The 288,358-nt window shown below is 40.1% G+C and overlaps 3 protein-coding genes across 9 annotated transcripts; 2 read left to right on the top strand and 1 right to left on the bottom strand.

The window, feature by feature from the left end:
* Window positions 1-16,664: 16,664 nt before the first annotated feature.
* HTR4 (5-hydroxytryptamine receptor 4) lies at window positions 16,665-199,339 on the top strand. Of its 3 annotated transcripts, none has more exons than XM_063292437.1 (7): window positions 16,665-16,732; window positions 65,253-65,378; window positions 70,383-70,583; window positions 93,262-93,415; window positions 97,998-98,566; window positions 141,803-141,878; window positions 198,021-199,339. In XM_063292437.1, the coding sequence occupies exons 1-6, from the start codon at window positions 16,722-16,724 to the stop codon at window positions 141,861-141,863; spliced, it is 1,122 nt and encodes a 373-aa protein (XP_063148507.1). In that variant the 5' UTR covers window positions 16,665-16,721; the 3' UTR covers window positions 141,864-141,878; window positions 198,021-199,339. The 3 variants fall into 3 exon arrangements, with proteins under 3 accessions (XP_063148507.1, XP_063148506.1, XP_063148504.1); XM_063292436.1 differs by lacking the exon at window positions 198,021-199,339 and adding an exon at window positions 193,014-193,102; XM_063292434.1 differs by lacking the exons at window positions 141,803-141,878; window positions 198,021-199,339 and adding an exon at window positions 193,014-194,331.
* Window positions 199,340-223,528: 24,189 nt separating this feature from the next.
* Window positions 223,529-261,130, bottom strand: FBXO38 (F-box protein 38). Of its 5 annotated transcripts, none has more exons than XM_063292429.1 (23): window positions 261,048-261,130; window positions 259,175-259,357; window positions 256,585-256,718; window positions 255,604-255,698; window positions 254,230-254,395; window positions 253,480-253,617; window positions 252,503-252,640; window positions 251,628-251,721; window positions 251,115-251,245; window positions 249,657-249,827; window positions 246,950-247,092; window positions 244,765-244,984; window positions 240,768-240,887; window positions 239,523-239,576; window positions 239,204-239,383; window positions 235,699-236,397; window positions 232,958-233,058; window positions 232,510-232,612; window positions 231,704-231,870; window positions 230,539-230,684; window positions 226,331-226,434; window positions 225,570-225,683; window positions 223,529-224,171 (listed from the first exon to the last, which is right to left on the bottom strand). In XM_063292429.1, the coding sequence occupies exons 2-23, from the start codon at window positions 259,300-259,302 to the stop codon at window positions 223,993-223,995; spliced, it is 3,525 nt and encodes a 1,174-aa protein (XP_063148499.1). In that variant the 5' UTR covers window positions 259,303-259,357; window positions 261,048-261,130; the 3' UTR covers window positions 223,529-223,992. The 5 variants fall into 5 exon arrangements, with proteins under 5 accessions (XP_063148499.1, XP_063148497.1, XP_063148496.1 ...); XM_063292427.1 differs by having other exon boundaries at window positions 232,958-233,055; window positions 255,535-255,698; XM_063292426.1 differs by having other exon boundaries at window positions 255,535-255,698.
* A 770-nt stretch (window positions 261,131-261,900) lies between these two features.
* Window positions 261,901-263,557, top strand: ECHS1 (enoyl-CoA hydratase, short chain 1). The gene has a single exon (XM_063292438.1). The coding sequence runs from the start codon at window positions 261,924-261,926 to the stop codon at window positions 262,794-262,796; it is 873 nt and encodes a 290-aa protein (XP_063148508.1). The 5' UTR covers window positions 261,901-261,923; the 3' UTR covers window positions 262,797-263,557.
* The last annotated feature ends 24,801 nt before the right edge of the window (window positions 263,558-288,358 follow it).

The raw sequence follows: 288,358 nt of genomic DNA on the forward strand, positions 1-288,358 counted from the left end.
CACGCATTTTTACCAGGTTGGATATCAGGAGTGCGTACAATCTGATCCGGGTGAAAGAGGGGCACGAATACCTGACTGCCTTCGACACCAGGTTTGGAAAATTTGAGTACCTTGTTATGCCTTTTGGCTTGTCTAATGCAGGAGCCATATTTTCCAGATTTATGAATCATGTTTTTGCTGATTTACTAGATAAGTACATGGTCGTTTATCTAGATGACATATTAATTTTCTCTGAGGATGCCACAACTCACGTAACCCATGTACGTAATGTTTTGCAAAGACTAAGAGAGAACAGGCTGTTCGCCAAGCTAGAGAAGTGTGCCTTTGATTTAACTGAAGTACATTTCCTGGGCTATATAGTATCCACAGAAGGCATATCCATGGATCCTGCTAAGGTCCAGGCAATTCTCTCTTGGCCACCTCCCCGAAATGTTAAAGATATACAAAAATGGTTAGGATTCTCCAATTTTTATCGCCGTTTCATAAAAAATTACAGTGACCGTACCAGACCATTTACACAGCTCTTGAAGAAAGGCTCAAAATTCATATGGGGGGAGAGGGAGCAAGCAGCGTTCCAGGAATTGAAGCAGCTTTTTGCTTCCCAACCGCTCTTAAGGCACCCTGACCCCACGAAACCATTCATAATGTATTCAGATGCTTCAGATGTTGCCATTGGGGCAGTGTTATTGCAATATACAAACAAGGCAGAGAATAGATTGCTTCCTTGTGCCTTTTTTTCACGCCTACTCTCACCAGCAGAGAGAAACTATGATGTTTTTAACAGAGAGTTGCTGGCAATTAAAGCAGCATTCCAAGAGTGGAGGCACTGGCTAGAAGGGGCGACCTTTCCTGTGAAAGTTTGCACCGATCACAAGAATTTACAGCTTCTACAGAACACCAGATCCCTCACCCCATGCCAGATCAGATGGAGCCAGTTTTTCTCCCGTTTCAATTTTGTTATTTCTTATGTGCCCAGGGCGCAAAACTGCTTGGCAGACGCCCTGTCTCGATCCTTTCAGGCAAAACCCCCCACTCACCAGGAAGTACAGGCTGCTATATTACAACCTCACAACTTTGATCAGCCGATGAGGAGGAGCCAAACAGAGATTTTAGCAGCAGGCAGACAAGCAGAGGACCTATTTTCAAGAGCCAGAGCTCAGCAGCAACAGGACCCGTATGCCAGGATGGATGACCTCCAGAGGGCCCCGCAAGACACTGCCTCCCCATTCAATGTGGAGGCAGGAATCCTCTGGCATAGTGGGCGATTGTATATTCCCCCTTCATTGAGGGAAGAAGTACTGAGACTGTGTCATGATCACCAAACGGCAGGCCACGGAGGCGTTTTCAAAACTCTCCATAGAGCTCTGAGAGACTACTGGTGGCCTAAGATGGTTGCAGACATTAAGGGGTACGTTGCTTCTTGTCCCACCTGCAGACGAGCCAAGCCTCTCCCAGGGAAGCCCACAGGACTCTTGCAACCCCTACCCACCCCCAGTAGGCCTTGGGATACGATCTCCATGGATTTCATCACTGATTTACCCCCGGTCCAGGGCCTGACTTCCATACTGGTGGTGGTGGACCTTTTCACAAAGATGGCACATTTTATTCCTTGCAAGGGCCTCCCATCTGCACCAGCCACAGCGCAGTTGTTCATAGACCACGTTTTTAGGTATAGAGGCATGGTGAATCACTTGGTGAGTGACAGAGGCCCACAGTTCACTTCCAGGTTCTGGAGGGCCCTTTTCCAGTCATTAGGGGTCCAGATCCACCTGTCATCAGCGCATCATCCTGCCAGTAATGGGCAAGCCGAAAAACTTAACCAGTGGTTACAGCAGTATCTCAGGTGTTACACCACTTATCGGCAAGACAATTGGCCAGCCCTGCTGCCCATGGCAGAATTTACTTATAACAACTCTGTGCAGTCATCTACCCAAATGTCTCCATTCCAAGCGCTCTACGGGGTTAACCCTCAGGTGTTGCCCACCTCCTCCCAGCAGGGAACTGTTCCAGCCGTAGCTGATTTTCTTAAAGAGCAACAAGCCGCACAGGAGTTGTTAAAGGAGCAGCTGAACAGGGCAAAGAGTGCTTATAAGAGAGCGGCAGATGCTCACAGGCAGGAGGGGCCAGCGATTGCAGTAGGAGACAAAGTGTGGCTCTCTACCAAGTTTTTGATCTCTACCAGACCCTCCAAGAAATTGGACTCTAAGTTTGTCGGCCCTTTCACTGTGGTGCAGCAGATAAATCCAGTAGCTTATCGTTTACAGCTCCCACCATCCATGAAGGTCCATCCAGTGTTTCACAGAGCCTTGCTAGCCAAAGACCCTCCCCCAAGTAACTTGCGATCGCAACTACCCCCCCACCTCCAGTAATTGTGGAGGGAGAGGAAGAGTATGAAGTGGAGGAAATTCTGGACTCTAGGAGGAGGGGAAGGGGCATCCAATATTTCATACACTGGAAAGGGTACCCTGAGGAAGAGCACACGTGGGAGAATCCCAGAGATGTACATGCTCCAGCACTGGTTCATCGATTCCATCAGCTTTTCCCTCACAAACCCAAGCTTCGCATTTTACCCGAGATTCCTCTTTCGCCTGAGCAGGCCGAAGAAGCCCAAGCTGAGGAGTTTGTGAGTGTGTATTTCCCCCCGCCCCCGCCTGAAGCCTTGACTCCAGTTACAGAGGAGGTGGGGGAACCACAGCCCTCAACCTCAGGCTTGCATTTCCCAGGGGGGAGGGGGGCTGACCCTGCTAACTCTCTAGATGTTTTCCAGCAGCAGCCACCTGGCCCGGAGGCGTTATCGGATTGGGAGGGCAGCACTGCTTCGTCCTTGGAGGAGTTGTCCTTTGAAGACTTGCCTTCCTTGCCCAGTTCCCATGGGACGTTAGAAGCAGACGGCACATCTTATCAACTCTGGAGGGGAGGGTGCTGAAATGGAATGTGAATCTGGAGGGGAGGGTGATGTCATGAGTAAGGATGGCGAGCAGGGGGCTCCCATCCAGACTGTCAAGCGCATGCGTAGCACTGAGGAATTGTTCAGCCATTCAAAGAGACACAGATCGGGACCGCCTTAACCCTTGGGGGTTATATGTCTGGGTTTTCCCCACGCTTCTTCAGTTTGTTAGGATTCCTGTTAAGTACTAGCAATAAATATTAGAGACCAGTTCATTGTCTCAGTGTGTTTCCTGGTTGTTAGGACACTTACTATTCTGAACAAGCCTATTTCTTAAAAAAAATAGTAAAATACTTTTATGGGAAAGAATATGTTAGCTTGTGGTGGAATGTCACAATAGGATTTCTATGGGAACTTGAAGCTGATGTTTTGATACGAATCTGCGATTTGTTTCAATATGTTGATATTCCAAGAGATTTTGTCAAAGAGTCACCTAAGACCTAAGTTTAGAAAGATCTAACCATTAGCTAGTTTGTTTAAAGCAGGAATGGACACAATGCAAAAATAAAGATATAACTCTTGACTGAACATTTTCAGTGACACCTGTGATGGGATTTTCATAAGCAGTAAATTTATTGCCGCACACTTTAAGTTTTTCCACTAACCTTCTATAACACATCATTAAAAGAACATAATTAAGCAACATTCAAATATCCATTGTTTCATTTTCCTATATGATTTAGTTAAGAGTAAATCAGCTGCATGAGTGTATGAAAAGAGTAAGGGATAAGAAACATTTCATGTATTCATATAACATTTCTTTAAAAATAGCAAAAATAATAGGCAATTTTCTTTAACTCCTATCTTGTTTTTTTTAATGGATTGGGAGTGAAATCTTGTTTAAATTGCTCTTTAATTGCATGAACTGGGTCTAAAAGTTATAGCCAAGAGGAATGATAAGATTCTGGAATCCTAAATGTGTAGTCTGTCTATTGTCAGCTCCTCCAATAACCTGTACTTGTGCATACAGTATTTCTTGAATGGTCATGAAAGTAAGGCAAGCAGCATGTGGCTTGTGCCCAAAATGAACTGGAAGAGCATCACTCTTATCCAAATAATATATAAGAAGGGGGAAAAATCTTTGAACTTAGTATAGCCAAAATGATGTACTTTAAAGTCCAGATAATTCTTTAAATGGGAGAGTTAAGTGTTTTACTTGGAAGTTTATAGGAGAAAAATCAAGTCAGATGGAGAAAAGTGCTCAATTTTAAAACCCTGAATAAATTCTGTGAGAGTCAGACAACTGATAGAATTCATGCCTCAAGTGGCATTCATTACCCATGCCCTTATGACCTCTAGGTTAGACTGCTGCAGTGTGTTCCAGTGAGGCTGCCTTTGAAGACTACATGGAAGTGGCAATTGGTACCAAAATATAGTAAACCACCTATTTGTGCAGTGAAAAGTGCCACAATCACATTATACTGGTGTTGTGGGTGCTGCTTTAATTGTCAGTAGAAAAGTTGAAGGTACTGGTTATCATCTATAAAGGCCTCTATGGCTTGGCACGTACATTCAGGATCACCAGCTTCAAATAGAACTGATCTGCCTTGTGCTTGCATCCCAAACTGGATGTTAAGCCCCACATTCTCCATGTGAGATTTGAGGTAGGGGGCCAGGAGACAATGTTTTTGTTTACTGTTATGTTCCATCCATCCCTGGATAATTGGATAGTGCCTTCCCTGATGGTTTTCAGGAAAGTGGTAAAAACAGAACTGTCCTGCAGAACTTTAATTTATAATCTTAATTATTAATTATAATGTGATTTTGGTCACTGGGACTGATTATTTATTTTATTTTATTTTATAGTATGGTTTTAACTAATAATATGGTTTATGGATATGTTGAACACTGCTGGAAGTCCATAAATATTATAAATAAATGAATAACTGTTGGTTATAATCCCAGCTAATCATATAGTAACATGTATTTTTGCAGATAAGGATGACAAAGTGGATTGATATACTGTATTTTCTATCTTTATTATGGTCACTGACCAGAATTCAACAATCAACAGCAGATGGGTTCACATATTATAACAAGCCATGGTGATTTTCTTACAAGTGACAACTGGCTCAATTCACAAGATAGTGATTTATAATCCACAGTGAAGGTGAAAGGTACCCTGTGCAAGCACCAAGTCATGTCTGACCCTTTTGGGGGACACCACTTTCATGACATTTTCTTGGCAGACTATAGCAGGGTGGTTTGCCATTGCCTTCCCCAGTCATCATCTTCCCCAGCAAGCTGGGTACTCATTTTACCAACCTCGGAAGGATGGAAGGCTGAGTCAACCTGAGCCGGCTACCCAAGAATCCAGCTTCCACTGGGATCGAACTCGAGTCATGGGGAGTTTCAGTTGCAATACTGCCGCCTACCACTCTGCGCCACACGAGGCAACCAATCCACAGTAGATTGGTTCAAACAACATGATATGCCAAAACCACATTATGACTTAATGGAATGTGTGAAACAGACCAGAAACCATGTATCAACAGTCATATCAGCTTGAATGGCATTTTCAGGATAATTTTGGGCTTTGCAAAAGAATGCAGAAAACAATTGTCAAGTATCAGTCTCAGAACTTTGCATTCTGCTGTTGAGTTGAGTTGTGCTCGCAAAATGGTCTGTCATCAAGTTATCCTTTAGGTATTAAATTTCTGGATTGAGAGAAAAAAGTCTATGAAAAATAACCCATTCTATCATTTCCAAGTTGTATCTGTTGGCATTCACATGGAGGAGGAGAGGGAGGATAAAGAGAAAGGAAGTTGAAACTAGTGTGCATACCTTTATATCAGCAGTGTGTTATTGTCACCACTTTTCACTATTAGCTAATCTACATTAATATCCTTAAATTGTTCTGAATACTATTTAAAGTGCCAGTTATCAAACTAACCAATTGTGAGAAGGCTAAGCAGTGTTGGGTGTGATTAGTACTGGGAATGAAAACCACCAGGAAATCCCTGGACTGTAGGCTTGATTGGGAAGCCAGAAAACTAACCTGAAGAAGCCTTTGGCAGACCTCCATGTTATTGCTAAGAAAGTCTCTTCACCTTGTGCCCCAAAGAATATAACATATGCACCAGGTAGGTTCTACCTGTTGTATCTCTATTGGCAGAACACTCTGAGACAGATTTACCTGATCTTAGAGTCTAGATTGTAGGTATGGGAGGAAGCAATGTGACCAGTGCCTAGCTGTTCCAGAACTTCCCCTTTGGTTCAGAAATGGATCAATAGCTAATACAGAAAGCGAAAGACTGGTATACCATAAGCTTGCTGTTCTAGAAGATCAAATGAAATCACTGGACCATTTTCCGATGCAGACCCAGGTATAACTCATGAGAGTAATCCAACTAAAATATTATTAAAGAATGATGAACTGTGGAAGGCAGTGTTTGTCTTGATAGACTCACGATTGGCTAATTAATTCATGCTAAGAAGGGTTCTGCATGCAGTTAGAGACACCCCCCCCCCCTTCTCACGTAAGCACTTGCTCATACAGGACATATAGAAAACCTTTTTCTTTCTCCTCATTTTTATTCTTACCATTCCTGTTCATCTCTTTTCCTTTCTAGCCATTAACATACATTCCATTATGTGCTTTTGAGACTATGCTGTGCAATATACAATTTTAGTTAGTATACGGGCATCCTAATTTGATACCAAAATGTATAATAAGAGAGGAAAAGGTGTGTGTGCATGTGTGAGAGAAGAGGAACAAGATGTTTCAGAACAGAGTACCTGATATGTTTGATTTGGGGACAGATGGCGTGTGGGAGAGGTATCCTTCAGCTGCATAAAAATCTGGAAAGCTCTGCCAGTGATGGAATTTTCCTTCCAACCTCTTTTTCAGTGATAATATTATAAGGATCTCTTTGACCCTAAGTTAATAATAGAGAGATAGTTCTAACTGTCATGTTGGCCTGGTGATTCAATAGACTTCATTTTAAGCATGGCAGGTTCTGTATTCTAATGCACCACATTACATTTATGTTGAGACCCTCAATTCTTAATTTGTTTTTATTTATTTTATTTATTTATCAAATTTGTCACCACCCATCTCCTCCGACCAGAGGGCCTCTGGGCGGTTTACAATAAAAGTAGTCAATTAAAACAATAGGCATATAAATACAATATATAAAATGTAATTACAGTTAACAATAAATATAAAAATAAGAATAAAATCCAAGTGGCAGAAGGTCTAATTCAGTCCATGTGTGTGAGGAGCGCTCTAAGGCACTAGCCATCCCCTATTTTAGCTTTTTTATGTGATGTTGCCTGTTACATTATTTCTTAAATAATTCATCTTCGAGAAATTAAAATTGGGACTTTGACTAAATGCCTGTCACAGTTATAAATCTGGTTTTCTTAGTCTTGAAAACAGTGGCAATACAATTGTTTTAAATATTATAATTTAGTGAATTTCAAAGAATTTTTAGATTGTTGAGGTTGATGTTGGGGTCCAGTTGTTTTATAACTAGAGATGAATTTATTAAAGCTGTATTTATTATAGTAAAAATAAAGTTTATGCAATAGAAAAAATGATGGCAGGTTGGATTCTTTGGAGAAATTATTTTTATAACTATGAAGGATTTCTTAATTTCTCTGAGTAGAAACATTTCCATTAATCTACTTTTGGTTTCTATAGCTAAATTTATAGTCCATGTTTTTTTTAAAAAATATAAATATAAATAAATACCAGAAGAGAGAACTTGACAACTTTGGTGAATAAACTTTTAAATGTTAACTGTTGGGAAGCATGATGCATAAGATATGCCAAATAAGGTACTTCAGTTAAACTAATTAAAGTGTTTCTTATTAAAAGGTTCTGATATAACTATGCTCAGATATATGGATCTCACTTTCCCTTTTTTATTTTGTTGATTCTCAAATGTGTTGAGCTACAATCCCCATAATTGTTGCAGGTTTAGGCAGGATACTTCTGAAACCTCAGGGAAGTCTATTCACTAGGAAACACTTATATTTACAGGCCCATATATTAACCAAAATATGGGCTAGTAAGATACAGCCTTTAGTAACAGCAGCCAGATTGAATGGTCTATCAGTTCAAGTTTAATGGAGTTTATCCTCAGATCTATGGATTTCACCTCCTCCCACTAAATGCTTATGTATTTTAGATGGCAAGTTAAGGTGAGCATTGGAAGATACATTTGCAGATTTGCTTATCTCATTAAAAAAAGGCCAACAGTCTATATGTGCAATATTTCCAAATTGATACTTTCCGTCTTTTCAAATCCAGGGATACACCTTTCCTCCAATTCTTTATGTAAGAGCTTTGTTTGAATTTGCTATCTGTATTCAGCCTGTTTCTCTCTTCCCTTCTGCCCCCTTTCAATCTTTTCTTAAAAGTAGAAAGAAAAGCCTGGCTGGAATGTACCAAACATCCATCCAGTTTAGCATCTTGCTTCCATAATGGTCAGCCAATGCTTTTAGGCAACCAGGAAACGGAACTTAAAGCTATAACAGTTTCCCAGTGTTGCTACACAGCAACCAGTATGTGTTTGAACTGAAAAGTTCTATTTAACCTGCAGGACTATGAATCGGTTGCCATTGGATGAATTCAGTCAATCTCTTTTTTTGAAAGCCATCAGAGCCACTGAAGTTCTTGGTCTCTTCATGGATACAGTTCCTGCTTTAGAACAAGGAGGAGGAGAGGATTCTTAGGAACAGTAAAGCTAGGTTATTCCGCAGAGACCCAGGTTATTGTGAGCCACGCTTGGATTTCTGCCTAGAAAAATGCTTCTCAGTAAAGTGAAACTATGATTTATCTGAAAGTGTAAAGAATTTCATAGCACTAGTTTTCTAGAAATAGCAGGCCAAGAAGAAAGGACTTCATTTTGAAAGTGAGATGTGTATCCAGACCCCAACGTGAGTCCTGAGTATCTTGAAAGTGATAAATAGTTTTTATGTTATGTTTGAAAGTGGAATATTCACACTTTTGATAGATACCCCTACAGGCCACAAATCCTTGAAATTAATGCCTAATGGACTGAAGGCAAAAGGAGAAGGGGACGGCAGAGGATGAGATAGTTAGATAGCATCACCGATGCAATGAACATGAATCTGAGTAAACTCTGGGAGACAATGGAGGACAGGAAGGCCTGGCATGCTGTGGTCCATGGGGTCACAAAGGGTCAGACACGACTTAAGCACTGAACAACAACAACAACATTTTAACGTAACTAATGTTTATCTTTTTTTCATGGAAGATTATATAAATGCCATTTGAAATAGGTTTGGGATGGCATGCTTCTGGTTCTTTGGAATAGTAACTCATACCATAGATTTAGATATCAGTTTATATCCATATTGCTGTTGGCCCAGTCATATTTGCTTTTCAATAAAACAGAGTGGAACATGGCCCTGAGTGTTTACAACATTTTAGCAAAAGAAGACATGCTGCATTGCAAGCTTGTCACTGATAAGAGGTTATGGGAACAGATGGACTCAGGAAAGCTAAACACCATTAAATCAGATCTGGAAGAAATGGGAATAATGACCCATCCACTTTATGTTCCCAGCTCTCTGAAGTATATCTCTGTTGACTGTAGCCCTAAATATTAATGCTTCCATTTCCAGTTCTGTCCTGCTGACATTGCAGGCTAATACTGTATATTTTTGAAATGGAAGTATAAACCGAGAAAGCTACTGTAATACAACTGTTTAATTGGCTCTCCCAATCATTAGCTTTAGGAAGTTTTATTTCTTTGGATGGAAACAACTCACCCAACTTATTCAGAAACAAATTAATGCAGTCTGTAAGAATGGGGCTCTGCTTCAGATGACAAAATTGGAAACTGCAGATTAAGCTTTGAATGAACAACAAATGTACCACAATAATTATTTTGCTTACAAAGAAAGGAAAGATGGATCTGCAAACAGTAGATGGAAAACCTATTAGAAGACAAAACATTCTCAGTGATTTCAAGTATAAACCTGTCAGCATTATTTCTTGAATATATTACTGGAGTTAGATAATTAGGGTGTTTCTATATGTTTCTTGACATTTTACACAATTCTTAGTTATTAGCTACAAGGGAAGAGTGAAGCAAATAATTGTTATTGCCAGCACAGATTTGGAATGACTGTGTTGTTATTATTAGAGTACATACAGTTTATCTAGATTTTGTACCTGGCTTTGGTAGCCTCCTCCTTACCTTTCCACAAAAAGATACTTTGGAGGTTGCAAATACTCCAGAGAGATTGCTGAGACTGCTACATCTGTCAGTACTGCCTGTTTTACATTAATTGAATCAAGGAGAATGGCCTGAAAGATTTTAAAGTCTACCTACCAGATTATTTATGTGCTTCAAATTAATTGTCTATTTTGCATCAGTACTTACAGTTATTAATGTTATTATTTAGTCATCTTTTATAAATCTCTCTCTGTCAAAGATGTCTTAAAGTACCACAGAGTTAGGATAAATATTCAGTTTTTATTATGGGCATGAGTGGTTGAAGGAATGGATCTTTAATAAGCATCTAATACATCTCACTGGTAGCACTTCCTGAAATGTCAATATGTAGGTTGCTCCCCAAAATAATCACTTCTCCAGAAAAGGTCTTTCTGACTGATTCTCACTAACTGCCAGGTGACATTTTGCCAGCTACCAGTAAGACTTACTTTGACTTGTCAGAGTATTTATATACCAGCACAATCTTGAACCTGGCGCAGAAGCTGATAGGCAGCCTGGAGAATTGCTTCTGCTCTATGTAATGTATGTGTAACCAAGAACTCTGCTCATCCTGACTCCCACATTTGTGCTAGCTGAATTTTCTGAATCAAGTACATATAATTTAGCCATCTTTATTCATAGATAATATCTTTTTTTGAAAATATATCTTTGTTTTAAATAATAATGATAATGATAACGATACAAGCTGTTTTATTAAAAGTTTTTTTTTAATCTGTTCAATCGTGTCTGATTCTCAGAGACTGCCTGGACCAGTCCCTGCAGTTTTCTTGGCAGATTTTTCAGAAGTGGTTTGGGCTGAGAGGGAGAGACTGGCCCAAGGTCCCCCAGCTGGCTTTGTGCCTCAGGGACTCATGGTCTCCTGCTTCCTAGCCTGATGCCTTAACCACTACACCAAACTGGCAGCAGTGAGGCTTTTTGGTCATGTTACCTAGCAGAGGCAAGCTGGCACAGTGAGATACAGTGCCAAAGAAATAGGCAGGCCACAGAGAAAGGGGTTGCCTTAGACAAGACTTGCCCCATCTGTATAAACAGTAAAGGTCGGCCACTGCTTATGAGTATAGCTTCATGCCCATTCACTCATTGTGGAGAGCCTTCAACCTTCCTAGCCCCACAGAATTTAGAAGTAAGATTTGACCCAAGAGTGTGAACTGGAATGGTCAGGCTTCAGCTCATATTTGGAGTGCTGAGAGCTAAGTTGAACCCTCAGGAGTATTGGCAGGACTAACATAGAACTGTAACATTCTGTTAGTATAAGAACAAATTTGAATCTTATGGCTGGCCACATGTTGAAAACTGAGAAGGTAAAGCCCAAATGATAGCGCTGCAAAAGAGCTCTGACAGAGATTTAATGTGGTGATAAAACTCACTGGATGGCTACTCATGCCAAAATCAGAGAGCCCATCACACAATTTATCTGCTGTTGTCATCGTTCTTGGTATATTAAAATGAAGATGCATAACTCAGTACTGTCTGTAACAAATCCAAAAGCATCAGAAAAGCCACTGAATCTGCAAACACTTGATAAATCTGCTTCAGTAGAGTTATGCAAAGCTTTGTAAAATTGAAGCAGCTCTTCAAATTGTACCTGGAGCATAGCTGCCAAGGGATAGGAGCACAGTCACTCAGTGTTTCTCTCTGAAACTGCTCCATAAACTGAAGTGTCCTCAGAAGTAGGACTATGGAACAGAGCTACAATCCCTGGCCCACAGAGATGATCCAGGAGATTACCATGATGAATGCTATCAAAACCCACTGAAATGTCAAACAGGACTACTACTCTCCTCTATCAGAGTGCGTGAGGTCAACTCTGTCCCAAGACCAGGCATGAACCAAATTTAAAAATGATTGTTATACATTCTAGCCTCATAAGATCTTGTTCAAGAAAGTGGTATTTGTAATTTAATCATAGCTGGTATTTTGGTGGAGCCAGGAAATAATTTTTCAGTAGTGGGGCACAACACTAAGAACATAGATGCATTCTTCTGAGATCCAGCCAGTAAATTTTTCTCAGCTAGCATAAATATGTCAAGACAGCTTATGATAGCAACAAATGACTGGTCTGTATTTCAAATCTTAAAACTTGAACCTAATCTTGAAGAGTTGGACCAAATGATATAGTGGACAGTTCAGTAGAAATATTTGTTTCAGCATGAAGACAGGGATATGCATCCTTGCAGTTGCCTTGCAAACTTGCCATAGCAAGTCTATGAAGGCTCCAGAATAGGATATACCTGAGTAGGAGTCACAGATTTACCCAGTAAAGCTTTTCTGGAAGACTAATTGAGGATTCTTTGCAGTCCTGATCAATGTTGCATTCCAAGATCTCATGATGAATCTTAAACCTCTTGCATTTTAAGTCCCATTAACACAGCATCACTCAGGTCCCTCATTTAAGACTCTTGGTATGTGTGAGGTTTTGTTATCAATAAAATTTGATATTTATTGGCAAGATTACCCAGGAGATAGGGATTTGCAGCCATATTACAGGTAATGTGCAGAAAGAAGAAAGATCTAAGAGAAATGATGGCCTTTAATCTTCTCTATTGCTCAAATTTTTGATTATCATTCCTCCTGCCAGCCCTCACCTGTGGAGTCCCTGTTCTCTTCCCTCTCTCTCTCTTCCCTCCCACATACATAACTAAATCAGTCCCCTAACAGTTGACCTATACAACACACATTCTCTTAGGCACATCCACTGATCCTAGGACACTATTCCTCAAACTTCATAGCAGAGACTGTAATAGCATTTTGCCACCCGTTGGAAGCTCCTAGCTATAAACTAGGGCATCCTGAGCTGTGGCATCCAACATTTAAACAGTAAATTCTGTAAAGCCTAACAATCTTTCTATAGTATAAGGGAGTATAACATTTTTGCTTTTATTTTTTATTTCATATAAAACTCCTATTAAGTGCTAGATACCGCAGCTGTAAGAGAGGATTGTTCCTTCTAGTAAAATGTAAGCTTGTTATCAGCTCTTCATAGTATTTTCATATTTTATTTAAATGGCTTGGAGACATGTTTATAATGAGTCATGTTGGAAGCTTCAGTGTGCTACTGCAGAACTACTTAAAATCAATGAATATCTTATCCCCAAGTTTTATACTGCATTGCTGAATCAAGCAAATTTTCCATGATGTCATAAATTCCAGTGAATGTGGTTGTTATTTTGAACAGTTCACTCTACTTTTATGCTGGCTTCTCCTTCCCCTTCCCCTTCCCCTTCCCCTTCCCCTTCCCCTTCCCCTTCCCCTTCCCCTTCTCCTTCTCTCTCTTCCTAGCCCCCATTACCAAGAGATTGGGTCTGGCCCAGACAGGGATCATAAGGGGAGGTATAAATCCCCTTATCCCATGTCAGTATTCTAATCATGCCTCCCACTCCTATTACAGTTTACTTATAAAACACCATTGAATTATGAGGACGTTGCCACATCTAACCTGGTCCTCAGGCAATAGAGACAGTACTGAGCTAAATGAACTGACTCTAAAACATCTTCAAATGGGACTGTTAGATTCTAATATAAAAGAGAGTTTCCTATTAGGTGAATCATCAGCTGTCACTGCACAAATAAGGCCATTTTTCATAAATGTGATGACACTGTAATAGTATACCCAGACTCAGGAGGTGCAAGTATTAAACAATCAGCATTTATTCATTCACTCTGCAACAAATTGGAGTATGTCAGAACAGGGAACAGAGTTATCCTTTCTGCTTCATCTGACATCACAGGCCATCTTCATTTTTTTTTTCTTTCTGATTTGATTTTATCTTGTACAAGTAAGATTGCGGAAACCGATGTGTTCAGGCAAAACTATTAAGCAGTAATGGTATTTTTGTAACTAAGTTACAATAGACATGAATAAATGTTCCAATAGACACGAATGAACATTCTTGGGCAGAAGGCCCCCTACTTCACCAACTAACTTTCTCATGTTTTGTAATGTAATTTCATATTTGACTCTGGTAGAGTTAGTCTTCCCTCCCTTCCTTCCTCCCTAGCAGTTGGTGCCAATGAAGTTATGCTGTGCTACCCAGCTGAACTGAAGCTAGAAAACTCTTTCTGGAAAGAGTATGTTAACAGTCTTCAAAAAGCAGTTAATGTTGCTTTCTCCTTGGTGGGGCTGATATTATAGATCAAGTTACCCCTCATTCTTAAAATGTAGAAGAGGGCTTAAAATATATGATTCATATCAAATAAAACGTAAGTTAACAAATATATTTATTCAAGTCTTTGGGATAGCAGGTAACATTTGGATTTTCCCTTAGGTGAGAAATTATCAGATTAGAGTATATGAAACAAAAATTCGCTGGCCCAGAAGAGCTTGTTGTGGATTTCTAGGGTCAATATTTTGTAGCTTGGTAGACTGGTATTTTCGGTTAAAGGTCATGTGCAATTCATGAGACTTAAACTTTAAGTAATGGGCCAGAGGGATCTTTGAGAGGATCAACTGCACATTAAACAAGACTCCAACTGTATGTTAAACAAGACTCCATTGTTTATTTTGAGTTCACTTATAACATCATGGACACTTCCATGTTTTCTTGGCAGCAATATGCAAATAGTTTTCTAGTACCTTCTTCCAGGGTGTTTTTCTATCTTCCCAATGTAGCCTTGAGATTTCCTGGTGGTCTCCTATCCAAGTACTGACCAGGCTTGATCCTTCTTAGCTTCTGAGCCCAAAGTCAGCCAGATATTCAGCCAGACACCTGCTGAATTATTATTTCCACACTCCACAGACTCCACAGAGAGTTTCTTCAATATGTCCCTGTTATATGCTAACAATTTTGTTTTTAACAAGCTAATACACTAAATAAATATAATGATCAGTTTGATCCAACATGTGAATAAATCTAATAAAAGCAGGTGATTGTGGGGAAATGAGCATGGGAAAAAAATCGAAAGAAGTAAGTCTTTGTCTGAACACACAGGGAAACACAGAGGGAAATATCATTATTTTATGTACCTTCTGGGTAAGAATACCAAAAAGAAAGTAGTATAATCCTATTTTTATATAGTTTCATATTATGCCCCTTCAGTTATTACTGTAGGCACTGTATAGTCTAGCACTGTGAATCATCTTGTAATCCTATTTTTAGTTATTTAATTCAACAGTATTGTTGAGTTTTATGGCGACCTATGGATCATTTAATAAATATGGAGGAGTCTGAAACTATAGACTAAAATAGTGTAGGCTGACTTGATCTTAGTAGAGGAGTACTGAAGTAGATTCTCATGCAATATACAATTATCCTCCCAGCTTCTGTATGTACTCTTCAGTTTGTAGGAGCAAAATGATAAACATATTTGATTTATGCTGCAGCTAGTATGGTGCAATGGGTAGGATCCTGGACTAGGATCCTGGACTAGGATCTTCATGAAGCTGACGGGGTGGATCTGGGCCAATTATACCTCTCCATCCAATTTACCTTTATAAAGGTGGTGGAGTGGAAAACAGTTGCAGAGGAGAATGAAATGGGTTTTTTATTTATTTAATGGTAGCATATCCCAGGGTTGTTATTGTGGGGAAAACAGGAGGTGGGAGCATTATGTATAGTAGCTTGAGTTGTACAGAATAAAGACGGGATATTTATTAAATAAATAAATATCATGAATCAGGTGATCAAGTTAGAGCCTTTTCACACATCCATTGCACATTATATCTACAGTTTGGAAGCCATGAAATTATCATGGGTAGAATCTCATTATGCTTTGTAGAACATTATATTTCAGGCATTGAAAAATAGAGGGAATTCACAACACAAATATTCCCATTATGCCTGCCCCACTGACATGACTCAAATGACAATAGCCTTCTCATAATTATCTTTCATAGATATCTATCTATGGAAACAAGGTACCTGACCATATTGTTGTTAAGAAAACTACATGGATGTAACCAGGAAGTCATCAAGTGTCAAGCTCAATTCAAAGAAGACTTTGTCTTTATACAAACGTCTCTATATATTGTGTTTGTAAGTTCCATATCGCCTTGCTTCACCTTTACTGCTTACCTGGGAATATCTTATTCAAAAATATTATGGGATATTTATACCGAAATGTATTATTACTATTATTTCTTTAAATTTATTAAAGCTGCCCAACTCCAATGTACAGATGTTAAGTTCTGTAAAAATATGACATAAATGTTTGATGGGCCATCATTCCCGCTTTAGAATACATAATCAGATGCCTACAGTGCATTTATTCAGGAAATCTGATTTGCATTCCACACACCTGTGACCAAGAGGGGATAAAAATACGAGAAGAATAGTTCCATTAAGTTTCAATTTTGAATTCCACTATTCAGCCTTTGGTTGCTGAAGCTTGAGAAGTGGATCATCTCTTTTGTTTATGATAGAAGGAATCTGCCTCAGAAGTTTGTTTAAAATAACATTATTTACCTTGCCATTTTAAAGCAGGAACTCCTTAAAAAAGGCTTGAAAAAGAGACACTGGATAAATGTATATGAAATGCCAACTCCTTAATAATAACTCTCTCTCTTAGGACTACACTTCTTCTGTGGATGCTGAGCTCCCAGTTTTTCATGCCTGTTGCCTGTGATGGATGTGAGGTAGGAAATACTATGCAGTTTTGTTTTGTTTTGTTTTGTTTTGTTTGCATAGGTGTAATGAATGCCTATTCTAAAACACTATCAGACTCATGAGCAGGAATTCAAAGATATCTGATTTATTAAAGAATAGTATGCAGGATCACAGAGAAAGCTGAGAACGATAAAAGCACGCCAAATGCAAACAAAAAACCCTTGGTGCAAATGAGATCCCTCCCCCCGTAGAATCTTCCCAAGTTCACAATCCCAGGTGCTCCTAACGGCTTCTGATGGTCTGCAGGAAAAGTCCTTGAACAGAGAACGTAACCCAAACACATTCCATTGTAATGAACACAGATACAGAGCTTGGTACAAGGTTTCACAGCAGCTCCCTCCCAAACAGAAACGCGCGTCAGCACCATGGCATGTGAAATGTTACGATGTATACTGTACATTGAAACAGTGAACATGACATACTGCCCCCCAAAAGAAAGAAAACACTAAGCAGCAGGCTTCAAAGGGTAAGCGAAGTGGAAACGGCAAACTAAATCAGGAGCATTAACGTGGCGAGCAGACACCCATTCAGGTTGAGGAAAGTGTTTCCATCGGACCAGATACTGGAGGGTGCCTCGAAGCTTGCGAGAATCAACGACCTCCTTGACCTCAAAGTGCTGTTGGCTGTCAATCATGATCGGAGCAGGAGGAGGAGGTTGGGGATGCCAGCAGGAGGAGTGGTGGACAGGCTTGAGCAAGCTGCAATGGAAAACAGGGTGCAAGTGTTTCAAATTGTGAGGCAGGTCCAATTTAACAGTAACTGGATTGATAAGACCAACAATAGGGAAAGGACCAATGAACTTGGGAGCAAGTTTTTTAGAGGGTTGTGGTGACTTGATGAATTTGGTAGACAGATACACCTGATCCCCAATCTTGAAGTCGTGTTGCAAGGAACGATGCTTATTGGCTTGAAACTTGTAAGCAGCATGGGCATCAGCCAAAGCCTGTTGAATCACCAGCCAGGAATCAGCCAACTTAACAGCCCAGTCAGATGCAGAACATATTTGGGAAGGGGTTTGTGGCAGTTCAGGGATGGGAACAAAGTCGTGACCAGAAACCACACAAAAAGGGGTTTGCCAGGTTGTTGGGATAAAGGGGTTGGACAGCATTGTTGTAAGCCACTTCAGCAAAAGGCAGTAACTCCACCCAATCGTCCTGATGGTAGTTAATGTATGCTCTAAGAAATTGTTCAAGAGTGGAGTTCAAAATCTCAGTAGATCCATCAGTCACAGGATGGGAAGAGGTGGACAGCGCTTGTTTGGTGCCAAACAATTTTAAAAATGACTTCCAAAACTGGGAAGTAAACTGTGTCCCGTGGTCGCTGACCAAACGGGAGGGGCTACCGTGGAGACGGTAGATGTGGATGAGAAATAGGCATGCCAATTGCGGGGCGGACGGGATGGATGCACATGGAATGAAATGTGCCTGTTTGGAAAAAAAATCTTTTATAACCCAAATGACAGTTTTCTTCTGACTGGGTGGAAGATCCACAATAAAATCCATAGAAATCTCGTCCCAGGGACGGGACGGGCTGGCCACTGGCTGTAGAAGCCCCTGTGGTTTCCCCCCCTTACATTTTGACATTGCACAAACAGGACAGGAAGCCACATAGTCTTTTACATCGTGTCTCAAGGTAGGCCACCAGAATTGACGAGGAACCAAATGTAATGTTTTGACAAAACCAAAATGCCCAGCAAGTTTATCATCATGGGAACGCTGTAAAATGTCAGCTCTTAAAGTTTCGAGTACATAAAGGCGGTGTTGCACCCATGCCAGACCGTTTTCAAAAGAAACAGTGTCTTTATTAGCTAGCAACCAAGTGTCAGATTTCAGCGCCTGGAGAAAGTCCTTCTGTAACTGACAAGGAACTTGCACTTTCCGCTTCCCAGACTGGGCTGGGGGCGGGGTTGCCTGCGCACGGGTCTGGCTTCGAGTGACAGCAACCAAGCCCAGTTGTGGTTCAGTGAGAACAGTCCCAACCACATCTGCCATCTTGTCAAGGTCCTGAGGTAAATGTGACAAAGCATCGGCCAGAAAGTTTTTCTTTCCCGGAATAAATTTTAACTGGAAGTTAAAGCAACTGAAAAATTGAGCCCAGCGAATCTGTTTAGGAATGAGACGCTGGTGGGTGCGGAGGGCTTCCAAATTCCTGTGATCAGTCCAAACCTCAAAAGGGCATTTAGCGCCTTCCAGGAGGTGACTCCAGGCTTCCAAAGCGGCTTTTACAGCAAACGCCTCCTTTTCCCAAACATGCCACCGGCGTTCGGTTTCAGAAAATTTTCTGGACAGATAAGCACAGCGCCTTAAGTGATTTTCGGAATCTCTCTGTAACAATATAGCCCCAACTGAGGAGTCAGAAGCATCAACTTGGACCACAAAGGGGCGTTCAGGATCGGGGTGCTGTAGAATAGGCTCAGCAGTGAAGAGGGTTTTTAACTTCTCAAATGCTGCCTGGCATTCAGGCGTCCCAATTCAGCACTGCCCCAGGGTTTTTTATTTTGCGTGTCTCCCCCAAGCCCTTGGTATGGAGTAAATCAGTGAGGGGCAAGGCAATCTCAGCGAACCTCTGGATAAATTGGCGATAGTAATTACTGAACCCGAGAAAACTTTGCAATTGCCTCTGGGTGCGGGGACGTTCCCAACTTAAAATCGCCTGAATTTTTGCAGGGTCCATTTCAATGCCCTTGTCAGACACCCTATAGCCCAGATAGTCAAGTTGGGTCTTGTGGAATTCACATTTGGAAAGTTTGGCATAAAGTTTGGCATCCCTAAGCTTGCTTAATACCTGTTTGAGGAGGCGTTCGTGTTCCTCCTCGGTTTCAGTGTAAATGAGAACATCATCTAAATAAACCAGGACCCCTTTAAACAAATGATCATGTAATACTTCATTAATCAATTGCATGAAGACTCCGGGCGCCAACCCAAAAGGGAGGACTTTGTACTGAAATGAACCCAGTGGGCAATTAAAAGCAGTTTTCCACTCATCTCCAGCTTGTATGCGGATGCAGAAATAGGCTTCACGAAGATCGAGCTTGGAGAAAATCTTGCCCTTAGAGAAATAAGCTAACATGTCCTTCATGAGCGGAAGAGGGTACTTGTTGAAAATTGAGACAGAATTTAACCCTCGATAGTCCGTACAGAGTTGAAGCGTGCCATCTTTCTTTTCCCGGAATAGCACAGGGGCCCCAACTGGGGAATTTGCAGGTTCAATAAACCCCCTTGACAGATTTTTGTTGATAAAGTCCCATAATGCCTCAAGCTCCTTCTGAGTCATTGGATAAATTTTTGGCTTGGGCAATTGAGCATTGGGAACCAACTCTATTGCACAGTCAGTTTTCCGATGGGGGGGGGGGGTAGCTGATCTGCTTCCATTTCCCCAAAAACGTCTGCAAAGTCTTGGTATCGATTGGGCAAGCCTTCTAAATGTGCCAAGTTAGGGTGCGGCGTGGCGGTCGCAGCCCTTCCAACCCCTGCATGTGAAACTCTCTCCACTGTAGGAGCTTGGTAAAACCCATCTTTAAAAGTCACAGTTCTGTGTTCCCAGTTTATATATGGGCTTCGATAGGTCAACCAGGGGATCCCCAGAATTACCAAGGGATTGCCAACAGGTGCTACTACGAATTTTAAAGTCTCACGGTGGCTGCCCATTTGCATTGCGACAGTTCCAGTGAAATGGGTTGCCGGCCCACCCCCCGCCGTTGAACCATCCAACTGTGTGAAGATCAAAGGCTGCTGGAGGGGAAAGCTAGGCAGGTCCAAAGCAGCAACCAGATCAGGGTGAATCAGACACCTGGAACACCCAGAGTCAACCAAATCCCAGACCTCCGTAGTTTTTGTGCGGGAGCCCAATTTCACTTTTACTGCTAAAGTGGGACAGTCAGCACTCACCATAGCATCCTCGCGCCCATCCTCCTCCACCTGCCCGCAGGCGCTCTTCATGGCAGGTGGCTGGCATTTCCCGCCGGCTCCTTAGAGTCATCTTCAGCCTCTCCTGAGAAGTAGAATACTTCCTCAGCATCGGCTGCGCCCTTGGCTGCTGTCATCCACCACAAGGGGGGGCAATTTGGCCAGCGGCTTGCCCGCTTGATCTCCAGCCTTGGCTTTTGGGCAATCAGTTGCTCGATGCCCTTCCTTTCCGCATCGGAGACACTGACCCCTTGCATAGCGCCAATCTCTCTCCTCTTCCCAGGCTCTATAGCCTGGCCAGGCAGCAGTTGCAGCACTTCGGGATCCCCTCATGGTGGCTGGTGGTTTTTCAGGTCTTCTGGTTTGCATGAAAGTATGCTGAGCGTGCTCAGCCTTGCTGGCCAGACAGATCCATTCGTACAATGATTCTGGGTCGTCCCTACACAACGCACACCATAGGACATCCCGGTTGAGTCCCTCTTTAAACCGTTCTATTAAGGTTGACTGGGACCAGTCGGGGATTCCCAGCTAAAGCCTTAAACTCCAGGGCATAATCAGCTACAGACAGTTGGCCCTGGGTAAGATCCTTCAGCACCTTCTTAGCTCTTGCCTTGGCCAGAGGATCTTCAAAATGCAGCTTTAACACCCACATGAAGTCCTTGAAATATTCAAGTGCAGGGGAGTCAGCCTCACTTAATTGAACATACCAGTCAGCCGCTCGACCCTTCAACTTGGTGGCAATGGCAGTTATCTTAGCCTCTTCGGAAGGGAAGTATGCTCCAAACTGCCTCATGTAACTTTTAGCATAGTTAGAAAGAAAGATAACTTGGTTGGATGCCCATCAAACTTGACAGAAAAGTCTCTCACCCCCACTCCTGTTGGAGCGGAATCGGCGGCTGGTTGAGTGGTTGGGCCCCAGGTTACCATAGTTCTCCCTCTTCGGGGTGGGGACACTGGTGGTCAAGCCCTGCGGGGTGGAGGTTCATCCTGAGCTGTCCCCAGCCCCACTCCGCCGGCGGTCCGGGTGGGAGGATGGGGGATGGTTGCGTGAAACTGGGATCTCCTCCGCACCTCCCCTTCCCCCCCAATGACAGAGACAGGTTTCTTAGCATATACTCCATCAATTCTCCACCACTCTTAGCCTTTCAGGGGTTTGAGGTTCCTCCCTCCCTCGCTTGTTAGGCTGTCTCTCTGTTGATACCATGGTAGATTCTACATCTGGGGACAGCGGGAACTGATACTTCCGGGACGCCTGGGACGTCCCTGGCTGGGGTTCTCCCATTTCATCTCAGGTGATCAACTCTGTGGGCGATTCGCTGGGTGCCGGTTGCTCTGGTTCTCCCCCATCATCAGACTCCTCCACCTCAGGGCTGGAACTCAATTCCTGCCAGAAATCTGAAGGTTCTGGGGTGAGGCTCAGTTCTCCGCTCTTGACCGTCGACTCGGGCATCAAGCCAGTCGGTTCCTCAAGTCCCCCGGTCGTGAGTTTGGACTTGGCCATCGTTAACTATTTTCCCTCACAAGAAACTAATCTTGGTAGGAGCTAACGGTACAACTTTGGTGATTCTCAGCTTTATGTAATGAATGCCTATTCTAAAACACTATCAGACTCATGGGCAGGAATTCAAAGATATCTGATTTATTAAAGAATAGTATGCAGGATCACAAAGAAAGCCGAGAATGATAAAAGCGCGCCAAATGCAAACTAAAAACCCTTGGTGCAAATGAGATCCCTCCCCCCCTAGAATCTTCCCAAGCTCACAATCCCAGGTGCTCCTAACAGCTTCTGATGGTCTGCGGGAAAAGTCCTTGAACAGAGAATATAACCCAAACACATTCCATTGTAATGAACACAGATACAGAGCTTGGCACAAGGTTTCACAGCAGCTCCCTCCCAAAGAGAAACACGCGTCAGTGCCATGGCATGTGAAACGTTACGATGTATACTGTACATTGAAACAGTGAACATGACAATAGGGGACTGATAACAAACTATGGTAGTAAAAATTGTGCAATGCACCCTCCATCTTCTTATGTTCTCCTGTAATGGAGCTCAGGGCAGAATAGCTCAGAAAATTGGGATTTCTTTCAAGGCTTGCTGCTTAGGGTTATTCAAGAGGACAATTTAAGAAGCCCAAGTTGCCATAGGGCATGTGCCAAGCAAAGATGTCTGCCCTAGCTGTAGAAATTCTTGGCCCTGCAAAATACAGAAAGACGTCGGACATTTTCTTCATAGTATGATTGGCTAAACACAAGGCGCATCCCATATCTTCCCTACACTTTATATGTGGTGTATCAATGTAGCGCTCTAGTGTGTTTGCTCCTTCAATTATATCTGCTGCTTCTGCAGCTGGGTTTCCATTATAGTATGAGTCAGTGTTTCTTGACCTCACCAACCTTAAGATGTGTGGATTTCAGCTCCCAGAATTCTCTAGCTAGCAAGGGTGGGGTTGGTTGTGGAATTCTGGGAGTTGAAGTCTACATATCTTAAAGCTGCTGAAGTTGAGAAACTCTGGTATAGGTAATAGAACAATGAACTTAAATGCATAGAGGTTGCTGCTGTTCTGAGAAGCACCGATATGTTGCTCACTTTTTACAAGGTAATAGGAAGGAGAAGGAAATGAACGAGAAGGGGGAAATGGGCACAGCCTGAATAACTGACTTTCCTAGTAAATCTGGAAAATTGATAACTTTATCAAGTTGGGCAGTTGGTGGGATCAAGCTGAAAATTAGCTTATATGTTGGGCAATCCACATATGTAGGAGAAAAATACTGAAATGATGAGTCCTTGATTAATATAACTTGTTTGAAATTAACTTTTGCTGAAATATGGCACTAATAACAAATCTAAATTTCAGTCCCAATTTATTTCTATCTATAAATATAGTTTAAAACAAAATGTATTGAACAAATTGTATTGAAATACAAATGTTACAAACTGATCGCTTTTGCTCTTTTAAAGAAAAGGTTGTTGTTGTTTATTCGTTTAGTCGCTTCCGACTCTTCGTGACTTCATGGACCAGCCCACGCCAGAGCTTCCTGTCGGTCGTCAACACCCCCAGCTCCCCCAGGGATGAGTCCGTCACCTCTAGAATATCATCCATCCACCTTGCCCTTGGTCGGCCCCTCTTCCTTTTGCCCTCCACTCTCCCTAGCATCAGCACCTTCTCCAGGGTGTCCTGTCTTCTCATTATGTGGCCAAAGTATTTCAGTTTTGCCTTTAATATCATTCCCTCAAGTGAGCAGTCTGGCTTTATTTCTTGGAGGATGGACTGGTTTGATCTTCTTGCAGTCCAAGGCACTCTCAGAATTTTCCTCAACACCACAGTTCCAAAGCATCGATCTTCCTTCTCTCAGCCTTCCTTATGGTCCAGCTCTCGCAGCCATATGTTACTACGGGGAACACCATTGCTTTAACTATGCGGGCCTTTGTCGTCAGTGTGATGTCTCTGCTCTTAACTATTTTATCGAGATTGGTCATTGCTCTTCTCCCAAGGATTAAGCGTCTTCTGATTTCCTGACTGCAGTCAGCATCTGCAGTAATCTTTGCACCTAGGAATACAAAGTCTTTCACTGCTTCTACATTTTCTCCCTCTATTTGCCAGTTATCAATCAAGCTGGTTGCCATAATCTTGGTTTTTTTGAGGTTTAGTTGCAAGCCAGCTTTTGCACTTTCTTCTTTCACCTTCATCATAAGGCTCCTCAGTTCCTCTTCGCTTTCAGCCATCAAAGTGGTATCATCTGCATATCTGAGATTGTTAATGTTTCTTCCAGCGATTTTAACTCCAGCCTTGGATTCCTCAAGCCCAGCTTGTCGCATGATGTGTTCTGCATACCAGTTGAATAGGTAGGGTGAGAGTATACAGCCCTGCCGTACTCCTTTCCCAATCTTAAACCAGTCCATTGTTCCGTGGTCTGTTCTTACTGTTGCTACTTGGTCATTATACAGATTCTTCAGGAGGCATACAAGATGACTTGGTATCCCCATACCACTAAGAACTTGCCACAATTTGTTATGGTCCACACAGTCAAAGGCTTTAGAATAGTCAATAAAACAGAAATAGATGTTCTTCTGAAACTCCCTGGCCTTTTCCATTATCCAGCGGATATTGGCAATTTGGTCCCTAGTTCCTCTGCCTTTTCTAAACCCAGCTTGTACATCTGGCAATTCTCGCTCCATGAACTGCTGAAGTCTACCTTGCAGGATCTTGAGCATTACCTTACTGGCATGTGAAATGAGTGCCACTGTTCGATAGTTTGAACATTCTTTAGTGTTTCCCTTTTTTGGTATGGGGATATAAGTTGATTTTTTCCAATCTGATGGCCATTCTTGTGTTTTCCAAATTTGCTGGCATATAGTATGCATTACCTTGACAGCATCATCTTGCAAGATTTTGAACAGTTCAGCTGGGATGCCATCATCTCCTGCTGCCTTCTTATTAGCAATGCTTCTTAAGACCCACTCAACCTCACTCTTCAGGATGTCTGGCTCTAGCTCACTGACCACACCGTCAAAGCTATCCCTGATATTGTAATCCTTCCTATACAGGTCTTCTGTATATTCTTGCCACCTTTTCTGGATCTCTTCTTCTTCTGTTAGGTCCTTGCCATCTTTGTTTTTGATCATACCCATTTTTGCCTGGAATTTACCTCCAATGTTTCTAATTTTCTGGAAGAGGTCTCTTGTCCTTCCTATTCTATTGTCTTCTTCCACTTCCGCGCATTGCTTGTTTAAAAATAATTCCTTATCTCTTCTGGCTAACCTCTGGAATTTTGCATTTAATTGGGCATATCTCCCCCTATCACTGTTGCCTTTTGCTTTCCTTCTTTCTTGGGCTACTTCTAGTGTCTCAGGAGACAGCCATTTTGCCTTCTTGGTTTTCTCTTTCTTCGGGATGTATTTTGTTGCCACCTCCTGAACAATGTGGTGAACTTCTGTCCAGAGTTCTTCCGGGACCCTATCTACTAAGTCCAGTCCCTTAAATCTGTTCTTCACCTCCACTGCATATTCCTTAGGAATATTCGTGAGCTCATATCTAGCTGATCTGTGGGTCTTCCCTAATCTCTTCAGTCTGATCCTAAATTGTGCAAGAAGAAGTTCGTGATCTGAACTACTGTCAGCTGCAGGCCTTGTTTTTACCGACTGTACAGATGTCCGCCACCTTTGGCTGCAAAGGATGTAGTCAATCTGATTTCGGTGTTGTCCATCTGGTGAAGTCCATGTATAAAGCCGTCTCTTAGGTTGTTGGAAGAGAGTGTTTGTTATGCAGAGTGAGTTGTCTTGGCAAAATTCTATCAGCCTATGTCCTGCTTCGTTTTGTTCTCCCAGGCAATGCTTACCTGTAATTCCAGGTGTCATTTGACTGCCCACCTTAGCATTCCAGTCTCCTGTGATGAAAATAACATCTCTTTTAGGTGTGTTGTCCAGTAGGTGCTGCAGATCCTCACAGAACTGCTCTACTTCAGCTTCTTCAGCATTTGTGGTTTGGGCGTATATTTGGATCACTGTGATGTTAGATGGCTTGCCCTGAATTCGAATTGAGATCATTCTGTCGTTTTTTGGATTGTATCCAAGCACTGCTTTAGCCACTTTACTATTAATTATGAAGGCTACTCCATTTCTTCTGTGGTCCTCTTGTCCACAGTAGTAGTTCTGGTGGTCATTTGATGTGAAGTGGCCCATTCCAGTCCATTTCAGTTCACTGACGCCCAAAATGTCTATCTTTAACCTTGACATCTCACCAATAACCACATCCAATTTGCCCTGGCTCATAGATCTTACATTCCAGGTTCCAATGGTGTGTTGATCCTTAGAACATCGGATTCGCCGTAGTGTGTGGTTTAAGAAGGCTAGTTTGTATACTATTAGTTGTATAAGCTAAGATGGAAGGGGGAATTGTGTAACAATAGTATTAATTGCAATTTTCAGCCTTTTTGATAGTGATTGAAGTAAAATGATAGACTGATGAAGATATTTCTATCATGTTCATTTTGCCATTGATTTTGAGAACTACTCATATCAGTCTGGAACATTCACCAGCTGTTTGGTTTGACAGTAGGTATAGTTTCTTGTTCAGAGATATGCCATATTTAAGTTAAAACAATGCCATTCAAGAAAAAGAAAAGCAAGCTGGTCCTAAAATATTATAAAGATTAAAAAGATAAATATAATATATAATACTTAGATTTAGGGAAGACTGTTTGTGTGTTTGTGTGTGTGTATGTATTCATTCATTCTGCTTCTACTTTAATATGGATATTAGGATAGCAGCCTTTCTCTTCTTACATATGTATCCGAGATATAAATGAGAGCACTGCAATAGGTGTTTTTCCAATGGGGACGACAGCAGACAGGTTGCTTAGATGAATGGATTCCTAACAGGAGATGGCAGCAAAAAGTCTTCACTAGTTTTTGGTTTCTGCACCTTCAAACCAAGACAGATTGCAATGTGAGACCCAACTGCTAGTTGCATTCATTGCTTCCCATCCTATTGCTATTTTTGATTCCAGCCAACAGGAATTTTAGCTTAGGGGCTCATCTCACGGCTTCAAGCATCCTATAAAATACTTTTGCTCCTACAGACTCTTTAATAACAAGCTCTTCTAACTGCAATTAATTGGCTTAGTCTCAGTAATGAGTAAATAGAGCTGGTTAATCTAGAACTGTATTAACAGTTCTAAAATACAAGCCTGGAATTGCCATAAGACTAGGTATATCTGATCCAAAGATAAGGCTTAGCTCTACATATAAGTGACAAGTCATCCAAGAAGGAGGTCATCCATGGGCATATGGTGTGTGAATGTCTTTTTAATTAACTGAGACATGTTAAATCTGAATTAAATGATAGTTGTTGAAATTGTAGAAACATACCACATCAGACTGCAGATAAGAATGAAGACATACAATATTTTAATGTTCCCTTCAAAGAAAGTTAGATTCTGAGCAAGAAATAAGAAAATAGACTAGACCAATACATGTTAATTTGCAAGAGTTTTTAAAACATGGATGACTCTTTTTTAAAAAAAGTTGCAGCCTGAAGGAGTACAGTCTGCTATGCTCCTCACCTTTTACTCCCTGGGGAAACAGGCTACGTGTGTGATATGTGATTATCAGCTTCCCAGTTCAGTGCAGTTGTTATGGTGTTGGACTGAGAGGAAGGAGACTCAAGTCCTACTCCACCCTCAGCCACAGAAACTCCGTGGGGGACTGTGGTCTAGTCTCAGTCTCTCTGCCCAACTGACCTCACAGTGGCATTGTGAGGAGAAGTGGGAGTAGGGAGTGGTATGTAGGCTGCCTTGAGTTCCTGATGGAAAAGCAGGATAAAAAAAAATAAATGTTGACTTCCACTCTACTAAGAATCAGTAAGATGCTATATAAATATGTGGTCCTATGTAAGGAATGCCTAAGCCTAAATAAAAGACTCAGACTCTAAATCAAGTTTAAGCTCTGGCTTTTATTTAGAATAGAATGCACACCAGTAAAAAGCTGAGAGTGAGGGAAGCGCACCAAACGTTGAATTAAATAGTCTTGCGCCTAACAGCACTCCACCCCCACACTCCCCAGGTGTGCCCCACGAGTTCCACGGAGTGACAGGTCATCAAGGCTTGATAGGTGAGAGGTCGTCCAGCCCCATTCACCCCGGGCATTGCCCTGTTTATCTTCCTGCGAGGTAATGGTCCATTACCGGGCGATTAGATTTCGATATTCCTCGAAAGTCCGGCCGCTCCCTTCCGAACCTCGCCCTGATCATTTCTTTGACAATGGTGTCAATGGTCAATTACCGGGCGATGAGACCTTGTTGTTCAATAGATCTCCCAAACCCATTACCTTCTTTGTCCGGTTTATCGCCCGCACCTCTCCAGTCATTGACACGCATCTGCGCTTTGTCATGCGAGCCGTTACGATGTCGCAAACATCGCAACGGCGATCATGACATCCTATTAACAATCACCAAGAGCAACAAAAAGTATTTGTCACATTGTCAAATATTACGAGAAGGCAATAATATGAAGTCCCAACAATTAAGTGTTAATATTTTCTGAAATTAGTCTTGTATAATTTGCCACAAAATAAAACTCTTGTAGTCACCTGAGATGCTGTTTAAACATTTGGGAAATTAACTTCTTTGTATGTTAAACTTATTCATAAAAATGTGGATCCACAGTTCTTAATGCTACGTTGTAAAGAACTCTGGATTCACATTTTTATGAATAAGTTTAACATATTCATAAAATATGTTAAACTCTCTTTTTGGCTACTTTATGTTTAACAGCAATTATTATGACATTAAGAGGGACAAAAAGCAAATGAATCCACTTGATATATGAACAGTTAATAGACAGTTTAATATGCTTTTGTATTGATCACAACTGTGTGCATTTATAGCATTGTAATAACCAACATGAATCAGTCTGCATGTAAATTAGACAGCTGGTTTATAGAAGAGTAATTAAACACCAGCTTCCATGTAGTGCATGTACAGAAATGAGTGACAGCTTTGATGACAGGATCCAGTAAACTTAGGTAAAATTACCCCCACATCAGGAAGGATTTCTAGCAATGTGAGAAAATCAGATGCAAATATTATCTGTGTAGCGAGAAGGCATCTTTGTTTCCGGGAACTGTCATGAGTAAGGATGGCGAGCAGGGGGCTCCCATCCAGGCTGTCAAGCGCATGCGTAGCACTGAGGAATTGGGCAGCCATTCAAAGAGACACAGATCGGGACCGCCTTAACCTTTGGGGTTTATATGGCTGGGTTTTTCCCACGCTTCTTCAGTTTGTTAGGATTCCTGTTATGTACAAGCAATAAAACATTAGAGACCAGTTCCTTGTCTCAGCGTGGTTCCTGGCTGTTAGGACAGAAACAATAGAATTGAGAAAATAGTTTGAACAACAGGTACTTATGGCCCTTTTTAAGAGTGGTTGAGAAAAGCCCGGGATTTGACCCAGAGGTACATGATGCAGCTCTCTGTCTGAATCTAAACAGAATGGAATATGGTTGGCCATAGGGACTACTTAAGAGACCGCTTGTCATGATCACCGTTGCGATGCTTGTGACATCGCAACGGCTCACATGACAATGCAGGGAAATGGGTCCCGGGCGGATTAAGGGAAAAGGCAACTAGGTAACAAAAGAGAGCAACAGGTGCTGGCAACAAAGTATCAACTCTAGCCGAGGCTCAGAAGAGAGAGATACAATGTTGCAAAGAAGGTAATTGACAAGACCAGACCACGAGGCGCGCCCGAACTGTCAAAGAGATTACGAACCTGATCGCCCGGCAATGAACCATCACCGGCCAGGGAAGCAATCGAGGAAACGCCCGGAGCACAGGAGGGGCTCCACGACCCCTCACCTACCGACGACGGAACCGACAGGGCTCGGGGTGCACCCGGAGTAAGAAGGAGTGGAGCGCTGACCGGCGCAGGCTATTTAAATCCCGTTCCGGCGTGCTCCACTCACTCTCAGCTTTCTTAAAGGGCATGCATACCGTTACTCAAATAAAACCAGAACCTAAGCCTACACTAGCGTCTGTGTTTTTACTGGGTAGCAGGCAGAGCCTGACACCGCTGTTTGCCACTTTAAGTTCCATGTAGTAAAAACAGGAGAGTGTACATGTGCCAAATATTATAGTAATATCTTATATAATGGATATAATGTTCAAAACATTTATCTAGGTTATTTCACAAATACCTAAACTAAATATAGAAAATCAGACAAGGAGGCATAAAATGCTTGGACCAAGGTTCTGAATAGAGGTTCTTATGCCAGTTGACAGGGAGGAAAAGCTTTTAGCACTGATGTTTTAGGAAAGAAGGGAATCCAAGGCACATTGGGTAGTAGAAGAAAATGTTAGAGGAAGGAGGGGTCAAAGTATAAATTTCTCCAAAAAATCTAAACTAGTACAGTGAGACCCTGCAATCATGGTTTTAAAAGAATTAATACAGTGATGCTTTCAACTGCACTAGTCTTACAAAAATGGAAAGGGCTGGTCAAAATCTGTTATAATGTGGTTATAATAATTAAAGACAAGTACATGAGAGATTATTTCATATCATTAGAAACTTGTGGGCAACTTCCACATAAACTCACATTTCAAAAGGGTGCAGTTAACAATGCTTTTAAGGGGGGGGAATCAAACTGTGGCTTAATGAATTGAATTTAGTAGGAATTACTGCATGTGCACAAGCCAATATAGAATTCAAAGTAATTAAAGGTAAAGCTTTGGAAATAAAGTACTGCTTCCAAGACTGGATTATATTTCTTCAGACATTTTGATTCCTTTTGAAATGTGAAGGTGTCAGTTTTCTTACAAAGCTACCTTTTGCAAAGTCAATTAAGTTCAAGGTCAAGTACGACATACCTGCAAGAACCTGTGTTCACACATATATCTTGATATATTATTTTTTACAATTTAGCAGTGACTGAGAGGGAAAAAGAGAAGCACAGGATGCCTATGTCAGTATAGTTGCTTTACCAATTTAAACAATTTACTCAAACTGCCCCAGAATGTTTGAACGTTTTCATCACTCTATTTTTCACATAACATTGTGTCTAATTACAGCAGTCAGTCTGCTCAGGAAATGGTACTTAGTTGAGCTTAATTCCTGGTAATTACATGGACATATCCATATTGTTTTCTTGGCAATGATATAGGAGTGGTTTGGCATCATCTTCTTCACAAGCCAAATCTACATGGGATTTTCTAAATCTAAGTACTAACCAGGTCCGATCCTGCTTAGCTTTTTCAAGAGCTGTCAAGATCAACTAGGTCCTGCCACCTGCTGCTTTTCCACTTGTAGGCTGGTCTATAATCTTCTAATTCTGCATTTTATCTTCCTGCTGCCCATTGTTACTACATTTGGTCACTTCCTGGTCAATGTTACACATGTATTTCACATTATTGTCATGGACTCTACTCATACACAAATGAAAACTAACCAGTAAGAACTGCTTGAGGAACCATCTTCAGATTCCTCCTAGCAGTACAACTCCATCTGTTTGCTTAAGCTATTATTTTTTTCCCCCTAAATTCAAAGATTTGCCCATCATGAAGCTTTGAATGGACCACTTGTTGCCTGGCAACTTAAACATAAAAGCAGTATACATTACAAAGCTGTGTCCTTTTTTATATGCATCAATGTAATTTTGAGTAAAATCATATGTAATATAAAAGTAGATGAAAGATTGTATCTGATGTGGAAGTAGAAGATCCCTACAGAACAAAAGGCAGTCTGTTGCTTGAGATGTATCTTCAAAGCAGAAAAAATGAAGTGTAATATGGTTTATAAAATTTCATTTGATGAAAAGCAGTCATGTCCAATTATGCCTAAATTTTTGAGGTCTTCTATGGAATGATCTGGAGCTTTATTTTTATTTTGGAGCAACAAAATAATTCAATCTTTAGCTGTTAATGCCTTTCCTTTATCTGGTTACCAAGAGGTCTATTATATACAGGTTTAATTAGTGACTGATTAACTCTTTTACTCCTTTCTGCTCTTTCATTTCCATAATAGCTCCTTCATTTCTTATAATAATGAACATAGCAGGTTTGTCTGGTGCACCAGCTATGCCCTTTCCTAAACAGACATAGCTTGATTATAGTGATGGATGCATGCGTAACCTCCAGCCTCTGTTACTGTATTGTGTTATATTTGAGGCTGCTCTTGAAACCAATTGGGAAAAGTTATCTTGTAGAGAATTCAGCTATAAAAATTCTAGTTGGTCTTCAGGTAGAACCAATTCTGAAGGAGCTACATTGGTTGACTTTTTGTTTGAAAACCATTTCAGGATTATACCTGAATATCTCAGGATACATTTCTTTCCCTATCATTCTGCTGTGCATTAATGAAGCCAAGAAAGGAAGCCCTTCTTTCTGTTTCTTCTTTTAGAAAAATTCATTTGCCATAAAAAGAGAAGAGTTTCTTTGTTATAGCACCCTAACTTGGCACAGTTTTGCAGAGGAGATATGTCTGGTGCCAGCATTGTACTCTTTTCAGTGCCAGGTTAAAACCTTGTTGGTTGCATACTTCTTGATCATTTTTAATTTTTAGATTGTTGTATTGAATGTTAATTTTAATGACTTAAAAAGTATGGCATTTAGTTTTCTAAAACAAGTAGATATTGAGAGCTATAGGTATGATACTAAGCATCTATGCATATAGTCTATTTAATGCAGTGTGGTTTATTTCTATGTAAGTATGCAACAAATTTCAATCTGAAATAGATGTATCACCTGAAAACAATTATTTTCTAATAATATTTAGAAATGAATGCCCATATCTCTAGAAGTCCACATGATCTGGTTTGATTGCTAAAGCCAAAAATTGTGGCTGCCAGTCAAGTCCCCCACCCTGTTTATTGGGGATAAAAGTCTGTGCCGTACAGTAGCAGAATGAGCCCATCAAACCTGGCTGCAGAACAGATTGATAGGGAGTGGCAGGCTCAGAGTCTCAGTGACATGCAGTAGGAGAAGGCACCCCCAGGGTTGCTTCACTTTCTTACAAGAAAAGGTAGAGAAAATATATGTTTCACCCAGTGCTTTATGCTGCAGCTCATGCTTGTGGTGGTGACCGACAAGTGTAATTGTTGCATAGTCAATCCAGCCAGAGGGAAAAAGGAGCAGTGTTGTCAAGCTCACAGGGCAGCTGTCAAGGATGAGTTGCAATGTTCAATTGGCTTTAGAGGAAACACATTTTTAATAAGATTGGATATAAATTCAGTATAACTCAAACACTTTAATTCTACTCTTAAAGCATGAACAGAGCAGTTGTCTGCAACATTTTTCACATGTTGCGAGATGCCAGTATGTAAAAAAGGTCTTTGTCCTCCCAGCAGTCCTGTCGAGCCCCCAAGAACCAAACAGCTTGTTTCGTGCCTGAGTCATACTTAACTGTAGTGCAAGACACTGTCTTGCTAAATGGAGTAACAAACCAAGCATGCTTATAGCTTTTTTAGTCATAGCAGCCCCACTTATACAATTTCTTTCCAGAGAAGGTTCACAAATGGCCAATTTCAAGGTAGTTTCAGCCCCAGGGAAGATGTTACTAGCCCAGTGCTTTTCAAACTTTTTTCATCTTAGACCACTAAATAAACATTTGGACAATGTTGGAACCACCCCATATCACCACCCCTATGCTTTCATCTTTAACATTGCCCAACTAATATTATTGTACATATACAATTTATTTTATGTGCTCTATGCCATTATAATAATGCATAGCAGAAACTTGCAATCAAGAACGTTCTTTCCTAGAAACCTCTGAGGGCAAGTGTATTTCCATCGCAATGGAATTCCCTTGTTTAGATATTCATCACTGTGTTTCCTATTTATGAGAGCCAGTTTGGTGTAGTGGTGAAGGCACCAGGCTAGAAACTCAGAGAGTGTGAGTTTCTAGTCCTGCCTTAGCCACAAAGCCACCTGGGTGACCTTGGGCCAGTCCCTCTCTCTCAGCCTTAGGAAGAAAGCAATGACAAACCACTTCCAAAATCTTGAAAAGAAAACTGCAGGAACCAGTCCAGGTAGTTGCCAGGAGTCAGCACTGACTCAAAGGAACCAAAAGAAAAAATAATCCTATTTACACTTTTCTTTTGGGTTGCTTGTTCTGTTTAGCACAGCACATGCAGCCTCACATTTGGTAACAGCACTTGAGACCTGCCCACCTGTCAGTTTTATGAATTTTAGTACTGCTGTTATTTGTTGATAAAACTACTTGTATTATCATTTGTAGAGAGCAGTTTGGTGTAGTGTTTAAGGCACCAGGCTAGAAACCAGGAGACTGTAAGCTCTGCATTAGGCACAAAGCCAGCTGGGTGACCTTGGGCCCATCCCTCTCTCTCAGTCCCAGCTAGGATGCAATGGCAAACCACTTCTGAAAAACCTTGCTAAAAAAAACTGCATGGACTAGTCCAGGCAGTCACCAGGAATCAAAGCATGACTTGAAGGCACAAAAATAATTTTTTTAGAAAATCATTTGTACCCTTCAGCAAACCAGTTTTCAGCCACAAACCCATTCCTGTAAACCAGAGGACTCTTGGTGCACTGGGAGTCAGGGCTGATGTCAGCTGACTGTCAGCACTTGCAAGAAGGTACGGACTGATGTGCTGAATGGGCTGTCAACATACGTGGGAAAACAGGGACTGAGGCTGGAAGTCACTTCTTACCAGCTGATCACTGGCAGGTGCGGTAGAACAGGGCTGAGGCACCAAGTGGGCTGTAGAATTTGGGGAAGCTGCAAAGGCCCACCTGGCAAACCTTGGACCATACTTCGAAAATCACTGTATTAGCCTCAGTTCAGCAATCCATAGCTCACAGCCCTTTCTTTCAGCTGATTCCTTCTAGAGCCCCCCAAACAGCATTGCCAACATTGGCAGCAAATCACCTGGTTTGGGTTGCATAGTTTTGCGTGTTGGTTTTAAATAGCTCAAGTAGATGAAACCACCCATTTTGCCATTTTAAAACCCTCAAAAACAAAATGCCTCCTACAACGATATCAGGCTATAGACCTTTCAAAGTTCAGATGCTTTTTTTAAAGTACACACACACACACACAGTACATGGACTCCAAGTCTATCCTACATGCTGAACAGATAATACCAATTTACTGTATTATTGTGTGTGTCATGTGTGTGTGGGTAAGTGTGTGTTAATAGTATTGTTTTACTCTTTCTAACTATAGGGTTTCATATTTTATACTTTATGATACTGTATGTATCATTTTTTCCCTATGCCACACTGAAGGGCAACTTCAAAATGTGATAATGGTGAGACATATTTCTGCATTACTGCTTGCAGTATTTTCATTGAATTAGAACTTTTATGCTTGGGGCGGGGCAGGAAATGGAGAAGAATAATATGCAGCAGTTTGAGATGTTTTGCTCTGTATTCATTTGAATATCCCAGTAACATGTAATAGGAGAATTGCTGCAAAAGCCAATATAGCTTTTAAAATGGAAGTCTTTAAATTGCTAGGTGGTATTGGTTAGAACTGATCACAAAAGCAAAAAGAGAAAGAGAAACAAACAATTACATGCTTTTAAAATACTGGGAAGAATTTGCCAACAATCCTATTTGTATTTACTTAGGCGATGTACTGAAGCCTAGGTATTATCTGTAACTGGCAATTTACCCCAATATATTAAATGCAAGAGAAAAAAAATAGTAATTCTTGATACAGACATTGGAAACAGACTTTGAATTGGTTTTAATGAATTGCAAAGGCAGTTTAGATCCATCATCCCAGATCTCCTAAGACAATCAGTGTTGATACATGTGCTAAATAAACCAGTCATTCCTGAGTGACACTAGACAGGAGGACATTCTGATCTGAGCCTGGAAGTAGATGTTGAAAACTCCTACTTATAAGAGTATGCATCACATTCATTGTACTTCCTGAGCTAGACTGTGGGTAATTCTTTTGTTCTAAATCTCTTTTGGACTGCTCAGACTGTGATCTGGACTGGATCAGGCTGGAGCTGGAGCTCTGGATTGTACCTTCTAATATAGTAGATATTCTCCAAATTCATTTGTATTATACGTTTATTTTGCCATCAGATAAGTGTTATTCATCCCAAATGATCTGAAAATGGCTTACTGCAGGTTCTCTTTCACTGAGGTACGCAGTAATCAATATTCAGATAAATGTCTGAAAGGAAGCAAAAACTTTTAAATTTGGACCGTTCTGGAGATGTCAGTTCCAGGACTGAGTTAAAGGATTGTAATTAAAGGTATTCAGCTAATAGTTATGTTTAGAATGCAGGTCTATACATAACTCAGAATAAGCCCCACTGAACATAATGGAGTATATATGCACAGGGTCAGGTTATACATTCATTCTTCTGCCTATTGGTTGGATGCGGTATGTGTGCATCTATTTTTCATTTATTCTTGTGATAAATCGGCATTGTTGACCAGGGCTTAGGTTACTTTACCAGATGAACAGAACATTTTGTGTCTATTATCACTCTTAGCCAGCTTTGTGGATAACCCTGAATTATTCAGAATGGCAGCATTCATAATAGAGAATGGAGCACATTGGACAAAAACACTCCTAAGTTAACATATTGTCTGGCATGGCAATAATGGTCCAAGAAATATTAATAATAGTGGTAGCATGCTTTCTGCAAACTTGGTTGAGTGTGCAAAGGAAGTAGGAAATGAGGAAAGAAAAAGACACTTTTGATTAAGGAATTTTAGGGAAAGAATTGAAAATATGTCTATCATGCTAGTACTTGCACATAAAGTCTATATAAAATATTGTGGATTTTTCAATGTTCTATCTCAAAGAGGATTTGGATTTGAAAAATTACCAAAAGAAAAATGAAAAACAATAAAGAGGTTGTTCCACTATCTAGGAAAGCATATAATATTTGCTCCTTTTTAATATAAAAAAAGATGGCTGAAAAGAGACATTATTAAAAGTAAGGTGAACCCCATTACCCAATTCATACTGACATGGCTTGGAAATCAGCTGAGCTACCTTCCCCCCAAATCCAGAATGTAAACTTGTTTATTTCTGAGTTAGTCAATATATGCATTTCCTTAAGTAGTTTGACAGAGTCAGCAGTAGCATATGAATGGATAGAAGTCACTTGGACAGGGAAGTGTGTGTGTGCCCAAGTCAGTGTTGATTCCTGGCAACTGCCCTGCAGTTTTCTTGGCAAGGTTTTTCAGAAGTGGTTGGACATAGCCTCCTTCCTAGGGCTGAGAGAGAGTGGCTGGCCCAAGGTCCCCCAGCTGGCTTCGTGCCTAAGGTGGAACTATATATATAAAAGGTATGATGAATACATGCCAAGAGAAAGGCAAATATATACACAAAGGCAGGACTAGAACTCAGGGTCTCCCGATTTCTAGCCTGGTGCCTTTAACCACTATACCAAATTGACTCCATGGAGAGGGAAGGGGGACCATTTATTTATTTATTTATAAATTTATTCACTGCCCATCTCTCCCCAACAGGGGGACTCTGGGCGGCTTACAATAAAACAAGATTAAAATATGAAACCATGACAATTAAAATACAATAAAAATATAAATATAATAAAATCTGCATGGCGAAGAGATCTTAATCAGACCTTCAGTGTGGTAGGTCCCTCCAGATCACCTCATGGCGCTAGCCATCCCCAGGTGTAATTATTTGCCCTCCCATTCCAAGCCTGTCTACAAAACCAGGTCTTTAATCTTTTGCAGAAGTCCAGGAGCGAGGGGGCTTGTCTCACCTCTGGGGGAAGGATGTTCCAAAGGGCGGGAGCTACTGCAGAGAAGGCACGCTTCCGAGACCCCGCTAGATGGAATTCTTTTATAGATGGGGCCCGTAACATGCCCTCCCTGCATGACCGGATGGGGTGGGTCGATGTAATAGGGATGAGACGGTCCCTCAGATATCCTGGTCCCATGCCATGTAGGGCTTTAAAGGTGATAACCAACACCTTGAATTGGACCCGGAAGCAAACTGGGACCCAGTGCAGCTCACACAACAAAGGTGTTATGTGTGCAAATCTTGGAGCACCCAAGATTGTCCGCGTGGCCGCATTCTGGACCAGCTGTAGCTTCCGGATATTCTTCAAGAGTAGCCCCATGTAGAGTGCATTACAGTAATCTATATGGGAGGTGACCAGGGCATGAGTGACTGTTCGGACTGCTGCTTCTTTGTGAAGTGGCATATTTTAAAGGGTGATTTAAATTGTTTATTTGTGATTTTGTTCTAGTGAGCTGTACAGAATAAAGGTTAACGATGTTTCCATTCCTCTGGGAAAAAATGTCGGGTACTGGGTGACTGCAGCCATGGAGACACTTTGCAGCATGTCTGCCTGCAGACCCCTAATTACTTTCTAAGGCAGGGGTCTGTCTGGAAAACATTATGGTCTCTGCAGTCACCGCTTGGATAATGTGGTTGGCAGTCAAGGCCTGGTGTCCTGGGAGGCCCTTTCAAATAAACTGCCAGCCATCTTTATGCAAACGATGACTCTGTTATATGGACAGAGTCCATATAATTGTACGTGTTATTGTACTGTATGTTGTATTGACTTTTAAAAGAGTTGGACAAATTGATGGAAGGTTTGGTGGCTTACTGGCATTTCAAAGCCAGAAGCAGGATATTTCTGAAAATTAGCCAAACAAGAACAGAAAACTGTAGCTTGGAGTCAGTGTAGTTCTCAGTTGTAGTTCACTGTTAGAGACAGGATTCTCAGTTCCTTCGATGCTTATCTAAATGCAGCAGTTGAAGTAGCGTGCCTCAGAAATAGGAGTATAGGAGAGAAAGATTAAAGTCAGCTTGCCAGAATGTAACGGGCTGTGAGAATAACCTTTTTTTAGATTTTTTATCCCGCCTTTATTACTTTATAAGTAACTCAAGACTGCGAACATACCTAGTACTCTTCCTCCTCCTATTTTCCCCACAACAACAACCCTGGGAGGTGGACTGGGCTGAGAGAGAGTGACTGGCCCAGGGTGGGACTAGAACTCACACTCTCCCGGTTTCTAGGCCAGCACCTTCACCATTACACCAAACTGACTCTTAGAAAACCGGAGGAAGAGCCGCAGCCTAGACAATGGTTTGACAAAAGATATCTCAGTCCTCAGAAGGAAAGCGGGTGGGGAAAGCATCTCAGAAGGTGCCCTCCCTATTCTCTGGAAAGTAAAAGTAAAGGAGGGGAGGAGTGCTTTCAGACTTGCAACATTCTGTTACTGTAACCTCATGGTTTTGGTTTCCTGTCTGGACTACCTTGAAGAGCTAGCACAGAATGATCACTGGGCTTTTAAACTTTTACCCAATTAGTCTGACTATCTTAAATGATCCATCAGGTTATTTCAAAGGCTGAGTTCTAATTGGGATGCCCTCCAACTGTGGAATCTGAGTCAGTTGCCCCAATTGTCCACTGAACAAGAACCTGCCCCACATATATGCATCCACATCTGACTCTCATCTTCTACCTTACGTTTAAGGAGGGTTGGTGCACAGCTTATGAAGCATTAAATGCCATTGTTTTTGTCAATCATGTTTCTCCAGCCTGACACTTTGATGCTTGCTGTGCTGGTCTTCCCACTGGAAAACACAGTGTTGCCTGTTTTATCTTAATTGCATTGTAACCTGGTTTATAGGAAGGACAGCAAAACTTGGCCATTGCATTGACCTTACTAAAATCCTAAAAGGGCTATATACAACCTATAGGCATTACCTGTGGGTTTGAAAAATTGCAGATCAAGAGCACCTCAGGACAAATTTTGCAAAGGGACCTGCTTGCCTCTCTTTTTCAATTAGTGATTTAGTCGCTTTCCTTAAAGAATTGGGAAACGGGAAGTTAAACATGGCCAAATTCTGAAACACAGCAACAAGCTGTTTAAGCATGAGCAGCTTCAAGCTAATGACCTCCTGTCCTGTTTCTTAACAGCAGGAGAGAAAACCCTCAGTGGTGTGTCCATCAGTATTGATTTCATCTTCCCGCTGACCTCTTTGTTCTTCTTGCAAGGACCCCAGACATACAGTTCGCTTTCCCTAGGATGCAAAAATATTTATACCTAATCTATTCATCTACTGTATATATTTTAGTACAACAAAACTGGCTATCGGATACATAACTGAGCTAAATGAGTTCTGGTACAGGTGATTTGTTTTTGTTTCCTCTTAAGAAAAGAGAAGTGATTTGCTTTCTCTTAAGTCATCCATGTCCAACTTTAGGTTTGCATCAGACCACAACAGAAGTCTTTATGATTTCCAAAGAAACAGAATTTTATCTATGGCAGCTGCAGATGGTACAGACAAATCATATGCAAAAAGCGATTGCTAAAGAAAGTAACAGTCAGGTTGTCTGTGTGTCAACTTACCTTGTAAGAAAACTGTTCTGTGCAGTTTTCTCATTCACAGTTTGGGTGTGGGACAAACAAAGAGATTGGCGCTCAGCGTTAAAGTTTTCTGGATGGACTCCCATATTTGAATTATGGGGAACAAAAGTGGTTCTCACTTCTAGCTATTGCTAATGGAAGATTTGGCAAGAGTGTGATAACATGCTGATTTTGGTAATATCTTTATGTGAAGCACCCACATTTACTTTATAATCTTTCCATTAGAAAAGGGTATGATCACATAATTCTGTCTTCCTCTCCATGTTGATTTTATGGGTGTTTAAAATTTAATCCACAGGTTTAGGGTAGTGTGACTCTGCCTGACATTCAGGCTAATCGTAAGGATTATACAACAGCTGCTCTGAACGATCATGTAAAATGCACAGATGGAACTTTTCTACTTTGGAAATATTAAGAAAAGGAAGAAATTTTGTCAGTCAGACAGTGTTTCCTTATTCTTTGGAAAGGGTATTCAGATGCTGTGACATGTCTATGCCTACAGAGATCAGAGACGGCTTTATACATGGACTTCACCAGATGGACAACACCGAAATCAGATTGACTACATCCTTTGCAGCCAAAGGTGGCGGACATCTATACAGTCGGTAAAAACAAGCCCTGGAGCTGACTGTAGTTCAGATCATGAACTTCTTCTTGCACAATTTAGGATCAGACTAAAGAGATTAGGGAAGACCCACAGATCAGCTAGATATGAGCTCACTAATATCCCTAAGGAATATGCAGTGGAGGTGAAGAATAGATTTAAGGGACTGGACTTAGTAGATTGGGTCCCGGAAGAACTCTGGACAGAAGTTCGCAACATTGTTCAGGAGGCAGCAACAAAATACATCCCAAAGAAAGAGAAAACCAAGAAGGCAAAATGGCTGTCTGCTGAGACACTAGAAGTAGTCCAAGAAAGAAGGAAAGCAAAAGGCAAGAGTGATAGGGGGAGATATGCCCAATTAAATGCAAAATTCCAGAGGTTAGCCAGAAGAGACAAGGAATTATTTTTAAACAAGCAATGCATGGAAGGTGGAAGAAGACAATAGAATAGGAAGGACAAGAGACCTCTTCCAGAAAATTAGAAACATTGGAGGTAAATTCCAGGCAAAAATGGGTATGATCAAAAACAAAGATGGCAAGGACCTAACAGAAGAAGAAGAGATCAAGAAAAGGTGGCAAGAATATACGGAAGACCTATATAGGAAGGATAACAATATCGGGGATAGCTTTGATGGTGTGGTCAGTGAGCTAGAGCCAGACATCCTGAAGAGTGAGGTTGAATGGGCCTTAAGAAGCATTGCTACTAACAAGGCAGCAGGAGACGACGGCATCCCAGCTGAACTGTTCAAAATCTTGCAAGATGATGCTGTCAAGGTAGGTAAAGATAAAGGTAAAGGTTTCCCTTGACGTAAAGTCCAGTCGTGTCCGACTCTAGGGGGCGGTGCTCATCTCCGTTTCAAAGCCTTGGAGCTGGCGTTGTCCATAGGACACTTCCGGGTCATGTGGCCAGCATGACTCACGGAACGCCGTTACCTTCCCGCCGAAGCGGTACCAATTAATCTACTCACATTTGCATGTTTTCGAACTGCTTGGTGTGCAGAAGCTGGGACGAGCAACGGGAGCTCACCCCGCCGCGCGGTTTCGAACCGCCGACCTTCCGATCGACAGCTCAGCGGTTTAACCCACAGCGCCACCGCGTCCCTCGCTGTCAAGGTAATGCATGCTATATGCCAGCAAATTTGGAAAACACAGGAATGGCCATCAGACTGGAAAAAAATCAACTTATATCTCCATACCAAAAAAGGGAAACATTAAAGAATGTTCAAACTATCGAACAGTGGCACTCATTTCACATGCCAGTAAGGTAATGCTCAAGATCCTGCAAGGTAGACTTCAGCAATTGATGGAGCGAGAATTGCCAGATGTACAAGCTGGGTTTAGTAAAGGCAGAGGAACTAGGGACCAAATTGCCAATATCCGCTGGATAATGGAAAAGGCCAGGGAGTTTCAGAAAAAACATCTATTTCTGTTTTATTGACTATTCTAAAGCCTTTGACTGTGTGGACCATAACAAATTGTGGCAAGTTCTTAGCCGTATGGGGATACCAAGTCGTCTTGTATGCCTCCTGAAGAATCTGTATAATGACCAAGTAGCAACAGTAAGAACAGACCACGGAACAACGGACTGGTTTAAGATAGGGAAAGGAGTACAGCAGGGCTGTATACTCTCACCCTACCTATTCAACTGGTATGCAGAACACATCATGCAACATGCTGGGCTTGAGGAATCCAAGGCTGGAGTTAAAATCGCTGGAAGAAACATTAACAATCTCAGATATGCAGATGATACCACTTTGATGGCTGAAAGCGAAGAGGAACTGAGGAGCCTTATGATGAAGGTGAAAGAAGAAAGTGCAAAAGCTGGCTTGCAGCTAAACCTCAAAAAAACCAAGATTACAGCGACCAGCTTGATTGATAACTGGCAAATAGAGGGAGAAAATGTAGAAGCAGTGAAAGACTTTGTATTTCTAGGTGCGAAGATTACTGCAGATGCTGACTGCAGTCAGGCAATCAGAAGACGCTTAATCCTTGGGAGAAGAGCAATGACAAATCTCAGTAAAATAATTAAGAGCAGAGACATCACGCTGACAACAATGTTCCGCATAGTTAAAGCAATGGGGTTCCCGGTAGTAACATATGGCTGCGAGAGCTGGACCATAAGGAAAGCTGAGCGAAGGAAGATAGATGCTTTTGAACTGTGGTGTTGGAGGAAAATTCTGAGAGTGCCTTGGACTGCAAGAAGATCAAACCAGTCCATCCTCCAGGAAATAAAGCCAGACTGCTCACTTGAGGGAATGATATTAAAGGCAAAACCGAAATACTTTAGCCACATAATGAGAAGACAGGACACCCTGGAGAAGATGCTGATGCTGGGGAGAGTGGAGGACAAAAGGAAGAGGGGCCGACCAAGGGCAAGATGGATGGATGATATTCTAGAGGTGACGGACTCGTCCCTGGGGGAGCTGGGGATGTTGACAACCGACAGGAAGCTCTGGCGTGGGCTGGTCCATCAAGTCATGAAGAGTCAGAAGCAACTAAACAAAGAAACAACAACACAGAGATCAGAATCATGCAGGCAGTGTTTTTTTCTGTGACATTCCATGAAAGTGAAAGTTAGGCTTTGAAGCTGCTTTTGGGCTTTGGTTGTCTAAGATTCTGGAGAATACTGTGGATAGCCAAAAAAATCAAACAAATGGATTATAGACAAAATAAGTCCAGAGTTTTCACTCAAGACACAAATCAGCAGGCTCAACTTAATTTGTTTTGGACACATTATGCAAAGACCTAGCTTTCTTGAGAAGCCTATAATGGTGGGAAATATAGAAGGAAAGAGAAAAAGAGGACAACCTCCAGTCAGGTGGATGCCACAATTACTGTGGCAATGAGTGCACCATTGGAAGACCTGAAGGACCAGGTTGAAGATAGATCATTGTGGAGAAAATCTATCATATGTGGTTGCTAAGATTCAACACCAACTTGATGGCACAAAATCAATTGGCCAGTCAGTCAGTCAATGTCAATTAACCTAATGATATGTAGGAATGACCTTGGGAGACAGGAGGAAGAGCTGCAGCCTAGACAACAGTCAGATAAGAGGCAGCTGAGCCTGCAGAAGGAATGGGGTGTGTGGCAAATGTCTCAGAAGGGACCTTCCCTAATTTTTTGGACTGTAAAGGTGAGGAGGGAGACATGTACAGTACTTTCAGACTCAGAGCTAGTACTCCTGCATGTCTTTCTTGTCTGGACTACTTTGGAGGGCTGACAACAATCTTGAAATTCTGAAAGTAGACCCAAAATCAATTTTCTTATTCTGAAAAGCTAACCATACCTGCCTATCCAAATGTAGCAGCTCTCCAAAGAGACTGATGCTTTTGTAGGATAGACTTTGTGGAGGACTTGATATAAGTCAACAGCAGTGACTCATTTTCTTTTTTTTTCTTCTCTGAAATTCTGGACTGGGGTGGGTTAAAGAATATGAATGCATATTTAGTTTACATTTGGTTATGTAATGCTGCCATTTTAATCTGTAGTGACTAGATATGGGATGTTAATGAGATGAAATATTATTATGGAGCATGATAGGCATAGGTAATGTCTGGAAAAGAGGGCTGATGTTCTCAATCCAAGTTGAGGGTGCATAAAAAATAACTTTATATCATGTGTATTTAGAGAATTCATCACAAAATATTCAAAAGAGGGAACAACTGTGCTTTGCCCTCCCAGCAGAAAGCTTTTATATGTGAAAATCTAGATCACATAAAACCTGAGTCTTACATTAAAAATAGTATTAAACATTACAGTCTTCATAATTGCATTTTAATAAAGATTAAAGTAAATAATTTTAGGCTGCAATTTAGCTTCCCATTAATCTATATACATTTGTGTACATGTACTTCAAGCTGGGCTTGTTATATAGGCATATAAAATGAATCTGCAAAATCTCTCTCCTTCAGGATATTTCCTTGGAATCTTGTCAATCATTTGATACCACTTTATGCTTTATGGTTCATAGAAGTGGTTTGTTTTTCATAGAAGTAAAAATGAAAGCTATATAATATGAAGTGGTAGATTTGGAAAAGATACAAGTCTTCAAATGATTGGCTTGCACTGGTGTCTCCATCTTTCTCATTCTCTTAATAGTTGTACATAAGCTTGCTATTAAGTCGTAACCCCTGGAGAGAAGCTGTTGTATGATTTGATTAATTAAGTGTTGGTCGAAGTGTTTGAAAAGACTTCCTGATAAATATAGTACTATACAATGTTTCCTTAGAAACTGACAAGGAGATTCAACAATATGCAGAGTTACCAGTTCAATAACATTGTGTCACTGTCACTTAGCATTACTAACCATCTAAAATACATTCTTTGCTGACAGAATTATATACATATTGCATAATTGAATTAGTGCAAGTTTTATTAGGGAAATGTAAAAAAAACCCCACAACTTTTTGAATAAATTAACACAAACCTCTGAAATTACACCTCACAGGCAAATTAAATAGAATTGGCTATATGTTGCAATATCATTTGTGTATTATTTCATTCTTGCAATAGTCTGGAAAGTGAGTTTGACTGAAGGAAGAGGAATGGCTAGGATCACCTAGTCAGCTTTAAAGACAGGTTGTTGATTTCAGCCTGGGTCTTCCTAGTCAAAGGATTACATCATGCTTGCTTTTCTTTTTTAATCCCGCCTTTATTATTTTATAAGTAACTCAAGGCAGCGAACATACCTAATACTCCTTCCTCCTCCTAATTTCCCCACAACCACCACCCTGTGGGGTGAGTTGGGCTGAGAGAGAGAGACTGGCCCAAGGTCACCCAGCCAGCTTTCGTGCCTAAGGCGGGACTAGAACTCACGGTCTCCCAGTTTCTAGGCCAGCACCTTCACCACTAGACCAAACTGGCTCTTTTAACTTTAATGTTTTAGATCTACACTTTTGAATCTACCCTAAAATATGGCTCAGGCTCACCTTTGTTTTTGTTGCTGTGCTTGTTATAGAGTCTAGCTGACTGTTGAAGCAACTCCTTGTTGAATGCTCTGTTTCTCAGAAACAGGAACGAATGACAAGTAAGCTGCATGATATTATTACAGGAGTGCCAAGGAAATGTCAGACAAAATTAATATATAAAAAAGATAGACAAAATTCCACTGAGTATAGGCAGAAATAATATGATTGGGTAGGATGTGTCCTAGTGGAGACACAAAAGGCTTGATTACCATGTTTCATTCAAATGCTAAGAAAGTAAAGAATGCCCCAAGAATCCAGAAAATTCTTTCTGGATAAAAAAAAGACAGCTGGTAAGAGATGAGGAGTGATGATAAATTAAACTAAGAAATCCAGGATTTGGTACAAGATGGAGATAATTTTTCTTAGACTGTCAAGGTGTGGAAGTTTAATTTGTTGTTGACCTTTCCTTGTTAACCAAGGAAATTTGTTTCATATGAGAGGGAGAAGTATATTGTTATGAGAAATAAAATGTTATCCTACCATCCAGTTGGGAAACCAGAACATAACCTTGATAAAATTAAATGAATGTCTATCACTATTCAGTACTACTTTACTACATTGTCATAACAAGTTTTTCAAGAAAATGTGTTATTTTAACCTTTTAGTAAGGATTTTAGTCTCTAGTGTTTGGTTTTACTCCCCTTTTTAGTTGTTTCTTGGGAAAAACTTCAAGCATATATGAATTTGCTCCATATCAGTCCAATGCATACAGTGTTTCTCTAAATTTCCTTGGGAACCTCTGCATACATAACTACATGGTTAATTAGTTGGGGAACATATGGGGAACAGGATTAATTTGTTGGTTCTACTAACAACTTCCATGGATCGATCTAACTTTTAATTAGAACTTTGTATATAGAGAGGTGAAAAGGTACAGCAGGAACATTCACAGAAACATGGTATTTCAATCATGAACAGTCATAACAATAATTAGAATCCAGTCTCTTATTCCGTTCAATTAGAAGTGCCACATTTGAGAAGGGTATTGAAAAAACTGAACGGAAGAGAAACTTTCTAACAATAATAATCCTTAAACAATAGAACAGACCTGGGAGTTGATGGGCTGTCTCTCATTGGAACTGTGTAAGCAAGTTCTTCACCACTTAAATCCTGTCATTGGATAGAGAATTAGAATACATCAGGAATTCCCAATTTTTTTTAATGTTTTTGTATGCTTACAATACTTTTGTAATTCTGAGAGCATGTTGTGGCATCCCCCTACAAGTGGCTGCCACAATGTCATGTTCACCATTTCAATGTGCTTGGTACATCGTAACGTTTCGCATGTCATTAGTTTGATGCGTGTTTCATCTTTGCCGGGAGGATGGTTCCTGCTGGGAGTGTGTTTATCTCTTGGCTGCGAGCTCGGAATGTATTTGGATTATCTCATGTGTTCAAGGTTGCTTTCCCAGGCTAGAAGAGCTGACGGTTGCCAGCACCTGGGACGGGTGGCTCTGCTGGCAGGGAGGCGGGGTTACGTTTGCAGCGAGGGTTTTTAGTTTGTATTTGGCGCGCTTTCTGTCATTCTCAGCTTTCTCTGTACTTGTCATAAGTTTCCTAATAAATCAGATTTCATATAGCAACCTCTTGTGAGTCTGAGTATTTGGACTAGGCAATCATTACACACAATCAATATGGCCATTCATAAAACCTCTGTTTACCACAGTGCAAACTGATTCAGCTACATTCTGTAACCCACTCCCCCCAGCATGCTCTGGACCATCTCAGTTTGTCTATTTTCTGGGCAGAGAAGGACACTTCTAAACAAAGTACTGAGCTGCATGTGGATTACCATACATCTAGATTTCCTTGACCATTTCTTTTTGCTCTCTTGGCACTATGATTCCAAACTGTTTGGCACATGCAGCATTCAGAAGGAAAACAGGAATGGTGTTTCCCAGCTGTAGTCTCTGGCAATGAAATCCTTGCTGCGTCTTGTATAGAAGAAGAAGAGTGGCCAGAAAGCATATAAATGAAAGCGGTAAGGTCTTTGAGTGGAGATCTGAGATTTAGGGTCATTTCTGATTTTTTAATAAGAGAGACTTATTAAGAGAGATATCACTGAAACTCTATTTTAAGTCACAGAGACTCTCAGTTTCATACCACAAATGTTAAACTAGCTAGACTTTTGATTTTGAAACACAGCTTCAGGCCCAGTTAGCTGTGATGGAAGCATCCAAAGAAGCCTTAACTGATGCAATGAGTCACTGAACATTTCACTGTGAGAAGGTAGCAAAAAGAAATTTTGTGCAGTGTGCCGTGCACAGAACATTACATAATCAACCTCATCTCCAGAATATGCTCTTTTTCAAGCTATGAAAATAATTAGAAAAAATGGTAACCCTAAACTGATAGCTAGGTTTTTGATCCTAAACTGTCTTTTGTCCTACCCAAAATGTGAATTATAAAAATAATTGATCCCCGACTGTGTGTCTCTCTCTCATACTCATACATAGAAATATGAAGTGCATGCAAGTACACGTACATGGAGAAAGGAAGGGTTACCTGCAATGAAAAGGGAAAGAAAAACAAGAGAGGGAACAGAACAGGATAATGATGATTTGGGGAAGGAGAAGGGAAAAGGAATTGTATAAGGAAGTCATTACACACACAGTTGAATTCCTCAAGCAAACAGTGTCTCTCACACAGCAGCTAATTTTTAATGGATCTTCAAAGACACCCACACTTTTCAGCAGTGATGTCTGTAGCCTTTTGCTCCTCTTGTTCATCCCTTTGTTTTTGACAGCTTGTTCTTCAGTGAAATGTAAGACAACCCCCCTCCAATTGACAAGTAGCTATTTTTAAGGGAAAAAAAACCTCTCAAAGATACATTAATTCCTTTATCAATTCTTTATCCAAAAATATAGCGTGCCAAATAGCTGAAACAGGGAGTGTTAATTATTTATTTTAAAAATACTCTGCAAACTATAATATCTTCACTGACATATTGAGGGAGGAGGGGGGAGAGAGGTGACGTCCAGATAAAATAATGACCTTTAAAAAAAATCTTGCTTTCAAGGAAACTCAAAATAATGTTATCCATTTGGTTGTTACGTTTGTCTAGTTGCTTATTTCTTGGTACTGGAAGGAGATTAATAAGTACCATGTCATATCTCTAACAGTACTGAATTTCTCACAGTGTTCCAAGCAGGCAATTAACTGATAAAAACCTTTTTTGGTATGAAACAGCATTGCCCTGCAATATAGACATTTTAGATTAAAACTAGATTTTAATCTAAAGCAAAGGTTTGTATAACCTCTTCTGTTTTTGGAATGGAATATGTTTTCCATAAGAAATATACATGCTAATTGCATTTTTGTTGAAACTCTACGTTTTGTTTTCTGCTTTCAGGATTTCCTACTTTCTTTGGCCTTTACTATTGCATTCTGAAATTTTCCTTCTCTCTAGAACTTGTCTCTAGATAGTATCTTTTAAATTTCATCCTTTACAAAGTGTTTTCTACATGGTCCCCTCTTTGGTAGTTGTACCTACACAACTTATGGAGAACACAATTGTCTTTTATCCAGGCTTGAAATAAAGATGGTCAAATGAAATTTGTCATAGTCCTGTGCTGGTTTACCTCCTTCCTCTCACTCCCTATCAATCAGTGTTGATAAGGAGCAAGAGATCCAGCCCACGGCCCCTTTTTTGTGGGGTGCCACAGGGCTCGGTACTCTCTCCGCTCCTTTTTAACATCTACATGAAACCACTGGTGAGATCATCAGTCACTGTCATGAGTACAGATGGTGAGAAGGAGGGGGCCCCTATCCAGGGGGGAAAACGCATGCATAGTTTAGAGGCTTTGAACTGTCCTTCAAAGAAACTCAGAGCACACCCGCCTTGAGTTTTGGGGTTTATCTGTGTGGGTTTCCCACGCTCCTTCAGTTTGGTAGGATTTTCTGTCTACTAGAACAGATAATAAACACTAGAGACTAATTCCTTGTCTCAGCATGGTTTTTTGCTTAAGTCAGGACAGTCACCATGGGATGAGGTATCATCAGTATGCTGATGATACTCAATTGTATATCTCCATCCCGGGTGAAGTAAGTAATGCCATGACCACCCTCTCTGAGTGTCTGGGGACTGTGAGGGCCTGGATGGGGAACAACAGGCTTTGACTGAACCCTAATAAGACGGAGTGGCTGTGGATTAACGGCACCTCGGGTACTAGGAACTTGTCATCTTTAGTGCTGGATGGGGTTGCACTGCCCCAGACAGACCCAGTGCGTAACTTGGGGGTCCTCTTGGACTCACGACTCCTGCTCGAAGAGCAGGTGGCAGTCGTGGCTAGGAGGGCCTTTGTGTAACTTCATGTTGTGTGCCAGTTGTGCCCTTTCCTGGACCAAGAGGCCTTTCGAACGGTCACTCATGCCCTGGTCATCTCCCATATAGACTACTGTAATGCGCTCTACATGGAGCTACCCTTGAAGAATATCCGGAAGCTACAGCTGGTCCAGAATGCAGCAGCATGGGCAATGTTGGGTGTCCCAAGGTTTGTACATGTAACACTTTTGTTGCGTGAGCTGCACTGGGTTCCAGTTTGCTTCCAGGTCCAATTCAAAGTGTTGGTCATCACCTTTAAAGCCCTACATGGATGGGTCCAGGATATCTGAGGGACCATCTCATCCCAATTACATTGACCCACCCCATCCGGTCATGCAGGGAGGGCATGCTACAGACCCCATCTATAAAATAATTTCATCTAGTGGGGTCTTGGAAGCATGCCTCCTCTGCAGTAGCTCCCGCCCTTTGGAACATCCTTCCCCCAGAGGTGAGACAGGCCCCCTCACTCCTGGACTTCCGAAAAAGATTAAAGACCTGGTTTTGTAGACAGGCTTGGAATGGGAGGGGGAACAGTCATACCTGGGGATGGCTAGCACCCTATTATACTCACGGACTGATTAAAATCTTTTATCCATTTAGATTCTATTACATCTCTATTTTTACTGTATTATTGTATTTGTAATTGTTCTGAATTTTAATCCTGTTTCATTGTAAATTGCCCAGAGTCCCCTGTGTATGGGAGATAGGCAGTGATAAAGTTTGATAAATAAAATAAAATAAATAAAAACTGCATCATTTACATGTATAAATAAGATGACTTATTTAGGTCCTGCCATTAAGAAAAAGACTGTAAACAGAATGAAGAATGTCCTACATATCATGCATGCATTATAGAAATATAGAGATAGGCACACTCCAATCACAGGGGCTCGGTGTTATACATACCAAACTCAGGGAAATAGAGACAGAGCAATCAATAGATCAATTTTTATATTATTCTGCCTGTTCAGCTATGTGTTAGACAAACCTGGTACAATAATCTGAAGCAGCAAATATCCCTTAGAAATTGCAAGTTGGGCTAGTTTGAATATACAGTAGCTAATATAACCTGGCTGTTTGTTTCAATGACTGAAGGATAGGGACTATAGCAGGTGGCAGAGAGAAGAATGTTCTAGATAGCCTCCTTTCCATTTAGACATTGTCTTCTGCCTAGTTCAAGGACAAATGTAGCCTGATAGATGTCCTATGATAAGGAATAAGTAGAGGGAACATGAGTTGATGGAAAATCTGTGATCTCTTGGTGGTTCTCACTGACCATGGTGTGCTTCCAGACTATGCCTGGGTTCAGACCCGGAGCCAAGATGTTATAATAGTTCCAATCTCCTTTGGAAGTAAAGACCCATAGTATGGTTCTGGCTGCAACTTTCCCACTGACATTTGAAATGCTTTGAGTTTTAATCTTGTACATTTTTCAGTAACTACCAGAAATCAGTGAGAAAAGTAATATTGAAGGATTTGGCTGTATACACCAGTGTATGAAAATGATGTACTGTAGCATTACTTCTCTGCTAAGGTGGCAGGTATCTGGGACCAGTTTTGGGATGGATGACAACTAACACAGATTAGAAGGAATATTATACTGTTTGTTGTCCCAGCTCAGGTGGCTGCACCTAGCTTGCTCTGGCTGACTTTTAAAAAAGCTAACTATAGCCAGACCTTGTTAGTACATAGATGGGAAACTAGAAGATCCCAGGGCTGTAGAATATCTTTACCTACTATGTGTTAGGAAACCTACTAACAGACAGGAAATGCATGATTTTAGGCCTATTTATCACTAAAAACCTCCATAGTTTATGTCTACAATAATTACAGAATATTTATGTGAAATCTACAATCCTGTACTACTGAAGAGTTGCACATGCAGTTATTAGACTTATAAACCATGGCTATCTGAAATGGCCATTCAAGCAGAAAGGAAATTAAAACTGAAACTCAATTGGTATTTGGAAATTAAACTACTATCACTGAACTTAATGGCGGCTTCCATGCCTGCACTTAATAGTCTACATTCTTTCACAGCTTCAGAAATCTGCATACAGTGAACTGATTTTATTTTAAAGGAAGCCTGAGAAATGTGGGTGATTTTCCCTCACAACTGCAGTCCTATAGGTACCTTGTGCTAAAGCTATGAATAAAGTCTCCCATTCCAGTCTACAGCCCTAGGATATACTGAAGGTCTGCCATCTACACACTAAGCAGGTTCAACCCTGCTAAGTGAAGGTTACCTATGTGCTACCACCTGCTCTGACCAAGCTATCAATAAGAATGATAAGACCCACATAATCTCTTTCTGCTTCTGCAGTTACAACACTAGGCTTTGATGTATTGCACAAATGCTATGGATATAATAGGAAGTATAGTACTGTACAACAGAGTAATAATTATCTTGGGGCCAAAAATATGTGTTTGGATGTGTTTGGATGAATGGAAGGTGTTTGAATGTAGAGTCTGCCCATTTTCTTGAAGCTGCCACTGCATCCTAATTCTTGTGTTCAGGCACCATGCATTGTTCATAAATCCTTTGCTTATTGCTTATTTGACTTTTGTATGGATAAGTGGCAGTAGTGGGTAAAAAATGTTTATGGGAAGTGGAAAGTTTTTAAAGGGAATAATTAAAATTCTATGTATAACTAAGTGCAATTTTCTTGAAGACTTTGAAAAGCTGTTCTGTTTCTTTCCATATAACATTCTTTATATCACTACTTCTCTACTGCCTTTAGATACTTCTATACTCTTACTGACAAGTCGTCTCAATCTTGTTCTTGAGAATAAGCCTATCAATCTTTACATTATTAAACAAGAGAGTACTGAATTTAAAGCAAACCATGAAGTCTTGATTTTAAAAAAGAACTTTGGTAAACAATTGAGGTTTATCAGTAAACCCAGCTATTTCATTATTAAGAGGTACTGCATAATGAAAAATCATACTAAGATTTGATAAGTTTGGAGACAGGTTAGTTACTAACTGGAGCACTAGTAAGGTAAAGGTAAAGATTCCCATTTAGTCGTGTCTAATGACACACTAGGGGGCGGTGCTCATGTCCATGGCCAAAGAGCCAGCGTTGTCTAAGGACACTTCCATGTCATGTGGCCAGCATGACAATCAAGGAAACGCTGCTACCTTCCCACCAAAGCAGCACCTATTTACTGGCATTTGCATGCTTTTGAATTGCTAGGTTGGCAAGAGCTGGAGTGAGTGCAGGAGCTCACTCCATCACATGGCACTCAGGTCTCGGACCGCCGAACTTGCAACCTTCTGGTTGACAAGCCTGTCGTCTTAACCACTGAGCCACCATGCCCCCTTGGAGCACTAGTATGTAGATTTAATTCATTTTAACAGGAGTTTAAAGAAACATTTAGAACACTGAGGCACTTTGCTTCCTTTTAAATACAAATGGATTATTTCAGAACAAAGATCAAGCAAGAATTAATCCTACACCCAATTTTGATTATATAGGCTACATCTCTTTTGTGATGGTGATGGAGCAAGATGAAGAGAAACTGAACTGTTGAGAAATGTCTGCTACTTATTTATCACTTTGTTAGTCTTGGTAAGATTTATTTCAGTATAGATCAATTGCCATATAGATTTGTTACCAGAAAATCACATTTAGACATTCTTGGCAGAGTTTGCTGTAATATAAAGGCATACTATGGAGAGGGTTAGAAATATACAGCCTATGCAGCAACTTCCTGTGCCAGTCTCCTATCCTAAAGAACTTGGGCTTTTATAAAATTTCCCAGCTCTCTAGTCAAAAGGCATTGTTCAGCTATTACATCTTTTCCTCTTTAATAGAACTAATGTGGGAAGAAAATTTTGAAAGAAAACATGGGAATGTTATGAATAGAAGACAATGTTCTTTATAGCCCTAATATACTGTAATTCTCAAGTGGCAGGGAGTCATTCTATAAAGAACCTTGCCTGGAATATTTCTGGTTTTAGATTCTGGTTTTATTTATTTATTTGATGGATTGGTTGATTGATAGAGCCACTCATCTTATGTAGCAGAACTCTGAGTGGCTCACGAACAGCCATATTCTGAGAACTGCGCTTTATATGCAGTTTCTATGTATGCATGACTGTTTTTTTCATTTGACCCTTGCTATTCATGTGAACCCATGGTAGGTATAAAGTGTATGTTCCTAAGCAAGTAGGAAATCATGGGCCGATATATTCTGAGTGCACCTTAATGAGAGGCAGAGCATTGAACTGATCATGTTCACAAGGTTAATTAAAAAATCATGCCTTTAAATTTCAGATATAAAAGCCAGTGCTGGATCTTAAAAAGGGTAAAGAATCTCAGGCATATCAACTAACCTAGTAAGTGACTTAGGGCATATCCACACTTACCATTTAAGCTGTTCTTTTTCTGTGTTCATGCGGGCTTGACCCTAAACTGGCTTTAAAAATCCATCCAGACTATAAGACAGCTTGGTAATAGCTTGCAAAGTATTCAATCCAAATTATCGTTTACCACATCTTCCCACTGGATAATTCTCCTACTGCTGCACTCTTCCACCTTTCTCTTTTAGGAGAACAACTGTCAATAGTTTTCTTTCCTGTGGGTGTGTATGATCATGCATGCGTGTGCCTGTGTGTGTGTGTGTGTGTGTGTGAGAGAGAGAGAGACAAAATATATGAACTACATTGAATTTGTACATACATAGTTTAAGTATTAAAATGCACCCACATGCAAGCACAACAAACAGCTTTTAAAAAAACATTTTACCTTCTTTTTTCAAGGTAAGTCTTTTAGACTTACATTAGAATGAGCACTATAATAGCACAATAACTATAGTTTTGCTTTGTAAGTAGAGTGTTGGTAGTTTAAACATGGCATAAAAGTAAATTAAATTTACTTTTTTTTTAACTTTCCCTGAGCTTCCTACTTTTCCATGGGCTTTTGTTTTACCTCCAGTGATGGATTCTTTTACCGTTTTTTTCCAGTCATCTAAGGTGCGCTGTCCAAAATGGATAGCAGCCTTGAGGTGACATAACATGGATAAGTGCACTTATCCGCCTTCCAGAAATGGTTGCCTCCTGTTCCAGCAACAGGGCAACACGGCAGGTCAGATACATCCTTAATCACAACCACTATCAGGCTGTCAAAAGCCGTTGATGGTTCCAAGAACATTTGAAGATAATTTTTTATGTAGTCCCTGATCACCATTTAGAGCAGCTTTTCCACCAGAGTGCCTTCCAGATATGTTGGCAAATATCTATCATTTCATACTAACGTTCCCTGCTAACTGTGGCTCAATCCACACATCTTTAAAAGTTTTGTAAAACATTGCGAAACAATCCAGCTCAAGCAATTATTATAAAACAGAAACCGCTTTCCTATTTCAAGATAAGTCCAACTTGATTGCTGTAGATTATTCCCCTTTGCTCTTTCTTTGAAGAGTTTGATGGTTCAGACTAGCAACCAATCCATTCCAGCATCCTGCCTCCCATGGTGGCAAACCAGACGCCTCTGAGAAAGCAAAGAATTGGCTTGAGGGCAATAGCTGTGTCTTATGCTGTTTTCTCAGAAACTGACATTTGTATGATTTACAGATAGTGGATAATTTTTGTTTCAGTCATGAAAATAGCTAGTGTCCCATGTTCAAGGAGAAATGTATCTCTGACATTAAAACACCAGACTACAACAGTCTGTGATTCTGGCTTCTTTTCAATTCTATTCAGAGAACAAACCTACAGCTGCAAAATCCTCTCTGTTGTATAGGTTACGTTGGAAAGATGAATGATTTAGTGAATTGGGTTCCAAGATCCATTTTTCTCCTCAACATAGGTCTGTTTGGCAAGTACACAACCTTCCCAAGCTGTGCTTCAGCTCTCTCCAGAGCTATAGAGAACAATGGGGAAGAGAATGTTGTATACTTCCAAAAAGGGAAGTTACCTTATGTTGTTAGCTCTGCATAATTCATATCAGATAGGCTCTAGCTCTATGCTTCTGTGTATTTCTTTCTTAGGGAGCTGTTGTAATGAAGATTAATTTATCATGAGTGGTATCTCTGTACTGAACCCAAATGAAATCAATAGTTAGATTAAAAAATAATCTAACTTTTTGTACTTAAAATCTGTGTTTCCATGTGGCTGCAAAATAATACAGGGTTAGGGTTAGGGTTAGGGTTAGAGGGAAAAAAAAATACCCACATGGAGGTACGTGCAGTTGTCGGTGCTTCATGGTTTGCCCATGTTCAACCACTGCTGCACAAGCTTTACTGACTTCTAGTTTCCTTCCAGGTGCAATTCAAGGTGCTGGTTATCATCTTTAAAGCCCTAAATGTCATGGAGCCAGGTTATTTGTGGGACCGCCTATCCCTGAGGGTATCTGCACATCCCACTAGGTCAGATAGGGTAGATGTGCTCCAGGTCACCTTCCTTAAATGTTGTCATCTGGTGGGACCTTGACATCCCTTTTCTGTGGCTGCCCTGATTCTTTGGGACAGCCTCCCCATTAAGATTCAGAGGGTGCCTACCCCTTTGGAGGGCTGTGAAGATATGGCTCTTCACTCAAGCTTTGAGCTAAGATAGAAGTGAGCTCAGCAAATGTAAGAGAATGGGAAGTCTATGTGATATTGCCTTGCTGTGCTTGGGATATGTGGTGTTGTGGGACTGTCTTGTTTTATTTATTATGTTTTTATTTAATATTATTGTGAGTCTCCTAGAATTATATTGAATAAGATAGGCAGCCATCATCATTATTCTACCAAGTCCTTCCCCAAATATGTAAAGTTTCTCCAAATTAGTATTTATTGAATTTGTATTCATTTCTTCTATCTGAAAAGAGTGATCAAGGCAACTTGTAGTAACAGCATAAATAAGAAAACAAACTTAAAAGCACAGAATTAAGAAATATAGTTAAAATTCAAAGCAATCAAATTATCAATTAAACATTTCCTTCTTTTTAGAACAGGGATACTTTCTTTATATTTTGGAAATTTTTCTAAAATATGAGAGTCCTGAAAGTTGTCTCTTAAATTTGAGTCTCTGGAAGATTGTTTTTTTATATATCATAGTTTTATAGCCTGTATAGAAATATATAAGAAGAGGTTTTAACAAATCCTTGTATGATTATTTTGAATTTGCATTTATAAAGAATTTTATAAAGTGCTATTATGAAAATCACTGATGTAAAGACAGGGAGAGAGAGGACTGGAGAACCAAACTGTGATTACTTATACTCAGTTATACTCAGTTCAAGATACTTTTGATCACCACAAAAACCAACTTGTTTCCTGAACTGACCAAGATGCAGTGACCTAAAGCTTGGGGCAGACATCTGAAAGTTGAGGATGCAATTAAGCAAAGACTAGAAACAGTTCAGGCTGTAGCAGACAGTCTGAAAGGTTTCTTGTGTATTACTTGTTGAAGCCATAATTACATTTTCAGTTAAGTTAAAGTATGCTTAGTGGGACAGAACTGCCTAATTAAGTATACTATTTCCCTGAATGGAGCTATTTCTCATTTTATTTGAAGCTCTTATACTGTCTTACCTGTGGAAGCTGAAATCTCTCATGGATAAAATATTCACGTTACTTTATCATAATTTATTATTTAGATTACAAGACACAAATAGATGTGGGGTGGTAGATTGAGTTGCCAACAGAAAGGCAGATTAAATGGAAAGGCCTGTGAACTGAGATTCAGAACAACCTTTGAGTCCCCACAATCAAATTCTACTTGCAGGGGATGAAGAGAGCAGTCTTTTTGTTGAATATCCCCTGTGTGTTAGAGGGTTAAAGCTCTTCAACCATTTCTGGAAAGAGAAATACTATTAGCAATGGCAGAGAATATTCCACAAAATGTCTCTTGATTGCAGCTGGAAGAAAGAAAATGCTTCTATTTTCTCTGAAAATCTCTTTTAAGAAATGTGAACTTATCTCTTGTTGAACTTGTTGATCCAAAAACATAAGCAATATTAACGTGCTATTTGCATGGGTAAAGTAAGCATATTGAAAAGAGCCATACATTTATCCCTGTCTTCAAAGCTCTGTACTTTTGCCTCACATAACATCTGAATTGGGAAGCCCTTTCTGATTGTAGAGATTCACCATAGTATTGGGAATGCTAATTATGCATAATTTAAAATTGTGGGAGGAATTCCTCCATAGGTTCAGAAAATTTAATTGTTATGCTGAATGCTGTGGTAGTGGGACTAGGAATTACAAGGTTGGTGTGATCTGACTGTAAGGCCTTGTTCCTTCAAAGCATTCCATCTTTTAATAGAGGGGACCAACAAATAGAAGCTACTGAATGGTGATGGGCTACTAAAGAGGACTAAAGCCCTGAAGAAATGCAAGAACATCTTATCCTGAAGAATGGTAGTAGTACAATAAAAGAAAATTCCTCCCAAAGTCCTGCTATGCTGCCTCATCATGGGGGAGGGTTTGCACTTGTGGAGATGAGTAAAGAATGCCAAGAGTATATACTCCCAGCAGGGTCATCCAAGATGTGAAAGCCATCCCAACTGCCCAGCTAAAGCAAGCAGGCACCTATGTTGGGCAGCAACAATATAGAAAGATATAGAAAGATGCTGGGGGTAGACGATTATCTGATTAACAGTGACAAAGGGATCATTTCATGATATGTGGGAGAAGGCAATGGTAAACCATTCCTGATACCAAGAAAACCACATGGAGAGAAAGTTATAAAGTAATTGATGATATAATGCCACATGATGGGCCCCTCAGGCTGGATGGCACTCAACAAGTTACTGAGGAAATGCTGGGGATTTTTTGCAGTACTAATAATATTTATGATAAAGCTAGATTAAAAGCCTTTGGAATGTCTAGTTGCAGAAAAAGAAAATCTGAAGCTGCCAAGACAGAATTATAGTGGATACATGGAATGTAAGAAGCATGAACAAAGGAAAGCTCAACACAGTGTAAGATAAAATGAATCAACTGCATATTGACATCTTATAAATCAGCAAATTGAAATGGATTGAATTTTGACACTTTCAGTCGGAAGATCATACTGTTTACTACTTAGGACATAAAGAGCATTTTTTTATATATATAGTCAAGAAGTCTACAGAAAAGGCAGTACTGGGATACAGTGCGATCAGTGGCCAATTCATATCAATTAGATGTTGTGGACAACCCTTTAATATGATATTTATCCAAGTTTATGTTCACCAGGTTGATGAGTTTTATGGTCTAGTTCAGCCTGAAATCCACAGAACATTCAAACAAGTTTTGTTGCTTGAAGTTGGAGATTGGAATGCTGAAGATGGACATAATAAGGAAGAAAACATAGTTCAGCTGTATGATCTAAGAAACAGAAATGAGAATGGCTTATCTGTTTCTGCCAACCCAATGATTTTGCGGTGCCTGTCCTCTGGAACAATATCCCCCTAAGATCCACCCCTTCTGTTATTTCAGAAGATTTTGAAGATCTGGCTTTGCTCCCAGGCCTAGGGTTAGGGTGGTGGTCAAGCCCCTAATAGTTATTGGTTTCTTGATAAGTTGTGTTTTTATTGGACATGATTGCTTTTTTCTATTTTATTGTTTCCTGAACTTGGATGTGAACCATCCAGAGTCATTTAGAAGTAATTAATTAATTAATTAATCAATCAATCAATCAATCAATCAATCAATCAATCTTCCAACAATCAAATAGCACCTATAAACATGGACATTGCTAGACTGAGTACACAGAAATCAATTTGACTTTTTTATTGGTAAAAGGAGGGGGAAGAGCTCAATTATTACAGCAAATACATGGCAAGGGCTGACTGTGGAACAGATCACGAGCTGCTCAAGTAAGAAAGTAAAGTAGCAGAGGGAAGCCAGAAGCTTCCATGATATCATCATGAGCATATACCCACCATTTTCATCATTTCATTCTTTCTTGCAAACAACGTGCAATTAAAGTTGTTGGATGCATGGCTTAATAATATGTACAATTTAAACATTCTAAAATATAGACAGAAAACCTACATACTGTACTTTAAATTCATATGACTATTCAATATCTGTTGTAGCTACTGTATGTGGGCAGTTAAATTTGGACCTCCCAGGTTCAAAGATAATATTATCTAATATGCCACAATTGTGCTTACGTAGGGTAGGATTTTGCTTTAGAGTTAACCTCTCAAGATATTGATTTAAAATATTACTTTGGACCTTAACTTTTTTTCTTTCTGAAAAACAATCTGTTGCAATGAAGACTTGCATAAATAGTTTGCTAATATGGGTTGCGTTGCTGCTGCAAATATATATAAATTCACATTTTGTAATTTTGTATTAGAGACGAAATAATAAAAGTAATGTACCATGTTGTAAAATTAACGGTTTAAATTCCTTTGACACTAATAATACAAAAAACCCATAAGTTTGTTTGTTGCAACTAAATATAGATTATCAAAATAAGATGTATTTATTTATTTATTTATCAAATTTTGCCACCACCCATCTCTCCCCAAAGGGGGGACTCTGGGCGGTTTAAAACCAGGATTGTTGTTTATTCGTTTAGTCGCTTCCGACTCTTCGTGACTTCATGGACCAGCCCACGCCAGAGTTTCCTGTCGGTCATCAACACCCCCAGCTCCCCCAGGGACGAGTCCATCACCTCTAGAATATCATCCATCCACCTTGCCCTTGGTCGGCCCCTCTTCCTTTTGCCCTCCACTCTCCCTAGCATCAGCATCTTCTCCAGGATGTCCTGTCTTCTCATTATGTGGCCAACGTATTTCAGTTTTGCCTTTAATATCATTCCCTCAAGTGAGCAGTCTGGCTTTATTTCCTGGAGTATGGACTGGTTTGATCTTCTTGCAGTCCAAGGCACTCTCAGAATTTTCCTCCAACACCACAGTTCAAAAGCATCTATCTTCCTTCTCTCAGCCTTCCTTATGGTCCAGCTCTCGCAGCCATATGTTACTACGGGGAATACCATTGCTTTAACTATGCGGAACTTTGTTGTCAGTGTGATGTCTCTGCTCTTAACTATTTTATCGAGATTTGTCATTGCTCTTCTCCCAAGGATTAAGTGTCTTCTGATTTCCTGACTGCAGTCAGCATCTGCAGTAATCTTCGCATCTAGAAATACAAAGTCTTCCACTGCCTCTACGTTTTCTCCCTCTATTTGCCAGTTATCAATCAAGCTGGTTGCCATAATCTTGGTTTTTTTGAGGTTTAGCTGCAAGCCAGCTTCTGCACTTTCTTCTTTCACCTTCATCATAAGGCTCCTCAGTTCCTCTTCGCTTTCAGCCATCAAAGTGGTATCATCTGCATATCTGAGATTGTTAATGTTTCTTCCAGCGATTTTAACTCCAGCCTTGGATTCCTCAAGCCCAGCATGTCGCATGATGTGTTCTGCGTACAAGTTGAATAGGTAGGGTGAGAGTATACAGCCCTGCCGTACTCCTTTCCCAATCTTAAACCAGTCCGTTGGTCCATGGTCTGTTCTTACTGTTGCTACTTGGTCGTTATACAGATTCTTCAGGAGGCAGACAAGATGACTTGGTATCCCCATACCACAAAGAACTTGCCACAATTTGTTATGGTCCACACAGTCAAAGGCTTTAGAATAGTCAATAAAACAGAAATAGATGCTTTTCTGAGACTCCCTGGCTTTTTCCATTATCCATCGGATATTGGCAATTTGGTCCCTAGTTCCTCTGCCATTTCTAAACCCAGCTTGTACATCTGGCAATTCTCACTCCATCAATTGCTGAAGTGTACCTTGCAGGATCTTGAGCATTACCTTACTGGCATGTGAAATGAGTGCCACTGTTCAATAGTTTGAACATTCTTTAGTGTTCCCCTTTTTTGGTATGGGGATATAAGTTGATTTTTTCCAGTCTGATGGCCATTCTTGTGTTTTCCAAATTTGCTGGCATATAGCATGCATTACCTTGACAGCATCATCTTGCAAGATTTTGAACAGTTCAGCTGGGATGCCGTCGTCTCCTGCTGCCTTTTTATTAGCAATGCTTCTTAAGGCCCATTCAACCTCACTCTTCAGGATGTCTGGCTCTAGCTCACTGACCACATCATCAAAGCTATCCCCGATATTGTTATCCTTCCTATATAGGTCTTCTGTATATTCTTGCCACCTTTTCTTGATCTCTTCTTCTTCTGTTAGGTCCTTGCCATCTTTGTTTTTGATCATACCCATTTTGGCCTGGAATTTACCTCCAATGTTTCTAATTTTCTGGAAGAGGTCTCTTGTCCTTCCTATTCTATTGTCTTCTTCCACTTGCGCGCATTGCTTGTTTAAAAATAATTCCTTATCTCTTCTGGCTAACCTCTGGAATTTTGCATTTAATTGGGCATATCTCCCCCTATCACTCTTGCCTTTTGCTTTCCTTCTTTCTTGGGCTACTTCTAGTGTCTCAGCAGACAGCCATTTTGCCTTCTTGGTTTTCTCTTTCTTTGGGTTGTATTTTGTTGCCGCCTCCTGAACAATGTTGCGAACTTCTGTCCAGAGTTCTTCCGGGACCCTATCTACTACGTCCAGTCCTTAAATCTATTCTTCACCTCCACTGCATATTCCTTAGGAATATTAGTGAGCCCATATCTAGCTGATCTGTGGGTCTTCCCTAATATTTTTAGTCTGATCCTAAATTATGCAAGAAGAAGTTCGTGGTTGGAACTACAGTCAGCTCCAGGTCTTGTTTTTACTGACTGTATAGATGTCCGCCACCTTTGGCTGCAAAGGATGTAGTCAATCTGATTTCGGTGTTGTCCCTCTGGGGAAGTCCATGTATAAAGCCGTCTCCTAGGTTGTTGGAACAACCAGGATAAAACATTAAAATACCATAAAAATATAAATACAAATATAATATTCAAATAAATACAATATGAAATTAAGATGACGATGCTAGTTGGAAAATCGCTCTCAAATACAGTATCTAAGAGGCCATTTAGGGCACTAACCATCTCCAGGAATGATTGCTCCCTCTCCTGCCCCAAGCAAGGTGGCAAAACCAGGCTTTTAGATGTTTACGAAAAGCCACAAGAGATGGAATCTGCCTTATCTCTGGGGGAAGAATGTTCCAAAGGGTGGGCAAGTTGCTATTGTGAAAGCTTATCATTATCAGTTTATGAATGGATCACTGAACAGTTGGAAAACACCAATATTTTGTGAAGGAGAAGCCAAAGTTGTTAGTAACATCTCAGAGAGTATGATCACTTAATAAATGTTTAGTTCAGATATGAATTGGAATAGATGTTTTTATGATACACATATAATTGTTCATATCAGAAATATAGCAGACCATATTTAACATATTTATCTTATTAAACATAGTCTATAATAATTCATAATACTTGCTCAGTAATTATGGATTAATATGTCCCAGTTTCCTCTAACCTAATTGATACAATTCTGGTGCAAGGCAACTCTTCTTGAGTAGAAATTCCATCTACTTTCCCAGAATTCAAGTTGGTTCACTTGACTTTTTTTCATGTTAAGGTGACTTCCTTCATACAACATATACCATTTTTTCTTTTTGCTTACCCAAGCAAAGAACATTGAAGACTGTTGTTAAGATGGAAAAGACAAGAGTAGTTTGAGTTACATTCTGCCTTGGCTGTAAGGGATCCAAGACTGTCAAGTTGAATCTCTTGCTCCAAAGATTTCTATTTACCAGACTTCAACAGAATGTTCATATCCCAGTACAGGGTACATCACAACACAGCTGCATCACATAAAAATACACCTGCAGGATCTCTCCTTTTTCCACCTTATTCCAAGAAAGTTATGGAGATCCTGGGGAAGAAAATTGAAGCTTAATCCAAAAAAGACAGAGGTACTTATGAACTGTTGAGCAGGATGAGAACTGGAGTTCAGCCTGTACGGGATGGAGTGGCGCTTCTCTTAAATGCAAGTTTGTAGTTTGTTGTAATGTGACCATTACCATGAATGTCCAAACTTTGTGACCAATATTCCCATTTTAAGCTAGTGCTCATTCCTGGAAAATGCCTGTGTAGGCAGGGTAATCACAACTGGTTTACTGCAGTATTTCTCTGCATATGGTTTCCCTTTGAAGAGAATTCATATAAAGCATTGATGTTTGAAACAATTGGACTGGTTTTATGGGTTTGTTTTGGGACCCAGTCCAACATGTTGGTAATGGCCTTTAATAGGTTGCAAACTGTTTTGTTTTGTTTTTGTGATCTCCCATATCAGCCTCAGCTAGTTTCCCAGCACCACAAGAAATGAGTTCAAATGAAAAAAAAAAAGGAGGGGAATTTTTCATAGTTTGTGTGCTTGCTCTGACTGATGTAGGTATTGACTGAGAGTGTGCTGGGTGCAAACTAAATAGGAAATTACCTTACAGTAATTTTCCAACCCAGATAACACCTGTCAGTTAAGTGTTATCAGTTCCACCTTTTCTGGTCAAAGAATTGCATATCTGAGCAACTTGTTCTAATAAAATGCAAGACATATAAGCTTAGTTTCTGGGCAATTAATTAATTGAAAAGCAATTTTGAATATAGAAATCCAAGTAAGTGGTTGGGAAATCAATCAAGAAAAATGTCCTAAAAATTGGTCCTGAAGTTTTGAACTTCAGAATATGTGTGGTGTTTGGGATTGATCACCTTCCATGTAGTGTTTGTTTTTATTACTTTTAATCCTGTAAGCAGCTCAGTTTTATTGGGTGACTGGGCACTCTTAGAAATCTACCCAATAAATAAATAACATTTCCCTGTAAATTATAATGCTTATTTACAACCATGAGCTATTGGAACTTAGTGTGGTTTCTGCACGTGGGGTGACTAAATTTTGCACAGAGATTCAGAATAACCAAACCAACCTGGCACTACCTATTAATATTCCCAAGGGTTCACATCTGTATCTTTATTTTACAGCTCAACTGAGGGATTTGGCGTGGCAGAGAAGATTACACTGCTCACTTTTATTTCAGCAGTTATTCTTATGGCTATCCTGGGGAATCTGCTGGTGATGGTTGCTGTATGCAGGGACAGGCAACTGAGGTAAGTCCATGCATATGTTAGCATCAACCTCTTTGCTTCAGAGAGGTTCGCAAAAAATGAAAGAGAAAGATGACAAACAACACTGAACATCAACAATATGATAAAGGACATTCTTTCTGCTTCCTGCTCATTCCTGACTGTTAGTGTCCTATCAAACTTCTGATGCTTACAGTGTATTTGAGATTGAAATTATGTAACTGGTGTGTAAATATCTAGTATTTACATTTCTGTTTTTTAAATGATTTCTATTGAAGATTTTTAACAGTAATAAAAGCTAATACAAAAGTAAGGAGATAAAGAGAAATGGAGGAAAAGAAATACAAAGAAAAGAAAAGAGAAAAGAAAAAGAAAAAAGTCTCTCTCTCTCTCTCTCTCTCTCTCTCTCTATATATATATATATATATATATATATATATATATTAAAGAAGTGACTTCTGATCTTCTTTGCAGCAGGTACCAGCAAACTTGATATCTCTCCTCCCCCTTTGAAATTATATATATACCACTTCTTCCTATATCCCAACCCATTTCAATCCGCAAATCCAAAAATCAGTGACAGTTCTGTCTAGTTTCAGCAAAAAGCCCATAAAGGGTTTCCAGTATTTTATAAAAGTACTTATTACCTATGTCATGACCACCGTTGCGATGCTTGTGACATCGCAATGGCTCGCATGACAATACAGGGTAATGGGTCCCTGACGGATTAAGGCAAAAGGCATGAAACAAAAGGGAGCAACAGGTGCTGGAAACAAAGTATCAACCCAGGCCGGCGGCGCGGAAGATAAGGATACAAAGTTGCAAAGAGGTAATTGACAAGACAAACGGAGAGGCGTGCCCGAGCTGTCAAAAAGATTAAGAGCCTGATCGCCCGGCAAAGAACCATCACCGGTCAGGAAGGCGATCGAGGCAATGCCCAGAGCACAGGAGGGGGCTGCACGACCCCTCACCTATCGAGGACGAAACCGGTGGGGCTTGTGGGACGCACCTGGAATAAGGTGGGGTGGAGCGCTGACCGGCGCGGGCTATTTAAATCCTGTTCTGACGTGCTCCCCTCACTCTCAGCTTTCTAAGGGCATGCATTCTATTCCCAAATAAAACCAGAACCTAAAGTCTACTCTAGCGTCTGTGTTTTTATTGGGTCTCAGGCAGAGCCTGACACTTTACCCCTGATCAAACAAGTCAATTTTATATTTTCTGCTCTTATGTAGTATTCTGACATTGTTAATCTTTAACTTGACATTGAAATATTATTCTCCAGTGTGGGTATTCTCCATCCATATCTTCTTTTGCCCATCCTAAAAAATTTTTTGAGGCTTCAGCAGCTGTCTCCTTACTATTTTCACCAAGTTGTTCTGTAAATCCTCCTTTCTCTTGTAAATCCAATAGTAATCCATTGTTCACATCATTTTCCATCTTTTGACTTAATGTTTGTCTCTTTCCTCAGTTTGTTATATCTGTTTTGTTTTTCAGAATTTCCATCTTGACTTCACTTTGAATTACTTCTCCATTCAGTTGTCCTGTACATTCTTCAAGATTATTTTTGTCTCTACTTTTATTTCCTCTTTCAGTTCTCTTTTAAATGATGCATTCATGTAGGCAGTTACTGATGCTGTTATGGTAGCTATAACATTCTTTCCCAATTCCTCAAAAACCTTTGGAAATGTCTCAAATGTGATTTTTTCTTTTTTGTTATTTCTATAGGTTTCATTACTTTTCTAATAACAGCCATTTCATCAGGTACAAAAATAAAAGTAAAAGGAAGATTTCCCCTTCCCCCTATCCCTCCCTCCCTCCCTTTCTTTCTATCTTTCTTCCCTCCCTCCATTCTGGCACTTCGTAATTCAGTGGTCACATGATTTGTCTCAGATTCCTTTTATCTCTTTGTTTTGCAAAGTCCACCAATTGTCTTTCCACTAGAACTCTCTAAACAGTCTGCATTCCCACAAAGGTATTATTCTATTTATTTAATTATTTTAAAGGCACTTTATTAAAAATCCTAATATTTCAAATTTAACTGGCCCCTTAATCAGTTTTAAACTTCCTTAGGTTAAATTCTTGTTAAGCTTTTTGCCATTGACCTTAAATTCTTTAAATTGTTGTTTTACTCTTTTCTTTAACCCAGAATTAAATGTCATTCACCAGAAGGGTTTTTTTAAAACTGCTGTTCGAAAGATCTCTTTTAGCTTTGAAGTTATTTTCATTCTAACGTGCTTAAGAAAGTGAGGTTTTAGCAAACCCAGTATCCTTACAGGATCTGCTGCGGATCTGAGCTTGATGTCTTTTCTGTGGCTCCCAGCACTTCGACTCATGAGTTGACCGCAATCCTGCAGTCTTCTTGTGAGAAGCAGCTGTTCAGAGTGCAAGTGGGTGATCTCTTGGCCTCCTTCTCCAGAGAGGCAGTATTTCTAGAACTTACTAACATTGTTAAACATAATTCATAGAATGTCAAAATAAGAAAGGCTTATGGAATTGCACTGAAACATATCTTCATTTTTAATCATTCTTACCATTTTATTGGTGGATTGACAAGATATGGGTTAGTGGTAATTCACTAATTACAGAGTTTCCATTTTGGACTCCTTCCTTCCTTCCTTCCTTCCTTCCTTCCTTCCTTCCTTCCTTCCTTCCTTCCTTCCTTCCTTCCTTCCTTCCTTCCTTCCTTTCTTTCTTTCTTTCTTTCTTTCTTTCTTTCTTTCTTTCTTTCTTTCCTGCTTAATAACTGTAAAAGAGGGGGAAAGTGACTGATGAATGAATGAACATCGATTTGCAGAACAAAACCCTGAATGTACTGTACAGTGGTGTAATACTATTCTAAAGGTGAAGTAAAGATTCTATGATCTCATCTGGATTAGAGTGTTCACTTTGAGCTCTACTATCTGTATAAGGATTTTTCCAGACTATACAGACTTAGGAGAGAGCTATGAAGGTTTTAAAGATGTAGATAAATTATCCAAGGAAAAGATGAATGTACTGAATACATTCAGGGTAGATTTCAGACTTTAAAAACAGGGAAAATAAAGCAACTGGAAAAGTGTACTTCCTGGGTCTTTAACATCCATGGACGTCACTGCTCTGAGCAACACTTGCCTTGGTACTCACCAGGCTCTGTGTCCCATTTAATTTGATTATGTTTTAGATAAAGGTAAAGGTAAACATTTCCCCTGCCCAGTTGTGTCTGACTCTAGGGGGCGGTGCTCATCTCTGTTTAGATACTTTTATTTAAAAATAATTTAGAGAGAAACTAGGGTCTCATTGATGCCTTCCAGGAAATAGGTGTTTTGTGATAGTTCCCAGAACTTTAAATATTTCAGATACAATCAGCATTTTAGAAAGGGTTAACCAGTCAGAAAGATATCTTAATTTTTAAAAAAGTACAAAAACTTGAAAACCAACCATTACTGTTTGTTGAAACACAGATTTTCATTTTTTTTCAAACCTTGTTTCCAAGCTAGATAATTAAAGCATTATAATAGATAATTGTATCTGTTATTTATCAGTAATATATGTGTTCAGTTTTTGTTTTTATTTTTATTTTGCTTCTGTTCTGCCCCACAGATCTTCACAGCAAAAAGGAGATTTGTTTCACTTGAATAAATTGTGCAATCTTTGCTTGCTGTTTTTGATCTCAAGTATTTGACGAACATGTTGTTTATTAAAGCTATTTAATATATAACCAGTGTGCAAAGCATTTTAAAATATGAATCAGCAATATCGATCAGCAATATAGAATAAATTGTAAAACATGATGACCTTTCTTCAGACAAGTACAGATTGAATGAGGATATCTCTTTTTACTTTTTACACATGCAGAGACACAAGGAAATTTAACCCCAAACACGTATTTCTATGTAGATATGTTATTTATGTGTAGCATTTTTATTTAATTCGTTTGGCAACTTAATAATCTTTTCTTTCTTGGACAGTTACATTCAAAGCAAATAGTGCTCTTAGAACAGAATTACATAGCTGCTGTGGAAGAAAGAACTTGTATCAGATTTTCTTCTTTTTTGTGTGTAGTATAGTCTAACATTCCAAGCCTCCAAGGCAGCGGTTAATATTATAATAAAGAAATGAGTAGTCCATTGTGTACTGATGCAGAAGAAAAGCTTTACTACATATTTCAAAAGTGAAATGCTTCATTGGCAAGGGAACCCAGGAGAAACTCTTAGGTTTTTTTGTTTGTTTCTAGCAGTTCACACTGCAAAACAAACAGTTTTTCAATTCGTAATTGTGACAGTGCAGAGACACAACAAACAAGGTTCTTTGTTGAGATATTCTCTTCTTGGCATGAATACACACATCTTTTGATCCCAGCTAAAGTTTCCAAGTCTGCACACTTCACTTTATCTTGAAATAGTTACTGCAGCTTAAATATATACATCCTAAAGAACCTGTAATATATTGATTGTAATTCTTGGCAAATACTGAAATGAAAACTTTCTCACACATGAATGATGACCACATTCGGAACCAGAAAATAGTGGAAGTTTTATGCCTCCATTTTAGAAAATGCTGTATTCATAAATGTGTTGTTGTTTTTTAAATCAGATAAAATAGGGTGTTCCAAAATGTATGAAATCAAGTTACTATCAGAATATTGTTAATTAAAAATACATCATTTTAATGGATAAATTATAGCTTTACGTAATGTATTTGCTGACCATGGTTGCTAATGAAAATTGTTTTAAAAATGGAAAGCGCGCCTAAAATGAGCTGGTTAAAATTGAAAAACTACTAAAACAGAAATCAGTTCTATAAGGATGATTAAGGTAATATGTGTATCAACAAATTAGATAATTTTCACACGCAGGAGAATGGATTCCTTTTGGAGCAACTTCTCTAAATAAACAAATATTGGCCATAGGACCATATATTCTCAAAACAGGCATTTGATTAATACAGAAATAATACAGTAACTGAGTGGACATTTTTAAATTCAGAAAGAAATCCTGCTAACTATTGCCTAATGCTTGTGAATCAACACTTGTGTATCTCATTTTACAGGAAAATCAAGACCAATTATTTCATAGTCTCTCTCGCCTTTGCTGACTTGCTAGTATCTGTTTTGGTGATGCCATTTGGAGCTATTGAGCTGGTTCAGGATAACTGGATTTATGGAAGGATGTTCTGTTTGGTTCGCACCTCCCTTGATGTCCTCCTCACCACTGCCTCAATTCTTCATCTGTGCTGTATCTCATTAGACAGGTAGGAGCAAAGAAATGTGTATTCTATTTTTTGTTTGTTTGTTACAATCCATACATTCCAGTGAAAAGCAAATTTAAGAGAAGGCTATAGAGAACTGTTCTATATGCAGTGCTTATTCTTTGCTAAGAATCAGCTCTACCTGTCTTCCTTAGTAGGTGTTAATTCTGCATAAGGAGTGAAAGCTGTGAGCTGGATGCTCCACAATTGGCTGGGGGGAATTTTGTTTTCCTTTTTTGCTTTTGGGGAAAGCTTGAGAGTATTAATCATTGCATCATTGCTCAAGGTACCCGGTATACCCTTAAAATCCTCAAACCTCGAAACATCATACTGATTTTTCCTAGGGTTTTATGTATGTATTTCCTTTTTGGCCTCTTAAAACTTCCTGATCTTCAAAACATGGAAAAGGCCAAAATATTTGCTCTTGTTTATTACAAGTAATATCACGAGATACCAGCTTTGCCCGCAATGGACTCAGTCAGGTAGCACCTTTTCCAACTAGCAAATTTTATTAAAAACATAAGCTTTCATGAGCTGTAGCTCTCCTCCTACAAACTTCATAGAGCCGCCATTGCTTAATGCAGAAAAATATTGTCTTAATTTTAGGATTTTATAACTATCTAAAAAGATTGTGCTTTTTAGGTCATTGACTTTATTAGTCACTGACTGCAATAAAGGCAAATTTCAGATGACCTTCTAAACATTATACTGTATACCAGTGTTTCTCAGCCTTGGCCACCTGAAGATGTATGGACTTCAACTCCCCATGTTTCAATTCCCCATGCTGGCTGGGGAATTCTGGGAGTTGAAGTCCTTATGTCTTCAAGTGGCCAAGGTTGAGGAACACTGCTGTATTCTGTGTGCCTATCAGTATTCTTCCCATATTGCACTAAGTCACATTACTACAGTAAACAGAAAAGTTCCAAATGAGGGGAAAAAGTCGTGATGGCAGCACTGCCAAGAGAAGAAGATATTTCCCATTTTTTCTTCAGGAATATCCAGACTGCCTATCAGTTCCCAACAGGCCCTAAACCCTTTTCCACCTCTCTTGGCAGTCCAGGCTCTAGGAAGCCAAACTAGAAGGAACAGCCATTCAGCAAAGAGCATGTTTCCTTCTCCAAGGACTAACTTCAACCACTCTTTGCATACCAAAGGCTGCTAAATGAGAAGGGGATAGGCACAATAGCCCTGAGTACAGACAAATCATTTTTATGAAAAGGAAGACATACAAGCTTTCATCTTACCACAAATGCTGAATTTTGATTAACAATGGAAAAGTGATCCATTACTCAACTGGGGTTAGGCTCAGGAGTCTTAAATGGCTCCTTATAACTCTATGCTTCTATGATTTTACTGTGCCAGGAAATTTGCGTTAGATACTTCACCGGGGTGCAGATACAGTGTGGCGTGCCTGCAGGCTTGTCACTGACAGTAACCACCCCATTCCCCAAAGTAGAATTAGAAATTTGTGACCAATTCTAAGGCTAAGCTTAAATTATTAACAAGATCTCCTTACCTTCCTTCTCTGCCTCACTGACCTAGGCAAATTTTAACTAATTGTCAAATCTATCTTAAGCACTGAGCTACTGTATGTAATTGAAATTCACAGTACCAGTTTGAAAAAAAACAGTGATTAATTCCTCCAGAACTGTAGTTGGATGCTTGAGAAGGTCTTCTGATCCAATGGGACTAATCTGCTGTGTATGTCAAAGGCTTTCTGTTATGGGTTTCATGCTTCCTGCTATTATCTTGTGTTCCTTTTGGGTGTTGACTTTCATTTGAAAGGCCTTCCCTTTTTTTAGCAAGTTTCTTCTAATTTTGAAAACAGTCTCAAAAGAAATGCTAAAATTCAGCATAAGGAACCAATTTTCTAATATTCCACTATGGCTAAAATATTACTGGAAGATTTTGATGGTTGAGATTATCTATCTATCTATCTATCTATCTATCTATCTATCTATCTATCTATCTATCATCTATCTTATCCCTTTCCTACCATTAGGGAGCTATTCTACTAATAGATTTGTCATTTGATGGTTCCCATAGAGGTAAATATATCATTTTCGTAAAAACCATCCATTTGAGGCAAAGTAACCCTGTTAAAGAAGTCCCAAGAGATTCATGTACATTTAAGACATTGTAGGAGGAGAGCCATATCAATCTATGGTGACAACAAATCAGGAGGAGTCTGGTAGCAGCTTTTCCAACTAACACATTTTATTTAAAAGTACATTTAAAATTAACACAGAGTTAAAAGAGGACAAATGTAATTCTTTTCTGCCATGTGATATTTCCTGATTTTCAGTGCTCCCTTGAACCTGATTTTTCCCCTGCTGGTGAGGGTGTCTAAGGTTTCTCCCAAGGAAGAGTCTTCAAAGGTCCCAATCCTGGTCCACTGCATCACATTTCCCTGAATCAGACATGGAGGGGGAGGATTTGCAGAATGAAAAGTAGTGATGGAGAGGGATACATCTGCACCCCCATAGTCTGATTCTTTGAAACAAAGTGCTATCTTGGATGAAATATTTGAGATTCATTGGCCTGAAAATGCAAAAATATGAGCTGATCTTTGGAATTGTGCCAATTTGTTCAGCAATGACAGGAAGCAGCTGTGGCAGTAATAAATGACAGTTTGGTACATGGTAGCAGCTGATATTTTTTATGAGACTTGTAAGTATGATGCTAGAATCTCTAGGATACAAAAATAGGAGTTGCAACAGAATTCTTATATTCAGCATAATATGTATAAATACTGCTGCACCCTCCCCTCCAATTACAATAGAACAGAAATAATATTGTTCTTGAAATATTATAGACAAGCACATAAAACAAGCACATTCTTCCCATGTATCTAGCTATTTTCTTTGAATATTTGGGTATGTGATTTAAACTGGTAACACCTTTATTAATTCAGTAAATGTTCCTTGCTGTTGACACACTGATAGTATTATATGTATGTGATTACATTTCAGTGTATAAAACACAGGAAGGATGCTTTGCATATTAAACACCAAGTCCATTTGTCCATGTGGAATAACAGCCTCCTGAGAACCAGCGCTGGAGTCATTACTTTATTAAGCTATGTGATTAACTTATTAATGGCTTGCCTCCTAAATTAGAGAGAGCTTCATTTCATCAGTGCTGGCCATCTGGGTTCTCATGCATCTATTGACTGGAATTGACCTGCTGGTTTCTTTACCAGGCAGAAGCTTCTGTGGCTCTTAGCCAATGGAACAGACCTAATGGCTGATTTTAGGCTTCCTGGGAGCTATTTTATAGGACAATAAATGAAGGAACAATGTAATAGGTCAAAGTCTCTGCATCCAGTCTCTTCTTGTATTTTCTGCCCTTGTGGATTGGCACTAGTAAGGTTTATTGGCCATGGATGCCCCAAACCGTTGAATATATTAATTGAATAGTCACTTGAATTAATCAAGTGAATATATACCATAATGACATTTTTAACCAAGCTGTCTATGTTTATGCTTTTATTGCTGACATGTTGTTTTTATATTTAGTGCTTTTTAGTTTCTGTAAGCTACCTTGGGAAAACTGTTTTGAAGGGCAGCATACACTTTTTAATAATAAACAAGACTTTAGGAGTGTCAGTTTTCCTGCATATCAATCACATGTTGATAGAAATCATTTATAGGACAGCTCTGTAGAAAAAAGAACTAATGAAAATGTGGCCCAGTTCTTTCAGCTGCACATTTATTTGGCAGGAAATAGATCTGTCTGCATTTTTGCTCTGTCAAAATTCAAGAGCTTAGTCCCAAAACTCTATGTGAAGTCCACAAAAAAAGAAGAAGCAATAAATGATGGCAAGGCAGGCTTTTTCTGCCCAGAGGAGTCTGATTCATGGAGGCATCTAAGGCACCATTCATTACTAGCAATGTTCTAAACCTCACAGAAATATTCTGCATGAGAACAAGATGCGTGTGGGTGTCACACGGACTGTCCCAGGAGTTGCTTATCAGAAGCCCTGCTGCTCTTTGCCTATTTTCCCTTGCAAGTGTTATTTCCTTACTTTATTTTGGAGCCTTTCTATTCTGTTTTTGGAACACCTATTATTCTCTCATCAGAATTCCCACTGTGTAATGTGAAATGTAGCCTTTCTTTGTTTCATCAGCCTGGTTGATTAGTAAAGAGTGAGGGGAAGAGGATTCCCTTGAGACAATGAAGTCTGGACTTTGATCCTGGGAGGTGTTTTGTGACCAATGCTAGTAGCAGAGCTCTCAGACTAAGAAACTTGGGGCATCTCTAAACAGACTTTTCTAGCTATTTTCTTTCTTTCTTTTTTTTTAAAGAACATTGATTTTCAAAGTATAGTTAAAATACAAAATATAGCGTATAGACAGGATAGAATACAGAACTAAAGAAAAAAGAAAAACTATAAAAATGCAAAGTTAGAAAGCAGAAAAAGAAAGTGATTTCCGACCTTCCCCAATACAGATATAAATGCATATTATACAGATATAATCTCTTACCATTAATTAAACTTAGTAACATTATTTCTATAAAATCAAACCATTTAATCATCAAAACCCAAATCAAAACTTCGTTTTTTTCCGACACAAGCAAATAGTCCTAAAGTGGTTGCCAAGTAGAGACAAATCCAGACATGGTCTTTTCTCTTATCAATGCTGTTAACTTAGCCATTTGGGCCAATTGCATTAGTTTAATTATCCATTCTTCCACTGTGGGGATTTGTGAATCTTTCCATCTTTGTGCATATAAAAGTCTTGCTGCTGTTATCATATATAGAAGCAAAGTCCCATGCTGTTTCTCAAGCTGTTTCTCCATCAATCTCAAGAGAAACAGTTTTGGTTTCTTTTATAAATCCACTTTGAGAATCTTTTGAATATTAACACATATTTGATCCCAAAATTTTTTGGCCTTCTCACAAGTCCTCCAAAGATGATAAAAAGTTCCTTCACCAAGAGAACAATTCCAACAAACATTCGTTACCCCGTTATACATTTTTGACAACTTATCAGGAGTTAAATACCAATGGTACATCATTTTATAAAAATTCTCTTTTAAGTTATAATTCAAAGTAAATTTCAAACCTTTAGTTTTGAAACTTTTCTAGCTATTTTCAATTCTGCATCATATGTTTGTGATGGGAAAGATGATGGCGTTGCAGTAGAACCTTCCACAACCTGGGAGGACTCTTCATAAAATCTAAATGCCTTTTGCTCTCCTTCCACCCCATCTTGCATGCTTATTTAATCCCTGGTAATGTCTGAAATTCATTTAGCAATTTGGGAGGGCAAGGGAGATAACGACTAAGCTTAGAAACAGTTGCTCATGTTTGAGAAGCATTGTCATTATCTTAATAATGTAAAGCAATTCTATAGCACAGTCCTGGAAAATTCTAACAGAAGAATTACGTATTATTTCATGAAAGAACATTAATAGTTTCATTCTTCTGTATTATAAGATCAGTTTAAGATTTTATTGACATCCAGTTCCCCTCTCTGGAAGATAGGATGTTAGAAAAAATAGACCTTTCTTCTGATCTACATAAAGATGCTCTTATATTTGTATGACTGACATTTTATGATTGTAAGGTTCAACAACCTTCTGCAGAGACATTCTTCCCCCCCTCTGGTAATATATCTCTTTGAATGTGTAGAAATCCAAAACAAACATTGTGTCTGTAGATATGCAGCTGTGCTATACTGAGCCATTTTTCTTTCACATGTACTTTGCCTTAGAATTCTTATGAGTAAATATGTATATGAGTTGTCACTGTTTCAGAGGTACCTGAAAGAGAGCCAGTTTGGCTTAGCGGTTAAGGTCCTCGGTTAAAAACCAGGAGACTGTGAGTTCTAGTCCAGCCTTAGGCATGAAAGCCGGCTGGGTGACCCTGGGCCAGCCAGTCTCTCTCAGCCCAACTCACTTCACAGGGTTGCTGTTGTGGGGAAAGGAGGAGGAGGAAGGAGTATTTGGTATGTTTGCTGCCTTAAGTTATTTCTAAAGATAATAACTTTAGCAAAGGATCGTTACCTTGTCATGGTGCTGGAGCTTGAGCACCTCAATGATGCCATGAGCTAAACCGTGAAGGGCCACCCAAGATGGGAAGGTCATGACAGAGAGGTCAGACTAAATGCGATCCCTGGGGAAGGTAATGGCAATCCACCCCAGTATTCGTGCCGTGAAAACTAAATGGATCAGTACAACCAGAGATATGTCGGTATACCATCGGAAGATGAGACCCCCAGGTCGGAAGATGGTCAAAATGCTACTGGGGAGGAACAGAGGATGAGTTCAACTAGCCCCAGAAATGATGACGCAGCTAGCTCAAAGCCGAAAGGATGGCTAGCGGCCGACGGTGCTGGTGGTGAACGGCGAATCCGATGTTCTAAGGATCAACACAGCATTGGAACCTGGAATGTAAGATCTATGAGCCAGGGCAAATTGGATGTGGTTATTGGTGAGATGTCAAGATTAAAGATAGACATTTTGGGCATCAGTGAACTGAAATGGACTGGAATGGGCCACTTCACATCAAATGACCACCAGATCTACTATTGTGGACAAGAGGACCACAGAAGAAATGGAGTAGCCTTCGTAATTAATAGTAAAGTGGCTAAAGCAGTGCTTGGATACAATCCAAAAAACAATAGAATGATCTCAGTTCGAATTCAGGGCAAGCCAACTAACATCACAGTGATCCAAATATACGCCCCAACCACAAATGCTGAAGAAGCTGAAGTAGAGCAGTTCTATGAGGATCTGCAGCACCTACTGGACAACACGCCTAAAAGAGATGTTATTTTCATCACGGGAGACTGGAATGCTAAGGTGGGCAGTCAAATGACACCTGAAATTACAGGTAAGCATGGCCTGGGTGAACAAAACGAAGCAGGACATAGGCTGATAGAATTTTGCCAAGACAACTCAATGTGCATAACAAACACTCTCTTCCAGCAACCTAAGAGATGGCTTTATACATGGACTTCACCAGATGGACAACACCGAAACCAGATTGACTACATCCTTTGCAGCCAAAGGTGGCGGACATCTATACAGTCGGTAAAAACAAGACCTGGAGCTGACTGTAGTTCCAATCACGAACTTCTTCTTGCACAATTTAGGATCAGACTAAAAAGATTAGGGAAGACCCACAGATCAGCTAGATATGGGCTCACTAATATTCCTAAGGAATATGCAGTGGAGGTGAAGAATAGATTTAAGGACTGGACGTAGTAGATAGGGTCCCGGAAGAACTCTGGACAGAAGTCCGCAACATTGTTCAAGAGGCGGCAACAAAATACATCCCAAAGAAAGAGAAAACCAAGAAGGCAAAATGGCTGTCTGCTGAGACACTAGAAGTAGCCCAAGAAAGAAGGAAAGCAAAAGGCAAGAGTGATAGGGGGAGATATGCCCAATTAAATGCAAAATTCCAGAGGTTGGCCAGAAGAGATAAGGAATTATTTTTAAACAAGCAATGTGCAGAAGTGGAAGAAGACAATAGAATAGGAAGGACAAGAGACCTCTTCCAGAAAATTAGAAACATCGGAGGTAAATTCCAGGCCAAAATGGGTATGATCAAAAACAAAGATGGCAAGGACCTAACAGAAGAAGAAGAGATCAAGAAAAGGTGGCAAGAATATACGGAAGACCTGTATATGAAGGATAACAATATCGGGGATAGCTTTGACAGTGTGGTCAGTGAGCTAGAGCCAGACATCCTGAAGAGTGAGGTTGAATGGGCCTTAAGAAGCATTGCTAATAAAAAGGCAGCAGGAGATGACGGCATCCCAGCTGAACTGTTCAAAATCTTGCAAGATGATGCTGTCAAGGTAATGCATGCTATATGCCAGCAAATTTGGAAAACACAGGAATGGCCATCAGATTGGAAAAAATCAACTTATATCCCCATACCAAAAAAGGGAAACACTAAAGAATGTTCAAACTATTGAACAGTGGCACTCATTTCACATGCCAGTAAGGTAATGCTCAAGATCCTGCAAGGTAGACTTCAGCAATTGATGGAGTGAGAATTGCCAGATGTACAAGCTGGCTTTAGAAAAGGCAGAGGAACTAGGGACCAAATTGCCAATATCCGATGGATAATGGAAAAAGCCAGGGAGTTTCAGAAAAGCATCTATTTCTGTTTTATTGACTATTCTAAAGCCTTTGACTGTGTGGATCATAACAAATTGTGGCAAATTCTTTGTGGTATGGGGATACCAAGTCATCTTGTCTGCCTCCTGAAGAATCTGTATAATGACCAAGCAGCAACAGTAAGAACAGACCACGGAACAACGGACTGGTTTAAGATTGGGAAAGGAGTACGGCAGGGCTGTATACTCTCACCCTACCTATTCAACTTGTATGCGGAACACATCATGCGACATGCTGGGCTTGAGGAATCCAAGGCTGGAGTTAAAATCGCTGGAAGAAACATTAACAATCTCAGATATGCAGATGATACCACTTTGATGGCTGAAAGCGAAGAGGAACTGAGGAGCCTTATGATGAAGGTGAAAGAAGAAAGTGCAAAAGCTGGCTTGCAGCTAAACCTCAAAAAAACCAAGATTATGGCAACCAGCTTGATTGATAACTGGCAAATAGAGGGAGAAAATGTAGAAGCAGTGAAAGACTTTGTATTTCTAGGTGCGAAGATTACTGCAGATGCTGACTGCAGTCAGGAAATCAGAAGACGCTTAATCCTTGGGAGAAGAGCAATGACCAATCTCGATAAAATAGTTAAGAGCAGAGACATCACACTGACAACAAAGTTCCGCATAGTTAAAGCAATGGTGTTCCCAGTAGTAACATATGGCTGTGAGAGCTGGACCATAAGGAAGGCTGAGAGAAGGAAGATCGATGCTTTGGAACTGTGGTGTTGGAGGAATATTCTGAGAGTGCCTTGGACTGCAAGAAGATCAAACCAGTCCATCCTCCAGGAAATAAAGCCAGACTGCTCACTTGAGGGAATGATATTAAAGGCAAAACTGAAATACTTTGGCCACATAATGAGAAGACAGGACACCCTGGAGAAGATGCTGATGCTAGGGAGAGTGGAGGGCAAAAGGAAGAGGTGCCGACCAAGGGCAAGGTGGATGGATGATATTCTAGAGGTGACAGACTCATCCCTGGGGGAGCTGGGGGTGTTGACGACCGACAGAAAGCTCTGGCGTGGGCTGGTCCATGAAGTCACGAAGAGTCGGAAGCGACTAAACGAATAAACAACAACAAAAAAAGATAATAAAGGCGGGATTAAAATCAGATCAAATCAAATCAAATCTCTCTAGCTCCTCCATGATCCATCTGTGATCAAGGAAGAGATCTTCAAATGCCTATTTGGATCCTTTCTGGTTAGGGTTCAGGCCCATCAAGATACAGAAACAGCATTGGTCACTTTGGTGAATAATCTTTGTCAAGATATAGATGGGAAAAGTGCATGCCTCTAGGTCTTATTAGACTTCCCAGAGATGTTTCATGCCATTGACCATGGTGTCCTTCTGGGCCACCTGCAAGAGTTTGAAGTTGGGGACACCATATTATGATAGTTCTGTTCCTCTATCTGAGTGGGCAGGTCCAACTGATAGTTGGGGGGGGGGGACATTCAAGTCTATGGATACTCCAATGTGGGATACTCAGGGTTTGAGGCTTTCTCCTGTGTTACTTAACATTTACATGAAACCTTTGGGAGAGGTCATGCATTGGTTTGGGGTGAGATGTTATCAATATGCTGATGATACCATGTTGTATACTGGTACATTGGGCTGCTGTTGAGATGCTATAGAAATCTTAAACCAGTGCCTTGAGGTTGTTAAAATCTGAATGGGGCAAAACAAATTGAGATTAAACCCTACCACGATACAGCTGTTACTTATCCATAAGTATCTGAACAACCTGACAGCATTACTCCTGACAGTTACTCTGGAGAAAATTACATTTCCCCCTAAAGGAGATATTTGTGCTTGGCTGTCCTACCGGACTTTAGACTCCTGCTGAATCAGCAAGTGTGAGTCATGACCATGGGGGCCTGTGCCCAGCTCTGGGTGGTGTGCCATGCCTCATACAATGGAATAACATTCCTTTTGTTGTTGGGTTTCCATTGTATTCCAGAAAACAGATAAAATATCAGATAAAATATCCAACAGTTTCTGAATAAGAAGAATGAAAGTTAAGAATTTATTCCTGGCCAGATCTCAAATCCTTCATACAGTGCTGCCTTCTCAAAAAAAGATATTTGATTTCCTGAACTGTGGAGTCCTTGGTGCTCTCTGAGCCTTGTTGTTTTCTTGCAGACGTTTCATTGCCAGACTAGGCAACATCTTCAGTGCGAGGAGGGAGTGGGCCTTGCTCTCAGTTTATATACAGTGGCTTGCCCTGCTTGTGTTTGTGGCTTTTTTTTTTTTATACTCCCTTGCCTCATGGTGGCAATAGCTTATATATTCTACATTCCTGCTTTCCCATGTACTGAAACAATGGGAGTCGGACAGCATGTAAATTTACTAAATAATAATAATGCACATAAGTCCCTCATGTTAGGTCGGAATCTTCCAGCCACTAACTGAGCCCTGATAGTAATATTTTGAAGGAATTCTAAATACTGAGAAGTGGAGTAGACATTTCTTACAAGAAATTAGTTGTCAAATTAGAAATACAGTAGATGGAATTGTAAGACTGAGATTCTTTTTAAAATCAAGTAGTCTTTGTAAATACCTTTACAGAGTCTCTAATCAAAGCGAATATTTGTAGCTCACAGATGAACTGTGGAGTCCTTGGTACTCTCTGAGCCTTGTTGTTTTCTTGCAGATGTTTCATTGCCAGACTAGGCAACATCTTCAGTGCGAGGAGGGAGTGGGCCTTGCTCTCAGTTTATATACAGTGGCTTGCCCTGCTTGTGTTTGTGGCTTTTTTTTTTATACTCCCTTGCCAGCAATCAACACCCAGATATGCAAAAATCAACACTAGGATTAACACCAGATGAACCATCAAACAGCACAATACACCCTAATCAAGGAACTATCAACTCAGGCAATCAACCAAGCAGCAAACAACAGCCCAATCAAAGAACTCCCAAGGAGAGAACAACACCCCCACCAACACAAGCAGGGCAAGCCATAGTATGTAAACTGAGAGCAAGGCCCACTCCCTCCTCACACTGAAGATGTTGCCTAGTCTGGCAATGAAAGGTCTGCAAGAAAACAACCAGGCTCAGAGAGCACCAAGGACTCCAGAGTCTCTAATGTGGGTTCCATTCCAGACAAGCCTGCTGAATTCTTGTATAGTTGAAAACAAACCAAGAGGCTTTTGAGAAGCTGGAATTAAAGCAGATAAAAGTTGGAGTTAATTAATTCTCAGTCCCTAGCTACAAATGAACTCTATTTCTCTTTCTAAGGTATTTTGGTTTTTCACATGTAATGAAGCAGAGTTGCTGCTAAAAGGAAGTGAAAGGAACAGGATTGAGACTGAGGGGGATAAATGAATCCTTGTAATTGGGACAAGAAATGCAGTAAGTCGCTTTTGAAACATCTCAGTTCTGCTCAGTTCAACAGTGTTTTACTGAACTGTTTTTAAATCTATGAAAAACAGTAATTAATTCTGCTCTTGTCACTGGCATCTTTCCAAAATTCTTTAGTAGAACCCTTTGGCAAAACATTTATATGTATTAGTGATTAGATTTTCTTAGCTCATACCTACCAACATGTCAGGATCAGTAATAGGGTCATGATTTAGACACGTTATGCAATATATGATGGGCAAAGTTACACTCACTGATTTTTGCTCTTCCCTCAAGCATGTATTTTGTCTCTTAAGCCCTAAAGAAATAGATCCAACCAAGCAAAACATTAGTAACTGAGTATCCTACTCTGGGAGCAATTTCCTCAATGCCCAAACCAAGAAACATATCTAAATAATACAACTTGGGATAAAGAAAGCCTTCAACACTTAAATAGATTTTGGAAATAAAATACTGTTTAGAATAAGAATAGAGTTGAATTTCAGCTGTGAAGTAAAACACTCTTTTGAATAAGCAAGACCCCTTATTTATTGGAGGTAAATAGGAGAGTAACCCTGAGAGACATCAAGGAGATGTCTTAGCCTTCGTCACATTCATCCATCCCATCTCTTAGCTGTAAACTCTCCCACATCTAAATTCCAAGCTGGTGTCTTGTTCGGACTATGAGACAGCCAGGCAGAATTATAAAAGGAAGTTCTTTATTAACAACCAACTACTTACAACAGAAAATAGTCCTCATTAATAAGCAATATAATTCAATCAAATCCACCCAGGCAATGGAGAAACACAGGGCAAGACTGCCAGATCAAGAGTAGCAGGAGATTGTGCAACACAGCAAGACAGAACTCGGCTAACTCTCTCAATGAATCAGCAAGACTGGGTGTGGCTAGAGTGTGTGGCAAGGAGGTAGCTTGAGGTTTGATTGCAGGACGTGGCATGGAGACAAAGCTAGGCTTGGTGACAGAGGCTAGGCAAGACTCTCCTGGAGTGACAAGACCAGGCTTGGATCTGGAGGCAAGGCTGGACTTGGCTGGATCAGCAAGACAAGGCTTGGAACTGGAAGTGAGATTGGGTGTGACTAGAGCAGCAAGACCAGGCTTGGAACTGGAAGCAAGACTGGGCTTGGCTGGATCAGCAAGATGAGATTCCGAACTGAATGCAAGACTGGACTCAGCTGGATCAACAAGACAAGGCTTGGAACTGGAAGCAAGACTGGACTTGGCTGGATCAGGGTGTGAAGGAGGTAGGTCTGCATCGGTAGAAAGAGCTGGCACTGATTCCGTGTTGGCTACAGGCAAGGCTCTGTTTCCTGGTGAGGATTCTCCTGTCGAAGCTGTTGGCACAGTAGAACAGATGTCTCCGGCAGTTTGCTCCTGGCGCTGGTGCCATTTTATGCGATCCTTTTCGCGCTGTTTCTCCTCTGTAGCCAATCAGGCTGCCTTTTGCTTCATGCACTTCTCCGCTCTCCTTTCTCATGCACTAATTGGAGGATTGTTCAAACCTCCCTCCGGATTCTGCCCAATCGGCATTTCCAAATTCTCCCACTCTGCTGAGTCACTACTAGTTTCTATTTCCCCAGCTCTTTCCCAATAATTTTCATTTTTCCCTTCTGGTTCAAGATAAGTTTCATTTTCAGAGTCAAGGTCAGACTCAAACCTCACAGCTGGGCTTCCCCAAAGTAACCTTTGGGTACATAGGCTCTGTGTGGCAGCAGCTGGCAAGCAAGGTGTGTGCACTTCTCTCTCCATCTGGCTGGCTTTCCCCTTGCAGAAGGAGTACTCCAATTTTGCTGTTTCATTCAGCCAACCAGCTCTAATCCATTATCTCCCAGCTCCTGCCAGAGAGCTGCAACCAGCTGCTATTCTGCTCTGCATTACACACAAATATGTGCCCAGCCTACTGGGGAATGCTTGCTCTCTTGGCCTACTGTAGATAGGCCATGTTTTTTCTTTACTGAAAACATGGCTTCCTGGGGCAGGGCTTTCAGGGAAATAATTCCTTTCTCAACTATGACCATTTCAGCTGTTCCAAGACACTTGGGAGTAGTGCTAGCTTGGCTTAGATCCTGCTTTGCCAGGAGTGTTATTATGCACTACATTGTCAAGATCTATTTCATAATCAGTTACCACCAGCTCAGATTACATCTCTGTATATGTCAAGTTCACAGCCTCATGTGGGACAGAGGGGTAGGCAGCAGTATTGCAACTGAAACTTTCCCCACGACCCGAGTTCGATCCCAGTGGAAGCTGGATTCTCAGGTAGCCGGCTCAGGTCCACTCAGCCTTCCATCCTTCCAAGGTCGCTAAAATGAGTACCCAGTTTGCTGGGGAAGGTGACGACTGGGGAAGGCAATGGCAAACCACCCCGCTATAGCTAAGAAAATGATGTGAAAGCAGTGCCCCCCCAAAGGGTCAGACATGACTCGGCACTTGCACAGGGGACCTTTCACACCTTTCACCATATGTCAAGTTAGAAATGTTGTTTCAGTGAGTTCCTGTTTGACCATGCTAGATATTTTATCACCTATTTACTCATTAGAAAGATCTTTACAAACTTGTTTTGCACTGTACCTCTCTGATGGCATCAGCAAACTTGGCCAGCTTGCTGCTGACCCCTAGCTCTTAATTCAATATGTGGAAATTATTGCCACAATATTTAGGACTGGAATATTTTCCTCATATAGGTTGATATGGCAGGCTAGAAATCACTATTCCAAAATACACATCTGTTCCTCAGTCTGGTTTATTTCAATCTTACCTATCAAAGGCCAGTTTTAACATTCTTCCGACAAAGTCTAATATTTTCAGGATCCAACACAGCTCAGTTCCTGGTGGCTCCCTTTGAATTCCACAAGCCAAAGTATATGGAGTCCAATCTTTTGTAGTCCTGTAGCTGCCCAACACAATTCCTTTGTGTCAGGGCAGCCACGCTCAGAATAAGACTCAGACTCACTTAGACGGTCTAAGGATTTCTGGTTTTATTTGAACGGTGTGCGTGCAAAGAGAAAGACGGGAATCCTTAGGTGGTGACAGGGTGCCCTGTTTATACTTTGCTGGCGGACGTCGTGCTTCTCCACCCTCGGGCCAGGACCGGATGGGTGCTTGAGACCTCGATGCGTCAGCTGATGGGCGATCCCGGCGCTCTCCTTTGTCTCCCTGTCTCCGTCCAGACCGGGTGTGTCCTCTGAAGGTGTTTCCCCGATCTTCTGATATGCGTTAATTACTGCCTGATGTATGCTCCCATTATGTTGGGCATTACTCTGTGGATATGCGTGCCTGAGGGAGATGTGAACGCATCCCCGGGGGACATGGGAAGGCATTCCCCTTGCCTTTTGATGGGTGCTAAGCTTGGTCTGAAGGGCTTATCTATTGTGTTGGGGGTTCCCTTCTGGATTATGGGTGCTTGGGTGATTTAGGGATTATGCTTATCCCTTCCTCTTACCTAATGTGCATGCTCCCCGTTGTGATGCACATATGCCTTGCAACGGGGAACATGACACTTTGGTTAGATGAACTGCTGTTTAATCATCCATAAAGGTCAGTCAGTTTTAAGAGGAATTCCTGATACCTGGGTAAGCTTTTGACATTTGGAGATGGCAATTTCCCCTTCCACAGATAAATGATAGAGGCAGAAGCTTATGTTTGCAAGCTAATGCATGTCTATGCATTTTTAGGTGGAGAGATTGCAGAATCTTTATCACCAAGGATTTGTTAGAGGAGGTAGTGGATTGCTGCCTAGGAAGGGTGCATATCTCACACCTGTTCTGAACTTCAACAGTATCATGAAAAGCCAGTGGAGTTCTTCCCCAAGGGAAATCAAAACATGGGAATAGTTTTGCTTAGAACTTTACATTTTTTAGAATTGGGACATGTAGACAGAACAAGTACATGTCTAATTTGGAAATCGCCCAACCTTTGGTGCCAAACATTGAAGCCATCATGTTGTTGTAGTTAGTCACATATAGTTAACATTAAGGTTCATGAATGTGCATAGTATTTCAGTATAAGTGGGTTACAAAGTATGTCCTTTTATTCTCTCCATTTAGAAGATAGTTATGCAAAAATCCCTTCAAACTGAGTTCACTCCTTGGCCTTGGAGGATGAATGCATTTTGTCCCAGGTATTTCATGGAATTCATTAAACAGTTTCCAATATTATTTGTTAGAAATCTGAAGGCTTAATGTGGCTTGTACAGACAGTAGAATTCTCTCTCTCTCTTTCTTTTTGAGAATAGAAAAGAAAGCCTTAAACCTTTATGTCACGAACTGCTTTTGAAACTTAGGAATTTCAGTTACAGGTTAATTGTAGCAAAACATCAAGCTAGAATTTGGCTGCTGGCCTTAAAATTAACCCCCTTTTGTAAGTTCTCTGTCTCATAGATTCTTATAGCAATGATAAGAAATATATGTTGCCTGAGTAAAATAGTGAATGTGAAAGGTGGAAGGTCCCCTGTGCAAGCATTGAGTCATGTCTGACCCTTTGGAGGGACGCCGCTTTTGCGACGTTTTCTTGGCAGTACTACAACTTCAATCAATATATTAACAGAATTTTATTATTACTAGATAACTAAATATGTAGAGGATATTTTGAGCCTGTATTTGTGTCCTTATGTGTGTACTTTTGTGGAGAAGTACACCTATTGAAGTGGGAACCCCCAACAAATATGAAATTCCAAGATGACACTTTTATAGCAGTAGCCTTTGCTTTTATTAGTTAGCATAACCTAACATGATGCTGTCAGCTGCACATGACCAAAAATTCATAAACCTATGAAGCTGAACAATCTGACTGAATTGTTTCCTCACTGTGGTTAAACTAGCAACATTTCTAAATGATTAATATATCCTTTTGCTACTTTGGATGCAGTGAATTCAAAGCCAGGGGGATTTCCAGTCCTTTCATTTCCTTGTTTCTCTGTCTGCCTAATCATGGTTTCTCCCTGTTTTGCCAACTGAAGGAAAGCACTCTGTATGCTATGTAAATATTCAATACAAAATTGTCCCAAAGCCATTATCCAATGTTGTTCAGTAGGGTCTCTTCAAATGTGAAAAAAAATAATTATTTGACATCCTCAACTGGAGCAGTCCTTATAGGTTGTATCTTCACCAGCTCCATTCCTCTGAGTAGCATACCACAGAAGCAAACAAGCCTACAGGATTGTGGCCCACCAAGCCATAAAATTGTACAGAACAAGAACATAAGGGTTCTTTTCAGATGAGGGCTTGTGATTGTTAGATTAAGTGGTCCAAGCTATCTCTCTTGAACTGTCTTAGTGTACTCCGACTTGATGTTGTGGTGACACTTTATATGAGGGAGTCCTTGTTGATACTGAATGCTGTGGCTCCTACGCTTTTACTTTGCTCTCAACGAGTGCAGTTTTGTTCTTTATTCATTCAGTCGCTTCCGACTCTTCGTGACTTCATGGACCAGCCCACGCCAGAGCTTCCTGTCGGTCGTCAACACCCCCAGCTCCCACAGGGACAAGTCCGTCACCTCTAGAATATCATCCATCCATCTTGCCCTTGGTCGGCCCCTCTTCCTTTTGCCCTCCACTCTCCCTAGCATCAGTATCTTCTCCAGGGTGTCCTGTCTTCTCATGATGTGGCCAAAGTATTTCAGTTTTGCCTTTAATATCTTATGGTTCAGCTCTCGCAGCCATATGTTACTACAGGGAACACCATTGCTTTAACTATGCGGGCCTTTGTTGTCAGTGTGATGTCTCTGCTCTTAACTATTTTATCGAGATTGGTCATTGCTCTTCTCCCAAGGATTAAGCGAGTGCAGTTTAGTATGATCCTAAGAAGTGTAGTTTAATATGCTCCTGTGCTATTAGGCACAAAGCTTTGGATTCTAAGCACTTTGACAGGTAGAAAGTGTGTGTGTGTGTACATGCCTGCATGTGTGTTATCTATTGCCTCAATGTGGATGGGTATCATCATCTACTACTGGCAGGTATGGTCATAGTAGGAAATAGTAGGAAAATCCACTTACCTTTCTATATCTTCTTGAAAAAGGGAAGAATTACTGTAACTTCCATATTCAGAATGGCTTTTGGAACTATCTTCAGAATCTCCACATGTTCTGTTTATGATGCGATAACGGAATCTCTCCATATATCATTGTACTTTTAGGATTCATCTCCTTCATTATTTGGTTAATAATGTGGAAACATTGCTAATGGGCTTCACATTGCCACTTTTGACTTTCATACATCAAATGCATGTTCTTGCATAAAGACAGAGAAATCTCACCTGGGACGGGAAGGACAATAGTTCTTCCTGGGGTGGCTGGTGCTGTAGAGTCCTCCCTACCGGATGTAATCTTTGCCACTTGGATTTTATATTTATTTATTTTTATTATGTCAGTTATCTGCCTTGTAATGTATGCGTTGATGGTTTTAAATGGTTAATTTTATTGTAAACCGCCCAGAGTCCCCCTGTGTGGGGGAGATGGGCGGTGATAGAAATTTGAATAATAAATACATACATACATACATTCCAATAAAAATGGCTGGAAATCTCAAAAAGAAAAGGGATATTGCTACTCTCCTGCTCATCCCATTTACTATGTCTTTATATTTACTGTGCCTGGGGACAATTAACACTTAATGGGATAAACATCTAGGATATAATATGCAGCTTCTTTTGGCTACAAGAAGTCTTACTTTAAGATGAGTGTGCTATGAGTATAGCCAAATGCTTCTGTTCTTTTTAGAAGGATTTGTGGACAATCCTGAAGAAGTTCTCTGCACCCTTCCAATTACTGTAAATAGTGGAACCCACATTCCTAAGAAAGAAAGGTCTCCTCACCATATAGAATTGGCTAAATAAAGTTTACTTTCTTTGTAACTGGGATGTATCCCATTACAAACCATCAGCTTACCAGAACGCAACCTGTGTAACGGTTGCCTATTCCAATAAGAGGAGCCTCGCCAGTAATTACTAGAGAAAACTAATTTATTGAATGAATAGTATGCAAATACGAAGAAAGCTGAGAATGAGCAAAAGCGCACCAAATACAAACTAAAAACCCTCGCTTCAAAACCAGCCCCGCCCTTCCTCCCTCCTAGCAACCACCCCCTCCCAGGTGTTAGCAACCGTTACCCACATCGGCCTGAGAAAGTAACCTTGAACAGAGTCACTAACCCAAACATACATTCCACAGTTGCAGTAAGAAGGTTACAGCCCGGCACGGCTGGAAATTTCCAACCCGCAAACACGGGTTAGAAAAGTGACATGCGAAACGTTACGATGTATACAGAACATTGAAATGATGAACATGACATATTGCCCCCCCCCTAAAAAATGCAAAACCAAGGAACAGGCTTATCAGGATAGGCAGTATGAAAACGGGTAAGGAAATTCGATTTATTTGGAACAGAATGCAAACACCAAAAAAGACGAAAATGAACATGCAGCAGGCCTGGCGACTATATATACACATGGGGCGGTCCCCGCCCCCCCCTTCCCACCCTCCGTTGTCCCTTGAGTCACCCCGGAATGCTCGATGGGTGACCCTGGGATGAGATTGGAGTTAAGTTTGGCAGTTGGTTGTTGGCCGTTAGAATGCCCCGTCTGATTCCCAGATCTTGGCGCCTTGCAGAGCCATTAGAAGTTCCTTCTCTCCTTCCTCCCCTGGAAAGGCATGACCTCCGTTGCGATGCGTTTTTGGATTGCAACGAGGTCGTGACATACTGCCCGAAGGAGACTCTAAGGTGCGGGGTTGACATGATATCCCCTCGCCAGCAACGGCAGCCGCCGCCGCCGCCAATTCGCGCTGCTCCTACAAGCACCCGGCCCCGCCTCGTGCTGCCCCGAGCCTCACGGCGATGCCTCCGTCTCTCCCCCATCTTCGTGGCCTCTGCATCCACACCGGTTCAGGGGCGGGCTGGTTTGCCGACGGGCCTTGGTGCGCTCTGCCTTCCGTTGCTTTCTCCTCCTGCACTTCGCCGTGGTTCTTGTCTCCGATACGAACGGGGTAGGGAACGAGCTACGGTGTGCTCCGCCCTCCGCCGCTGCCTCCTCCTGCGCTCTGCTTAGCCGCTGAAGCCAGCGTGTTTCCAGGGCGCCGAGTCGTGCGCCCGCTTGGACACCGCCCATGGTCTGGCCGCTCCGCTTCCGACCTCCAGCTCTCGGGTTTGTGTCTTTGTTGCTGACGCTCACCCGGCAACCCTCCGGTAGCTCTGAGAGTCCTGCAGCACCCGGTTGCCTCCCCTTCCTCCTCCGAGACCAATCCTGGATCCTCCTGGGCTTCCTGCCCCTCTAGGAGTCTGATCCCTCAGCGATCGCTCGGGCCGCGGGGTAGGACGACTTGCTGCCGTGTCTCTGTTAGCCACCTCTCCGTGGGTCGAGTTGTTCCATCGCCAGCCTGAGTTCCTCACAGATGTCATCTCTGGATAGATGCTGGCAGGAAGCTGGGATTCTCAGCTTTATGTAACGGTTGCCTATTCCAATAAGAGGAGCCTCACCAGTAATTACTAGAGAAAACTAATTTATTGAATGAATAGTATGCAAATACGAAGAAAGCTGAGAATGAGCAAAAGCGCGCCAAATACAAACTAAAAACCCTCGCTTCAAAACCAGCCCCGCCCTTCCTCCCTCCTAGCAACCACCCCCTCCCAGGTGTTAGCAACCGTTACCCACATCGGCCTGAGAAAGTAACCTTGAACAGAGTCACTAACCCAAACATACATTCCACAGTTGCAGTAAGAAGGTTACAGCCTGGCACGGCTGGAAATTTCCAACCCGCAAACACGGGTTAGAAAAGTGACATGCGAAATGTTACGATGTATACAGAACATTGAAACGATGAACATGACAACCTGCTACACCTCTTTGAAGATCAATCCTTCATCTCCTGCTTACTTTTGTGGGTTTTTTCCCCCTGGGGAGGGGTCTTACTTCCAAAGGGTGTACTGCACAGCTTTATTTTCCAAGAAAGCTGACAGAAACAGCCTTTGCTACTTTAATCGGAATGACAAAAGCAGCATCACAGCACAAGCTCCTTTGGAATTGTGGGCAAGATTGCAACATATGTAGTGGAGGGTGGAACTTGTGGTATGATGCTGCAACCACATTGTAATCACTTTCACACATACCCCTTTCCTGAGGATGCTGCTAGTTGATGAAGTCCATTTGGGAACCGTTGAAAGAAATAAAAGTAATCCTGGAAGTTCATGTATTGCTTTGCAGCATGCAATTCTCCCTCCTTCCCTCTCTCTCTGATGTGAAAGGTCAAGTAGGCAAAAGCCCTGGGGGCATCAAGGGAACTGCCAGCAGGCATTTCCAGGCCTCGTGTTGGGGACTCCAGCCCTGGGACATTTTAAATAAATTAACACACTTTTTGGTATTTTAATGATCTCATCACACCTTCTAAAGTTATACAGAGACTGCTTTAAAACAACATCCATCTCCAGTAAGGTCTTTACCTTTGAGTAGACTCCCCTTGTGGAAAGAACTTTTTCGGTCTTTCTTTTTGCTCTACCAGTAAGTTAAGTACTAAGCTGTCCTTAGCGTTAACAATAGTGCCATGCTTTTCATTCTTGCTAGTATATGACCACCTGTGCAGACCTTTCGGCTCATTTAGCATAAACATCAGCAGGAGGGGAAAACTCTTTCTGAGACAAGAGTCATTAGGATGTTCCCCCATAATGCTTTCCTGTGGTTCAAATAATGACAGTTGCCTCCCTATTCACCAAATATTTACATTTTTAATGCTACCACAGAGTGTATGCCACAGAGGTGAGTTAGATGCTGCTTCAGATTTCTTGCATATCTCAAGGTTGTTTGCATGATGAAAATAGCAAAAGGTGGGACCCACAGAATTGGTTGGCTCTTTCTGCATGTACAAAGGATGTGCGTGCTCTGAACTTGTGTGCTTAACGTAGCAGCAGCCCACATGTATTTGGGGAAACTGCTGGAAGACAGTTTTAATTATTTCTGTTGTGTGGATTTTTCTCTCTTTCCTCAGAGTTGATCTTGGAAATTCCAGGGGCCTTTAGTCATCTAACCCTTCAGACTGGGTAGATCAAAAGCGGAGTGGGGAGACCAGATGAACCAGAAGGAAAGAAGAAAAAGGCCTCCATTAAGCTCACAAACATACAAGTTCTGCTTGTATGGCACAGGATATGTTAGATATCTTACTGTTAGCCAAATGATAAACCAACCAACCAAGAAGGAGGTGATAACGTTGCACAAAAATTAGGAAGGAAAAGTCTAAGGGCTATAAAAATGAGCTAACCTACACACAGACACAGACACACACTGCTAAATCTCTTTCCCAACCCCTTTATTTTGACCCTGTTGTGTCATACTTCAGGGCAGAAAGATTCTTTCAAGGCTGCTTACGTTGTATGTGTCTGTATGTATGAATTAATACAGCAGCATAAAGCCACACCAACTCAGAGCAGCATTTCACATGGGAAAATAAGAATATAAAACAATAATCAGTGGCAGTTTAAAAATTCAGTCAGACACTGTTAATTTAAAACAGCATATTGGAAGAAAACAGAAGAACAATTTTTAACACTCTTTAGCTGGAAGGAGAGCCAAATGTTCAGTCTGTGGGTGGGAGTTTCACAGAGAGGAGGACACTTTTGGTAGCAAGCATGACTACCTTAATTGTGGGCTTGTGAGCAACGCTCCAGCCTGAGGACTTGTACAGATACATACAAACGTTAACAGTTTGTTTCATATTGTCATGGAAAGCATCCAATCTCAAATCAATGCATTTCTTTTTAAGTACAATAACAAACCCAACTTGAGATTGAGATTTACCGTTTTGAGAAGAATGAGGAGGAGATCAATGAAGACTTCCTTCTGAATAGAAAACGCTGCAGTAACTTTCATCCACTCCAGAATTTTTTCCCCTGCCAAATATGGAAGGAAATTCAGAAATTCATAAAGAGGATAATTATTTCCCTCTTGTTAGAAAATCACTGTGAATGTATTTAAGAGCAAAATAAAAAAAGAGGCTATGCTGTATGTGAAAGGTAACAGAGGAAGCAAGTTTGATTCAGACATTCAGCACATTTTCTCATTTGTAAATCTGAACATGTTCTTTAAGTTTCAGGCTATTTGATCCTTGGATAAAATATGTGCAGCCTTCTAAAGGAGGAGGGATATGGATGTAATCAGTCTTGGTTTTGCCTTTGCCCATTATTTAAGATAATTTTATTTTCTCGTCTTTCCAGGTACTATGCTATCTGCTGCCAGCCATTGGTTTACCGGAATAAGATGACTCCTCTACGCATTGCACTAATGCTGGGTGGCTGCTGGGTAATCCCACTGTTTATTTCTTTTCTCCCTATAATGCAAGGCTGGAATAGCATTGGCATCATGGACTTGGTAAGTAGATCTCAGTTGCCTGATGTGAAACCTATTCTAGGTCAAAATCAAAAGACCCTTTTTTTTTGCCTACAACAGTGCTTAGCTTTGAATGACTGTGTACTATTATTATTTATTTAAAGTATAAATATAAATTATATAAATTATAAATGTATGTCTTTTCCCCTCTAGGCCAGCCTTTCTCAACCTTTTTTCCTTAGAGGAAGGTCTGAAATAATGTTCAGGTCCCATAAAAATGGCAACAAATATGATAATTTCACAATATACTTCACTTTTAACCTACACGATCCCCTTTTTGCAGTTTTTACCACCACAGCAAAGCAGCAGGCCAGCAGCTGAGTCATGGAGTGTAAAAATTCCTACCGCTGTAAGTGCTAGCATTGTGCAGTACACAAAGTTCATTTTTCAATGATCAACTCTCATGGAACTCACAGTGACCTCTTGCGATAGTCTAGGGTTCCACAGAATCCCAGTTGTGAAAGGCTGCCCTAGGCTTTCAGTATTATGCACAGTTTAAAATTCCATAATAATGGAAGAAAGTTGCAAGGAAAGAACAATAAATATTTTTGAAACAAGACAAAATAATGTTAAAATTGATCAGTTGCTGTATATGATCCTTAGCTAAACTACAACCCAGTAAGATTTGAGCTGACCTGACCTCTGGGAGGAAGAGGGGATTGTCCAAACTTTTTAAGGATAACTGTACTTAGTCCATGCTTGTCTAAATGAAAACTAGCACAGACCCTGGGTTACATAAGGTGATGGATCTCTCGCGTGATATTCTGGCTTTTCTAAATAACTCTTGGTTCTTTCTGGGCTTTTGATGATTGTAGTTTTATTGTATTTTTACTGTGTAAGCCACCCAGAGTCATAACAAATTAAGGCAGCCTATACATTTCATAAATAAATAAATAATAATTTAAAAAAGGATACTGTGGCAATCCAGTCCACATATTTCAAAATGTTTCCAGAGAACTTACACCATCACATTTGGGATTAGGAAGTGAAATTTTTCTTCATATCATAGGGCTGAATAAATGTACCATGCAAAATATATGTTACTTGCATTTTCAAAATGGCTTTAACCATCAGGCAAGCTCTTCAGCTAGCTGTTCTCTTCTATTTGTGGCTTACTGTGCTTTGGATGTTTATTATAAACTTGATTCCTTAGTTGTTACAGATTTAAATGACAATGGAAAGTTTGCTCACTGAATCCTAGAACTGGGAATGTCTGTAAAGTTAAGGTTATATTTAGCCCATTCCAGTACTCTGTGTTTATTCATTTTAAAATGTTTGATTAACAGTAAAAGAGTTAAAACAGGGCTGGGACATTCAAGACCCCAGAGCCACTTTACTGCCTTTAGATCTGTTTTATAAACCCTGGTATTCTCTTCAGCCACAAAAGTTATAGAGTGGTATCCCATAATTCTCAGGTAAAAAAGCACACAAAAATAGTAGTTAACTTCTAAAATAGGCTAAAGGTCTGATTTCTTTCTCAAGCAACCCTCCAAGACTAAGGTGGAAACAATAGGAAAGCCTGACCTTGTCCAAGTGAATATGTTCATATTGTGTTCATATTGTACTTAATTCTGATGGGGGAGATCTTGGTTACATAAGATAGATACATGTCTGTTTGAACAGAGGTAGATCTGATTATGTTTTATGGAAGAGTTGTTTCCTTAAGGCAATCACTATAGTTCAAGGATAGGCAAGCTTTCCAACTTTTTTGGGTCTGCCCAGACTATCTGAAGTTATAGTACACCTTTTGGGAAAAACAGTCATGGAACTTTGTTTTTGTACATGATAACTGCAGCAAGATTATTGTAAGCACAAAGATGGAAAGATCTGGCACTACCTACAATGGAGAAATGGTTGGTGAAGATGATGGAACTTACTGAGATGGCTAAGTTGCTTTCTTTCATCAGAGAAAAGACAATATCTTCATTTATTGCTGACTGGAAACCCCTTATGAATTTTTTGTGTAAAACAGAAAAAAATCAGTTTATGATTTATGGTTTTGATGATTAGACAGGATAGATTACAGGAAGGAGTTATATTGTAACCATAGAGTAAGAGGTCAATTTATAATTGAACTTACAACTGCTGTAAAGAAGACCAGAAGCCTCTTATTTGCATCTTTTTTCTTTCTTTTCTATTTTTCTTTTTCTTTTTTTCCTTTTCTTACACTTTCAGCTTTCTCTTTGACTTCTTTCTTTTTCTTTTCTTTTTCTTACTTTATATTAGTTTGTATTAGTTTTTATCTTCCTTTTTAAAAATGTTTAATAAAATGAAGTTATAGTATACCTTTTTTTAAAGTGTAGCACTGAACAGTACAAAAGTAGAATCTGGTGGTATGATCCGGGGGCTCTGGGGGCAGCAAAAACCTTTAGATAGTCTCTGCCAGTCTGCCCAGCCAATTTGATTTTCATTAGAACTACTGACCACATGGGAGAACATGGAGGAAATATTTACAGTTCTACTTATTCTTTGATTCATGTAGCCTAGAAGGTTTTGGAGTGGGGAATCAGCCAAATAACATCAAATTTTGGATAGTTCTCTTGCCGTCAAGGCTGTGGGGAACTTTTCTGAGCTATATATCATGTTTCTATAGTTCTGTAACGACACAGGTCCAGGAGCCTCTAAAAATGAGTCTTTGGGAGCTTTTGCATTGGAAAGGCCTCTCTGAGCTGTGATGAATTTCGAGGGTTTAGAAGAAAAAAATTATATGAAGTTTTGAGATGTACCAGAACTCATTACAGAACATAGATTCTTTTTTTAACAATTACGAGTGAAAACAAAAGTAAAATGCTATGCAAACAGAGCTTTAAAAAAATGACAACCCTTTTCCAGGAATTCTCTATGAAAACTCATAAAGATGGAATATATTTTATTCTACATCACATCATTTAGCTTTGCTTCCTTTCAGTTTTATATTCTCTTTCATCATTTATAGAATCAATGTTGTTAATCAACTCTACTTCCTAAGATTCCTGTTATTTTAAGAAAATTTGCATCTTCCAGTAGAGACTTGCATAGCAGTGTAAATCTTCATGCCTTATAGACAGCCATCTACAATGAGACCCAAAAGTAGATGTTTTGAGTCAATTACCGAGTCTGCCTCTCTCCATAATACTGATGGAATCATCCTTCTGGAATCATCCTAACCTGGGATTTCTGGTTTTACAATCCACAATCCTAGAAGATTATTATAGGAAAAAAATGCTTATTTTGCTCTTAATAATCTATCTTCCAGGTCAATTTGTCTTTTAATTGAGAAGTATTATAGTAGGATGAGAGACAGCCATTTTTTATAATTAGACCTAAAAGAAAACAACGGTTAAGTGAACATTGCTTTGTATACTGGGTCACACAGCATATAGTCCATGGAAGAGACATTAATTCATACATATACTCTAGATATCTGTTGTCCTCTCTTGGGCATACTGGATGATTGACAGTGCACAACAGCATTTAGACTGCTTTCCAGAACACTTCAGTAGATGTGTTGTTCAAATGAAATGTTTGTTTCATTAATCCTCTCCCTACTTCCTTTCTGAAAGTTTGTTTTTCTGTATTTATTGCTTTACACTGATATTATTCCAACTCACATGATATTAGTACTTTACATGGAGCTTTCTTATCTACTAGAAAGTTTGCTGTCAATAACACATGAGAGGCAATATTAACTCTTTCCATGAAATATGTATCTGATGCAAATTTTGTTTTTAATTCATACAGTTTATAGTAATCAGGCAGATTCTATAGCTTTTGAGATTTTTAAAAAATCATCCTACTGTTGCAGGGAACCATGGGCAGATGGGGAAAAGTTCTGAGCCAGTTTCCCTACTCTAGGTCCTCCAAATGCATTTAAACACAACTTCTGAAATTCCCTTCCAGCATAGCTGAATGAAATAATACTGATATTTGATATTAACTCTACTGTAATGGTTGTCACTGGTTCAATGTGTAGAATAGTCTTTCCCAGCATGGTACCCTCTAAAATAGCCCCCAGGTATTTGAAACCACACTTTCCAGATCTGGAGGTTACAACATCAATCAATGGCATTCATTACCATAAAATACAATATTTTCCTCAAAAACTTAGTAATGTTTAATTTTCTTTCCTCTTCCCATCCCCAGTCTTCACCAAAACACATATATACTGGACAACAGAGCAGATTTTTACACACTCAAAATGTAACCTCCCAGAGTCGCTCAGAGTCAGGCACTATAAGCATTTAATAAATTATTATTCTTATTATTTGCATTTTATTTGGTCCCCGTTCTGATATTTTGGTATCATATTTTCTTTCTGAAGTAGTTCAAGAGTTGCTGAACATAGTGAAACATTCAAGAGAGTTAACAACAGTGGAAAAATAGAATGAACAGGAGAAATCATAATTATGAAAGAAAAAATGGGCTAAGTGCAAGACAAAAATTAGATTAGAGGTTGCTGAAGAAAGATCTGTGATGCTAACCTCATTTGTACACATGGGCAAATGGAGTGAAGAAAGAATGTTTTATTATCAGATATATTTCAGTAGGCCTCTAACCTTTCTTTGATTTTTGTTCACCTCCTCAGATAGAGAAAAGGCAGTTCAACAATGTGTCCAACTCAACTTACTGCATATTTATGGTCAACAAGCCGTATGCCATCACCTGCTCAGTCGTAGCCTTCTACATTCCATTTCTACTAATGGTTCTAGCCTACTACCGAATATACGTTACAGCTAGGGAGCATGCTCACCAGATACGAATCCTACAGCGTGCAGGGGCACCAACTGATGGGCGGCCCCAACATCCGGATCAGCATAGCACACATCGTATGAAAACTGAGACTAAAGCTGCAAAGACCCTCTGTATCATCATGGGGTGTTTCTGCTTATGCTGGGCACCTTTCTTTATCACAAACATAATAGACCCTTTCATACATTATGCAGTTCCTGGTCAGATATGGACTGCTTTTTTGTGGCTGGGATACATCAATTCAGGACTGAATCCTTTCCTTTATGCATTCTTGAACAAGTCTTTCAGACGTGCCTTCCTCATCATCTTGTGTTGTGGTGATGAACGGTATCGAAGGCCTTCCATCTTGGAACAAACTGTACCTTGTTCTACAACTACTATCAATGGATCAACTCATGTACTGAGGTGAGTTTGATGGAAGCTAAAAGAATGACATACTTCTTTTTTCAATAAGTGTTTGAGAACGTATTTTTCCTGAGTATATTTTAGCTGTTAGTCTATGAATTCATAAAGGAAAGCTGAGATTTTTACTTTTCAAAGAATTAGTGGCATATCATAATTTTCTAAATGCCTGTATATACATTTTCAGGTGGAGGGAGAGAGAAGTTTAATGAAAGTTTTATAGGACAGTAAAATTTCAGTGTTTTTTTTTTAAACTTATCTCCTTTGTTACCCTTAATTTAAATTTGCAGAGGCCATGAAGGATGTAATATTTCATTTTTCAATCAGACAGGTTGATATGGAACTACAGAGAAAGACAGCAGTGTTTGCGTGAAATAAAACTGTATTGTGTTAAATAAGAACATGGTTCAGTGAAAAACCTAGGTGAAGAAATATATCTTAAACTGGTACTGAAAGCTTAAAAGGTTCAGCATCAACCATAACTAAAGAAGGAATGAATTTAAGTGGTCTGCTTGTATACAAAACACACACTCCTGGGTCATTGCGTAGCAAATCTCTGGCAGTTGCAGTACTTTCAAGATATCTCCTTGAGAGCTTAGCTTAGAGGCATGTTCATAACACGTAAAACATTTCCTAACTTCCAGTAAACTCCTCATCTCTACATAATCTAATCTCTGTATAATGGAATGCTTTCTGGAAAACAGGTAGATATTTGGCCATGATGACAATTATTTTGAAAGCCTTCCCCAGGGCAGCATCAGGTTGTTAATTTTTCTTGCCGATAGTGCTGTAGGATGGGCAGTTTTGCTATTAAGAGAAAAAGAAAAAAAAGTATTAATAGGTAAACAGTGGGTACTTTCTTGCTGCTATTTTTTTCATTCCCCAGTCCCTCAACAATAATTCGAAAAATTTCTTCTAATTCAAGCAGATTAAGAAGTGAAAATCACTTTAGTACCTCATCTTCTGCAGGTTCTGCAATAACAAAAATACTTTTAACCCCATTCCATTAAAAAAAAGAGAAAGAACAAAAAGATAGGGGGGGGGAACTGAAGTAGCCTGTGCTTTGCATTGTTTTCCCCTTCCCTAAGAGAAGGAGGAAACTGACAGCATCTTCAAAATTTCACCTTTGCCTGCTTCGCCTGTTACAGGAAGTGGGATTTGCAAAACTTCAAGGCAACCTTTCCTTTAGAAGACCTGGTGGGCAGCTGATGATCGGGAGGGCTGAAGCAAAAGTTCTCCCTCCTGCAGAGATGCCTGCCTGCAAACTCCACCAAACTTCTGCATTTCCAGCTGAGAAAGGTTCTTTTTGCACCACAGCTGAGCTGGAAGTAAATCCATTCAGCTGCTGAGCAGAGGCAGTGGTGTGGGATGGCAGGGGTGGCATTCTGATCTGGGAGTAGCATAAATCCCTTGTAGGGAAGTGCCCAGAGACTCAACGTTTGGGAGATAGACAATAGACAGACAGACAGACTCAAATGGCATGTCTAGGGAATGTGAGAAATCTGTGATAGTTCTTTGCAGGTCATACCAGTAGTTTCAGTCACATAGGGAACATGTGTTGAATAACCCTGAACATTATTTGTTTATCTGAATTATTTATATCCCATATTTCACTACCTGCTTTTCAAAATTGCTCTCAAACATTAAAACTCGATTACTCTTAAAAGGGGGTATATGGTTTTAAAGAAAACCATTTAAAAAAAAAAAAAGCAAAAAAGGTATTGTCTCTCAAAGGCTTGGGAAAATAGAATGCTCTTGATTTAAAGCTAAAAGAGGGAAAAGTCAATACTACATTAATATCTTTAAGTAAGTGAAAATAAATTTGTATTTTAGGGCAAATCTGTCAGTTTTGTTTTTGCTCAGTTTCTCATTTTCTTGACTATGAATGTATTTTGTTTCCGCACTGATTTACAAATTCAGCAAGCACTACATGAAACCTTGTGTGGATTTTCATGTGTGCTTCTCCTAATATCTATTTGTATATACATTTTTCTATCCTGTAGACTTGCAAAAATTTTTTCCCATAATGTAATGTATTATTTGTACTTATTTTTCCCTAATATATGCATTTTATGAATATTTTTTGAGCTGCAAACCACATAACCAGATTTTCAAAGGTGTCAATTTCAGTGCACGTGGATATGGAGAGATACAATTTGGGAAATTCATTTAAAAATCAGATGGAACTGATTTCTTGCCTGCATAACTCACGGAAGCACCTGTCTCAAAAGAACTCAACAGATGGGTAGATTCATATGACAGCAGACGGTTGGTGGGGCCTGCAGCCCCAGAATCTTTTTCTGTGTATATGAAGGTGTTTAATACTGCACAGGATCATATGCACAGCAATTAATGTAAGTTGGAGTGGCCTTTTCTCTTACTAGCACATAATATTTATTGTTTCCCCCTGCTATTTGTGGTTGGAAATTGTTTCATCTGTAGAAAATTAACTTTAAGAGGTTCATGCTTCAAAGTAGAAGCAGGGCCTTCTAAAAAAGGTGGAGGTCTCTGATTTTGTGATATATGTTACATAGTCCAGGGATAGGCAGCTCTTTGGTATCTTGGTAATATTTTTGGCAGCTTGCATGGGGTGAAAAAAAAATGATACAAAAGCATGTCATATCTACCATATTCAAGTGGGAGGATATGTTCTGTATTTTCTGTTAGCTCTTCTTTATTGCCCTGGGTAGGGTTTTTTTGGGGGGAGGGGCATTTTTTAATTATTGCCCCGACTCATTTTGAAAAGGCAGCTATATAAATAATCTAAATAATAATAGTAATTATATTTTTAAAAGTAGGGGTTTTATTTTTCTCTTTTTAAAATAATATTAAAATATTTTAGGGCTTACACTCCAGCTTTTTTTTTTTTCCTACCTCAGAATGATGGTAGATTGTCGATGTGCACAGAGGGGGATCCTGGAGATGAGGTTGCCTGCCCCGGAAAGAAAGCTTGAGGATTTCTCACAATGGCTCACAAAATGCTTATCCAATTTATGGAATTGCCTGGAGATATCCCGGCCATCATTTGTTTCAGATTGCTGTTGTTTTTTTGTAAAGATCCTATGGACTTGTGACCTTTAACTTTTACTTAGTTGCTCTGATGGATAATACATAAATGTTTCAAGGGAGCCAGGTACTTTATGTTTTTTTTTGCTGGTTCATGTTAAATAAATCTTAATGCCTCGACATTTTCCAGACTCTACTTAACCGTGAAAACTTGCTTCCTCATCATGCCGGCTCACTTCTATCCATCCTCTCCCAGCTGGAGACCCTTAACGATCGAATGCCAGTACACAGGAATGCGTGCTGTGCACCCGCTTCATCAGGCAGCAGTTATGTTTTGTTTCCTCAGCTTCCTGAACTGATGAGGAAGCTATTTTGTTAGCTTCCTGTGTGACTAAAAACTTTACCTGGGAATTAAGGATGGAGACTCCTCCTGATTATGATCATGATCCATTGTGCTCTCTTTAGAGGTGAGCGTACATTACGTGAGCCAATTTTTTTTTTAGAAAAGATGTCATTAGAGTCAGCCAATTAATGGTATTCCTCTCACCCCAAGAGACTTACATTATACCTGTACCTTTATACCTGGGTTTGAATGTTGCAGCCTTGCAAGTTAGTGGCTCCTCTGGAGTCAGAGCTGTTACTTAGAGCTGGATTCTATACCACTCGGTAAATCATGGGAAAGTTCTGGCTCTCCGGCTATGATAATCTCAGGTGTAAAAGAAAGCAACAAGTGTGCTTCATTGATTGACCAGCCACCTGAGGCTTTTCCAACAAATCCAATTTCCTAAATATAATCGATCACACGGGAAGAATTTTACAGTAACACTCAATCTCCAGTGGATATATACGCTGGAACCCCTAGAAAGAAAATCAATATCTCAGTTTGGGGGACAGTGCGAATTAGAATTAGAGGGATCCTGGAAATAATCCATATCCACTCTTGATATTTTGTTGAAGGGTAGGATATTTGTTGTAGTTCATAATACTGATTTTTCCAACATGCATGAGATCCAAAAGAACATACACATTTGGTAAGAGAAGAATATGAGGAAATTCAGTGTAGCATAATGGTTAAAGTGTTGGATTAGGAGTCGGGAGACTGGGTGCAAATCTACCTGCAGCTCTGAAGCTCATGGCTGATTGTGGGCCAGTCACTCTCTGTCAGCCCAAAGCACCTCACAGGTTTGCTGATTTCAGAAAAAATGGGAGGAAGGAATACTATGTATGTTGCCTTGGGTTCTTGGAGGAAAGGTAGAATATAAGACAAATTCTATCTTTGCAATTTATTTTCCCTATGGAGGAAAATGTGTTATGTTAACAGCAGTATTTCCTGACATTCCTGAACATTTGGGTTAGCAGAGAAAAGAATAGTGAGCTCTTTGGTGTAGTTGCAACACATGAGGCTCATCAGCAAATTGAGGGTGACATTTAATGATAACCCCTGTGGTCTGATGTTATATAAGGTATGTGCAGGCCAGCATTTAAGGTTGCTTTTCATTTAACTTCTGTAACCTTGTGGTGCCAATGTTTATTTTCTATATAATTTTTCTAATTCTCTATATTTATATCTATATCTGTGTATGTATTTACTCATACATTTATGCATCCTGCTTCGGTTATGGATATTATTTATTTATTTATTTATTCATTCATTCTTGTAGACATAAACACATTTAAGAGAGTTGATTATGTTGCTAGAAATAATGGATCCAAGTTGAACTGGATCCAGAAAGAAGCTGAATTTATTTCTTAATAAAAGTATCAAATGCATATGGATACAATACAGTAATGCAAAATGCTTTTTTTTAAAAAAAAAACCCAAACTCTTATAATTAAAAAGAAGAACTGGGGAGATTCAGAGGTAATGTAATATTTACGTTGATTCTGAACATTGATTAACAAGGTTAATGTACACCTCTTTGTATGCTTCTCTGAAACTGATTCAGTAAAAACTGCAGATTTGCAAACACAGTGTTGTCTTAAATGCTCCAAGGAAATCAGAACAAACGTATTTCAGTCAAAAATTAGACATATTAGTATGTAACCAACAAACCAGAATTCCAGAGTATACGAGCTTCTTTTCATCAGTGATGTCCTTGTATATGTTGTCAGAAGCAAGGTTGTGCATCTTTTACAAGCCAGAACTGCATACCATGATTCCTAGCTTGTGTGGGAGTAACATTTGAGAAATTGCAGTTCACATTTAACGACAAACTTTTAGTTTCTGTCTCAGATAGCTTTCTCACTGCAGAAGGAGTTAAGTGGCAACCATTGGGCTATGTATACCAATATGTAAAAGTCTCCAGAATTCTGACCTACCATTCTGTTAAAATGTGACCATTTCAAGATTTATCTGAGAAAATACAATAGATACAATAACTGAAGTGCCAGTATGCTGCAGAATAAAGATGACTGAAAGTTTTCTCAAGATAATTACAATAAATATTCTGAATTTAAAATCAATATGTGACATTGGCCAAAATAGTAGCACAAAGCTTCAGTCAGAATAATAAAAATCATGTTATTACTAAAATCAGAAAAAATACTTTAAAATTCAGGAAAGCCTTTTAAAACTGATGATTTTTTTATAAAAATCCTTGAAGGCCAGTTCAAAGCAAAGAGGAACTTTGACATGACAGTACCCATCTCCCTCCCTCCCTCCCTCCCTCCCTCCCTCCCTCCCTCCCTTCCTTCCTTCCTTCCTTCCTTCCTTCCTTCCTGAATAGAAACCGAAGCATTGTACAATCTAATACTTATTTTTAGAACCTTTATGCCTCACAACAGTCCCACTGAAATAGTAAAAAAGATCCTGGGAGACTAATTTGCATTCTGGTAAATGAGCATTTTATGATAGGTCATGTCCATTGTGGTAGCCATTTTGATAACAGGGAAAGCTCCCATGGGAGCTATTTGTAAAGGGGCTGCTCTACTCTGAACGTTCCAGATTTGTCCCAACCCCAAACCATTACCAATGCCTGAGAGCTAATAACACAAGGAAGTCAGACTTCCACAAACTGTAAGTTTTCATGTGTGAATACAGAACTGGTTATACACCACCAAAGAGCTATAGCTTACATTTGTTTTCAGGATTGAAAAATGGTTATGGTGGGGAAGCATTTTTGCAAAATTCAAGAATATATATTTGATCACATTTGCAAGAGTTATGTATTTACTAGCTGTAATATTGAGTTGTTGAACCAAAAGCAGCAGTGTGCCAAATGGCATGCTTGAGTGTACTCTAGGCAATATAGAATTTAAGTGGGAGCCTTGAAATTTGGATTGCCTTCTCCTTTTTACAAATACTAATGATAGGTTTAGATTTAATAGAGTGATTGGATTAGGTGGCCATGGGAATGTGGTGGATGTAGTACAATTTGCATTTCAGCAAAGCATTTTACAAAGTCTCCCATTAAATCCTAGTAGAGCAGATGGCAAAATGTAGGCTGGACTATGCTACCATTAGATGGGTACAGAGCTGATTGAACAACTGTACCTGAGTGCACATAAATGGCTCTGTATAAGGCTGGAAGGAGATGTTGTGTGCTGCGCCATTGAGCTCCATTCTAGGCCCTGTGCTTTTCAACATATTTATAAATAACTTTAATGAGGGCTTAGAAAGTTGTAGACAACACAAAGATAGAGTGATGGCTAACATTTCAAAGGACAGTCTTGGGATTCAGGAGGGTCTTGATAAGCTGGAATAATGGGCTTACAGTCAATATGCTACTAAAACTCTCCTGTTTGTCTGTTTGTAACCTTCAATTGAGCAAAATGGTGCATCATAGGACAGCAATTTTTGAATCAGCATACCTTAAATGGGCGAACTTAAAGAATGCATCCAAAATCTGGAACTGATTACTCCCATGGGACCGAAATTTGGAGAAGTTGTGGTGTCTTCAGCACCGCCATGCTTCTGCACCACCACACTGCCACAATCAGCCACAGTCACATGATCATAATTTCCAACACCCCCTGCCAGCTTCCCACAAGTCAATGGCACCATATACCTCATGGATTGAAATTTGGCAAAGTAAGCTGGCAGGAAGTCCGAACTCTTCTGAGGTGATGATGGCACCGTACAGCATTCTGGTAAAAAAAAAAAAAAGTAAAAATTTAAATTTAAAAAACCAAAATTATGACAATAATTATGTCATGTGGAAAGAGAGGTGGGATGTCATGGTCAATGGATGACACCAACCGTAATCAGTAAGCAGCAAGGAGGAGAGAATGGAAGAATTGGATGAAGCCAGGGCTGCATGACTCCAGGATCAAACAGTCAGGGCAAATAACATGAGAGAAGGAGAAACAGAGGAGGTGAGGATGCACATCTCCAGGATGACGAGAGGCACAGAAGGGGAAGAGAGGAAGAGACAAAGGAGCAGCAAAATGCACGTCTCCAGGATCAGAGTCAAAGAACAAATAGCAAAAGATACGAACTGAGGATGAAATGGCTGCACGTCTCCAGAATGACAACAAAAGCCACAGAATGGGAACACAAGAAGAGACGGAGGAGGAAAGGGAAGATCAACTTGAGAATATGTGGCAAACAGTAATTACTGCGAGAGTTCCTCAACACGACAATACCTGCCTTTGGCGACAAGAACTCAACAGAGAAAAAGCAAGGGAAAATGTACGGCTCACACAGCCTAATATTTCTGCTGGTGTTGGTGCGATGGCCAAAGTCTGCCCTCAACTGTCATGCAGCAACATTGATGCCTGATGTTAGGACGGCACATTCAAGATTCAAGATACCCCTCAAAGTGAATGATAATGCTCTTTGTAACATTGATTAAAAACTCCAATAATGCAAATTTGCTTCGACACGCAAGGCTTATTGTCTGGGATGAGAGCCCCATTATTAGGAGGGAGAGCTCTGGGGAAAAAGAATTGAAAAAGTTAGAGGATTATTGAAGGATGGCAGATCAATCAGAAACGTTGTCATCAAAGGTGTCCTTTGTTAAACAAAAAGCAACTATATATCTCTTGCTACACATCTTTCTTCTTTAATAAACTGATGTTTTCTTCTTCAATTTTCAAACCAAGCCAATAGCAATCTGCCCGTGGTCATTCTGTTTCTTTGGTTAAGGAAATATTGCTGAAACAATGACCCAACAGTTCACGGGTTGTCTAGTAATGGGCTAACCAGATAAATTTCAACATGGAAAATGCAAAATCCTTTTATTTGTGTAGGAAAAATCAAATGCATGGGTTTTGGATGGGAGAGGCCATACTGGGCACCAATATAAGCAAAAAGGAACTGGGACTTTAATGGATTGAAACTGAACATGTAGAAGACTGGTTAGACATTTTCCAGAAGACAAAAGAAGAAATAGATTAAATTATAGGAAAGCAAATTTTGATTGGCATCAGGAAGAATTCTCTCTCTAAACAATAGAACGTACTGTTTTGGGAGATGTTTAAAATGGCTGTAAGGGTATTGTAATAGAGGATTCCTGCACTACAAAGGGTTGAGTGACATGACCCACAAGGTTCTTTCAAATCCTGAGATTCTATGAAAGAGAAATGAACTTACTTACATTGCAGTGATTTGCAACTGAGGATTCACCAAAGAAAACTCAGATGCCTATCACTTAGCAAAGGGATTTAAGCATAATGGAGTTTTGTGGGAATGAGATGAAATAAAGGAGCCCCCACAACATTTCAGTGAATAAATCCAATACGGCTTTATTGCCACATTGCCTAGGTTGTTTGATGTGCAAGTAGAGGACCATGTACTGTACCTTCCTTTGACTTACTAAAAGCAGTTGTACATTGGCTTATCATGACCGCTGAGTAAAACCTGGGAAAAAAGGCACAGCACACTCCCCAGTGCCACCTGTTGCTCTTCTTAGCACCTAGTACTTAGAGGATTCTAGCCTTACTGATAGAGCTCTCCATTTGCTGTTATTTTATTACTCTAAACTTTCATGAAATCCAACTGTTGGGTGTATTGTTAATATTTTCCACTTCCAAGAGGCTTTTATAGGTTGACTAGGGAAGGGCAGTTGTAGGCCAGCACTTGTACAGGCCACCAGATTGGGGAAAGTAATCACAAATTACATTTGTGTGTTGATGGATTTTCTTTTGACTTCCTATCAAATTGCTGGATTAGTTTAAGTATTCAGAGTCTTTAGACAATTTAGGCAGACTCTTTTCGATTATTGCAAATGGTCTAATCTAGCCAATACAAAGTCAAGCTCCCTACGTGAAGCAAAACACTAGTTACAGTACAGCATGATTAAATAATCTTCCCTCCCTAATGCAGGAACGGTGGTCGGGGAGGGGAATAAAGACCACTCAGTGTCAATCTGGTGCCTCCATTGTTTTTGAAATGACTTTAAAAAGCTGGGTGAGTCACAGCCATAATTTTCTTGACTGCCATGATTTTAGGTTCCTTTGTATTAGCTTTGTCTCCTGCATAATAAGCTGAAAGTATCTTGGCCTTCAAAATATATTTTCAGATATCTGCAAACCTGATGCAGTACTGGAGGCTAATTCCTTCCTGCTTCCCTTGTCCCCTCTTATTTCCATACTACCCCAGTAAAGTCTTTTCACTCTGAGTACTTCTAATTTTGCCAAATGTTTGGATTTCTCATAACAGACGCACTCTCTTTAGGCAAGAAAGCTATTGTAGAAACCATCTGAATATTTCAGGGTTCCTAAGACTAAAATCCTAACTTAAATGGATGTATATACCACCTGCAGTGAGAGCAGAACGAATCTTGTTCCTTTGTGTAGGACTAATATGTGGACAGATATTCCTGTGAGCAACATAGACTAATCATTTTCACTCGCTCCCGCCCATACTTACGATAGAGCAGAGCAAAGAACAACTGCAATTGCAGAAGTGGTCCCCTGCCCATTGATGACTGATATATACTAATCAATATTTATAATGTCGCTGTTTGCTATTCTGAGTCCTAACTCTGGGCACAAGCTTGATGAAAGGGGTGTCATTGTGTATTGTATTTTACAACTGAGCAATTTGGTGGGATTTTGATTTTATGGGGGAAAAGTACTTTAAAATATATGTGCCCATGAACCTAGCACCCATTTATAACTCATTAAGCAGCCACATCTATTTCCACATTCAAACAGCTGCAGTGCAAGTCACCCTTCAGCAGCTGCATAATTCTAGGAAAAGGAGTAGCTCCTTTAATGTGTTGTGGGCAAGAGTTGTGTTGACATTCCCATTCGTTCCAAAGCATCTCTTCCCAATCAGATCCAAAGTATTGCACAACCCTAGGGCATATGTTACTTTCTTGCCCTCTTCCACCATCATGCTTAAAAGCCTAGGAAACTTAACCTGGCCTAAGAATAAGAGAGTAATAATATACAGACAAACAATTATATCTCTGTATTGCAGTCTTCTAATCTACAATATTTCTAAATCCTGTTCAGATTTTATATTATTCTAATTGCTGTGATGATGCCTCTATCTGCCAATATTACTCTTACGAAATTGGCTTTTGCAATTTCAAATCATTGAAATGATCAGACATCATTTAGTGCTGTTATCTAAAGCATAAAGTGGTACACTATCAAGAGATTTAGCTTGCATGGAAGCCAGTAGACACACAAGCATTTTCTTCTGTGTGGATGCCATTTAAGCGATGGCAGGAGGAAATAATGTTCAGCATGAATGGGGTTACAGGTAGTCCTTGAGTTATGACCATTTGTTTAGCGACTGTTCAAAGTTATGACATAGCTGAAAAAAGTGACTTATGACTGGTCCTCGCACTTACAAGTGTTGTGGCATTCTGCGGTCACGTGATCAAAATTCGGGTGCTTGGCAACCAGCATGTATTTATGATGGTTGCAGTGTCCCAGGGTCACATGATTGCCTTTTGTGACCTTCTCAGCCAGCTTTGGACAAGCAAAATCAATGGGGGAAGCCAGATTCACTTAATGACAATGCAATTTGCTTAACAACCTCAGTGATTCACTGTGGCAAAAAAGGTTGTAAAATCAAGTGTGGCCACTGATGCCTCATTTAATGACCACATTGTTTAGCGACTGAAATTCCTGTCCCAATTGTGTTCATAAATTGAGGACTACTGCATAGAGGAATATATTTCAGGGCTGTCTTAATTCACCCACTCAAAATGATGTTGTTGTGTACTCTGCAATAAGAGATTATTCTTCCCTGAAAAAAGAATTGGAGTGCAAAATAATATCTCCTGTCTTTGCCATCTAAAATCATTTGTGTGGGGATATGTATATGTGGACTTGTGTCAAGGGAAATTTTGTGCTTTGGCTTTAACAAGTAGAGCGTTCCTTGTGCATTTCCTGAAGATACAGTCTTCCAATGTATTTTATTTTATTTTATTTTATTTTATTTTACTTTACTTTACTTTACTTTACTTTACTTTACTTTACTTTACTTTACTTTACTTTTTACTTTACTTTACTTTACTTTACTTTACTTTACTTTACTTTACTTTACTTTACTTTATTTTATTTTATTTATTTATAAATTTATTCACCGCCCATATCTCCCCAACGGGGGCACTCTGGGTGGCTTACAATAAAATTTTCTCTGGGAAGAGGCAATAGCAAACTGAACTTCAGTTTCAGTTGTGAACGACAAAATACTCTGTTCCAGCCAGAAGCATCAGCATCAAACTAATACAGCCTGTTATGAATTCTAGTCATCAAATGGCATCAAAAAGATCTTTTGGTTCTGGTAGCTCCAAATCCATAGGAATTGGTAAATCACATCTAAGCTGTCAATGTAGCTTGAAACCCAGGTTTTCAGCTTATAGGAATTGCAGCACAGTACTTCTGTGGTAAAGCATAGCAATTCTCTGTTTCAAACATGCAGTATGAGAATAGTTAAGTCTTAATAGATTTTGCAGCAACAGCCAACAGGAGCCAGTCAGTTCTTTTATCTTTACTCCATAAAGGACCAGAATGTTTTTCAGTCTTAGGCTCTTTCCTTTACCAATCATGAAAAATATTTACTGACTGAATGCAAGTTGGTAAGAAGGCAGAAATGTCTCAGCCACTCATTTCTTTCCTGCACTCAATAACTGCATGAAGTTGAAAGAGGCAATTTAGAACACTGAGGCCAACCCTGTGCTTGGTACTGGGATCAAAATGAAATGAAAGCATCCCTGAAAAGTATCATTCCAGCTTAACACATCTAGCAAAGACGGCCCCATTCATTGCTTTCGCCATCAAGTTGTTCTTTCCCATGGGGTTTTCTCTCTATCTTTGGTAAGCCTTTGTTTTTCTCTCTACATCTTCATATGTCTATTAAAATGGACTCTAATCCTTGAAAGATAATGTGGATGCTGCACAACTTCATTCCTGTAGCAACTGTGTGACATGGCTGCCTTTTCAGGGAAATATAAATGGCAGCATGGTATATATGATATTGTTCATCTATTTCACAACCAAAAAACCTTTGCCGATCCTCATATGCCATTAGATTGCTAGATTCCATGAATATAAAAGTTAGAAAGAACCTTGGGGATAATCTAGTCTACCTCCGACCTACTTGTCAGCCCCACTAGGTAGACCTGACCAGAAATCAACTCCACAGGAAGACTAAAAACTATTTTTATTGAGATTGGCCATAATAACAGAATGTTGCAAGTCTGATTGTGCTGTACCTCCTTCCCCTTCTTATACTTCAGTGAATTAGGGAGATATCTGCCTGAGCTGCTTCTAGAAGTTATCTCTTTGCTCTAGACTTAAAAAATGTTTCAGCCCCTTTTGCCTAGGTGATGGTTCTTGCATATCTCTGTCAAGGTCATCTTCCTTACTCTCTACACTAGTGCAGGAATCCACTGGGTTATTGGTTTAGAAATGCTACTTGCTCCAGCCAGAGTTTGCATTGGTGTTTCTGTTCGAGCTTTAGTTTGAGATTGATATGTCCTAGGAAAGCCTAGAGGTGCAGCTGCCACAGTCATGGTGGCATAGCCTTAGTGAATTTATGCAGAATGCACATTTTCAGTTGCTAGAATAGATACATTTTGAGTATTTTAAATATATTACTTTTGTTACACAAAGGTGGTCTCAAGATATAACATCCATGATGAAGCAGAATAATGGTAGTGCTTACATTTTCTTTGCCTTATTCTTCTTTCTGACTTGATTCACATATCAGGCTATACCATAATGTGGTTTGTTTGTTTGTGGCTTAGTGCATTGTGTACACTTACCCTTGGTGAGGCATGTAAATGAAATCTTATGGCTTACTTTGTTATGCAAATCCATCAACTGGACTTTATTTAATAATACACCATGGCAAAGTAAACCATTGCTTAGCAGAATGTATGAATTCAGTTTCTTTAAATGTTTGCCAGCCATTCAACATCCAAGTAGATCAAGTGAAAAGGTAAGATTAAGGAATCAACACTGATATAATATGTAAATATTTTTACCAATGCAAAGTTAGCTGTAAAATACATCATATTGTCCTCTATTTAACTGAAAGCTTCTTTTAAGGGCTTCATTTCAATAGAAATATGCTATTTTTTTCTATGTTTCTTCTCTTTAGTCTTTCTGATTTATATTTTTTTTCCCTTGGACATTAAACAGAGACCTGGAAAGGAAACTGTCTAAAGATAGAATAAAACCATTCATTATATTTTCAGGCAAATTGTTCTTAACCATTTGGGAGAAAAACGTGCTCTATTGGAGGAGGCAATTTTTTCCCATTCCCAGTTCAGCTAAAGATAGTTTTTGCACTCCTGGATCTGGATAGTATTTAAAAGACAGCTTGTTGGGATCATTATTCTTTCTCTTTTGTCCTCATGCACAAATAAACCCTAGAGCAGGAAGCATTTAATTCTGACACAGAAAAAACAAATGGATTGGCAATTGTGGCTCATTCCTATCTGTCTTACACTGCTATGCTAATCATTGTACTGAAAAAGTTTCAGTGAGGAGCCCTTATCTAAAATATTCCTTTAAAATGTATTATTCCAAAATAATCAGCACAAAACCATATAATAATATTAACTGATCAACACAGTCTCAAAATTGATAAACATAATATTTAAAAAATGAGGGGAAAGGCCTGGAAATTTACCAGAGAACTTCAAAAACTGACCCTCTTGCTTGAAAGTCTTCTCCTATGCCCCTTTGTCAAAAAAAAAAAAAAGACTAATTCAAGGGTTGACAAAAACATGTATCACTGATTCATTGCTGCAGATCATATGCAAGATTGTTCTTCTAATGTTGCAAAATAAGTCTTCTGGATATCAATATGCCTGAAAAATCCACAATTCTTGATCTTTCGATAATTTCCAGATACTGGGCGTATAGCCAAGAAGAAAGTGCATGTCTTCTTACAGTGATTGATCCAGAGTCATATTAACATTCTTGGTGATATCAGCCAAAAATACAACAAAAATAGAACAAGGCCAAGCCATATAGGTCATATTTAATGATAATTCTGGATTTCACCTGAGATAATGGAATGGATTTCTATCTTTGCAAAGAATAGGGTCACACATTTAGCAATCAGTTTGGCTAATTTTCATAATTTGGGCCTATTAAAGATTTTTGAAAGCATGAAAAGGTTTGAGGTTTCAAGAGTTTAATCATATTCATGTATTCTACTTTGATAGATATTGCATGTTGTCAGAACAATGGTATCTGGTTTAATTGTGATATTTATTAGAAGGGGTTTTTTTTCTTCACAACCTTTCATGCAAATGACACACTGCATTGCTTCTTTTATGTGTTTTTCTTTAATCTCTCTTTCTGAAAAGCTTTTAACTGGAAACAGATGGTAGAAACTTTCAGGAGTTTTATTAACTAAAAAAAAAATCTGAAAATTATTGAATTTACCTCCAGCCATATCAGTTACATCTGCAACTGGTATGGCCTTCTGCTCTTTGTCTAAGTAATTAATTTTCATCCATCTCTGACTTAACCAAATCTTTTCAGGTATATCTACATTTACAGCAAGTCTGTGTTGTAATAGTACACATTTAGAGTATGCTAAGAATGTGTGTTGATGGGATGTACTCAAAACTGTATGATGGAATCTGTTTTGCGAAGGCATGGCTATGATGCATCTCATCCTAACAGTCAATCTATCTAGTGGCTTTGAGGTAGTGGTATAATATATGCCAAGCTTTGAATTTTGTCTGTAATGAAGTATTTGCAGACGTCCTTTGTCCTAGCACATTTTATCTTAGTTTTGGGTAACTTATTTTGTCACATGTTCATTTGATTGTGTGAATTAGCCCATGGTGTTCAATACAACTGACAACTGGTGTGTCTGCTTTCAGTCTGTTCATGCACTAACTCTTAGTAATAATTTTTCTTGAATATTTAGGAAAAGTGTGGGCTTTTTATTGTATCTTATTAGAAAGTTACCAAATCTGACAGGTTGTGTTGGGAAATTGACATTTTGTGGCCAGTAAACAATAACTGTATCTTAAACTAATTAGTATTTTTGTATTAATATTGGAGATGGTGAATGTTTGGTGGCATTTACTTGTTTATTTACTATATTAAGTTGTGTTTCATCTTTCCTTTCCCTTAAGCAGTCTGAAATATAAACATGTAAGATAAAAGTCCAAGTTGAAACATAAACATAAAAGCAAATCAGTTAAAACATAGAGCAAATAGAGTTAACACTTGAAATGCCAAACAACTTTGCTAATGAAAGGGTTACAGGGATGGAAGTAATTTGGTCTTTCCTGGCAATAAATGCCAGATTTTGAGGAAAGCTAGAGTCAAGTTCCTTTTTTGTGTTCCCATGAGTTATGCTTCAGAAGATAGTAAAGAGAAAATAACCTATCCTGAGGATCTACAGGGCCTGGAAGAAGAAGAATGTGCTATCATGTACAGAAGAATGTGCTATCATTTGACATTAGTCTGCCCCCAAATTTGTGTAGGGCTTAATACATCAGGACACTCTGAACTGATCCATGAAATGGAACAGTAGCCAGTAAAGCACTTGTAACAAGTGAGTAACATATAATGCAGTCCTGAACAATAAGCTTGCTATAGTACTATATTCTGAACAATTTTCAAAGTTTGAATGATATGTAATTGAGGCATGTGTTAAGAAGATCATCAAGTGTTATTTATGACAACAATAGTCTGCACCACTTTCATATACCCAGAAACCGTAACAGGAGTGGTAATAGCAACTGGATCTTTCTTTAGAGAAATGAAACTTTGCAACACCAATTTCTATAGGCAAAATACATCTTTTAAAAAAACCTCTTCTACTTGTTTTGAAAGGCTGGGGTGGTAGAAGCCTCAAGGGCATGTAGGGGAAGCAAAGTCCAGGTGCTGGCAAAGTGCACAATAGTTCAGAGAGATTACAATGTACTCTTTTCATCAGGATGGGCTAAGTACTAGAGCAGTAATACCTATGTTTGACCTGGGCAAGGTGTTCTTGTGCTTTTTTTTTTACAGTGTGAAGTTGAAAGTAATTACATTGTCCTTCTGGTGAGAAGCAAGACTTTCAAGGAAAGAGGTAGAGTGGGGAAGATGATGTGACATCGAGAAGGAAGTGTATGGTAGCCTCCTAAAATGAAATACGAAGTATTATATAAACCTGTCTTTGAATACATGGTATATAAAAGAGTGGAAGAACTTTCCTTCTCTAAGATCATTTCTTTTTACATAATTACCATAGTATTTAAGCCCATTTATAAAAAGACCAACTTATTTAGAACATTAACCTTAATTAACTTCTACTTTAAAAATTTTATTAAAACACCATGTCAGTTAACAAAAATAGTGGTTTTCTTTAATGAGCTCCCTTGCAGATTTTTTTTAATTTGTAAAAGGGTGTTTTGTCAGCATTGGTTGGTTCATGCTGTACCATCTCAGGAGCTCTTGGCATTTTGCTGGATTTTGCATCTTATCAGACAGCAAGAGAAGAAAAGTTCATTGTGAATTCCACAAGTAATGAGCATTATAGTGTGAAACTTATGAAAATTAGCATTTATGTTTCAAAGCACATGGTACAAACTTGGATTTGAAAATACCCTTTTTTTAATGATACCAAGGAGTCATTGTGAATATTATGAGCAAGTTCAAATCAGTGTCTCCAGCTTTAAAAGGCAAGAAGAAATTGGAAATGGTTAGCTTCCCAAGTAAAAGAATATTTTGGAAGTAACCTTTTTATTTGTACTTCAGATTGCTAGCATTCAGTGTAGAAGGACTCTGTGCAAAATTACAGAGTATTCAGTGATGCCTCTCATACCAACTTAGCCGCTGAAGTCATATAGACCAGAAACAGATAACCCCCAGAAGTCATCTGATATCTCTTTGGAAAGTACTCTCCTTTGAAATGTGATTAAACTTACCATTTTCTTTATTTGGTGGGGAAATGCCTATAGTTTGATTGCAGACTAATACAAGATCCAGAGATACCCAGGCAGTGTAGACAGCATTCCTGTAAATGTATGTGCTGTGTGTCATTTCTGGGTAAACAGCCAGCAGCTCTTGTCAAAAAAGTGCCTCCATGCTTGAAGGCTGAGACAATATTCAGTATGCCTTCAGAAGAGAGAAGTATAAATGGAGATGGAAAAGCATATGCTGGGGCATGAAAGACTGGTAGAGAAACTCTCTGGCCCCCTTAGCAGTGATCCTTGTCCCTTTCACATTGCCTGCTGTTTTTCTGTCTGACTGATACTCATATCTAATATTTTCAGGAATGTTCTTATTATCCCATCCCCCAAGCTCTTCATTTTTTCACTTTTATAACCAAGCATTGCTGCAGGCGCTGTCAGACCTGTTGGTTAACCTGCACCAGTATGAAAGCAGCGGAAATACAGCAAATGAGCCAGGATGTTGGCTTGGTCAGTAGGCGACATGGACGCTGCCAGTTCATTAAGCAGCAGCAGCAGCAGCAGCAGCAAACTGCTGCTGGCTCATTAGCCCAGGTAGCTCATACTGCTGTTTTAACCCAACAGTCAGACGAAGGAAGATCAGAGTGCAAAGAAGGCAGTAACATCTGCAGGGGAGGGAGGGGAAATTACTGGGAGATAATCAGGTGTATCTCAGAAAAACTGGTGAGATTTCTGCATCTTGTGAATGTAGTAAAGCCAAATCACTTACAAGCCTAACAGCTTGCATGTTCCTTTTAAATCCGTTGTTAGGTAGGGTAACGCTGTGGCAATTATATCAAGTCCAAAAAATAATCCCAAGAAAGCACTGTCTTTAAACTTTGACTAGGATTTCAGCTATTTGTCTTGAGAATTTTCTTTCTCTCAATATCTATTACTAAATCATTACTTTTCTCTTTGTAATGTTTTCTTAAAATATTTTTTCTTAATTTTAATAATGATTTTTTTAAATCCAGAGTTTGACAGCCTAGATTTTTAAATCTTAAAATAACTGCAGTTCTTCAAATATTGTCAATTTATGATGTAATTATTGAGATTTAGCAATACAGGACGTATTAACTAATTTTTTGTTGAATGTCTAATCATTCTTATCTGGGGCAATTGCAAAAAGAAAAAAAAAACACTGCTGTAATAATTGAACTTGTTTTGTTTGTGCTACACAGTATATTGTCCAACATCAAAGAAGCTGTTTCATTCCAAACCAGTAATGGTGTTACTTAACAATATTTAATCTAAACAAAACAAATGGGTTTCTGGTCTGTTGAAAGACCTTGGTTAGGGACATAGGACCTGTAGAGACACTTTCTTCAGCACCTGCAATCTACATTTCCTTCAATACCTGCAACGTTACCCATAGTACACACTGGAAACTGTCATCTTTATCTGACAACTCCATATGCACTTAGGGCACTGCTCCTGAAGTGTGAATAATCAGCCTCTTGTGTGTATTCCAAACTTCAGCCACAGGGTTCTAACCTTCACAGTTAGCTATAGTGAAGAGGACTGCTGTTACTTAGTTTTAAAAGTCTCACTAGGGGAAAAAAAAAAGACCTATAAATGCTGTAAAAGAGAAAGTCTATTGTGGCAATACTGAATTAAATCCAGATATTTATCTTCTGCCATTGCAGAAGGAAGCCTAGCAAAGAAAAATTAGACTCTAAAGCAGCACAAGTAAGATTAATGTATTTTTGTAAATATCTACTGTGAAAGAAAGCGATAACATTGAAAATAAAACCTTTTGTTAGAAGATTTGAGATAAACCCTTCCTTTTGTGTTGCTCTGACTTTGGAAATGAATATATTTATAATCAAAACATCTTGAAAATTGGGTTTCTATTGATGTACCAATGCAGCCAATTTATTTCTTTAACTAACTGCTGATTCAGCAAAGGATCATTACCTTGTCGTGGTGCTGGAGCTTGAGCACCTCAATGATGCCATGAGCTAAACCGTGAAGGGCCACCCAAGACGGGAAGGTCATGACAGAGAGGTCAGACTAAATGCGATCCCTGGGGAAGGTAATGGCAACCCACCCCAGTATTCTTGCCATGAAAACTAAATGGATCAGTACAACCAGAGATATGTCGGTATACCATCGGAAGATGAGACCCCCAGGTCAGAAGATGGTCAAAATGCTACTGGGGAGGAACAGAGGATGAGCTCAACTAGCCTCAGACGTAATGACGCAGCTAGCTCAAAGCCGAAAGGACGGCTAGCAGCCGACGGTGCTGGTGGTGAATGGCGAATCCGATGTTCTAAGGATCAACACACCATTGGAACCTGGAATGTAAGATCTATGAGCCAGGGCAAGTTGGATGTGGTTATTGGTGAGATGTCAAGATTAAAGATAGACATTTTGGGCGTCAGTGAACTGAAATGGACTGGAATGGGCCACTTCACATCAAATGATCACCAGATCTACTACTGTGGACAAGAGGACCACAGAAGAAATGGAGTAGCCTTCATAATTAATAGTAAAGTGGCTAAAGCAGTGCTTGGATACAATCCAAAAAACGATAGAATGATCTCAATTCGAATTCAGGGCAAGCCATCTAACATCACAGTGATCCAAATATATGCCCCAACCACAAATGCTGAAGAAGCTGAGGTAGAGCAGTTCTATGAGGATATGAAGCACCTACTGGACAACACACCTAAAAGAGATGTTATTTTCATCACGGGAGACTGGAATGCTAAGGTGGGCAGTCAAATGACACCTGGAATTACAGGTAAGTATGGCCTGGGAGAACAAAACGAAGCAGGACATAGGCTGATAGAATTTTGCCAAGACAACTCACTCTGCATAACAAACACTCTCTTCCAACAACCTAAGAGACGGCTTTATACATGGACTTCACCAGATGGACAACACCGAAACCAGATTGACTACATCCTTTGCAGCCAAAGGTGGCGGACATCTGTACAGTCAGTAAAAACAAGACCTGGAGCTGACTGTAGTTCAAGTCATGAACTTCTTCTTGCACAATTTAGGATCAGACTAAAGAGATTAGGGAAGACCCACAGATCAGCTAGATATGAGCTCACTAATATTCCTAAGGAATATGCAGTGGAGGTGAAGAATCGATTTAAGGGACTGGACTTAGTAGATAGGGTCCCGGAAGAACTATGGACAGAAGTTTGCAACATTGTTCAGGAGGTGGCAACAAAATACATCCCAAAGAAAGAGAAAACCAAGAAGGCAAAATGGCTGTCTGCTGAGACACTAGAAGTAGCCCAAGAAAGAAGGAAAGCAAAAGGCAACAGTGATAGGGGGAGATATGCCCAATTAAATGCAAAATTCCAGAGGTTAGCCAGAAGAGGTAAGGAATTATTTTTAAACAAGCAATGCGTGGAAGTGGAAGAAGACAATAGAATAGGAAGGACAAGAGACCTCTTCCAGAAAATTAGAAACATCGGAGGTAAATTCCAGGCCAAAATGGGTATGATCAAAAACAAAGATGGCAAGGACCTAACAGAAGAAGAAGAGATCAAGAAAAGGTGGCAAGAATATACAGAAGACCTGTATAGGAAGGATAACAATATCGGGGATAGTTTTGACGGTGTGGTCAGTGAGCTAGAGCCAGACATCCTGAAGAGTGAGGTTGAGTGGGCCTTAAGAAGCATTGCTAATAAGAAGGCAGCAGGAGATGATGGCATCCCAGCTGAACTGTTCAAAATCTTGCAAGATGATGCTGTCAAGGTAATGCGTGCTATATGCCAGCAAATTTGGAAAACACAAGAATGGCCATCAGATTGGAAAAAATCAACTTATATCCCCATACCAAAAAAGGGAAACACTAAAGAATGTTCAAACTATCGAACAGTGGCACTCATTTCACATGCCAGTAAGGTAATGCTCAAGATCCTTCAAGGTAGACTTCAGCAGTTCATGGAGCGAGAATTGCCAGATGTACAAGCTGGCTTTAGAAAAGGCAGAGGAACTAGAGACCAAATTGCCAATATCCACTGGATAATGGAAAAAGCCAGGGAGTTTCAGAAAAACATCTATTTCTGTTTTATTGACTATTCTAAAGCCTTTGACTGTGTGGACCATAACAAAATGTGGCAAGTTCTTAGTGGTATGGGGATACCAAGTCATTTTGTATGCCTCCTGAAGAATCTGTATAACGACCAAGTAGCAACAGTAAGAACAGACCATGGAACAACGGACTGGTTTAAGATTGGGAAAGGAGTACAGCAGGGCTGTATACTCTCACCCTACCTATTCAACTTGTATGCAGAACACATCATGCGACAAGCTGGCCTTGAGGAATCCAAGGCTGGAGTTAAAATCTCTGAAAGAAACATTAACAATCTCAGATATGCAGATGATACCACTTTGATGGCTGAAAGTGAAGAGGAACTGAGGAGCCTTATGATGAAGGTGAAAGAAGAAAGTGCAAAAGCTGGTTTGCAGCTAAACCTCAAAAAAACCAAGATTATGGCAACCAGCTTGATTGATAACTGGCAAATAGAGAGAGAAAATGTAGAAGCAGTGAAAGACTTTGTATTCCTAGGTGCAAAGATTACTGCAGATGCTGACTGCAGTCAGGAAATCAGAAGACGCTTAATCCTTGGGAGAAGAGCAATGACCAATCTCGATAAAATAGTTAAGAGCAGAGACATCATACTGACAACAAAGGTCCGCATAGTTAAAGCAATGGTGTTCCCCGTAGTAATGTATGGCTGTGAGAGCTGGACCATAAGGAAGGCTGAGCGAAGGAAGATAGATGCTTTTGAACTGTGGTGTTGGAGGAAAATTCTGAGGGTGCCTTGGACTGCAAGATCAAACCAGTCCATCCTGCAGGAAATAAAGCCAGACTGCTCACTTGAGGGAATGATATTAAAGGCAAAACTGAAATACTTTTGCCACATAATGAGAAGACAGGACACCCTGGAGAAGATGGTGATGCTAGGGAGAGTGGAAGGCAAAAGGAAGAGGGGCCGACCAAAGGCAAGATGGATGGATGATATTCTAGAGGTGATGGACTTGTCCCTGGGGGAGCTGGGGGTGTCGACGACCGACAGGAAGCTCTGGCGTGGGCTGGTCCATGAAGTCACGAAGAGTCGGAAGCGACTAAACGAATAAACAACAACAACTGCTGATACGTTGGTCCATGAGCAGAGCCAAAGCTGAAGTGAAGGGCAGGAGGTAGATCACAGGAAAAGAGTCCATTGGCCACCAAGGTAGATTGGAATGCAGTATTTAATTGAATTTGCTCTGTAGGAGTATAGATTGGTCTGAAGCAGAACATTAAAAAATTAGAAGTTGAGATTGAGTAGAATTGCCAGCCATGAGTTTTTATATCAATGTCTGTCCTAAACTCAAGTCAGAATCAAACAGGAAGAACCTGTTGTCATGAGGGCTGATGAGTGGACCTGGCTGCTAACCAGGGTTGTTGTGGGGAGATGTAAAGACAGCAGTCCCATATGTTGGGTATATAGGTGGGGGGACATCCACCTCCTCAGTTGCTGGGGGACATCTGCTGGTCTGACCCAAAATTGGACAGAGAGAAAAGGAGAGGAGAGAAGAAGAGGGGGAAAAAAACCTCTGTGCAAAACAGAGTGGCTGGAGAGAGAGGTTGGAGAGTGAAGTTAGGTGAGTATGCAGAGCAGTTGTCAGTTCCTGATTGGGAAGGGAGAAGAAAGGTCCACAGGTGGCTTCCCTGGAAGAAGGGGAGAAAACACCTAGAGAGATGATACCTTCACCCAAGACGGGAAGTGGGGATTGTCTGTTGCTGGCAAAGCCCTGGTCTCTGTGGAAGGGCTGGGCAGAAGACCCTGAGAGAGGCTCTTCCCCCAACAGAGAAGCAGTAGGTGTTTGGCTGAGCAGATCCAGGAGAAAGTCAAGCCATGCTGAGCGCACACTGCAGTGAATCCAGCCCATTCCCTTCTTTCCACTCTCTCGATAAGCCCAGAAATGGGGGAGGGAGATGGAAAGAAAAGGGGAGGGAGCAGGAGAGCTAGAGGGGGATAGACTCTGGGAAGGAGACTTAGGAGGAAACCTGCCACTGGGTGAACATCGCAATTGTGTTGTGTATACCTTAGGTACGTCTTGTAAATACTTGTTGTACATACAGTAGTTTCACTGTATATAGTAAAAAAGCATAAAAGCCTCCACTGTCTTGTTTTCTGTGTCAATTGGATTGTTTATCAATCCATAAATTGTTTTCAGTAATAACTCATATGGGTATTTCAGAGACAGTCCGATAGTCTTATGGATTTCTGCTCATTTGCTTCACTTTCTGAAAATCATGTGAATAATTATTTCCTATCTAAGATACATTTTATCTTATTTAGTAAGGTAAAGAACACCATCTGAATATTTGTTAACAAGCAGCCTCTCTAGTATGTTGTTGTTTTGGGATCAGTGTTGTTTTGGGATGCCAAGCTAAAGTTTATTAGGGCTGCACATTCTTTGAAAATGATTCAGAAGAAGTCCTTGGAACTTGGAGAAGTGCAGCAGCTGCTTCTTATTAATAAGAGAAGCCCAGCCTATATCAGGCTCCGCTATGAGCCTGAAGAAAATGGCACTAGTTCTTTAAGAAAGGATTCCCTAAAGCAGCGGGGTCATTTTTTCAAATGGAAGATTGGGCTACTTTGACCAATAGCAAAGTGATCCGGGGTCTGCATTCAGGCAAGATCCCACGGGCTTCTTCCACACCATTTCCAAAGCATGCACATCCTTACAGCCTTAGCAATTATCAGTTGGATTATTGGATCATAGCCAAGAAATCCATCCTAGGCCTTTTCAGTCCCTCCAGAATGTGTTGAAAGATGAAGCAGGCACAGTTTTGGGCCTATATCCTCACCTTTCTGCAACTACAGTGGTTCAGTTATACCTCTAATCCGTTAGGGAGGAGGGAGGAGGGAGGAGAGAGAAACAGTTAAAGCCTTGTTTGCATTGTCCATTAACACATCCATGAGCTTGGTATCTTCGCTTTGGAGGATAACAAATGACAGTTGCTGTCCTGCTGTGGTTGCACTGGATGTCTACAATTGTTTTTAGTGTCCTTGTTGTATGTCCTCTACAATGGCATTTCTGATTTGAGCATGCATTTTAAGTAATTTAAATAGTGTTTCAGCAGATTAAATCTCTCTGCTATTTCATATGCATGATTGTTTCCTATCTCAATATGCTTTGCCCAGCCAGCTTGCATAATGAATTAATTCTTCAGTTTGGGAGCATTAGCATGAAATAGGAGTATAATTTCTTTATGGGTTGCTGGAGCCCATTGGTAGCAAATTTCCAGGTGTTCCATTAATGCCTCCTTCACAGATAAAGCACTGGCAGTGAGGCTTGTTCCCAAGGGCCTGCCTGGATCCACATTTGACAGTTTCTAATCTCCTCTGTTTTGCTATCATGCATAAAGAATCCCATAGAACAGGCTGTGGTCTTTCTGCTATATTCTTTTTCTCCTTATACTTTAATAATTGAAGTATAACATTAGCTAAGATACTGAAAGCCTTAAATACTTTCATCATGACATTACCTTCTCATCAGATACTACATTTGATTCTTTGGGGCTTGGCAGTAACAGACAGCGTCCTTATTCAGTGTTGGTACAGTTGAAATAAGATTTTAATTAGCACAGGGGCTTTCTTTTAAACCAAGGTGTTGTCTATTGTCCCAGGATTCTAATCTGTAAGTGAATACCTGCAGCTAGTACCAACACATCTGCTAAGTGATATCTTTGCTTTTCTCCCATTCTCATTTTAGTAGCTTATACTGATGTGGAAGTTATCTATGGGCTTGCACGTCTCAGTATCTTAGCGGTTTAGCCAAAGACATGCACCATGTAAGTTCAAGATCAGGAGGATCTGGGGATGAAACTGAAAGCTCGATAGCAACCACAGACTTTCACCAATGACTTCAGAGGAACAAAGAGCTTTAGCTGCAGATACTTGGATATTGCTTTTTCCTGTAGCCTGCCCAAATTTGTCGGCTTCAAAAGGGAATCTTTCTGTATAACATGCAGAATCAATATTTGTTCATGTTGAACATTAAAAGCCTGCTCACCCTTCCCATCTGTTCCTGCTATTCTTTTCTGGGAGGAATAGATATCCCAATCAACTGTCCTTATCTTCAAGCTGTTTAATTGGAAGGTGCAATGGTATATTTTTCTAGACATCTGGTATTATCATAGCATGGGATATATCATTGCATTTATTTTCAGACAGCTCTAGATGCTTTTGATAGAGATTTGTTTTGAATGAGGAAGACACTTCAGACAGTAGTTCACTGATCTTGTATCAAAATGTGTGGCATGATTTTCTTTGATCCAGGATGTTCAACATGAGAGAATATTGCCCAAGGTGGCTCCCTGTATAATGCAAGCCAGTCCAGCTCAGACATTTACATCACAGTGCATGATCCACTGGAACGGACTGATAGAAATCTCCCAGATCTTTCTTCCTGTACTTAGCCATTCTTGTTGCTCCTAGAGGTCATCCAATCCTTTGCCTGCATCCTCAGTCCATTAGTGTGTAGGTTGCCTGATTTCTGCATATCACAAGTTCAGACTACTTGCTCTTTGCCCTGAATACCTGATAGATGTGTACATACACAACAACAATGTGGTTTGCAGTCACAGAATGCAAAACAGAGAAGTAACTAAAAATTTTATTTGCACATGTAGTTTAGTCACTGTTGATAGGAGCAGGACAACAGTTTCAAAACAGAAGGAACAGGCTTAGGCTATGAACAGTAGTGATATGCATGAAATACGAAATGCATTTTGTGTTTTGCTTAGGACAAAATGAGCCCATTAAACATGTTCCAGTGGACAAGACAAAATTCAAAATGAATTGAGCAGGCTGGATTCTGGTAGGACAACACTCAAAACATTTTGAGTATTCTAGCCATAGGAAAGAATGGTTGCTTGGTACAAATCCTTTGCTCCTTATTTCCCCCCCAGGACCACAAGAATAGTACTGTGAATTCTTAAGCCAGTTAATTTTGACTCTGTCTTCTATATGCAACTGTGATATGGATTATTGTGTATAGGTGTATATGCATACAGACATTTATATTCTGGGAATGCTCAGGAGTCTTTAGTAAGGGACTGACCAGAAGCTATGTTAACAGTGCAATTAAGCAATTAAAAAGGGTCTACTGGACCACCCCTGTGTGCACATTTGCTACCATTTCAAAGAACTCTTAAAGTATAGTGAGTTACTTTTACAAAAGTCACACTGGTGTTTCCTGTACAGGACTTGCCTTTCTGTATGCTTGATAATTTTATCTTTAACTAGACAACCCTGTGACCCAGGTCAACCTTTCAGAGAGTCTGATGTGATCAGAATGAACATTAAATTTTAAGCTGACCATATTTTTTTTATCCCAATGCTGGATGGTCTTGTGATCATCTAAGAAGAGTATATAGCATAAATAGAAAAATAATTGTAGTGGCAAACGAACTTCATAAAAAAGTCAATATTTACTTACCTAAACAGATAAACAGAATTGCCTACCACAGGTAGGCAAAAAAACAGTGGGAGTGGGAATGATTTTCAACTTCCTGCCAGCTTCTCCATTGACTTTGCTTGTGGGAAGCTGGCAGGGAACATCGGAAATCATGATCATGTGACTGTGGGGATGCTGCAATGGCCACAACATAATAAAACTGGTCTCAACATTGTGGAAATTTCACTTCTACAGGAGTAATAGGTCCTGGATTTTTTACACATTCTTTAAGTTAGAGGATTTTAGGTCGCTTGATTCAAAAATTGTTGCAGTATAATGCATGGTTTGGGCTAATTTGAGGGTACAAACTGACAAACAGATAAACGCAATGAGAGTTTTAATAGTATATAGATAAGGTCCTTCCACTGTGTCCAGAAGGAGAGTCTACTGAGTTGACTGACATATTTCTGTGTATTTTTTCCCTAAGACAACTATATGTATAACCAGCAAATATCTTTAATGCTGAAGTTCACTAAAAGTTACGGAAATTTTGTACTTAGTTATTTAGACATATCTTTATGAAGCTGAAGGTTATTTTAATATTGTGGAATACACTATAGCTAATCAAAAAATTGGTAAGAAATTATGGAATATAAAATACAGCACTTAAAGCTGATATGTAGTCATACCGATACCAGAACATGGCAAGAAGAAAGAAGCTCTTAACAGTAGGCCCACTTTGAATTGAGTCAGTACAGTAGATTCTAGCTCTGTTCAGACATTATGGGACTCTGGTGACAGCAATGCACATTCAGTGGTTGTGGAGACAGCCTTCTTGTCTTTCCTGTGTAGAGGAAAACTGTAACAGACTTCATTTTCTGTCTCTGAGGATCTCCATACAGCCGAGTACTCTGGAAAAAGATGTGCTCCGAATTAACATCATACTGAAAACTCACTGAATAGCCAATTTAACTGAAGAAATCCTTTTAGGGAATTTCCCATTCCCTTCTGACAGAGAACAACTGTAGCAATTTATTCAAAGTCTGTTTCTTAATATCTGTGCCTTTATTAAGTTTGCAGCCACTTCTGAGCCTTTTCTGCTACAAGGATGCTTTTGACAATGTGCATGACCAAAACAATAACCCAGGTGTCAATGCCTTTCAGCAGCTGCTTTCACAAAGAGACAGGTCTGCAGTTTCACAGAAAGAACTCATCCACATTTATTCTACTCTATCAGGATGTTACAAAGGGTGCTTTGAAATAGTTTTCCCCCTTTCAGTGCCTCCTGGAGGGGGATTTTTTTCTGAAAAGAAAACAGATTCTAGACGAGGTCCTATTTGTTTCCATTTTCCCACACACATCCAGCCCAGCTATAATGTATGCACTGCCCTGAGAAATCACTTTGCCAGCTTATAGACTTGGTCGAACTGATGTGTTTACAATGAATGAGACTATTTCTGTGGTCAATACTGAGAACAGTGAGGTCAAGGATATTGGAGCAAAACAGCTTCCTTCATTTTATTTCCTTAAAAACCCTGTGAGTTAGGTTGAGCTGAGATATATTTTATTTATTCATTCATTAGATTTATATCTTGCCTTTCTTTCAGGAATTCAGGGTGGCATACATCCTTCTCCCTCTGAGAGAGAATGACTTCCCTTAAGTCAGCCAGTCAGCTTCCAGGGCTGAGGGTAGACTTGAACCTGGGTTTCCTGGTCCCAATAAATACCAGCCCTAAGTTGCCTTGTAAACTTAACCATTAAGAAGAGTAACAAGTTCTTCTCAGGAATTATGGTTGTATCAAGCATGGAGGTGGAACGGGGGGTGGGGGCTAAAAGAATTATATTGAGAAGTTGGTAAAGTGCTATTATTCCAGATGTCGAGGAATGGTTGTCAGAAATGTGTGGTTTATCTGTTTTGGAAAAGGCAGTCTTCTAATCAAAGGATGTAGCAATATGAGTTACTGTGGCAGAGATTTTGTGACATCTTAAATAATGTTTTGTATTGTTTGTACTACAGTTGTAAGTTCATCAGCAATCCAGTGACTATTGATAAATATAAAATATAAGGTATATTTTTTCTTTTTTCTTTCCTTTCTTAGTTCGTATATTTATTTCTTTTTATTTTTCTTTAAGAGTAAAGATTGTCTTGTTAATTGTGTATGTATAAACTATTAAGTAAATAATAAAACGGAAGTTCTTCAACCTCACTGTGCAAATTATATCACGACCACAGTATGAATGCTGGATTAACCGTATCTTGTATTTGGTGAGCTGTCACCTTTTAAACAAGGGTCAGGGTGACATATACATATACGCATATTATCACCTCCTCTTCAAATTACAGCCAGTTTGGTATAGTGGTTAAAGGCACCAGGCTAGAAGTTTGGAGACGAATTCTAGTCCTGCCTTGGGTGACTTTGGGCCAGTCTCTCTCTCCACCCTAGGAAGAAGGCAGCAGCAAACCACTTCCAAAAATCTCACCAACAAAACTGCAGGGACTAGTCCTGGCTGTCCCCAGGAGTCAGAGTGACTTGAAGGCATCTCCACTCCCCAAACCCAAATAAAAGAAGTTAGACCAATGACACTTTCTGAAGAATTTCCCCCTTGTTTCAAATGGGACAGATCTGAAAAGGTGCCACACAATTTCTCAGTGCTCATGCCTGAAGAAGACCCTTTTGTCTTGAAGCTGGTGAGCATGCTTTCAGACTATCACTACTGCTCTACAGTGCTTTATTGGTCTTCATTCTGGATTAACAGAACCAGGAAGGAGAATGGGCTTGGGTGCTCCTCGTTGGAATTGTTTTAAAGTACATGTGGTATTGAACAATATAGGACCAGAATATCTGAAAGATCATGGATTTAGATATGAACCTATTTGTATTTTGAGATTGCTGTAAAGGCCCTCCTCTGAGTTTTACTTCCTTACAGAGGCCCGGGGTGGGGTTTTAGGATAGGCCATTTCTTTTTTTCTGGATTTCAGTAATGTTTAAAATGGGAAAGGACAAACCCACATAAGAATATGTCAAGCGTATCTCAACAAATAAACTCACTGATTATAATTCTTAGTATATTTTGGACATGCCAGTGCCAGAACTGGAATCAGAAATCTTGTAATATGTGTTACATATTTATTGGTACAGACACAGACATGAATGTTATATTCAGATTTAATCAGAAGTATCAAAAGCTTCAGTAGTATTGCCCTTCAGACCACATGGATGCTGTAGTTTGCCTTTGTTTTCCATTTTGCTTAGTGTAAGCCAAGGATCCAATAGAGGTACACCAAAGAGAGCCATGGCTTTCTGGCCAAATTTGAGTGATAGATATTATTCTGCAATAGGAAGAGATGATGTTGATTATGATGATGATGATTTCAGCAGTGATCAACTCCAGACCAACTCTGGGTGGATACAATATAACAAAACAAGATAAAAATTACAATATACAAAGAACAGTGAACAAGGCAAAAAGTGTGGCCAAACAAAACACACACACAAATACACGGAATTCAACCAGCAAGAGTCCCCATCCACCCTAGCCCTGGGAGAACATCTAGGTCTTTAAGGCTTTCCAAGAATGCCATCAAGGTGGGATCTCAGGGGGAACCTCATTCCAGAGGGGATGCATCATGATAGAGAAGGCATGTTTCCTGGGTCTTGATAGATAATGCTGTTTAATTGAGGGGACCTGGAGCATGTTCTCTCTGTTGTACTGACCAAGCAGAAAACATGGCAAATGGGTAGCCCTCAAATAACCTGGCCTATGCCAGGTAAGATTTTATAGGTGATAACCAGTACCTTAAATCATACCCAAAAGCACACTGGCAATCAGCACAGCTCACAAAGCAGAGATGCCATGTGAGCATACTGAGGCAGGCCCATGCTGCTGATGCTGTTGCATTCTGGACCAGCTGAAGTTTCCAAGTAGTCATCAAGGGCAGCCCCATGTACAGCACATTGCAGTAGTCAAGCCGTGAGGTGATGAGGGCATGAGTGACTATTTGGAGGGCCATCCAGTCCAGGAAGGGACACAACTGGGGCACCAGATGAAACTATGCAAATTTCCTCCTGGTCACAGCTTCCATTTGCTCTTTGAGCAGGAGGACCCCCAGACTGTTCACCACTCTTGAATGGGGAAATGCAATCCCATTCAGAAGTTAAGATGGAAGATTCCTGGACCTAGGTGGTCCCATCAACTACAGCTACTTGGTCTAGCTAGATTGAGTTGGAGTTGGTTTCTGCCTATCCAGGCCCAGGCATTGGGAGAGGGACCTCAACAGCCATATTTGGCTGGCCTGGGATCAAAGGATATAATAATCTAAGCAAGAAAATATTTGATAAGAATATATTCTTTGTTGTTTGGAAAATATAATCTTTTGGGTGAAAAAAGGATACTGATTAGAAAATGAGTTCAGTAGTACTTGTTAATAATTTAATAGTTTTAATATAGTAATGAAAAATTCTAGGAAAATACAGGTAGTCCTCACTTACCGACCACAATTGGAACTGGCAACTCTGTCACTAGTGACGCAGTCGTAAAGTGAAATGTCACGTGACCATGCCAGACTTATGACATCAGTTCCTCTGTGGTCATTAAGCAAATCACAGGTCGTTAAGCGAGATGTCACATGACCATGACTTGCAATTTCCTGCTGGCTTCTGCTTTGCTTGTTGGAAGTTGGCTGTCAAGGGACAAACGGGACACTGCGACCATCATAAATATGTATCAGTTGGACTTCCAGGGGAAGCAATGGTGAACTAAAAATGGCTTTGCTGAATGTTGAGCCGGCAACCACAGTGGAATGAGGAGCCGATGAATGAACCGGTTTCTCAGAATTCCTCTCTGGAAAAGGAGAGCACTCAGGATAGCCCACACATGCTCCAAGCTGCAGCTCTCTGCAATAAGATGATAAGACAGCAGTCTTTGATGGGTTTAGAGCTCTGGGAGCCGAGGGATCACCATCTTTGCCCAAGCTGCGGTCGGCACCTTCAAAAGGACTCAGGGTTCATATGGAAATTGCTTGTCAACATTTATTTATTTATTTGTTTGTTTGTTTGTTTGTTTATTTAGAAGGCAACTTTCATTACACTGGGTGAGTTTCCTTCAATCCTTGGTGAAAGACGTTTTATGCAAGTTTAAGGACTTAAAAATTCTAATTTTGGAACAGCAAAAGGCTGATTAGAACATTGATTTTGGAAAGTTATAAACTGATTAAGGGGCCAGATTTTGAAATTAAGTATAAGAAACTTTCCCATGGGAAAATGCTGTTGATTAGGAAAAAAAAAACATGATAAGATAGGACTTTGAAGGTTGGACACTAGAGAGAACCAGAAAGAACTAAAGATTATAATTAAAGGAGAAGAGACCCATTAATGCATAATGGAGCAAAATAGTCTAACTTTGGAAGAATTCAAGGATATTTGGGAACAATGCACTCAGAAATTACTCTAATATCATCTGGTATCATAAAACTGGATTCAAAAGAGGTTATAGAAGAGGAACTGGTTTTACTGGATAAGATAGAGACAGAGACTGATTCCAATGTGGATTTAAAAATAACGTATTAAAAGAATGATACGTAAAAAGATGTTACAAATGAAACCAGCTGATTAAGTAATTAAAAGGGATATACCAATAACAAACCAGAAGAGTGACTTGGATAACTTTCTTATTTTGGATTTACAAAAGAGATGTGTTAAAGTTTTGAAGGAGCTTCTGAGAAGAGACAAAGAGAAAATGAAAAGAAAACAAGTTCTGGGACACTATTTAAAAGGTTTATAGATCATGATTGTTAGAAGCAAAGGAAAGAAATACAAAGTTGGTTTATTTGATCGAGGTTAAAATATATATGTTGTTTCTGGTAACTCTTAATGGATTTTTGCTGACCAGGACCAAATGACAAGGCTTTAAAGATTTGTTTATAGACAAGAGGTGAGATATGGGAAGAAGTGATCTTTTGTTATATTTTCAGAGAAAGTGATAAGTTACTGCATTAAAAGTAAAGGAATATAAAGTTGGTTTATTTGATTAAAGTTAAAATATGTATGTGGTCATTTCTGGTAACTCTTAATGGACTTTTGCTGACTTGGACTGAATGATGAGGCTTTAAGAATTTGTTTATAGATAAGAGATAAGATGTGGGAAGAAGACATCTTTTGCTGTAGTATCAGAGAAGGTGATAAGTTACTGTAATTGTACTTGTGATGAGGGGGAAGTAATTTATATATATATATATATATATATATATATATATATATATACACACACACACACTATATTTTTTCTTTCTGTTTTTAATCCTTTTTTCTTTGCATTTTTTCTTTTTTCTTCTTACTCTTTTATATTTTTCTTAGCTTGTATTAGTTTTTTTATCTAAATATTTCTAAACTTTAATAAAAATTATTATTAATAACAAAAAAAGTAAATATGGGCCGGTTGTAACTTGCCCAAACCACCCGGGGATGCTTGAACGGCCTCAAGTTCGAGGAGAGGTTGGAAACCTACTTTTTCAGCACCTTCATAACTTCAAACAGTCACTGAATGAGGCAGTCAGTAAGTGAGGACTATCTGTACCTTTAAAAAAAATAGCATGGATACCTGTTCCATTTTTGTTTTTACAGTCTTCTTCAATAAATTCTTTGGCCTATTTTTAAAAAGAGGCTTTCCCCCCCTTTTTTTAAAAAAAGCATTTTGTTTGTCCAAGTATATACTATTTTAAGATATCTCCGCAACACCCTGAGAGCAGGATAAATAAGTAACATCAGAGTATATATTTCACTAAAATAGACAAGTTCTAGGATTTTAATTTGAGCTGCTATTGACAGTAGTTCCTGTTTTTAAAGCTTTATGAGACTCCAGGAGAGGGTGAGTCTCAGGGACCCAACTTCTTTCCAGAATTATTAATAATGGTATAGAAAACATGCACCTACTTTATTGTTGTTGTTGTGCAAAATCACATTACTAATGGATTTGGTTAAGAATGTTAATAAATATAAGATTATCATGGGAAATACATTCTGGTTTGAGGCAAAGCATTTACTGAAGGCAGTCCTCATTTTTACAAGTAGATGTCAAAGAGTTAAAAAGTAATTTACAAATTGAGCTGCAAAGCATATTTAAGAAGAATCATTTTATTTGCTATGCAAATTATGTCTCAGAATGAAACATGATGCCTGTGTAATTTCATACCTCCATGTTAATTATAGATGGTTACATGCCATTGAGCTACCACAGCTGAAGCAGTTTATATCTATACCTGGAACATACAGACAGACCTATCTATAATCCAGTGGGTGAGATCTGGTCTGCAGTTAGGTAAAATAAAGTGTGAAGTGCTTAGAGCATGAATCTAAGAATATGAAAAACAAATATAAGAGATGTATTTTGACAGCTCAAAAAAGCCCTGTCCCCAGGAATTCTTTTCATAACTAGCAAGAGGGATGTTTAAGTTAATTTCACTTGCAACAATAAGACATTACCAAAGGGGGAAAGATAACAAAAGCAGAAAAAATGGGAACTTGGTGGTGCCTGTATATAGTATTTGTCTGGCTTTTGTAAAAGCAAATACATTTTGTAAAGAAACTTCCTATACGTTGGGCTAGCTGTGCAACCAGACCTTTTGCTGACTCCTTGCAAGCTTCCTTTGCCTTTACTGGTTCCTCTTTTAGACGGGAATGTAAACAAGCTAAATTAGTTTTTATCATCACTTGCCATTTCTGACTATCCATCTCTTTCCCTCTCTCCTTTCATCCTCATGCGTTAACATCTAACTGCTATTGCTTCTGTTGTAAAAGAGCAAAGTTTAATCCACATTTTCTCTTGCTCTGGAATTGTGGTAACTTCCCAAAAGAGATTTATTTGGCATTTCTCTTCCCTGTGTGAACCTTCCTATTTGCCAAGCAGCGTTTGTAACTCAGCAGCATTGTAGTGGCAATGCGGAAGACTATTGCATTTCAAGGAGCTTAAGTGACATATTTTGATTTTTCCCCTTCACACAAAGAAGCTTACAATTTATTTTGAGTTATACTGATGTTTAACTGGCTTCTTGTTTTTTTATTCTGTTCGAAATGGGGGAAGGGCAGAGAAGAGAAAACCCCAAGATTGTTTTTGTCAAGCACTAGCTTATCTGTCATTACATCTGGGGCAAGTTGAACTCATCCTCTGTTCCTCCCCAGTAGCAAGAGACCTCTTCCAGAAAATTAGAAACATTGGAAGTAAATTCCAGGCAAAAATGGGTATGATCAAAAACAAAGATGGCAAGGACCTAACAGAAGAAGAGATCAAGAAAAGGTGGCAAGAATATATGGAAGACCTGTATAGGAAGGATAACAATATCGGGGATAGCTTTGACAGTGTGGTCAGTGAGCTAGAGCCAGACATCCTGAAGAGTGAGGTTGAATGGGCCTTGAGAAGCATTGCTAATAACAAGGCAGCAGGAGACGATGGTATCCTAGCTGAATTGTTCAAAATCTTGCAAGATGATGCTGTCAAGGTAATGCATGCTATATGCCAGCAAATTTGGAAAACACAAGAATGGCCATCAGATTGGAAAAAATCATACCAAAAAAGGGAAACACTAAGGAATGTTCAAACTATTGAACAGTGGCACTCATTTCACATGCCAGTAAGTAATGCTCAAGATCCTGCAAGGTAGACTTCAGCAATTCTTGGAGCGAGAATTGCCAGATGTACAAGCTGGGTTTAGAAAAGGCAGAGGAACTAGGGACCACATTGCCAATATCTGCTGGATAATGGAAAAAGCCAAGGAGTTTCAGAAAAATATCTATTTCTGTTTTATTGACTATTCTAAAGCCTTTGACTGTGTGGACCATAACAAATTGTGGCAAGTTCTTAGCCGTATGGGGATACCAAGTCATCTTGTCTGCCTCCTGAGGAATCTGTATAACGACCAAGTAGCAGCGGTAAGAACAGACCACGGAACAACGGACTGGTTTAAGATTGGGAAAGGAGTATGGCAGGGTTGTATACTCTCACCCTACCTATTCAACTTGTACACAGAACACATCATGCGACATGCTGGGCTTGAGGAATCCAAGGCTGGAGTTAAAATCGCTGGAAGAAACATTAACAATCTCAGATATGCAGATGATACCACTTTGATGGCGGAAAGCGAAGAGGAACTGAGGAGCCTTATGATGAAGGTGAAAGAAGAAAGTGCAAAAGCTGGCCTGCAGCTAAACCTCAAAAAGATTATGGCAACCAGCTTGATTGATAACTGGCAAATAGAGGGAGAAAACGTAGAGGCAGTGAAAGACTTTGTATTTCTAGGTGCAAAGATTACTGCAGATGCTGACTGCAGTCATGAAATCAGAAGACGTTTAATCCTTGGGAGAAGAACAATGACGAATCTCGATAAAATAGTTAAGAGCAGAGACATCACACTGACAACAAAGGTCCGCATAGTTAAAGCAATGGTGTTCCCTGTAGTAACATGGCTGCGAGAGCTGGATCATAAGGAAGGCTGAGAGAAGGAAGATAGATGCTTTTGAACTGTGATGTTGGAGGAAAATTCTGAGAGTGCCTTGGACTGCAAGAAGATCAAACCAGTCCATACTCCAGGAAATAAAGCCAGACTGCTCACTTGAGGGAACGATATTAAAGGCAAAACTGAAATACTTTTGCCACATAATGAGAAGAGAGGACACCCTGGAGAAGATTATGATACTAGGGAGAGTGGAAGGCAAGAGGAAGAGGAGCTGACCAAGTGCAAGATGGATGGATGATATTTTAGAGGTGACAGACTTGACCCTGGGGGAGCTGGGGGTGTTGATGACCAACAGGAAGCTCTGGCATGGGCTGGTCCATGAAGTCATGAAGAGTCGGAAGCGACTGAACAAATAAACGACGACAAAAGCTTATCTGTATAGCTTCCCAGGATCTTGGAATATGTCATAAACAGGTGCTCCAGACCCTGGGAACTATCTAGTCAAAGTCAGATCCTGAGGTCTCAGTACCATGGAAACAGGGTCACCAGGTTTTAGGGCCAGACTTTGACAAAAACCTGAGGATTGCCTTTTGAGTTTGGGAGCTTGGCCACAAACCCTGATACTGGGTGTTGTGTGCAAAATGGGCTTGGGAAGCTTCCCCTCAGACTTAGGGCTGAGGACTCTGGAAATGGAGCTGCCCTGGGGTATCTCCACTGTCATTATTAAGGGGTGCCTGACAGCCTATGGGAGATTGGGTATCAACTTGCTTGGTATGTTATGATTTTTCTTTCTTTGTGCTATGCTTTTTATGCTTCTGTTTAATCTGCCTAAACTGTGTTTCTGTTTAAATTTGTTTGCTTAAGTTTATAATAAAACTTAAAATCTCTTTATTCACTGGTGTGCTTATTGTCTCTGGATCTAAAAGAACCAATTGTCTGAGCACCTGGTCACTGCTTGGACACTTGGTAGAACAAGCACATGAGGTGGAGAGCCAGTTTGGTGTAGTAGTTAAGGCATCACGCTAGAAACCAGGAGACCATGAGCTGTAGTCCTGCCTTGGGCACAAAGCCAGCTAGCTGACCTTGGGCCAGTCACACACTCTCAGCCCTCAGAAACGGGCAATGTCAAACCACTTCCAAAAATCCTTGCCAAGAAAATTGCACGGACTTGTTCAGGCAGTCACCAGGAGTCAACACTGACTTGAAGGTGGAAGGAAGGAAGGAAGGAAGGAAGGAAGGAAGGAAGGAAGGAAGGAAGGAAGGAAGGAAGGAAGGAAGGAAGGAAGGAAGGAAGGAAGGAAGGACACATGAGGTACCTGGTTGAGAGAATTCAAAACTCTCCAAAGCAATCCACCTTCACAGGAGAATGTCTTTCTTTTTCCTGTATACTTTCAGAAATCACCTGCTAAAAAGATCATCTTTAATCTGAATATAGGAGTATCACAGATTAGGATTTATATACAGTAAGTATGCCTTGTTCTTGTCTATGGCTGTGTGTAGCCAAAGCATTTCAAAGCATCTTTGCATTGGAGAATGTCCTGCTTTCTCCTTGAATACAGTATCTTTCATTAGCTTAGTCAAAACATAAGGTTTTCCATGTTGATCTACATTTGCATAGCCCTTTGACAAGCAAACCATAAATAACAATTTATTCAGAATAGTGTAGTTTAAGAGAACATTTGGCAACATTAATCCCCAGGCCAAGTTTTTGTACACATGGTTTTTCCTGAGGGGTAAAACAATATTTCTAACCGCTCTTGCCATGGTATAAACTTGCTTGTACCATGCAGCCCATGAGAACACTGTTGTAAATAGAATGAATGTATGTAGGGTTTTTTCCTTCTTCTTTTGTTGGTAGCCAGTCTGGTATGATGTTGAGCCTTTTAGTTGTTTAGGGACCAAATTCATCTGTGAAGGAAGAGAAAGTTATGATTGCATGTGATGCAAACTTCACTGCATTATTCAAAGAAAATAATGAGCATAGAGGTTTAAGTGAGATTCATGAGTTCTAGAGCAAAATATAGTGAGGTGACATGGTTGCTCATGCAAATCTTCTACTTCCTTTCCCACTTTCTTGTGCTGAGGTGGAAGATTTAATTTAGTTGAAGCAAACATGCAGAGAAGCAAAGGAACAGGGGAAGACTGAACTTTTTTGGGAACAGGCTATGTGTACATTTTTAGCTGTTGGTCAGCTGGCTAAATGTCTTTATGATCGTGAGGCTCCTGTTGTCTTCTGTTTAACTGGTCTTCAGCTTGAGGGCTAAAAGTATGGTAGGATTGAGGACAAATTTGAAAGCTGTCATCAGCATACCTGCAGACTGGCCCATCTGTAGATGTCGCATTAACTGTGAAGATCTGTGGGGGGATTGTAATCAAATTCAGTTGAATGCATTCAAAACATTCCCATAGAGATAGCAATTATACATGACACAGGACCTGCTGATCTCTGTAGACTTCTCCTTGCCAGAATTAGATTGGACAGTGGAAAGTCATTGAGTCTATGGTTTCCATTCCGTTTTCACTGGACTGAAGGATAGTTCACTACTGCCTCCCCACTTTCAGGAATCTTGTTTCTGGTCCTGCAGGTCTGAGCATTAAACTACAAAAGGGTTATGAAGTCACTTCCATGCATACTTGCTTGTGTGTTATTATTTTAGTAAAACAATACTGCCTCACACGTACTGGATTTCTGAACATTTAAAATATGGAAGTTACGATAGAAGATGAGTCATAACAGAACAATTGATACAGGGAACAAGTAGCAACTCGATAGAGAGAGAGTTACAGGGCACCAGGCTACTGTGAACAAGTTCAGGTCTTCTGAGGCAGATCAGTTACTTCCAAGAGGCTTGAAGAATTTTGCAGATGTTGTCCCAGAGCTCCTTCATGTGTTCTCATGATCAGCCTAGTGCCAGAGGATTGGAAAAGGGCAAATGTTCTTTGTTTCTTCAAAAAGGTAAAAAAAGAGAACTCCAATATCTTCAAACAAATCATCTTGACATCAATACCAGGCGAAATTATGGAACAGATTATTAATCAGCTTGTGAGGATTTAAGAAATAATGCATTGCTTAGAAGGAGCCAGCATAGGTTTATCAAGAATAAATCATGACATATCAACCTGATCTCCTTTTGAGCTGAATGATCAGTTTAGCTGGCAATAAGGATGCAATGGACATTGTGTTCCTTTACTTCAGCAAAGCATTTGATCTGTCTCCCATTAAACCCTAATAGAGCAGATGACAAAATATGGCCTAGACTCTGATACCATTTGATGAATGGTACTCAGTGAGTTAAAAGTTACCCAGTAAGTATATAGCAACTGCTTTGTGTCAGGTACTGAGTGAAATACTACAGGGCTCTGTTCTGTGATATTAAACCTAATAATAATTTATTAAACTTGTACGCTGCCAAATTCCCAACAAGTCTGGGCGGCTCAAAATGATCAAAGAAATTACAACAAAATCAATAACAGAAAAAAGATGGCAAACATCTAAAATTTAATTACCAAATTTGCAAATAGAGGGGATACCAAATACCTTAGAGGATAGAATCAAAATTTAGAAGAACTTTGGCAAGCTGAAACAATTGGCAGAAACCAGCAAGATGAATTTCAGCAGGGACAAATGCAAAGTCCTGTATTAGATAGGAAAAATTAATGATGAGAAAAATCAAAGGATGGGAAAAAACACGCTGGGCAGCAGTTCGTGAAAAAGATCACAGGCTAAACATGAGCAATATCAGCCCTTCAAGTTAGATCAGACTAGGAATCCAATGTCTTGTAGGACAGTACTACTTTTATTGTAAAGCTATAATAACAGAATCTTGCAAGTCTGAAATGGGCCAGTCTGCAGTAATGCTGATCACAGAGCTTTCAGTTTTGTTCTCAACCCTGCCATACTTTTAGTCTTCAAGTTAAACAGAAGGCACCAGGTGCCTCAGGATCATGAAAACATTTAACTTGCTAACCAAGAGCTAAAAATGTACCCATAGCCTGTTCATAAAACTTCGGTCTTCCCATGTTCCTTTGCTTCTCTGCCTGTTCAGTCTGTGATCCACTAAAACACACAGATCCTTTTCACATGTACTGCTGTCCAGCGTGTTCGTTCCCATCCCTTGGTTTTTCTCACCATCCCTTTATCTTGGTGAGAACTAGGGAGGGGCTTGTCTGAGACACTGACTCACATTCCTGCCCTGGACTCAGGCCTCTTTTATCTGACCATTGCCTTGGTAGTGGCTCTTCCTCCTGTCCCTCAAGGCCATTCCCTCTTCAGCCAACAAAGTGATACAGTTGGGAAAAAAGCAGATGCAATGTTGGGCTGCATCATCAGAAGTATCACAAGGAGTCATCATATCTCACTATTCAGCATTGGTTAGATTGCATCTAAAATATTGCATCCAGTTCTAGGCACAACATTTTGGGAAGCACATTCACAAGCTTCAGCATGACCAGAGGAGATCAACCAAGATAATAAGGGGCCTGGAAAGAAAAACTTACAAGGTATGCATTTAGCTTGGACAAAGACTCTGGGGAAACATAACAGCTGTCCTCAAATATCTTTGAAGAAGATTATAAAAGATGGGGCAGAATTGTACAGAGTTGTTCCAGAAGATGGAATAAGCAATGATTCAAATTACAAGGAAAAGGTTTCTGATTGGATGCCAGGAAGAATTTCCTAATGAATAGATTAGGAAAGATTATAAATCTTTTATGAGAGATTATAAATCTCTCATAAATGGGAGGCAAGTAGTTAAATGGAGTCTGGATGGCCATCTGTCAAGGATGCTTTGATAACAGATTTTGCACTGTACTGTTGAAATAGAGGATCTCCAAGGTTGCCTCCAACCTTTCTTTTCTAGTGTTCCATCTGGGGGCCTCTTTCTCCATCTTCGTTCTCCTTTTCCATCTCTCTGCCTCTTGTGATAAATGGCTTGTTTACAAATGTTCATAATGCCTTGTTAGCAAGCAAGCAGGTACATAAGCACGTTAGTCCCAAAGTAAACACCATCTGGCATCTCAGAATCTTTAATGGTATTTTGTTTCTGCCAGCCAAAATCCACTTGCCAACCTTTAACCTGTTACTTCTGAGAGTCAAGACTGTTTTCTCCTCCTTTGGTCAGTTTCAGATTAAACTATTTTTTTTTTAAGTTCTGGCATTAATTTTACTTGGGACAAATTATTTTGATAGTCTTTTCCTACTGGGCAAGTGAAATTCCGATACTTTTCTCAGTAGCCACTAATCTAAATTTTTTGGTGCTACTTGGAAAATACCCAACTATGGTCTACAGCATATATACTTTTGTTTCTGAGGCCCAAATAGGCTGTGATATTTCTTTTACTCCCAACAAGCACAAGCATTTGCCTGAAGCCACATATGGCAGTGCAATTGCATGAGGAATGGGAGCACACTTATTTGTTTGTTTGTTTGTCAAATTTATATAGCTGCCCATTTCACAAAAACAAGTGACTCTGGGTCGCATAGGACATTTACCTCTAATTTTGCTTTAGTTTTAGTCTATATTAGTGCTTCTGATTCAATCTGAGAACTGTATGGAGACCGCTTAGGCTACAGAGGAATGCAAACCAAGAAATAAATTGTGTTCTTGCTCACAGTAATGCATTTTTTTAGGTGCACAGTGAAAAAGAAGCTGAAATAATTTGTGGGTTTCCTGTTGGTAGATCCCTTCTTCCTCTGCCACCCATCCCCAGTCAGAAGGTTAGACAGAAAGATGGGGAAAGGGTCACTTTTCAGGTTTTCCAGCTTGGAAGCAACTCTGCTACTCTAAAGCTTTGATGTTGTAATACTGCTAGAAAGATTGGACCATATATAACTCCTAGTGAAAGGATTCTACAGTGATCAAGCACCAAAGTCTCTGGAACAGATTATGCAACAAACACACCGCATGACTGCAAATCTCTCTTTTTAGAGCATTGAAGGTGGGTGGACTCCAATAGTCTTTGTCCTTTCCAAACGGATCAATTACAGTCCTCTTTCTCACTTTCCTAAAGTTAAAAATAAGTTTATTTTAAACTGAAATTCAGAGGTAGTACTCTTAAGTTTGTCTCTTTCTTTCTCTAGAAGTAAAATAATAAAATGAAAATAATATTAAAGCAACATGGGAACCAAGCACCATTAAAGGCAGAAATCCCAGACATTATGGTAGTTTAGAAGAATGTTCATCTGGCTTTCCCAGAAGGTTCTTGGCAGCAGGTTTATCTGTAAAGGAAAGTTATTCTTCCTTAATTTGAGTTAATCTATCTGGAATTCCTGGAACCTGATCAAGTGGAGAGAAAGAGCTGGCCATATGGAAGGCATGCAGTCTGTGATTGGGTCTAGTATTTGTATAGACTGTATGCCCTTAACAAATAAAGGGGAGGAAAGAAGAGAAAGCTCACATTCTGTTCTATGGAGATTTTTCTCTATGGGCACTAAGCTTATGGACAAAAGGACTAAGCTGTTATTATTATCTGAAGAATGGATATAACTCTGTAGAGCATATGCTTTGTATACAAAAGTCCCATTCCTTGTAATCCAGAAGAAAGGATGACTTCTCTTAACCCCTGGAACTGAGCTAGGTAGACCAGTAAACATGCAAATAGCTACGCTCTTAAATGTATCTCCATGTAAAAGAAGCCGTAAAGGACCATGCATTTTATTCACTGCTGAGAATAATGAGATAATATAACAAGTTAATAGAGGATTCTTAAGTAAAACTTAGGTAATCCCACAGTATCAACAAAAACGAAACATGACGTCTTGACAAAGGATTAGAAAAAGCAAGCTTGTGCTTCTTCTTTCACCACTCTGAAGAAAGAACTCTTCTTACTGAATTAGTTAACACTTTCAGAGTAATGAACAAGACAAGATACTAAGGGCCATCATTAATGTGGAATGGCAGTATCTTTCCACATTATTTGGACAAACTTTGCTAGGAGTTTAAGTATCTGATAATTTGGCGATAGATCTCTCATTAACCATGTTTTGTGTTTTTCTTTCCTTTCCTCCCTCGTCCCACTGTGTCTGTCTGTCCCTCCTTCCTGCACTAAAAGTGGCTGTTCCACTATCTCCAAGTTCCTCCTGCTGTTCTGCAATAGACCAGTTCCTGTCTAGCCCTGAATATATTCTGTAAGTCTTTTATTTTATTACATAGGATTACACATTTCTGTACATGTATGTGCATGTTTGTATATTTATCATTTTTAATAAAACTCCATAGCTTTTTCATTGTTTCATGAATCTCATCTGGCATTTGGCTGGAAAAAGCCCTGAAGAATTTGGCCTAGAGGCCTTCTGCTCCCTGGTGTTTCTCTGATGGTTTCACCAGGAAGATTATGGAGAATGAGATGGGTGTCTGTGACACTGAAGCAAGGGGTGGGTGAGCCATATCCATGGCATCTCCATGAACCATAATGTTTCTTTGTCATATATTGTGACCCTAAAGGAGTACTAGGAAAATAGGAAAATATAATAGCGGCAACTGGAATATCAAACTGGGAAAATGGCATCAAAATAATCAATGAACCTCAATGTAGGTAACTATATAGTGATGCACATGGCAGCCAAAAAAATTCCTGAGTTAGCAGTGATTAGCCATAAAAGAGATCCTAGGGATAGTGGGCTTGGGTAATTCAGTAAAAGCATCCATCCAAAGTTCAGCTGCTGTGAAAAAGGCAAATTCTGTGATGGGATCATTAGGAAAAGAATAAAAAAAATAAAACTACTGATTTGTAACACTTTCCTACAGATTTACTATACAGTTCTGATCATTGCGTATCAAAGTGGGTCTTCTTGAGCTGAAAAAAGAAAAATCAGTCCAAATAATCAAGAGGCTATAGCAACTCTCTTGGAAGAAGAAAAGCTTGCAGTGTTTTGGGCTTTATAGCTTAAAAAAAAGAGGAATAAAAGGGGTCGTGTCTGGTCTTTATAGAATTATACCTACCCTGAAAAAACTAGAAAAGGGTCTTTTTTTTCCTTCTTTGCCCTACTAGAACCTACAGGCTATCCAAAGAATATTAATGGTGGGGGGGAAAAAAACCAAAATGAACAAGGACTTTACATAGTCCTTAACTAATGCTTGGAATTCACCACCAAGTAACATCACCAGTGTCGCTGACTTTAAAAAGATGTTAGATTCATGGAAGTCCATTTTAGTAATGGCTACTGATCATGATGGCTTTATAGGTTATCTAATATTGGCTGCAAAATAGGTTGCTAGGGATATTAAATGAGAAAATATTCTTGCCCAGATATTCTTCTTGTGGCTTCCCAAAGACACTCTGGTTTTTCAGTGGCTATCCTTGACAAAGTGAGATAGGAAGTTATGAGAAAATTATGTAGAATTTATTGCAAAATATAACATGTGTCAGTTTCTAGCAAATTCAAAGGACAAGACAGGTGGCAATTGCTTTTTTTAATATTTCTGAGCCTGAATATGGCTTTGCCAAGTGATAGGGATAGGGAGTGATAGGGATAAAATATTGTGATGCAATATGTGCACCAGTCATGCACAAAAAGTTTTATCACATCAAAAGAAAGAAGGAAGAAGGTATTTTCTTGTGTTCTGAGGGTAGGTCAGATTTTTTCATAATTTTCTTTGTCTACCTGTCTGCTCAGTAGAACAAAGATGATGAATTTTATGAGTTCACAGCAAAACAGTGAGCCTAAACTTGACTATCTGGCTGGATAGGTGGGTGGGTGGGTGGATAGATTTATTTCTCTGCTCCTGAATGGCACTCAGGGGAAGTAGGACATTTGTATAGGGATGTAACTAAGTGTTATTGGTAATGTAAACGTTGTCCAGTGACCTGCCCCAAAATGGTCCATCATTTTTACTGGAACCTTTTTTATATGGTCTTTAACACTTGGGAAAATCTCTGCAATATATCTAATCTCTGCAATATATCTTGTACAACAGGAATCCTTAAATTAAAAAAAAAAGATTAAAAAAAGCCAACTTAATTGCAGAGAATGATAGAAAGCAGTTAATTCAATGACATTCTCAATATAGCATTTCCTATTATGGAATTAGTTTTCTTCACTTATTTTGGCTATCCTGATATTTCTCAGACCTACGTTCTCAAGCTGAAAATTGTCTTTTTGGCAACTCTGTGCAAGAAGGGAATCGAAACTATTTTTATTTGTATCATACTGTAATCCATATATGCATGTTTGGTTTCTTGGAATACCTTAATGCCATAGGTAAAGGTAAAGGTTTCCCTTGACGTAAAGTCCAGTCGTGTCCGACTCTAGGGGGCGGTGCTCATCTCCGTTTCTAAGCCTTGGAGCCAGCGTTGTCATAGACACTTCCGGGTCATGTGGCCAGCATGACTCACGGAACGCCGTTACCTTCCCGCCGAAGCGGTACCTATTGATCTACTCACATTTGCATGTTTTCGAACTGCTAGGTGAGCAGGAGCTGGGACTAGCAACGGGAGCTCACCCCGCCGTGCGGTTTCGAACCGCCGACCTTCCGATCGACAGCTCAGCGGTTTAACCCGCAGTAAAATATGGAGCCTCACTCCCACCCCCACCCCAATTTTAGTGCATTTGAAATGAATGACACTGAATGAAGAGAAACAAACTAAAGAAAGAGAGACAAGCTAAAATAATTTATGAAGAATTTGATAAAGGATCATAACTTCTATAAAAATGGGTTTTTCTTCATTACTCAAAATACTGGAACATGGAGCCATTAAATGGCACAATGCTGGAAGATTATGGACAGTTAAAATGAAGTATCACTTCATATAGCACTTAATTAAGCATGGACTTATTAAACAAGATAGTGTTTATTGTACCCTACTTTGGGACTTTTTTTTAATGGAAAGCAGGCTAAAAGAATAAAACAGAATAGAATTTAGAACTGGTTTTTTTTCTTCTGTTATTGAATGGTCAAACTTTAATCATGCTGTCATTGGACTGATGCAAGGTAGAACATCAGATCAGTTCTTAGCAAAACATATGCCTACTTAAATTTAGCTTCTACAAGATGGCTGCAGCAGCCAGATATTTTTACCTGTTTTCATTTTGAATTGTTCGTTTTGAATTGTTTATTGTTCCGTACTATGCCTCATACATATCACTCCCTGATAAAATGGGGTCAGGTATGCTAATAAGTAGATTCCAATAGATTTATATGTGAAAGAAAAATAAACATAGGGCCAACCTTGGTTCTTCAAATCAACCTGAAGCATCTAAACAACTGAAAAATTGCCAGCAAAGGAAATTTTGAGTAACTTGAGTTAGTAAAGTGATTCAAGTGTTTAGAATTCTGCTAATAGATTCAGCAAGTATGCATGATAATCTGCATTCCACTCACCTTCTTTGAATAAGGAATATTTTGGGGATGATCATTCATAGTGAAAAAAGTAGTACAGTTAAATATAAAATAAAACCAAATTAATGACAGCTGGTACAGCAACCAGCCTTAGAATTGGAAATGAAGACATAGAAGTGGTGGATAGCTTCTGCCTTTTAGGATCAACTCTCAGGAGTAAAGGAATTCGCAGTCAAGAAATATGCTGTAGATTAGCACTTGGTAGGATATCAGTGAAGAATTTAGAAAAGATTTTCAAATGTCGTGACATATCTTTACCTACAAAGAGTAGAATCATGCAGACAGTGGTTTTCCATATGATGTTCTATGGATGCAGAAGTTGGATTTTGAAAAGCAGGATAGAAAATGTATTGTCACTTTTGAAATTTTACATTGGAAAAAATTCTTGACAATACAATGGATAGTCATGGAAACAAACAAATGGAGCATAAATTCAGTCTGTCTACGGGTCCTGTCAGCCAAGAAACGTCAGTTGGTGGGGACTACGGCCTTCTCTGCCGTAGCACCTGCCCTCTGGAATATTCTTACTTCAGAGATCAGGATGTCCCCAACCCTGTTGACCTTCTGTAAGGGTGTGAAGACCTGGTTATGTGCCCGGGCCTCAGGCCCCAAGTGTGTTAAGGGCCCCATTTCTTGGCTATATTAACATCCATTCATTGTTTTTTTTATGACCATATATATTTATTTTGTACTTTTAATTGTTTTTAATTATTTTAACTGTTTTATGGTTGTTATGATTGTAAGCTGCCCAGATTCATTTGTTGAGATGGGCAGCTATAGAAATAAAATAAAATAAAATAAAATAATAAAACAAATCAATCCAGAGTTACCAGTCAAGGCACAAATGACCAGGCTCAAACTATCATAGTTTGGACCCATTATGCAAAGACCCAGTTCCCTTGAGAAGTCCATAATACTGAGAAAAGTGTAAGGAAATACAAGAAGAGGACAACCAGCAGCAAGATGGATGGATTTGATAACAATAAATTCACCATTAAGAGACCTAAAAGGTCAGGTTGAGGATAAATCATCTTGAAGAAAGTCTGTCTATGTAGTCACTAAGAGTTGATACTGACTTGATGGCACTTAGAGACAAAATTATCTACTTTACAAAAACTCTTTAAAAGATTAAATGGCTAAACAATGCCTTTTAACTGTTGGAACTGTCAGATATATCTGTGCAGATGGAAGTAATCAGTAGGAAAGTACAAGTAATCCTTGACTTATCACCATTCATTTAGCAACTGTTCAAAGTTATGACAGCACTGAAAAAAGTGACCTATGACCAGTCCTCGCACTTATGGCCGTTGCAGCATCCCCATGATCACATGATCAAAATTCAGATGCTTGGCAACTGGCACCTATTTATTTATTTATTGTATTTTTATTACCGCCCATCTCCCCCACTCAGGAGACCCTGGGCGGTTCACAATTTATGACAGTTGCAGTGTCCCAGGGTCACATGATCACCATTTGCGACCTTCCCAGCCAGCTTCTGACAAGCAAAATCAACGGAGGAAGCTGGATTTGCTTAACAACCATGTGATTTGCTTAACAACCACAGCAAAAAAAGGTCATAAAATCAGGCACAGTCACGTGATGCCTCACTTAACAACCATATTGCTTAGCAACCAAAGTTCCAGTCCCAGTTGTGATCGTAAGTCGAGGACTACCTGCAGATGAGTTGAAAGATGCATTTGACAGTGTTGGTAAGCCATGTACAGAAAATATGAACCTAACTCCATTAGATAAAAATTCTGAGAAACTGGGTTATTAACAAATGGGAATTGAACCCACTCAGTAAAATGTAGCAAGTCTCAGAATGAGATGGAATGAATTCTTACATCTATCAACCGAATCAAATCACATTAAATATTACTTATAACAGGATAAATGGAGGATATGGTCATTTAACAGATCCACTATTTCCTTTCTAAACCAATGTCTCCATATCAGCACTGATCTTAGGAAGTGCAGTTACTGCCAAGCTGTGAAGGTAAGGAATGTTTTCCTTACATTTGAACATACCACCATCCCAGCTGTGTTGCAGAAGTTGAGGGACTTGATATCTTTCCCATGCCTGTGTTCAAGGAGGAAAATGAATCAAATTGCTCTGCTATTCCAAGCAAGAAAACAAAAGCCAACTCTGAGCTCCAGCTATAATGATTCAACACATTCTGAGTGTTAAGGCACACCCAGCCACCCAAGTACTCCCCCACTCCCTTGTTGGAGCAAATCCAAGATGGCAACTCTAGCAATCCAAGGGAGTCATGCCTGGGCCTGAACACAGCCTGCTTAATTCATTTAGCTTGATGCCATCGGAGGAACAAGTGGACATTCCAGCAAAGATTGATGAACTCGGGCAAGCCACAGTATGCATGCAAGAGAAAAGACAGATGTGTGGAAGGACAGACTGCCTGGACAGATTAGAAGCATCTGTGTTCCTTCCTTCCCTCCCTTTTCGGCCCTCATCCAGTGTCAGGATGACATAGCTGCCAATCAAATGGGGGAGGAGGAAGAAATACAAGATGCCTGCCTGGGAGCCCTGCATGAAGAATAGATGGAATAGGCAGAGCTAAAGCCCAGGAGTAAAAGTAAAGAGTCAAACTAAAGGCAGCCAGGCTGAAAAAGAGGTAACAGGAAAGGAGGCAGCAGCTGAGAAAACAAATATGAAAGCCTTTTTCTTTTCTTTTTTTTGAGGGAAAAGTTCTTCTAGCCATTTCCCTTAGCTGCAGCAAAGTTTCAGAAGAGAAGAGTCAAGCCCAGCCAGGAGCAAACAAGCAGAAAAGGTGAAGAACAGAAATAGAAAACAGAAACTAAAAAAAAAAAAAATAGATTGAGCTCTGTAGAAAAGTATAGCTCTGTAGAGAGTGAGCATAGGTATGTATAAGTTTTAAGAAAAATACAGAGTTTGACAATAAATAAATACTTTAGACATATAGAATAGAAAGCTATGAGGATAACAGTGAAATTTAAAAATCTAGTGTAGATATAGAGCCTAGAGAAAATAGATAGTTAAAATAGAATATAGTAAGATACTGGTTTCTGAAATAGTTGAAGGCATTTATAATTTATAATTTCTTTCCCTTTTTTGGTAAGCTTTTCTTGTTTCTGTAAAATAAAAGTGTCACCCAGCCATTGAAGGGAGATACAAAAAAGCAAAACAAAAAAGCAAAAACCAACCAACTGTGCAAATTTCCAGTGCTTTTTGTTTTGATAGTTTTGTCCCCTGGGCTATTAGACTCCTGAACTCTTAATAACCCCTTCTCACTCCATGGGTACACATGCTGTGTGTAGGACTGATATTTATTAGGGATCAAGATTAGAGGAGTGGAATGGGTAAAGAGTGTATATACATATTATAGTAATTAGGGTATTTTTATTTTATTGCTGAGCCAATTGTAACAAAATTTCATTTCAATCTATGCTTTGGTGTATAGTGAAATGACAATAAAACCTAGTCTAGTCTAGTCTAGTCTAGTCTAGTCTAGTCTTGTGTCTTTACTGAATCTGGGTCAGATTGTGATTCAAAAAGAACCCGTGACAAGATGAACCTTTGTGCAATACTTTGCCATAGAAGAATAAAGTAGATGCAAACTAATCAAATAAAACAACAGACCACTTCGAGTCAGTTGGAACCTCTCACTATTTATCAAGTGCTTAATCATAGCACCAATGAGGAGGAACAAGAATACGCTCAGCCTCAAAGCAAGCAGCAGTAAAAAGAGATTTTGATGGAAATAGAATGCCCAATATGGGAAAGGAGATGGCAGAACATACTGATAAAAGAAATGGATTCCAAAGACTTTGAAGAGAACCTTACTGATTATATTTTAGCCATAATCAGAGGAAACATGAACTAAGTCCTTTGGAGATCACTCCTCTGTCAAATACAATCCTGAGATTCAGGAGGTTGCAGCACGAATGAACCAAATAATGCTGATTCCCAGGAATGTAACCACTCACCCTGAAGAAGAAAAGCTCCCTCACATCCAAGTGCCATGTGAGGATGACTAGCCACAGTCAGTGCATCAAGTCTGGAAATCCTCTCTAAAGAGTGCTCCTCAACAAATTATCTAAATGTGCCTGTTAATGGACAGTCAAAACATTTATAGGAATTGACTATTTTTTCCTAGAACATTGGTTGGTATTCTAAATGTAAGGATAGATTGTTCATGGATTAGAATCCTAAGTATAACATTATTCTGTTATGGAAGACATGGGCTATTGAGGACATAGAGCTTGACAGTTATACTGTACAATCTCTGAAAGCTACTAGATCTAGGAAGGGAGGTGGCTAAGTGGAGTACTATATATTTGTGTTTCATTGGTGACTAAATTGAAATTCATTTGCTATGGCTATAAGTCTCCAATTCAGATTTTGCCATATTATATTTATTAGTATTTATTTTCTCCTTCAGCCATTACAAAAACAAGGGAAATAAAAATGGTGTGTAGGTAAACATGTAGGTAAAATCTTTAATAGAACAGATGCCAAAGGCCTTGGTGATACATATAAGGACACAGAGGTGTTAGAAGCTGTTCAATCAAGTTTTACAAGGGACGTATTTCTAGTTCCTCAGTGTGCCCCAAACTCAGTCCTTTGGGCTGAGGTTGGAATGGCATGGATTAAAATTTGAGTGCAGATAGCATGGGTTAGCCATTGTCCTAAATTAATGTTCAACTCAAGTAGTTTGGCTGCTCTCACTCTTCAAGATAAATCCCAGGCTTCTTGGTAGAAATTCCTTAGTTCTACAATAAAGTATTGTGGACTTTTACCTAATGAATTGATCTCAGTGAGTTTGAAACAGGCCAAATAATTATTTCAGCAGTGTGCCAGAGATACTGACTTCCAGAATGATTTCAGCCAAGGTCCACCTTGCTTTATCCCAATGAAACCAGGAATAAAAGAAAAAGGAAAAAAAGTGTGGTACCTTCTTATTATTATATTGCATCCAAAAATATGAGAAGAATGTTTAGATTGGCATGCTGCTGGCCACATGACCCGGAAGTGTCTATGACAACGCCGGCTCCAAGGCTTAGAAACGGAGATGAGCACCGCCCCCTAGAGTCGGATTCGACTGGACTTTACGTCAAGGGAAACCTTTACCTTTTAATGTTCTTCCATCTTCTTTTTTGGAGGGTAGGTTCTGCAACATTCCTAAAGAATAACCTCTCTGACCTAGTAGCGAAGGGGGAAATTGAAACTGAAGATCATGGACTGCCTCTTTTATAGAGATATTTGGGGTACACATATTTCCCCAATCACAACACAATATTTTGGCAGGGCTTAGGATGACTATCACAACCTCCTAACTGATAGAACATTGAGATCACAGGTAGTGTAGCTGGGCTTTGTATACTGGCTATGATGGAACATAAACAATTGCTTCAGGTGGGATAAGCCCAAGTATTGCTTTATTGTGATATAATTTTATATGTATTCTGGTACATTATTTTAATTATATGTTTCAGTTTTGGTGTGCCTATTATTTTATTTTTAAGTTGTATCTTTTCATATTTTCATCTCATTATCTCATATCTTTTATTTTTATTGGTCTGGATCAATACTCAATTCCTCCTTTTTAACTTGCTAAATATTTGCTCCCTTGAATTTACTGACTGCTATTTAAGTGTATTTTTTATTGAAGAATTTCTAATTTTTACTGTCTCTATAGGTCTGCAAAATATACCAGCAAGTTAAATACAGCTGTTTTACAATTAATAAAACCCAAACTCTGGAATGAATAGTTAAGACTTAAAGGGTGCTTGGGAAAACTCCTGCCACTATGCATGAATATGCATAGTTTCATTGCAAAAATGTGGACCAAGTTTATCTCTTCCCTACTATTTCTAGGAAAATTCCTGGAGAACTTTTACAATATTTGTGTTTTGTGGGCAGAATCTCATTTCCACTAAGAATCATGTATTATCCACATTAAAAAAAAAGAACTAAGATCTAGAGAATGAGAATAAATTCCAGTTGGACAAGAAATTTGCTTCTGTCAATTGAAATTCTATAATCCGATATCCGCTCTTACACTCCCTAGACTTGGTGTGTATTCATCACATTGTTATTTCCATGTTAAAACATCTTCATTGGGTGATGGATTCAAATCAAAAACACATTCTGCAATTTGCCATCGATAAGACCAGATCATATTTGTCAGACTTCGAAGTCAGAGTGTTGATTAGACTCCAGCAGAAATACATTCATGTTGCTAAGGCAATTTAAGAACAGAGTGATTCATCTTAGAAGGGAATTAGCAGTACCAATTTTGATCAAATGCTGACAGTCTGCAAAAGGAAGCATGGGTGAAGGAATAAAGGGAGTTGTGGTTGTAGGAAGCTGCCAAGTACATAAGTGAAGGATCATCAAGCTCATTCAAGGCTGATAAACAGATAGATTGATTTTAATACATTATTGTTATGAGCCAAAGGACAGAATCCCTGTGAAAACTTTCTCAGTGGAAAAGGAATTATGGAGATATTAAGTTTGAGTTTTAATTTATAAAACAGAAAGTTGCTAAGTGTATGATAATGTAATTAGGTCTTTAGGTGTATGTGACATTTTGCTGATGTTGCATCAGTTGAATTCATTAGTTGAATGTATTGGAAAGATAAAACAGGGATCTTATGCATTTATTGCAAAACATTTAGCAAATTATATACTGTTAATGCAGTATATGGCTATCCATTGATAACTCCTCCTGAAGCATAGCTTCTGTCCATGGGACAGTTTAATTCTTCTTTTACTGCCTGTCATATTTACCCTTAGATCTTTTCTGGACAGTTTGAGACTGGTGGCCCCCTGGGGTACTAGGTACAGGAAAATTATGTTGCATGAATGGAAATCCACTCATTCAGCACAGAGTGTTGTCCTGCTTGATATTGGCTTCTGTCATCTCAGTACCTGGTCAGTGATGGTTCAATCAAAGGATGTGGTGTAGGAGCCAGCTGATGGCCAAAACGTAAGACATGCAGAACAAGGAATCTGGATAGTTGTTACAGATACTGAGAAACTGATACTCAGGACCATGGAGAGAGATCCTGCAGTCTGGATTTAGATAATTACAAATTACTCTAGCACTGTTCTGAAATAGCTGGCAGCGTTTACAGTCTGGCTAGGAGAGACCTTTTAGTAACTCCATATCTTCAGATCTTTATGATTTAGCACTGTTGTCTCTAATCATTGCCTTCTTTGGAGAGGTGCCAGTCAGAGGAATGAGGATTTTACTAGTGAATGCTTCTCCAGGTCTTCTGAAACACTGGAAGTATCCTTGAGGGAGCAGCAGCACCTCATTTAGATTCCTAGGTTTGGGTAGGAGACCTAGTTTGGAAAGCCAAGCTGTCAAGAAGCCAGAGCTAATTTTGCCTTCTTGGAGTTGTTGCCCCCAATAGGTAAGGATTTACTATCCTGAGTCATAACATACTTTATTGACTTATTTTATTGAGTTCATGGATGTTTTAATGAATGCAAGTTGCAAACTGCCTAGAATAGGTAGCTTATAAATAATTGTAATAAATAAATAATCCTTGGAATTTTTAGGTAATAGCAGTATGTTAAATTGGGGAAAATCTTTGTTTTCATTATTTATTGAAACTTTAAAAATACAGTGAACATATAAATTATTCCCAAACTTCACATTTTATTTAACTGACTTAAAAGAAGAACGAACCCATAGAATTCATGTTTACATCCATACAGAAGTATTGTTCTAAAAAGGTTTATTCTGAACAATGTTTACATTACAGAGAGTTTAATAGTACATTATTTTCTAAAGACAAATAACCATATCCTGCTTCTTCTTGGCAAAGAAAATTATTTGTTTTAGTTACAACTGTTAAGTCTCATGGAAAACTGTTTTGCAGGTGGTGGTGGTTATTATTATTTCAATTTATACCCTGCCTTTGTGACCAAAGGACACTCAAGGCAACTAATTATTATAAAAAAAGAAAACAATTAAGATCACTACTAATTTAAACAGGAAAAAAACAGCTGCCTAAAGAGGAAAGTCTTAACTTCTTTTCTAAAAATTGCTGCTGAATAACAACTGAGGAAGTTCATTCTATAGCTTGGGAGCAACCAAAGAAGGTCCTCTCCCAGGTGCCTGAGAACAAAACCTCAGAATGCACAGGTATATTTGAGAGTCCTGTCCTGTTTACCTGAGGGTCAAGATGGGTCTATAATGAGAAATTATTATCTATTTCTTCAATTTATACTCTGCCTTTTAAAATGGGTTCAGTTCTGAATTAAACTGAGACGAGAAAAAATATCTCAGATAAACATGTGGTGATTTTTGCTAGAATAAGTTCTACTGTCTCCACTCAGTAGGGTAGCCATCTGGGCATTCTTGGTGTTCTCTAGAAGGCATGGAATTGACCATGTGGTCTGGGAATTCTGAGCCATCATATCTATAAGGCATCAGGCTGTGGAAGGCTGCCATAAAGTTTATCCCTAATCCGAGGCTGCTACTTCAGTGTAAAACACTTGCTACCAAAGAGGAGAAGGATATCACCAGCTCACTCTCATTGACTTCAGAGAGGCTTCTCCCAGTTTGGTATGCTATAGCCTCTGAAAAACTCATAACCTTTCCTCTGCTTTGAGGGTTCCCTGAAGATAAGCTGCCAGTGGTCCGCAGAGGGAGATGCCGGCTAGCTGGCATGCTTTCTCCTGCTTCTCTCCAGAACTCATAAATGGGTAAACAAGGAAACACTACTTCGTTGTGCCTCTAAACAATTGGAAGACATTGCAGTTGTTTCAATATGGGTGGTATGCTCCCCATATTTGCACTGATTAGCAACCTGGCTGCCACTTTTTGCACCAACTGAATGTCAAGACACGTTTCAAGAATGCTTTTTATTAGTGCTTTATCATTTTACTACTAAGCTGAATGAAAGTATAATTCCTTTTGGCCACTTCTGTGAAAATAAATATGCTCTCCATTACTTCTATTTGTGATTATGATAATCTGTTAATTATCTCTTACTGGAATAAGGGGTATCTTCTCTGGCTTCTTCAAGAATTGGCATAGTGGGTATTTTAATCAATATTGAAGTACAGTGAAGAATCCACTTTGGAGCCAACTAAGTATATCATTATTTAAGAGTGAAATGTATTTCACTTCATGTGTTTCTGAATGGTGAGAGGACTTTTGCTTCCATTTCGAATCAGCTGGCAATGTACAGGAAAGTATGAATGCTGGATTCTCCTGTATTTCTCTGGCTTTTGACACAATTCATCAAAAAGAATCCTCTAGATCACCTGCGGGACTTGTTGGGAATTCAAGGTGTTCATACTTCAGTAGTTCAAAGTATATGAGCAGAACATTATGTCAAATATATATAACCAGAAGGTGAGAGGATCAGAAAGTATATAATGTGTCGTGAATACTCTGACAACTTAGACAACATAATGTTATCCAACCCACAACTGATGGTATTCTGAACTAGTTCATGGATAAGAGTTAACAAATAGCTGACTCTAAATAATAACGAGTTTTTCATAGGTAACTGAGCTTGAAATCTAGGAAACCTGCTTATGATTTTTTTTAAAAGGTCAGAAATACAATGATTGAATTAGCTTCTTGATTTTGCTTTGCTCCTAAATACTTTTGGTAGCCATAGAGGATTTTTAAAAACAACATTTTGCTGACTGTACAATTTCATGGCTACAATTTTTCATCTGTGATAATCTCTTAAATTGCCTTATACAATGTGCCCCCCCACAGAACTACCCTAGAACACTTCTTAGAAGCTGTTGCTTTGTAGTGGTTATTCTTTTCTACTGGTAAAGTGCAGTTCTTTTGCTGAACATGTTGATACAATTTGAATCAGATGTGCTTTGAGTGTTATAATGTTACCTCTTTAGCTTTGATCTCAATAGAAGTATAGTAAATAAGTCACAAACATTAGTGCTTCATATTCTTAATTATACCCCAGGAATCTCCTTGAGGCTCTTTATCTTGGTATGATAGCACATCTAGTATTGGTATCTATTGATAGCCAATGGAAAATATAGAGATTCAGATACAAGTTGAATTCCAAAGTTTCCAAAGTTCCCAAGTCACCCAGTAGGTGAACTGGGACATTTTCTGAATACTAAAAAAAAGTGAAGCTTGTGACCTATAAACACTTCTAATATTTACCCTTGCATCCTTGCCTCTAAGGCTAGAGCCAGAAAGCGAAGTGTTCAAAGTTGTTGGTTAGCAGAAAAAAATGCATATTCTTAGATTAAGCCCATCATTGTATTCCAGTCCAAACTCAAATTACATGGAGGCCTTACCAGCAACCAGGGTTCAAGGGCAAGGTAATATATGTTTTTAGTTCCAGGCAAACGTTGAGATTTTCAAAGAGCTTCAGCATCATACAGCATGTGGATACTTAAATATAGGAGTCTCCCAATCTTCACAGCATTTCTCACTGCTGAGCCCCCAAATAGGTTACTCAAGGCACCAGCCAATTCCTGAGTAGATCTTTCTGGGTCAGATATCTCTTAATACAACTGCACATTCCTGTCTCCTCGCCTCCTGGCTAAATATAGAGGGGAGAGTCAACTGAGTGGATGAGATTCTGGTTCTGGTGTTCAGGGACAAAGACAGGGATGGGGGGCATGATTTTTCTTCTCTGCTGGCCTTTCTGTGTCGGATCTAATCAGTATCTTGTTTGCTCTTACCATAAATGAATAAAAATGAACTCCTGATGATTTTTGTAGAGAAACCTGGAAAAGTGGGAACAGGCCAGAATTACACATTCTTATGCAAAAGGAATATTTTGTATTGTACTGAAGCATTGAAATGATAAAGAAGTGAAGCATACCGACAAAGAGAACAGTAGACAAGCCAATACATCTTTTTCATTGAAGTGCATTTGAAAAGAACTGGTTCTCCATCAGAAGCTTCATACGGACTAAGGCCGGTGGAAGTAGATAAAAAATAATTTAGCTCTGTGGTTCTGAATGTGACAGCCAGAATGGAAATTTCTCCAATCACTGAAATTTGGACAATCAACTTTCTCACAGAGTTGGAAGTATGCCAGTTTCTCCAATCCAAGCAATGTTGTGCTTGTTTGTTTTTGCTTTATTTTCAGTCTGGTTAAGGGAAGGCTAGTGTGTTTATATCAGTAGTTAAACACTTAATGTGCTAGAATAGCAGACTAAAGGATTGTCCATCTGCTTGAGCTCTGTCTTCCTGGTGAATCATGGTGCAGATGGCAGCGCCATTTTCAGAGCTATAAACAGTATCATTGTCATAGCTCTTTGAATGGTACTGCCATATGTACCGAAAAAGCAGCATTTAAATGCATAAGGGCCTTGGGTCAGCTGGATTGTCTTCCTAAATGATGTGGAATCCTGTAGTGGGACTGAATGCTCCATTAAGCTTTGGAGGAAATACTCCAAGGATGTTTTCACTTGTTTAAACAAAATCCAAGACTGTTACAATGGGTTTATCAGACAAATACCTACGTTCTGATCCATGAAAAGAACAGCAGCAAGAAGAAAATAGAAGGAGATAGCTTGCATGAACTATTGTGCCCATGGGATAGTCTATCTCATCTTATGTGTGTGTATGTGCAAATGTGTGAGATAATTCTTTTCAATAAAGCAATGGGCCAAATCTATTGTTCAGTAAGACTGGTGTCTGATTGCCCTTGTGAATAAGAATACCCATAATCTCTGCTGCAAAGACAGAAAAAAAGTTGAAAACTAAAGATCTCTTGTGAGTACAGAAAATAGGTAGAAAAAATAATAGCTTTCAACAGGTATAAAAGTTCATCAGACTGATACCTTATCTTGAACCACCATCTTGAACCACTATCATGGCGTAAAGCATATTTCAAAATAAAAATTCAATTTTTTTAACAGTTTAGCTTGGGAAGCCTCATTTCAAGGAGTATATTTCCTAATCTGATAAAGCTCAAAGTTGAACAAAGTTTTAATATACCTCTAATGGAGAAATGGAGAAGCCAAGGGAACTATACTAGCTTACCATTGAAAAAGTAGGATAGAAATTTTCAAGTGAGGCTTCAGGACTTGAAAAAGATCTGATCAGCATTAGTAAATCTACTGGCTACTTTAGCTCTATGAGATGAAATGGTAAAGTGAATGAACATATTAATTCATAGACCATTTCAATAAGCAGCTTAGGCACATCCTAGTGGACTGCTGTATGCTCAGGACAATCTTGTTCATTCATACTGTACCTGTAATGAAATGAAGAAAATCCTTTGCACAGTAGGAGAACACAAATTTTACATGCAGATATTACCAGGTTCCGTTCTAGCAGCTCCAGATTTAAAAAGATCTAGTGGCAGACAATTAGGGAAGGCACAGTATTACTTTGAGAGCTTGTAGAATCCTCACTAGTTGGAGTAGAAACTATTGTATCAGATTTCTTTCACTGTAGTACTTTCTAGTGAAGTAACCCTACTGATCTTTTGGAGTAAACATACAAAGAGACATGTAGCATCTTAAAGACCAGCAAATTATAATTGCGTAAGTAATTATAGTCCAGGGAGTAGACTGTGATTCACAGAAGCTTTGCTGTTTAGGCTGGTTGGGCAGTGTGACCTGATCATAAGGAAACGTGTAGTATGTTAAACTATTTCATATTCTCTAATGTAGATGCAGCCCTCTCTGATCTAGCTTTCCTCCTACCATATTATGCATCAGAGAAAGCATGTAACAAGCCTCCCCTGTCAGTTAAATATTCTTCTGTAGTCAGTGATTTTCTCAAGAATTCTTCTTTGGTCTAATATATCCTAGTGTTTATTTGCTATTTCGTTGATCAGATACGAAGTGCAGCACAAATGAGGCTGGCAAATGGGTCTGTCAAGTATTTTGCGTACTGCTTGTTTTATAGCTCTCTCCTTTCCTTTTATGCTTGGACAACATTTTCTTTTGAACATTGTAATTCCCCCCTTCAGAAATATATGTCCATTGAAAAAGGGGAAACTTTGCCAACAATACAAGATTGGAAGACCAAAATTAGAGCATGTGCAACAATAATAAAACAGTATATAGTCATAACAGAAGCTTAACTAAGTTCAAGCAGGAATGGATCCCTTATATATGACACATTACACAGCAAGGCAAATTCAGACATTTAGAATATGGGTTTTAGGAAAAGAGTTAAGAGGCCAGTTAAAAACAACAGATGAAATGACTAAAGAGATACTAGCAATAACCTTCAGTGCTTAACATTTAAAGTATGGTGTAAATATTTAGGTACTGGTTAACAGCTGGAAAAATAAATGAAAGCAAAGGGGAGAACACATTGCCCATTTTTTACAAAATATTTTTTTTACTTATACTTTATTAGTAGTTGTTTATCTTCTACTTTGTTTTTGTATCTTTATTCTTATGCAATTTCTGTTTGAATAATCTGTCCTTATGCAATAAAAAAGTGATTTATCAGATAGTATCATTAGAGTACTGACTTGTTCTGTTAAAACCTGAGCATTGCCTTGAAATAATGTTCAGGTTTCTTATTTAATATTGACCAGCAATAGCTGCTGCTGATAAAAAAGAAAATCCAGCTTCCAAAACTGAGCAGTACTTAAAGTTTTACAGTAACTGACTGTCTCTTCCTGACACATTTTATAATGATCAGATCTATAACATTGTGCAGAGTTCTCTGAAGGTTGTGAAAGGATAGTAGAGCTAAACTATTTTAACTGTCAAGATGGAAATATTTATGGATACAGTATCTGGGATGAATTGATTACAATCTAAAACTTCAGTAGCCAATCATCAAGTTTGAGAAGAAGCTTTTAACTTATTCCACAATTTGCTGGTGCGATGAGTTGATCTTTTTTATTACTTAATATCAATTTATATAGCTGCCTACTTGCCATTCAGGACGGCAAACACAAAAATGAAAGCATCTCTCTCCAAGGACAGCAGATACATTCAAACAATGGACTCATATAACCTCCTGACACATTGCCTGGAGGAAGAGCCAGGTCCTTCAAATGGCAGGCAGGGCCAGGACCACCCAAATCTCCTGGGAATGCTGTTCCAAAGGAAAGGCACAGAAAGACAGAAGGCACATCTCCTAGATGCCACAAAATGTGTGTCATTAATCCTTGGAACCTAGATGCAGTTTGTAAGACTTATGCAGTCTCTTTGTCACCTGTATACATCTATGAAACATCTTTTCTGTGAAGAAAAGTAACTATGGAAATATAAATGCCAGTTATTTAAGGCTGAAAAGATGAACACATTAGCTCTTATCTTGTCCTTTTCTATACTCTGAGAACCAATTAACCCCTTTTGTTACTGGATGAATTAAAATATTGTATAAAGTGTAATGCCTAAAGATGTTACTAATGTGTTACTACAATAAAATGAAGAAATGACTGAGATAAAGAGATTTTGTGAAATACTTAATTAGAACTAATTAGGAAAAGTGATTTATAACAAAGAATGGAAATGAGCAAAGCAGAAGCCTCTTATTGGCTCTAAGATACACCTGTGGCAAATGGATTCATATGAATGCTGGAACAATTTGTGCAGTAACACACATTATTACTGAAGGATAAGATTAAAATCTCAAAATAAATTCTTGTAAGAAATTATTTACTGACAGACTTTCTGGAATTCAAAATGTACAAGTTTCTTAGTAGGAAATTTGCTAGTGAATGATGGGTGTTAGAATCTGGTACTGGAGAAAATTAAATTAGAAGAGGAATTCATATTCTCCTTCAATTTTAAAACAGTTAAGAGCAGAATTATTCAGCAGTAAGAAGACCATTATATGTGTGAGTGTGTTTTTGTTCATATACCACATATTCATCATGGTTTATAGAAAACATATGAACATTAAATATGCAGTACTGAAACAAAAATAATTTGCTATAACTAAATTCCATATCTTACAGTAACAATAAAACTGTATCCTATGATCATAATATTAATCTCAGCTGCCAGAGGATTGCCAAATTGCTGGGATATTTACCCATAGAACAAAAATTCTGATGCAAGGTTATTCCAAAATTCCAGATGATGAAAAAGACTTGATCCACACAGATGCTGATTTTATTGCCCATTAAAAGGGATTATGGAACAGGTCTTAGAACACCAGTGGGTGTTGTGGTAATAATATAAGTAGCTATCATATGGTAAGTTAGCTAAGAAAAGGTTGGTATAGAAAGATATCAATATTTGGGACTTCCCAAATATTATAATGCAAATCAAATGTTGCTTGAGATAATATAATATCACCGTATGGTGTGTTAGAATTTTTTATATTTCCTTATAAGGTTTGTTTCTGAGCCGGGACCAAAGACACAGGCAGTTGCATGAAATTAAGTTCTTTATTCTTCACCCAAGAGCAAAAGCAATGACATCAAGCTGTTAGGTGGGCGGCCACGCAGGACCCCCTTCTTACAGCACCTTATATACATTCCATTCAACTCCTCCTTTAGAATACCATCCCTTTCTCAGTTACCCATACTCCACCTTAACCTCATTCCATATTAGGAATTTCCTTCCTTCCCCCTATCTTAACATCATTCCATATAAGGGACTTCCTTCCATCCTTGCTAGGGCTCCTTGACTGTTATTAAACAATGCCTTTCCTCTGGAGAAGCTATCCTTGGAATGTACACCTGATCTTGTTTCTATGCACACAGTAGGCCTCTGAGAAAGGAACAGGAAGAAAGTAAACAGGACTCTTGTAGGAAATACAACATGGTTTCAGGGCCATAATACAAGTGCAAATGTTTCTAACATATGAATGCTATATATAAAATATGTGAAAATGAAATATATTCGTATTTCAGTTCTATATATGTAAAATCTTCTATCAGGTATAATATATTTTGGTGACCACTGCTGCTTTTCTTGTTGTTCAGAGGGAGTTTGTGACTCTGTGGAACTTAGGCCAGGTCAAGTCTCTTTATTTTGGTCACTGACCAGCATAGGATCTTAGGCTTTTTAGGCAAGGGGTGAAATCCACCAGAATTTTCTATTTTTATTCCATTGAAATAACTGGGAGACAACCACTCAAAACACATTCCTTTAATTGGAGGCACTCTCAGCAGAGGTTCCTTATCTCTGATTGTGCTCAGCCCCATTTCTGTCCTCCATGGTCTTCTGAAAAATTGAAGCTTACAGAAAATAAGAGTGAGAATTATGCTAATTATCCCAAGCCAAAAATGAATTGGATGTTCTTTTTCCATTCAGAGTTGTTTTTTCTCAAAGAACGTCTCTCCCTGTTTCATATCACTATGGGATAGAATGAGAGCCATTTCTGGTCTTGCTGCTACTCATTCTCTTGTGATATGCCTTTTTTTCATCTTAATCTTAAAAGAGAAAGTTGGCAGGCTATGGACTTCTTGAGCTCTAAGCACTGACTTTGTACTGGCCACTTTGGGGCAAGGGAATGCTCCTTTATCATATAGGACAGTGAAACTTGGTTCTGTTTTATCAGCTGCTTTAGAGACAAGAATTCTGTAACATTTCTCCAAATGTCACGTACCCAGGATTCTATGGCAGGTTCCTAAAAAGTAATACGTGTTCATGTTGGTATTAAGATTCTAAGCTTCAGATTGCAACCACTATCTCTTCAGCTCCCTCTTGACTGTGAAAGAAAGTACTTTCAGTGAAAGTACTTCTCAGTTGCTGTCTAAGGCACTTCAGTGGGCATGAAAGCTTATTTTCTATGAGAAACTGTCCTAATATACTAACTGGTTCTGAGTCTTTGGCTGCTGTGTTTAGTCATGAACTACACAGAAAATGCTTTGGTGGCAGTAAATGTGCCTAAGAGATATTTATTCTAAAAGCCTTGACTGCTGAATCTGGGCAAGCATTTTTGCTTTGTGAAACAGGAAGAATTAAGTGTAGGCCACTTGGAATGCTACATTCCAAAGTGCCTGTCACACTGTCGAAGATTGTAGTATGTTAAAAGTGATGTTGCAGCCGTTTAACTCCAGAACATTGTTTCAGGCTTGTGGAACAAGCTTTCCTGAGCATATTATTCTGTCAGACAGAAACTCTGCCTCAAATTGGAGGAATGGAATTGTACTGATATTTGCTATATGGTTGGTTTGATTTATCCATACTTGGTTCATTCTATTCCATTTTTTGATAGTTAAAATGGGGAAAAGGTTTACTCCATGCTAAGGTATAGGTGGTTTAAAAGTTTACCCCAAGTTAAGGCATAGGTGGTTTATTTGATGTTGACTTGGCATAGTGTGCAAACCCAGCCAACCATAGCTTATTCAGTAAATCATGTTTAAACAAACCAAGGCTTAATGCCTTGACTTTGGATACACAGAGAGTAAAGGAATACATTGGCAATCTTAAACCTAAGTGCATATCATGCCTATGAATAAGTACACTGGACTTTACTAAGAGACTGATTTCCTGATAGTAGCCCAGAGTCCCTCCTTCGGGGGGGAGATGGGCGGTGATAAAATTTGATGAATAAATAAAATAAATTAAAATAAATAAATAATAGATTTACTGTATTCATTTGGAAAGACTTTTGACTCCTATTGTGGCTAATATCAGCAGAAAAAGGTTTTGGGTTCTTATTACCTTCAATAAATGTACACGTATTGGGAATTCTGATTTGCAGAACTCACAATCTTTGCAGAACTTGGTAATCTTTGACAATGACTCATGTTGCTTCTGGCTCTGCTCCTGTTTCTTGGGCAGGTGGGAATCATTTTAGGGCTGTAGCCACCCATAATTTTTATTTTCTAAGAAAACATGGGACCCTTATGGAGCCAAAGTTATTCTTGGAAATAAGGATGGTGATAGAAATTAGTGCTTTGCATTACATGTGCAAGCTTATTCCATATACAGTGAAACCTCTGTTTAATAGATCAATAGGGGGTATTCATTATAACCATTCAGTTAAGGAGTATATCATTTCTGCTGTGATATCATTGTGCAAATAGCACTGAATGATGCCAATTCAACAGGAATTTCATCCATTGCATCCCAAACCAGCTTCACTGAAGTCCACTAAACTGAAGTTTCATTTTATATTCATATATTCCATATACAGTATAAACAAACACACACAAATATAATGTAAATAGGCCAGGTTGACTGAAGCAGGTTACCTGGTAAGCACCAAAGTAGATATCTGTGTGTACTTTGGTAGCAAATTAGGATGCAGAAAGTCAACTCTCTTCTGATTTCGAGTAATTCTATCTCACTGTTTTCTGCTTACTCTAGAATAAACTGATTGGGGTACAAAGTATTGTGAATGATAACACTAATATTGTTCTGGTATTTAAAGGGTCAATTGCAGTGTTACTCCAGAACAATGCAATGATATTTCAACAACCTGGACCTAAAATAAACATATTTATCCTTACAGAGCAAAGGGCAGTTTGTGGACTAATTTTGCTATAACCATTTACTTCATTATTATTTGTTTTTTCTGCCCTTCCCTAATAAATATATTATTTTGAATAACTGTTTGTTATAATATATTTCAGTCAGTGTTCAGAATTCCAGAAAAGAACAAAGAAAGGGGGGAAATATAAAACATTTTAAACATGAGAGACCAGAAATACAACCTAGGGGTTGATGTTTTCCATAAGCACACTGTTTTCTTGTTGCTCTACCTAGATCATTCCTTGTATGCAACCTTTTTCATACAAGGAATGCAACCTTTTTTGTGAACTTGGTGCACTGGTGTGAGAACAACAAGAGTGTATAATCTTCTGTCCTATCAGAGCAACTGTTTGGAAAAGGAGATATGAGGTCTGTGTAAAAGTCAGAGTAAAGAGGCAGTGGAACAGCACGTGTGTTGTTGCCTCAGTTTGTCTGTGTCCTAACAGCCAGGAACCATGCTGAGACAAGGAACAGGTCTCTAGTGTTTTATTGCTGCTACATAACAGGAAAATCCTAACAAACTGAAGAAGCGTGGGAAAACCCCAGACATATAAACCCCAAAGGTTAAGGCGGTCCCGATCTGTGTCTCTTGGAATGGCTACCTAATTCCTCAGTGCTACGCATGCGCTTGACAGCTTGGATGGGAGCCCCCTGCTTGCCATCCTTACTCATGACAGTCTGACTCTGTTCACCTTTGGAGATGTCACCATACTTTCTTTCCAAAGGGTAAGAGACTGGGCTAAGGAGAAAACTCTGCAAAGTGGAGAAAGATCTCATTGCTCAAGAAAGATCTTATTGCTAGGAGATTTTAAAAAGTCCTAGCAATCTTATTTTGTGAAACAATCTTGGATGCAGAACGTGGGGGTGAATCCTCACCCTCTTTGTCCACACACACACACACACACACACCCCGTGGACCTGCAATGCTTGCTTGGACACAAGGAGTATCAGTTGTAAACTCAGAATGCATTTCATTAATGCGGCAATGCTTACAAAATAGCCAGAGTTGCAAAGTGCTGTCCTCTTAGTTTCCACTTTGCAGGTGCATAGCACCTGCAGCTTGCTGCTAAAACCCAGACATAAGATACCACACTATCAGTAACAATTTCTGAAAAGACTTTTCTAGTTGCCTTAAAATGGTACCCCTGAATTATTTAGCCTATTACTCAAAATGTTGCAGTTTAGGAATCCCCCCCACCCTCTTTTCCATGCACACACATGCATCAACATGTTCACAACAATATATTCCCCTAAGAAGCTTACAACCTAAATCAGAGGCAGAAAACAGATAGATTAATCAGGAAGGAAGAAATATAGAAGCCAATATGCTTACATAGATAATCATCTCCATTTTAATTCACAGTTTATGTAATGACTTTTCTGCTCTCCTTTGGATCTCTGAAAGGTGCCACTTCATAAGTTCTTGCAGGCATCAAAATTAGCATTAGCTGCATTAATATTAAAATTAGCCATCCTAAGGCAGTTTCTTAAATTATTTTCTCTATAAGGCCAGTGCTTCCAAATAATTTGAAAGTATTCCATAAGCTGATCCCAAGTTCCAAGAGAAGGATATTTGGGGAGTTGGAATCCATTCAAACCATTCACCCAACATATAAACACCGTATCCATTAGTATTTATTTCCTCTCATGTGACACTGAAACAATTTGAGAAAAAAATAATCATTAGAAGACTTTGGAAGAACATTCACAGAGAAGGAACTTTTAAGTGAAACGTCACTGAAAATCACACTGGCTGAGCAATCTTTGTGAGGGATTCTTCTTTCAGCACTCACTACAAACAAACTCAAGTTTTGAAATAGGCAGAATATTACAACATCTTGTTCCAGGCATTGATGAAATAGGATGCTATATGCAAGCTGATATATCCCAAATCAATGTATTAAAAGTAATGGAAATTAAGGTTAAACAAGTTTATTTCAATATTCCACCCCTCTTTTTTAAAGAGAGTGTCATAGGTATTCCTCATTAAAAAGGAATATGGTTTAGTGATCTGACATCTTGAAAAGTTTAAGAAATTCAGCCCTAAGGCATCATAGAGTTAGTTTCATTTGTTTGATGGCCAGGCTTTATTTTTTTATATATATATTGGGGGGGGGGGTGCCTAGTAGGTGCCCTAGTGGGTAGGATGATCATACCAAATGGGCAAGACAAGGGTGGGAGGGGTCTTCAATTTAAGGGGGAGTTTGGGTATATTTATTTATTTATTAGATTTATATTCCCCTCCTTTTCTTTTTTTCAAATAATGTTAATCCTATTTTAGGGCATACAGTATTGCTTTTGGGTGTTTCGCTGCTCAGCATAGCAGGAAGGCTTGTCAACAGTTTTCAGCAGCTGTGATCTGGTTTCAAGGACCACAAAAAAGAGGTTGAGGTCCACAGGAGGCTCAGGGACCTCTGGCCACCCCTATTTTCAGTTATAGGAGATAGGAAGGACCATATCTTTTTTGAGTATGTTCATCTCAGACAAGGTTATATAAATTATTGTAAATAAGGATTTAGAACACCCTTTAAGGGCCCCAAGTGAGAAGCGTGCAATCAAGTTCTTTCAAATATTTCCTAATATTATGGCAAGTCAGTCCAGTGGTTCAAGGGAGATTTTATGATTACATACAACTGCTAAATTGTCTCATAAAGTTAAATGTTCTGACTCAGAAAAAAACCCTTCAGGGATATCTATAGAAATAGGGACAAGTATGCAACTCTAAACCATTTGGCAGCAGAACAGTAAGGCAGCCTTGGCGATAATAAAGTTTCAATTGCTTATGTAAAGTTTGTGAAGCTGGAATTTAATCACAGTACAAATGAAATTAAGATGCTAATAGCTCCCCTGATAGGCATAGCAGGGTAACCAAAATTATTTGTTTTTCAAGGTGGTGATCTCCATATAAATTCATAATTTCTTGGATGTGTGAATGTGTATGTGCATAAGAGAGAGAAAGGTGATGCAACTAGCATGGTGGATACTAGCAGTTTTTTTAGGGACAGAGGCAAGATATCTTGTGTGTGGTTATGCAGTTTAAGAAATGTATAAGGTGCCAACATGGATAGCATGCATTAAAAAGTTGGAGGCTTCTACGGCTCTTAGCAGTAGGAAAGCAGGTTGACAACTGTGTAGTACTACTGCTTCCCTAGGAATTCGTTTGGGTAAGGATCAGCTAGAGCAACACACCCTCGTTTGTAGAGGTTTTTGTTGTGTTCCATACAAAAATACTGCTCTCTATAGTTGCAATTCATTTGTAACAATTGCTTGTCAGCAAATAACTTTATGTGCTTATCCCAGCAGTATACCTGAAATGGAATTTTAGATGAGGTGATACTTAAGATTGGTAGTAAGTCCCCTCATATGCATAAGGAACTGCACATGAATGAAAACTAGCAAACCCAAATCCTTTTCCTTATTTATCCCCTTCTATAGCAAAACAAAATGACATATTCTTCTTTCATTTCCTTTCCTTCAACCTGTTGGCCTGTACTATAACTTTCAGAAGAAGGAAAGAGACCAACAATTTCAAGTTGTAAAGAGTGATATTCCATAAAGATACTGCATCTGTTGTTTTGGTGACGATCTTTGCTGTAGGATCTAAATCCTGCCTTTGATAGCAGTACAACCCAATAGGCCCAACTTGGGCTGCTATACTAAGGAGGTTGCTGTGCCGTCATTCTACTAATAACTGCTGTTCCCACTCAGCAGTGTACACTGTGAATTAAAATGCTCAGTGCATGATATGACCCTTCAGCCACAGATTCCAGCAGAATTAGGCTGACCATACATACTGTTTTAAATGGGACAGTACCCTTTTTTTCACATTTCCTGACTGTCCTGTCATTTTAATATACAGTAAATGTCAATTTTGTCCGGTTTTTAAAAAAAACATGACTTAACAATTTGAAAGTTCCCGCGAACCTGTCACTGGTGACTGGACAGGTTTCTGTGACGCGAGCATGTCAGTGACGCCACAGCGAGCCGTGAGGAAGAGCAGCAGCAGATATATAAAAGCTTTTTATATATACAGTAATCTGTTTAAGGACCAGCAAATGGATCCTAAAAACACTTTAAAACTTTTTTTATCGTTTTACTTTTTCATGAATATGGAATATTACATAAATTTAACCCCATCCCATTTTTGCCATCCCAATGTCCCGTTTTTGTCTCAAGGAAATATGGCCAGCCTAAGCAGAATGCTCTTCGAGGTATACAGTTGTCTTTGCAGGAACAGCAGCCCCAAGGAGGAATCAGACCCTTCCTTGCTCAGTAAAACCTTCCACTCTAGATTCTGCCTTCTATGTCCAGGGAAACTTACCTTGGACAAGTCAAACTGCTGGCAAATTTTCTTGCTTTGTACCATATAGATTTTTTGACCAGAGAATTATTGATGGACTACAATTATTTTTTAGTCTGTCTAAAGCATTATTATAAGCTAATAAGGCCTAGAATCAAACAGACTGGTTGCTTTTGTCAAATAGTAGATATTCTTTCCTCAGCTCCGTTAGGCACTGATTAATATGGAGCAGCAAAGGTGGGAAGTTTATTGAACCATTTGTCATATCATTTTGGAAATGTTATTAAACGTCACTATCACTTAACAAAAGGATACATGTTAATTTAAAAACTTACTTAATGGAACAGAATTTGGTCCAGTAAAATAATTTAAGAATATATTTTTAAGTCTCATAGAATCATAGAATGTAAGAGTTGGAATGGACTTTTGAGATTATCTACTTCAAGCTTCTGTCCAGGGCAGGAATCCACAACTATAGCTACTCAGCCTCTGTTTAATGCCCCCCCTCCAGTGAAGGAAAGTCCACCGCCTCCTGAGGCAGTCTATTCCATTGTTGAACAGCTCTTACCATCAGGAAAGTCTTCCTTATGTCCACCTGAAATCTATTTATTTTTTTTGTAATTTAAATCTGTTGTTTCTTGTCCTGCCTTCTGAAACAACTCTGAACAAATCTAGAAGTAAATGCTGTGGCAAGACTGTTGGTGGGACAACCCTGTCAATATAGAATAACACCTATACTTAAGTTACTTCAAACAGTAAAAATTAAAAAAATTAAAAAGTTACTTCAGTGGATAAAGCCCAAGTCAGAGCACTACTCATGACCTTTTAGAGCCCAATAAAATACAGCACCAGATTGTATCTTCTCAGAATTGAATCTGCCCATCTGGTCTGCCCTTGGAAACAGATCTTGAAAGTCTTTCCCCTCCCCTCCTAAGGTTGTGAAGTACAGGTTAGACAACAGGCCTTCTGTCTGTGGCATCCCCTATCTCTCTTTCACCCAGAGCTACATGCAGTCTTTGCTCATCTTCTGTAAGCACACCAAAGTTATATTGTTTCAACGAGTCTTTGGCCCCTAGTAGTCCCAAGTGGGAGCATTAAGCATACTTAATGTTTGGGTTTTGTGGTTAGGTATTGTTGTTTTCTGTACTACACTGCCCTAAGTCCAAAGTGATGATTATAAATGAGGGCGAGAGGGAGGGAGGGAAGAATAAAAACTAGGATTTCTGTCTGATCAGTAGGAACCAAAATATTAGTTTAAAGGTCATATATATTTGCAGCTCATGCTGAGTCCTGACACGTTCCAATAAGTCTTGTGTGTATAGTTTGGAAAGATCAGACTGGTTTTATCAAAGCATTTAAATGAATGTGCAATGCTGTGAAGCAACAAAAGGATGTCAGGAACAAAATTACTTATTAGTAAGGACAATAAAATGATCAGTATAAGAAGATTTTGGCATACCCAAAAAGGCTTCTTGTCAGTTTCCAGTAACTTCCCATTACTATAGTCTTTTCAATGGATTTATAAACTGAACCCTGTTGTTTTGTTTGCTTATTGACTACAGCACGGCTTTTTATAGTTTGCATGTCTCTTCCCCATTGTTCCCTAAAAGGTACAAAACTAGGCTTCAGGACCACTTGCTAGCACACATTTCAAGTGCTACGAATTACACTGCTCTAATTTTTGCCCCTGAATTTTAGCAAAGGGGTGGGTGACTGTCTCTCCTCTGGCATGGTGCACAGTGGGATATGCTTCAGGAGTAGACATGAAAGAGCCCCATAGCAAATGAAGCTTCTGGCATACCCCCAGGTGTGTCTGCTGCAGCCACTGTTTGAAAGCTCTTTCAAGCATCTGGAATGTTTTCAGTTCACTAGAATTCCCATATCTGAAAACAACAGCCACCTTTTTTGTCAGCGTTATCAATTCAGTTTGCTTAAATATTTTAATTTAACAATAATAACAACAACAAATTGCTCATATAACATGCTGACCTCCCTATCCTTAGTTGGAAAACTCTGTCCTTCCTCAGGTTTGCCCTTCAATCTTCAGCCTGGGATAATGGGAATTATAATCCAGCAAATCTGATAGGGACAGGTATAGAGAAAGCAGTTTTAGGAATTTAAAGTAGCATTTGTTTTGCTGTCTTTTTCGCCACTGCTGTCACAAAGGCAGATCAGGCTGTGTCCTTTCCTTCCCATTATGAAATACTGCATAATTAAATTGTATACCAGCCTTTATCAAGTTCTTGGGTGGTGAGCCAGTTTTTCTTTTTTTAAGCCCAAGTGCCAAATTATTTATGTCATAAAGCACTACTGGTAGTCCTCATTTAGTGACCACAATTGGGACCAGCAACTCAGTCACTAAGCAAAGCGGTTGCTAAGTGAAACAGTCGCTGTGTGTACAATCTTACTTCAGCTTTCCTTTGCTTTATAGACCTGCAAAGGTTGTAAATGTGAGGATTAGTCATAAAGTTACTTTTTCATCACCATTGTTAACTGCAAATAGTCACTAAACAAGGACAACCTGTATATCCACCTCAAGGAAAGAAGGTATGTAAGACTGGGGAAAGGGTACTTTTTCCAGTGCAACAACAGCAATGTTTCACGCCACCCTGCTCTATTAATATTTTTATTTATATTACATCCTACCCTAATTCAACAGACTCAAAATCATAATATCTTAAAAGCAATTCCACAAAAACACCCAAAGCCTCAGACACATGACAGAAGGCCAAGAGTGTGGGGGCCATCTAAATGTCAGCAGGTAAATTCTTCCAAAGAGATGGGACTGCCATTAAAAGGTCTGCTTGCAGACTTCCACTCACCTGCAGAGGGGAAGGAAGCCACAGCATTTCCTTCTGGGCTTCTTGCTCAAGTCAAGGAGAATGTATTGAAAAAATGGCCCTGCAGGAAACAATTAGTATGTAGATTTTCATAGGTCATAATCAGCCATTTGAATTGTACTCAGAAACGTATTGGCAAGAAGCACAGTGCCCACCGTATTGCCATCATTCTGCTCAAGTGGCTGTCACCCACCAGCAAGCTGTATCAGCTGAAGTTCCAGATCATCTTCCAAGTGCAGCATATTACATTCGTCCAGCCTTGTGATGGTGGGTGCATGAGTAAGTCTCAGTAAGACCTGCCACTCCAAAAAGGAGTGCAACTGGTACACCAGATAAAGCTGTGCAAAGGCATCCAGAACTACAGCCAGAGACTCTTCCTGCTGACTAAACAAGACCAGTGAATTCAGGAGAAATAGTTGGAAAAAAACTAATAAATCTTAAAAACTGGGACAGATAAAGGATCTGCAGAAGGATCAGTAGCATCAGAATGGAAGGCAGAACTGAGCAATTGAAGCCCTACCTTTTTTGAACATGCATCACATGCGTGTACAAAAAGACAGTGCTCTGATGACCTGGTCACATCCACCATTTTGACACTGTTGACTCCCCCTTGCAGATGCCCCTACTTCTATAGCTATCCATCTTCAGTAGCCTCCTACTCAGAACACAGAGTTGCTTGAAATAAGTGCATAATAGTTATTCTATAGGAAATGATGCCAGATGCATACATCATCCTCTGCTAACCTTAAGGCACAGAGAATTAGCATTATATCTCCCTTCAAGTGAGGCAGTTGTGGAATATGTTGATTCAGAGTGCAACCATGGAAACAGGCCTCTTTAAAAAAGATTAGCTAAATTCATAATGGATTCAGTAAAAGCGGATTTTTGTCAGTCTAAAATGTTTAAAATGTATGACTTACTTAAAGCCATTCTTAAATTAGTGAAAAGCAATATAAGACACAACAAAACATAGGAAAACATACATTTTATGATTAGTACAATGCCTGGCCACCTCTTACTGTGGAATGGTTCGCTTGAAAAGGCAATCTTTTTGTTTTCTAAAGCACTGCTTAGATAATTTAATTTAGCATTATATACATGCACATTCTTGGTTTTTAGCCAGCTATGTGTGTAGGAAAAATGGCAACAGAGGAGTACCTTTCTGTGTCATTAGCATCCATGGAGAAAAGTGTAAGTTGTATTCATCTCTATTTACAAAGCTACACAAACTGTATTATACTCATCCTAAGAAATGAACTACCCCTGAGATGAACTGCCTCAAATATTCACCTTTACTCCAGGAGGTGAATCATCCTAATAGGTGTGCAGAAATAATTCAGTTTATGCTAACCAATCAGTAAAATTAAAAGGAAAACTAAATGTAACTTAATCCATGTTCAAAAAATTTGATCTGCACCATGTAAAAAGCTTTCTACTATTCAAGACAATCACCCCCAATCCAATTTATCAGACTGTTTATCAAGAATGTCCACTAGTTTCCCTTATTGATTGATGCTTGGCCAGATTGTCCAGGAAGAACTATCGGTGGTAAAATAGCTTGTAATCTTCAAGCCAGAGTTGCTGTTAATATTTTTGCATCTACAAAGAAATCAAACAGTAACTTGCACATTCTGTAGGACCTTTTCTTAGCTTCAAAATGACACATATAAAAGCTTCATTAAAGAAAGAGGGGAGAACTTTTTGGAAAAAAAATCTTTGTATAGCTGCAAAAACATCAATAAATGCCTTATAGGAAAACCATCAGGGCCCAGAGCCTTACCTGGTTTCACTGATATAACTGTAGCCTCTTGTAGAGATAAAGGTGCAGCTAACTGAATTGCTTGAAAAATCATTAAGTAGTAAATCTGACATCACTCAATCAATGTGTTAAAGACAAAAAGATCTAAGGCACTGGACACACAATTGCAAGTTAAGGCAGTTTATTTGTGAGGAAGTGAAAACAGATTTTCTCCCTTCTCTTTCTTACTTAAAATATTGTGGAGTCCAAAGGTGATTTGTGTACCATTCTTGGACAGACAGATGTAATTAGATCACAGTCCCCAAACAGAAAAGAAAAGGACTGGGTCGTGAGCATATTTCCAAGGCAGAAAACAAAAGGAGTTTGACAGGATTTGGATACTTCCTCCTTTGGCAGCAGGAGGTGCTAATAGGTGCCCTGGAGGCCTTGATGCAGCCAGGAAAAGGTCAGCCAAGCTCTGGCAGAAGAGTTTAAAAAAAAAAAAAAAAAGAGTGAGAGACCATAATTAGGCTTTTTAGGAAAAGAGAAAAAGAGAGCATTCATTTAAAAAATTCCTATGCAGTCCCCTTCTCTCTAGGCATTGTTATAAACAAATCTATTATCTGTGGGACACCATCCCACATGCTTCTCACTCTATACAGTCCAGGTGCTTAATGGGAATCACTGAGAATTACATAGTTTGCTCACTTTGGTTTAAGACAGCCCTTCACACACACTTAATAATCAGGAAAACAAAGTAGATTATAATGCAGGTAATACAAAAAAAGAAACAACCCTGTGTGCCTACCCTGTTCAATAACTCCCAGGACATCCAGATTCATTTTGCACAACCTGGATTTTGGCCTGGGCAGAATTTCTTCTTGTCAGGGACAAAAGGTACAACATCTCCATTGGTTACTGTGCACATACCTCTCTGGCCCCAAGTACCTGGTCCCAGGCCAGCCTACTTAGTAGGAGGGAACCTGTATGCCCATTGGCCACAAACAAAAATAATGCCCCATTAAGCTGCAGTCTCCTTCTTGCAGGTGCTGGCATACATGAAGGAATATTGGGTGGGGGTTATTTTATATTTAGAGGTGGCATCTGGGACAAAGGTGCTATTTGCCAATTTGGCATTGTTCTGATCATACAGACAGCCCCCCCCCAACAACACACCAAATGCCTTGCAATGGAAGCCAACCAAAGGAGGGGAAGAGGGGAAAAAAATACTCAGAAATATTCCTCCCAGCAACTTCCGAGATGTATTTTGCCGGTAAATCCTTCCTCCCAGGACCCTTCACCTCCAGGACTTTAGAAGGGTGAACAATCACAGAAATTCTTCCTTGGCATGGATGGGTATGTGTGCACACACTCAGCAGAGGCATCCAGATTGTTCATGTGGCAAGCAATAGCCACCTAAACCAGCAATAAAGGAATTTAAGCAACAAAGCTGTACAAGAAAACACTTGGCTCCAGGCTAGTAAGGCTAGCAAGAGGAGCAACATTTTCTCACGGCTGTAATTGGGCAGTAATTTGGTGTCACCTAGCAGGCAAGCAAAACCATAAACAGAGCCCCAATACCTGCCTGGAAGGTGGTAAGATAGCACACACTTGCTCCAGGTAGCTTTGATCACCATGCTTTGGCAGCTGGGCTAGTATTTAGTTGAAGGGGAACTATTTACACTCTCACCACCCCAAAATAATAATAATAATAGTAACAACAACAACATTTTTAAAACAAAGCAACGATCTTAATAAACAGAAAAAGTTTCCCCACTACCCCATCCCCAAAGTCCAGAAGCTGCTTGCTTCAACCTTGACATTTGCCTGCTGCCTGGATCCCTGCGGGATTCTCTTTGTGGAGTCCTTGGTGCTCTCTGAGCCTGGTTGTTTTCTTGCAGATGTTTCATTGCCAGACTAGGCAACATCTTCAGTGCAAAGAGGGAGTGGGCCTTGCTCTCAGTTTATATACCGTGGCTTGCCCTGCTTGTGTTGGTGGAGGTGTTGTTCTCTCCTTGGGAGTTCTTTGATTGGGCTGTTGTTTGCTACTTGGTTGATTGCCTGAGTTAATAGTTCCTTGATTAGGGTGTATTGTGCTGTTTGATGGTTCATCTGGTGTTAATCCTAGTGTTGATTTTTGCATATCTGGGTGTTGATTGCTGGCAAGGGAGTGTACTGGTCTTTTGGCTTTTCTATTGTGTCTTTTGAATAGTATGTAAATGTTGTTTACCTCTATGTCTCCTGATGGCTGCTTGGTCTGAGTGCCGGGCTTCCAGGAATTCTCTAACGTTTTTGGATTTGGCTTGGTTTAGGATGCTGACAGTTTCCCAGTTGAAACTATGGTTGAGTCTGTCCATGTGTTGTGAGATTAAGGAGTTCTCATCGTGTCTTCTGACTGCTAGTTGGTGTTCGTGGATGCGCTCTGCTAGTCTTCTGCCTGTCTGTCCTACATAGTGTCCTACATTGTTTATGTCTATCCTACATAAATAACTCCTGTTTTTTCTTCTTGGGCTATTGGATCTTTTGGCTTGCTTAATATGTTTGGAAGAGTTTTAGTTGGTTTATGTGCTACGATGATGCCATGTGGTTGTAACAGTCTGTTGGTGGTTTCTGAGGTGTTTCTGATGTATGGCAGTGTTATCCTTTTCATAGTTTCCATTGGTTGGGTTGTAGTGGGTTGGGTGCTGAGGCACTTTTTGATAAAATTGAACGGGTATCCATTTTGTTGGAAGATGCTGTGCCGATGTTCTTTTTCTTTTTTCTGGTGTTCTGGGTTGCTGCAGTGTGTAAGTGCTCGTCTGAATAATGTTCTTACACAGCCTCTCTTGTGGGAGGTTGGATTGTTACTTTGGTAATGGAGCACTTGGTTGGTGTGGGCAGCTTTCCTGTAGACTTGTGTTTCAAACTTATGATCATTTCCTCTACTGATGAGAAGTGCCAGGAATGGTAGTGAGTTGTTGTTTTCTTCCTCCCTTGTGAATTTTATTCCATTAAAGATGTTATTGATGGTTTTGTGGTTTCTTCCAGTTGTTTCTTTTGTATTATGATGAAAGTGTCATCCACATACTGGATCCATGCTTTGGGTTGTATGTGTGGGAGTGGTAGGTCCCTTCCCCCACTTTTTAAAAACCTCTCTATATACTCTTGTTTGGGCAGAGAGTCAGTTTGGGCTAGTGGTTAAGGCTCCAGGCTAGAAACCAGGAGACTGTGAGTTCTAGACCCATCTTAGGCATGAAAGCTGGAAGCCAGCTGGGTGACTTTGGGCCAGTCACTCTCTCTCAGCCCCTGATGTCAGGTTCGGGCGACAAGTCGGTCAGTCAATTCCTGTTGCAACCAAAAGATCAACATTCAGTTGATCGGAAAAAAAGTGGACCCTGCAGGAAAAACACAGGGCTGATCTATATGTTTCCTTGGGGCCATCCAGGGAACACTGAAATTCCACACCATCCTGAGAGAGAAATAACAGGCCCCTCATTCCTTGTTTGTGGCACCAAGGACTCTCCAGATAGTATAATTAACAAGTTTTGCAGGGACATGCAAATTGTTAAAGAAAAGAAAAAAGATGGAAAGCTGTGGACGTGCAAATGAAGGGAAAGGCAGTTTATTTACTCATGATGAAGTAAGAGCCAGGTATAATTTTTTTTTAAATGCAGATTTTTTATTTCAGAGACATTATGTACATTAACCTGGGAATCCTGGGGTTCACACTATTAATGAATCACAGAGGTATCCTTCCGATTGAATAGGAAGTTATTACCCTTTTCTGTAGTGGGAAGATCAATTAAAGAGATGAAAGAAAGAATTGCTGTATAGAGTCTTTTGGCTGCTAGTCCCAGAACTCTTCTCCCCTAATTTGGAAATAGCAGATGTGTATTCACTTAAAGGAGAAGAACACCTTACAGGAACCTCATATGAAAAGTATCAGAAAGTTGGGGAGACCCCCCCCCCAATAAAACTGGGACAAATAAATAACAGAGGCATCATGACGTATGGACTGAAGATGTCTTGCAGGAAGATGGACAGCTAACATGTTTTGATCCCCACAACTGATCAGATCTTCTGCCTTGGTCATAAGCTTGATAAGCATAAACAACTCCCTGCCGGCAAAAAAAAAAGAAAAAAAAACCCACAAGATTATTTTCTTCTCATTTTGAAAGCCCAAGTGTAGCACATAGGCAGGTTTTGTTACAGTGGCTGTTTAAATAATTTATTGCCTGTACTTTTTATTTAGCATTATTTCTGTATCATCTATGTGTGTATGTATCTGAATTTTAAGTCATTTGATTTGTTGACCCTATAAAACCTGTGCATCATTAAAGGATGAAAACACACAGAATTGTATTTTATTCTTCTGGGCAAAAATAAAATAATTTAGAGCCCTGATTATTGACCACAGTGGCTGTATTTTGCAGGGGATTTTGTCCAAAGCAATTGGAGACCCCTGGTTGTTTACTTCAGAGAAAAGAAGTATAAGCATCAAATAATGGAAATTAGAAATACAGTCATCAGAGCTTGGTCATGTTGCTTGTTTCAAATATATTTTTTCGGCTATGATTCATACTCTGCAGGAGGCTGTGGGCTTTGAAAGAGAAATTCTAAACAAAAAAATTTAAAATCTTTTTAAAAAAAAGCTATGCTGTATATTCAGGATAACAATTGCATTAGGCAGATGATCTCAAACCCATCTTTGGGTTTGGAAAAACAAGTGAATTTTGATGCCTAACCCATTTCATAAGGCTGCAGCAATTTAGAAGTCTGTTAGGATTGTTTCATTTCTAAAATATGGCAACTTGAAAGAAAAAATACCCTTCGCTTGTATTGTTAAATCCAGAAATAACTCAACACTTTAGAGTAACAGCCATAATTCCACAGCTATTTCTGCTTCTCAGATATAGTAATGCAAGATAAACTGTTAGGTAATCTCTGACCTCCTGAAAAGCAGGCTTTAATGACTGCATTAGATGATGAAGAAACCGAGATCTATAATACACTATGAAAACAGCTTTCTTTCATAACATCACTGCTCTGACAGCATTCTCTTTCTGCCACTAACAGCTTTCAAATTCACATTTGATTATCCATAGGAATTGCAAACACTTTTTTTTCAATTAGTGAAATTTAACTTTGCTAATGTTGGCTTATTTTATATCAGTGTTAAGAAAGAATTGTAATCTGACTGTCAAGCTACAATACGCACCCAGAAGGGCATCAAATGCTTTTGATTCTTGATCTGGTACCTCCGCAATACCTCTCTATGCTTCCACGTGACAGACAAGATTTGAGGAGTCTCCATGTTGTCAGCAAATAGCCAGCATAAATAAACCACCATGGTTCACAGAAACACATGCAGTTCTGCTGATCAACAGCCTAGTATTTTATGCCATATGCAAGGATCTATCTTTTCCTTCTCACAAGGTCATGTTTTGGCTGAAATAATGAATGTTGAAAAGTTCTGTAAAGAAGAGAGCTAGAATTTCTGGTAGAAGATATGGCTCTATGCTTTAGATGTCACAGGCAGGGTTTGGCCATCAGGAGCGTTTGTGGCTTGCACATTGCTCCCCAAATCTCCTTTCATTTTTAACCCTTTCCACCCATTCTTTTAAAAAGTTAACAAAGGGGCTAAATCAGGACACTTTGCTGTCTGAGTCTGACTTTTGCTATTCTATGCACAAATACCAGCTGGAGAGGTAAGAGACAATTTCTTCCACATTAGCAAAGGGACAATGTTCGCTCTCACACATGAAACCAGTGAGCTATTTTTTTCTGCAAAGCAGGCTAAGGGGCAGTGCTTAGCTGCTGCCTTATTCATTTATTTATTTGTCAAACTTCTATTACCGCCCATCTCCCCCAGGAAAGGGGAACCTTCCCACATCTTCCACTCAACACTCCCACCTTGCTCTGCCTAATAGTAAGTTTAGCCTGCCCAGCTAGCAGCAATTATAGTGCATCTGATTTCAGAACCTGGACTGAGCTAAAGTATGGGTCCAGATTTTCCCCAGAATAAGTTCCTTATGAACCACAAAAAGAATGGGAATTTAAGTAAACAGAACTGTGTCCAAAGCTGAGCTTTTCCAATCATCAAAATAGGATTTGGCAATTGAGTTGTGTTACATTTAAACCAGGCTTATGAGGGCAATGTTAAAAGAATTGGGCTGGTTTAAAAGGCTCAGTTCTCATAAACAAAATACATGGACTAGTATGGGTAGATAGGAGATCTCCTCTGACAGTGTTTGTTTATTATACAGGTAGTCCTCATTTAGCAACTCATTCATTTAGTGACTGTTCGCAGTTATGATGGTGATGGAAAAGTAACTTTGCAACCAGTCCTCACATTTACGACCTTCACAGGTCTGTAAAGCAAAGGAAAGCTGAAGTAAGATCATAAGCAGTCACAGTCTCACTTAGTGACCAATTTACTTAACAACTAAGTTGCCAGTCCCAACTGTGGTTGCTAAATGAGGACTACCTGTAATATAACCTTCAATTACATGGGAATTTAGGCACTGGCAAAATAATTTTCACCTAATCTTACCTATGACATGATAAGAATATTTCATTGTTTTAGACTCACCCACAGAGACAGAGGCGGATCTCATTTATAGTTTATGAGGCAAAGCTTATGGCTAGACTTGAAGGAACTCTGGAGAGGAGAAAAGTAACTGCATTTGTTTCTTTACCTAAACATTGCTAGAATAAGGAAGAAATTGTGGAACTGATTCTAAGGTTAGGAAACATATTTCCATAGAAAATTCTTGTTTTTGGACCAGAAACCTTCTCAGACTTGTGCTATGCTTTTTTTTTAATAAGAATTTTATTAGATTTAAAGCAAAGATAAAAATTACAAAAAAGCAAAAACACTGCAAAAGGAAAAGAGAAAAAACTAAAAAGTGTGAAAACACAAGAAAAAGAATTTTAAAGATTACATAAAGAGGTGACTTCTGACTTTTAACAAGAATATACAGCAATTTCCATAATCAATCCCTTACTCTATATCAAACCAAAATCACATTATTTCTATAAATCATTTTATTAGCACATTATAAAAGTCACTAAATACAATTGCTCCTTCTGCTTATATTAAAAGAAAAAGAAATACATAAACCTCTTAATCAACTCCGCACAAAATACAACATTTATTTAATTATTTCCTTCCTACCACTATTTCTGTACATTTCTGTCCACTATAATAAAAATCAAACTAAAAGACATATAAATTGTCTACTCTTAAAATTAATAACGCCGCAATTATAAGAATCTTAATTCTATTAAACCTAAAACCAGCATTTATTGTTTATACCTTATTAATCTTAATCCAAATAGTTAAAAAAAAGTATAAAGTCAAGCAAGCCTTAAAAGCAACCCAGATAAACATTCTCAAATCCTTACCCCACTTCAAACTAGACCAAAGCATTCACATTATCTCCACAATAAACACAAGGCATTTTTCACAGAGAAATCAAAGAGCCCAAATGCCCCCCTTAAAAAATCAGACTTCTCAGCAAAAAACCTCCCATAGAAAAAAGCCTCTTTTTCCCCATCCCCATTCCCCATAACTTTCCATCAGAAAGACAATTCCGTTCATAATTTGCAATTCGATCTGTCGATTTAATTCCTTCAATTCCACAATCTGGTCGTCAGCAGAAACCTCAATCTCACTATCAGTAAAGGCATTTCTACTGTTGTTGTTGAGTTCCTCAACTTCTTCCACAACTTCCCCAGCCAGATGACACATTTTTAAAGCTGATATTTTCTACAATGTCCTGAATATCTTGCAAAATAGCTTGACAGGAGTCAGAAAAGATCTGTTTAAAGGACTGTTTAAGCTCACAACAAAACTCTGAGAAAGTCTCCTTGAAGTCCTCCATGTTTCAGGCAGTAGATTATGGCACCCCCTAGATACTTGACTAGTGACAACAGGAGTTAATGAGTTAATGGAAAATTTCCAAAAGTTGTTGACACAAGAGAAAGTATGCTAACAGGCAGCTCCCAGGGAATGTGGCAACAGAAAGCTGAGGATTTGAAACCGCAGATTCAATGTGTAGGAAAATACTAAATTCTTCAAATTCAATACAAAAATGATAGCAGGGAGGTGATTATTTATTCTCAATCCTCCTTAGTATTTAAAAAGGAAACAAGCCAAAACTTTAGAAAAAAATGTAAAAAATAAGAAATAACAATAAGCACCAAGAGCGGATACTTCTCCTTGCCGTAAAAAGCCTCTCTTAGGGTACATAACATTCATACTTACATACATACATACACACACACACACACATATACATATATATATATAAATAAACTGGGTGATTTAGAAATGGGGTGGATCAACTTAGTGTCTCTTTAAGGCTACAGCACAGCTTGGAAATGGTGATGTCCCAGCCTCCCAGCAGCTCTTACCAGATTGGTGCAGACACTGTTTGAGATTCTCTGGCTGCAAGTCACCATTCTGGATGGCAGATGGTATCCTGACTAAGCAAGAACCACGCCAAGACGAGGAAGAAGTCTCTAGTGCTTTATTATTGCTATAGTAGACAGAAAATCCTACCAAACTGAAGCAGCGTGGGAAAACCCAGACAGATAAACCCCCAAAAGTCAAGGCGGGTCTGTTCTGTGTCTCTCTGAATGACAGCTCAAACTCTCTAAACTATGCATGCATTTTTGCCTCTGGATAGTGGCCCCCTCCTGCTCACCATCAGTACTCATGACAGATGGGATGATTCTGAGGATTTTCTTTGTGAAAATGCTCCGGGCTTCGGGAAAAAGCCTGCCCGAGCCCAAAAAACTGCCGCATTGTTAGTTCTGTCCACGGAGCTTGCAGACACAGCTATTCAGTCAGCCATGTCCCCCACTGGAAGTCCCTCAGACTTGTGCTATGCTTCATTGAATGCTTATATACAAAGATCCACAAAAAACCCTGCCTTGCTATTCTATTGCTTTCTTTCCAAGTCAGTTAACAGCCATCATCCTTCTGAATTGATTTTTTAATATCACCACTATTTTTAAGTGAAAATATTCCCCGCCAGTCAAGCATCATGTAGTGCCCATCATGCTATCAATTGGACTACGTAGCCAATTGGTGACATTGCATTACAATTGGATTCATATTTCTATACAGTAGACCTGCTAGAAGCGTCTTCCAGCAAAGACCTGAAGAGGATGGTTCTGCTTCATGGCAGAGGCTGTAAATGTGATTTTAAATAGGATTTCAGAAGTATTGCAAAAATATGGTTCTTTTATTTTTATTCATTTTTATTTATTTATCAAATACATATGGCTGCCCATCTCACACAAGGCGACTCTTCCTATCTCAGGTCCAGCAGTTGAGCCGTTGTGGTTAAATTACGGCTAACATAATTTGGGAATGCTGTTAGGCTTCTGTTGTTACATCCACCAAGTCAGTATAACTCAAAAGGCTACTAGGAATAGTAGAGGAACATAGTTTCAGAATTCTCTGGTCCAGAAGAGCTTGAAAAACATTGTGTGTGTTTAATAAATAAATAAACTGATTATGAAAATGTAAGCTTACACTTTGACTTTCTTCAATGTTGTCATGGCAAAGCAAACACTTATTAACTGTACCTGATCATTTTCTTTCTTTTTGTGGCTGAAGGCTGAAATGAATGATTAAGAAATTTACTTCGTTAGACCAAGAGTAGCAGAATATGTACTTTCTTTTCCTTAGTAGTGTACATCTTTCTATAAGTCCTTCTGGATCATAAATTCTTGGGACCATTAGTAAAAACAGAGTTCTGAGAGAGTTTTGTTTAAAATATGAGGTTCATTTTACAAAATTAATGCATGTTCAGTTTCAGACGTGAATTATTCTCTGTTCGCATGAGTGATTCTGAGAATATAAAATGAATACTTGTCAGATTGTAGAGAATAAAATTAATATCTAAATGTAAGTACAGAAAGCTTTAAAGTCAACGTCAAGATATGAAAGATTCCTTATCCAAATAGGGCATGAAGAATAATAATATGGAACCCATTAGGAAATAATAGTTTTGACTCAGACACCCATCTAAAGAAAAGTGCTGTGAAATTTTTCATTACCTTGACTCCGTGCTAGACAGTGTTAAATCTTCCCTTCCTAGTCACTAGATTTTCTTAAACAAATGAATGCATTTTTACAGTCAAAACAAACTAATTTGTGGTTTTAAGAAAATCAAAATACAGATAATTACTGAAATGTTGAAAACATATTTTTAAGTGGGACCAGATGCCAACAGAGGCTCTATAAAGATATTTGGATATAAATTCTTCACTTAATCAGTGGCCTTAACTCTAATATCAGTAATCTGTGGGTGATGCACAAAATGCAGCAGCTAAATCTCCAAATTTTGGGTGGCAATTTTTTTTTTCTTTACAAAAGAGAAGAAATGGGAGTAGAAAACCTTTAGGAGACACACTATTTCCATTTCCACATTTGAACCCACACACATTCATCCAGGCTGCCCAAAATTATGCTGCTGAAATTTAATGGATTTTTAGAGTAGAAGTGGGAGTAGTTTGCCTTCCAGAGGCTTCTTTTATCCAACTCTTAAAAGCAGAATGAATGAATGAATGAATGAATGAATGAATGAATGAATGAATGAATGAATCTGTAAAAATGGCTTCTTTCTTCCTGTGAAGCCACTACCTTCCTGTGCTCTTGCCTGTGGCCTTGCAGTTGTTCAAGGGAGTAAACTGCATCTCTTAATTCTGGGAAAGTTTCAAACCTCTCCCCTAATTAAATTGCAATATTAGAGAGTGATCAAGACATTAATTATTATTTTACTATTGCACTTCTGCAAAACAGAGAGAGCTCTTTCCTCCTGCCATGTTTCAGCATACGTGCTCCCCCAAATAACCTGCAATTGCCATCTACTTCCTCAGGATTAAATAACATGAAATAAATGTGTGTGATTGATGGAATTATCCATAATTAAATATCAGTTCTACCTGAACTGTCTATGTGCAGTCAGTTGTTTAGTAAATTTCAGATTATCTCATGTTTTATTATTATTATTTATTATTTATCAAATTTGCCACCGCCCATCTCCTCCCACTGGGCGGTTTATAACAAAATCCTCAATAAAACAATAAATATATAAAATACATTATAAAATTATATATTATTAATAATATAAATAAAAATAAAGTCCAGATGGCTATATCTCATTCAGTCTTCATGTGGAAGTGGTACTTCAAGGCACTAGCCAACCCCAGGCATGACTCCTCTCCTCCCCACCCCAGACCAGCTGGCAGAGCCAGGTCTTCAAGTTTCCCGAAAGGCCAGGACCGATGGGGCTAGCCTCACCTCCGGGGGCAAGATGTTCCAAAGGGCAGGCGCTACTGCAGAGAAGGCCCACCTCCTGGACCCCGCCAGATGGAATTCTCTTACCGATGGGGTCCTCAGCATGCCCTCTCTGCAAGATGGGGTGGGGCAGGTAGATGTAACAGGGAAGAGGCGGTCCCTCAGGTAGCCTGGCCCCATGCCATGTAGGGCTTTAAAGGTGATAACCAACACCTTGAATTGGACCTGGAAGCAAACTGGTACCGAGTGCAGCTCGCATAGCAAAGGTGTTATATGCGCCCTTCTAGGGGCACCACAAATAGCCTGCGTGGCTGCATTTTGGACCAGCTGAAGCTTCCGGATACTCTTCAAGGGTAGCCCCATGTAGAGCGCATTGCAGTAGTCAATATGGGAGATAATCAGGGCATGAGTGACCATTCAAACGGCCTTCCGATCCAGGAAGGGGTGTACGGTGACCTGCCTTACTGCACTTGATGCATTGCCCACGGGCAAAGCGACGTTGTCTTTCGGTGTCCCATGTTGGGCCTGACTGTGGCACTGGCCCTTTCCCGCTGGGAGGACGCCTGTCTCTCTTAGTCGCCAGCATGAAGGTGCGCTGGGCATGTTCAGCCTTCCCGGCAAGACAGATCCAGTCATGCAGTGAGTCTGGATCGTCTCTGTACAGCACCCATTGCAACACCTCTCGATTGAGGCCATCCTTAAACATATCGATCAGGGTGGCCTCCGACCATTCAGGGACCTTCCCTGCCAAGACCTTAAATTCTAGGGCATAATCTGCGATTGATTTCTGCCCCTGATTGAGTTCTTTAAGAGCGCCTTTAGCCCTCTCCTTCGCCAGGGGGTCTTCAAAGTACCGCTTCAAGGCGGCCAGGAAGGTGTGGAAGGTAGCCAGGGCTGGGGCTCCGGACTCTGACATTTGTACGTACCAGTCCGCGGCTCTGCCCTTAAGTTTTGTGGCAATAGCCGAGATTTTAGCCCCTTCCGATGCAAAACAATGTCCGTATTGTTGTACGTAATTTGTTGCGTTGGTTAAAAAAAATGACAGGTTCGTGGGGTCGCCATCAAATTTTACTGGAAAGTCTTTAGCGATCCCACCAACTGAAGAAACCCCAACCTGTGAGTGAGTAGGGGTAACCCCCACCGGAATAAAACCACGGGGCCCTGGGAAAAAGTCCCGTGCCTGGCCCCTTCCTCTCGGGGCCGGCGATAGGGTGGGTGGGATGCCGAGACCCCTCCCTGCGCCCTGTGCAGCAGCACTCTTCGTGAGCTCACTCACCACAGTTGACATGGATCGCAGCATGTGTTCTAATGATTGCACCTTGGACTCCAGAGCCCTGATCCTGTCCGGCGTGACAGGATCGTCCATCCTCGGTGCTGCCGGTTGTTGCCCGATCGGCAGTCCTGCAAATTCCCTCTCGGGCGTCTGGGGGTATTGGAGTCTCCAAGTGGTGTGGGATGTCCCCGGCCAGGGGTCCGCTATGCCGTCCCACCTGAAGTGTTGTTGATTCACGACTCCCTCTTCCATCGGGGCCCTCCACTCCGGGCTGGGGCTCCAGGCTCCAAACTGGGGTGCGGTGTGGGTAGGGAGGGGGCTCGTGTCCCATCTCGGGAGCGCTGATTCCAGAAGCTGTCTGGTCGCCTCCCCCACTCGCATTGAGTCCTTTGCGTCTCCGCTCTGAAGCGCCGACTCCAGGATCGTCCCCGGTTCAGTCATCGCTAGTTGCTTCTCTCGCAAAAAAAAATTTCCTGGTAGAGGCTAGCAAGGTTCGTTCTTAAAAGACTCTCAGCTTTATGTAAGGAATGCCTAAGACCAAATAAAAGACTCAGACTCTAAATCAAGTTTAAGTTCTGGCTTTTATTTAGAATAGAATGCACACCAGTAAAAAGCTGAGAGTGAGGGAAGCGCGCCAAAAGTTGAATTAAATAGTCTCGCGCCAAACAGCGCTCCACCCCCACACTCCCCAGGTGTGCCCCATGAGTTCCACAGAGTGACAGGCCATCAAGACTTGATAGGTGAGAGGTCGTCCAGCCCCATTCGTCCCGGGCATTGCCCTGTTTATCTTCCTGTGAGGTAATGGTCCATTACCGGGCGATTAGACCTCAATATTCCTTGAAGGCCCAGACGCGCCTTTCCGAACCTCGCCCTGATCCTTTATCAGGGGCGTCAATGGCCAATTACCGGGTGATGGGACCTTGTTTGTTCAGTAGATCTCCCAACCCCATTACCTTCTTTGTCCGGTTTATCGCCCGCACCTCTCCAGCCATTGACACGCATCCGCGCTTTGTCATGCGAGCCGTTATGATGTCGCAAACATCGCAACGGCAATCATGACAGTAACTGGCGCACAACACAAAGCTGCGCAAAGGCCCTCCTGGCCACAGCTGCCACCTGCTCTTCGAGCAGGAGCCGTGAGTCCAAGAGGACCCCCAAGTTACGCACCAGGTCTGTCTGTGGCAGTGCAACCCCATCCAGAACCAAAGATGACAAAATCCGGGATACGGAAGAACCCTTAACCCACAGCCACTCCGTCTTACCAGGGTTCAGCTGAAGCCTGTTGTTCCACATCCAGGCCCCCACAGCCACCAGGCACCTGGAGAGGGCAGTCACAGCATCACTTACTTCACCTGGGATGGAGGTCATTTTATGTTGTCATTTAATCTGTTCAGTATATCCATGAGGCATTTGGTTATTTGCCTCTCACAGTCCTGGCTATCTTGTTTTGTTTTATTTTGTTTTATTATTGTTTTAATCTAGTATTATATTTTGTAAGCCTCCTGGAGTCCACTGGAGTGGGTTGCTATATTAAATTTGATGATGATGATGATGATAAAAAAAATAAAAAAATCTAGGCTGATTTTCCCCCCAATCCTTAGCTGTTTTCGTAGATTAAGATTGGAGTTCTTAGTGTTAAGGAAAAATGGGGAATAGTTTATATTATTTGTGATATACAATTCTAAGACCTCCAAAATAGAGGGCAAGTTAAGACAGAAAATTGCATAGGAATATTTTATAGTAGATCAAACCATAGCTGATCTGGATATATCCTTAGTTGGTGCCTAGTGAATATTCATAGAAGTATGGGGGTCATTCCATGTAGTATGTGTGGAAAAAACTGGATTTCCCATTGTATTTCACTGACATTACAATAGGAGGAGCACCTAGCCAGCCTTAGTTGATCTCAGGGGTTGGGCTTGGTTGGTACCTAGATGGGAGACCAGCAGGAAACCCAGGATTGTTTGCTAAACTGGAGGTTTTTTCCTTTAAAGCTATCCTGGAAAAAGGCAATGGCATACTGCTTCCTTATTTTGGCCAAGAGTATTACATGGACTATTCGGAAGTCAAGACTGACTTGCAGATCTTCATGTTTATCTTGTATGATGCACAGGACTCCAAGCCAGGCAAAGTTGTATCCCTGCTATTTAGCTGATTCCAGGTCAATCTTCCTCTTTTTCCACATACATCCTTCTTGCTTGGCAGAGACCTTTTTCTCCTAATTCTCCTGACTGATATACAAATAATGCAGGCGGTGATGGGAGAGGGGAGAAAAATCTCTTCAACTCACCAGCCCTGCTGAGCAAGCTAAGTAGTAGATTTCAGAGGAAGAAGACAGATGTACAAAAAGACATTGGGAGGAAGAATATTCAGCGATGATGGAAAAGATTGATCCCATTGTGCTCCCAGTGATGTCATCAGAGTGCAGTGGGGTCAGGGATTCAACACAAATTATGCTGTTTTCCAAGTTTGGGAGAAAATTTGCTTCCTGAACTTGATGTAATGCAATCTTCATATTACTACTCCAAATGTGTTGAAAATATTGCTGAAATACTTATATATCTTATTTTAAAAAGAGGAATAGTGGAGAGTCATGGAACATGGAACCCTAGGGTGCAATATTTGGCAGCTGCAGAAAAAGAAGTGGGGATTGCCTGCCCACACATTAAAGTTCATAAATAATCTAAATGCATCTCTTGTTCGGTAACTAGTATAAGTATACATTTTCTAGTATGCCATAATTGTACTTAAGGTGTCCCAAAATCAGTTGTTCTTTTTGCTTAAGGAGATTTCACATAGCTATTTTTACAGAAATTTTTATAGCGTAGCTACAGTTGTGTTGAACTAACTAACCTTAACCGTACCACACTTAACAACTGAAAAATGGCCCAAGCAAACACAACAAAAATGGCCCAAGCAAACACACGCACACACACACACACACAATTGCTGGATTCCCACCTGTGCTCTAAAAATGAGGGAACAGATGCTTCACAGTCTGTAATAACTAACAGAGTCATCTTAATCTTTGCGCTTTATGTCTTTATGATGCAGTTGTGAATTATCTTGTTTGCATTGTAATTAAAGAGCTAAGCAGATGGAGGAAGGTTTATTTCAAGGCAAGACATCTACTGAAGTAACCAAGTCAGGGTTCCCAGGCAATTGTGACTGCAACCCTGATCCATTAGATGGAGGATTATTTACTCTCTGTTTTTTACCGAGGTAAGATGGCACAGAGAGACAGATACCGTGCCGAACAGTGATCCATAGTGGGATGTTACTTAACTCCACAATGGACAGGCGCAAAGCATTTCTAGCTGTACCTACATATCTTAAGGTTGTTATAGTTGTATGTATATGGATCGTACATATAACTAAAAATTGGTCCTAGCCTCCCATTCTCTAACTTTCCATGCTGTTTGCTACAATGATTCTAAAGCCATTTCTATCCCCAGTCCAGATGGAAAATGCACAGATCACCTTTTAATATAAAGTTTATTGACATCTGTCTTATTCCTGAAAGTTGGATGAAAGCCACTGGTATGTTTAACCTTTTTTTTTTAACATCTGGGATGCATTGGATACCATCCAGGTTGGGGGAAAAGGGGGTGGGTAGGATTGAGCCATACTGAGTTATCTCTTGTTTAATAAGATTTGTGTTGGTTAGCTTGGAACAACTGCAGTCATCAGATGCTGCTTTTCATTTATTAACCAAAATTAGAGAATGAGCCCTATGTAGCATTTCCATCTTAGTCATTGCACTGATTTATAAAATGAAAAGACAGGCATGTCTAGAGTCTGAATGGTGTCCCCTTTCCTGTAATAGTAATTAGCATTCCTAATAGAGTAGGAGGAGAATCCAGAGCTGAGCTTGGATGCTTCCTGCTTCCAAGAGATGATGAACACTGTCACAGAAAATGTGGCATAGGAATGATGCTATGCCTCTTCTCAAAATATATGACACCCCCTTAATCTATGACACCACTCCTTTAATCTAGTTCAAGTCAGGGGCTGATGAAGGTGACAGTATTTTAGGACCTTTTAGGAGCTTGGAGTGTATTAGGGTTGGGACTAGGGCTAGGGTGGGATGAGTAGGAAGTTGGGCTTCAAGAAAAATAGGACAACACAACGATTTATCTCACAAAAGTACAAGAACATGCTAGCATCCCTGTTCCCACAATCTTTGTATCTATCATTTGTTTTGTGTCTAGTGAAAACAAACTCTTCTGAGAGCCGACTGTATAGGAATGGGAGAAGAGTGATTGTAAGCAATGTAAATATATGCCTCCAAATGCAGTGGCTCCATTGCCATGGCAACATAGAAGCAAAGCTGGGTAGAAAAATTTGAGCAGATGCACAAGTGATGTTGTGGTGCCATGGCTGCATTTAAACAACTTTTGGAATGGCTGTGACCCATGGCATATTACTGAAATAATGTAGGGAGGAGAGTGAAGATCAGTCTTCAATAAATCATGCCCAAATATCAGAAGGTTGGAAACCAATTGCAATTGATGCATGTGCTCTGATTAGCTAGGAAATGGTTAAACTGACAGTGAAGTCAGGCTGGAAGCCAGAAGGCACTGTGAAAATTTCATGCAATGGAAAACAGGCTCCGTTGGCTGCAGAACTCTGGCTGTGAACATCTTGATGTTAGTAGCAGACCTGGCATTGAAGCAACATTTTAGTCTAAAAATGTATGGTTCTCCTTAGAGGAAATGCCTGGGGAGAAAGGTTGATACCTAGCTTTATAGATTGCTGCATTTGTAGACTTCTGCAAAGACCTTCCAGTACATGTTGCTTGCTGGAAGTGATCTGTGACTAAATAAAGAAAATAAAGATTTTTATTACATTTGCTTTTTACTTTCAAGCTGCTTATTCTTGTTTACTACTTTTCCAACGTTGTTGTTGGTTTTTTTCCCCTTGTATTAAAGATATTTTAACGGGGAGGCTCATGGAGACTGCAGAGGCATTCTTTGGAAATACTGTAAGAATTACAAGTAGCTACAGGCTCAGCAGGTGGCAACATCTAACTGATCATGACTGACCTCAAAAAGCAAATTTGGGTGTACTTAGTACTTGAATGGGAAAGTACCAAGTAATCCTGGGGCTGTGGGCTAGACTGGGGAGTTTTTTTTTTTTAAAAGTCCCAGTAGAAGACAAACCATATGTCCCTGAAGTCACAAGGAATTAAGTTGACTCAAAGGGGAATTTACATTTACTTAACAGTACTTCACTTTTAAAGAGTGCACAATTCTCAGAAAAAAACAAAAGCAAAAGATAATTTGGGTAGGATGAGATAAATTGAAGTGAAGGAGTTTCTCTTTGTGTATACTGGGGCAGCGGGGGGGCTCACCTTGGGCTTGGGAGCCAGAATATGTGTGTGCTTCACCTGAGGTTTAAGTGTGGCTGGGAGAATGTCCAGTTTGGATATCTTTTCTGAAATGAATTTGTCTGATTAATAACAATTTGCTTTTTGTGAAATGGGTATTACATGGTGCTTTTGTATGTGTGGGGATGTGGAGCTCTGACCTCCTTTGATCCCTCTGAGCATGCTATCACTAAAGCTAATGAGGGGCTGGGGAGGGATTCAGGGATGTAATTGTTTATCAGGTGGACAGGAAGCAGCAAATTACTATAGAAACCCCTTTTTTCTTCCTGACTGGGTTTGGCAGAACTGGAACCAGTAAGGTGAAGTTGCTAGGGAAAATATAGACAAACTCATTAGAGATCTTTTATCTCTTTTCAGTGCTGCTTGGGCTCAGTTTGAGTCTTGTGTTACATCCACTCTGTTTACTCTGTCTGTTTACAGGTTAATGATTTGTACTAAGCTAAGCTATTTCCTCAAGTCTTTGCTTGGTTTTGACTTAATGAAAATGAAAATCTTTTATTTTTTGTTTCCCAGTGTTGTGTTTGTACTAGCACAATGCACTTCCAAACTGCTTGGGCCTTTTAACCCTGGTCAAAAGGGAAAAGTAGAGCCATTTATTTAAATTTCACTCCCAAAAAAAGGGAATTTCTTTCTTCTGCCCTATCCAGATTCCAGTGAGGGGGCCACCTCTCCACTCAAGAAGAGGTGGTGACAGCATAACTACCTGCCCAGGTGAAATAGTCAAATCTAGACACCCAGAAACTCAGGATAAGGATAGTTGGGAATCCCAGGAAAGGATATGGCAAGTTGTGTAGATGTAGAAATCACATACCACCACACCCTTTGTCACAGTGCACCTGTTGAAGATATTCCAACATTGTATAATAGTAATACTAAGGTTTTATATAACAAAAGTGTTCATAGTACTGCACTTGCAGTCTCTCAGTGTTTTGACTAATTATGTAAAGCCAGTTGGTGGTCTTATCCTGATACTACTACTATTAGGAGAGAGTGGGTTTCTTAAGACTAGAACTGTGCATTGATCTGAGCTAGAAGAGAGAAAGGTAATTCCAAGCGTATGGGAATGCTCATGTCATACCCATCAGCACCTCCTTAAATCAAACATGTCTTCTGGGATCATGTCTGTCAAGTGGGGGGGGGGGGGAGAAAGCAGCATGGGAGTGCCCCTGCATACTCCAAATCACCTTGTTATCTTCCAAACCTTATTGCTGTATAATGGTCCTTTGGACCAGAAGGTGTATAGACTTGGGAGGCCTGAAAGCACATTGTGTCAAACACTTAGCAGCAGTGTACATATGGCCAAGAAAACTAGGTTCACACATAGTCATTAATCAGGTCTAATGCCAGGAAAAAAACAGTTAGGTTAAATAATCTTGGAAATTAGATTACACCCCAGCCCTCATTTATCAGTGAATACATAAGGGGTTTCTGCAAGCCGTTTGATGTTCTTTTTCACAATCTTCCTAATAGATGGACTGGTACCTTGCTTTAAGAGATAAGGCTGAAGGGTCCATCTGGTCCTCATCTGCCATGTTTTGAGGATCTCATCCTTCTTTCTCAGAATCCCAGAACACCCTGACATACTACTTCAAACATGTTGAAGAATTCCATTTTTGAATGTTAACCTCCCCGTGCCCCTTCCCACCCCATAAATTCTCTGAACAGAAAAAGAAGAAAATCAGGATCACTTACAAATGGAATCAAGCCTTTTGTCAACTATTGTTTTCACAAGTAGTTGTCACAAAATATTTCTGGATCAGAAAGGGGTTACCTTCATATCTTTATATACTGTCCTGACTAAGCAAGAACCATGCTGAGATGAGGAAGAAATCTCTAGTGCTTTATTATTGCTACAGTAGACAGAAAATTCTACCAAACTGAAGAAGCGTGGGAAAACCCAGACAGATAAACCCCCAAAAGTCAAGGCGGGTCTGTTCTGGTTCTCTTTGAATGACAGCTCAAACTCTCTCTACTACACATGTGTTTTCCCCCCTGGATAGGGGCCCCCTCCTGCTCACCATCAGAACTCATGACATATACTGTGGACAATACTGTGGACCCTTATATCTTTATATGCTATGGACTGTGCTAAAAAAAGGGGGCAACTGAGATAACAGTGAGAAAGACTTAAATGATCAGTGCATATTTCATCTTAAATTTGCTTTCCTGAATAACAGGGCAGTACGTTTTCATCCACACCCTGTGGGAAAAGCCCCTGGATGGATTTACTAGCATCACCGGTTATTACGTATTACGTAATCCTATGTATATTTGTTATAAACTGCAGTTCTCAGACAAACAAAAGAAAATTCAAGCTCATTTGCTCTGGGAAAAAAGCACAAGGAAATATTGACTAGTGCTACAAAGCCTTGTCAAAGAAATCCTGACATGTATATTTAGTAATGTTAGTAAAGCAGGAAATTAAACAGCAGTATCTGTTTATTTAAAAAAAATATTCTTGATATTTCAGCTCATAATTTTCATTAAAGAAATATTCAAAGGATTGTATGATAGTAAATTCACCATTTTATTGGCTTTAATACTTCTTTGCAATGGGAACAGTGGCTCTTGGGAAGAGCACCCACCTATTTAATTTTAAATTTGGATTTTCAGGTCTCTGGAAAGTGAAGCATAGAGGATCTTCGTGAAGAAAGTCCAGCCTAGAGCTTCACAGAGGGACCCTCAGGACATTTCTTTCATTGGTTTCTAATGTCATTTCCCCCCTTTTTATAGGTACACAGTCTTGTACAATGGTCATCACCTGGAACATGACAAGCTTCCAATCCATAATGACCCAGAATCCCAAGAGTCCTGCTTCTGACAAGGGTCCCAGAAAGTGATCTATGCTGAACAGATACAAGAGGTTCATGAATCAGGAACTTAAATGCCAGATTGATATTGTCTGCAGTGCCATAATGCTGTCTTGTACTGACTTGACATTGGCACCAACTGCTAAAGTGTGCTTACCAATAACATAGAGCGACATAGAGTGGTACAAAGTTACTGTTGCTTCTGATTGATGCTGGGAAGTCATAATGCTTTGCATGTGATGAACAAACAATAAGCAACATGCTTGATTGTCCTTGTGTTTGTTCTAAGTGATGTGTCATACACACATCTTTTTCCTATGTGCTAATGATATATGTCTTTTCCCATTGAAGTTTGACCTGAAAATGCTAAGATCCAATTATAATTCTGCTTTACCAAAAACTGAGACTTTTTCTCTATTATTTTTAATCATGAGCTTTGCCAGAGATACAACAACAACAACAACAACAACAAAAAGGAACTGTTGCTCTGTGTTGTTTTTCCTAGGGTGTCTCTTGGTCTGTAAATACCAAAGAACATAAATATCCTTGAAGATGAAATTGACCATGATACAAAAGGATAGTCTACATTGTCCTGCAACCCCCATCAAATTGATCTACTGTGAGAAAAGTGGTCAGTGGACAACAGCCATTTTTTGTCAGTCAGAGCCCATTGGCTTTAATCTCTTGACGTTCTCATTAGGATTTTCATCCCCAGATCTTACTGATTTGAAGGAAAGTTGTTTGGGAGGCTGAACAATTGAGGAGAAAAATAGCTCACCTGTAATAGCCAACTAACTGCCATCTTGTGGTGTGTTTAGTTAGGTACATTCAAATGACCTCTATAGCTGGATAATGTATTAGAAAAACAACCAACTTGTGTCCCTTGGGTCATTTAGTTCTCACCTCAATTTGTCACAAACCGGGACATTCACTCAGGGACAGTGAACAATGAATAAAATAGCAACTTGAGTGTCTGAGCTGGTCAGGATTTGCTACTGATCAGTGCCCCAAAGAATCAGGGCCATCAGATAAACAGGGAGGAAGCCATTTCCAGAAGCAAAGAGCATAAGCTGCAGCGAGCTGCTGAAATGGTAATGGCAGCAGGAACGGTGGTTGATGAAGGGCAGGATAGCAAGGAAAAGTTTATCCTGCAGGTTCTCAGAAGAAGATTAATTGACTGAGCTCCCACAACATTCTGCACCATAATGCAACTTGTGGGCTTGTGATTTAAGGGTGTTGGACTCAGCCGTTAAGGTTTGTAAAGGGTGTTTTATGGATCAGTATGTTGTGTGACTCCGCAAAGGATCGTTACCTTGTCGTGGTGCTGGAGCTTGAGCACCTCAATGATGCCATGAGCTAAACCGTGAAGGGCCACCCAAGACGGGAAGGTCATGACAGAGAGGTCAGACTAAATGCGATCCCTGGGGAAGGTAATGGCAACCCACCCCAGTATTCTTGCCGTGAAAACTAAATGGATCAGTACAACCAGAGATATGTCGGTATACCATCGGAAGATGAGACCCCCAGGTTGGAAGATGGTCAAAATGCTACTGGGGAGGAACAGAGGATGAGCTCAACTAGCCCCAGTCGTGATGACGCAGCTAGCTCAAAGCCGAAAGGACGGTTAGCGGCCGACGGTGCTGGTGGTGAACGGCGAATCCGATGTTCTAAGGATCAACACACCATTGGAACCTGGAATGTAAGATCTATGAGCCAGGGCAAATTGGATGTAGTTATTGGTGAGATGTCAAGATTAAAGATAGACATTCTGGGCGTCAGTGAACTGAAATGGACTGGAATGGGCCACTTCACATCAAATGACCACCAGATCTACTACTGTGGACAAGAGGACCACAGAAGAAATGGAGTAGCCTTCATAATTAATAGTCAAGTGGCTAAAGCAGTGCTTGGATACAACCCCAAAAACGACAGAATGATCTCAATTCGAATTCAGGGCAAGCCATCTAACATCACAGTGATCCAAATATACGCCCCAACCACAAATGCTGAAGAAGCTGAAGTAGAGCAGTTCTATGAGGATCTGCAGCACCTACTGGACAACACGCCTAAAAGAGATGTTATTTTCATCACAGGAGACTGGAATGCTAAGGTGGGCAGTCAAATGACACCTCGAATTACAGGTAAGTATGGCCTGGGAGAACAAAACGAAGCAGGACATAGGCTGATAGAATTTTGCCAAGACAATTCACTCTGCATAACAAACACTCTCTTCCAACAACCTAAGAGACGGCTTTACACATGGACTTCACCAGATGGACAACACCGAAATCAGATTGATTACATCCTTTGCAGCCAAAGGTGGCGGACATCTGTACAGTCGGTAAAAACTAGGCCTGGAGCTGACTGTAGTTCAGACCATGAACTTCTTCTTGCACAATTTAGGATCAGACTAAAGAGATTAGGGAAGACCCACAGATCAGCTAGATATGAGCTCACGAATATTCCTCAGGAATATGCAGTGGAGGTGAAGAATAGATTTAAGGGACTGGACTTAGTAGATAGGGTCCCGGAAGAACTCTGGACAGAAGTTGGCAGCATTGTTCAGGAGGCGGCAACAAAATACATCCCAAAGAAAGAGAAAACCAAGAAGGCAAAATGGCTGTCTGCTGAGACACTAGAAGTAGCCCAAGAAAGAAGGAAAGCAAAAGGCAACAGCGATAGGGGGAGATATGCCCAATTAAATGCAAAATTCCAGAGGTTAGCCAGAAGAGATAAGGAATTATTTTTAAACAAGCAATGCGCGGAAGTGGAAGAAGACAATAGAATAGGAAGGACAAGAGACCTCTTCCAGAAAATTAGAAACATTGGAGGTAAATTCCAGGCAAAAATGGGTATGATCAAAAACAAAGATGGCAAGGACCTAACAGAAGAAGAAGAGATCAAGAAAAGGTGGCAAGAATATACAGAAGACCTGTATAGGAAGGATAACAATATCGGGGATAGCTTTGACGGTGTGGTCAGTGAGCTAGAGCCAGACATCCTGAAGAGTGAGGTTGAGTGGGCCTTAAGAAGCATTGCTAATAACAAGGCAACAGGAGACGACGGCATCCCAGCTGAACTGTTCAAAATCTTGCAAGATGATGCTGTCAAGGTAATGCATGCTATATGCCAGCAAATTTGGAAAACACAAGAATGGCCATCAGATTGGAAAAAATCAACTTATATCCCCATACCAAAAAAGGGAAACACTAAAGAATGTTCAAACTATCGAACAGTGGCACTCATTTCACATGCCAGTAAGGTAATGCTCAAGATCCTGCAAGGTAGACTTCAGCAGTTCATGGAGCGAGAATTGCCAGATGTACAGGCTGGGTTTAGAAAAGGCAGAGGAACTAGAGACCAAATTGCCAATATCCGCTGGATAATGGAAAAAGCCAGGGAGTTTCAGAAAAACATCTATTTCTGTTTTATTGACTATTCTAAAGCCTTTGACTGTGTGGACCATAACAAACTGTGGCAAGTTCTTAGTGGTATGGGGATACCAAGTCATCTTGTATGCCTCCTGAAGAATCTGTATAACAACCAAGTAGCAACAGTAAGAACAGACCACGGAACAACGGACTGGTTTAAGATTGGGAAAGGAGTACGGCAGGGCTGTATACTCTCACCCTACCTATTCAACTTGTATGCAGAACACATCATGCGACAAGCTGGTCTTGAGGAATCCAAGGCTGGAGTTAAAATCTCTGGAAGAAACATTAACAATCTCAGATATGCAGATGATACCACTTTGATGGCTGAAAGTGAAGAGGAACTGAGGAGCCTTATGATGAAGGTGAAAGAAGAAAGTGCAAAAGCTGGCTTGCAGCTAAACCTCAAAAAAACCAAGATTATGGCAACCAGCTTGATTGATAACTGGCAAATAGAGGGAGAAAATGTAGAAGCAGTGAAAGACTTTGTATTCCTAGGTGCAAAGATTACTGCAGATGCTGACTGCAGTCAGGAAATCAGAAGACGCTTAATCCTTGGGAGAAGAGCAATGACAAATCTCGATAAAATAGTTAAGAGCAGAGACATCACACTGACAACAAAGGCCCGCATAGTTAAAGCAATGGTGTTCCCTGTAGTAACATATGGCTGCGAGAGCTGGACCATAAGGAAGGCTGAGCGAAGGAAGATCGATGCTTTTGAACTGTGGTGTTGGAGGAAAATTCTGAGAGTGCCTTGGACTGCAAGAAGATCCAACCAGTCCATCCTCCAGGAAATAAAGCCAGACTGCTCACTTGAGGGAATGATATTAAAGGCAAAACTGAAATACTTTGGCCACATCATGAGAAGACAGGACACCCTGGAGAAGATGCTGATGCTAGGGAGAGTGGAAGGCAAAAGGAAGAGGGGCCGACCAAGGGCAAGATGGATGGATGATATTCTAGAGGTGACGGACTCGTCCCTGGGGGAGCTGGGGATGTTGACGACCGACAGGAAGCTCTGGCGTGGGCTGGTCCATGAAGTCACGAAGAGTCGGAAGCGACTAAACGAATAAACAACAACATGTTGTGTGAGCTCTGAAGCTGAACAGGCTGAAGACCAACAACAGATTTTATAGAGCTAAGTAGAACTGCACTGGCACCTTGAGACACTTGATGAGGTACCACATCACCTGTCTGGAACAGTAAAGCTGCAATGTTGCCCCCCTGGATTAGCAGCTCAGCCTACAGCTCCTTCACTTGACATGCAGAAGGCATTAGACATAGACGCATTGGAGCCTGGTTGCTAGGAATCTAAGCTTTCAGATGCCTGGTCTCTTTACTGTGCTTTTCTCTTCTTGCGCTTTGCAGAGCTATTTCTCAACATGACTGTTTCAAAGGATGAAAGAAGAATGTCACTGTCAACTGTTCTTTCTGCTATGTCCTGCATGCAGATGTTACTCTCTATATTAAAAATTCCCTTTTTCATGTTATGTTGACAGGCATGGCTGAAGATTAAGGGATGCTGGAAGATTGATTTTCATGTTCTTGGAAAGAAACAGATCAAGTGTAGATTTGTACTAGGGCTGTGCAGCATTTCAGAATTGATTCCCCAAAGGTGCTTGGGAGACACAGGGGCACAAAGACAGAACCTGTCGGACATTGTTGAAAACAGCTGCATGATCCTTGTTGACAGGTGCTATACTTGCACTGTTGCAAACCCTGAAGCATCTTTTGGGAATTGGGTCAGAATCATTGCACTGCCCTTATTTGTCCTGTCCTTGACTGAAAATCTAACCCAAAGATGAGAACCATGTTCAAGAAAATGGATAGGTACTTTGTTACATTGTATAATTATGTACAGACTCTTTTTTAATATACAGAAGACAGTTCTGCATTATTTATTATTATTTCTAAGGGGAATAACCATTTGCCCATTAAAGGCTTCTAAATGTACAAGCTAACACATTATTGTTAGTTTTTATTTGGGTTTGCTATTTTATTATTCTGTGGTTATGTGACAACTACACATAGTAAAAAGAAGAAAGCACTTTTTTAAAGTTCCAGCAAATGCAATTCAAAGACTGTGTTATTGGCCTGGTCTTGGTTGGTGAGCTGGTTGTGAGGGGGGTTTCAAGCTTTTTATGCTACCCTTCTGTGGACCTCTGGGGTAAGCGCAACTGACTCTAGTGTCAGAAATTGACAATACAATCCCTGTTCACATCTGCTTAGAGTCCCACTAACATCAGTGAGATTTAGTCCAAACTGATGGTGCAACAGATTGCAACTATTTTGACGTGTCCATTCCTTGATTCCAGTTGCACAACATGGTATGTCACACAGCTGAACAGGAATACATATTCTCTGCTCTGCAGATACTATGTAAATGTATTTTCCAGAGGTGAACACCTCTGTCCTGCAGAAAAATGCCTGGATTACACTTTTAATGGGTGGAGAAAAGTAAAGTCTTTGGTGGTTTTCTTGGCAACAGTTTGTCAATGATTTGCCATTACTATTTTTGGAGGTTTTTAAACTTCCCAGGTCAGACTGTGCTTAGTTTTCTGAGCTAATCTAATGTCTGCAATATATTTCCCAAAGAGAAGCTTTAAACCAGGTTTCTTCAACCTCCAGAATTATAGTACAAACCATGTAGAGGGTATCAAGTGGGGGAATATTTATGAGTTTTAGTGTAGATTTGAGCTAAGATGGGCCAGCTGGTTGGCCAAATAATGCATCATATATCCCTACTCTATTTCCAGCAATCAGGAAGCCTAGGAAGAACCAGTTGTGTGGCACTATGACATACAGCTGCTATTCTATTCTTTTTGCCATGGGAGAGCTTATAGGCATATTTATTGTAAACCACCCAGAGTCCCTCCTTGGGAGGGAGATGGGCAGTGATAAAGTTTGATAAATAAAATAAAATATTAATAGACTACTCTATCACCACATACTGTATATACCTCTCTTGGGCCTTGGGAAACCTTTTAATCTTCTCCCCTCCATTTCCTAAGCAGCTCTGCTCATGTGGTGAGGCTGAGTTCTGTTGACCTGCATGAAGCACATGTAAGTAAAGAGCCAATAGCTTCTTCTCATCAGAATGTCCAACCATTCCCACTTCCTTCCAAATAGCCCTCCCCTTTTTTTCAGATGTTCTCCAAACCACATGGCAGCTGCTCATCAATAGGCAAGTTCCATGTCGCTAAGAAAATATTTAAATGATTTAACAAGGTGGATGGGGTCCAATCACTCTGCAGTTTCTTTGTGGAATTAACTGCAATAAGGAGATGTGTAGAAGACCACTTGTACAGCCCTGCACACATATAAAATAGTTTTCATGAGGCTGGAAGAACAACTACCTTAGAATTAGCTTGGTTCTCAATAGCTTATAGAATACTTTAGGGAACTTAGTTCCTAACATCTGTCACCATTGGACATTACTCAAATTTCCCATTCTCACTTTATCATTTCCTATGTTTTCATCTGAATTTATTTATCTAATGCCGATAAATCTGAAAATTAGACTTGAGAAACAAGCAGGAACAATATTTATATCCTTAAAAGTTCTTGTGTAAGCTTGGTTGCCTTAGATTATTTCTTTGCAAGTTCCTTTTTCTGACCTCTTTAGAGGGTATGCTTTCCTGTTGAATAAATCAGTGTTTGGTTGATGGAGTGCTAGTCATTCTTCCCAAATAGAATTCTGCTGGATGGTTTATTTCTTCTTACTATCTGCACACATTACATGGAAAAACAGGCTTGCCCCTGGAGTAGACTGAAGCTGCAGTATTGACTGCAATTGGAGCTCACTACTTTTCCAAGAATTGTGCTACAGCTCATACAAAATATGTTCTGAAATGGAGAGGTTCCATTTTATGGAAATAATATCCACTGTACACAAGAACTGACCTCTCCCGCCTCCATTACCTGTTTGCTTTTTAAAGATGCAATAAAGGAAACTTAATAAACGTATTTCACAGACATTGCTAAACCCTGGAAATTGCTAAACACTAAGAGAAGAGGTGATATACTTCAATTAAGAGTTGATCAAGCCTGCCTGGAAGCTGGAAGGCAATAAAGAGATGAGGTGTGCAGCTTAAATGCCAGGATGGTAAAGCTACATAGCTAATTTGAGGGATTCAGTTAAGTGATTGCAGCAAGTCCCAAACACCTGCACATCAATTTAATAAATGGCAAGCCATAAAGTAAGATGACTTACAGTAAGGCTGAAGGTCAGAAGAAACAGCACGTTGACTGCAGGAAGAAAATGGACGTATACAAGAAGCTCAAGACTTGTAGGCAAAAAAAGCCAAAGAAATACTCTGAAGGGTCTTGACTGTAACAGGAAAAGTATATAGAAATATTCTGCCTAATGTGGCTTTTATTTAATTGTGCCATTATAATGGGAAAAGTTACCCCTAGCCAAATGCTAATGCCAATGCTATCTAGCACTTCCTGGATGTTATTTCAGCACTTGTGATGGATCAGTGGCTTCTACTACGCTGGGAAGCATCGGGCTCCTTCATGGGATACAAGGCAAGACACCAACCCTTCACTCCAGCCTGTTGATCCTGGTATGAGCCCACAGCATCCATAAGCTAAAGCAGAGGATTCTACATATGGTCGGGCTTACACTGGAAATATAATCCCACTTAGATCAGACATCTTGAGAAACAGCCAGATAAGTGGGGAGAGTGCGCTTAAAGAAAGACATCAGAATCATCAAACATAGCAAATATATATTTAGTGAAGATTTGCACTCATTAGACATTAAACACCAGTAGTGAATATACATCTTTTAATTAAGAAGAGTGTTACTGAAGAAAAACATGATGATTCGTGCCTTCCAGCTGAATTGACAATGACATTTTAAACTAGGAACCATTTTCCTATAAAATGGGAAAGTACTAAGCAGGAAAACTAGGAGCCCTAGAAAGATGTGGGCATCACATTTTGGCCATTTTGACATGATTTTTAGGACAGCAGACCAGGGGTGTCTGCAGGGGAGAGGGAAGGGGCATTGTCCAAAAGGTCAAGATGGCAGCAAGAGCAGCCCAATCCATCTGAAGGAAGCAAGAACTAAAGGAGATGAGCAAGGTCAGTGGAACTAGACTCCCTTCTTTTATTGGACTGGGCTGGACATGTCCAGCTTCCTTTACTTAAGAAACCTGGTAGGAAAATAGCTTTTAGTGATGTGAAAAATCAGCAGCATGTTTGTTGGTCCAAGGCCATTTTCTCCTGCTCAGCAATTCAAATGAACAATATGGCCTCTCTGTATCATACAGTTGGGCCCTGTGCACACAGTGAAGCTTCCTGCCCTCTTCCTCTCACCCCAGAAATTTAGGCATTATTCAGCTTCCTGCCTTCCTTCTTTTCTTCCTTGGAGGCATTATGGTTACAGTTTGCTCCAGATGAGGACATATTGTTGCATTCACTGCTTTTCTAAAATAAACCTATTGAAGATACAGCTGGGGAGTTCAAATTTTAGAGGGACTGGGTAAGGCTAACAATTGTTCACCACTAAAAGAAAATGGCCTGTTGGTTCGCATGTTTTTTTTTTTTTAACTCTGTTAGACTTGACATACCCTTTTATGTTGCACACAATCTCCTGAATGAGAAACAACTATCAAGGAAGAATATTCAAGCTAGTTCTAAAGTCACCGAGGGAACCTGAGAGCTCTTGTTCCACTCTAAAGGGTTTCTACAGAAAATGTGGTTTATATTTTGTTGTAGAAGTTCTGTTGACCTATTTGGGCTGGCAACAATCTAAATGAAATGAAACCTGGAATGATTGTTTTGTTCTGGGCTTAGCTGAAAAACAAAACTTGAAATAGTTTTGAAAGTTTGGGCCATATAAAACAGATTCAGAACAAGATGCCTAATCTGGACTATACAGCAGCAGAATAAACAGAAAACCCTTTCTGCCTTCTAAGGGTCATCCAGGAGTTTGCAGCCCAGTTGTAGTAGCCCTAGCTTTAGAGTTTGAATTTGTGACAGATAAATGATAGATAAATTATGTTACACTGCCATAACATTTTTTTTCAAATTTTCTCCATGAATACTAGGGGCAAATGTTTTAAGAGGCAGACTAACTGTAATTCCAGACACACACAACCACTGAAATAAGTGGGGTTTATCTTTAAGAAGGCTTGTTTAAAATCAAAGTGTATGGTTCTATTGATTTCAGCAGCTGCAGATGGGGGACAGGGAAGGAGAAACTAAGTCAAAGACTACATAAATTGAGACATTCACACAGCTCGGCCCAAACTTAAATTTATGTTTGTAAGCTTTATACATTTAAAATTAGACCCTTTTCAAAATCAAAGCCTTTTGAGATCCAAAGGCTGTACAGTATTAGGTAACCAAACCCCAACTTCCTCAGTGTAGAATGAAAAGATTGAAATAAAAGACAGTGAAGAGAGGGCAGACAACTTCACCACCAACAATGCCAAAGACAGAGATACAAAAAGAAAGGAAATCTAATGGTCATCAGGATTTTTGCAGCTCAGGTCTTCTCTGAGCACTGACTACAACAAGTGGGGGCATATGCATTCTAACAAGGAACTTGAAGACAGATGGAGGTGCCCTGAGTTTCTGATCTCTCACACAATTCTTTCACTCAATTACCTCCTCAGGGGAGGGAGAACATCCTGGAAGAAGACATTTAATTAAACTCGGCCTGCTAAGAGGCTACTTTAAGAAATCTTTTAAAATAAACCTTTTAATCCATGTTATCTATTCCTAAATCTAATCTTATACTTGGGGGCATTATCTGTCTTCCCTGCACACCAATCTTTGAAGATTACTCCAGAGTTCCCCCGCTCCCTCCCCCCAGCTGGCTATCAAAACTGAACAAAAGAATTATAGATTGTACAAGAAGGAAGGAAAAGAAAAGAGAATCAAAATCCTTGCTGGATTTACATCCTAAAACTAAGTAACATTCAGTACTCAGAAGCACACAGAACAAAAGAGTGCTCATGGGTCATGCTCATACTCTTGGTCAGCAAAACAACTTTTCCTTTTACACTTGAAGTACTAAAGAGAAATTGCAGTAAACAGGTCAAAACCAGAAGCCAATACATTCAAATTGCTTTGCAGCAAAATGGCACTATGGACTGCACCAAAAGTGTACAAAGGCATGAATAGAGTATGCACACCTAAGCATATCACACCTGAAGTCTCCACAAACAAAAGAGCACAGGAATGCAATGTTCAGAGCAAGGTTATCTTGCCCAATCAGATGCAGGGTTGTCCTTCTCAGAGGGAGTGTAATTTCCATAACCATGAAGCTATGGTTGAGATTTGGCTGGGCAGAAAGCCAGCTCTCAACCATGCAGTTCATGGCCACTCTCATCAAATCCACCATGGGAATCTTGCCCAGCACCTTACAGGAAACAATGCCCAGCTCCTCCTGTGCATGAGTAGTGCTGCAACCCTACAGCAGCAGACATCCCTTCCTTCTCACCTCACTCCTACCAATGGATGGTAAGGAAAGAGTAAGAAGCATACATTCTACTTTGACAGGACCAAATGTCTGAAGTGAAGTAGACACAAGTCCTGATACTTCTCCCTGTATCACTGTTTCTGAGGGGGCACAATAGCAGGTCTAGTCCTTGGGAGCAATCAGATGGAGGAGGAGCCAGAATCTGGCATCCTCTATCATACTGAATGAATGTGCCCACTTTGGTGGTAGGGGGAGGTCTGGTGTATCTGAGATGCCACTACGACCATGTGCCATGGACTAGGACTTGGGAGGGCAAAACTACCCCTCCTCTTAACCTTTACCATCACCCCTTTGGATACTAACTGAGAGAAGACTAACATACATGTTTCAGTTCCAACACAGACCATCCAAAAATTACTTTAAGCACATAACATTTTGCAAGATCTGTATTAGCCAAACACAATACATAAACACATATACACACAAGCCAGTTACCTCTTCTTGGTATGAATATGTAACATTCCTTGCACTTTTTTAATCCATCAGTTCTTCTAAATTGCATTTGAACAGAGAGTGGTCAGAGTTAACATATGTATTATTCACACATAACTATAAAAAAGGAATTTGTTTTTTACTCTCCAGTTACTCATACTAGAAGCAAACTAAAAACGAGCTCCACTTACCCAAAATGTGATGGAAGAACTAATTCCAAAATAGAAGGAATTTAGTTTTCCAAGTGCCAAAAGCCAAAACTATCATCAAGCCAACTGGATTAAGGAGCCTGCATTCTGTATATGCAAAACCAGTGCTGCTGAATTCAATGTAGATCCCACAAAGATTTCAGCATTTTGAAATCCAGTATTGGTAAAGGAATTTAACATCTGACAAATGCTTTTGATCACCAATGTTAGCTTCTCTCTCCTATAATCTGATTAATATTAAATGACCTTTAGTGAATTGATTTTATTTCTGAACTTCACAGTAATAACTAGACATTCATATATCAACATTAATAATTTATGCTTTCATTTTTCATCTTGACTAACTAGACCATTCTTCTTTCTGTACAGATTCTGAAACAGAACTTCTGAATTCTATAGTACTTTTAGCCTGCCCATTGCATAATGCAGCGTATTCTGCTAAGTCTCCTTACCTAGGTCTTAATTTACCTAGATTGTCACACATAAATTCATACGTACAGTATGTGTGGTGATTACTCATCCTGCACTTTACCTGGAGCACATTCCCACAGTAAACACATAGCCAAGCCACATCCTCAGCAACCAACTTTAGTTCCCAGCCAGAAAGCAGACCAACACATTTTTTTTCTGACTAAAGACAGTACTTAATTAAAGACTTGTGCAGCCTCTATATATACACACATCATCACATTGCTTCATTGTAGGAAGCCTTTTTTACCATTGTGATCCAGGTTTTCCTTATTAAGAACCCAACTTAGAGAAGGAGAACATCTGTCACAAATCTCTTTATTTGCCTTCATGCTGTGTCCTTTTCCAACCTTTGCATGATTCTCTCCATCAGCTTTGTGATTGGTGCAATATTAATAACCCAGAATCATGATAATGGGTGTGGCTTAGATTCAGATTTTGACCCCAAGATTGAAGTGTCCTACCCTGTATCTGGATAAGGACAGCAATTTGTAAGAAAAATAGACTACTTTTATTACAAGGGGTGGTGGGGACACTTAGGCTGGGATTTATTTAGGATTGGGCATATGCAATGAATAAATGTTGGAGCTAGAATTGTTCTGTAGACAATTGGCTGGTTTTCATTAAATGTTTGGAAGTAAGTACAGTATACATACTCAAGCACCTTGAAAGGGTAACTTAAATAATTTTTGAAGTCAGTTGCCCTGAAGAAACATCTTATGAAACATGTTGGACCTCAAATATATCTTTGAAATCTACTCTCCCTGCTGTTTCAGGTACTGCTTCTGTTATAACTTAGGTAGCTGTAACTTTACATCCAGTCACCTGGAAGTACACCTGGGGTTGGGATGTTCTTTGGAACTGGTAAGTATTAGGGTGTTCAAAGTTGGTGTTTTGCAAAGTGCATTCACTGATCCAAGCTCACCCCCCAAAGTTTTAAAGCAGCTGCATAATTTGAAAAGCTTGCCTGGCAAATGCTGATTTTGGTTGCAAACATGAACCACGTTTCCTGTAGAATCACCAGTAAAGTATATGTGCATGTACAAACACTGGACACTGGACAGTTTCTGAAGCAACTGTATGAGTCTTTCACTGGATGTGGCTGTTTGAACTGTCTGAGAAGTGTTTCACTCATGATAAAGCACCACTTTGAAGTGTTTTGCAGTCTTAGCATATCCAAGATTTTACAGTATAGCCCTCTCAAATTAATATGAGCAAATGAATATGGGTTGTGTAATTAAAAAAAGACCGTCCTTATTCCAAATATGTATCCAATAATCATGATAATGATCAGTCTGAAACAAACTAGTACAAGAAGAAGCCCTCTTCACTGAAGGTTATTGGCCATAATAAAAACATCTGTCTACCAACCTGGTCCAGTACAGGTTGGTAGACAGATGTTTTTCAACTTGCCAGCCAGCTTCCATGCCTAAAAGGGAATTAGAAATAATCCCACACTTTACCCATTACATCACACCAGCTCTCAATGACAGTATTATTTTGTTGTATATGGCTTTGATGGTAGCATTCTCTAAGGACTTAAGCAATGAGAGGTCTTTTCTATCCCTTGAACTGAGAATCCCAGGAATTGCTCCTGCATGTAAAACACCATCATTAAGCTATTCCTCTACCTAACCTGGATTATTTTGTTCATATAACAACATATATAAAGCATCATTAACATTAAATACTGTGTAATCTTATTATTCTTGCTATCAATCCTACCTTGGCAGTTCCTACCCACCTTGTATCCTTAGTATTCCTAGTCTGAAAAGTAGAACCACATGAGTCATTTTCTGAACATAATATTGCTCATACACTAGATCAGAAATAGCTACAAGGCCAGGCTTATAAAACTATTCATCTACCTCCTGGTGTCTCTATTAATTTGTAAGCAAAGTGGGATAGAATTTTGCCTACAGGTTTAATTGTATGCAGGAAAAACATTTTTAAAACTGTGTGCAAGTATGCATCCACCCACGAGAGAGAGAGAGAGAGGGAGGGAGAGGGAGGGAGGGAGAGGGAGGGAGAGAATCCTTCCTTTCATGTTACTGTGAAACAAATCTATTACATTTTGAAAAACAATCAAAGTGCCAAACACTTTTCTAGTTGCACTCCAAGCTGGTTATCCTTGTCCTAGATCTATTTACAGGTTCTAACTGCAGAGTGATACTACTCATTTAATACCTAATAAGAGCAATAAGCAAGACTGGAAGAAGCACACCATGACACACAACCAAGATATTTATCCTTCTACTGATTAAAAATGTAATTCCATGAGTGGATCCTGCAGTCCTATTCAAGATGCATCTCACCCACTAGTCCTCCCAAACACTGACAGCCACTTATCAAGGATTCCTTGGGGGCTAATATTGTAGCTGAAGTATGTTACCAGCACGTTTTGGGCCAACACTTATGAAAATATTTTTAGGAATTACTTTAAGCCACACTTGGGACAAGAGCAAAACAAAAAGGCAAAAACATAAAGTTGTTACTTTCTCAATGTTACAATACTACTGTATATTGTTCTCAATTAATTTCAAACATTGTTTAATTTTAATGAAAATGTCCATAAGATGAAGATTTTTATTTCTCTGATAGTACCAGAAGCAAGACTTCTGTGCAGAAGTAGTTGGATAAAGTCTGCCTTTCTAGACTTCCTCATAATAAATAATAAACTTCCTCATTTGATGTAAAGGATAGGACTATTTCAAGACCATTCTCTTCCACTAGACGCAGTATAGTTGGTGTCTTTCAAGTTTATGGGAAGCAAAAAAGCAACTTAATTTATAGTTAAGGGCTTTTGACTATCTTTGGAAAAGTTGGGGGAGAGAAGTTTGAACAAATAAGGGAAATGTTTGTTTCATTTATCCGTTTACTTGTATTTCACCTCTTCAAAGATCTTCAAAGAAAGGCCACAGCAGAACCCCTGCTTAAGGCTTAGACAATTGGCTTCTGTGGATGGGTTTCATCTAAAATCAATTCCCCACTAACTTCTGGACCTTTGAGATAAGGACAGTACAATTCCTGCCCCGCAGTGTTGTGCGCGAAGGCAAAAGATCCATATTGCTGTAATAAGGAGCCACCTTCTCAACAGCCAGGCTTTCTACTTTCAATAAATGAAAAAGATGGAAGAGAGATGGATGATCTCATTACGTTGGTTGCACCTTTAGACATCCTTCCAGGTCTAGTAAGTTTCAATATACAACAGTGAAACAATGAAGATCATAGATCAGGAGTTATCAAAGGTTGCTGTGCTGTAAGCCCTAGGATGAAAAATGAATTTGTGTGGACCCTCTCCTATAAATAAAACAAATTATTTCATTGGAGTGAGGGCTAGAGCAGAAATAAATCTACTACTTACTTTCAGTATTCATAGTTTAATCTATAGAGCAAATAAAACAATAATAGAATCTTGCAACTTTATAAAATTAAACCTTTTTCACTGGAAATAAACAATAAATCGATCATATCTAAAACCATACTTTAATGGGAAATAGGAAATTGTTTACTTCCGCATGATTCCTGAAATCTGGGTTTTAGTTTTAGATAACTGTTCTCATTTCTCTTTCCATGGTTTAGATTAGTATTTGCTCTATACAATGGCAACTGTAGAAAATTCTGACCTGGCTGCCATCTTATCCAGACAAAGTGGGAGCAAATTCCAGTGGCAAGGGTTGAAGTTAGTACACTAACCATAGTGGTGCAAAAGTTCCCTGGACTCCAGCCACCATTTGTAAATCCAGTGACAGCTCAGGGTCAAAGAGCACCCCCAAACTCTGAACCTTCTCTTTCCAGAGGAGTGCAACCTGTCCAAAGCAAGCTTCACCTCAATCCTCAAGCCCACTTTTCTCCTCGCAACTAGCATCCCTGGCTTGTCTGAATTTCATTTAAGCTTGTTTTCCCTCATCTGACCCATTATAGAGATTAGGAGGCAACAAGATTATTGGTGGCTTTCTTGGAATTGGATGGAATAGAGCAGTAGAGCTGGATGTCATACTCCTTGCACCCTACTACAAAACTTCAAATGACCTTCGCAGAAGTCTTATGTCAGTGCTCAACAGCATGGAGGACAAAATATAATTCTGTGGGACAGGCTAGGTCAACAGCCTAGGTGTTGACCAATAGTTCCCTAGCACCACCATCTGGACATATTGCAACAGGAAGGGCCAGGACATTATAAAATAGTGTCCACAAGGTCCAGCCCTACCGGATAGCCCAGAGAATGTCATGACCAATGATATTAACAGCTGTGGAGATGTCTAGAAAATTTAGTTGAATCATTTCCCCATCCCCACCCCATCTAGTTTCCAGTGTAGGTCATCTACTAAGTTGAGCAAAGAACCATATCCTGACAAAATCTTGATTGAAATGGGTGCAGATGAAGTTTGATTCTGATGTATCTGGAGCTGCAAGGTCATCATTCTCTCAATTACCTTACCAAAAATTGGTAAATTTGAGATATGTCTATAAATACAGAGAGCTTCAGGATCAAGAGAGGTCTCTCCCCACCCCCACCCCCAGTATAATAATTTTTAAGCAAACAAACAGAAATACATCTCACAGTCAAGGAGGAATTAATCAACTTCCTTAACCACAGGGTTATTCCAGCTTAGTCAACTTGGCCCAGATTGAAGCAGGTAGTGGCCTTTATCTCTCTAGATATGTTGCCTGTGTCCTCAAGATCTACAGGCCAAAAAGGAACTACATGAACAAGGCAAGCAGTTGCTAAGGTTACTGTAGCTCCCTATGATCTACCTGCTGGAGAAAATGCTACACAGTATGGAAAAAAAACAAAACAAAAAAACCCCTTCATTGGCCTGCTCTGTATAGCCACAAAGGATGCATACACTACTGCATCCACTGGCAGAGAGTAGAATTTTGGTTGAGCCTCCAAAAGACATCTATCTATCTATCTATCTATCTATCTATCTATCTATCTATCTATCTATCTATCTATCTATCTATCTATCTATCTATCTATCAAATTTCTCCACTGCCCATCTCCCCCCAAGAGAGGGACTCTGGATGGTTTAGGTAAAGGTAAAGGTTCCCCTTGACATTAAGTCCAGTCGTGTCCGACTCTAGGGGGCGGTGCTCATCTCCGTTTCAAAGCCGAAGAGCCGGCGTTTGTCCGTAGACACTTCCGTGGTCATGTGGCCGGCATGGCTAAACGGAACGCCGTTACCTGCCCACCAAAGCGGTACCTATTAATCTACTCACATTTGCATGTTTTCGAACTGCTAGGTTGGCAGGAGCTGGGACTAGCAACGGGAGCTCACCCCGTCACGCGGATTCGAACCGCCGACCTTCCGGTTGGCAAGCTCAGCAGCTCAGTGGTTCAACCCGCAGCGCCACCACGTCCCTCCTGGATGGTTTACAACAAATCTAAAAAACCAAAATACCATAAAGCCACAATAATACATAAAATGTAAATATAAATACAAAATATAAGTATAGAATAGAATCCAGGTGGCAGTTAAAAGTTCAATTCATGCATGTATGAGGACCACTTTAAGGGGCCAGCAATCCCCAAGAATGACTACTCCCCTTCCCACCCCGAGCAAGATGGCAGAGCCAGGTCTTCAACTTTTTCCGGAAGGTCAGGAGAGAGGGGGCTTGCCTCACCTCTGGGGAAAGTGTTCCACAGGGTGGGAGCCAGTGCAGAGAAGGCCCACTTCCTGGACCCTGCCAGACAGAATTCTCTTGTAGACGGAGTCCGTAGCATGCCCTCTCTGCATGACTGGGTGGGGCGGGTTGATGTCATGGGGATGAGATGGTCCCTCAGGTAACCTGGTCCCATGCCAAGTAGGGCTTTAAAGGTAATAACCAACACCTTGAATTGTACCCGGAAGCAAAGTGGCACCCAATGCAGCTCATGCAGCAAAGGAGTTACATGTGCTGATCTTGGGGCACCTAAAATTGCCCGCATGGCCACATTCTGGACCAGCTGTAGCTTCTGGATACTCTTCAAGGGTAGCCCCATGTAGAGCACATTTCAATAATCTATACGGGAGATGACCAGGTCATGAGTGACTGTTCGGAGGGCCTCCCAATCCAGGAAAGGGCGTAACTGGCGCAGAACATGCAGTTGCGCAAAGGCCCTCCTGGCCACAACTGCCACCTTCTCTTTGAGCAGGAGTCGCGAGTCCAGGAGGACCCCCAGATTCCACACCACATCCGTGTTCCAACTACCTACATTACCTGCTTCATTGTTGTCGGCTTCCTGATAAACAAAGATGTTGACTGAGCTCTGCTAGAGGGAAGACAGTCCTTAGGAGTGATAGTATCAGTCTTGTCCACAGAACTGCCAAGAGATAAGGTGGGAAATTTTCAAGTGCATTCAGGGAACTATTTGGATCCATCATGTGCCTGGGGCAATCCATTTTAATTATTTCTTTAATAAACTAATATAAATATATTTAAAAATAAATATTATTATTTACTAATTAAATATTAAATAATATTTAATTATTCCTTCACCTGCAAAACAACTTCCAGTATACGTTGATTAGACAGCAACCTATTCATGACAATAGATTCATGACAGCTCCTTCACTTTCAGATCACCTCATCCAGCTGAATAGAATTCCAAATCTAGGCATGTGTTTTGCATGCAACGGGCTAGATATATAGATATGAAATCCTGAGCCATTCCTAACTGGGCAGTTCTCAGAAGAAGAGGTCAGGAGAAATCTATCGCCATATAATAGACCACCTTGGGTAGTTAGGGGCAACAAAGTGTTGTGCAGTGGGGTGAAATGTACACGAATAGTATCCCTACACTGCCCAGGCACCCGGACACAGCAGTAAATTCTAACAATTGGCACTGGTAGATAGAATTCCAATAGGCTATGGCATAGCACCACTCTACACCCCAAGCAAACAAAGCTGGAGGAGATTAACTCTTACCTCCTCTCTCAAGCAGGTCTTTGTAATACACTCCAGGTCAGCGCTTTCCTCCAGGATTAAATCTTTTTACCATCAACAAACTTGGAGTCAATTTTTACCATCAACAGACTTGGAATTAATAAATAGGATGGGCCCTACCTTCACCAGAACTTTGACTTCAGGAACCTGAAAAGAAAGGAGGTCTAACATCAGCTTACTCTCCTTTCCCTGCAACATCAGGTTGCAGACTGTCACCATGCGTTTCCCTGCCAGTTACTACTTCAGTGTTTGCTCCCAGGCCAAGTTCCATCCTCCATTCCATATTCCTCTGGCACATTTTGTCCTGTTCAGACTATGCAACCGGGCAGATTAATATCAAAATACTCTGTATTAAATAACTATTTACAGTAAACAAGTCCTTAAGTATTATGAACTGGAAACAACAGTTGTTGAACTGGAACAACACTGGGTCTTGAAGCAGGACTGCAAACTGAACACAAGGCTGGACTTGGCTAGGAACTCTGGACTAGAGTGAGACTCGATACAGAACTGGAACTTGGAGCAAGACTGGACTTGATTAGGGTCTCTGGACTAGAATGTGGCTTGAGGGAGAACTGGAGATTGGAGCAAGGCTGGAAACTTGGAACAAGGCTCGACTCTGCTGGAAGCCCTAGGCTTGATTCTCTGGACTGGGAATGTGGAGCAAAGCTTGGAACTTGGGACAAGGCTGGACTCTGCTGGAAGCCCCGGACTGGAACTCAGAACCTGAACAAGATAGGTGTGAAATTCCAATGCACGCCTGAGCGTATGAAATGTGGTTGCACAAAGCTGAAGGCAAATGGCAGTGCTGGGGCTTCAAGGCACAACAACGCTGTGGGACAAATCGCGGAGTTTCAAGGCTGGATGCAAGGCGAAGGCTACTGGGTGTGGTTGACGCAGATTCCTCGGTGGCAGCAGCAGCGGATTTAAATTCCTCTTCGGAGTGGAGCAAAGGCGCTGATTCCTCTTCAGCAACAGATGCTGTCTCCAACGCAGGTAAGGATTCTTCTTCCGAAGCTGCAGGCTGGGAGGATTGGTTGTCTCTGGCAGCTCGCTCTTTACGCAGCTGCCTTTTATTCCGATCTTGGGTGCGCTTGGACCCATCTGTAGCCAATCCGGCTGCTTTCTCCTTGGTGCGCTTTTCAGCTCATTGTTGGCGTTCACTGACCGGGGGATTCATTCTGAATCCTGGCCAATCGGCGCCCTGGATTCTTCCCGTGCTGCTGACTCATCCTGGAGTTTCATTTTCCCGGTTTCAGCCCAGTAAGCTTCCAATTCCTCCTCTGACTCAGAAAGAGTTTCATTTTCCAAGTCAGAGGCAGGCCGGGTTCTGACACATTTCATAATACCAAACTACAATTAATAAAGCCAGCAAAAAGAAGCAAACTGCTGCCTTAAGTCCCAACTCTTTCCCAAGACACACAAATTGGCTCAACCTTTAGGACTCCTAAAAAAGCAAATCTATTTATTTGATTTTGCTCCACTTCCTTGGAGCAGCATTTCTTTTATTGTACATCCAGGAAGCAGAATATCTGCAATATCTTCTCCTGGATAAATCTTCAGCAGACCTGTTCCTGTAAAGAGAGCTACAGGTCAAGTATTACCTTCACCAGATTCTCTCTCCCTGAATATAGAAAACGTAAAAAAGTATTCCTATCTTTTCATTATATGCAATAGACTTGACCCCAAATCCTTCATTAATTTTTCTTACTTCTATTACTTGTCATGTCTTTTGTGCACTTCTTTCATCAGGTCTTCTCTCTATATGGTCCCTTCTTTTAGATTCTGCTGCTTCTACCCATTCCTTATCTAGGCAGCCTGTTCTTCCAGCCCTCCCTAATGCAGCCCTCATCTTGAGGGATCCCAACTGAGGAAAAGCTGCTCTGCAGATTGAATTTTCTGGGCCTCTTATCCTTTTAGTCCTATGATACTTATGGGATTTAAGGATGGGGTAGTGTTATTTATCTCAAGAAAACATTGAGAACCGTCCGATTTTCTCCGAGATGTCTAGAGGGAAGAGGATTTTTGAGGTGAGGGCTGCTTACTGAAGGAGCTGATTTCCTTGAATATAGCCAGTTTCATTACCTTCCCACTCAGTTTACTAATTCTTCAAGGTATGCCAGTGAAAGGGTTCAAAAAGAAAAGGAATTGATATCTGCTGAAGTAATACATTACAGGGAATAGTATAATCAGAGGAATTTTTTTCTTCCTAGTGTTTTTCCCACAGATACAGGGTCTACTTTTTTGGTTCAACCGAATGTTGATCCGTTGGTTGTGACAGGAATTGATCGATTGGCTTGTCACCCGAGCCTGATGAAGTGGGCTGAGAGAGCGCGACTGGCCCAAAGTCACCAGCTGGCTTTCATGCCCAAGGCAGGACTAGACCTTACAGTCTCCTCGTTTCTAGCCTGGAGCCTTAACCACTAGACCAAACTGGCTCTCACTAATCAGAGAATATTGTTGAAGTAATATACCACAAAATATCTAAATATTTTGGAAAACACTTCTTACAAGCAAGCTTAAAACAGCAGACCATGTCAGTGGATATATAAACTCTGAATATTTTGAGTAGAAATACACAGATACACACATATGCTAAATTGTCTGATTGGCAGTACAGTGAAACCTTGGTTTAACAGAACTCCATTTAGTGGTCTTTGGATGCAATGAACCAAATTTCCATCTGAACATCCCTTGAAATAATGGACAAGTCACTGAATGCAAAGAAGTCAACATGAAGCACTGAAATGTATGATAATTTTACCTTAATTTTATGGCATCATTTATGTCAAATTTTGTCTTTATTATGCAAACAACATTAATGGAAGGAAATGATGTAATCTGCATCATTTGTATAATGGTGCCATTACACAAATAGCCTAAATTGCCATGATGACATACTTCTGTATCTCCCCCACCGCCCAATGATCTATTCAAACAAGGTTTCACTGTAATGATTTCCAAGCTGGTTCCAATGATAGACAACTATTAAACGAACAGTGTGTGGGCTCCAACAATATTTCTTATTATTGGTAAGAATGTCCCCAAATTTTCCAGTGAGCAATTTATAGAATCTAATCAGCATCACTTAAATAAGTAACACCTTTAGTAGTCAATGTTAGCAAATAGGTGATAAAGCGGTGCTTTGACAAATATTGTGGCTTTTATATTATACCACAAGCAAAAAAAAAAAGGAGTTTATATATGGATCAGGGTGACTGCTGTGCAGGTAAGTGACTTTATTTTTAGACCCTTTAGATTTGTAAAACAGCTACATCTAGTGGCTGAACTGTTTGTAGACAGAATTCCGTATTTCTCTGATGGGGGGATTTAATATCTGAAAAACAGAAAACAAAGTATCTAAAGCACACATTGATGTTTGTTCTTTAAGATCTTTTACTTTAGTAATAAACTTATGTGATTGGTAATAATGTTTAAAACGTTGGAATGATTTACAGAGCTCACTGTGGTACTCGGAATGGAAAAAACCTTCCACAAGATGTGGAATATTCTGAACACAAGGACACCTGAAAGCCTGGGTTGGTCTGCAACATCAAGAGACAGCCAGGCAGCCTTTAGGCAGCCCATCTCAGAAGTGCAACATCAAGATGGAGAAGAGAAGCCTCCAGTTTGAATTGGTCTTTGTGTCATGCTTGATATGGCGTACTTGGCAATTTTACCAATTGTTTTCAAAGAGAGCATAAAAGGCAATGGTTAGTAAGAAGAGGAAAACTTGACTTGATATGATTAGAGGTTGACCTGATACTTAGGAAAAGGCATGATCAATAAATTTGGTGGGCTAGCTTATATCCTGTGCAACAGAAGTAAAATTCAAAATGATTTGGGCAAGTTAGAAAATGGTCTGAAGATAATAGAACCAACTTTGACAAAGAGAAATGCAAAGTTCTTCATTTAGGGGAAAAATCAGATGCAGATGTAGAATGGGGGACATAACACATATGAAATATTATGGTAATGTATTACTAGTTAATCAATTTGTCAATAAAATGTTATGGATGCAAATATGAATATGAATCAGCAGGGTCATGTAGCTAAAAAAATAGGATCCATCAACAAAAATATTGATATTGCATCACAGGATCTAACTGCCCCACTTTATTCTGTATTGGTCAGGCTCCACCATGAGTACTGTGTCCACATCTGGACACCACTCTTTAAGAGGAATTCAGGCAAAACTGAACGGTTGGTAGGATGGTAACAAAGATAATCAGGGGACCAGAAACTAACTTCTATGAAGAAACATTGAAGGAACTGGTAATACTTAAGCCTTGGGAAGATTGAAGAGGGAATACAATAGCATTCTTTAAATATTTGCAAAGACGTCACAGAGAAGGTACTCAAGATCTGTCTTCCATCATCTTGTATGACAGGATATGGAATAATAAGCTACAGAAAGCAGATTCAGACTTAATGGTAGAAAAAGCTTTCAAACAGTTCAAGCAGAAACTAGACCGTGATCTAACTTAGACGTTAATTTGGATTCCTGCACTGAGTTAGGACTTGGACTCAGTGGCCAAAATAGCCCCTTCCAATTATGATTCAATTTCTACTGTATAAGCAATTTGACTTACTTAGTTACAAAAGGAGCTGTGTGTTTTACTGAAGATTTACTCTGAGGAAAATCTCCAATATTTGAGCTTCATAGCCATAAAGACTTAAAGCATACATAAAATTCACAATGGATTCTTATGCATGCCAACTCATTTGAATAGGATTTCCATGAAGGCAACTGAGAATAGTCTTACAGGTTTAGGAACAAGTAAAGGACAAGAGAGAAGGAAATAAATCCAGAGCAGATTGTGAGTTGACAGGCAGGGGAAGAGTAGTTTGGCAGTTATAGTTATTAAAAAAGCCAGCATACATCTGCTAATATCTAAGTTTTTATAGAAAGCAAAAAGCTATGAAGATGAAAATATCATTAATCAAAAAAGAATTACAAATGTATCCTCAGGAAAGCATCTTCAGGTAATACCTTAGACATAATACACTGAGTTGTCTATTTAAATATTGATTTTATACCAAGGAACAGCAGTCAGTCAGAAATCCATTTTACGATGGATGACAATTGTATTAGTTGCCAGCTCTTCCTATATGACAACTTAAATCAGTACAGTCTATCAAGAGTCTAGATTCAAAGCAACCACATCAATACAGCATGTTGTTTTAATTATTATTTTATTGGTAAGCTTGAATTCAAACTACTTGAATCCAGAATAGAGAAGCCCACAGGGAAGCTGTCTATCATGGATACTAAATTAATGATCTGGGCATTCCCATTTCTTGGTCAATAGTCATGTTTTTTGGAGACTGCTGGCTCATTATGCCATTGCAAACTGTATGTAGTAGATTTGCACTGAACTTGGTTGGCTTAATCCTTTTACTCTACTGCTCCTACATTGCCTCTATATCCAATTAAAAATTCTGAAAAATGCCTTTGACTCTGGTGCCTTTGGACTGACTTTATAAACGCCATCACAAATCTGTAAACAGTTTCAGGTCAGACAGCTGTACATATACAAATCTTGAAGAGTAAGAAGCACCAGGAAACTTTTTGGAGCACAATACATGAAACATAGAAAATACACAAAAGTTAAAGTCATCAAAAATGCCTCTTAAAGTCAACTCATTCATACTATTAATAATCCCTTTGCTACCTCATCTTTAGGACCAGATTTCCCTAGTCCCAAATTATAAGATTTGCAGGGACATACGGATTCTATTGTCTACCGCCCTAGTATGAAAACAAACTTAGCATATTTTATTACTATGATACGAAAAGAGACTTATAGGCGGTCTAGTTATGGATTAGTTTCAGGTTTGGGAAACTATCATGACTATGTAAATAACACTGCCTCCCCCACCCCCTCCCAGCCAGGAAATTAATACCCTCATCTTTGGTTGAAAGTTGTAATTTACACATAGAAATTGTATCCCATCAAAAAAATTTCAAGCTGCCAGTGTTTGCAAACAGTGATATGGGGAAGTGATATAAAGGCACGTACACATACACACATTTTATTTATGGTCAAAGACCAGCTGTCAGTTATACATTACGAGTAATCAGTAAGACAATAAAAAGAAAAGGAAAATAAAATTCTCAAATGATTAAACACAGTGAGAGTCTGACTTCCTGTAACAATCATCCCCAGTCAAGGGCTTGAAGGCTTTTCTTTAGATCTACAACCATGAAATGTTTACTAATTTTCACAGTCCCAAGACTTGAGTAGTGGGCAGATCTCAAACATGCAATGCCCAAAAGAAGACCTAAAAAATGTTTCCAAGCTAGAAGAGTTCCCCAAGGAAGAGTGGGAAACAAATCCAAAAACGAGAATAAAAAGACTATTAGAAGGCCACAGAAAACATGTTGAAGCTGTTATTTCTGCCAAAGGAAGTGTTACAAAGTACTGATTGAAAGGGTGTCCAAACTTCTGTACTTGCCACACTCACTGCTTTTTTAAAATCTCCAATCTGTAAACAACTACACATCAGGAGTAAGTATGCATTTGTACCGCTGGTATTTAACACCTGATAAGTTGTCCAAAATGTACAATGGGGTATCAAATGTTTGTTGGAAATGTTTACAGGGTGAAGGAACTTTTTATCATTTATGGTGCACTTGTGGAAGAGCTAAGAAATGTTAGAATCAAACATGTACTATTATTCAAAAGATCCTCAAAGTGGATAGACAAATGAAACTGGAGCTGTTTCTCTTGAGTTTGATGGATCAACAGTTTCAGCAGCAGCATGGAACTCTGTTCTTACATACGATAACAGCAGCAAGACTTTTATATGTTCGAAGATGAAAGGATCCACAAATTCCTTAAATGGATGATTGGATGATTAAGTTAAAGAACTGGCACAAACGGCTAAACTGACAGCATTGATAAAAGGAAAGGTCGTAACTGTATTTATTTCTACTTGGAAGCTGCTTTTGGACTATTCGCTTGTAACTGAAAAAAATGAAGTTTTGATTTTGGGTAGGATGATTAAATGGTTTGATTTTAGAGAAATAATGTTACAAAATGTTTAATAGTAAGAGACAAACTTTTTATAATATGCTCTTGTATCTGTGTTGAAGGTCGGAAGTCACCTGGGTTTTATGTTTTCCATCTATTCTTGCACTGCTTTAGTTTTCCTTGTTTCTTTTTAGTCTTGTATTCTATGTTCTGCACTCTATATTTTGTATTTTAATTATACTTTGAAAAATAAAGCTTTAAATATATATAAAAAGAGTAAGCATTTATTGAAATTTGCAGAAAGCTCTGGTGTTTAACTTTGTACCATGAAGGTTTTGTCAGCTTCTGTTCGCTAAAGGATCCACTGAAGCATATATTTTGACTGGAACTGCCTAAACTTTTGCATGCAAGTATAGCTTTTTGGGGAAAAAAGGGCTATCAAACAACAGAATGCAGCCAAGTTGTTTTCCTTGACAATTTGGGCTAGTTCTACCTATTGATCCATTAGGCCTTCTGTTTTTTCTTTTTCAGCAAGGGTTTGTAAGATTCTTTCATCTGAAGTACCATGAAACCAATAGTGCTGGCGCCACATCTAGCCCAGCATTTATATCCCCCTTCAAGATTCTCTTCTGCAGACCTGTCTAAAAGATGGTAATGAAGGAATGACAGATGTGGAACAAATTTTTATCTGATAAGATAAAGTACAGAATGTGGAAGTACAAATGACAGGCCAACAGAATGATTTTGAAAAAGAGGCTTTACTGGATATACAAAAGAAGCCGGCTGAAGTTTTAAAAATTAAAAGAGAAATACAAATAATAAACCAAGAAAATGAACTGGAAATGCTTTCTTATTGGATCTACAAAAGAGGCTTGTTAAAGCCTTGAAGAAATCTGTGATTGGATAAAGAATTGAAGAGAAATCAATTCCTACGACAATATTTGATTGAATTAAAAATTAAGACCATTAGAAGTAAAAGGAAAGAATATAAAGTTGGTTTATTTGATCATATGATAAAAATATATATAAAGTGACTTTTTTTTTTTACAATGTTCTGGCAACCCTTTATGAACTTTTTGCTGACACCAGGATTGAAAACTGAATGTTTTATGGATCAGCTTATAGATAAGGGATGGGATATACGATGAAGAGATATCTGTTTAACCTTATAGGGGGTGAAGAGTTATTAAATTTGTTTATACTTGTTGTGATGAAGGTTGGAAGTCACTTTATATATTTTTTATCATATTCTCTTTTTTTTCCCTGCACTTTTTATTCTTTCTTTTCATTCTCTTCTCTTTCTCTAAGTTTAGTTTGTATTAGTTTTACTATTGTAATTAAAAATTCTTAAGATCCTCTTCTACAGACCTGTTTAAGAATGATCAAATAGAGTGATCATTCAGACCAGCCATCACCTCCCATGATTCTTTTGGATCAAAACTGAAGAAGCATTAAAGCAACATCAAAGGGTGATCACTGCTCAAGCAAATATATTTGGACAAAGCCTCAGTATTAAAATCACCAGCAATAACTATAGCAGAATCAAGATACAGTAACATCAGATCCAATACATAATCCTTAATCTTTCCCAGCTATCATTTGTATTTCTCAGTAATTGTTGAGGGATGTAAAAATTATCAGAAAGTTTAAGAAGGTAATATCAAAGTTATCAATAATCTCAAAAACAAAGACTCACTGCTTTTAGAGTACAACCAACTATATTCCAGGAAATCAGGATCTGCTGATCTCCATATTACTTCAAGACTTTCCTCTACAGATGGACTGAAAATATTAGAGGCATGAGCTATAGCTTTTTTTTTTTCATTGTCCTAGTTCATTTGCAAAGTTCACCATGACACACTTTTTTGGCTATTCTCTAAATTCTTCCAGGCTACTAATCATCTTCTGTGACTGTTCTGTCAACTGTTCCCTATTCCCCTCCATTAAATGGGAGACAGGATTTGGAGTACACTGTCATCTGGCCCTGACAAATTTCCTCTTACAGGTAGCTGGATGGAATTATACAAATATTTGCTTTCTAATATTGTGTCTGCTCCATCTGTTCCTTCAGATTCCTTGCCTGAGAGGTGGTGAAGCAAGGTTTTAACTGGGAGGGTGACTGTGTATACATCAAGGAACATTTTAAGTGTTCCAACCTACAAAGACTTTCAGCTTTGGTAACAAACTAAAAAAGTTGTTTAGCATATCTTTCCAGGAAAATCTTTAAATAGAGGAAATTTTAAGACATTTGGAGCTCTAAACAAATTATCTGACTCTGTATATTATTATAATTCTTTACTTCTTTCTAGGTAGACAGTTGAGCATTTAAACTAAAACTGTGCTACGTCATTTGCCCTTATGATTCCATCTTTTCCAAATCAACTTGGGACATTTGACAATGTAAAAGCTGGCTTAAAGAAAAAAAAACATAACTGCAGACTACCTTCCTTGGTTGATGTTGTATTTGACGAAAAGTACAAACATGAGATATCCTTTGGACTGGAATGGCAGAGGAAACTCTGACAACTTTATCATCCATCTGTGCATCCATTTCTCTGTTGTGGTGCAATTTAAGATTTTTTTTTCTATCTCAAATGGTAACTAGGCTGAATTGAGAGTATAATTCATTTCATAATGTGGTTATAACTAACTTTACATGTTCTTTTATTTTAAGATATTCTATGTTTTTATTGGATGTCCAGAAGTTCTTTATAGCCTGAATCTTTTCCCTATTTGCTTACTCCACTTCTGGTCTTATTTATTCTAAATGAATACAGATGAGGAAGAAGAAGGCATCATCAGAAACAAGCCCAGTCAGTAAAACTTTCAGAAAACATCTGAACAGTTGAAGATTGAGGAGCTCTTGTCAGTGAAAGGCCTTATAATTGAGAATGGTTTACTCCTTTTAATAAATATGATTATTAAAACATCTCAAGTTGGCTGGGCTTGAGGACATTACCTCTTTCTATCACTAAAACCAATGTACTAACACGAAGGATGAACCCTTGCTAATGCAGTCATAATAGAAGGTAAATATATCAGACCATGAATTTAGGTCCAAGAGGCTCTCAAAAGAAATACAGTTCATTTTATGGTTTGAAATTGTTACTTCAGTCTTTCAAAGGTTACCATAGAAAAGTTAAACTTCAATGCTCTTTTAATTGCTCTTATAAAAAGCAAAATAGAGGGGAGTCAGATGACATCAATATATGTATGTGCACTTGTGCAGGCACACGCTCACACTCACACTGAACACAACCCAACCACAGGTACATACATACAAGTTTCTATTGCTTATACAATTTAAAAAATACAAAAAAAACTAAGCCAAATTTCTCATGGGGCTTAATTCTGTACTACTGTAGCACGTAAATCCTTGGTTATATGCTCTTCACTCTTGCCTTTCACACCCCTTCTCTCAGTGGCACTAATGAATGCAAAAAGTATAATTACTGCTTCAGACCAGCATGAAAAAGCAGAGATAAGCTCTCCAGAGACATACATAATAGAAAAACACGATTGGACACCAATCACTATACATTTCCACTTGCTGAGCAGGAAACCTGTTCATATCTCACTGCTATTAAGCAATGGATGTTTTATTTGAACATTGATTATGTAACCTTTCAGTGTCAATTTATTACTCAATAGAACTGGTAATCTTGTTTTGAAATGCCTAATAATGCAACTATTTTAGCTATCTCAAGGCCATCCAGAGAAGAGAGGAATATATTGTCATTCTCGGGGTTTATAACATCCTGCGCCTTTTGTTCACAAAATAGCACATAAACAATGGAACTGAAAAGCAATTCCTCTTTCTGACTGTTCTCATAATAGAAAATAAATAAATCTCACATCCATTAACATAATAGGAACAAATTCAACAAGGTGTTAATCTACTTAGTATACAATAAATTACTATAGAGTTCAGCTGAATTAAGTATTCTGACAGGACAGTAACTATTGGCAATATTATTTGGTTTAGCCCACTTCTATGATTCTAGTTATATGCATACAAGATATTACATAGTTGTTACCATTATTCTTTGTGACTTTTCAGTCCCTATCAGATGTTGAAAAAGCTATGCAGGATTATGGTTTCCAATGGACTTATGAAATGTGCTCTGGGTAAATCCAATCATTTAGAAGCAAAAATTAACATTGCAGAATTCAGGCAAAAGTAACATGAGCAGCCACACACAGAAAACTAGGGGACTTTTTTTTTTCTCACCAGAATATACGTGCATCTTTACTGAAAGCAAAATGCACTGAAGAAGAAAACTGTAACAGAGAACATTTATTTTTAGCTTATTGCTCTTTCTTAACCTTGAGCCCTCTAGCCCACTAGTGTTTTCATCTGAACACTCAGACTAGGGATTTTGGGATAGTTTTCTGCAAATCCCTCACACGGCTGCTCTTTCCACTTCTGCCATTTGTCACTGGTTTAGCTCTTCCAATTTTGTTTCCCCTTGAAAAATGCACAAGACTCAAAGACTGTTCAACAGATTTACTCAGAATGGACTCTTAGATGCTTAAGAGGGGAAAAAAAGGCACAGATTTAAAAGACTCCTGTGGCTCCTGAACACGGCCTATGTAGGGTTTTGTTTCTGGCAAACCAACAAAATACTGCCATGAATTATATGAGCTAAGAAATTCAAACGTTTTGCCATGCCATAATTAATTGCCTTCATTAAAATGGAATTTGAATTAAATTTCATAATATAAGCATATGAAATAAAGTCAACTTCATGAGGATTTTTTTTATGTAGAGTCCTCAGTATTCACTGCGACTTCTCCTTATATATTTACTACACAGTATTCCAGTAGGTGTTGGGGTAATCGCACAAATTCCAAGACTTCTCAGTGCACCAGAGCAGTGGAGGAAATCCATCTGCTTTCTGTGCTGGCAATGCCAGCCAGAACACAGGAAGGGCTGAGAGCTCGCAGTTGGATCCGTTCAGATGTAATCGTCTTCTACTGGCTCCCCATTAACATCACAGTAATGGATGAAGATAGCTACCACCCGCTGGAATACCCCTTTCTTCATTTGCCGGAGTTCTGAGATCTCTTCACCTATCGTTTCCATGCAGATATCTGCTGACAGCTGTCCTTTTCTCCGGGGAGCATAAATAGTAGCTAATATTAGATGCAAAGAAAAAGAGAATAGAAACAAAAATAATTATCACTGGAATGTATGCCTTCCTTTTAAACAAATACATAATAAATGTTATCTCAGGCATAAACATTCATATTTAAGGATCTACCATACAAAAATGGCTATCCCACTGAAAAATTAGTAACATTATTATTTGAAGCAGCTGATGCAAGTATGAAATATATAAATGTCCTTTTAAAGCCCAGCTTGCTTAGACTTTCCCTTCTTGTTGAGCTTCAATGCTGTTTACCATATAAAATGTTTTCATATATAGCTCTATAGAATTTGAAAAGATACAGTTTATGCCTGCCTATCATTTTGGAAAGTATTCTAAATTCCTTTCTCAATCAACTTTGGGAGAAAAATCCACAACTGGCACACTGCTATAGAAAAGAATTTAAGAATATTGTAGCTTTTGAGTAATCTAATACGGAAGAAGGCAGTTTTTTGGACCTAATTGATTTATGATGTTGAAAGAAAAAAATAGGATATTGTGTTGAACTCAAAAACAAAATTTAAGCTGTGTTCTTCATCCAAAACTAGCAATCTTCATAGTCTGGACTTCACATTGCACCAGCTATAGACACTCCTATATAAAACACTCACATTTATCTAAGGCATGGATTGTTGCAGTCAGATTTGACTTCCCTAGGAAGGTCAACAGATAAACCAATAGCCAAGAAGGGAAAGGCACATAAATATATCAGCACTTTGGAAATGTGATTCCAAAAAATTGCTTTAAATTGTTGCTTTAAAGTGAGCTAGTGAACTTCAGTGAGGATGGCATTCTAGAACATGGGTGCATGTCCTATCCAATTTCTTCGCAAATGAGCTTTCCTGATTGATAATGAAGAGCAAATGTAAACCGCCCAGAGTCCCTCCCTGGGAGGGAGATGGGCAGTGATAAAGTTTGATAAATAAATAAAATACAATAAATAAATGTCCTCTATCATTCCAGAGGTCAGATTATGGAATAATGGATGTAAGTTACAGGAAGGCAGTTCTTGCAGGCAAAGCCCCTAGGAACAATTCAGAATGGAGCCATTTACCAGAGAAGTGATGAGCTCCTCTTCACTGGAAGTGCTCAAGCCAAGCTTAGACAATCATCTACTGTGGATACGGATGCTTTAATCTGGATTTCTAAATACTTTGGCCATATCAATTGCCTAAGCAACCAGTTAAAACTCTGTGATGCTTAAAGAACTGGGTGGTATAGAAGTACATGAAACAAATATATAAATATATCTATAAGGAACACACGGGTAAAGACATTTCCTGTAACTCTTGTAAATATATTATATTTTTGTTTAAGCTGAAGGTACATTGCTGCATAATGCTTCAGGTTCCCTGGTAAACCAGGCACTCAAATGGTTACTTACTCTTTTCATCATCTTCAAAATCGTATCTTGCATAGCCATTAGGATCAGCTGTCCTCAGTGACCTCAACCAAGGAAAATCAGTTATCATTGAATAGGGAGCCCCATCCACAACACCTACAACAGAACAGCCAGAAATAGGTCTCTGCACTTCTTTTTTCAGTTGAAATAATCTCTTCTTGCCTGCAACTGTCTTATTATCTTTGGCAAAGAAACATTCAGAAAATAAAATCCTCTGCAGATATTTGCTTATTTGCAAGACATACACAGTACACATTAGTTGCACCTCCTTTGCGTATCTGACCACACACTTACAGGTGATACATGGCCTATGTATAACCTCTATGCCCTTTATATTCTGCAATTTTGTGGCCCATAGGTCACTTTTAACACAAAGAAGTCTGACACTGGGAGGAAACTGCTCCTCCTCCCATGCTTTCATCTTGCCTTGCTGAATTCTATTGAACTAAGGGAATCAAAACTTTTGCAATACCTATGCAACAAGAGGTCCTTTCTCTGTCATTTAAAAACATCACAGTTTTTTATTTACCTTTTTTATTAATAAAAATAAAATGTCTATACTGAAATCTCTCTCCTTGCTGATACACTCATGATTTCATCATGAAAAATAAATTATTTTTTAAAAACATAATTCTTACAGTCAAAATTAGCTATTTTTTGTTTGTCTAACATATAGGCTATAATTTGAGAATATTTTCTTAATAAGTTTATATAGTTGCTTTCAAGGTCTCTGTAATGCTTACCTTCTAAAGTGTAAATATCTCTCCCCCAGGGATATTTTGTATATTTTTTTAGATCATCTTCTGTTCGTGTGGCTTCAGGAAAGAATTCATATTTAATAAGCTCTCTGAAGGACCGAATGAAGAAGAAATATGAAAATAAATGGGATATCTATAGAAAACAACCTGGGATGTTAAAATTATAGTCTGGACTTTCCCAAACTGACATTCTCTAGATGTATCTAACTACTATGTTTCCCAGCCTTTGGCCATGTCTGTTGGCAATTATTGGTCTTCAACTCCCATATATTTTATTTATTTATTCAATTTAGATTCTGCCTTATTACTCAAATAAATATTCAAGGTAGTTACTGATCATATAAGGGAATCAGCTTGAGGAATACTGTTACCGACAATAAAGATAAGAAGGGATTAACACCAGGATTAACACCAACAAGCAAGCAAGAAGTAAACAATGCCCCAATCAAGGGACGACTAACTCAGACAAACAATCAAGCAGTAAACGACAGCTTAATCAAGGAACTACCAAGGAGAAAACAATACCCTCATCAACACTGACAGAGCAAGCTAGTGTATATAAATAAGCAGCAAACCCCACTTCCTTCTAGCACTGAAGATGTTATCCAGTTGGGCAATGAAATGCCTGCAAGAAAACAACCAAGCTCAGAGAACACCAAGGATCCACAGTTCAATCCTGAGATACATTTGGTACTGTTACAGACAATAAAGTAATCAGGGCAGCTGTACTAGAGCCTTATTTAACCTTACTTCATGTGTAAAATATAAGTTGAAAGAATTAGGCAAATTGATATTTGAAACCCTATTTCAATTGTGATGCACCTTATGTCTGAAGACAAGGGTATATCATTAGAGTCCCCCTTTTTGGGGAAGATAGGCGGTAATAGAAATTTGAAAAATAAATAAATAAATAAAAATAAAAACAAGATTCCCCAAAGGAAGCTATGAAATGACCTCAGCACCACTCTGACATGTTAAGCTGATATAGTCATATATTCTGGACATTTCCCATAATCTGACTACTCGCTATGCTGTCTGCTGCCTAAGGGTATTATAGCGTGCCACTAAGAAAGAAAACACAAATCATTATAAATATTGAAGGAAGCCTAATTATTAATACAGATATAAGACAGACAGACAGACACATACATGCACACTGTATGTATGTATGCATGTATATACTGGCTCTTCACCCAGGCCACTCTTGGCAAGGAAGAGTGAGACCTCTTGTTTCATCATGCTTGCAATCTTCTATCTTCATATTTTATGTTTTATTGATTTGATTGTAATTTCTTTGTTTGATTGTTGTGAGCTGCCCAGGGTCATTGAGAGTCAGGCAGCATACAAGTTTTTTATTTATTAATTTATTAATTAAATTTTTATCACTGCCCCATTCCCTCCTGACTAAAAACAACAATAACAACAACAACTTGATATATGACTAGCCTGCACCCACTCATTGCCAAGCAGTTTAACAACACACTGAGGTGAAATTGAAGACTGGTTAACATCTGGCAAAACCTACCTAATAATGAAAGATCCAACAAATGTGGCAGCACCAGGCAACTACAGGCCAATTACCTGCTTACCAACAACTTTCAAATTGCTAACTGGTGTGGCAGCTGATGCGTCCAACAGCATCTAGTTGAAAACAAGCTCTTTCCATCTGCGCAGAAAGGAAACGACCCAAACAGCAGAGGGACAAAAGATCAGGTCCTAATTGAGAAGATGATTTTGGAAAACTGTAAGAGAAGGAAGACCAACCTGAAAGTAGCCGGGATTGATTACAAGAAGGCATTTGACTCCATGCCACATGATTGGCTAATCAAGTGCCTAGAAATAATAGGAGTCAGTAGAAGCTTTGTGCAAAGATCAATGGTACAATAGAAGACACAATTGCCGGTCAATGGTGATAGACTGGGAGAGGTTAACATCAAGAGAGGACTCTTTCAAGGAGACTCACTATCACCACTACTGTTCGTCATTGCATCGATTCCTCTGTCAACAATACTGAACAAGTCAAGCCATGGCTATCAAACATCAAAAACATCTGCCAGGTTATCCCACCTCTTTGACAAGAATGATCTGAAGCTGTATGGAAAAACACCATCTGAAATGGAATTGCTGCTCAACACTGTCCAAATATACAGCCAAGATTTTGCAATGGAGTTTGGACTGGACTAATGTGCCACCTTTACCATCAACAGGGAAAAAATAGTGAAAACTGAAGGAATCAAGATGCCCTATGGAAATAACATCAAGAGTCTGGATGAAGAAGATCACTACAAATACCTGGACATCCTTCAGGCTGCTAAAATCAAGCACACTGAAGTCAACAAGAAGGTCAGTAATGAATACATCAGAAGAGTGAAGAAGATCTTAAAGTCCAAACTCAGTGGCAGAAATACCATCCAGGCAATTAACACCTGGGCAATTCCAGTCATTAGATATACTGCTGGAATAGTGGACTGGACTCAAGCTGAACTGGAAGTCCTGGATAAGAAGAACAGAAGAATAATGACAATGAATCATGCCCTTCATCCACACAGCGATGTTGACAGACTCTATTTACGAAGGAACACAGTTGGACATGGAAGTACATCAGACAGTTGAAGAAGAAAAAAGGACATTGGAAGAATATCTGAAGGACAGTGAAGAAACACACTGAAGCTAGTACACCATGAAGGCTTACTGAATACCAAAGAGAACAAACTGGCCTATAAGAAAGAACAAATGAAGAATAGAAAAGAGACAAGGCAAGGCAAAGTATTACACAGCCAGTACATTAAAAAAAAAAATAGCAGGCAAAGCAGATAACAACAAGACCTTGCAATGACTAAGAGCAGGAAAGTTGAAGTAAAAGACAGAGGGGCTAATTCTGGCTGCACAAGACCAAACCTTACGAACAAATGCACGTAAAGCCAGAATTGAGAAGATAGCAGCAGACAGCAAAAGTCGTCTCTGTAAAGAAGCTGAAGAAACAGTGGGCCGCCTAGTTAGCTGCTGCAAGAAGATCACACAGACTGATTACAAACAACAGCATGACAAAGTAGCAACAATGGTGCATTAGAATATCTGCAAGAAATACCACTTGCCTGCAAGCAAGAACTGGTGGGACTGCAAAATAGACAAAGTAATAGAAAATGAAGAAGCTAGTACTCTGGGACTTTAGAATTCAAACAGACAAGTATCTCCCACACAACACCCCAGACTTAACAACTGCTAATAAGAAAGACAAAAAAATCTGGATAGTGGACATTGCAATACCTGGAGATAGCAGAATAGGAGAGAGAGAACTGGAGAAAATCACAAAAGATAAAGACCTGCAAACAGAAGTAGAACGACTGTGGCAAAAGAATGCAAAGATAGTACCAGTTGTAATAGGCACCTTGAGTGCAATCCCAAAACAACTGGAGCACCACTTGAACAACATTGGCATTGACAAAATCACCATCAGTCAATTGCAAAAAGCTTTACTTGGAAGAGTTTACATCCTGTGATGATACCTTTAATATTATTAAACAACATCTGCCTATCCCAGGTCCTTGGGAAGGACTCGATAGGTGGACAAAAATGCCAAATCCAGTCTAAACATCTGGCTGACTGTGTGACCAAACATACTAAGTTGAAAGATTATGGCATAAACTGGCAATGGTGGTCCCAGTGGTTATCAGCACAATGGGTGCCATACTAAAAAGCCTTGGATGGCACTTAGAAAATCTGCATATTGACAATATTGCCATCTGTCAATTACAAAAGGCCACACTGCCTGGATCTGCACATACATTATGAGATCCTAGGTTCTTGGGAAGAACTCAATGTGAATGAAGGCCAACACCATCTAAAGAACTGGCAGCTGTGATTACTACTACTACCACTACCACTACTACTATTACTACTTTTTCTAAAACTCCAAAGGAACAGAATCTTTCTAAAGTTCTGACTGAAGTGACTGCCATTAATATTTCAGGACACTTCTCATATTTTCCAAGGTACCCTTTACACAACACCTGAGCCAAATCACAGCAGCCAGGCAACTGCTTTGTTTGAAAAAGCAATGCCATCATCCTGAAGCTGGAAGTCTTTTGCCCCACTTAACTGAATCACAAGACCATTCTGAGCAGTGTGCGCATGTGCACACGCACGCACACACACACATTCAACAAGCAAGACTGTACGTTTAGCTGACTTACTGATTAATGTTTGCTATCGTGTCCATCCAACTGCGAATGCGCACCTTATTGCGAACATTTGGAGGGTTACTAAATTCATGAATGACACAGATATGATATGGGTAAGGACCACTAAATATTTTTTGTTCAAGGGTCAGTGTGTCAACCTGTAGAAAAGGGCACAGCATGCTTGTAACAAGAGAAAACAGCAAAATACATTTCAACAGTCAATATCTTATCAGCACTAGTGAGCTGTATTACATTTCTCTCTTTAGTGAAAGAAATGAGGAACAAAATGATATGAACACAACGGAGAATTTAAGATTCTCTAAGAGTCTTCACAAATTTTCCAACAAAACTCTGCCATCACTTGTCAAATACATTCAGTTTTAAAAAAAAAGGAAAAAGGCCATAGTTTTTTCTTTCTTTCATTCTTTCATAGAATATTTGGTAAATTAAAAGCATACCACATTCATTGTTTCAGATACTCTACTATATTTTAGTTAGTTGATTTTTGCATATCTTTCAGTACTGATTCTTATTTTGTATCAGTGATGTAACTAGTGAAATGTTTAGAACTTGTAGTAAACATTTATAGGGTAGCTTTTCTATTTTGTGAGTTGCCATGTCAACATGACATTGACTGAAAGCCAGGAAAACTGTCATTAGCTAGTGCACACAGAAAATATAGAACATTCAACATGTCTGGAGCTTACTAGCTGAGCTACTATCCTCTCAAGAATGACAGCAAGTAATTTCCAGAGACACGAAAATCATAAAGAAATTAATTTCATTGTAATGCCATCCCAGGAAAATCTGGAGTAAGCTATATATGTATTTTATATTGCATTGGGTTAGGATGAGAAGTATTAATTTAGGGCCTCTACGTGCAAAGAACACTATGGTATTCCACCCCATTTAATATTATTTGAACAGTGTAGACCACTGAAAATTTTCCTGAGGGAACAGAATGCTTATAGATGTTTATGTTCTGTTTTATTCCAAGAATGCCAAGCATGTAACCTATTCTAAAGAAGAGGGGGACAAACATTAGGATGAATAAAAACTCAAAATATGCCTTTAAAGTTGGTTTAGATTAGTAGCTTTCGCGCCAAAAAGAAAAAAAAATGGCAGAGCATAGAAAAATACACAAAGTCTCTTGCTTAAGTAAAAGCTAGTTGGATACCTGCTGCATTGGACGAAGGTAAATAATCCTATTTCTCTCTGGAGGCATCCGGAGTATCTGATCTAGGACCTGATCCATATTTAATTTCTTGCACTGAGCATAGTCAAATCGATTGACAATAGGTGCATTCTCTACTTTTAAGTGCTTAAGAACACGGCACCTGGTGGCTAAAAAGGAAAACCAACAAAGTATAAAAACATCATACATAAAAGTTTAGTCATTTAATATTATAGCTGTGGAGGAATAATGCAAAAACTGATCTCAGATTGCCAATTTCATCTTTTATTAAACACTTCAGCATGGACTGTTGACTTAATTTGAATGACTTGTTTTGAAAGGGCAAAATTGGGAGTCATCAAGTTGGAAGAGTCATGGGGCCAAGGCAAGTGTAAGAATGTTCTAAATCTTAATACGCCATGAGCCTGTGTTATTTATTTTTCTAGAGATAGAGGTAACGGGTGACATTCTAACTGCATGTATTCCATAACGGTGGAACCAATTATCCAGAGAAGCAGTAGACTTCCCTTCATGGGATGTGTTCAAGCAGATGGATTAATTTGGACTCCTGCACTGAGGAGACTGAATGTGATGACCTAAATGGTCACTTTTAACTCTATGATTCTATATTACTGAATTGTTGATTTCCTCCAATAGATTATGTTTATATAAGTGAGAAACCATATTTATTTATTTTGTTTATTTATTTAAAAGACTTATAAGGTTCAGCTTGTTAAGATGAAGAATCCATTAGTCCTGCTAAATTTTCAAGAACATTTCTTAAGCTTCAACAAACAAAATGTACATACCATGAATGAACATCATTTTAGGGCAGTCTTTCAGCACCAGGTCTGTTATGCCACAGTTAGTCAAGGTGATTCCAACAAGGTTTTTTGATTTTAGTGTCAAAACCTAGAGAATTTATTTTTAGTATTAAAGACTACTACATGGATCATGGCAAATCAATTAATCAGTCAAACTATCAATAGTCATGACATCTAATGTTGTGTGAGAAAATGTGGGCAGCACTGAAAACAGGGATGTGTAACTGAAACTCTCTTCTCTTAGAATATCTTTCTCCTTCCTTCCTAGCATCTGCAACATTCTTAACAGTGTGGAAAACACAGCCTACCTCTGGTTGATACTGAAGTATAAATTATATGCAAACAACTTAGCAAGAAAATACATTTAGAAAAGACAAGTTTCAATCATCTTGGAAGTGATTGGTTATCCATACATCTGGCCTAAAGTACTCGCCTGGATGTGGTCATCCTCAATCACAGGATCACTGGTGCTTGTGGACTTATCAGCTGTCCGTTTTCTCTTCACTGAATGTCGAGGTTTTGGTTTGGCTGCTTCTGAGAAGACAAAATAAAATAAATGATTGGATATAGTTGTGATAGTTTTAAAAATACTCACAGCAATGGCATATCCTGAACATTTTCTTAGAAACTGCTAGACAGAATTAAGGTTCTAAAATCAATTTCAAAACGGTGAGCAGTGGCCAGTCAATGAGACAAAAAAAAACTAAGAACTGATTCTTTTGGAATGTTTTTTCAACATTTCCATCTAGCTCACAACCCCAGGTTATCCTAATCCTAAAAGCTGCCCAGAGTCACTTGTTGAGATGGGCGGCTATAGAAATCAAATCAAATCAAATCAAATCAAATCAAATCAAATCACATCAAATCAATAGTATTTGAAGGAAAGACTAACCAGACCTGACTCTGCTTAAATTTTTCAAGATCAGCCAAGGTCTGATAAGTGATGCCACCAGCTGTGACTCTGCCTTAAGAGGAATTAAGTAGTATTAAATTTCTAATTTTGCACTATCTAAGTACAGCAAGAATGAAGATTACATGACTCTCTGGATGTTACTGAAACTACAATTCCAGCATCCCTAAACATTGGACATAATTATTTTAAAATAGTCCATCACTGAAAATGTTTGAAAAACACAAAGGATGTTAAAAGATGACAAAAATAACAGGCTGAAGTTTTACCAACATTCATTTAGTCTGTCAAGGAAAACAGGAAAAGCTCTACATAGTATTTTCCATATATATTAGGACTTGCACAAATAGGATTAGATGTGCACTGTACAGTTAAATAAAATGGTATGATTCCAGGTGTAAGGTAGGTAATGCAGACTTCTCATGATGGAATATTTAAATCTGTTTATGGATTAGAGAATATGAAACTGCTGTATCAGATCTCAGATAAGAGAAGGAATATAGCATCACTAATAATTAATGAATATTTACTTCACGATAGCATGATAATTAGCAGCTGAAGGTGTTGGAAGTAGTGCTTCCCAAGAGATTTTAATAATTTTTTTATTATGGCACTTTACAAACAAGAGTAAATTCTACAAGCCCAGAATTGAATATATCACAGGCAGATTCAACTCAAAGCAAAAGTGCCCTGGGAATGCTGTTGAAAAGCTGTGTATATGAGCATGTATATGTATACATATACACACACAATAAATCAATGTGGCATTGATTAGTATAAAAAATAATGAATGAATGAATGAATAAATAAATTTTATGAACAGCTCAACAGTGGAAGAAAAACACAAATGAGAAGATGAAGTTTAGCATTAGGATTTATATTTTCTTTTGTTTAGTTTTATGTACAATCCATATTTTGAACCTGCACAGCTGTAGGGAAATGACATTTACAAAAATCTGCTAGGAGTCTACGTGCTGAAGCACAAAAGGAAAGGGGCATGTGGCATAAACGTTGTTTTAATGTCTGTATATTGCAATGAAGCAAAGACGTGAGGATGACACCACTGCAGAAGAAGTCATTTGAGTACCACATAAAAACAATGACGGAGCCATTCAGAATTCCTCCTCTCATTAAAACTAAAAAATATCTTTAATTTGGGTAATGAGTAAGCACATAAGAGAGATGAAACATGTAAGAATTACACTTAGGTATTTATTTTAAATTGAAGAATTTGGCTGTAGAACTTGGTTAACAAGCACTTCAGGAGCAGGTAGCAGCTGTGGCCAACTCCATCTTGTGGATTGGGAAATCATGCTTGTGGCCATTCATGTATTACTCACTTTCCAGTTGGACAATTACAATGCATTCTACATGGGGCTGCCCTTGAAGACCATCTGGAAGCTGCAAAGAGTCTAAAATGCAGCAGCATGGATAATTATGGGTACATCACAGTATGCCCATGCAATAACACTATTTTGTGAGCTGCACTGGCTCCCAGTAGTCTTCCAGGTGCAATTCCAGATGCTGGTTATCACCAGTGTTCAGATACAAACCTCCCTAATCTCTTCAGATTTGGTGAGGGCCACAAATTAAGAACTAAATACCTGATAGGTGTAAAAATAAGTTTCTGCATCTGCATCATCTCCCTCCAGAGGGAGAATGCAAACACTTGTTTAGGGTCTCTATTTACATATAGGGAATGCAGAACAAAATCAAATGATATCTTATTAATGCTTGAGTTGGAAAATGGGTGGCCATTGCCGCAGCCTCGGAAGAAAAAAAACTATCTTCATCTCATCCACCAGAACCTGGCTGACTTCCTGCAGACTTCCAGTCTGCATATAAATTCTCTGCACTTACCTGAAATACTGGGTTGAGTAACCATTTACTTTTCTAATTTGACCCAAGTCAATTGAACTCAGCCTTTCAGCAATCCTGCCTTTACATTTTTAAAACCATTTTCAATCAGGTTTTCAGAGTTTTTATTTCAAAGAAATATATCCCAAGAAGAGTCTTCTCAAAGACAAAGAGCTCAACTATCTCACCCCAAAATAGCTATCATTCTTCCATTTCTATTCATACACAGATCTATTAATACAAGAATTGGGATAATAATTTTAAGAGGCATTTCTGCTGTGATAATAATTTATCCCTTTTGTATTCTACACTCCTCTGGAGCCAGGGTGACAAAGCAAGACAATTCATGCAGGATAAAGACTAATGTAATGTACATTTACATTTACTTAATGTAAACGTAATCTTACCTGGCTGAGACACCAAAGGCACATGGGAAAGTCTACTTCTGGCTCTTGTTAAAGGTCTACGGGGATAATCTTCATTGTATTCCATTTCAAACCTTGCTTGCTGTGAACTATTGCTCTCCTCATTAGCAGTCCCACAGACTCCCTCATTAGTCCTCTCATTGCTGGCTTCCCCTGAAGAATCAGAATTTGGTAATGTTCTCAGAGAAAATTCTGCTCCTCCCACAGATGGCCCATTTGTACCACAGGCTCCACTGGTAGATGGACATTCACCATCAGAAACTCCATTAGTTCTCTTTTGCTGACTCTGGGGCACGTAACAGGAACACCTGGAGCATAAAGAATTATCCTCATCATCCCTTTCACTGGAATCTTCACTCCTACAGAGACACTTCCCAGAATCCTCTGCAGCTGTGGAAAGGGACTCATTAGAGCTATATGCTTTCCTGACATCTTCAAGGCTTTGAGAAGCAGCAGTGGACGAGCTTCCTGAAGGTCCAGTGTCCCCACCACAGCTTGGGTTACAATCTTTGTTTTTATTCCTTTCTGTTGTCACATCACTGGCTGCTTTCATATCTGCTTTAATCTGCTCACTGGTGACTTGACAGCCCTTTTCACAGCTGCTCTCCTCAGAAAGAAAAAGCTTCACCCGGCTGGCACTGCATCTTTTCCGCAGTGGAGCTTTGCCTTTACCACTCACTGCTGCAATATTGGGGAAAGCAGAAGAGCAATATAAAGTAATGCAAAGCCTGCAGCACACACAATTACAGCGCACAGTACACACAGGAGTAAGGATCTCTAGAGTGGAAAGCTCAAGATAAAAAGTTACGCAGAGATAAGAATTTACTTCACCTACTATGGACTACAGGTAGTCCTCAAGTTATGTCCATTCGTTGGCAACTGTTCAAAGTTACGATATTGCTGAATGAATGGTAGTTATGATCGGTCCTCGAAGTTCCAATTGTTTCAACGGCCCCCACGGTTACATGATCAAAATCTGTGTGCTTGGCAATCAGCCTGCATTTACAACCATCGCATGTCCCACAATCATGTTCTCTTGCCCTTTACAAATTGCCTCCACTTCAACTCCCCTCACCTGCCTATCTCCCCCTATCTTTGCCTTTTTGGCAGCCCTGCACTCGCTGCCTATCCCTATCGCTGCCCACCCCTGCTGACCTTTTCCATTTTCTTCCTCCAGCTGCTAGCCCAAGATCCAGGCGCTGACTCCTCCCTGGCCAGGCCTGGCAAGCTCCCTTTGGCAGATGAGGCTTCGCCGCCCTGCTGCACTCATCCCAGAGCCATATCCTCACCCAGTGTCTGGATCCTGGGCCAGCAGCAGGAAGAAGATGGCAAAGGTCAGCTGGGGGCAGCAGGGGTTAAGTGGCAGTTTGTGCAGGATAGAAGAAGAGTGAGGTCCTCACCTAACTACCGCAACCAGGACTGCCAGAACTGCCATCGCTAAGTGGCACAGTCACGTGATGTTTTGCTTAACGACGGTTTAATTTAGCAATGGAAATTCTGGTCCCAATTAGGGTTCTAACCCGAGGGCTACCTGTATGTCTGCAATCTGTCTAAACCGACATTAGTGCACATAGCCAAACAGCTGAGAAGTCTCAAGGAAGTCAGATTAGATTTTTTTTTCTTATAAAGAACATAAATTTAAATGAGAGATTCTTAATCTTTTTGTGCCATGGATTCCTTGAAGAATCTGGTGAAACCTATGGACCCTTCTCAGAAAAATATATTTAAATGCATAAAATAAAACACATATAGATTGTATTATAAACGAAACCAATTATGCTCAAATCAATTATCAAAATATTTTTTAAAATTTCAAATAATTTTAACTAGTGAGATTTACTGAAATTAACAAACGATTTTTGGAATCTAAAGGCCATAAAGAGCCAGTTTGCTCTAGTGGTTAAGGGACCAGACTAGAAACCAGGAGTCTGTGAGTTCTAGTCTGGCCTTAGGCCTGAAAACCGGCTGGGCCAGTCACTCTTTCTCAGCCCAACTCACCTCACAGGGTTGCTGTTGTGGGGAAAATAGGAGGAGGATGGAGTATTGTTTGCCACCTTGAGTTATTTATAAAAATAATAAAGATGGGATAGAAAATAAATAAATAAATAAAATTACTCTGCTGGAAAGACTAAATTTCAGTTAGAGGTTAGAGAAAGTAAATTGTAATTTTTTTCCCTCTTCCAAGCTTATGGACCCCTGGAAATCCATCCAGACCCTAATTTTTTTTTTCTGTTTCCGGAGTCAAAGCCAGCTCCAACCCTGCCCAGGAACAGCAAAAAGGGGCATTTTTGCACATGCCATTGAGGGGCTGCCTTTAGTGGGTTTTCTTCCCTGTTTCTGGAGCCAAAGCCCTGCCCAGCCCGGCCCAGCAGCCAGGCCGGGCATGCTTCGTCAGCAGCAGGAGCAAGACAATGGCAAGGTCAGCTGGGGTGGTGGAGCAGAGGGCAGTGTGGGCATGGGAGGAGATAGGTGGGTGGGGGAGTTGCAGCACCCCTGTGGTTTTAAGTGCACGTGGGCTGCCAAGCGCCTGAATTTTGATCATGTGACCGCAGGGGCGCTGCAATGGCCATAACTTCAGGTACCAATCATAAGTCACTTTTTTCAGCATGTTCGTAACTTTGAATGGCCACTGAATGAATGGTCGTAAGTTGAGGACTACCTGTATTAATTCTGAGAGGAATCTTTATTGAACAATGCAACTGTTAAGGTGATCAAAGCTATATGAGTACCCTGCTTCTATATAAAAGAAAGGAAATATATCCTACTAAGATAGGACTTGAAATTGACAATAAAAACTAATATCTGCATTTTAGTAATAGATGGGCTGTAATTTGCTTATTGGTTACACAGTAATTATTTTAAAAGGACTACGTAGTTTCACTACATTTTTTTACTATGGAACAACTGCTACGCTACTGATTTTCTGGTGGTAAAAAACAAATCTATTTAGTATCAGCAAGCGTTAGGAGAGTGATACACAATAGGGCTGTGCAGTATTCTAGATTTGAAGGGAGAAAAGGTGTTTCAAAGCACTTGCACATCACACCTGATGGCACCTCCTTAGGTCAAGCACGTCTGGGATCATGCAGCTCCAGGAAGAGACACAGCTTCTTTAAGGAGTTGCAGACAAGTAGGATTTGTATGTCCCTGCAGACTGTATCATCTTTTCATCTTAGAATCTGGATTGTTGCATAACCCCAGTAAACTAAATGTGATCTGATAACAAAATTACAACTGCCATTGTTTCAAAGAAGTTTCAGTCTGATGCTGTCTCCATGATCCTGCAGCTGCAATGGAGGCCTCCCAGCAGCAGCTACATGATCCAAGAAAAGGTGTGGCAGTTTTAACACATTTCCAACTGATTCTATGTTCACACTTGCAGTGTTTCAAAGCTCCTCCTCTCAGCAGAATCTGAAGCCCTACCCAGGCCTACTTTGTAACTCAGAGACCAGCTTTACTAGATACACAAGAAAATGAAAACTCTCACATAAGGGTTCCTGGATTTCCACTGGATCTCTAACTCTTTCCTCTCCGTCTGAGTAACTTTGTGCAATGCTGTTTGTGATACAGGATCTTGAGCTTGCCATGTTTTCATCTTCATCCTCACTGTCTGAATCATGGACAGTAATAGGTGCAAGATTTACATTAGGCTGAAGACCACTAGGCCCTGAAAAAGACAAGAAGTCAACAATCGATTATTCATGTTCCTTAGGTCATGACTCACCTTGATTGAACTTGTCATTCCACTGGATATTAAACATGTGTCCAAACTAGCTGGGATTTGTATTATGGTTTAGAATACCTACCCAGAGGAGTTTCTGCAGTCCATATGTCTCTGTTTTTCTCTTCTTCAAGCTCCCCTCAAACACCACAGAGAGGAATAAAAAACAAAACAAAACACAGTGTGTACTCTGTTTTGCACCAATCTGGAATGCTTCACAACCCTCCTTTAGACATTCACCTGAATATATTGAGAGCTCAAAGAGAAGCAGACTCACCACTGCTTCCAAACGTTTGGGGGGGGGGGTCTGAGGGGAGCTTTGTGCATGTTCACATGAATGCAAATGCAACTATTGGTGTGATCGGGGTTTTCGCTTTCTCCAGGCCCTGATGACATTCAAAGCTGCACACACAAGCGTAGTAACCCTTCAGACCTCCCACATGGAGGCTAGAAAGAGGTGGCACTACACCCATGGCTCCAGTCTTTATCTAGTCTGAGTCCTTCACATGTTTAGGCAAATTAAATTTTGTGTTTTGATTGTATGTTCTCCAAACCTTCTACTAGCTCCTTCCTGCTCACAATCAGTCTGCACCACACAATATAATGCAAATTGATTAATCCATCTGCATATTTGTAAAATGTTGAAAATGTAATCTTTTGCATAAATATAGCAAAAAAAAAAAAAAAAAAGAAGAGAAAAATTAAAGCTACAAGATATTGCAGTGGGAACTAGAGGTGACTAAAAGGCTCCTTCATTGGTCAGAAGTAATATTCTCTTGGCCAGGGAACTACATTGGTAATGTCTCTCTGCATATCAACTCTCAAAGAAAGAGATACATAATCATCTCTCAATTGAACAGTAAACTAGCAAGTAAGTAATTGTTTTGGCAGCCAGAACAGGGCTAGTGTGGTATACCAGGTAACGGAGTGCAAGCTTGAAATCCAACGTTTGTATCTTGCTGGAGCTGTTAACTCATTATGTGTTTTAGCAATCAGTATCAATCTCCACATTTGTAGTACAGGGAAATCTATCTATGTGGTCATTAGGAGTCAAAAATGACTTGATGGCACATAATCAATCAATCAATCAATCGCCTATTTACAAAAGTAATATAAATGTTACTGAGGTACTGTACATAAAATTGATTTAATATTTGAAATCAATAATATCAATATTAAGTGTTTGTTTAATTTCAAACTATACCACTTTAAACTGTACAATTCATTCTAATAAAAATATTATCTTGGTGAACCTTAAGAAGCAATAAACTTATTTGCACTCAGCCAGTGAAACAAGATAATAAGAGAGGGATGCTGACAAGAATATTACCTGCTTGTTCTTCATCAATTTCCATGGGAAGAAGTGCTTGATTAGTTGCAATCGGTTCACTGTGGCTCTCTACCAAAGCCACTCCATCTTCCTGTGCCACCTCCTCCATATCATTCAGTGCTGCAAAAGGAGATAAGAATGATCCAGATAAAAACAAGAACATCTCTGGCCACAAGGCGGCAGATGTCATTCGCGTATAACTGCACTATGATTCTAGGAAACCTTCCAAGGGGAACAGCATCACCCTTAATCCAGAAAAACTTTAAAAGGTAACTTATGATCCACTTCTAAATTCTAAATTTTGAGGTAGGCTTTCCATGTTGTACAAGAAAATCTGAAGGAGAAAATGTGGCTTTCTAACTAAAAGATAAGAATGCTTACAATGAAAAAAAAAAACCCGTAATTCTACAAGTTCTACACTAGTCTAAAGGCAATATTAAATTATCTTACACCTACTAAGCAAAAATAAAATGTTTGCATTAAGTTTTATTTCAATGGTAAAAATTTAATCTGTCAAAAAGAAGAAAAAACACTGATGCAACATAAAAGGGGTAGTTTTACAACATTTTGTGTGATGGAGCAAATTAATATGTTCTTCAATATTTAAGAGATGCATAGGGAATGTTAACAGCCACTAGTGTGTGTGAATGATTTATTATGCACCATCAAGCCAGTATCGAGCCTTAGTAATCACACAAATAGACCTCCTCCAGGATGATCCATCCCCAGTCTGGCCCTTCAAATCTTCCAACAGTGGACCCATTGCTGATGTAACAGAGTCCATCCATCTTGCCTCTAATTGTCCTCTTCTTCTGTTTCCTTACACTATCCCCAGTATTATAGACTTCTCAAGAAATCTAGGTCTTCACATAATGTATCCCAGATATGCTAATTTGAGCCTGATCATTTGTGCCTTGAGTGAGAACTCTGGGCTGATTTTGTCTATAATTTACTTGTGTGTTCTCTTGGCTATCTGTGATATTCTCAGGAATCTTCTCCAACACCAAAGTTTAAAACCATCAACACTCTTTCTATCCTGCTTTTTCAAAGTCCAATTTATAATTCTGGAGAGTGTCATATGGAAAACCATTGCCTGCATTATTTTGATCTCTGTAAGTATACAGGTAGTCCTCAACTTACAACCATTCATTCAGAGACTGTCTGAAGTTATGACAGTGCTGAATGAATGGTGGCTATGACTGGTCCTCAGAGTTACGGCCATCCCAGCAACCCCACTGTCATGTGATCGTGATCTGGTTGCTTAGCAACCCATTCGCACTTATGACTGGTTGCCAAGCACCCTGACATCATGTGATTGCCATCTGCAACATTCCCTGATGGCTTCCCCTGAAAGTCAATTGGGAAGCTGGCAGGGAAGGTCACAAGTCATGGGGTAAGTCTCCCCCACCCATTTATCTTCCCCAGCCCCTCTGTGCTCACACCGTGCCAACCACTCATGCACCCTCCCCAATCCATGCAGTGCCTCTCATGCACTGCCCACGCCATGCACTCTCCCCAACTTGCACCTCTCATGCACTGCTGCGCACCCTCCCTGAGCCTCCCTCACACCCCTTTCCTAACCCAGCAGTAGTCACTTACCTGCCTGCCGGCCTGGGACTTGTAACTTCCTGCCGGCTTCCCCACTGACTTTGGTTGTGGGAACCCAGCAGGAAGTTGCCCGCCTAACGACCATGGGATTCAGTTAACAATGGCAACTAGGACCTCAGGGACTGCCATCGCTAAGAAATGCAGTCGTGCTTTACGACAGCATCACTTAGCGACAGAAATTTTGGTCCCAACTGTTGTTGTAAGTCAAGGACTACCTGTAGACCCATCATGAAAACTGAGAAACTTTTCTAAGGACTTCACTGCTACCCCACCAAGGGCTAGTCTGTGGTGTATTTCTTAACTGCTTGTTCCTTTACTGTTGGTAGTCAATCCTAAAAGGCAGAAGCTAACTACCATTTCAATATCTTTATTCTCAATTCTGAAACTGGTTGCTGTCCCTCTTGTCATTACTTTGGTCTTCTTTATATTTAACCTTAATCCCATTTTTTTCAATGTGCTCCTTCACTTTAGTTACTAAAGCTTCCACATCATTTGCATTTTCAAGTATCAAAGCAATGTCATCAGCACAGCAGAGGTTATTGTGGTATGTTTCTTCCTCTGATTTTAAAATCACAGTCATCTTTAATCCAGCATTGATTCAGCACATAGGTTATTTATTTAAGAGAGTATGCAGCCTTGTCTTACTGTTTTGTTGATCTGGAGCCAGTCTGTTTTGCCATTTGCTGTCCGGACTGTGGCTTTCTATCCTGTGTATAGGTTTCTCATGAGGACAATGAGATGTCCTGGAATTTCAATTTTCCTAAGGACATGCCAAAGCTTGACATGACTGACACAATCAAAGACCTTTCTATTATCAATGAAACACATAATGACTTCTTTTTAGTATTCTTGGCCTATCCAGCATGCATCAACAATAATGCCTCATGTTCCTCAGCACTTTCTAAAACTATGTTGAACATCGATGTTCCTCAGCACTTTCTAAAACTTGAACATCTGTCATCTCCCTTTCCATGATCTTAAGCACTGTTTTGCTAGCATGTGAAAGTAAAGGTATTGCACAATAGTTTGCACACTCTGTTAGGTTTCCTTTATTTGGCATTGGTACTCAGACTGACCTCTTTCAATCCGTTGGCCACTGTGCCATTCTCCAGTTTTGCTGGCATAGCTTAGTTAGAACCTTTACTGATGCATCTTCTATTGCTTACCATATTTCTGTAGATATTCCATCAATTCCTGTACTCTTCCAACTTGGTAATAACTGGAGTGATCTAACCATGTTCTAATACTAGAGGTTCTTATAAGCAAGGAATATCTTCTAAGGTATCTTAGATGATGACAACTCTACTGTACAGAATTGCAGTATACGCCTTCCATCTTTGTTCTATTTTCTTTGAATTGGTTACTATCTGTTCATTGGCATCCTTTACCACACCAATTCAAAACTGGAACCTCCTTCTGAGTTTGGAGATTTTTTCCCCCTAATTTTTCTCTTTGTTTCCATCTTCAGCCACTTTATAGATGTCCTAATATGGAAAGGAAGGCCAGTTTGGTGTGGTGGTTAAGGCACCAGGCTAGAAAGCAGGAAACTGCGAGCATGAAGCCAACAAGGTGACCTTGGGCCAGTCACTTTCTCTCAGTCCTGTCATGAGTAAGGATGGCGAGCAGGGGGCTCCCATCCAGACTGTCAAGCGCATGCGTAGCACTGAGGAATTGGGCAGCCATTCAAAGAGACACAGATTGGGACCGCCTTAACCTTTGGGGTTTATATGTCTGGTTTTTTCCCACGCTTCTTCAGTTTGTTAGGATTCCTGTTATGTACAAGCAATAAAACATTAGAGACCAGTTCCTTGTCTCAGCGTGGTTCTTGGCTGTTAGGACAGCCCTAGGAAAAAGGCAATGGCAAACCACTTCCAAAAACCTTGCCAAGAAAACTATAGGGATGGCAGTCACCAGGAGTTAACACTGACTTGAAGGTGCACGTGGATAAACACACATGCATACACACAAATACTGAAACACTGTGCAAAGCCAACACTTCATCAGCCGTTCAGAATGGCAGCTGAAAGCAACAGATGCCAATTAACTGTAAGGTGTCTAAATGGTGGCTTGTTATAGCTCAGGCAAGCACACTTGTATAACAGAGGAGGAAGAAACTGCATATAGGATTCTTTACAATTTAGATACATAACACACATAAGAATAAACACATAGATATGTAGTACAAGTTTCGTATAGCATAAAGAATAGGTTTAGTGATAAGAATTAAGTTGGAAGTGAAGGAAAAGTAAGTTTGTTAAACTTCCCTGGACTGGGAGGACAATACTACTCTTCTTGCTGGTGGTCTGTACCATTTTCCAAAAAAGTATCCTCATATATACGCACACAATCACATTTAGTCAGTTATTAAAAATTATTCAATAAAACTTACCGTCTGCTGCATTCTGCTGTTCTTCAATCTGTTCCTCCTGTCGCAACTCATTCTCTTCATTTTGATCATTTGGTTGCTGGTGGTTGTTATGGTGTATATTGGCATTATTGTTTGGGTGATTATTATTGTTGTCATTTTCATTGTTGGAGTTCTGGTTGCTCACCAAAGCAGAGGAAACTCCAATTCCTGTACCTGCACTCAGACCTACACGGGCACAACCCTGAAATGCATTAAAGGATTACTGATTGGCAACTCACAAGAATTGCCAGAACAGTATTAATCAAAGATCACAAGATTACAGGAAATTGTGATATCTGAACACCAAGTGAGTGTTTCTGAGCCTTCATGGACATTTCAATGCTCTTCTCCAGAGAAGACCGAACACTTCCTAAATATCATGGCGGTAAGCACTTCTTGATTATCATGTATAAACACTGATGCCTTTAGTCCTATAAACACTGCTCTTTTATCTATTGGTTTAATATGGGGATAAACAATATTTTTCAGTATTAGGAAAAGTGCCATTAACTACCATATTAGGATAAGGAAACATGTATTTTACAGAATAGTTTATACACAGAGACCAAAAGTGGTAGGCGATTTCATGAAAAAATGGGTCTGAGGCTAGTTGATAGATAAGGCCATAACTACTAGGAACTGAGTCTCATTAATGTAACAGTATTTCTTTCTGAATAAACATGCACCAGATTGCAAAACAAAGGAATGCCACTTGAAAACAGGGCTAGCCCCAACCTTCCTCTGCACTGTATCATTCTTCCCCTTGCATTCTGCTTTCTCTTCCTCTCTATTCTTTGGGACTGTCATCTCGATTCCTGTTTTCCCAATTGCCATTCAATTATGCTAGCAGATAGTTGACATTCTGGCTATCATTCATCTTTCTATAGCCACCTTTATTCCTGACCCTTTTATTTCTTAATTTGTTAAGTAGGGCAACATCTGCTTCATTTTCTATCTAATGTGTTGGTTGCTAGGCAAACCAAAACATTTGAGATGAGGCTGCGAATTGGAATAGCAGAGATAATATAGAAGCAGAGATTTTTAAACTCTTAAATTCTTAAAACAGGAAACAGCAGTGCTATGCCTCCAATTCTGACGAATGAAAGGGTATGAAAATGAGAGCATTAGTTCTTCTCTATCTCAATCCCACCCATTTCAATCTGTTATGCAAAGGAAGACAGACACAATACCAGAAATAAGAGGGATTATTACACAAGGAATATAGGTGGTTCATTCTATGCTTCTCGTATTGTTCACTCTTGATGAAGTCCATCTCAAGAAAATTTAAGTTCCCTTTTTATAACCTCAAATCTTTAAGAATGGGGAAATGGAAATACAGGTAGTCCTTGCTTAACAACCACAACTGGGACTGGAATTTGGGTCACTAAGCAATGTGATCGTTAAGTGAATCTGGACCTGATTTTACGACCATTTTTGTGGTGGCCATTAAGTGAACCACATGGTCGTTAAGCAAATCACACGGTTCCCTATTGATTTTGCTTATCAAAAGCCAGCTGGGAAGGTCAAAAATGGTGATCACATGACTGCAGGACTCTGCAACCACTGTAAATGTGAGCTGGTCGCCAAGTGCCCAAATCAAGATCATGTGACTGCAGGGATGCCATGATGGTTGTAAGGAATAGCCTCAAATCGTTTTTTTCAGCACCGTTGTAACTCCAGATGGTCGCTAAACAAATGGTCATTAAGCAAGAACTACTTGTACAAAGAACAGCAAGTCTTCTTGTAAAAATTACAATTCAAACATACGTTTTTATAATCAGCCTCTTGCCTAATACTACTATTGTAACTTGCAGTACTGAACTAGCTTTCAATACTTACATTTTATCATTATGCAGAATTAATCTGACTTGGAGATGTGGATGTGCACACGAGTCCTGTTCCCAAATTCCCACCATCTTTGCTACTTTAAACATTTTAATTCAAATTACCGCACTTAGTGCATGAAAATCTACCAAAAAACTTCAGAACGCAGGAAGATGAAGGTGAAGCTTATGGGAATGCTCAGATTTCCAATTCAGGTTAACCCTGCCTGCATAGGACTTTTAATAGTACTTAATGTAATTTATCTGTTTAAAGGCACTCAGTAGAAGCTTAACATAGTAGGTTTTGGTACACACTTCAAAACATAATTATTTGTTATGCTCACCTTGGGTGGTTCCCGAAACATCTGGTCCAGAGAGATAAACTCCAGGCTTGGCAGTAATTCAATAAACTGACTAAAAGAGTCTAGTTTTATTGCATGGCATCTCACCAGGGTGAGATCAAAAAGTCGAGTCCATCTTGAATGATCTACCGAAAAAACAAATGGGCTTATCACAGTATTTTTTTCCTAAATGTACCTTCCAAGTTCAAATAAATACTCTTCTTCTACCACCTCAATTTGAGTTTTGTTCACTGCCACCATTCTAAAGGTGGATTCCCAGTTATTCTAATGCATCTATTTTGCTGAAAGCCTCCATTTTCACAGATAGCTAGTCACACAGAATAAAAAATACTAGTAAGACTAAAAAAAACCCTCTCTAACTTAAAATTCATCCCCTTTGTTACGATACAGATGAAACATACCAAATCAATCATCTGGGAAACTAATACTAATTATTTATTTCAGAAGCCTAGAGTGGGAGCATTGAAAAATGAAGATTTTTTGTGACTGACCACAAAGATTTTAAAATCTACAGGTTTCAATGGAAGAATGTCTTCCGTTAGCGCAGCTTTCATCTCATGAATAGAAGTTTCCTGTATTAATGGATTGAGTAGATACCTCCCACTGAACCATGAGTGGGTATCCTTTTGATGTCCAAGGAATCCTTTAATATCCTGTTAGCTTTAGTCAGGGGTTCACAGTAGAGGCAGGTTTATATAGAACTTTCATACAATGATTTGACATGCATTATTAAACCACACTTTATGTGAGGCTACTCTTGAGTGGTTTGGAAGCTACAACTGAATTTAGGAGCTAGACTGCTCCATACAACTCCGCATGGTTTACATATGATGCCTGTGCTAAAAACTGCACCAACTACCAGTTAGTTACTAAGCCATATTCAATAAGTTATTATTAGTTTATAATGCCTTAAACAGTCAGAAACCAGGTTATCTGAGGAACTGCCTCTTTCATTACTTCCACCTAGGCTTACCTGGTCTTTACATTCTATGGAAGATGCCTTCCTAATAATTACAATAGTGCTATGGCCAACTGAAGACAACTTAGTGTAGAAGAAGGAATTTTTTTGCTATGGAACCCGCTATGTACAATTAATTCATCCCTGAGATGAGGGCTCTGTGTGGAACAACTCCAAAGAAGTTTTAAAAATTGTTTGGATATTTATTTCACAATATTTTTGCACCATCCCAATTACTATAGAATCTGAGCAGTACATAGCAAAAAATGTAACAACCCCCCTAGTCCTCATATAAATAATAATTAGATGAATGCTCATTACAACCACTATGGGCCAAGGTTCCACTGAAAAATAACAGTTCATTTACTCATCCCCTAATAGTTGTGATTTTAAGGTTTTAATTTTTGACTAATTTATCATATTGCATTGTTCTAGTTTTGATACTTTTATTGTAAGCCACTTTGGGCTTTACAAAAAAGAACAAGAGGTACAGTATATAATAAGTTTGGTCTAGTGGTTAAGGCAATGGGCTAGAAACCAGGAGTCTGTGAGTTCTAGTCCCACCTTAGACATGAAAGCTGGCTAGGTGACCTTAGGCCAGTCATTCTCTCAACCAAACTCACCTTACAGGGTTGCTGTTGTGGGGAAAACAGGAGGAGGAAGGAGTATTAGGTATGTGGCAGTTGTGGCCAGGAGGGCCTTTGCTCAACTTCATGTTCTGTGCCAGTTACGCCCTTTCCTGGATCGAGAGGCCCTCCAGTCAGTCATTCATGCCCTGGTCACCTCCCATATAGACTACTGCAATGTGCTCTACATGGGGCTACCCTTAAAGAGTATCCGGAGGCTACAGCTGGTCCAGAATGCAGCTGCGCAGGCAATTTTGGGTACCTCAAGATTGGCACATGTAACACCTTTGCTGCGCAAGCTGCACTGAATACCAGTTTACTTCTGGGTCCAATTCAAGGTGTTGGTTATCACCTTTAACGTCCTACCTGGCATGGGTCCAGGCTACCTGAGGGACCGTCTCGTCCCCATTACATCGACCCATCCCACCCAGTCGTGCAGAGAAGGCATGTTACGGACCCTGTCCCTAAGAGAATGCCGACTGGCAGGGTCCAGGAAGCGGGCCTTCTCTGCAGCAGCACCCACCCTGTGGAACACTCTTCCCCCAGAGGTGAGGCAGACCCCATCTCTCCTGGATTTCCAGAATAAGTTAAGGCGGTCTCATACATGCATAAATTGAATTAGAACCTTGAATTGTCACCTTGATACCATTTTATATTTATATTGTATACTTTATATTTATATGATGCTGTTTTATGGTATTTTAACTTTATTGTAAGCCACCCAGAGTCCCTCTTCTGGGGAAGATGGGCGGTGACAAAATTCTAGAAATAAATAAATAAATAAAACGTTTGCAGCCTTGAGTTATTCATAAAAATAATAAAGGCAGGATAGAAAATAAATAAATAAAAGTGTTAATAATGTCCCACTATTACTCATCACTCAGCATGAAATAGAACAGTAATACTTTCTTTCAGCAGCATATGAATCAGGATAAAATTACATTCTTAGATCAGCCACATAGGCAGACATAACAGAAACATACAGACATCAAAGATGTCATATACACAACAGAAACAATCCCTAGGAATAATCAATTTCTTTAAGGAGGGGAAAAATTCAACTTACTGAGGGACTTTACCAGATGTCAGTTTGTGAGTACAATACCTGTGATCCAGCTACTTGGATTATGTAGATGAGGGCAGTTGTATATGACAAGATATTTAATAGAAGAGAAGACTTCATTTACTGCTTTCATTCCTATGTCTGTGATAATGCCTGGATTTTCAACCACATCAGCTAATCCATACTTCACTAGATCTGCATTGATCATTTTACCTAGACATAGAGAGAGAGAGAAAAAAATAAAAGAACCTGACATTTCCATGAATCTCTACAGCTATGCAGTCTGTTGACAACAGCTATTTTAATTATTCACCTCTCAGTCTTAGAAAACAAGAATAGCAAAATAAAGGAAAAAATGTTTTCTAATAGTCACAAACTTAGGCACTGATCTGTAAGAGCTAACTTAGCACTGTGCTGAGGTTAAATTCTACCTAGCCCCTACATGATTTCCCAGTTTTATAAGAAGTTCAACACTAATAAAGTTTGGCATAATTAGTTATGCTCTTAATTATAAAGAATATGACAGGAACAATGGGCTGCAGAGCTGGAGATATACAAAATCAGTGAGATGAAACACCAATCTCCCATTACAGCTATAGAGGTGGAGTATGTATGAAGTTTTTAAGATCTTTAGCAAATCTGTCATTTCCTTACTCTGTTGGCAAACACACAAGAACAGAGCTCCAGAACTCTACCACAGGCCTGCACAATGTACAGCCTGCAGGGCGCATAAAGCCTGCCAGGCACCCTTGTGTGGCTCACCAGCATTTTTTGAAAAATAACCAATCCATTGCCACCAAATGGATTCCTTGCTGCCACTAGGAAGGATCCACAGCTGCCGCCTAGGTTTTCACATCCACTTTCACCCCAAAAGACCCATTAGTGAGTGCTTCCAGGCTTCATGGACACTGCCAACTCCACTGCTGCCATCGCGCTGCTAGCTGCCAAAGAGCTGATCAGCCCACTAGCTATTCCTTTGTGACCCATGATTAGTTTTAAGGTATCAGTCTGGTCCTTTCCCCTCTACAATTTGTGCAGGCCTGCTCTAACATACTGCTATTGCTAGGAAAACACCGATATGTGCTTTGGTTATTTCCTCTGCACATGCTTGATTTACTCTTCTTCAGGAAGGGAGAACTTCCAATATTTATTTGCAATAAGGCCTATGCACATTATTTAATTCTATGGTCTCTTCAGACCAAGGTTTAATTCCTACAGGGAAATTCCCAATGATTTCAGAGTTTTCATAGCTAATCTCAAGAAATGTGATACACATTGGGAAGTTCCCTGTAGGAATTAAACCCACATGCTATTATAATCAAGATTCCTTCTCTAAGTCCCAAGCAAGTTTGAGGGTCAGCCAAGATTTAAGGGTTGCTTGTAGATTACACAAGAATGTATCATAATAGCTGTACTCCCTTTAGGCAAATAAGTAAATAAAATCCAGATCTACCGTAACTGCCAATAGATAACCAAAAGAAAAATTGAAGGATTTCATACACTGTAACAAAAACTCATCAACATATCCAAGATGTAGTGTTTCAAACTGGGGAAATTCCAATTCTGCCATTTTTAGTGCAGAGAATACTCCATCTTTGGTTAGGGAAGGCTGGATTCGTACTTCATGCAACCTGAATAAAATGAAAACCAAAATAGGAAGTAAATGTTAGTGTGAGTTCCTAATACAACACATTGATATTAGAACCGTGGCTCAAAGCAAAGCAACAATAGAGCACTTTTATTACATCAGAAGAAAGCGTAACAGATAAATGCACATTTATTTATAAGTAAATGCTTGCTAATTTCATATATTTATAAATTATACAACGATACTATTGCTTGGAAACATCTATTATGCTATTTATCATATGAATTAGGTTAAACATAAAACAGGCCATGGCAAAACAGCAATGCACAGAATTTAGGAAAGCAGAAATAAAACTCTATGTGTTAATATGTAAACATAAGGGTGATTCATTGACAGATAAAGGACCACTGATAGACAATGATTACCTTCGTGCAGCAGTTATGATGAGGTAGCCAAGGTCAACTTCCAAAGCATTCTTGCAAGCTCCTAGAACTATAGTGTGCAAATTTCTGAAGCCCCCTGAAAATCAAGAAAATAATGAAGAAAATAATAATTTCCACTGTGTTCCAGGAGCAGTATTCATAGAAGCAATGTTGGAACCCAAACCTTGTTATTTTTATTTCAGCATAGTGTATGACTACGATTACTTAACAGATAAGAATCTCAGTATTAGAAAAGATGCGGCCTTGGAATATGTGCGATCACAGCATACACACTTCACTGCAAGCTCTGCACACCATTCTGAAACTTCTTTTCTAATACGTTAACTTAACCAAAAATTCTTAAAATTGTGCTTCACACTCCAGGAGCATGGGGTTGGTCCAAAGCCGAATCATACCCCTAGACTAAGGAGGAGAAAGAACATGCACACTGAGGAAAGCTTTGACCGGGGGGGGGGGGGGGTTATTTCTACAGGTCTCCCATATCCTCCTCAATCCCTGAAGCTGCACTGTTCTCCAACAACACGTTGCTTTTATTGTCAGTCAAGTTTCTCGATTTCAACAGTTAGCAGCAATTTCAGGAACTTCAACATAATTGGAACCCAACACAAACATATGTTCTCCAAGGGAACATTTTAACTTTCACGCAGCCCAAGGGAAAGTATTAACGCTTTTAAATTTCAAATATTTGTTCAAAATAAAAGAATACTATATATTCAAATCTACTTAGTATCTTCTTTTTATATTTAAAGCAACTCATATCTTTGAACATAGTAACAATATTTACTTCTATAAAGGAGAAGATGAAGAAATAATGGGAAAAAGTAAAAGCCGTTCCCAGTTCCAAAGAATTCACATACCAGATCTCCAGCTGTCTTCTACAACATGCTGAATAAGACCTCCAAGAAAAGGAACTCGAACCAATTCTAGATGTTCCAAGTTTCGAGCAGAAGCCAAGCCAGTGACCAGGGGAACATACTTCAATGAGTTTGTGGGTCCTACAGAAGAAAGAAAAATTATAATTCACGTTCAGAGGCAGCTAAATAGAGGCATAGACATTTTAGGATATACCATAACACTTTCTATCCTAGATAAGATTTCAAGCATTTGTATTCATGCGACAAGACCGTTACTTTCTCAGTAAAGAATGTAAATGCACAAAATACGAAGATGTTTTGCCTACATCTCTACATTCCTGCAGAGCCATGATAGAAGATGATTCCTAATATATGGGAGAAAATTCCCCATTTGCCTCCAAAGGACATAATTAAATCTTTATCAGCCCTATATCATACAGGAAAAGGTAGGTGATACAACTTGTCACAAAAAGTTTACTTTAATTTTCATATTGTAAAAAGGGAACAGCAATTTTTACAACTGGATCAGTATTAGTCAGACTTGGAACACAGACTGACACTGACGTTACAGCACTATAGACCAGGGTTTCTCAACAAGGGTTCCATGAGAAGTCACTAGGGGTTCCCTGGGAGATCATGATTTATTTAAAACATTATTTCAAATTCAGGCAACTTCACATTAAGGAGGTAAGTTTCATTATTTATTTTTAGTTTAAGAACACTGTTAATGCATTTATACATTAAACGAATATAATAATTTTGTAACTTCTGGCCTATATTTGAGCCTGAATGTGCAGGGGTTCCCCAATGGCTGAAAAATATTTCAAGGGTTCCTCCAGGGTCAAAAAGTGGAGAAAGGCTGTTATAGACAATAATCCTCCACTTCCTTCCAAATGCTTGAAATGATTGGGAAATTGTACCATAACACCTTCTATACCAGATAATGTTTTAAGCAGTAAGACTATCCTCTGCACTTTTACCTGCACAATTTCTCATGACAAAAGTGCGTAAGCTGATGCAAAGGAAATCCTTAAAAGGCTGTGGTTTGGTGAGCCTCACCCACTTCAGGTACAGATGCCTCAGCATTGGAATACAAGGAATGTCAGGGACATTAACTCCTAAAAAAAAATACACAAAGCAGAAAGTTAAGATCAAGGAGTACTATTTATTTATTTATTAAATTTATCACCGCCCATCTCCCCCCGGGGAAGGACTTTGGGTGGTTTACGATAAAAACAGTTAAAACAATGCAATATAAAGCTATACAATAAATATAGTACATAATAAAATATAAATATGATGGAGACCAGATGGCTAAAAGTTCTCTATAAATCCGCAAGTAAAACAGGGCCATCCACCACAGGAGTGATTATTCTCCCTCCTATATTATGTATGTTTGCCACCCTGAGTTATTTATAAAAGTAATAAAGGCGGGATAAAAAAAAATCTAATATCTAAATCTAAATACTAGACATTCCAAAAACACTGTAAATATAAATGGCTTGATTTATCAGACTAGTATTCATTGTATCTAGTGATACAACGTTGAAAGTGAGCATGTATTTTACAGTGTTGAAAGTGAGAATCTATTTGTTTCATCTACTAATATGAATAGTGACCATCCTACCACTGAGAAAAACAGCAAACTTGTATACAATACGTTCTGATTTCATAGCTGTTCAAAAAGCTTAACTGCTTTGATCTCATAAACACATCACGACGATTCTTACCTACTAAGTGCAAAGTTTGAATTTTAGCTCCTATTGGTATTTTCAGTTTATTTTCAGGTGGAATTGGGAAGGCACCATTACGATTACGAAATTTCCCCAGGATGTGAACTTGGGGCATGTATGTCCAAATGGCTTCTACTAGTTCCAGATGGGAAGTCTCAACACCCTGAATTGTAGGGAAAGAATAAACAGTCAAGCATCATCATAGACAAAACAAAATGCATCTTAATTATTAATATTAACTGAAGACTATTGCCAACTTATGAATAACTCTGTATTAGTATTCATAAAGCTAATTTCACTGGCAATTTTTACTTGTACTCCAAGTATGGAATATGCACTAAACACAGCAGATCTAAATCTCCTTGCTAAGATTTATAGCCTGCCTTTCTATAAATCCAGACACCTAAGAACCACCAACAGCATTGCAACCACTAAAATTATCATAGCATCTAAGAATATACATTCACTGATATAAACCCATGAAACAACTCTTCCATCAGATTGTTATACGAAACCATAAACAACTGCTCCAGTTCAAAAGATCAAATAAATATTTCAGCTACCCTTTTTTAATCTAAGGATTAGTGCCCTAATAACTCAATTAGCATTTAAAATGTTACATGAATAAAATCACGCTATAGGGAGCAGCGTACAACTCAGAACAAAACACTCAGATCCTGTGTAATATAGAAAAAATGAACTTCACAATGTTAGGAAGTGCTTAAACTCATTGTTATGAGTGAATTTAGACACACACACATTCACAGCTAGTATCTGCTAATGTTCAAAATTCAAAAGTGATACCGAAAAGAATTTCTAGTCATAAAAGGCAGAATTGGTATATAATACAATCTCCTCTCTAAATACATCACAGCTATATATTAAACTCGCCAATCTTTGTGACTCTATTGCTGAATTATTTTTTCCACATTCTGCAAATAATCCACATACAAAGCAAACAGAATTAGTGTACAAATCACGTGATTTTATGCAGATACACACTGATCTTTCTAGGCTATGTTCATTCATAGACTGCTGACTTCTTACGGTAACAGATTGGGTTTTAAGGGCAGACTTCCAGTTTTAACTGAAACAGAAAACTCCATGTGAGTTTTTAATTATAGTTGTTTCAGGTGTGATGATGAAACACAGATTTAAGGGCATGGAACTGAATTCGTTCCATAAAATACAAAGCCATCTGTCCTCCTTCCAAATTGTCTCCCACATCTTCTAAATTTGTCCCCTTAATTCTTATCCAGAATGACATCTGTCAAATGATATGCTTATGTTTTGAACACATACTAAGAGATTTGGGCAAGCTTGCAAAGCTTCTAGCACCCCAGGAATGCTGAAAGCTTCATAACCACGAACCCTACGTCTGTCAAGGTGCCTGGGATGAAGCCCATATAGTTGCTCAATGTCTGGCATTTTCTTCAGCAGGGTTAGGAAGCTGGAATCTGTGAATCCTGCAGAAACAATCCATATTTTATCTTTGATTAAAAATAGGTATCTAGATGCACAAAGGCAAACAACTGTCTGTATTTTATCATACATACACTGTGATTTGTATTTTGGCACATTCTTTTCTAATTTTAGCCTTCAAAGACAACACTGTAGAAATATACTACTACTATGGAAGAAAAATTGAACTACATGCAAGAAGGTAAGACCGATGTCACTGAAATAATAGTTACAAACAGAGGATGTTAAATGTAGATTTAATCAAATAAATGTTTAATTCTCCCAAAGTATAATTTGGTAAGTGCTATCACAGATCTATGTTACAATGCATTGTGTTGTACAGTTTGCTTAGTTTTTTCATCACAGATCGTTTTTTTTTCCTGGTGAGTTTTTATTTGTAACTGAATACATTATGTTATTACTCATGTATGCCCAATTTTAATTTTCCTTAAAAAGGAAAAGCCATTTGACTCATTGTTCCATAAGGCTTCCTTATTCCCCACTTTAAAAGGAAGTGCTAAACTTGCCCTTTCTAAAACTGTAAGTTCTTCTAAGTGTTTCCGGCCATTAGAATGTGTGCAAAACACTTGGCCACCTCAGACACTTTCCACAGCAATCGAGAATAAATCCCCAGTGATCCCATTCCATTTCAGAAGACTCCTATTCCATCACTTCTGCCTAGCTGGCTGCCTAATCAAAAGTTGCTTTCTCTTAAAATATGGAGATGTGAAAGATACTGAGAGCTTCTGCCATCTCTTCATTATTCTGGAAAGCTTGCCCACACATGCATAACAAGTCTTTGCCATTTGTGGTAATTCCCTGTTTCTTTTTAAATGCTATAGCTAAGCAGAAAATATAGTCAACACTGTCAAGATTAACAGCACCACTTACCAGTGGGCATGTACTCCCACCAGTGACCTGCACAAAGATCCACAACTTTTACTACTCTTAGGTACAGGATGACAGCTTCCTTTAACTTCCGGGACAGGCATTCCATGCACATGATATCCTGCAGGGGAAGATACCTTCAGGAAGGGAATAAAGTGGGATTAATTCTTGGATGGTTTCTTTCCTTTACTATTATATTAAGCAATAATTTGAATAGTGCTGCATTCACATCTATTCACAACCATAACAAGGAATACATTCAATAGTTAAGGAAAACAGAACTGTAATAAAGCAGGACATGTGATTTAGTTATTCTTTCTAATTCATCTAGGAACAATAGTTTCCTTGGGAGAATCACATACTAAAAAATTAAAAAGAAAAAATTAGCAACGACATCATGTGTGTAAAAATTGGCATCCTATCATGGCACCAGGACTTCAAAATTACCAAACTGAATTTTTAGAGTTTAAATAGCTAGGAACTGAGGAATGTATGTGTCAGGCAATGAAAAAAACAACAATGTAAGCTACCAGAGCAGCTTTCTTGGGGAGGACACTTGATAAGTAGGTCCTGTATCTCATAGTCACCCATTACCCTCATTAGGCAAGGATGCATAGAGGGAGGCCTATGAAGATGACATGAAGTCCAAACATATGCATTTGGGGGGGATCATTCCATTAGAAACTCTAATTCAAACTTTCAGGGCTTTAGTCACCAATAATACTTTTAAGTTAAGCCCAGAGCCAGTATAGCTAACAAAGGAGTAGCATCCAATGGTGGTGGTATCACCAGTTCAGTTAGTAAGCTAGATGCTCTATTTTGGACTAACTGGTTTCCAGCCATCTTTAAAATAGCTCCATGGACGATGCAATACCTGGGCATGAATAAATGATTGTCAAAGTTCAAACAGAACTGCAGTTACAAACCAGCCTAAGTCAACAAAAGGCATTCCCAACACCAACCTGAGACCACCTATAAGTTGGTTCTTCAAGGGAAATGCAATTCACTCCAAAACATGCTGGTGGAACTCAGGTGAGCAGACATCCCATTCACTAGCACTTCCTCCATTTTGGCTTAAGCTTGAATTAATTGGCTCTCATCTATTCATTGTAATGTGACTATGAAATAAGCAGCAGGTAAAGCAGAGTTTCAAAGCAGACAGTACAATTAAAATTAATGCTGCTTTTTATTGCAACAGAAAATGTAATTGGATGCTTATTAAAATAGGCTTTACTATTTATCTTTTAGGTCAGTTAATTACAAGTACCTCTTGTCCATGATGCTTTCAAGTCTCAACAATTACTATCCCAAATTCATGATTTCAAGGTTACTTTGATTTTGAAAAGTAGGATTCAGTATTACATGCAGATCAGTTTAACAAAATGGGAAACCTACCTGATGAAAAGGATCCCAGCAAAATAATTTGTTAAAAATAGTAACAAACCTGCAGACCATAAAAGATTTATTCTGTTATGTTCTCCATGCTACAGGAGAAGATTTTAAACCACAATTAAAAAGCTTTAGGAGGAAAATTCCAGTTAGGAGAACACAGCCAAGAAAGAACTCACTCTGTAGTACAAAATATTTCATTTCATGGGCCAATGATATTCTAAGCAACAATAAATCATTTCTTGACCAAAACAGTTAATCTGAGTCTTCTTTTGAAAGGTAACATTTAATACAATTCAGAAGACGCAGCAGACCACCAGAGATAAGGGCAGCTAGCCCCTGCTTTCGGAAAGTGGTTAGGACCTGGCTCTTTTAGAGGGCCTTTGGGGATGGTGAGTATGGTTGACTTGCTCCTGAAGAGTAACATCCTGAAGAAGTGGCACCAGGCAATGTGTGGATAATTACAACTGCATTTTTTTTTCTGAAACACGAAGTGGTTCACAAAGTAATACCACAAAGCACTTTCAGAAACTGACAATCCAAATATTTGGATTGATCTTACCATGGAACATTAGAGTATTTCATGAATAGATCATGATGTTCTGCAAACAACTAATTCCTTTTGCACTCTAAGGCAACTGTACAGTGAACTTCAGGCAAAAGATACATTCTGGATGAATAGATGGAAAGAGAAGGAACTGATTACTGCAGGTAAGAGTATGTATTAATACACATGTTCTATAGCACTAGGATGTTTATCTATTAAGAGATAAGCATTCCTACTCAACTTGTGGGGAAAAATCCTTCAAATATACACATCACTAGAATATATTTTTTAAAACTAATACTTTGTTTGACAACAAGCTTTTTAAGGTTAAACTGGTGTTATAGAAACAAACGTTTTTTCTGCATCTGATTTAATTACATCTCTATCGCTGACATTTTGGTTTATACTAAGGCATATTGGTGATTATACTAAGGCATATTCAGCAAATTGTTATGTTTAATTATTACATGCACCAGGATTTCCAGAACTGCTCATAAGTATAAATCTGAAGGGGAAAAAAAGAGCTTGGTACTTCATGTTCTCCAAACCTCTACCAGGCAGCAGCTAAATGTCAACATTTAGGCAGATGATTGTTATCACTGGCTATTAAAGTGAATGGTATATTAAAACAAAAACAAAATCTCTTTTCTAACTTACCTAAATATATGGCAAAGCACTTCATGTGAAAGCTGATTCATGTAGTCTTTCAGCTCAGCAACTTTGATGCATACAGGGCTTTCCCGGTTTGTGGAATATACTTTCACATTTTTCCGTCTAGGCCCCATTTTGATAGTATTGGCAGATTACAGGGTTCTGTGCTTCTAAGAAAATACAGTGAAACTGAGAGAGAAAATTATAATAAATGAAGAACACTGATGGTAACTCAAATTAACATATATCATGTCTATGTAAGACCTATCATTTGCATGAAGTTTAGAAAACACTATGCAAAAAATGTATGCAGCTTTCTGGAAAGATGGGTTATACTCTCCACTACACATAGCATCTTCCACGTGGATAAAAAGATGGAAGAAACTTTCTGATTAGGAGAAACCAACTGGTAAATAGAACCCAACTCGCATCTCTTGTGAAAAATCACCATTAGTACTAGCAGCCCATTTCTAGAAAGCCAAAGGAAAATGTGTTTTCGTTAGCCTAGTCCTCCATGACTCCTCTTGTATTCTTAACAAATGATGTCATGTATTCATATTCAGTCATAATCACCACTGATTTCAGTGGGGCTTATCTCAAACTAAGAGAGAATTGCTAACATAAGTACTGGAGGATTAAAAAATGGATAGCAAATTTCAAGATTTGTTTAATAAAAAAATTATATACTAACTCTTTTGCTAACTGTCTTAGAAATAAATCTCACTGAATTTGACTTTAAAATGTGATTTACCACTTTTATGAACAATTGTTAGTAATTAGACTTTCCGTGTACCATTTCCCAACAGTCTCTTTATAATCTTTCTGCAACTGTGCAATTCAGATAACATGTCATACATCTCATAAAGTAGCCTATAATTTAAAAAGCAAATACTGTATAACAAGTTCACCAGTATATAAGACTTTGCATTTGTGTCTTAACCACAATCTAACAAAGACTCAATGAAGTAAAGAAATGCATTATTCAGATGAACCAACAGTTCTACTATAGAATATACCACAGTTTTTTTTATTCATGATCCAAGAAATTAGGTTCCCCTTCATACTGGCATATTCACATTCCCCTTCACACAACGAAGTAGACTATGCTCAGATGGATTCCAGCCTGTTATGTGAAGCTAGTAATTGTATTTTGGTAACTTGTAATTAGAATTTATTGTGTTGTGTGAATCTATTATTAAAAGGAAAAAAAAGAAAGGCAACTGGGCCACTCATTATCATTATTTCTGTAAACGGGCATCTTCCATGTGCCAGTATTACATTCCCACTATTGTGGCGCTATAATCCCAAGCTTCTGAAGAGCACCAGGCTGTGGAAGTCACTCTACGAAGCTTAAGGGGAAGGAGCAAAAATAAAGACTCATCTGGTGTCCGTGGGCAACAATGGAAACCATAATAAAGCTGATCCCCCATTTCGGTTATCACGAATAAGACCACAGGAGTGAGGGAGAAGAAAAGAGCTGTTTGCCAAGTCTGGAAGCCAACAGCAAGACAAACCCCAACTTTAGACCATAACTGTGTAAGCCTAAACAAGTCAATAAGGCACTCCTCAGCCCGGTAATACGTAGGCCGCAAGTACCCAGGCCAACAAGAAACGGGAAGAAAGGCCTGGGCTGGCCATTCCAAAACGTCACTTTCTACCCATCCCCGGAGGGGCTGCTCCCCTCGGTTGCCATCTCTGCGCGTATCACCAGCCTGCCCGGGAGATCCTAGGAGGAAGGTCAGAAATCAGCGCTGACCCCAAGCAGCAGTTCCGACGTAAGACCCCCTCGAAGGCAACGGCAAAAACAGCTCTGACTGCCGGATTCTCCCAGGGTACCAGCACCCACAGACCAACCCCCAACCTCTCCCCCGCCGGCTACCTGCCCTCATTGAGGCTCTAATCCGAGGAGCTCAGGAGACGCTTCCTCCCACCGCCTCACAAAACTTCCGCTTCCTGCCCGTCACTCACCATTTCCGGAACTTCGTGCCCTTCACCTCAACAGAGACCAAAAAAAGAGACGCGTGCTCCACAACTCTCACTTCCGGCACGAAATACCAGACATTGGGTCCGGGGGTGGGGGGAAGAGATTTATAAAAGCCGTCGCTGGGAGGTCTTCTTTCCCTTCGTACATTTTCTCTATAAACTGGCTCCTCTCGTTAGTTTCAACCCGGTTGTTAGAAAATTGACCGCCTTTTTTCAAGCGTAGAGAAATCCAGCTTTCACATTTGTGTTGATTATCCTAGCGTTAAAGGAGAAGGCTTCCCGTCCTTTTCTCTTACCTATTGCAGCTGTTTGCATCTTAAATCGTTTTTGCTTTTACTCCGAAGGGAGCTGAAACTTTAATTGCATTGCAACAAAAGAAGCTTATATAACTTTTACTATTGGGCCTTTAAATCTGGACAGCGGGTTCCAGTTTAAGTGCTGGATTTTAAACCGTCGAACCAATTGTCAAAACATCATTAAAAAAACTTTAATTAAAAAATTTGCAGAGGGAGTTGGACATCGGGGTTTATGTCAAAGGAAGCATTCTGTTTGCTTTCCTTTTTTGCTTTTATTAAGATGAATAATGGATTAGGATAACGTCCTTCATCTAACTCCAACGATGTGTTAGGAGAACATCCAATCAAGAGCAAGTGGGTAATGCCCTTTGAAACCCTCTCTCCCCGCACATGGAGGACCACACCACCCGGGAGCCGGAAGTCCTTCCTCGGGACTCTTGGACCGGAGCTCTGAGCCCAGCCACTCTGACGCCAGCATGGCTGCCGCGCTGCTTCTTCGCCGTTTGGCTTCGGCGGCGGCCCCTGGGGCCGGTCTGCCGCTCTGCCGCTTGCTGGGCTCGGCGGCAGCGCAGTTCCAACACCTGCTGGTGGAGAAGAAGGGGGCCGGGCAGCACGTGGCGGTGGTGCAGCTGAACCGCCCGAAAGCCCTGAACGCGCTGTGCGACGAGCTGATGATGGAGCTGAGCGAGGCGCTGGACGCCCTGGAGCGGGACCCGGGCGTGCGGGCCATTGTGCTCACCGGCAGCGAGAAGGCTTTCGCCGCCGGCGCGGACATCAAGGAGATGCAGCACCGGACCTTCCAGGAGTGCTACGGCGGGAACTTCCTCGGCCACTGGGACCGCCTGGCCAGCGTCCGAAAGCCGGTCATCGCCGCCGTTAATGGTTACGCGCTGGGCGGTGGCTGCGAGCTGGCCATGATGTGCGACATCATCTACGCGGGCGAGAAGGCTCAGTTCGGGCAGCCGGAGATCCTTCTGGGCACCATTCCCGGCTCCGGCGGGACTCAGCGGCTGACTAGGGCGGTGGGCAAGTCGCTGGCCATGGAGATGATCCTGACCGGGGAGCGGATCTCGGCCCAGGAGGCCAAGCTGGCCGGCCTCGTCAGTAAAGTCTGCCCGGTGGAGAAGCTGCTGGACGAAGCCATCAGCTGCGGGGAGAAGATCGCCCGCCACTCGAAGCTGGTGGCCGCGATGGCCAAGGAAGCGGTCAACGGCGCCTTCGAGATGAACTTAGCCGAGGGCAACCGGCTGGAAAAAAGGCTGTTCCATGCCACCTTTGCCACGGAGGACCGGAAAGAGGGGATGAGTGCCTTTGTGGAGAAGAGAGAAGCCAAGTTTAAAGACCATTAATTTCTCCCACGATGATAATGGGGGGGGGGGGAGTATGGTGAGGGATGATGGGCTAGGGATACAGTTACACTTTGCTACAAGAGGCCTTGATTTGCAATCCCTGGACCCTAAAAAGACAGCCATCTTCTTGCGAGAAAGTGGTCACGGCTCATAGTTATTGGCATCATGGTGTGCAAAGATCAATTTCTTTGGCAAGATAGTAATTGAAAATAAAATTGTCCCAATTTCCCTAATAGGTGGTCTTTGTAGAATGCCTTGGATTGCATAAAAATAGAAGCTTTTGTGTCCACAGAAAACAGGCAGATGTACAAGATGAAAGGAATGTTTTTTATGCACTAGAGGACACATATAGAAGTTTAAACCTCTTCCTCCACTTCAGATTTCATAACCTCTGTAATAGGGTGAGTGAAAGAAAGTATGTTAATGCATTCTTCTTGGTTGACTCTAGTTGCTTTGACAGACACTTGGCAAGTGTGGGTTGGTTTATCTGTCCAGAATCATATACCAATGTGCCTGCTGAATTTCGTTATCTTGGTGATAAATCTGAGCTTTAGCTACCGCCATCCCAAATAAGCTATATAATAAGGCATATCTTGTGTGATTGCATGTAACCACCAAAGTCCATAGCCAAGAATATGCTGGTGCAACAAACATAAGTTGGTGGAGGCGCTTCGTAAGTTAATGAAAAAAACAAAGATGCAGAAGTATTCTGATGTATTCCATTGATTTCTTAATTGCAATAAACACTTTTAATAAAATGACATTTAAAATTAGATTGTATCCTTTGCCCACTCTGCCTTTCATCTCTTTTTTTTAACAGTTTTATTCAGATATATTCAGGAGTAACTGAGGTTAAAGGGGAGTCACTCTTTCAGTAGTGACCATCTCATTTCTCTGTACTTCTTTTCTTAAAAGCTCTGTCTTTTGCCCAAAGCAGCTAATAGAACTGAGACACGGTCTCTGCATTTCAGGACTAGTGCATCAGCCATTGCTTCTTTGCCCCAGAATTTTAGGAGTAATCTGTTACCTATAACATTTAGTAATGTATTTTAGTTTATAAAAGCCATTTGTAGGCCGTTTCTGGATCAGAAGGCAGTCAGGTTCTGGATTGGGATGCCCTGCTCATGGTCAGTTATGCCTTGGTGACCTCTCAGTTGGACTAACTACAATTAGTCTACTACAACTACTTTACATGGGGTTACCACTGAAGACCACTGGAAAGCTACATCTGTGTCATGCGCTGCCTACCTCTGAATAACGTTCAGACACTGGTTTGCAAATCAGGTTCTGGTTTATTTCAGGGCAGGTACAACGTTGGTAGAAAAAAGCTGAGAGTGACAGGAGCGCGCCGGTGCGGGGTTTAAATACCCCGCGCCGGTCAGCGCCCCCTCGCTCACGGTCACGTCACCCCCCTTTGTCCCATGCGTTGCCCTGCCGTTGGTTGAGGGTTTCCAGGATCGCCCATCCTCAGGTTTCCATTCTTCTGCTGATTGCTTTCAGCTGGGCGATCCCCGTTGTATTGCCGCTGATGGCTTGGGTGGCTCCGTGATCCGTTTAGCTATTGTTTGTTAGCCGTTAGTCGTTGTGGGTTGATGGCTACTTAACTTGTGCCCCTTCACTTATTTCCTTGTCATTGTCATGTGTGCCATTGCGCTGATGACTTTAGCTCAACGGCACTCATGACATACTGCCCCCTTTTCGAATAGTGTTCTCCCCCGGTTTTCTTGGTTTTCCCCGTGGAGCTGTCAAAACGCCAGATTTTTTTTTTTTTTTTTTTTCAAAGTTCCCGCCGGAGTAGTTGTCGCCCCTCCCTTTGCTCCTCCCTCTACCACGTGCCTTCCCAGGGTGTGTCCATGGTGCGCATGCTCGGGTTCTGACCTGGCGTGCGCATGCTCCAACCACACCCTGTTTGTTTGGCTCAGTTCGGCGAGGCGAGAGGCGTGGCTGGTCGGGTGCTTCTCAGCTCCAGGTAGGGCCCTTCTTTTCTTATTTAGAGTGCGTCGCCTTTGTTGTGTCTCCTGGGCGTTGCCCCCAGGTTGCCCTGTTGACTTGCTTGCCACTCCCCCGCGGCCGGGGGGCGGGGGGAGGGTGCTGGCGATCGTTTGTCACCACCCCGTGGGCCCGGGGCGGGGGGAGTGAGTCCCGGGGGGGGGAAGGTCCACCCAAGTCGCGGGCTTGGGGGGGGCCCTTTCCCTTGGGGCACGGGAGGCGGGGGGGGCCTGCGGGGGGGGGGTTGGTTTTGCTGACCTTGGTTGCGGTTTGTCGGGGTATGCCCGGTGAAATGCTCTGGTCAGGTCAGGCGCGTTAACGTTGTGCGCCGCCACCCATTCCGGGTGGGGGAAGTGTTTCCACCTGACCAGATAGTGTAGAGTTCCTCGTTGCTTGCGGGAGTCGAGGATGTCCCTTATCTCGAAGTGGTGTTGCCCGTCGATCATTAGCGGTGCGGGCTGTGGCGTGCTTGGGTGCCATCGGGAGGTGGTTGCCGGTTTTAGGAGGCTGGTATGGAACACCGGGTGGAGTCTCCGGAGGTTGTGTGGCAGGTCCAGGCGTATTGCTACCGGGTTCACTATTTGCGTGACTCGGAACGGCCCGATGTACTTAGGCCCCAGTTTTTTCGAGGGTTGGGTTGACTTTAGGAACTTGGTGGAGAGATAGGCCATATCCCCCGCCTGGAACGTCGGTTGTTGGCGCCGGTGCTTGTCGGCCTGCTCTTTGTAAGCAGCCTGTGCCTCCTTCAGCGCCGCCGTGATTACTGGCCATGCTTCCGCGATCTTCCGTCCCCAGTCGCTGGCGTCCACCTGGGGTTCCGGGGGTTGAGGTAGCTCCGGTATGGGGACGAAGTCGCGCCCCGAGACTACTTCGAACGGGGTTTTCCCCGTGCTCGTGTGGACGGCGTTGTTGTATGCGACTTCGGCGAACGGGAGCAGTTCAGCCCAGTCGTCTTGGTGGTAGTTCGTATATGATCGTATAAATTGCTCTAAGGTGGCATTAAGAACCTCAGTGGCTCCGTCCGTCTGCGGATGCCAAGCCGTAGATAGGGCCTGTTGGGTCCCCGTCAGCTTCAGGAAGGCCCGCCAGAATTTGGAGGTGAACTGTGTGCCCCTGTCGGTCACCACACGTGCGGGACATCCGTGTAGCCTGTACACGTGGATGAGGAAGAGTTTGGCTAGTTGTTGTGAGGATGGGACCGACGTGCAGGGGATGAAGTGGGCCTGCTTTGAGAAGTAGTCCTTCACCACCCAAATGGCCGTTTTCTTCTGGCTGGGTGGGAGGTCCACTATAAAATCCATAGAGATTTCCTCCCATGGGCGGGAGGGTTCTGCCACCCGTTGCAATAGCCCCGCGGGTTTGCCTGGTGCCCGTTTGGCCCTAGCGCACGTTGGGCAGGACGCCACGTAGGTTTTTACGTCTCGCCTGAGCGCGGGCCACCAGAATTGGCGCCGTGTTAGGTGTAGGGTCTTGAGGAACCCAAAGTGTCCCGCTTGCTTGGCGTCGTGTGACCTATGCAAGATCGCCTGGCGTTGCGAGTCCGGGACGTAGATTCTGCCTTCCCCCCATGCCAGGTCTTGCGCCATCGTTACCTTGTCGGGGTTTGCCAGGAACCAGGGGTCGGTTTTGAGGGCGGCGGCGAGGTCCGTGCGCATTCCCCCTGGTAGTTGCGGTTGGCTTCTTTCCGTCGCCGGTTGTCACGCCGTCGGCTGCGCCGTAGCGTCGAGCTGCCTCCGTGCGCCGCTTCGGGTGGTCACGGCCATCCCCAGTTGCGAGGCGGATAGGACCGTCCCAATGGTGTCTGGGGCGGGCTCTTCGTCTTGGGGCAGCCGGGAGAGGGCGTCGGCCAGGAAGTTCTTCTTGCCCGGCATGAACTTCAGCTGGAAATCAAAGCGGCTGAAGAATTGGGCCCATCGGACCTGTTTTGGGCTAAGGCGTCTAGGCGTTCGTAGGGCCTCGAGGTTCCGGTGGTCCGTCCAGACCTCGAATGGTTGGGTGGCTCCCTCGAGTAGGTGTCGCCATGTCTCTAGTGCCGATTTCACCGCGAAGGCTTCTTTCTCCCAGACGTGCCATCGCCTCTCTGTCTCGGAGAACTTCCTTGACAGGTAGGCGCATGGTTTCAGGAGCCCCGTGGAGTCTTTTTGTAGCAGGATGGCTCCCAGGGAGAAGTCTGAGGCGTCGGCTTGGACCACGAACGGCCGTTCTGGGTCCGGGTGCGCGAGGATTGGCTCCGTCGTGAACAGCGCTTTCAGCTTGTCGAATGCGGTCTGGCACGCGGGAGTCCAATTCAGCACTGTGCCTGGGTTCTTGGCGCGTCGGGTGTCCCCCACCCCTTTGGTTTTGAGGAGGTCCGTTAAGGGGAGGGCTATCTCAGCGAACCCCCGGGCGAATGACCTGTAGAAATTCGCGAATCCCAGGAAGCTCTGTAGTTGCCGTCTGTTGCGGGGCCGCTCCCAGTTTAGCACCGCTTCGACTTTTGCGGGGTCCATTTCGATGCCGTCCCCGGAGATTCGATACCCCAAATAGTCTAGGCGCTCTTTGTGAAACTCGCACTTTGTAGGCTTTGCATAGAGCTGCGCCCTTCTGAGCTTGTCGAGGACTTGCCTGACTAAGGTTACGTGTTCCTCGTGTGTTTTTGTGTAAATGAGGACGTCGTCGATGTAGACCAGGACCCCTTTAAACAGATGTTCATGCAGTACCTCATTGATGAGCTGCATGAACACCCCAGGGGCCCCCGCGAGTCCGAAGGGCAGTACCTTGTACTGGAAAGCGCCTAGGGGGCAGTTAAACGCCGTCTTCCATTCGTCCCCCTCCCTGATTCGGATGCGATAGTACGCCTCGCGAAGGTCCAATTTGGAAAAGACTTTGCCCGTGGACAGGTGGGCGAGCATGTCCTTCACCAGGGGTAAGGGGTATTTGTTGGACAGGGAAGCCGCGTTTAGGCCCCGGTAGTCGGTGCAGAGCCGTAGGGTCCCGTCTTTCTTCTCCCGGAATAAGACGGGGGCTCCGACCGGTGAGCATGCTGGCTCTATGAATCCCCTGTCTAGGTTTTTATCGATGAACTCCCGGAGGGTTGCCATCTCCTTCGGGGTCATCGAATAGATCTTTGGTCTAGGTAGGGGGACGTCGGGCAGTAGGTCGATCCGGCAATCCGTCTTGCGGTGGGGGGGTAGTTGGTCTGCCTCTGCCTCTCCGAAGACCTCGGAGAAGTCGGCGTATTGTTCTGGTAGGTCTGCTGTGGTAGCGGCGTTGTCTTGTGTGGTCGCCTCCGCTCGTCCTACCGTGGGGTTGCTTTTGCCAGCTGGTACTGGTGCTCGATACTCGCCGTCGCCGAATGTGAAGGTGCGGGTCGCCCAGTTGATCCGCGGGTTGTTTTTCGCGAGCCATGGCATCCCCAGGACTGCAATGGGCCGTCCGATGGGCGTGACTACGAACGATGTGCGCTCGGTGTGGGTGCCCATTTGCAGGGTGACCGGCTCGGTTTGTAGCGTGGCTGGTTTCCCTCCCGCTGTAGAGCCGTCCAGCTGGTGGAATGCCAGCGGCGTGGGGAGGGGGAAGCAGCGGAGGTCGAGTTTGGCGACTAGGTCGGGGTGGATGAGGTTTTTTGAGCACCCCGAGTCCACTAGTGCCGCGGCCGTGGTGGCTCCGTTGCCGGCAGAGAGTTGAATTGCTGCCAATATTACGGAGCTTTTGTCGTTTCGTTGAGGTGGTCCGCGTTGCTGTCCCACCGCCTGCCTCGCCACGCGTCTCAGAGCAAGCGGGGAGCATTTCCCGCCGGCTGGTCGGGGTCGGTATTGTCCTCTTCCCCCCAGTAAGCGTCCCAGCCCTCTTCCGGTGTCGCTGTGGCCACGGTCATTCGGCGGTGAGGGGGCGGCCCCGGGTTGGGTGGTTTGGGGCTAATTTTCGGGGCGGGCTTGGGCGCGCTGGTCGGCGGTCGGTTGGCGAAGCAATCCGCCGTCTTGTGCCCTAATTTGCCACACCTCCCGCAGGGCTCCCGGTTGAACTTCTTTTTTGGGTATATGGGGCCGGCCATCCCCCCGTGTGGTGCGGGTACCTTTTTCCCGGCATAGTTTGTGTCTTCCGTGGTTGTCATAAGGAAGGTGCGGTGCGCGTGTTCGGCTTTCCCCGCGAGGTGGATCCACCCGTGTAACGTTTCTGGGTCGTCGCGGTAGAGGGCCCATTGGAGAACGTCGCGGTTGAGCCCCCTTTTGAAGATTTCCAGCAGGGTGGTCTCAGACCAGTCGCAGACCTTTCCCGCGAGGGCTTTGAACTCCAGGGCGTAGTCAGGGACCGTGCGTGTGCCCTGTTTAAGTCTCTGGAGTGCGCTTTTCGCCCGTACTTTAGCTAGGGGGTCTTCGTAGTTTTTCATCTCTTTGATGAAAGCAGGGAAGGTGGCGAGGGCGGGGGAGCTGGACTCGTACAGTTGGACGTACCAGTCCGCCGCCCTGTCTTGGAGTTTGATCGCCACGGCGGCGATCTTGTCGGCCTCGGAGTCATAGGAGTGTCCGTGCCTCCCCATGAACTCCCTAGCGTTGGTCACGAAAAACGAGAGTTTTGAGGGGGTCCCATCGAAGAAGATGGGGAAGTCCTTTGGGGGCCGGGCGTTTTGTGCGGCCCCGCCTCTCGCTTCCCGGGGTGTGGTGTCGGCCGCCTGTGCCGTCTGCTGGCTCTCCGCTGGCCCGTGTGGGTTCGGTGCTTCGCTCGGGGTGTGGGCTTGTGCGGGGACGTCGTTGGGTGGCGCGGGGGGCATAAGCGCCTGGAGCATGGTCCGGAGTTCCGTCAGCTGAGCCCGCATGGCCGCGAGTTCAGCTCGTGCCTCCTCGTCCACAGCCCGCGCCGCCGCTGGGGCCGGTTCCGTTGGCGCGTCCTCGGGGGTGGGTTGCCGGTGGGGTTCATCGTCCCTCCGCCGCGGGTCCGCTTCCTCCTCCGTCTGATGGGTGTCTCCGTCGTCCTCCTCCGTGTCGAGCACCGTGGGGCTGTCGCTCCACGCCCGTTGCTGGGGTGCGATGTGGGGCGCGGGGTCCTCCGCTGGTTTCGGAAGTCGTGCTGCTCCCTCCCGCGGTCGGGTTGCCTCCGTCGCCATCTCCCCTTGGGGTTGGAGCTGAGGCTCGGGTCGGGTGGGGTGGGCGTCCATGGCTCCGGGAGTCCGCGGTGCCTCTGGCCTCGGTCGGTCCTCCTCTGTCTCTTGCCGCGCGGCTCGCCCTCCTTGCCCGCGCCGTTCCGGCCTCATCTTGCTGGTCTTCTCGCCGTCTACTCCTCCCGCGGCTCGTTGTCGTCCGGTGGGGCTCGGCGAGGCTGAGTTTATGACTCTCAGCTTTATGTCATGCGCTGCCTACCTCTGAATAACGTTCAGACACTGGTTTGCAAATCAGGTTCTGGTTTATTTCAGGGCAGGTACAACGTTGGTAGAAAAAAGCTGAGAGTGACAGGAGCGCGCCGGTGCGGGGTTTAAATACCCCGCGCCGGTCAGCGCCCCCTCGCTCACGGTCACGTCACCCCCCTTTGTCCCATGCGTTGCCCTGCCGTTGGTTGAGGGTTTCCAGGATCGCCCATCCTCAGGTTTCCATTCTTCTGCTGATTGCTTTCAGCTGGGCGATCCCCGTTGTATTGCCGCTGATGGCTTGGGTGGCTCCGTGATCCGTTTAGCTATTGTTTGTTAGCCGTTAGTCGTTGTGGGTTGATGGCTACTTAACTTGTGCCCCTTCACTTATTTCCTTGTCATTGTCATGTGTGCCATTGCGCTGATGACTTTAGCTCAACGGCACTCATGACAATCTGGTACAGAGAGACCAATCTCAGCATCTGGGCACACAATAGGAAAACATTGGTCAAGCATCCAGGAATTGGGGTAGTTATCAATAAAATGTAGTATGTGTACCTCAAGATGATGAACTTTAACCCCAAGCCCTGATCAACTTGGGCCCCAGTATTAATAGCCCATCTATTCTCATGTGACTCTGTCCAGACCATAAGAATATAGTGAGGCTCCCCATTGCTATACATTTCCACTCCTCACATGTATACTCTGAAGTCAGGCTGCTGTCCAAACTTAAATAGGCCGTTTTGCTTCCATACTGTAGAACATTACAATCTCAAGTCTTTCTGACACCAATATTAGCTCTCAATGTAAGGTATAAATCAATTTTTCCTTCCTCATGTTTGCTCTTTTTGGATTGGTCTAAATTAGAATCAGAACTATTTAAAATTTTGAAAAATAAATATATTAAAAGGAAACCTGAAACGTATTGGCATAGGGTTTGTGATTTTGGAAGACATCCTAGAAAAAAAAAAGCAAGTTGTTCCAATTTGCTTTAATAATGTACGTCAACAGAAGATGCTGTTCTTGTTAATGCTGGCCCCAGACAGTGACTTGGGAGAATCCTGAATCCTAAGATGATAAGCACTCTTACGCATGAGGTTTAAAAAGCCTATCAAAAATGTTCAGTGTATTCCTCCCAATGTTTGTTAATTTATTGTGGAATATGTGGGAAAATCTGGGAAGGTTACAATTGCAAAATAGTATTATTAAGGCTCCCTGTAAAATAAATACTTGACATGGCAACTGCCAAGAAGAAACATTTGTGAGCTACCAATATCTGACACTGGGGCAATTTGGATTATGTGTCTCCAAACCGTGCATTTGTTATCACAGTTCCCTGTTCCTAACCTCAGTGAAGCCAAAATGATGAAACATGTGAGATCACAGTGTAAGCTTCTCTCTTCCATATTGGCATCAGAACATCACACACTAGTACATAAAGGACAGGATTTATGTTGTAACTCACATTTTGTTGCTAACCCTCCTGCTGCAGACATTTATGTTAATTGTGGCAATGTGAAAAGTTAGTTGATCACTTAGGTTTAATTTTTTTATTCAGAGAAATGAGAGATGCTAGATACAGATATATTTAAATTTGCAAGACAATAGTTTTTTATTGTTAATTGGATAGACTCAGGCCTTGGATGAAGAGTTGTTTCCAAATACTTCTATATTCTTTAAACATGATCCATTCAACTTAGCACTTACTCTTCTACTGCTAAATATTGGAAGGAAAAATAAAAGAGAAAACTATCTAATCATCACTAATCATCTCATTACCAAGAAACCAAATAGTTTGATTAAAAAATTGCTTTTGCATTTATGCTTTCAGCTATATTCCTCAATACTTGCAAATAATAGTCTCTCAATAGAAATACAGCCATTAGGATGTTGTTGTTGTTTTATCCATTTAATCATGTTTGATTCTCAGAGGCTGCTTGGACAGGTCCCTGCAGTTTTCTTGACAAGGTTTTTTCAGAAGTGGTCTGCCACTGCCCCCTTCCTAGGGCTAAGAGGAAGTAACTGGCCCAAGGTCACCCAGCTGGTTTCGAGCCCAAGGTGGGACTAGAACTCATGGTCTCCCAGTTTCTAGCCTGGTGCCTTAACCACTACACCAAACTGGCTCTCTCTCAGATCTATACTACTAAAAATTTAGAAACTCATGGTATATGAGTATAAATTTTTAAACCTGTGACCAAAACAGGTATTCTGCCAGGCGAAATGGGAATTTTCCTATCCTAGGCAGATTCAGTGGAGATTCATGCCATATGAAGAACTGGATATACCTTTTTGGAGCATGGTCCTTCATGACGTATGCCAATTTGACGCCCAGTTGTCCTGTAATAGCAGATAAATAATTTGTGTGAATGACTAAAGCCAAGGACTGTACTGGCTTACCTTACAAGGATTTTTATTTAGGTTATATTACTGAGATGATATATAGAAAGTGCTTGAACACTTTAAAAATATTTCTACCCCACCTTTGGCTATATGGTCCCCAAGGCTTAGCATAAAATAATGCCATCTTAATTAAAAACTTACAGTAAGATACAGTCAAAGCGGAAGGGAGGGAGAGAGGGAGGAAGGATTCTAGTTAAAAGCAACAACAACTTTATTATCTAATGGTAAAATACTGTTTCAGTTGGTTGCTTAGCAGATGGATTTGGGGAGGGAATTCCATAAACAAAATGTGATATATATAAAACATAGTGAACTGGTATATATAAAATGTATAGATAAAACATTGCAAACTGGTGATCAGGTTTCTTACAGGTTTCTGCCTTAAGCCATAGTATTATTATTTTTTAAAAAATGTGATTTTGAAATCAGCCATTATAGCTTATAAACTTAAATCTATTATTTTTATGCAAGAAGCAGGCCACTGTGGCTTGTTTAATAAACCATGCCTAAGCCATGTGAAATGTCTCATTTATTTAACATGCTAAATCATAATGTGGTATTTGGCTTCATGTGCTGTGTAAATCCAGATCATTACGGTTAATTCACTAAGTCTGGATTTGAGAAGCTGTAACTTAGTTGGATGTATGAACTTAGCCACTGTTAAATTTGAAAGCACTCTTCAGATTCTGACAAGGTTGAGAATACATTCTGAACAACTGTATCACCTCCATTTGAATGTGGCATTGCTGGTGTTTGATACTGTATTCACTAGGTAGGTAGTGTGATAAATCTAGGACTTTTGAGTATTTGTACACCATTTCCAATCCATCTGAGAAGGCTGAGGAGAGAGGATTTTAGGAGGCTAAATCACATTAATCCCATACTCATGATGAAAAAGGTAGCAGCTACATAAATTTGCAAAAAGCTTTCTGGGCGGGATCAATGCCAGGTTTGAGTGGCCTTTTGGCAAAGTGCCCTTTTCTGCTATTGTGCCTTCATGGAAATGTTGGCAGCACTGGGAACTCGGTCCATTTGTACCATCAGAGCTGAAGCGTGTGGGATAGACCTGGGTTCCACAATCCAGGAATTTCCCAAATGTTCTCATTGCAATAGCAGCCAATATGAGTAACTCAGCGGTGGCCATGCTGTACCAAAAGCAAGTGCTAACTACGGTATATTCCCCCAATCCAATAGTGAGCAGCACGCTGAACCAGTTAGATTAAAGTTCAGGAATCAGTCAGTGTGGATCCTGGACCACCAATCATTCCATTGCCCTAAATGGATATCTGCTCTCAAAGGTGGAATCTATGCCACTAGCCAATACAACTGCAGCCCAAAGCGACGCAGGCATAGCAGTTCTTTGCAGGTGCTGAGATAACTGCTGCCATACAAGCAGGGAACAAGGAAGAGAAGGAAAAGGTTTTGCTTGCCACCACTCACCATATAAATAAAAGAAGAGCAGCAGTGAATAGGCAAGATGGTGATGAAAGAGGGAAAGGAGTTATAAAAAAGAAATAGTCCCTATTGTTGCTGCTGCTGGCTGGATTCAGCCATTTCTTAATTTCTCCTAATGCTGTATTGTGATGCTGCAGGCATGGTGGGAAATGAAGATGAAGGCTAGGCTTGGCACACTGTTGCTGCTCAGAGTCCAGACTAGCTTTTCCCCTCAAAATTGGACATCCACGATAGGGCATAGCCAAAGCTTAACCAAGCATGCCGCAACTGATGCTGGCCCTGTTCCTGAACTTTACACAGGTAAAGAACTATGCTCAGAATAGGGAGGAGAGGTAAGTACAACATACATGGGACCATGCCTGTCTTCCCCATTTTGGAGAGGAAAGCTACTTACATGTACAACACTCATTGTCTAGTGTTACTTTCAGTCAAGTTTCTTTTTATGCTGAGCTTACCAGATTCTAGCACACAAGATGCACTTGTGGGAGTAGGTCCTCCAGTCAGTGCCACATACTGGTAGGTATTTATTTGGGCAGTCTGCAGCTATTCCCTTTTGCGATTGTGGATATTTACTGCAGTCAACCTATAAAGATGTTCCAGACAGTTTTAATAAATGCACTTGGATAGTGCTGATTTTGAACAAGCTACCCTGATCTGCCCCCTGCCCTGCTTCTTCACTCTGGGCTCCTTCTCATCCAGATTTTGATCTTTGATCAAAGGCCTGTTGATAATGCAGTAGCCTTGGGATGCTATTGTATTCAGGACTTGGAAATAAACTGAAAAAGAAAACTGCCAGTGCTTCATTTAAATATCTTTACATACAGATTTAAAAGCAATCTTGGCAGCTGAAGCACAGTCTAAACATTTTTTAAACAAATTGTGCAAAAAACACATATGTTCCACATCAGAGTGAGAGATGGAATTCAATTTTAAATTAAATAACAGTGATTCTTACACATTTCCTTTGTATGCCAGATCTGTCTTGAATCCGCTTCTAAAAAGAGAGGCTGGACTTAATAAATGAAGGAGCTAGCAAATGCAGAGTCCAGTTTCAAAGTAAAGCAGATAGCATTTTAAAAATTGACAGTGTGTAATCTAGGCATGTTTTTAAATCCAAGAAGATTCTCTTATGACTTGTTTCTAAGTAAGTGCTAATGAGACTACCACTTAATAAGAGAATTGTGATTATCTACTTTAGTTTCATCTTCTTTCCACATCTAATTTACTGCTACTCTCCCAACAATTCAGAAGTCTTCCCATCTTTGCTATCTGTCACAAAATGGGAAGAGACATACCCATTGCCCTTTATGAGGCTGAGGATCAGTCTTTGCATAACTCAAACATTGTTTAATCAAATAATGTAGGTAAACAGAGGTGTACACAAACTATTTTGAGTTGTGAGCACTTCAACAGCTGCCCCTTAAAATATAACTGAACATGAATTTCTGCATTAGATTGTAGGTCAAATTTTTTAGCTGCTTGGCTATTTTACTTTATCATGGAGGCTAATGCCATGTTTTGACCTTTAACTATTGTGTTATTGTGCTTATACAGATGAAAGATGGAAGTACACATAAGATTTTGGAACATAGTTCACATTTGTTAGAATAAGTCTGGCCATCAGTTCCACACACTGGATCATAGACATCAAGACGACGATACTGGCCTTTTTTGTCTTTTTGGTATTGGTTGCAAACAATCTGCAAAATAAACAAGGAGAAATCAGGCTGCGATAAGAGACCTTTTCCCTGTATTATTTATATTGCAGAAAAAACAGACCTTGTTGAATTAATGTCCATGCTAATTTTGGAAGAAGGCCAAAGACAGGGCATGTGCTATTTGCTTGAGGAATCAGGTTTTTTACTTCAAGGGCTGCCTGTTTCCCTTGAGTTAAAGGAATCTGGTTAACTATTAATGATTTAACTGGAAAGTGGCACAATGGAATAGCTTATTGTGGAAAGAATTGTTTCCACAGTCTAGAGGACAAGAAGTAATTTGTTAAAATACCAAACAATACTGTTCTTTCTGTACACACTTGAAACTAAAGATCAGCAATCTTTCTTGGTGAGTGTTACTGCCATGGCCACATGGTAGGTGGGCTGTGGGAAGCAATGAGTGGGGCAGAGCCCAAAGTAGGTAGGTTCTCTTTGTGACATCCTTTTTTTTTCTTCCCTCCGTCAGAGTTCCTCAACAGAAGTATCACTCCAAATCACAAACAATAATCATCCTGTACTTTATTCTGCTTTGGCCAGATCTCACCCTGAATGTCTAATTCTGAGTCCCCAAACTTTATAGAAATTAGAACAGGTTCAGGAAAAGGGCAGCAAGGTAGGTCCTAGGAATAATAAAGACTGAAGGAACTGGGTATGTTTAGCATTGAGAAAAGACGACTGGAATGGCAGGGGATATGAAATATGATAGCATTTTTCAAATACCTGAAGGATTATCATGTCAAAGAAGGTCAAGACTTTTTTTCTCTCATTCCAGAGTGCAGGAAATTGAATAATGTATTTTATTTTTCAAACATGAACTTGCATTTCTTCTTCCCAGATGCAGGAAGACAGATTCCCCTTGGATTTGAGGAAAACTTTGTAACAGAGGAATTGCATAGGGGAATCGATTACTTAGAATGGTAGTAGGCAGCCATCTGTCTGGAAAGATTTAATTTGGATTCCTGCACTAATCTGGAGGTTTGACTTTCTAGCTTCAATGAACCCTTCCAACTCGAGGATTCTGTTCTTCTGTTCTTCCTTTCATTTCCTTTTGGCCCTCTCTTCTGTTCTATTGAGAAGCCTGCTGAAAGAATGTCCCATGAGTTCTACCAGAAGTCCAAACTTGCACCGAGCTTTTGGAATTAGACAAAGAGTTGTAGATTGCCCACCTCTCATTTAAGTGGTTGCTACAAAGACAGGCACTCCTAAAGAAAATGGCAAGCAAGGAGGAAAAGGGGGGGGGACCCAGTAAACGTCTTTTTATGTTGGTATTATGTTTATGTGCTCTGACAAGTTTGATATTTCCTGATGCTCCCTATTCAAATGATGATTTAAATTAGAACTCAATTAACCTGAAATGCAGCTGGCATTGCAGAAAGAGGATTATTTTACCTTGTAGCAAGTTGTTAGAAAATATTGTGTGAAAAAAACAATTAGCAGGGAAACATTTATGGCCTGTTGAATAAAGCAGATCCAATTAGGTAAATGAATGGGATGCATTTCATGCAGAGATGAGTGTTCCCTTAAGATTGCTATTTTAAAAAAAAATACAGAAAAGAAAACAAAAAACTAAAACAAAATATAAAACATTATATATCAACAACCCAAAAACAAAATAGATAAACAGGTAAAAAGAGGAGGCTATGTGTGTTTCAATACACATAGACCATACAATTGCAGTCCATCCTCCCGTGGGTAGGACAAGAACCAAAAGGTGGTAATGAGGAATTTCCTGACCATGGGAATAACTGAGCAGTAGAACAGCCTGCTTCTTGGAGTCATGGGTGCTCCATCCCTGGAGGATTTCAAGCAAAAGTTGGGATAGCCAATTGTTTAGGACAGTATAAGGATTCCTGCCCTTGGCAGGAGGTTAGACTAGAAGACCTCTAAGGTCCCTTCCAGCTCTAGGATTCTATAAATAAATATATTAAAGCAACTTAGTTTTTAAACAGCAAACTAATGCTTGACCACACAGAATCATGGTGATTAGTCTTTCATTAGCCAAATAAAAGCTAATTCAAAGCCAGTGAATGAACTTCAGTCCAGAATTTTAAACTGTTATTATTGTTTCCTAGCGCCAGAAAGACTTTTTTACGCTGCAGCCACTCAAGAGAATATCTTGGCACCACAGTAATAACTCATCACTATAAGAGCTATTTGACAGTAGAACCAATTTTTCAGAGACATGGTAGACTCGCCCTCACTGGATGTGTTCAAAGGAGGCTAGGCAATTTTGGGTGCTTTTATTTGAACTCCTCCATGATTATAAGAGTTGGATCTGAGGGACTAAATAGCCCTTTCCAGTTCTATGATTTTATGATTCAACCTACACAAGCAGTTTGGAGAAGAAAATCAAAAGCAGTTCTCCATGGACAACCCTGGTTAAATTGAAGAAAGCATGACAAAATGTTACTGGAGACAGATGGGCTAATTAAAGAAAAACGAAGCACAAAAAGATGATCAAACTCCCTGCTGCAGGAAGAACATAAGCAACAGAAGCTCAGTGAAGAACTTCTCTATGAGGTAGTGTTCTTATGCGAATGAGAAGTCTAGATGTTGACTCCGTTTTTAAAAATAAGCCTTATTCATAGTGAGTCTGAAGTCACTAAATCCTGCTGAGGTTGCAGTAAATTGGTAACCACCCACTGTCCACAAGATGAGAAGTCTGAGCCATGTATAACACGTCCATTCTAAGTCTTCTCTTGTGTTGACCTGGCAAAGTTCTATCAGGTCTCTGCTAAAGACCTATAACTTTAATTTTCTTTTAAGTCAATATTATGTTCCTTCTGACCCAATTACATTTTGCAAAATCCTTTATATCCCTTTCTGGTTTTCTTTCCAGCAGCTGTCAGAGATGACATGGAGCCTAAGTTCCTCTCCTGTTCCATGGGTGTTAGTAGACACTCCATTTCAAGGGAAGAGTTGGAAGCAAGAGGAGGAAGCATGGACCATGCCTCCAAATACCTCCAAACACATTTTTAGCTTTAATGAGAATAATACCCAGAAATATGTATCTCACCCTGGCAACAGTCATTCATGCTTTGAATAGACTACTGTAATGTAGTGTATATGGGACTGCCCCTAAAAACCACACGAAAGCTTCAGCTGCTACAGAATAGAGCTGCCCATGAACTCATTGGAACATCCCAGTATTGTCCTGTAACACGAGTACTGCATTGGCTATCATTCTGGAACGCAGTTCAAGGAGCTAGTAATCACATATCGAGTGCAATATGGCTTGGGGCCTGGATAGCTGTGAAACAGCTTACTCCCATTAGAATCTGCCTGCCCAAGATGTGCTGGTACAGAAACCGGCCAAGAGCAGTCCCTGCCTACTTGTGAAGTATGGCAGGAAGGGACTCCAGAACAAATAGCCTCTGTAGAACTTTCCTCCTGTGGAATTGATTCCCTCTAAAAATAAAACAGGCCAGTACACAAAGTACAAGTATTTTCTGTCTCCTCTTAGAAGTTAAGGACTTTTCTGTAAATGAAGCAGCTTTCAGTAATTCCAAACACTTCTCTTAGATGTTATGCACTTACTGTATATGCCCAGTGATTTCCAGATCCCATAAAATTAATGGATGATTAATGAGCAATGGGTTTCTCTACCTCTCAGTCAGGAAATGAAGAAGAGAGCAGATTCTCTCTTCTACCCCACTCTACAGCAGATGGCACCCCACATGTGAAGGCACACCTAGCCACCAGCAAGCAAACCTCAAGCTCCTGCCATCTACTCAAGCACTCAGATTAAGGCTATCTTATCTGGGCTGCAAAAAGAAGTAGGGTTTATTTTTTTGTGTGTAGGGGTTTTTTTTTTGCTACCACCTAATGATCACCCAAATTTTTGCAGTCCAGAGATGGTGACCAGACTCAAATACTTGTGCACGTGCAATGAACTGTGAATAGTTGCTTCCTGCAATGCCAATGTTTCATGGTGAACAACCTGTTACTCATGCTGTTATTGCTGGCAAAGAGGTCAACTTGGATAGGGTTCTGGAAACTGAGACATCTCCTAGTTTCGGGGTGCATATACATGCCTGGTCCCATGAACACTTCTCCCAAAACTGGGACTGTCCCATCAAAACTGAAATAATTGTCCTGGAAGTAATTGCCAATATCTTTCTTCTGGTGGATGAATCTTACTTTTCATATATACACATACCAATATCTACATCAAACACATGCAGCAATATTGATTGATTGATTGATTATGTGCCATCAAGTAGTTTTTGACTCCTAGAGACCACATAGATTTTCTCCATGACAAGCTATCCTTAACCTGGTCTTCAGGTCTATACATATACATGTGTGTGTATGGGGGATGTATAAACACAAAAAAATTAAATTAATAGTATAACAAGCAGCTTTAAAATATTATTTCAATTCTTATTGTTTGTATCTAATGTCTTCTAGATGTACCTTTATCAATACTGTTACAACAGCACGGTGGTTATTCTTCTTTATTCTTCTTTTCCTAAGCTACATACTTTACTCCAGGTTTTTTTTTCATCATTTCTCCAGCCACTTGAGGTAAAAGTATGTCAAATAATTGAAAACTCATGTGAATGAAAAAAAAAAGATGTATCAAGGCGACTGTAATGAATGCCTTTCCCAATAAAGTACTCAGACTCAAAATCAAAGTTTAAGTTCTGATTTTATTAAGAATAGAGTGTAAACAGAAAGAAAGCTGAGAATGGGAAAAGCGCGCCTAAAGTCAAACTAAATAGCCCCATTACAAACAGAGTCCCACCCACCCCCATTCAATCATTCCAAATCCACATTCCCAGGTGCTCCTAACGAGTTCTGCTGATCAAGGGGCAAAAAGACCTTGACATTAAAAAGATAACCCAAACACATTCCTGCTCGGCAGTGAGATAAAGCTTTCAGTGCAAGGTTTATCAGCAGCTCCCTCCCAGCCAGGAACGCGCGTCAATGCTCTGGCATGCGAACCGTTATGATGTACAAACACATTGAAATGATGAACATGACATACCGCCCCCCCAAAAAAAAAATTAAGCAGAAGGCTTGGAAGGGTAAGCAACATGAAAACGTCGGACTAAATCAGGAGCAACTACGTCCCAAGCAGAGACCCACTCAGGATGGGGGAAGTGCTTCCAATGAACTAAATACTGCAGGGTGCCTCGAAGCCTGTGAGAGTCGAGAACTTCCTTGACCTCGAAGTGCTGCTGTCCATCAATCATGACAGGCGTAGGAGGGGGAGGTCGCGGATGCCAGCGAGTGGAGTCATGGGCAGGTTTAAGCAAACTGCAATGAAATACAGGGTGCAAACACTTCAAATTATGGGGCAGATCCAAACGAACAGTGACAGGATTAATAACCTCAGTGACAGGAAAGGGACCAATGAACTTAGGAGCAAGCTTCTTGGACAGTTGAGGAGACTTGATGAATTTGGTAGAAAGACAGACCAGGTCCCCAACCTGAAAAGTAGGCTGCCTGGCTCGGTGCCTGTCAGCGTGGAGCTTATAGGAAGCTTGAGCATCAGTAAGAGCCCGTTTAATGATCGGCCACGAATCAGCTAGCCGAGCACCCCAGTCACAGGCAGACACAGCCGGGGCGGGAGGTTGAGGAAACTCGGGGATGGGAACAAAGTCCCGCCCCGAAACAACCTGAAAGGGGGTTTGACCGGTGCTTTGATGCACAGCATTGTTGTATGCCACCTCTGCGAAAGGAAGCAAGTCAAGCCAATCATCCTGGTGGTAATTAATGTAAGACCTGAGGAATTGCTCAAGGGTGGCATTAAGGATCGCAGTAGATCCGTCCGTCTGGGGATGTGAAGAGGTGGACAGTGCTTGCTCGGTACCAATGAGTTTCAAAAAAGCCCGCCAGAACCTGGACGTAAATTGTGTACCCCTGTCGGTCACCAAATGGGAGGGGCATCCGTGGGGATAGTAGACATGCACCAGGAAGAGCTTGGCAAGTTGCTGTGCAGTGGGAATGGACACACAGGGAATAAAGTGGGCTTGTTTAGAGAAATAATCCTTGACCACCCAAATGACAGTTTTCCTCTGACTGGGGGGCAAATCCACAATAAAATCCATAGAAATCTCAACCCATGGGTGAGAGGGGTCAGCAACAGGTTGTAGAAGTCCCTGCAGCTTGCCAGCTTGTCTTTTAGACATGGCACAGATAGGGCAAGAAGCAACGTAATCCTTCACGTCCCCCCACAAGGAGGGCCACCAAAATTGCCACCGGATTAAATGGAAGGACTTGAGAAACCCAAAATGACCAGCTTGCTTGCTGTCATGCGAACGGGCAAGCACAGCAGCTCTCTGAGATTCAGGGATGTACAAGCGGTCACCTACCCAAGCCAGGTCATGCTCAAAAGAAACTTTGTCAGAATTTGCAAGGAGCCAGGGATCAGATTTCAAAGCAGAGACAAAATCAGCGTGCAACTGACCAGGCATCTGGGGTTGCCTGCACCCAGAAGGGCTCCCCACCGGAGCCGCCTGCGAGGGGGAAAGCGGCCGCCCACGGGCCCGGCTCCGAATGACTGCCACCAAACCCAATTGAGGTTCAGTGAGCACAGTGCCAATGACATTGGACACCAGTTCTGCATCCTGGGGCAAACGGGAGAGAGCATCAGCCAAAAAGTTCTTCTTCCCAGGGATAAACTTGAGTTGGAAATCGAAGCGGCTAAAAAACTGAGCCCAGCGGATTTGCTTCGGGCTGAGATGCCTGGGCGTGCGAAGTGCCTCAAGGTTTCGGTGATCTGTCCAAACCTCGAAAGGGCAAGTCACCCCCTCCAAAATGTGGCGCCAGGCTTCTAAAGCAGCCTTAACCACAAAAGCCTCCTTTTCCCAAACATGCCAGCGGCGCTCTGTCTCAGAAACTTATGGGAGAGATAGGCACAAGGCTTTAAAAGCCCACTGGAATCCTTTTGCAACAAAATTGCTCCAATAGAAAATCCTCCCCATTTCACTCTTGTTCTCCTTCTCCCTTTATTTTTCTCATATTTTCCTTTTTCATTCTGTGTCTCAACTGGGCTAGGACCAAAATCTCCAATTATGGCAGAAGCTTCCAGAGAGGAGAGAGTGGTAACACACACACACACACACACACACACTCACCAATCAAAGCCAAGGTCATTCCCACACACATTACAAGGATTCCTAAGTTGTACACCAGTTTTAAATGGTGAAGTGCTGCCTCATCCAAGACCAACAATGGTAACATCCCTGACCGTGGGCAGGGGGCGGGGGGGCAAACAGCTACAGCCACTCAGTCTTGTCAGGATTGAGCCAAGGTCTGTTCCACCCCATCCAGACCCAAACAGCCTCTGGACACTCTGTCAGTACATTGATAGCTTCACCTGTGCGGCTCAGGGTTGAGACATAAAGCATATTTGTTTGTTTGTTTGTTTGTTTGTTTGTTTGTTTGTTTGATTTCCATAACCACCCATCTCAGCAAGTGACTCTGAGCGCCTATATTGAAGATACTGAACTTTGAAATGACTGATGACCTCACCCAGCAGTTTCATATAGATGTTAAACAGGAGAGAGAAGAGCATCGAGCCCTGGGGCACCACAGATGCAATTTCTCCCCCTGTCAACATTGGCTGAAACTGACCTCTGAGAAAGGAGGTGAACCACTACAACACAGTGCCTCCCACTCCTAGCCACCACAGCCAGTCCAGAAGGATACCATGGTCAATGATACTGAAAGCCACTGAGAAATCAAGGAGCGCTAGGATGGAGGCATCACCCCTATCTCGGCTCTGTCAAAGGTTATCAACAAACATGACCAATGCAGTCTCCCTAATATACCCTGTTCTGAAGTCTGACTGAAACAGGTCCAGGTAATCTATTTCCTCCAAGATCCTCTGTAACTGCTGTCTGACCACCACCTCCACACCTTCTCCAAAAAGGGAAGATTGGAGACTGGACAATAATTGTCCAAAATGGATGGATCTCTATGCAAGTTCACCAATCTCTATTTCTCTAGGTACACTCACCAATCCTGTATACTCCAGTCTTTTATGCATATTTCAGTTTGTGCATGAGGAAATAATTTCTCTTTAGAACCTTTTGTGATTTGGAACAATAATTTCAAATTCTACTCTAATCTCTTTACAGCAAGTTCTTTTTTATCTGCAGTGGACCAGCACTATCTTGTGGTGTGCCTGGATAATTGTATTAGCTTATGGATTTTGCTTTTAAAGGTGTTGGTTTAATTTGAATACCTCTGTATATATCTCCTGCAATAGGAAATGTTAGTGTTCTGAAATCTGAAGTTTAAAAGAGTTATTATATTTTATCTGCTGATTTTTTAAAAATCCACTTTGATTTTGTTGATCTTTTGTGAGATTAGTTTATCTCCCACAAGAGAAAGGAAAGAAAGACTGAACCTTCTAGTCACATATCTCTTAGCTACAGTATATAGCCAGGAAGTTGCATTACAGAAATTACTTGTTTGCAAGGGTGGTGGTGGTATTCTTACCATTTAGTTGCTTTAAAAAAGGGCAACTTAGGTTGTGATAGCCCCATCACTCTTAGACACTGAGGTTGGGGGAAGGACACCAAGTGAGGTGCCCCCTGGAAGATAGGGGAGTATCAAGCAGGTAACCCAAAACAGGATGCAGGGGCAGGGTTTAAAGACCCAGAAAGCTTCCTGGAAAAGAGATTTGAGACCTTTAGCAATCTACCCTACAGGCTTAGCCATTCTGCTACAAGAGTATACATAATTTTATGAATGCAGCATTTTGAATTATTATCCTTTCAATTGCATCAGTCAATGATGACAGGGGTAGAGATTGCATCTGTGGTGCCATAGGGCTCAATGCTCTTCTTTCTCCTGTTTAACATCTACATGAAACTGCTGGGTGAGGTCATCAGTCATTTCAGAGTTCAGTATCATCAATATATCTCAACCCTGAGCTGCACAGGTGAACCTTTCAAAAGGTCCGTGAAGGAACAAGCAAATTGGGAATGATGCCAAGTATACAAATTGGTCCTTCTCCATGGTACTTCAGACTACCCCATGATATTTCAGTGTACTGTTTGGTAACTTTCCCCATTTTTGCACTCTTCTTCATGTTGTATGTCAACAGTGCCTCCATGTTTCCTAAAAAAGGTAACATAAATGTGATCATTCAATCACTTAAATCACCAAGAAATTATTAGCCACTTCCACCCAAATAATACTGTCCATAAACATTCAGGGACAGGACAGATAGACAGATGGGGAGATGTTAGTTTAAATAGTTGCCCATATTGGTAGCTGTTCTATTAAATGCAAAATTCAGTAACCTCCACGCTTTGCAAAAGAGGCATATATTAGCATACGTCACTCCATTTGTAGCACAGAGAGGGTCATGCTTATCAGTGCATATCTTTGTTTCTGGGTAGCTACTGCAGAGATCTTGCTAAAGGAATCATGGGAAAAAAATGAGACCCAAGCCATTGCACAAAAATAGTTGCTGTATATAAGGATATGTTTCATATGTAACACTGATATTCATATACTTAACTCCCCATATCATATCCATTTCATTCAGAAGGAAATTAAAACAAAGAATGTCAGATTCTTTCTACTTTCCCCCCTTTCTTATACAGCAGGAGGCTGAAACTTGTTATGTTAAATTTGTTAGAAAATGGAAGTGGCATAGACTCAGTGATGGTGGCTGGTGGGATTTTTACAAGGTGGTCAGCTTAACTACCACCTTCCATAGCAGAAGTAGACAATCTTTTTCTTCTGACTTTCAAGAACCCTATGTTTAGCTTTTTAAAATGTATGGTTTGGGAGTAAGTTTCATTCAAAATAAGTACATTAGGCTCACTCCCACCACCCCCAATAAAAAAACCCCAAGCATTTCACTTGCCAGCAATCCTTCATGGGTCAAGAAGTACATCTAAGGAAAATACTGTCTGCTTCAGATTTCACTGTTTTCTCATGGAAGCCATACACACACACACACAAGCATCCATGCATGCATGCATACACATTGCTTTTCTCCTTCTAGGCTTAAAGTATGACCATGATCTGAGTTCTGTACCTTGATACTTCTACACTGTCTTACTTGTTCCTTAGTTAGCATAAGCCCTGAGTGGCTTCTTTTGTCTCTTTGATATGGTAATGAATCCTTTAATTTCCCCTTTTAAATCCAAGTTACAGACATTCAAATGATCAAAAGTTGACAACCCGCTGCCTATGCTTTCCTAGGTTCCAAATAATAGTAGCATTATATTATGTTCTGTATATATAATGATACTGAATACAGGATTTGACACTCATGTCTCATGATTTCAATCAGGCTTTGATGGGGAGAAGGGTGAGTTTGAGTTTCCTACCCATACTATGGACCAGAACATTAATTCTGGTTTTAGCATGTTCACACACACACACAAAAGACATAGAGTCTGTTAGCAGATTGCTAGGAAAGCCTTTGGCCCAGAAGAGATCAGAAAAGTCACACACCAGGCATTTCTATAAAAATAATTTTATTTACAGAAAACATATTTAAAGGCTGTTTGCTGAGAGAAGAGATTTCTCTCAGCTGCATACTCTCTGCAAACCTACACAGAAGGGAAACTGAAACTAAAACAAGTTCAGGCAAGTTCCTCCCTTAGGCGATGCAACCATTAACACGTGAAAAGGGGACAATTAAATTCAATCTCTTCACCCAATGATTAGTTACCATAGTAACCTTAATCTGTAGTAGAAAACATATTAACACTCCCCTTTTTATACTACAGAATGAGATGCAAACTAATTTGCTTTGACAACTCTGTATGTCTTTCTGTTCACATTATTTTAACTTTATCTCCCCTTTGGTTTAACAGAAAGCTACCATCCTTCTTCCTGTGTATTTCCAAACCTAGGTAATTTGTTACAGTTCCAAGGCTTTTTAATGTGAAATGGCTTTTCATGCAGGCTTCAAAATCAAGCCTTTGTTTTTTCTGTTGGTGTGAACATCAGCAAATCATCAACATAAATGCACGGATACATACAGCCTTGTTTGTCTTTCTTCATATATACACATGGATCTGCTTTTCCTTCTTCAAAACCAAAATTCTGCAGTTTTTTTTTAATCTAATTTTTTGTTCCAGGATCTAGCAGCTTGTTTTAACCCATAGATTGATTTCTGCAGTTCACAGACTAGATTCTCCCCTTTTTCATAGCCAGGGGGTTGCTGCATGTATAATTTGTGGTCTAAATCACCACAGAGAAATGCAGTTTGAATGTCATAGTGGTGAACTGACATTCCTTTGAGTGCAGCAATTTTTAACAGTAATCTAATTGATTCACCTTTAGTAACTGGTGCAAAAGTCTTGTCAAAGTCTAAATCTTTCCTTTGAGTGAACCCTTTTGCAACTAACCTTGCTTTATATTTTTGGATTTTGCCATCAGCATCCCTTTTCAGTTTGAAAACCCACCTACAACCTAAACAGTGTTCATTGGGAGGTAGATTTACCAGTTTCCATGTTTTATTTTCTTTCAAGGATGCTAACTCCTGTTGCATGGCAGAATGCCAATTTTGTGCAATCTCAGGTGGTAAAGCATTCACTTGTTCTAAAGACTCAGGTTCTGTGAATACGTGAAAAGCCTTTACTGTTTCAGCCTGAAAACGTGATGGAGGAACACCTTTATCACTCCTCTGAGATCTGCAAGGTAATACAGGGCTTAAATTTTGACTCCTATCACTTTCCTGAGAAGCATCTGTCTCATCAGACAGATCTTCAGTTTGCTTTTCTGGTTTAATGTCTTCATCAGGCAAAAGATCACTATCAGCAAGTCCTTGCTGTTCTCTTGTAGTGGTCAGATCAACTGGAGAGCTAGAATTTAATCTCCCCCAGTTTTGTTCAGCAAAAGAAGCGCTTTTGCTAATTATTAATTTCTCTCCCATTATGAACCTGTAGCTCCTCTGGCTTTGTTCATAGCCAACAAAGATGGCTTTCTTTGTTGTGGGGCCTCCTTTCCTTCTCTGTTGTTTTGGAATATGAACCCAAGCAGTGCTACCAAACACTCTAAGATGGTTTACCTTTGGTTTCACACCATAAAACAAATGGAATGGAGTGTCCTGAATCACAGAGTTATACAATCTGTTTTGTACATAACAGGCAGTAGATATTGCCTCTCCCCAATACTTAAAAGATAAATGTGAATCTTTAAGCATGCATTCCACTGCATTTTGCAAGGTTCTGCCCTTTCTTTCAGCAACACCATTTTGTTGAGGGGTGTAAGGGTTAGAAAGAATTTGTTCTATCCCCTTTTCCACTAGGAACCTTTTGAATTTGTGAGAAAGGTACTCTCCTCCTCTATCACATTGGAGTGCAGATACAGGCCTAGGGAATTTTCCATTTGCCCATGTCACAAAACCTTTAAATTTCTCAAATGCCTCATCTTTATGTTTTAAGATGTAGATAAATGTGTATCTTGAGAAATCATCAATTATGGTCATTGCATACCTTGCTTGCCCAAGACTTGGAGCAAAAGGACCAATAATGTCAGAGTGTACGATTTCCAAAGGTCTAGTTGTAACTCTGTCACTGTGCTTACTCACAGGAGCTTTTAGTGTTTTGCATTCTTTGCAAACTACACAATCTAAGTATTTGTCACAGGGTTTTATCTTTAGGTCAGCACACAGCGGTGGCATTTGTGCTATATACTTGAAATTAGCATGACCAAATCTTCTATGCATCAGGTGTACACATTGGTCATGATATGGA

The sequence above is a fragment of the Candoia aspera genome, chromosome 2, assembly GCF_035149785.1.
Source record: "Candoia aspera isolate rCanAsp1 chromosome 2, rCanAsp1.hap2, whole genome shotgun sequence".
In the NCBI taxonomy this organism is placed as follows: domain Eukaryota; kingdom Metazoa; phylum Chordata; class Lepidosauria; order Squamata; family Boidae; genus Candoia; species Candoia aspera.

Coding starts and splice junctions, on each gene's coding strand:
- HTR4 (XM_063292434.1), top strand. Junction 65,379..70,382: donor TGCAGGGACAGGCAACTGAG/GTAAGTCCATGC, acceptor CTCATTTTACAG/GAAAATCAAGACCAATTATT. Junction 93,416..97,997: donor GCATTGGCATCATGGACTTG/GTAAGTAGATCT, acceptor TCACCTCCTCAG/ATAGAGAAAAGGCAGTTCAA.
- ECHS1 (XM_063292438.1), top strand. CDS start 261,924: ATGGCTGCCGCGCTGCTTCTTCGCCGTTTGGCTTCGGCGGCGGCCCCT.
- FBXO38 (XM_063292426.1), bottom strand. CDS start 259,302: ATGGGGCCTAGACGGAAAAATGTGAAAGTATATTCCACAAACCGGGAA. Junction 231,871..232,509: donor TAAAATGATGTTCATTCATG/GTATGTACATTT, acceptor TTTCCTTTTTAG/CCACCAGGTGCCGTGTTCTT. Junction 225,684..226,330: donor AGATATTTACACTTTAGAAG/GTAAGCATTACA, acceptor GTTCTGTTGTAG/GTGTTGTGGATGGGGCTCCC.